The 222,305-nt window shown below is 46.4% G+C and overlaps 7 protein-coding genes across 27 annotated transcripts; 4 read left to right on the top strand and 3 right to left on the bottom strand.

Moving 5' to 3' along the window:
* Nucleotides 1-2,641: 2,641 nt before the first annotated feature.
* On the bottom strand, nt 2,642-54,618 carry KYAT1 (kynurenine aminotransferase 1). 2 transcript variants are annotated; one of them, XM_049895598.1, is made up of 13 exons: nt 54,469-54,618; nt 12,555-12,613; nt 9,000-9,147; nt 6,721-6,870; nt 6,553-6,639; nt 6,182-6,310; nt 5,537-5,657; nt 4,538-4,614; nt 4,329-4,418; nt 4,031-4,217; nt 3,858-3,937; nt 3,229-3,315; nt 2,642-3,148 (listed from the first exon to the last, which is right to left on the bottom strand). In XM_049895598.1, the coding sequence occupies exons 2-13, from the start codon at nt 12,605-12,607 to the stop codon at nt 3,083-3,085; spliced, it is 1,275 nt and encodes a 424-aa protein (XP_049751555.1). In that variant the 5' UTR covers nt 12,608-12,613; nt 54,469-54,618; the 3' UTR covers nt 2,642-3,082. The 2 variants fall into 2 exon arrangements, with proteins under 2 accessions (XP_049751555.1, XP_049751554.1); XM_049895597.1 differs by having other exon boundaries at nt 54,232-54,618.
* Nucleotides 54,619-54,674: 56 nt separating this feature from the next.
* LRRC8A (leucine rich repeat containing 8 VRAC subunit A) lies at nt 54,675-82,380 on the top strand. The gene is made up of 4 exons (XM_049895596.1): nt 54,675-54,822; nt 58,032-58,141; nt 73,853-76,017; nt 82,105-82,380. The coding sequence occupies exons 3-4, from the start codon at nt 73,861-73,863 to the stop codon at nt 82,378-82,380; spliced, it is 2,433 nt and encodes an 810-aa protein (XP_049751553.1). The 5' UTR covers nt 54,675-54,822; nt 58,032-58,141; nt 73,853-73,860.
* Nucleotides 82,381-82,661: 281 nt separating this feature from the next.
* PHYHD1 (phytanoyl-CoA dioxygenase domain containing 1) lies at nt 82,662-100,831 on the top strand. 12 transcript variants are annotated; one of them, XM_049895600.1, is made up of 12 exons: nt 86,586-86,692; nt 87,017-87,109; nt 91,202-91,360; nt 95,587-95,644; nt 95,821-95,868; nt 96,739-96,794; nt 96,880-96,942; nt 97,598-97,619; nt 98,892-99,020; nt 99,121-99,237; nt 100,123-100,249; nt 100,355-100,811. In XM_049895600.1, the coding sequence occupies exons 2-12, from the start codon at nt 87,077-87,079 to the stop codon at nt 100,398-100,400; spliced, it is 858 nt and encodes a 285-aa protein (XP_049751557.1). In that variant the 5' UTR covers nt 86,586-86,692; nt 87,017-87,076; the 3' UTR covers nt 100,401-100,811. The 12 variants fall into 12 exon arrangements, with proteins under 12 accessions (XP_049751564.1, XP_049751565.1, XP_049751557.1 ...); XM_049895599.1 differs by having other exon boundaries at nt 95,587-95,662; nt 100,355-100,808; XM_049895607.1 differs by lacking the exons at nt 86,586-86,692; nt 87,017-87,109 and adding an exon at nt 82,662-82,746 and having other exon boundaries at nt 95,587-95,662; nt 100,355-100,813.
* A 1,687-nt stretch (nt 100,832-102,518) lies between these two features.
* On the bottom strand, nt 102,519-104,686 carry DOLK (dolichol kinase). The gene has a single exon (XM_049895539.1). The coding sequence runs from the start codon at nt 104,353-104,355 to the stop codon at nt 102,739-102,741; it is 1,617 nt and encodes a 538-aa protein (XP_049751496.1). The 5' UTR covers nt 104,356-104,686; the 3' UTR covers nt 102,519-102,738.
* A 37-nt stretch (nt 104,687-104,723) lies between these two features.
* Nucleotides 104,724-154,353, top strand: NUP188 (nucleoporin 188). Its single transcript, XM_049895537.1, has 44 exons — nt 104,724-104,802; nt 114,180-114,234; nt 115,184-115,257; nt 117,818-117,902; nt 118,356-118,436; nt 118,922-118,966; nt 119,715-119,807; nt 119,945-120,064; nt 122,295-122,506; nt 123,491-123,605; nt 124,234-124,434; nt 125,965-126,054; nt 129,751-129,816; nt 130,782-130,901; nt 131,474-131,600; nt 134,525-134,677; nt 134,862-134,988; nt 135,264-135,351; nt 135,447-135,523; nt 136,325-136,439; nt 139,757-139,877; nt 139,992-140,058; nt 140,643-140,771; nt 141,107-141,246; nt 142,087-142,193; nt 143,228-143,434; nt 143,558-143,727; nt 144,392-144,461; nt 144,876-144,943; nt 145,350-145,545; nt 147,281-147,358; nt 147,651-147,736; nt 148,007-148,152; nt 148,428-148,609; nt 149,281-149,481; nt 149,680-149,772; nt 150,814-150,972; nt 151,363-151,500; nt 152,346-152,420; nt 152,508-152,744; nt 152,872-153,003; nt 153,263-153,336; nt 153,448-153,577; nt 153,727-154,353. The coding sequence occupies exons 1-44, from the start codon at nt 104,771-104,773 to the stop codon at nt 153,901-153,903; spliced, it is 5,259 nt and encodes a 1,752-aa protein (XP_049751494.1). The 5' UTR covers nt 104,724-104,770; the 3' UTR covers nt 153,904-154,353.
* Nucleotides 154,354-155,350: 997 nt separating this feature from the next.
* SH3GLB2 (SH3 domain containing GRB2 like, endophilin B2) lies at nt 155,351-180,813 on the bottom strand. 3 transcript variants are annotated; one of them, XM_049895542.1, is made up of 12 exons: nt 180,621-180,813; nt 174,993-175,134; nt 174,046-174,174; nt 163,151-163,284; nt 162,783-162,875; nt 160,506-160,568; nt 159,117-159,266; nt 158,670-158,693; nt 157,965-158,054; nt 157,273-157,373; nt 156,529-156,769; nt 155,351-156,191 (listed from the first exon to the last, which is right to left on the bottom strand). In XM_049895542.1, the coding sequence occupies exons 1-12, from the start codon at nt 180,681-180,683 to the stop codon at nt 156,084-156,086; spliced, it is 1,338 nt and encodes a 445-aa protein (XP_049751499.1). In that variant the 5' UTR covers nt 180,684-180,813; the 3' UTR covers nt 155,351-156,083. The 3 variants fall into 3 exon arrangements, with proteins under 3 accessions (XP_049751499.1, XP_049751497.1, XP_049751498.1); XM_049895540.1 differs by lacking the exon at nt 159,117-159,266 and having other exon boundaries at nt 155,353-156,191; nt 180,621-180,772; XM_049895541.1 differs by lacking the exons at nt 158,670-158,693; nt 159,117-159,266 and having other exon boundaries at nt 155,353-156,191; nt 180,621-180,772.
* Nucleotides 180,814-183,956: 3,143 nt separating this feature from the next.
* MIGA2 (mitoguardin 2) lies at nt 183,957-213,858 on the top strand. 7 transcript variants are annotated; one of them, XM_049895946.1, is made up of 16 exons: nt 183,957-184,036; nt 186,520-186,759; nt 187,652-187,862; nt 192,105-192,217; nt 193,209-193,326; nt 193,679-193,815; nt 198,145-198,262; nt 199,548-199,648; nt 200,227-200,342; nt 203,349-203,421; nt 203,624-203,710; nt 207,200-207,298; nt 207,596-207,730; nt 208,571-208,624; nt 210,291-210,407; nt 210,738-213,857. In XM_049895946.1, the coding sequence occupies exons 2-16, from the start codon at nt 186,664-186,666 to the stop codon at nt 210,942-210,944; spliced, it is 1,782 nt and encodes a 593-aa protein (XP_049751903.1). In that variant the 5' UTR covers nt 183,957-184,036; nt 186,520-186,663; the 3' UTR covers nt 210,945-213,857. The 7 variants fall into 7 exon arrangements, with proteins under 7 accessions (XP_049751903.1, XP_049751899.1, XP_049751901.1 ...); XM_049895942.1 differs by lacking the exon at nt 183,957-184,036 and adding an exon at nt 205,967-206,071 and having other exon boundaries at nt 186,537-186,759; nt 210,738-213,858; XM_049895944.1 differs by lacking the exon at nt 183,957-184,036 and having other exon boundaries at nt 186,537-186,759; nt 210,738-213,858.
* The last annotated feature ends 8,447 nt before the right edge of the window (nt 213,859-222,305 follow it).

The raw sequence follows: 222,305 nt of genomic DNA on the forward strand, positions 1-222,305 counted from the left end.
AGACTAAGGTGCGCCTGACCCAAGCCATGACATTTTCAATTGCCTCATATACATGCAAAAGCTGGACAATGAATAAGGAAGACCAAAGAAGAGTTGAGGCCATTGAATTAAGGTGTTGGCAAAGAATATTGAATATACCATGGACTGCCAGAAGAACGAACAAATCTGTCTTGGAAGAAGTATAGCTAGAGTGCTCCTTGGAAGTGAAGACAGTAAGACTTTGTCTCACGTACTTGGGACATGTTATCAGTAGGGACCAGTGCTTGGAGAAGAACGTCGTGCTTGGTAAGGTAGAGGGTCAGAGAAAAAGAGGAAGACCCTTAATGAGATGGATTGACACAGTGACTGCAACAATGGGCTCAAATGTAGCAAAGATTGTGAAGATGGCACAGGACTGGACAGTGCTTCGTTCTGTTGTCACTATAAGCCTGAACCAACTTGATGGCACGTAACACCAGCAACATACGGGATTAAATTGACAACAGATTAAACGGGAAATTTAGGGGGTGGTATGTTTATGGCAACAAAGGAGGAACAATTTGGAAAGGGAGGGTGAGAATGGTTGTGTATCTTGAAGAATATAATTAATGTCACTGAATTATACATGTGGAAATTGTTGAATTGGTGTATTTTTGCTGTGTATATTTTCAACAACAACTAAATATTAAAAAATATATACCATTCTAAGAAAAAAAAATCTGCCTCCACCTTTTTTTTTTTTAGATTTTATTTTGCTGCTGTTGTTGAGAATATACAGTAAAACATATACCAATTCAACCATTTCTGAATGTACAATTCAGTGACGTTGATTACATTCTTTGAACTGTGCAACCTTTCTGACCGTCCTTTTCTGAGTTGTTCCTCCTCCATTAACATAAATTTACTGCCCTCAAGGTTCCTATCTAATCTTTCAAGTTGCTGTTGTCAATTTGATTCCATATAATTCTTAAAAGAGCATAACTCTCAAGGCAGACATTTTTTACTACTATTTGGTTTTAATAGGACCTCAGGGGATTCCCTCCCCCCACCAGGGGATATTTTTTATTTAAGTCTTAAAGATTATTTCAGGGCAATAGTTTCAGGGGTTCATCCAGCCCCCATGGCTCCAGAAAGTCTGGAATCCATGAAAATTTGAAATTCTATTCTACATTTTTCCCCTTTTGATCAGGATTCTTCTACTGAATCTTTGATCAAAATGTTCAGTAACAGTAGCAGGGCACCATCCAATTCTTCTGGTCTCATGGTAAAAGAGGCAGTTGTCCATGGAGGCAATTAGCTGCACATTCCATATCCTCCAATTCTGGGCTCTTCTTCTTCCTCTGTTGCTCCAGGTGAATAGTGACTAATTGTTGTGCCCTGGATAGCAAACTTTTAAGACCCCAGGGAGTACTGAAGGAACTAGGAGGTAGAACAGACCTGCTTTTACCTTTTGCTAGCTGGATGGCCTTGGATAAGTCACCTTACCTCCAAAGTGGTTTCTTCACTTATAAAACAGAGATAATAACTCCTGTCACATAGGATTGTTGTTGTGAGCAGTCAATGAGATGATGGGTATCTAAGTGCCTGGCATGGAGGACTTGCACAATAAATGTTAGCTACTTCCTTTCCCTCTTCTTTGTGGCCCTAATACTCCACAACACATTTTCTCCTTTTCAAAACGGGCAATTGAGAGCTTGACATAACTAATGCCATGATGAACCTGTAAGTTTTTTTCTGCCTGCCTTCTCCTTTCCACATACTTTTGTTAATGACTTTGTTTTGTTCTGTTGGGCCACCTGTGACTTACGACCCCCTACATGAAGATTAATGCCCAGATGTCTGGCATGTATATCTTTAGCCTGATAAGGAGCTATCTAGCATGTATCTCTTTAGTCTGATAAAGGGTCTCTTGTAATTATCTTGTAATGAATAACTCATCCAGCCATGCCATCTGCAGGCTACACGCCAAAAGGCACTTCTAAATCTTGGAACAGCAATATAGAAGTTCTAATGTAAAACTGCCTCCTGGGACTCCATAAACACATCTTGCGTTGCTGCCAGACTCCCCATTGGTGTCACCTCCTAAATAAGCTTTCTCTCTTTCTGACTTGGAGTACATTTTATTGGCTCGACTGCTCCAGGGCACGGACCCCAATCAGGCAACATCTCTAATTATGTAAGTCCCTGGCCCTCCTGGCTCTCACTAAGGCTGTTCTCCGAGCCTTGTGGGACTGTCAGTGTCTTCTCTGTCAGACATTTGAGCTAGGCCCCCATCTCCTACACACACACACACACACACACACACACACACACACACACACACTATACCACTGCGCCCAGCACCAGTAACTATTTGAAATTGCTTGTTCTTGACTCTATCTGATTGACAGAAGATGAGGAATGCAGTCAGGAGCCCTGGTTCTAGTCCTGCCTTTACCATTAACTAACAGTGTGACCTCGGGCAAGTCTCAACTTCCTGCCCATCTCTGGGTCTCAGTTTTACTCCACAAAAATAAAAAACATTTGTACAAAGAGGGGGTGGGACCTGACGCTCACAAAGGTTTCTTCCATTTTGACCAAGTCCTGATCAGCACCAGAGTGTGAAGCACACAGAAACGGCCAACAAGAGTTTGAATAACCTAAAACTTTATTTCAAGCAAACTACTGGCTGGAGAATTCAAGTCTACAGGCAACTTCTCAAGTCAAGGTTAGATGAGGAGAGGCAGGGGGATGCCTGAACCTTCTCTGAGAACAGTGCAGGGCTGGGATTTGAGGCCTAATATATTGCTGGACTCTGCCCTCTGAATCCCAGCCAAGTCAGGGAAGGCCAGAGGGGACCCAAGGCCCTACTTACTACCCGACCTAGGGAGGGGCAGGGTGAAGCCCAGGTCACTTGAAGACAGGAGTGTAGGCACTATCAGGAGGGGACTCTTGGCTCCCCAAGGCCTAGAAGTGGGGCTCTTCTCTGGGGACATTCTGGGTCACATAGAAGGGGTTCCCCCAGTACCATCTACCCACAACCTGGGAATGGCTAAAACCTGAACAAACACAGATCCCTGCACAGCAGGCAGGAACAGGATGGGACAGGGCCAACGAAGCAACTTCAGGGAGTGAGCTCAGCCTTCCATTTCTGCAGCTTCTCGTCCATGGCCTGAAGCGTGGCTTCATCCTGCACAAACACAAGTCAGTGCTACCCCTCTTCCCAGGGGAGCTTGAGGAGACCTTCCCTCCCCAAGCCCTGCCCTTTACCTTTACAAAGCAGAAGCGGATATAGTGGTCAAAGTGCTTCTGATGTGGCTCACTGTAGAAGATGGAGACTGGGATGGCTGACAAGCCCTGGGGAGGAGGAAGCCCATGTCTCAACACGGCTCCATGGCCCATAGGCCAGGGTCTGGAGCAAGAGGGGCATAGAGGGGTTCCTACGATGGGGCAGGGGAAGGAAAGTTACCCCGAATGCAGCATCTCTCACCCCTGGGGTCAGAGGAAAAGAATTCCAGGACATGATTCCAAGTCCCTCCTTATAAGAGGGCAGATGAAGGCTAAGAGAAGGGAAGATGATACATAGAAATCCTGAGCGGAAATAAGTCTTAGAATCATAGTTCAGAGCTGGAGAGACCTTTGAGATCACCGACCGACTCTTTACCGTACACACTGGGAGACCGAGGCCCAGAGTAGGGCAGGAGCTCCTGTCAGCCCACACAGCATCTTTGTGCAAGTTAGAAACTAGTTCCCCATTCCTTGAAGTGGATATAACCCTGCACCAGAGCTCATGATAGAGGCCTGGCTGGAGTTTGACCCATTAGCTCCTTGGCTAGTACTCTCGAGCAGTACGCAACTTGTAAAACCACACACAGTGGCCCTGACAGAGGCCAACCCACCTTGTTCTTGATCATCCACTTGACGAAACGTCTGTCATAGGCCTCATCTGTGGCACCAGGCAAGTTGGGCATCTTGCTCTCTGGGGAACAGAGGCCATGCTGAACACTGGGCAGCCTCCAGTCCCTCAGTACCCTCCCCCCATACCCTGCCCAGTCTGGTCAATCCCACTCACTGATGTCTGAGATGTCTGTGATAAGGTAGTAGCTGCCCTGGGGGATGATGGGCCTCAGGCCCACTGACTGCAGGCTGCGTATCATGTGGTCCCGTTTGTGCTGTGCAGCCTGTGGGAGCTGCACAAAGTAGCTGCTGGGCTGGCCAAAGCACTGCTGCTCCCGCTCGAAGCTCCAGGCTACTGCAGCCTGGGGTGGGCGGGTGGAGAAACAGATATGGAAGTTGTGACCTGATCCTGTGGCCAGCCTGGGTTCTTTTGTTGCCCCCCCCCCCCCACTGTGGGGCCCCCTGCCCCTCACCTGGGCTTGTGTGGGACAATGAAAGACAGAGTTCTGGTGAACAGTCTGCAGGTGCTTCATGAGATGATCTGGGCCCAGGACCCAGCCCACCTGGATCACGAATACAGACAGGTAGGGGGTGAGGCCCTCCAAGGCCTGGCCAAACCCTTTCTTAATTCTCAGGCCCACTTTTCCTGCCAAGAATCACTGGAGCAACCTCATCCACTCACCTTCCAGCCAGTGGCGCTAAAGGTCTTGCCGGCACTGCCAATGGTCAGGGTGCGTTCCCACATGCCAGGGAGGGTGGCTGCTCAAGGACAAAGAGAACAGCTGCTGAAATGCAGGTAGGGACGGGGCAGGGGAGGTGTATGGCCTGGGTCCCAGGGGGCACTCACAGGCTCTCAACACTCAGGAATCTGCCAAGTGCTAAACTATTTACAGGACTTATTCTATCTCCTCCTCATGACCACCCAGGGAGCCAGGTGCTTTTGCAATTCTCTTTTTTTTTTTTTTTTTTTTTATAATAACTTTTATTAAGCTTCAAGTGAACGTTTACAAATCCAATCAGTCTATCACATATAAGTTTACATACATCTCACTCCCTACTCCCACTTACTCTCCCCGTCTTGAGTCAGCCCTTTCAGTCTCTCCTTTCTTGACAATTTTGCCGGCTTCCCTCTCTCTCTATCCTCCCATCCCCCCTCCAGACAAGAGTTGCCAACACAATCTCAAGTGTACACCTGATATAATTAGCTCACTCTTCATCAGCGTCTCTCTCCCACCCGCTGACCAGTCCCTTTCATGTCTGATGAGTTGTCTTCAGGGATGGTTCCTGTCCTGTGTCAACAGAAGGTCTGGAGAGCATGACCGCCGGGATTCCTCCAGTCTCAGTCAGACCATTAAGTTTGGTCTTCTTATGAGAATTTGGGGTCTGCATCCCACTGCTCTCCTGCTCCCTCAGGGGTCCTCTGCTGAGCTCCCTGTCAGGGCAGTCATCGATTGTGGCCGGGCACCAACTAGTTCTTCTGGTCTCAGGATGATGTAGGTTGCAATTCTCTTTTAAGAAAGGTGAAGTCTCTGCCCAAGGTCATGCAACTTGTGTGGCTCCAGACCCGTCAGTCCTAATCACCAGGCCTGTGTCAGCTCCCAGATTGGGCTCACCGCCCTGCCACTGACAGAGCAGGCCTGGCCAGAGCAAACACCCAGAGCAGTAGGGGACTAGGGCTCACCGATGCTGATGTGCTGGGTCCCGTCGAAGACCAGCCACTGGTAGACCTCGTCACTGATGCACACCACGTCATGTTGCTGGCACAGGCTGGCTACCAGCTCCAGTTCTGACCTGGAGAAGACCTGTGACGACCCAAGAGGGCATAGGCCTTCAACTGGGACCCTACCCCCTATATCCTCAAGGGCATGTAGTCATAGAGGTTAAAGGATATGGCTGAGCCTGGTACTTGGGGCTTTACCTGCATCGTCCCACTGAATCCCTGCAACACTGGCCCTGTGCATTTGGTCCTGTCACATTCCCATTTTACAGGTGAGAAAATACTTCAGAAGCAAAGTCACTGTCCCAAGGTCACTGGGAAGTGATGGTGGCACCCTGTCCCTTAGCCCTGGTACTTTCCCTGGGGATTCTTGCCCCTGTCCCTGGGACCTCTGGGTACCTCAGTCCTCAGACAGGACCTGGGGGCAGAGATCCTGAAAGATATGAGCCTGAGGAAGGACCTTAGAGCTCATTGCCTGCAGCCTTCCCACTTCTCAGATTAAGAAACTGAGGTCCAGAGGCAGGACGGACACGGTTGCAGAAAATCAGTAACGGAGCCAAAACTTGAACTCAGTCTGGAGGAGTTCTGAGAAGGAAGTCTCTCAGGTACCTTTCCCAGGGGATTGCTGGGTGTGTTGAGGACCAGAGCTTTGGTGCGAGATGTGAACTTGCTGGCCAGCTCTGTGGGGTCCAGCTGCCAGTTGCTGCTGGAATCTAGTTCCCCGTCCTGGGAGAGGCTCTGCAAAAGGAGGTAGGAGGGGGTGGACAATACTCACCTTCCTGACAGACATTCAACTTCAGGAATTCAGCCCTCCGCCCCCAAGCATCTGTTCCCACCCCCTCTCTTCTGGGGCTCTGGACTACCCCACCCCCATCATCTCAGAGGAACTACCCAATTTCTTCTTTCTCTCCTTACCAGGACCCAACCCAGCTCACCCTTTGGACTCCTCTGCCCACCTGCAGCCCACTTAGCATCCTTACCAGCTTCAGGGGTACAAACACAGGGCGACCCCCTGCCATCAATGTCATCGGCTCATAACAGTCAAAATAAGGTTCAATGATGATGACCTGAGTACAAGGGCCAGATTAGCTGGGCTCAGCCCTGCCTTGACCCCTCATGCCAGTCCAGCCCAAGCCTTGCCCACTCACCTCATCTCCTTCATCCACCAGGGCCTGGAAGGCTGTGAATAGGGCCCCGTAAGCACCCACAGTCACCAGCACATTCTTGAGCGGCTCCATCTCTTGGCCCAGTAGCTTCCCAAAAAAACCTGCTAGGACTTTCGTCAGCGGTGGGTAACCCTGCCAGGACAGCAGGGTTCAGCAGCCTCAGCCACCTGAGCCCAGCCTGAGCCCACCTTCCTACTCAGCTGGGTTCAGGTAACTCTAGCTCTTCCCAGCTGCAGACCTAGGGGCAAAGTCGGCTCCTCTGGGGTGAGTTCTCTCATCTCTTCTATCAGGGCACTGAGCCTATTCTGTGCCGGGCCATATCTAGGGCTGGGATTTGGTGGAGAGCCAGACCCACTGCTTGTCCTCATGGAGCATGGTCTAAGCGAGCCCCTGAAGTAGTGAGAACTCCACACTTTAAACAGATCCCTTTGCGGCTTAAGAATCTACCCATCTGATTCTCCCAGTAGCCTTGTAAAAGAGGCATTATTTAATCCCCATTGTTCGACAGGTGGAAATTAGAGATCCAGAGAAAGGAAATGACTTTCCCAAGGTCACACACAGTTCAGGTTTAATAGGACTTTATACTGCAGCTTTGGAAGTACCCCACTTTGAGAGGAAAATTGGATCTGTAAGTTTATATGCTGAGGACACTTAAAAAATACTCAAGGCTCAGCCAAGTGACTGAAACCTAAGGTCTAGAGCCTAACTAAATAACTTACTTAACCAGATTTGACCAGGTAAAAATTAAAATTTTCTGTAGAGTAAAAGATACCATGAAAAAATTAAAAGACAAAGAGAAAAAAATTACAACATTAGGATGCTTAATATATAAAGAGCTCTTATAAAGCAACAAGACAAAGATATACATCCAGATGAAAAAATGTAAATGAGCAAAAGTAGTTCATGAAATAAAAAATGCTGATGTCTGTGATGGTTAAGATTGTGTGTCAACTTGGCTGGGCCGTGATTCTCAGTGTTTATATGTGATCACTACCATGATTGAGTCCGCTGTGAGTAGTCAATCAGTTGAAGAGGAATTTCCTTGGGGGTGTGGCCTGCATCCAAATATAAGCAGACGTTCTGGCTTTTTTGCTCTCTCTGGATCCTGGGGCTGCCTCCTGTTCATCTGACCTCCGGCTCCTGGGACTTGAGCTATCACCTTATCTGCAGATCTTGGAATTCGTTGATCTTCACAGCCTGAGAGCGGGAGCCCCACTCTCCGACCTGCCAGTCTTGGGTTTGCCAGCTTGAGGCTATGTGAATTGAGAGAAGCCTCTGTCCTGATACATGGACTTGAGACATTCGAGCCTCTACAATTGCGTGAGCTGTTTCCTTGATACAAATCTCTCTCTATCTATATTTATACGCTTCACTGGTTTTGCTTCTCTAGAGAACCCAGCCTAAGACAATGTCCAATATACATATGAAAATAATAATAATCAAAGAAAAGCAACACTGAAAATATCCCTATGCTATTACAAGAATGCAATGGTAATATAAGCAGATTTGAAAAAGATTGATAATGCCCACAGCTGCCAAGGATGTGGGAGAAAGGAATCCTCTTTGTGGCCCAATGAATGCACTTCCCGGCCATTTATATCTATTTAAAAAAATGTAAATCTCATATGGAGGTGTGTGTGTATAAACACGTGTAAAATGTGTGTTTATACAGGCATTTAAAAAAGTTAAAAAGACTGGAAGGCTCTATGGCAAACTACTGACAGTAGTTCTCTCCAGATGGCAGAATTAGAATGTCTTTCTTTCTAGGTAATTCTGATGCATACCGAAGTTTAAGAACCACTGCGCTAATCCAGGAGCAAATATGTACTAGGTGGCCCTTTAGAGAACACTTTTGGATTGGGGTCTAACCAAATCAACAGCTTGTCTTCAGGGCTCAGCTTAGGTGTCACCTCCTCCAGGAAGCCTTCTCTAATGTATCCATCCCCAGGTTACATTCTCTCCCATACTGCCTCACCCTCCTCCATCACCGTATTTATCAACTGGCTCTGCCATTGCTGGTTTCTTGTCTGCCTTTCCCAGTAGACCCAGAACTCTCAGCACTGTGCCTGGAATAGGGGGGTGCTCAGTGAACACTGAACTATAGCTGGCCTGAATCTTTGGCTCTGCCCCAAGCCGCCTTCTGGCCACTGATGTGGTTTTCAGGAACCCTGACACCCATGTGGGGCAGGGTGTTCCCCTCCTCCCCCCGGGCCTCCTCAGAAGCCTGTATCCAGGACCCTGGGAAGAGCCAGGAGACTCACAAAGGCCGTGGTGTACTGGTTGAGCATGAAGTTCCCACTGACAGCATGCTGAAAGGCTTCCGTGGCAAAGTCTGGGGGTGCAAAGTCAGGGAAGCCCTGGCCCAGGTTCACGGTCTCATTTTCATTGGTCAGCTTGACAAACTCCACCCTGAGTGACAAACAGAGAGTTGGCACCAGGGCACCCCAACCTGGACTTCTGCCTGTTTCCAGGGCAGGGTAAGGAAGACACAGGCCCTGTCTAGAAAAACTGGACAGCTAGCTTCCAACCCCAGCGTGGAACTCTGTGTGAGGGTCATAACCAGTCCCATCCTTTGAGCTTTGGTGGCTGAGCACTATGCCAAGGGCCTGTACTAGCCCAGGGGCTTTCAAGCTTTTTTGAACACGAGGCACAGTAAAAATTAACCTTTATATTACAAACACTGTGGTGCAGAAGCCCGTAAACATCATCCTTCTAGATGAGATCTACCTATTGCAATATTTTCTATTCTCTCCTCTCCTTTAAAAATACTTGTTTGGTACAACAACAGGTACATAGACCAATGGAACAGAATTGAGAACCCAGATATATATCCATCCACATATGAGCAGCTGATATTTGACAAAGGACCAGTGTCAGTTAATTGGGGAAAACATAGTCTTTTTAACAAATCGTGCTGGCATACCTGGATATCCATTTGCAAAAAAATGAAACAGGACCCATACCTCACACCATGCACAAAAACTAACTCCAAGTGGATCAAAGACCTAAACATAAAGACTAAAACGATAAAGATCATGGAAGAAAAAATAGGGACAATGTTAGGAGCCCTAATACAAGGCATAAACAGAATACAAAACATTACTAAAAATGACAAAGAGAAACCAGATAACTGGGAGCTCCTAAAAATCAAACACCTATGCTCATCAAAAGACTTCACCAAAAGAGTAAAAAGACCACCTACAGATTGGGAAAAAATTTTCAGCTATGACATCTCCGACCAGCGGCTGATCTCTAAAATCTATATGATTCTGATAAAACTTAACCACAAAAAGACAAACAACCCAATCAAAAAGTGGGCAAAGGATATGAAAACTCACCTCACTAAAGAAGATATTCAGGCAGCTAACAGATACATGAGAAAATGCTCTCGATCATTAGCCATTAGAGAAATGCAAATTAAAACTTTGATGCGATTCCATCTCACTCCAACAAGGCTGGCATTAATCCAAAAAACACAAAATAATAAATGTTGGAGAGGCTGAGGAGAGATTGAACTCTTATACACTGCTGGTGAGAATGTAAAATGGTACAACCACTTTGGAAATCTATCTGGCGCTTTCTTAAAAAGTTAGAAATAGAACTACCATACAACCCAGAAATCCCACTCCTCGGAATATATCCTAGAGAAATAAGAGCCTTTACACAAACAGATATATGCACACCCATGTTTACTGCAGCACTGTTTACAATAGCAAAAAGCTGGAAGCAACCAAGGTGTCCAGCAACGGATGAATGGTTAAATAAATTATGGTATATTCACACAATGGAATACTACGCATCGATAAAGAACAGTGACGAATCTGTGAAACATTTCATAACATGGAGGAACCTGGAAGACATTATGCTGAGTGAAATTAGTCAGATGCAAAAGGACAAATATTGTATAAGATCACTATTATAAGATCTTGAGAAATAGTATAAACTGAGAAGAACACGTTCTTTTGTGGTTACGAGAGGGGGGAGGGAGGGAGGGAGGGGGAGGGAGGGAGGGAGGGAGAGGGTTTTTTTACTGATTAATTAGCTGAAAAGAACTGCTTTAGGTGAAGGGAAGGACAACACTCAATACGTGGAAGGTCAGCTCAATTGGACTGGACCAAAAGCAGTTTCCGGGATAAAATGAATGCTTCAAAGCTCAGCGGAGCAAGCGCAGGGGTCTGGGGAACATGGTTTGCCGGGACTTCTAAGTCAATTGGCAAAATAAATTCTATTAAGAAAACATTCTGCATCCCACTTTGAAGTGTGGCGTCTGGGGTCTTAAATGCTAACAATGGGCCATCTAAGATGCATCAATTGGTCTCAACCCACCTGGATCAAAGGAGAATGAAGAACACCGAGGTCACACGATAACTATGAGCCCAAGAGACAGAAAGGGCCACGTGAACTAGAGACTTACATCATCCTGAGACCAGAAGAACTAGATGGTGCCCGGCCACAACCAATGACTGCCCTGACAGGGAGCACAACAAAGAACCCCTGAGGGAGCAAGAGAACAGTGGGATGCAGACCCCAAATTCTCATAAAAAGACCAGACTTAATGGTCTGACTGAGACCAGAAGAATCCCGGCGGTCATGGTCCCCAAACCTTCTGTTGGCCCAGGACAGGAACCATTCCCGAAGACAACTCATCAGACATGGAAGGGACTGGACAATTGGTTGGAGAGAGATGCTGATGAGGAGTGAGCTACTTGTATCAGGGGGACGCTTGAGACTGTGTTGGCATCTCCTGTCTGGAGGGGAGATGGGAGGGTAGAGAGGGTTAGAAACTGGCAAAATCATCACGAAAGGAGAGACTGGAAGGAGGGAGCGGGCTGACTCATTAGGGGGAGAGTAAATGGGAGTATGCAGTAAGGTGTATATAAGTTTATATGTGAGAGACTGACTTGATTTGTAAACTTTCACTTAAAGCACAATAAAAATTATTAAAAAAAACACTTGTTCAACTCCCCTAAGTGGACTTTATGACCCACTAGCGCATTTGTGAAGACCAGAGTTTGAAACACTCTGATCAAATAATTTTCCCAATAATCTTGCGAGGCACATACTATTCCTGGCTCACTATGCAGATGAAGAAGCTGAGACTTGCAGTGACTTGCCCAAGGTTTCCCCTTTAGGGTATGACAGAGCCAGGCTGTGATGTCACATCTGTCTGAAGCAAAGTTTATGCTCTTGACAACTACCCTGGACAGAGAGGGGCCCCACCAGCCTTGGCCCCTACCATTCTTGGCCCCCAATGACCTTTCTTCTGGCCCTGCCTGGGGACTACCCATCCAGAAAAATGGAGAGGCTGAGAGGCTGGATGAGGGGCTAGTATATGGTTCCCAGGTGGCTGGGGGCAGGGGAGTCAGGCTTGAGCTCACCTGAGTTAATATGCCTAACAATAAATACTATGTCTAAAATTTGCCATTTTCTCCCCAGAGCTCCCTAATACCTCTGAGGACACACTGGGTTTCTGAGGCTCAGGGAGGGCAGTGACCTGCTGAGAATCACACAGTGGCTAATGGCAGAGCTGAGACTCAGCATCAGGTGGTGAATGCCCCATGGTAGATGAACCTAGGGGCTGGGGGAGCCAAGCAAGGTGAAGCTGAGATTTGAACCAAGCCTGCTGCCCTGGGCCAGTGTCCCCTTTTGCTTGACACCAGCAGCCTCCTGGCCTCTCCTCAGCTATGGCTGTAAACCTCACAGACCATGCACTGTGCCGTCCTGGGTCCCACTGTCATATACTGCAGACCCGATGGCCACACCTGTCCCACCCCTGTGCCCTAGAAGGTACCACATACGTCCCTGGCCCAGCTCACCATGGGTTCTTGTCGAGCCCGTCCAGCCTTCGGGCCTGCAGCCGCTTGGCCATGGCAACCTGGAGAGAGCGAGAAGGCAGTTAGGGTCTATCCAGGTATGGCAGCCTGATCAAGCTGTGGGAAGTGGCTGGTTTCTGGGCACATCCCCACTTCTTACACGTCCTGGGAGGAAGCAGAGATCTGAGATCCCAGATGGTGGGGTTAGCCATCAGCCTGCTTCCCCAACCTGTCCAGACAGGTTCCTCTCTATTCTTCTACCCTCCAAACTGCTCATAGGGGAGCCAACCAGCCCAGCCTCCCCTGGGGAAGCTGGGCTCCTCTCCAGACAGAGCTCTGATTCAACAGGGTTAAAGTTTGACTGAGGGAGGGCTGGGCGATAAGGAGAAGCAGGAGGAGGAAGGAGGAAGGAGAATGGCAATTAGACAGCAGCTCCTACAGGCTTGCTGTGTGCCTGGCCCTTGTTAAGCTTTTTCATTTAACTCTCAGAACAATTTGCAGGCAGTATGGCAGGTGGTATGTTACAGCTGAGAAAATGTGACGATGAGGGGGTGTATTCTGCTCAAGGTCACGTAACAACTACACTCAGACTCAGGCCTGTTTGACATAGGCCACGTTCTAACTCAGGAGAGGGGTACACTCTCAGTCCTGGGAAGGCCTCAGGGGTCTTCACTCCCCCTTTACACCTCCTTCTCCTGCATTCTTCACAGGACAGCTTCCTCCTCACCCCGAGGTGCGCGTAGAAACTGGCTGGCCTGAGAGTCACCAAACTCAGGTCCTAAGCCTGCCTTGGTTGGGTGACACTGGGTGGCTTAGCTCCTCCTGGCCTCAGTGTCCCCATCAGCACAGACTCCGTAGTCCCTCAGTCATCTTCTGGCCCAGATGGCTAGAAGGTACTGTAGCCAGGTCTCTAACATTAGCTGTGGTGAATAGAGACCCCTCGCTGTGTCGTTCCTGTGCTCATGATCTCGCTCAGTCCTCACAGCTTCCCCAAAAGGAGGTGCCATGATTGTCCCCATCTAACAGATACACTGAGGCACAAAGAGGTGCTGACCAGCACCCTGCTCAGGGCAGTTGCAGCAGCAGAGCTCTGAGCACCAGGCCCCCTGCACTGGAGAGGGACACGAGGGACCATCTTTACAGGTGCCCTTTTTTCCCCATAGCCTGGGTGTCTTGCTGATGCGAGTGATTTGCAAAGACCCAGCATGGGGTCTGGCACCTAGTGGGAGCTCTGCCAACATTGGCAGCCCTGTCTCTTCAGTGAATCCATGGCACCTGTCACCAAGCCTGGCACTCAGTACACATCAAAACAGTTTAGAACCGAGGGTGATCCCTGCCAGGGAAAATCATGTTATAACCAAAATGTTAGTGGTGGTTATCTTTGGTTGGTTGGTTAACAGATGTTTTTTGTTTTCTTCTTTTCCAAATTTTCTCAAATAAATGTTTTACTTTTATGATTTAAAAGTTTAGGCGACAGTGACATATTAGGATATTTACTGATGTAATATATTGGTATCAATAAAACAGGTTGCCAAATAGTGTTACAGTATGATTCTGTTTAGTTAAAAAAACAATAAGTCTTTACACATATATACATGTTTTCTATGAACGTATATGCATAGAAAAGGTTTGGAAGGCAATATATCAACATGTGAACAGGTTTTCTTTGAGTGGTGGAATTCTAGATGATTTTAATTTTGTGTGTGCTTTTTTCTGTTTCCAAATTGTTGCACAGTGAACATACCATACTTGATCAATTCTAATACATGCATTTTTTCACATTGCACTATCTCTGAATTCAGGTGCATCCAACAATTGATAGCATGAGTTTAACTGGCATTTTGTTTTCTTTCTGGTCCATAAAATAACAGCACATCTTACAATCGATGGCATCTTGCATTCGATGATATGTAGAATTGCTTTTGAATTGGGGATGCATCATATTAAAAAAATAAGATGGGGAGGCGGGGCCAAGATGGCGGACTAGGCAGACGCTACCTCGGATCCCTCTTGCAACAAAGACACAGAAAAACAAGTGAATCCATCACATACATAACAATCTACGAACCCTGAACAACAAACACAGATTTAGAGATGGAGAACGAACTAATACGGGGAAGCAGCAATTGTTTTCAGAGCCTGGAGCCAGTGTACCAGTCAGGTACGGCACAAGCACAGAGAGCTGCTCCACCCCCCTGAACTAACACCGGGAGGGTGCCCAGCCAGTTCGGCGTGGCGACGCAGCCGGTGGGAGAAGTCCCCGGGAGGCAGTGACTGGTCTTGGAGCAGGGAGAGCAGCGTCCCAGCCGGGGAACCGGCCCGCCGGGATTTGGACTGGACGCAGCGGATTTTCTGGAAAAACTAGTTTCCCAGTGATGGCTCGGAGACAGCAATCCATATCAAACCACTTAAAGAAGCAGACCATGACAGCTTCTACAACCCCCCAAACAAAAGAATCAAAATCTTTCCCAAATGAAGATACAATCCTGGAATTATCAGATACAGAATATAAAAAACTAATTTACAGAATGCTTCAAGACATCACAAATGAAATAAGGCAAACTGCAGAAAAAGCCAAGGAACACACTGATAAAACTGTTGAAGAACTCAAAAAGATTATTCAAGAACATAGTGGAAAAATTAATAAGTTGCAAGAATCCATAGAGAGACAGCATGTAGAAATCCAAAAGATTAACAATAAAATTACAGAATTAGACAACGCAATAGGAAGTCAGAGGAGCAGACTCGAGCAATTAGAATGCAGACTGGGACATCTGGAGGACCAGGGAATCAACACCAACATAGCTGAAAAAAAAATCAGATAAAAGAATGAAAAAAATCAGATAAACGAATTAAAAAAAATGAAGAAACCCTAAGAATCATGGGGGACTCTATCAAGAAGGATAACTTGCAGGTGATTGGAGTCCCAGAACAGGGAGGGGGGACAGAAAACACAGAGAAAATAGCTGAAGAACTCCTGACAGAAAACTTCCCTGACATCATGAAAGACGAAAGGATATCTATCCAAGATGCTCATCGAACCCCATTTAAGATTGATCCAAAAAGAAAAACACCAAGACATATTATCATCAAACTCGCCAAAACCAAAGATAAACAGAAAATTTTAAAAGCAGCCAGGGAGAAAAGAAAGGTTTCCTTCAAGGGAGAATCAATAAGAATAAGTTCAGACTACTCAGCAGAAACCATGCAGGCAAGAAGGGAATGGGACGACATATACAGAACACTGAAGGAGAAAAACTGCCAGCCAAGGATCATATATCCAGCAAAACTCTCTCTGAAATATGAAGGCAAAATTAAGATATTTACAGATAAACACAAGTTTAGAGAATTTGCAAAAACCAAACCAAAGCTACAAGAAATACTAAAGGGTATTGTTTGGTCAGAAAACCAATAATATCAGATATCAGCACAACACAAAGACACAAAACAGAACGTCCTCATATCAACTCAAATAGGGAAATCACAAAAACAAACAAATTAAGATTAATTAAAAAAAAATACACATAACAGGGAATCATGGAAGTCAATAGGTAAAAGATCACAATAATCAAAAACAGGGACTAAATACAGGAGGCATTGAACTGCCATATGGAGAGTGATACAAGGCGATATAGAACAATACAAGTTAGGTTTTTACTTAGAAAAAATAGGGGTAAATAATAAGGTAACCACAAAAAGTTATAACAACTCAATAGCTCAAGATAAAAGCCAAGAAAAACGTAACGACTCAACTAACATAAAGTCAAACACTATGAAAATGAGGATCTCACAATTTACTAAGAAAAATGTCTCAGCACAAAAAAGTATGTGGAAAAATGAAACTGTCAACAACACACATAAAAAGGCATCAAAATGACAGCACTAAAAACTTATTTATCTATAATTACGCTGAATGTAAATGGACTAAATGCACCAATAAAGAGACAGAGAGTCACAGACTGGATAAAGAAACACGATCCATCTATATGCTGCCTACAAGAGACACACCTGAGATTTAGAGACACAAACTAAAACTCAAAGGATGGAAAAAAATATATCAAGGAAACAATAAGCAAAAAAGAAGAGGAGTAGCAATATTAATTTCTGACAAAATAGACTTTAGACTTAAATCCACCACAAAGGATAAAGAAGGACACTATATAATGATAAAAGGGACAATTGATCAGGAAGACATAACCATATTAAATATTTATGCACCCAATAACAGGGCTGCAAGATACATAAATCAAATTTTAACAGAATTGAAAAGCGAGATAGATAGCTCCACAATTATAGTAGGAGACTTCAACACACCACTTTCGGAGAAGGACAGGACATCCAGTAAGAAGCTCAATAGAGACACGGAAGATCTACTTACAACAGTCAACCAACTTGACCTCATGGACTTATACAGAACTCTCCACCCAACTGCTGCAAAGTATACTTTTTTTTCTAGTGCACATGGAACATTCTCTAGAACAGACCACATATTAGGTCATAAAACAAACCTTTGCAGAGTCCAAAACATCGAAATATTACAAAGCATCTTCTCAGACCACAAGGCAATAAAACTAGAAATCAATAACAGAAAAACTAGGGAAAAGAAATCAAATACTTGGAAAATGAACAATACCCTCCTGAAAAAAGACTGGGTTATAGAAGACATCAAGGAGGGAATAAGGAAATTCATAGAAAGCAACGAGAATGAAAATACTTCCTATCAAAACCTCTGGGACACAGCAAAAGCAGTGCTCAGAGGCCAATTTATATCAATAAATGCACACATACAAAAAGAAGAAAGAGCCAAAATCAGAGAACTGTCCCTACAACTTGAACAAATAGAAAGTGAGCAACAAAAGAATCCATCAGGCACCAGAAGAAAACAAATAATAAAAATTAGAGCTGAACTAAATGAATTAGAGAACAGAAAAACAATTGAAAGAATTAACAAAGCCAAAAGCTGGTTCTTTGAAAAAATTAACAAAATTGATAAACCATTGGCTAGACTGACTAAAGAAATACAGGAAAGGAAACAAATAACCCGAATAAGAAACGAGAAGGACCACATCACAACAGAACCAAATGAAATTAAAAGAATCATTTCAGATTATTATGAAAAATTGTACTCTAACAAATTTGAAAACCTAGAAGAAATGGATGAATTCCTGGAAAAACACTACCTACCTAAACTAACACATTCAGAAGTAGAACAACTAAATAGACCCATAACAAAAAAAGAGATTGAAGTGGTAATCAAAAAACTCCCAACAAAAAAAAGCCCTGGCCCGGACGGCTTCACTGCAGAATTCTACCAAACTTTCAGAGAAGAGTTAACACCACTACTTCTGAAGGTATTCCAAAGCATAGAAAATGACGGAATACTACCCAACTCATTCTATGAAGCCACCATCTCCCTGATACCAAAACCAGGTAAAGACATTACAAAAAGAGAAAATTATAGACCTATATCCCTCATGAACATAGATGCAAAAATCCTCAACAAAATTCTAGCCAACAGAATCCAACAACACATCAAAAAAATAATTCACCATGATCAAGTGGGATTTATACCAGGTATGCAAGGCTGGTTTAATATCAGAAAAACCATTAATGTAATCCATCACATAAATAAAACAAAAGACAAAAACCACATGATCTTATCAATTGATGCAGAAAAGGCATTTGACAAAGTCCAACACCCATTTATGATAAAAACTCTTACCAAAATAGGAATTGAAGGAAAATTCCTGAACATAATAAAGGGCATCTATGCAAAGCCAACAGCCAATATCACTCTAAATGGAGAGAACCTGAAAGCATTTCCCTTGAGAACGGGAACCAGACAAGGATGCCCTTTATCACCGCTCTTATTCAACATCGTGCTGGAAGTCCTAGCCAGGGCAATTAGGCTAGACAAAGAAATAAAGGGTATCCGGATTGGCAAGGAGGAAGTAAAGTTATCACTATTTGCAGATGACATGATTATATACACAGAAAACCCTAAGGAATCCTCCAGAAAACTACTGAAACTAATAGAAGAATTTGGCAGAGTCTCAGGTTATAAAATAAACATACAAAAATCACTTGGATTCCCCTACATCAACAAAAAGAACACCGAAGAGGAAATAACCAAATCAGTACCATTCACAGTAGCCCCCAAGAAGATAAGATACTTAGGAATAAATCTTACTAAGGATGTAAAAGACCTATACAAAGAAAACTACAAAGCTCTACTACAAGAAATTCAAAAGGACATACTTAAGTGGAAAAACATACCTTGCTCATGGATAGGAAGACTTAACATAGTAAAAATGTCTATTCTACCAAAAGCCATCTATACATACAATGCACTTCCGATCCAAATTCCAATGTCATTTTTTAATGTGTTGGAGAAACAAATCACCAACTTCATATGGAAGGGAAAGAAGCCTCGGATAAGTAAAGCATTACTGAAAAAGAAGAAGAAAGTGGGAGGTCTCACTCTACCTGATTTCAGAACCTATTTTACAGCCAAAGTAGTCAAAACAGCCTGGTACTGGTACAACAACAGGCACATAGACCAATGGAACAGAATTGAGAACCCAGATGTAGATCCATCCACGTATAAGCAGCTGATATTTGACAAAGGACCAGAGTCAGTTAATTGGGGAAAAGATAGCCTTTTTAACAAATGGTGCTGGCATAACTGGATATCCATTTGCAAAAAAATGAAACAGGACCCATACCTTACACCATGCACAAAAACTAACTCTAAGTGGATCAAAGACCTAAACATAAAGACTAAAACGATAAAGATCATGGAAGAAAAAATAGGGACAACCCTAGGAGCCCTAATACAAGGCATAAACAGAATACAAAACATTACCAAAAATGATGAAGAGAAACCCGATAACTGGGAGCTCCTAAAAATCAAACACCTATGCTCATCTAAAGACTTCACCAAAAGAGTAAAAAGACCACCTACAGACTGGGAAAGAATTTTCAGCTATGACATCTCCGACCAGCGCCTGATCTCTAAAATCTACATGATTCTGTCAAAACTCAACCATAAAAAGACAAACAACCCAATCAAAAAGTGGGCAAAGGATATGAACACACATTTCACTAAAGAAGATATTCAGGCAGCCAACAGATACATGAGAAAATGCTCTCGATCATTAGCCATTAGAGAAATGCAAATTAAAACTACGATGAGATTCCATCTCACACCAACAAGGCTGGCATTAATCCAAAAAACACAAAATAATAAATGTTGGAGAGGCTGCGGAGAGATTGGAACTCTTATACACTGCTGGTGGGAATGTAAAATGGTACAACCACTTTGGAAATCTATCTGGCGTTATCTTAAACAGTTAGAAATAGAACTACCATATAACCCAGAAATCCCACTCCTCGGAATATACCCTAGAGATACAAGAGCCTTCACACAAACAGATACATGCACACCCATGTTTATTGCAGCTCTGTTTACAATAGCAAAAAGTTGGAAGCAACCAAGGTGTCCATCAACGGATGAATGGGTAAATAAATTGTGGTATATTCACACAACGGAATACTATGCATCGATAAAGAACAGTGATGAATCTGTGAAACATTTCATAACATGGAGGAACCTGGAAGGCATTACGCTGAGTGAAATTAGTCAGATGCAAAAGGACAAATATTGTATAAGATCACTATTATAAGATCTTGAGAAATAGTAAACCTGAGAAGAACACATACTTTTGTGGTTACGAGGGGGGGAGGGAGGGAGGGTGGGAGAGGGTTTTTTATTGAATAATCAGTAGATAAGAACTGCTTTAGGTGAAGGGAAAGACAATACTCAATACATGGAAGGTCAGCTCAATTGGACTGGACCAAAAGCAAAGAAGTTTCCGGGATAAAATGAATGCTGCAAAGGTCAGCGGAGCAGCGGCAGGGGTCTGGGGAACATGGTTTGCGGGGACTTCTAAGTCAATTGGCAAAATAATTCTATTATGACATCATTCTGCATCCCACTTTGAAATGTGGCGTCTGGGGTCTTAAATGCTAACAAGCGGCCATCTAAGATGCATCAATTGGTCTCAACCCACCTGGAGCAAAGGAAAATGAAGAACACCAAGGCCACACGACAACTAAGAGCCCAAGAGACAGAAAGGGCCACATGAACCAGAGACCTACATCACCCTGAGACCAGAAGAACTAGATGGTGCCCGGCCACAACCGATGACTGCCCTGACAGGGAGCACAGCAGAGGACCCCTGAGGGAGCAGGAGATTAGTGGGATACAGACCCCAAATTCTCACAAAAAGACCAAACTTAATGGTCTGACTGAGACTAGAGGAATCCCGGCGGCCATGGTCCCCAGAACTTCTGTTGGCACAGGACAGGAACCACCCCCGAAGACAACTCATCAGACATGAAAGGGATTGGTCAGCGGGTGGGAGAGAGACGCTGATGAAGAGTGAGCTAATTATATCAGGTGGACACTTGAGATTGTGTTGGCAACTCTTGTCTGGGGGGGGGGGATGGGAGAATAGAGAGAGAGGGAAGCTGGCAAAATTCTCACGAAAGGAGAGACTGAAAGGGCTGACTCAAGAGGGGGAGAGGAAGTGGGAGTACGGAGTAAGATGTTATAAACTTATATGTGACAGACTGTTTGGATTTGTAAACGTTCACTTGAAGCTTAAAAAAAGTTAATAAAAAAAAAAAAAACAGCATCAATTAAAATTGTTGATAAATAACAATGGTTCCTGGGTGGTGGAAACAGTTTGCACACGACTAAAACCAAAACAATAAAACCATTGCAAAAAAAAAAAAAAAAGTTTGCTGCTAAAATATGCTGAGATGAATCTTTGGAATATTATTGGCTTTATTATTTGTATAATCAAAGCTATCATTTATATAGACAGTAAAAAATATACTTCCATCCATAAAAAAAAAAAAATAAGATGAGGATGGCTCAGGGAGAGCAGGGGGGAAGGTGGGGGAGGAAGCTGGAGTGAGGAGTTTGAAGAGGGTTGGAATGGGGTGCAGGGGCACAAACAGAGAGGAAGATGAAAAGAGGAAGTGAATGAAGTTGAATGGGTTTAGGAAGGGAAGAGAAATAATAAGGGTACCCCAGAAACTTGGGGTGCTCAAAGGAGTGGCCTTCAAGTACATCAAAGAGTGCTTGGATAAGTGAAAAAACAGTGCCTCTTCTTGGGCTTACACATAATGTATTCATTCAGCCAATGCTTATTGAGCACCTACTGTATACTGAGCCCTGGGCTTGGGCATGAGGGATGAAGTGGGAGGTAACAGCACCAAGCAGATCATTCAGGTGTAGTGCAAAAACTTCCAAACTAGAGGCAAGCGCAAGGGAGGGGCCCACATCCAGGCTGTAGTCAGGAAAGGCTTCCTGAAAGAGGGGGCTATATAAAGCTTTGAAGCCAGCACCAAGCCAGACCCCAGGAACCTCAGGCCATGCAGGTGGCAGAATGGAGGGGCTGGAGCACTTACAGTCTGGTGCAAGCACCGGGTAAGTGAGGAGGGTCCAGCCTTCTTCCCCTGGAGGGGCCCCGCCAGGTGCGAAAAAATGGCTGCCACATTCCTGAACATGCTTCCCTGAGCCACAGGACACTGCTAACTTCTCCAAGGGCAGAGGAGAAGGGAGGAGAGAGTCCCAGCCAGAAAACGATTCCGAGCCCAGGACTTGCGTCTCACACATACAGCTCTAACATCAACAACAATAATAATGGCTAATAATTATGGAGTGGTCACTGCATACCAGGTATGACACCAAATGTTTTGTTGCATGATTATCCCACGCAGTCCTTATATCAACCCTGTGACCTACCCACACAGCAACCAGAGTACCCTTTCAAAATGTAAATCACCTGTCATGGATTGAACTGTGTCACCCAAAACTATGTGTACCAATTTGGCTAGGCCATGATTCCCAATACTGTGTGATTGTCCACCATTTTGTCGTTTGATGTGATTTCTCTATGTGTTGTAAATCCTATCTCTATAATGTTGATGAGATGGAATTAGTGGCAGTTATGATGACAAGATCTACTAGATTAGACTGTGTCTTAAGCCAATTTCTTTTGAGATATGAGAGAAGCGAGCAGAGAGACAGGGGGACCTTGCAGCACTGGGCGCAGAGTGCATCCTTTAGACCCGAGTCTCCTGTGCTGAGAAGCTCCTAGACCAAGAGAAGGTTGATGACAAGGACCTTCCCCCAGAGCCAACAGAGAGAGAAAGACTTCCCCTGGAGCTGGCACTCTGAATTTGGACTTCTAGCCTCCTAGACTGTGACAGAATAAATTTCTCTTTGTTAAAGCCATCCACTTGTGGTATTTCTGTTATAGCAGCACTAGGTGACAAGACATCACCTCTCTGAAAACATGATCCAAGCAAGGATCACCAATGGCCCCTAACATCACAGAGTCAACCCAACTTTCTGTGCCGTCTCTGTTAATACACACACACACCACCTGCAAATTATTCCTGCTGAAGAGCTGAACCTAAATCAGGTCACACCTCTGGATCGGGCTACCAGTTTACAGAAAACACAAGGGACAGAAGAACATGTTAAACAACACCACAGAGATGCAGTCAACAAATTCAGACTGAGGGAAACCCTACTGAACAAATGACTATAGATTAAATGAGAGTTACCATAAGTTTCCATTAAGACTGATGAAAAAAATTAGAAATTGATAATGGTAATGACTGTACAACATGATAAAAGTAATTAATATCACTAAATTGTACATGTAAAAATGTTGAAATGGCAAATGTTTTGTTATATATATGTATCACAATAAAAAAAAAAAGACAAAGGTAACAGACATAAAATAAAAAAAAAATCAATGCCTTGAAAAAGAGGAAAGTTGGAGGACTCCCACTTCCTGATCACAATGCTTATTACAAAGTACGGGAATCAAGACAGTGTGGTACTGGCACAAGGACAGACACAGAGATCAGTGGAACAGAACTGGAAGTACAGAAATAAACCTTCACATTTATGGTCAATTGTTATTTGACAAGGATGCCAAGACAACTCAATGAGAAAATATCATCCAGCAATAAAAAGAAATGAAGTACTGATACGTGCAACAACAAGAATGAACCTTGAAAATACGCTAAGTGAAAGAAGTCAGGATTGTAGAATTTCATTTATATGGAATAGGCAAATCCACAGAGGCAGAAAGTAGATTAGTAATTGTCTTGGATTTGGGGTGGGGCGTGGGAATGAGTGTGACTGTCAATAGGTACTGAGTTTCTTTTTGGGGTAAGGTAAATATTTTAAAGTTAGATTGTATAACTGTGAAAACACTAAAAGCCATTGAACTGTACACTTTAGATGGCTGAATTATATGGTATGTGAATTATATCTCAATAAAGCTATTAAAAAAAAAACTCTCAAGGTTAAAAAAAAAAAGTCAATACTTTGGTAGTGGCCATGTGGGAGCCTAACTGGCTGAGGGTTCTGGTGGTGTGCAGAAATCCAACACCCAGGCCATTAGCACTGAGGCTACGCTCAGGCTATGCTGAGTATGGCAGGGAAACTGAGGCAGGCCTGTTCCTGGGAGACACTGGACTCTATTTTGAGACAGGGAACTCTGAGGACTTCCACTGACTTTGCAGAAACTTTCTGAGAACAGTACCGCACTCTAAGGCTTTTTCTCCCCACCTGCTTTCCTTCCCTTTCTCCTCCAGGGCAGTTGGGCTGAAATCTCCGAGCCTCCTCTGCTCCCTCCCATTTTCCCCTCGTTGGTGTTTTTCCCCCAATAAATTTCTTGTATGTCTAATCCCATTTTAGTGTCTGCTTCTCAGAAGCTGTGTTAACATAGCTCTGTGTGGGGAAAATAAGTGCATGTGTTTAGGGTGGGAGGCTGCTTTAGATGAAAAGAAACTAAAGAGACCCAATGTTGTTATTGTCAGATGCCATCTAGTTGGTTCTGACTAATAGCGACCCTGTGTACAACAGAATGAAACACTGCCCAGTTCTGTGCCCTTACTATATCAGACAATGTCCCGCTGCTATCCATAAGGTTTTCACGGGTCAGTTTTTTTCAGAAGTAGACTTTTTTTTTTTAGACCACCAGGTCTTTCTTCCTAGTCTTAGTCTGGAAGCTCTGCTGAAACCTGTCCACCATGGGCGGCTCTGGTGATAATTGAAATACTGGTGACATAGCTTCCAGCATCACAGCAATGTGCAAGCCACAACAGTATGACAAACCGACAGATGAGTGGCGGAAGAGACCCTTTAACCAAATGTAATAGTTGATCCTTAACCGGATCCTGGATCAGTGATAACTAAAACAGAAGTTTACCAAAGGTATCTGTGAGTTAATTGGAGAACTCTGAATATGTATATCAGATGATATGACTGAGTCAATGTCGAATTTCTTTGGTGTGATAATGTGGGGTCATCTGTCAGTTTGCCATACTGTGGTAGCTTGCCTGTCGCTGTTGCTATGTCACTGATATTTCAAATACCAGCAGGGTCACTCATGGTGGACAGGTTTCAGTGGAGCTTCCAGACTAAGACAGACTAGGAAGAAGGACCTGACAGTCTCCTTCTGAAAAAACCAGTCAGTGAAAACCTTATGAATAGCAGCAGAACACTATCTGAAACAGTGTTGGAAGATGAGCCCCTCAGGTTGGAAGGCACTCAAGATACAACTGAGGAAGAGCTGCCTCCTCAAAGTAGAGTCAATTTTAATGAGGTGGATGGAGTCAAGCTTTCAGGATCTTCATTTGCTGACGTGGTATAACTCATAATGAGAAGAAACAGCTGCAAACATCCATTAGTAATCAGAATGTGGAATGTATAAAGTATGAATCCAGAAAAACTGGACGTTGTAAGCAACAAGATGGAACGCAAAAACATCAATCTCCTAATGACTAAAAGGGACTGGTATTGGCCATTTTGAATCAGACAATAATACGGTCTACTATGCTGGGAATGACAAATTGAAGAGGAATGGTGTCCCATTCATTGCTAAAAAGAGCATTTCAAGATCTATCCTGAAGTACAATACTGTCAGTGATAGAATAATACGCATACACATACAAGGAAGAGCAGTAAATATGACTATAATTCAAATGTATGCACCAACCACTAATGCCAAAGTGTAAATTGAAGATTTCTACCAACTTTCGCAGTCTGAAATCGATCAAACATGTGATCAAGATGTATTGATTATTACTGGTGATTGGAATGTGAAAATTGGAAACAAAGAAGGATTCGTAGTTGGAAAATATGGCCTTGGTGATAGCAACGCCAGAGATTAAAAAAAAAAAATTTTTTTTTTTTTTATTGCATGATAGAATTTTGCAAGACCAACAACTTATTCATTGCAAATAACCTTTTTCAACAACATAAAAGGCGACTATACATGTGGACCTCACAGGATGGAAAACACAGGAATCAAATTGACTATATCTGTGGAAAGAGACCATGGAAAAACTCAATATCATCAGTCAGAACAAGACCAGGGGCTGACTGCAGAACAGACCAACAATCGTTCACACCAAGTTCAAGTTGAAGCTGAAGAAAATTAAAACAAGTCCACGAGAGCTAAAGCACAACCTTGAGTATATTCCACTTGAATTTAGAGACCATCTCAATAAAAGATTTGATGCATTCAACACTAATGACCAAAGACCAGATGAATTGTGGAATGATATCAAGGACGTTATATACGAAGAAAGCAAAAGGTCATTAAAAAGACAGGAAAGAAAGAGAAGACGAAAACGGATGTCAGAAGAGACTGAAACTTGCTCTTGAATGTAGAGCAGCTAAAACGAATGGAAGAAATGATGAAGTAAAAGAGCTGAACAGAAGATTTCAAAGGGCAGCTCGGGAAGACAAAGTAAAGTATCAGAATGAAATATGCAAAGACCTACAGTTAGAAAACCAAAAGGGAAGAACACACACTTGGCATTTCTCAAGCTGAAAAAGCTGAAGAAAAAATTCAAGGCTTGAGCTGGAATATTGAATGATTCAATGGGCAAAATACTGAACGACCCAGGAAGCATCAAAAGAAGATGGAAGGAATGAATACACAGAGTCACTGTACCAAAAAGAATTGGCCAATGTTCAACCATTTCAGGAGGGAGTGTATGATTAAGAACCAATGGTATTGAAGGAAGAAGTCCAAGCTGCAATGAAGGAATTGGTAAAAAAAAACAAGGGTCCATGAATTTACAGAATACCAATTGAGATGTTTGAACAAACGGATGCAGCACTGCAGGTGCTCAGTCATCTATGCCAAGAAATCTGGAAGACAGCTACCTGGCCAACCAACTAAAAGAGATCCATATTTGTGCCATTCCAAAGAAAAGTGATCCAGCAGAATGCAGAAATTATCAAACAATATCAATACCACACGCAAATAAAATTTTTCTGAAGATAATTCAAAAACAGGTGCGGCAGTATATCCACAGGGAACTGCCAGAAATTCAAGCTGGATTCAGAAGAGGATGTGGAATGACGGATGTCACTGCTGGTGTCAGATGGATCTTGGCTGAAAGTAGAGAGTACCAAAAAGATGTTTACCTGTGTTTTATTGACTATGCAAAGGCATTTGACTGTGTGGATCATAACAAATTATGGATAACATTTCCAAGAATGTAAAATCTAGAATACTTAATTGTGCTCATGGGGACCTGTATATGGACCAAGAGGCACTCATTCAAGCAGAACAAACAGATAGTGCATGGTTTAAAATCAAGCAAGTGTGTGATTAAGGTTTTATCCCTTCACCACACTTATTCAATCTGTATGCTGAGCAAATAGTCTGAGAAGCTGGACTATTTGAAGAAGAACATAGCATTGAGATTGGAGGAAGACTCATTAACAACTTGCGATATGCAGATGACACAAACCTGCTTGCTGAAAGTGAAGATGACCTGAAGCACTTACTGATCTCTACAACCTTCAGTATGGCATACACCTCAAGATAAAGAAAACAAAAACCCTCACACCTGGACCAATAAGCAATATCATGACAAATGGAGAAAATACTGAAGTTAAGGATTTCATTCTACCTGGATCCACAATCAATGCCCATGGAAGTAGCAGTCAAGAAATCAAACGACGTATTGCACTGGGCAAATCTGCTGCAAAAGACCTCTCTAAAAGTGTTGAAAAGCAAAGATGTCACTTTGAAGACTAAGGTGCACCTGACCAAAGCCATGACATTTTCAATCGCCTCATATGCATTCAAAAGCTGGACAATGAATAAAGAAGACCAAAGAAGAATTGATGACTTTGAATTATGGTGTTGGCAAAGCATATTGAATATACCATGGACTGACAGAATAACTAACAAGTCTGTCTTAGAAGAAATACAGCCAGAAGGCTCCTTGGAAATGAGGATGGCAAGACCTTGTCTCACATACTTTGGACATGTTATCAGGAAGGACCAGTCCCTGGAGAAAGACATCATGCTTGGTAAAGTAGAGGGTCAGTGAAAAAGAGGAAGACCCTCAATGAGATGGACTGACCCAGTGGCTGCAACAGTGGGATCAAACATAGCAAAGATTATGAGGATGGCGCAGGACTGGGCAGTGTTTCATTCTGTTGTACATAGGGTTGCTGTGAGTCTGAACCCACTCGGCAGCACCTAACAACAACAATGCAGGGGGCCAGGCATTCTTAGGAGACATGTGCTCAAGTATTTAGGGGTGAAGGGTCATGATGTCTGCAACTTGCTTTCAAAGGATTCAGTCAAGAATATATATATATATGTATATATACATACACACACACACACACACACACACAGGCAGGAGTAGGGAAAGAGAGACTAGAAATGCACCCAAAATGTGAACTAGTAGTGAATCTGTGTGGTGGGCATATGTGTGACCACCATACAGTTCTGTCCACTTTGCTGTGCATTTGAATTTTACAAAATAAAAAGGGGAAAAGGAGACATATGTACCAAATGCAATGTGTAGACCTTGTCTGAGACTCTGGTTCAAATAAAGCAACAGTAAATGGTGCTGTTCTCAGACCCTGGGTTCCTTCAGTGAAGGGCCCCAGGTATCACAAATACCCAAACACAAAGCTACAAAGTTATTTTCTTTTCTGTCTCTTAAGGAAGGTTTTGAAAGTTTGGTTACTTATTGAGCAAACAGGGTCACTGGAGAGCGAAGCAAAGCTGAACTGGTTTCCCCTGGCCAGAAGAGGTGGAGCTGAGAGCCAGAGATAGAGATAGCTAGAGATGGAGAGCAGAGATAAGGTAAGAGAAAGAGCGAAAATCTGGCCTTTGCCCTGGGGAATCTGAAAAGAGGGGCTGCTTGATTTCAAGCTGGCCACCCTGAATCCCCAAAGTGGGTATCTAGGCGGAAGGGTTCCCCAGGTAACTATGCTCCAGCCTCCCTGGGCCCCCACCCTGGCTCCAGTGGGATGGACTAGGTTAGTCCTCATTTCAGGTTGGGGCTGTCTATACTGCTTTGATAAATTCATGCCCACTGAGGCTGGCACATGTGGCAGGGAGAGCTGGGAATAGCAAGGTGCCTTTAGCATTGAGGGCACCTTGAGGGCAGTCCTCAAGGAGTGGGCTGTGAGGCTGTGAGTGGGGATGCCATTTCAACTTATCAATACATAGACATCTGAAGCATGAGCTCCATTGTGGCCCTGCAAAAGTTAGGGGAAATGTGAACATTGACGGGGTAATTTTTTTTAGGTGGGATAATGGTATTGGGGATTCTCTTATTTTTATTTTTAAAGAAAAAGAGAAAACCAAACCAGTTGCTGTCGATTCTAACTCATAACGACCCCATGTGTTGTAAAGTAGAACTGCCACTCCATAGGATTTTCAAGGCTGTGATCTTTCAGAAGCAGATAGCCAAGACTTTTTTCTGAGGTGCCTCTGGGTAGATCTGAACAGCCAACCTTTCATTAAGTAGTTGAGTGCTTACTCGTTTGCACCATACAGAGACTTATTTATCTTTATTGTGCTTTAAGTGAAAGTTTACAGTTCAAGTTAGTTTCTCATACAAAAATTTACATACACATTGCTATGTGACCCTAGTTGCTCTCCCCATAACGTGACGGCACATTCTTCCTTTCCACCCCGGATTTCCTGTGTCCATTCAACCAGCTCCTGTCCCTTTCTGCCTTCTCATTTCAACTGCGAACAGGAGCTGCCCACATAGTTTCATGTATCTACTTGAGCTAAGAAGCACACTGTTCACCAGTATCATTTTATGCCTTATAGTCCAGTCTAATCTCTGTCTGAAGAGTTGGCTTCAGGAATGGTTTTAGTTTTGGGCAACACAGAGTCCAGGGGCCATGTCTTCCAGGGTCCCTCCAGTCTCAGTCAGACCATTAAGTCTGGTCTTTTTACATGAATTTGAGCTCTGCACCCTACTTTTCTCCTGCTCCATCAGGGACTGTCTTTTGTGTTTCCTGTCAGGGTGGTCATTGGTGGTAGCCAGGCACCATCTAGTTCTGGTCTCAGGCTGATGGAGTCTCTGGTTTATATGGCCCTTTCTGTCTCTTGGGCTCATATTTTTCTTGTGCCTTCGTTGTTCTTCATTCTCCTTTGCTCCAGGTGAGTTGGGACCAATTGATGCATCTTAGATGGCTGCTTGCTAGCTTTTAAGACCCCAGATGCCACTCACCAAAGTGGGATACAGAACATTTTCTTAATAAACTTTGTAATGCCAGTTGACCTAGATGTCCCCTGAAACCATGGCCCCCAGACCCCTGCCCCTACTATTCTGTCCCTTGAAGTGTTTGGTTGTATTCAGGAAACTTCTTAGCTTTTTGTTTAGTCCAGTTGTGCTGACTTCCCCTGTATTGTGTGTTGTCCTTCCCTTCACCTAAAATAATTCTTGTCTACTATCTAGTTAGTAAATAAATACCCTTCTCCCTCCCTCTCTACTGTCATAACCATCAAAGAATGTTTTCTGCTGTTGTTTAAACCTTTTCTTGAGTTCTTATAATAGTGGTCTCATACAATATTTGTCCTTTTGCAACTAATTTCACTCAGGATAATGCCTTCCAGAGTCCTCATTGTTCTTTATCGACGCATAGCATTCCACTGTGTGAATATGCCATAATTTATTTATCCATTCATCCATTGATGGGCACCTTGGTTGTTTCCATCTTTTTGCTATTGTAAACAGTGCTGCAATGAACATGGGTATGCATATATCTGTTTGTGTAAAGGCTCTTATTTCTCTAGGATATATTCCAAGGACTGGGACTGCTGGATCATATGGTAGTTCTATTTCCAGCTTTTTAAGGAAGTGCCAAATTGATTTCCCAAAGTGGTTGTACCATTTTACATTCCCACCAGCAGTGTGTAAGTGTTCCAGTCTCTCCACAACCTCTCCAGCGTTTGTTATTTTGTGTTTTTTGGATTAATGCTAGCCTTGTTGGGGTGAGATGGTATCTCACTGTAGTTTTGATTTGCATTTCCCTAATGGCTAATGATTGTCAGCATTTCCTCATGTATCTGTTAGCCACCTGAATGTCTTCTTTGGTGAAGTGCCTGTTCATCCTTCACCCATTTTTTAACTGGGTTATTTTTCTTTTTGTTGTTGAGGTTTTGCAGTATCTTATAGATTTTAGAGATTAGTCCTTGACTGGATTTGTCATAGCCAAAATTTCTTCTCCAGTTTGTGGGTTGTCTTTACTCTTTTGATGAAGTCTTTTGATGAGCATAAGTGTGTGATTTTTAGGAACTCCCAGTTATCTAGTTTCTCTTCTGGTGTTTATGCATTGCTAGTTATGGTTTGCATTCTATTTATGCCATGTATTAGGGCTCCTAGCATTGTCCCTATTTTTTCTTCTATGATCTTTATCGCTTTAGATTTTATATTTAGGTCTTTGATCCATTTTGAGTTAGTTTTTGTGCATGGTGTGAGGTATGGGTCTCGTTTTTTTTTTTGCAGACAGATATCCAGCTATGCCAGCCCCATATGTTAAAGATACTGTCTTTTCCCCATTTAATGGACTTTGGGCCTTTGTCAAATATCAGCTGCTCATAGGTGGATGGATTTACATCTGGATTTTTAATTCTGTTCCACTGGTCTATGTGTCTGTTCTTGTACGAGTACCAGGCTATTTTGACTACCATGGTGGTATAATAGGTTCTAAAATCAGGCAGTGTGAGGCTTCTCACTTTGTTCTTCTTTAGTAATGCTTTACTTATCCTGGGCCTCTTCCCTTTCCATATGAAGTTGGTGATTTGTTTCTCCATCTCATTAAAAAATGCTGTTGGAATTTGGGTCGGGATTGCATTTTATCTGTAGATCACTTTGGATAGAATTGACATTTTTACAATGTTAGGTCTTCCTATCCATGAGCAAGGTATGCTTTTCCACCTATGTAGGTCTCTTCTAGTTTCTTGCAGTCGTGTCTTGTAGTTTTCTTTGAATAGGTCTTTTACATCTCTGGTTAGATTTATTCCTAAGTATTTTATCTTCTTGGGAGCTATTGCAAATGATATTGATCTTGCTACTTTGCTGAAATCTTCTATTAGTTTCAGTAATTTTCTTGTGGATTCTTTGGGGTTTTCTGTGTGTAAGATCATATCATCTGCTAATAGAGATACTTTTACTTCTTCCTTACCAATCTGGATACCCTTTATTTTTCTAGCCTAATTTGCTCTGGCTAGGACCTCCAGCACAATGTTGAATAAAAGTGGTGATAAGGGCATCCTTGCCTGGTTCCGGTTCTCAAAGGGAATGCTTTCAGACTCTCTCCATTTAGGATGATTTTGGCTGTTGGCTTTGTATAAATGCCCTTTATTTTTTTTATTATGTTGAGGAATTTCCCTTCTATTCCTATTTTGCTGAGAGTTTTTAATCATGAATGAATCTTGGACTTTTTCAGATGCCTTTTCTGCATCAATTGATAATATGGTTCTTGTCTTTTGTTTTATTTATGTGATGGATTACATTGATTGTTTTTCTAATGTTGAACCATCCCTGCATACCTGGTATGAATCTCACTTGGTCATGGTGAATTATTTTTTTGATATGTTATTGAATTCTATTGGCTAGAATTTTGTTGAGGATTTTTGTGCCTATGTTCATGAAGAATATGGGTCTGTAACTTTCTTTTCTTGTGCTGTCTGTACCTGGTTTTGGTATCAGGGTTGTGTTGGCTCCATAGAATGAGTTTGGGAGTATTCCATTCTTTTCTATGCTCTGAAATACTGTTAGTAGTAGTGGTACTATCTCTTCTCTGAAAGTTTGGTAGAATTCTCCAGTGAAACGATCAGGGCCAGAGCTTTTTTTTTGTTGGGTGTTTTAAAATTATCTTTTCAATCTCTTCTTTTGCTATACATTTATTTAGTTGTTCTACCTCTGTTTGTATTAGTTTAGGTAGTGTATTTCTAGAAATTCATCCATTTCCTCTAGGTTTTCAAATTTGTTAGAGTACAATTTTTCATAATATTCTGTTATGATTCTTTTCAGTTGGATCTGTTGTGATATCGCCCATCTCATTTCTTATTTGGGTTATTTGCTTCTTCAGTTTTTCTTTTGTCGGTTTGGCCAATGGTTTGTCAATTTTGTTGATCTTTTCAAAGAACCAGCTTTTGGCTTTGTTAACTCTTTCAATTGCTTCTTTTATTCTCTATTTCATTTAATTCTGCTCTAATTTTTATTATTTGCTTTCTTCTGGTGCCTGAGGACTTCTTTTGCTGTTCTCTTTCTATTTGTTCAAGTTGTAGGGTTAATTCTTTGACTTTGGCCCTTTCTGCTTTTTGGATGTGTGCATTTATTGCTATAAATTGACCTCTGAGCACTGTTTTTGCTGTGTCCCAAAGTTCCTGGTAGGATGTGTTTTCATTCTTATCTGATTCTATGAATTTCTTTATTCCGTCCTTAATTTCTTCTATAACCCAATAGCTTTTGAGCAAGGTGTTGTTCAGTTTCTATGTGTTTGACTTTTTTTCCTTGCTTTTTCTGTTATTGATTTCTACTTTTATGGCTTTATAGCCAGAAAAGACGCTTTGTAATATTTCGATGTTTTGGATTCTGTTCAGCCTTTCTTTATGGCCTAAAATGTGGTCTATTCTGGAGAATGTTCCATGTGCGTTGGAAAAGAAAGTATACTTGGCTGCTGCTGGGCTGAGTGTTCCGTACCTGTGTATGAGGTCAAGTTGGTTGATTGCGGCATTTAGTTCTTCTGTGTCTTTACTGAGCTTCTATCTGGACATTCTGTCCTTCACCAAAAGTGGTGTGTTGAAATCTCCTACTATTATTGTGGATCTGTCTATCTCTCTTTTCAACAATGTTAGAGTTTATGTATTTTGGAGCCCTGTTGTTGTTAGGTGCGTAAATATTTATTATGGTTATGTTCTCCTGGTGTACTGACTCTTTAATCATTATATAGTGTCCTTCCTTATGCTTTGTGGTGGATTTTACCTTAAAGTCTGTTTAGTTAGAGATTAGTATTGCCACTCCTGCTCTTTTTTGATTGTTGTTTGCCTGATATATTTTTTTCCATCCTTTGCATTTTAGTTTGTTTGTGTCTCTAAGTCTAAGGTGAGTCTCTTATAGGCAGCATATAGACAAGACCGTGATTTTTTTTATCCATTCTGCCACTCTCTGACTCTTTATTGGTGCATTTAGTCCATTTACATTCACTGTAATTATCGATAGGTATGAGTTTAGTGCTGTAATTTTTATGTCTTTTTTTGTGTGTTGTTGACAGTTTCTTTGTTCCACTTAATTTTCTATGCTGAGTCGTTTTTATGTATTTTCTTTTCATCTTTTTCACTGTTGATTTTGTATTTGCTGAGTCTTTACGTTTTTCTTGTTTTTTCTTTTGATGTGTAGGATTGACAGTTTCCTTTGTAGTTACCTTAATATTTACCCTAATTTTTCTAAGTTTAAACCAATCTTTTATTTCTTTATATCCCCTTGACTTCCTCTCCATATGAAAGATGCATGACTACATTTTTTAGTCCCTCTTTTTTGTTTTAATGTTGACATCTTTTAGATATTGATGTCTTTCCCTATTTTCAGTGTTTTAGCTTTGATTTATTTTTGTGACTTCCCTGTCTGAGTTGATATCTGGTTGCTCTGTCCTGTGTTCTAGTCTTGGGTTGTTATCTGATGTTATTGATTTTCTAACCAGAGGACTCCCTTTAGTATTTCTGGTAATTTTGGTTCGTTTTTTGCAAATTCTCTGAATTTCTGTTTATCTGGAAATGCCCTAATTTCACCATCATATTTGAGAGACAATGTTGCTGGATATATAATTCTAAGCTGGCAATTTTTTTTCCTTCAAGGCTTTATATATGGCATCCTGTTGCCTTCTTGCCTGCATGGCTTCTGCTGAGTTGTCTGAGCTTAGTCGTATTGACTCTCCTGTGTAGATGACTTTTTGTTTATCCCTAGGCGCTCTTAAAATTCTCTCTTTATCTTTGGTTTTGGCAAGTTTGATTATAATATGTCTTGTGACTTTCTTTTGGGATCTACCTTCTGTGGGGTTCGATAAGCATCTTGGATAGATACCTTCTCATCTTTCATGATATCGGGGAAGTTTTCTGCCAACAAATCTTCAACAATTCTCTATTTTCTGTTATTCCCCTCCCCGCATTCTGCTATTCCAATCACTCATAGGTTATTCCTCTTATAGAGTTCCCCATAATTCTTAAGGTTTCTTCATTTTTTTAAGCTCTTTTATCTGATTTTTCCTCAAATAAGTTGGTGTCAAGTGTTTTATCTTCAGTCTTACTAATTCTGACTTCTATTGCCTCAATTATGCTCCTATGACTTTATATTGAGTTGTCTAATTCTGAAATTTTATTGTTAATCTTTTGGATTTCTATTTGCTGTCTCTGTATGGATTCTTACAGCCTGTTAAATTTGTCATTATGCTCTTCTATCATCTTCTTAAGTTCCTTTGTGGCTTTGTCTGTGTGTTCCTTGGCTTGTTCCACGTTTTGCCTGATCTCTTGAAGAGTTCTGTATATTAATCTTTTTGTATTTTACCTCCAGTAATTCCAAGAAATTATCTTCCTCTGGAAGATTTCTTGATTCTTTGTTTTGGGAGCTTGCTTAAGCCATCATGGTCTGCCTCTTTATGTGATTTGATATTGACTGTTGTCTCTGAGCCACCAATAAGTTATATTTATTTATTTTATGTTTGCTTACTGTGTCCTAGCTTCTTGTTTTGTTTTGTTTTGATATGCCCAAATAGACTCCTCGCGTGAGCTAGTTTGATTGTTGGTGCCTTGAAGCTCTAATGTCCTGTCACCAGGTGTTTAGATCTGTTACTAGGTATGTGAGCCCAGGAGTCTGTTTATTTTTCTTGTATGGGTTCAGCTCAGGTGTCCAGGTAGTTGGTCACCAAGTGTGTGGTACAGGCTCTCACCTACAGTCCTAGATGGGCAGGGGTGATTGGTGTAGGCACAGGTATCTGGATGCAGTAGTGGGTCACATGCTGAGCAAGGCAAGGGGCTGACAGCTGCCCCTATGTGTCTGGGAGGAAAGTTATGTCCCTGTTCTCTAGAGCATGTAGGTGGGTGGGCTTTGCAGCTGGACTATGGGCACCCATTGCTGTTGGCTGTAAGGACTAGGAGGCACCACTTATTCTTGGACCCCTGTCATGGGTGGCTAGGTGGTGTGGGTGGAGCCACCAGTCCTCAGGCCCCTGATATGGGTAGCTGAGGGCCCTGCTTAATGGGCAGAATGGTGTCAAATGTCACAAACCTACCTCTCCACCATATAGCTGATACAGTTGAAGTTAGGCTCCAGGTATATACCCTGTTGTACTGTGCTAATGAGGGCCTACGCTGTTGAAATGGGCCCACACAGGTCTATGCAGGGGTGAAATGCATTCAAAGTCCATGGACCCCTTACACCTGTGCATAGGCAAAGGAGCTGTGCTTGTCCTAAGTTCCTAGCTTAGGGGAGCTGGTAGATTATTTCTTCCTGTTTGTTACTTTGTTCCCACTCCAAGGCCAGGAGACTGGCTCAGGGTGCATGACAGGTCCTACTTCCAGCCCAGGGGATGCGCAATCTCTGCAGCCAACCTGGAACCTGGCACAGAGTGGAGGGGGGCAAGTAAATGGGAGAGAGGTTTTTCCCAAAGGGCTGTTTTTTGATCCATGCAGTAGGTTAGATGCACGTACTTATCTTTTGCCAACTGAGCGCCGCTTTTCACCGGTCCTGGAGGCTTGAGTAGACTCTCCACTGCTCAGTCTCTCCTGATATGGAAAACATGTCCTGAGTGCTACTGCTTGTCTCATTGTGCACGCCAGCCAATCCAGCCTGCAGGGTGCCAGTTCCCGCTGGGTCAGGCCTGACAACTCCTCACTGCTTCTGAACCGTCTCTCCCTCCTCCTGCCACTCAGTCCAATTCCTCAACTTTGCCTTTGATGTTCAGGGCTCCTAGACTGTCATATATAATTGATTGACTTGTTTTTTCAGGTCTTTGTTGTAAGAGGGACCACAGGAAGCGTATGACTACTCCGCCATCTTAGCTCTGCAGAGGCTTATTTTTCTAAAAAGTCTTTATCTTTTAGAGATACATTCTGAAGTACTTATGATATGCTGTCTGGGATTTGTTTTCAAAATAATTCAAATGGGGCAAGAGGGTGGAAGTGGGTATGGGGTATAGATGAAGAAAAATGGAGTATGAGCTGAGGCTCTCTACGTTTGTATATGTTTGAAATTTTCCATGCCCATGTGGTGGAAGTCAGAGCCACAACATAGGATTCTGAGCCCCTGATGCTCAAGGAACCATCACTTACTCCTGCACTTAGTTTATAAGAAAGAAATAAACTTGGATCTTGTTCAAATTTCTGTTATTTTGTTTTTTTTCTTTCATTCAGAGCAAATCTAGTCCTACCTAAAACACCCTGTCAAAGCCCTCCAGCCAAAGACCACCTGGTGCACGCATGTGATTGAATGAGTTGGGTTTATTACATGTTGCAGTGAGGCAGAACACACATGATGGGGAGCTATGGGGTGTTTCAGTAAAACAGTGTTAGAACTCATTACAGGATTTGGGCTCTGGTTAGGTGATCTTGGAGCCATGGTGGTGCAGCGCAGTAGTTAAGAGCTACGATGGCTAACCAAGAGGTCAGCAGTTCAAATCCACCACCCACTCCTTGGAAACCCTATGGGGCAATTTTACTCTGTCCTATAGGGTCACTGTGAGTCACAATCAGCTCAACGGCAGTAGGTTTGGTTTTTGTGTGATCTTGGGGAAGGTCCAAGGAAGTGGGATTTCACTCTGAATTGGTGCTATTAGAAAGCAGGAATAACTTTATGATTGGGTATCTCAATAAATTCTATCTATAGGGAGGGCAGACTAGAGCAAAGTTGAAGCTGTACTTGGTAAAGAAGCCCCAGTCATTCATATTAGCCAGGAGAGAGGTATTTTGTGGCTTGGACAATGTTCACTTCTGTATGTCTTTAGCCATTATTATGGAGTGGTCTTGTTTTGTTTTGATTTATCATGATCACAGAGTGGCCATGTCCAGTGCTTCAGTAGTACTTGTCATGTTCCACTGGAAAACACCAAGACCTAGTGGTGAGTGTCAGGCAGTTTTTCTTTTTCTCAACCCTCATACTAAGAAGAAAATCCAAAGGAAGCCCAAACAAACCATGGAGCCACCTACGTGGAGAGGAAACAAGACCCGCAGCTCAGATTTTTTTTTTTAATATATGATTTTATTTAGTTGTGGTTGAGAATATACACAGGAAAACATACACCAATTCAACAGTTTCTATACATACCATTTAGTGGCACGGGTTATATTCTTTGAGCTGTGTAGCCATTCTCACCCTCTTTTTCTGAGTTGTTGCTCCCCATTAACTGCCTCCTAAGGTTCCTATCTTTCAAGTTGCTGTTGTCAATTTGATCCCATATAGATAGTTCTTAAAAGAGCATAATGCTCAAGGCAGACATTTTAAACTAGTTAAACTATTCTTTGGTTTTGAGAAGACTGCAGGGAATTTTTTGGTTTAGGGTTTAAAGATTATAATTTCAAATGGGCAAAGGATATGAACAGGCACTTCACTAAAGAAGACATTCAGGCAGCTAACAGACACATAAGGAAATAGTTACGATCATTAGCCATTCGAGAAATGCAAATCAAAACTACAATGAGATACCATCTCACTCCAACAAGGCTGGCATGAATCCAAAAAACACAAATAATAAACGTTGGCGAGGTTGTGGAGAGACTAGAACACATATACACTGCTGGTGGGAATGTAAAATGGTATAACCACTTTGGAAATCGATTTGGCACTTAAAAAGCTAGAAATAGAACTACCATACAATCTGGCAATACCATTCCTTAGAATATATCCTAGAGAAATAAGAGCCTTCATGTGAACAGATGTATGCACACCGATGTTCACTGCGGCACTATTTATAACAGCAAAAAGATAGAAGCAACCAAGGTGCCCATCAACGGATGAATGGATAAATAAAATTATGGTATATTCACACAGCAGAATACTACACAACGATAAAGAACAACGATGAATCCCTGAAACATAACATGGAGGAATCTGGGAGGCATTATGCTGAGTGAAATTAGTCAGTTGCAAAAGGACAAATATTGTATGAGACCACTATTATAAGAACTCAGGAAATAGTCCAAATGCGTAAGAAAATATTCTTTGATGGTTACGAGGGTGGGGATGGAGAGAGATGGGTATTCACTAATTAGACAGCAGACAAGAACTGTTTTAGGTAAAGGAAAAGACAACACACAATACAGGAGAGGTCAACACAACTGCATTAAATCAAAAGCAAGGAAGTTTCCTAAATACAACCGAATGCTTCGAAGGCCAGCATAGCAGGAACAGCGGTCTGGGGATCATGGTTTCAGGGGACATCTAGGTCAACTGGCATAACAAAGTATACTAAGAAAACATACTGCATCCCACTTTGCTGAGTGACATCTGGGGTCTTAAACACTGCAAGTGACCATCTAAGATGCATCAACTGGTCTCAACCCACCTGGAGCAAAGGAGAATGAAGAACACCAAAGACACAAGGTAATTAAGAGCCCAAGAAACAGAAAGGGCCCCATAAACCAGAGACTACATTAGCCTGAGACCAGAAGAGCTAGATGGTGCCTGGCTACAACCGATGACTGCCCCGACAGGGAACACAACAGAGAATCCCTGATGGAGCAGGAGAACATTGGGATGCAGACCTCAAATTCTCGTAAGAAGATCAGACTTAATGGTCTGAGACTAGAAGGACCCTGGAGGTCATGGTCCCCAGACCTCCTGTTAGCCCAAGACTGGAACCATTCCCAAAGCCAACTCTTCAGACAGGGATTGGACTGGGCTATAACACAGAAAATGATACTGGTGAGGAGTGAGCTTCTTGGCTCAAGTAGACACATGAGACTATGTGGGCAGCTCCTGTCTGGAAGGGAGATGAGAAGGCAGAGGGGGACTGGAGCTGGCTGACTGGACAAGAGGAATACAGGGTGGAGAGGAGGAGTGTGCAGTCTCATTAGGGGGAGAGCAACTAGGAGTCCATAGCAAGGTGTATATAAGTTTTTGTATGAGAGACTGACTTGTAAACTTTCACTTAAAGCACAATTAAAAAAAAAGACATTGAGGAAAAAAAAAGAAAGACTAAAGTTTCAGGGGTTCATCCAAACTTCCTGGCTTCAGGAAGTCTGGAGTCCATGAAAATTTTAAATTCTGTTGTGAATTTTCCCCCTTTTGATCAGGATTCTTCTATGGAATCTTTGATCAGTGTGTTCAGTAATGGTCCTGAGCTCATTGACTGAGCTCCCAGCTGACAGCCACATGAGTGAGCCATCTTGGAAGTGGATTCGGATGCCAGTCCCCCATCAAGCCACTTCAGCTGTCTCCACCAAGCCCCACCCAAATTGAAGACTTATGAACAAAACAAAACAAACAACTGCTGTTGTTTTAAGTTACTCAAGTTTTAGGATGTTTGTTACAAAGCGATAGGTAACTGTAACAGGATGGATTCTTATGATTTCATAAACAGAGCCACTACACCAGCTCTGAATTCACATAAGAAAGAAGCTTCTATCTTGTTTAGGCTACTTTTATTTTGGTTCTCTGCTACCTGAGTTTTTAACCAATGCACCATCTCAGGGCCTTTGCACTTGCTGTTCCCTCTGCCTGGAATGGTCTTCTCCGGTGTATCTCCTTGGCTCACTTCCTACTTAACTCTGGTCTCTATTTACATACTTATCAGAAAAGCCTGCCTTGATCTCCCTACATAAGATACCACCTCTCACCTTCTATTTCCTTACCCTGTTTTATCTTTCTTTGTACCACCTGACATTATACCATCTATTTATTTGTTCAGTGCTATGTCCCTCACTAGAATACAAGGTACACAAACAAGGGCAGGGACTTGTCTGTCTTGTTCACTGAGGTAACTCAGGCACATAGCAGATGCTCATTAAGATTTTGTTGAAGGATTCCAACGTGCCAGCCTCTTCGTGCCTTGACTCCTTTTTGCTTCCTCTGGCGTTGATCGTTCCTTGGAACAGTGATTCACAACACTATGAGGCCCAACATCCCTTTTATATAACAAATATTGTAATGGCTTCTTTACTATTCTGAAATAAATTAAATAGACGATATAACCTAGGTATTCACATAATTTCAAAACTATCAGTAGAATGCTTTAACTTTATTATAAAGTAGAAGTAAAATAAAAAATGATAACGTGTACTTCTGGGACGTAAATACTCATGCTTGACCACACTAGAAGATTCCATGAAATAGAAAGCTGCTTGTACCCAAGAAGTTCAGATTTAACTGAAGAAAATACTCAACAGAATATTGTTGATACATTCTTTTTTTATATTTGACCATTAAAAATAAAGGCTAATAAATACATTCATATATACAAACACAGAAGGACCCTAGGTGCAACATCAACTAATGCAAATTGTCACAGGCGTGTTGTCGTGGGGTTCAGTTAACCAAGTGGCACTGCTGATGGCCACATGTTCTCAAATGCTGGCCCACTCTAGGAGAGGTCCAAGAACACAAAATCCTTCCATTTAATATGGTAACCACGTGTCCTGGCGTATACTAAACCACACAGAAAAGCTGACATACTAAATGCAGTGAGGTGCCGGCTCAGGCAGCAATTACAGGTTTTCATCTCTATAACTGCTCAGTGGGGTGTCTGAAAGTTATAAGGGACCCTAGGTACCTCTTTGTTGATGTAGGATTGCCTGCATCACAGCATTCCAGCATCCCTGCCCCCATCACTAATGCCTGCCTGGCACCCTCCCACCATCACTTTGGCAACTAAAAGTGTCCCTTTCCCCAAATGCCCTTCCCCATCCCACCCACCCCTGCCATGACCCTGTCTGGGGCCACTTGATGACTGAGGAGTCCCTAGGTGGCTCAAGTGGTTAAGTGCTGGACTACTAACCAAAAGGTTGGTGGTTTAAACCTATTCAGAGACATCTTGGAAGTTAGGCCCGGCAATCTGCTTCCAAAAGGCCACAGCCTTGAAAACCCTATGGGGTGCAGTTCTACTGTGCAACACATGGGGTCGCCATTCAGCAACTAACAACGACCTGCTCTCTGACCTTCATCCTCAGCAAGGCTCTCACTTCCTCCCCTCACTCCCTCCCCCTCAGGACAATGGACCCTTTGCATTGTTCATCACCACCTCCTTGCCCTTCTGGTCCTCATATGCCTCTTACCCAGGCCAGAGTCCTATCATTTCTGTCCAGGCTACCCCCAGTCACCAGGTCTCAGTTGGAAACCTCCCTCAGCAGAGCAGGTTCATGTGGGCCTCTCAGATCCTGCCTGGTTCAGCACTGTATCCCCACCATCTAGCACAGTGCCTGGAACTTAGGTGCACAATAAATATTTGCTCACTAACTAACCGATTGGGTTCCCCCAGCTCCAGGTTAGAAGCAAAAACCCAAAACCCTGGGAAGGAAGAGGGGAGGGGACAGCTCTGCCCTGATACCTCCCTCTCCCCTCCCAGGCCTACATGAGAGTACAGGGGGCTGGTTCTGAGTTTCTCCCCAGTGCTCCCACCCCCCACAAATCACTGCATGTCTTCCACAGAGGAGCAAGGGCTGAGCTTCCCCATCCCTTCCCCTACAGCGGGGTAGGAAGAGCAAGGTGATAGGGTCGATGGGGGAGGACAAACCATTTTTTAACAAGAACAATGGTTGATGGTTTAGTGGCTGAAGGAGAGGGAAGGACAGGCTGGGGGCATGTGAGAGGCGGGGAGCGCAGGTGTGGAGACTGGCATAGGACAGCCACTGAGGGTCTGGTCACCTGTGCACTCTGGCGCTCCCCTCAGCCTGATCTCGGGGATTCCTGGACCCAGTTCCTTCCAAATATTCTCTCTCAATCCAGCCTGTTCCTCAAATGTCTTTCAAAGCACCTCAGAGCACTGAAAATTAGCTTTGTCCAAAGGTGGGCGCTTCCTCTATCTGTCCTTCCTTCAATCAACAGCTTCTCCTGGAGCATCTTCTCTGGCCAAGCCCTAGAGCAGGACCAGGCCCAAAAGGACTCACCACACAGACGCACAAAGGGGCAACAGTCACCACATGACCACTGTCACTTTCATTCATTCCTGACAAGTGCGAAGATGGGCACTAGAAGGCGCTCTAGAGCACTTGCCCCTACAAAGGGGGTCAGGGAGGTTTCTCCAAAGAAGTGGCTTCAAGCTGAGAGTCCCCGGGAGGGAAAAAAGAAAAGTGTACCAGGCAGAGAGAACAGCATGTGCAGAGGCCTGGAAGTGGAAGAGTGCTGGGCGGATTCCAGGAGCTGAGAAAACAGTTTGGCCAGACTGTACCCTCTAATTTCTCAGAATGGAGAGTCACTTCCCAGGAAGTCCTATGGGAAGCACTCCCTGATCCCTGTGGCAAAGAGCCAGTGCTTTGGGGTAACAAAAGGTAGCCCAGGAGGACATCCCATGGTGTGTCATGTCAGGGGGAGGGAGTCTGGGTACTTCAGCCTCAGAGTACTCAGCTAAGGGGGAGAGAGGCCCAAAGCCAGGTCCTAGCAAAGCACCTGGTCATAGTAGATGCTCTGTGCCACTATGTTTTAGGGGATCCAACTGTCCTGCTTGCCTGAGACTAAGGGGTTTCTGAGGAGGTGGTACTTTCACAGGACAGTCCCAGGCAAACCAGGAAAATTGGTTCCCCTAGGTTGGTTAACGGAGGGTTGGCTGCTCCTGTCATGGACCCGATATCCTGCTGATTCCTCCAGGGCATCACCCTACAGGAACCTCACTCTGCTGTCTGCTGACCACCGGGTTCAAAATCTGCAGACCCCTGGTGGGTTGATTGTCTCTCTGCCGTCCTCACCCACATCAGACTACATGACATCAGTTCCGTGCTTTCTCCTGAAGTGACTACACCTCCTTGACCCTGTATCAGGCCTTCCTCATCTCACTGGGTAACAGCAGTTGTTATTGTTAGGTGCCATCGAGTCAATTCTGACTCATAGTGACCCTATAGGACAGAGTAGAACTGCTCCACAGGGTTTCCAAGGAATGGCTTCTGAACGGCTGACCTTTTGGTAAGCAGCCGAGCTCCTAGCCACTATGCCACCAGGGCTCCATAACAGCGGTGGGAACACCAGCAGCACAATCAGCTCTGATTTACTGCGTACTCACTGCCTCCACAGAGGAGCAAGGGCTGAGCTTCCCAAGGCAGGAGGGCCTTGGCCTGACCCACTCTCCTTTCCTGCAGACATTTCGGGTTTCCTTCTGCATACTTCCCTTGGCCCACAGCTGTTCCCACACAGGGCCCACTGCACTAAGGACTATACACAAATATGCCACTGGATCCTTTCAACAGCCTTACTATAAAGCAGGTGCTATCCTTGCCCCATTACAAGGTGACATAATAATAATGATGAAATAATGTACTAATGATAAAACAACAACTAACATTTACACTGAGCTCCTGGGGGTCAGGGGATGGCTTACAGCCTTCTGTTTCAGTGGGGGCCAGCCTGGCACTGGGCAGGAACTGGAGCCTGTGGTTCTCCTTCCTCAGCACTCACCCCCCTGGGCCCTGCCAGTGTTTGGGAAATGTGGTGCCTTGGGGCTAGAGATGGCCTGATGGGTGTCCAAAACTTCCTGTCCTGTGGCGGATGAGGAGAGCTGGACGGTACCTGTGCTGGACAAGGATAGAGGCCAACCAGCCTTGAAGCCTCAGGGCCAGGGCTGGAAGCCAGGAGCGGCTTTCACTGTGGGGATTAGCAGGGCAGGGGTGGTGTGTGAGGCGCACAGGGGTGTGTGTCCCCAGGCAGATCTGTGGCATAAGAGTGTGCATTACACTGTGTGCTCTGAGGGCTCTGTACTGCTACTGTCATATCCTTGGTGCTCACCTAGGGCCAGGCCCCAAGGAGATCCTCAGGGAGGAAGGGGGAAGACTAGAACACTGGCTTTAACCTTGTTGACACAAGGAGACCTTGGCTGTGTGATCTGGGGCGAGTGACCTCAACTCTCAGTTCCCTACCTATAAAATAGATGCAAATAAGATAACTCATAGAAAGCACTTTGCATGGTGCCTGGCACACAGCAAGCATCCGGTAAATGATAGCTGTCATTAACAGAGTATGTACTTTATGACTATTTATCGAATTAATGTAATATGGTGTGTGGGGCTAGATGTGTGAATTCATACATGCATGTGGGCAGAGCCGACCTCACCAGGTGTAGGAGGCACAGTGCTCAGGGCCTACGATACCATTAGGGGACAATGAAAATGTTTCAATTTTAATTTGTTTTAAAAGAAGAAAAAAGAGAATGTAATAACGATGAATGTATAATAGTCAATCCAGGCTGTATGATATTTGTCTTTATACCAACACTGTTATATAATCTTGTTTTTAATGGAGAAGAGGCCTGCAAAAGTCACAATGTTTCCCTGCACATGGGTAAATTTGTGTGTTGTGTGCCTGACTTCATGACATAAGTGTGTGCATACCTCTGCGTCTGTGAGCAGATGGGTGCAGTTGGGGAAGTTTCTAGGAACTTGAAGGGAGGGAGAAGACATGGGGGGTCAGAGCCAAGGATAGGAAAGGCAAAGGTGGCCACATGGGCTGTCTTCATCCAGGAACATAGGTAGGTGTCAGGGCCCCAGTAACCAACCCAGTGCCGTTGAGTGTCCAGGAGATCCCCTGAAAGGCTTGTTGTTCCGGCATCTGCCAGCAGGGGACGCACAGGACCAACTGTGTCTGGATTTGGGCAAGTGGACCCTGGAGTTTCCTACATTTGGGCATAGAGCAACTTTCACAGGGAAAGGGCTAGTCCAGGCCCACTGTGAGGCAGAACTACTGTCTTCCTAGTCCAGGGCCCTCTCGCTGACCTAGGGCCCACCTAGGGGGCCTCTCCCAGGCCACATCTGTCTCCAACTCCCTATGCTTCAAGTCTCACCTTCCAGGAAGCAGGCCTTCTCTAGCCAGCCTCTCTACAGTCCCCCACATCTACCCTAAGGGTAATGACAATGACCTTTTATTCACTGCAACTTTCTCTGTGCCAGGCACCCTGTGCATTTTATAGGTCTCATTGCTTTTAATCCTAGGTGAAAGGTTTCATTGAGAGGCCAAGTCACATGCAAAGTAACAGCTAGCAAGTGGCATAGCTGGGATTTGAACTCAGAACTCTGACTCCAAAGCCTGTACTCACTGCCACTGTGGACAAGGGGAGGCCCTAAGAGGTGACATGATGGCCTCTTGGGCCAGCGACTCCTATTTCCGGAAAGAGTCAAAGAATTTGGTTCAGCCACTCATATTTTATGGATAGGGATACCAAGGGCCAGGAGGGAAACTGAACAGCCCAGTTTCCTATCAGACAAGGCCACTTAAATTCCAGTGCTGATATTTTTCTTATCCTAGCAGGCTGACAGGTCATTACATGCCTGGCACAGAGTAGGTGTTCAATATACTTTTGTAGAATGAGAGAATGAATGTCCATCTCTCCCACCAGACTGTGAGCTCTGTTAGAACAAGGACTCTCTTCCGTTCATCTTTTTATCACCACTGACTAGCACAGGACCTGATACATAGTAGGAGCACACCTCTTCAATGTGTCAGCAAATATTTACTGAACCTCTATTTTGAGTTATGCCCTATGTTAGCCACCAGGTTTAAAAGGGTGAATAGGATACTTTCCTCTCCTTTAAGGAGCTCACGATCTAATGAAGGAAATAAACAAGTAACCCGGCCATTTTAATACAATGTTAGCCTTAAAATACAAAGGATTCTTACAAATCAACAACAAAAAAACCAACATCTCAACAGAGGGGAAAAGAAAAAAAAAAAAAAAAGGCAAAAGATATAAATAGGCCATTCACAGAAAAAGGAAATAATCAGTAAAAAAATGAAAAGATGCTGAACCTTAATCACAAAGAAATGCAAACTAAAATGAAACATCATTTTTGCCTCTCAGACGGGCAAAGAATAAAAAGATTGAGATCTGCCAAACTGATACCATAATGCACTAATAGGTCATAATCTCTGATTTGAAAAACACTGGGTTAGAGTGTTCATTGGTATAACATTTGCAGGGCAATTAATAACACATTACTCTTTGACCCATACTTTCTCTCCTGATGAGACAGCACATTCCTTCCCTCCACTCTCTATTTTCGTGTCCATTTGGTCAGCTTCTGACCTCCGTACCTAATCATCTCCCCTCCAGACAGGACCTGCCCACAGTTTCATGTGTCTACTTGATCCAAGGAGCTCACTCTTCACCAGTATCATTTTCTGTCCCATGGTCCAGTCCAATCCCTGTCCGAAGAGTTGGCTTTGGGAATGGTTTCTGTCTTGGGCTAGCAGAAGGTCTGAGGACCATGATCTCTGGGGTCCTTCTAGCCGAGAGTTTCTTTAATGTGAAATTTTTTGCAGGTGTCACTTCCTCTGGGACATCCTCTTCCTTTTCATCACAACCACTTTCCTCATTTAATGTGCTCATAAGTTCACATCTTTGGCTAAGTTTCTCTGGCTGCGTAACTACAAAAAAAAAAAAAACCAAACCTGTTGCCATCAAGTCAATTCTGACTCATGGTGAACCTATAGGACACAGTAGAACTGCCTCAAAGAGTTTCCAGGGAGTGCGTGGTGGATTTAAACTGCCGACCTTTTAATTAGCAGCCATAGCACTTAACCACTATACCACCAGGGTTTCCTGCATAACTACAGTCTCTCAAACAGCAGTGGTGTCAACATTCTCAAGATCAGCTGTTTCCTCCATTACTCCCAGTCTATCGCTTGTCATTTCTTTGCTGCACTCTCATTTTTGTTGGCCAATTCCCTCTTTGTTCTTTTTTTTAAATAAACTTTTTATTTTGAAATAATTTTAGAGCTACAGAAAAGTTGCAAAGATTAGTACAGAGAATTTCCATACAGTCCTCACCCAGCTTCCTCCATTGTGAACACTGGGACATTTTGTCAAAACTAAGAGGTCAACACTGGTATACTATTCTTACCTTAACTCCAGACTTGGTAAGGATTTCACCAGTTTCTCCATTAATGTTCCCTTTTGGTTCCAGAATTCAACCCAGGGTACCACACTGCATTTAGTTACCATGTCACCCCCATCTCCGCTCTGCAACAGCTTCCCAGTCTTCCCTTTTTTTTTTCATGACCTTAACATTCTTGAGGAGTACTGGCCAGGTATCTGTAGAATGTCCCCCATGCTGAGATTTTCTCATGATTAGACTGGGGTTAAGGGTTTTTGGAAAGAATACCACAGAGATGAAGTGCCCTTCTCATCACATCCTTGGGGGTACATGACGTCAACATGACACCACCGGTGTGGTTATCTTGCCTCATGTAGTGTTTGCCAGGTTTCTCCACTGTAAACTTACTATCTTCCCCTTTCTCTAGTCTTTGGAAGTGAGTGCTAGTTCCTTCTTTCAATCACTTTTTTTTTCTTTTATTATGATTCGGATAAAAGTTTACACAGCAAATTATTTTCTCATTAAACAGTTACTACACAAAGCATCTTGTGACATTGGTTGCAACCCCTCGATGTGTCAACACATCTTCTCTACTCCAACACTTTCCTTCTCCACCCCGAGTTTCTCTGTTTCCATTCATCCAGTTTTCCTGTCCCTTTCTGCCTTCTCGTTTTTGCTTTTGGGCTGGTGTGCCCATTAGTCTGATTGAACTATGAAGCACGTCCCTCACATGTGTTACTGTTGGCTCTATAGACCTGTCTAATCTTTGGCTGAAAGGTGAACCTAAGGAATGACTTTAGTATTGAGTTAAAAGGGTATCCAGGGGCCATACTCTTGAGGTTTCTCCAGTCTCTGTCAGACCAGCAAGCCTGGTCTTTGTGTGTGTGTGTGTGTGTGTGAATATGAATTTTGTTTTATATTTTCCCCTGCTCTGTCCAGGACCCACTATTATGATCCCTGTCAGAGCAGTCGGTGGTGGTAACCAGGCACCATCTAGTTGTTCTAAGGCTCAGTCCGGTAGAGGTTGCAGTAGTTGTGGTTCTTTAGTCTTTGGACTAATCTTTCCCTTGTGTCTTTGGGCTTCTTCATTCTCCTTTGCTCCAGCCAGGATGGGACCAGCAGATGTATCTTAGATGGCCACTTCAGGCTTTTAAGCCCCCAGTCGCTACTCTCCACAGTCAGATGTAGAATGTTTTCTTTATATACTGTGTTATGCCAGTTGAGCTAGATGTCCCCCAAGGCCATGGCCCCCAGCCTTCAGCTCAATAGCTTGGTCTCTCAGGGCGCTTGGATGTATCTATGAAGCTTCTATGACTTTGTGTTAACTTCTCCAGTACTGTGTACTGTCTTACCCTCCACCAAAGTTACCAGTTATCTACTATCTACTGTTTTTACCTCCCCACCCCTAATTATCCATTTTTGTCCATGAGAATGTTTTAAGGGACACCACCAAATCATTAACAGTGACTTTCTCTGGGATTGGGGTTAGGAACTTTTTTGTAGTGTCTTTACCTGGTTTTGGTATCAGGGTTATGCTAGCTTCATAGAATGAGTTTGGGACTATTCCATCCTTTTCTATGCTCTGAAATACCTTCAGTAGTAGTGGTGTTAACTCTTTTCTGAAAGTTTCATAGAATTCTCCAGTGAAGCCATTGGTGGCGGTGAAGAGGTGGGGTTGGGGACTTTTACTTATAAACCTCTACACAGTTTGACTTTTTTTTGTGAGCCTGTGATGTGTTGGCTCTGGAATCAGACAGACCTAGAACTGAAGCCAGTCACTAGCTGCGTGACTTCTGACAAATTATTAAACCTTTCTGAACCTCACTTCTGAAATGAGGCTAATGATCATACTTGCCTTAGAGAGCCGTAGCAAGAAATAAATGAGATAACACATGAAAATCACTTAGCATGGTTGCCTGGTAAAGAGCCAGTGTTCAATAGATATTATTATTACTATTATTATTTAAAGATAAATTAGTGGGAAACTGCAATGCAGGCAGCTCAGGCAGCGTGGAGTGTGGAGGAGGCCCCAGTCCCGCTGGGGGAGAGGGAGCAGAAATGGACCTGATGGCCTTTCGCACACCTTCCAGCCCAGCTTCCCAGGCATCTAAGAACTCAGGTCTCTTTGCTCCTAGGCTAGGGGCTGGTGGTCAGTGGTCACACCCTCCCCATGTCCCAAGCACACGCCTCTATCAGCTCACCGAGGAAGGTGGCCACATCCCTGGCCAGAAGGCACTGTGACCATGACCAGCAGGTAGATGACCCCTGGACACCTGGAAAGCCTCAGTGACGATACTCACTGACCAATATTCTGGTGGCTGATGTCAGCTACATCCCCTGTTGGACTGGCCTTACCAAGTTGTCTGTGTTGATATCATATAAAGTCCAAAGCCTTCCTAGCCTGGCCTTTGGAGCCAGCCTGAATCCAGGCACTATGTCCTCCTTGCTCCCTCCTCTCCCGAACATACAAACTCTTTGCTTTTGAGTAGACTCTGCCCACCTTTGCTCAAGCTGTGCCCCTCCAATACGATTCAGGTGGCAGTGCCTAGCCCCAGGTCTGCCCCCTCTCTGAAGCCTTCCGAGTCCACCCAGATGAATCCTGATTTTTTTTTTTTAATCTAAAAAAACAGTCTGTATAAGACAAGTGTTTGGTGAAAACTTGTCGAGTTTACCCCGCCTATCTGGGGAGATCTAACAAGCACACTGACTTATACGCACTTCCCCTTGGCTTGGGAATTGACGAAGGAAAGGGAAACCATCTTCTGTGGCCCAGACTGCAGCAGCCCAGGCCAGAGTGGTTGGAGGAGGACCTCAAGTGGGACACACGGCAGGTAGCTCAGCCCTTGCTGGCACAGGATCCAGCTCCAAAATAAAAATCTCCCCCCCAAGGGCAGTTTTACATATGGAGAAACATATATATACATACCTTTTGGTGGTCGGTAGGAACTTTAGAGAGGGTCACTTCAGTTTTACAGATGGAAAACTCAGCTTAGAGCAGGGAAATGACTTACCCAAAGCAGAGTCCAGGACAAGCACAGGAGGCTCCTAACTGTGAGCCCAGAGTGTGCTCCGCTCTCCAAAATGAGAAAGTGAGGTGAGCATTTTGGAAATTTTCCAGTGCCATGTGGGGCATGGCCCGCCCATTAGGGCAAAAGTGCAGGTGACTCCTCTCCTGCTGCGGCTAGAGTGACTTTGGCCAGCTGGATTAGTCATGCCCATGCCTGGTTAGCCAGGTGTCCTGGCATATCAGTAACCTAGGAACCCTGGTAAGTGTAGACAGACGGAAAGACAGGAGACGCCTCATGTCTCATGGTCTGAGACCAAACCAAAACCCACTGCTATTGATTCTAACTCAGAGCAACCCTTTAAGACAGGGTAGAACTGTCACATAGGGTTTCTAACGAGCAGCTGGTGGATTCAAACTGCCAACCTTTTGGTTAGTGGCCAAACGCTTAACCACTGTGCCACCGGCCCCCTTTTTTACATGGGGCAGAGTTTCTGTGTCAGCAAAGGCTGCGCTCTGGAGGCAGAATGAAAAGAGGACAGGGGTAGATAGGGGGTGTGAAGAGCTTCCTCATTGCTATTAACTTTCGTTGTGTTCCTTTGTCGCCCCCACCTGGATTATCAAATCAGGAAGCCTTACCCTTGGAAGGAAACCCTGGTGGCGCAGTGGTTAAGTGCTACGGCTGCTAACCAAGGGGTCAGCAGTTTGAATCCGCCAGGCGCTCCTTGGAAACTCTATGGGGCAGTTCTACTCTGTCCTATAGCGTCGCTATAAGTCGGAATCGACTCAACGGCACTGGGTTTTGCTTCGTACCCTTGGAAGGTTAAGTGTGGAGTTGAGAGTGGGAAGCCACAGATGTTGACATGTTAGCACCTAATAGAGGCATTCTCCAGGAATAAAGAATGATTTGTTAAGAAGCCAATCTGAACATTTCTAACCTGCACGTTCCCTGATCATGTCAGCTACCCTCAGCTCCTTAACGCAGGCCCCGAGGCAAAGCCTGTGGTATGAGCCCACCTCTGAGTCTCCAGGCTCATCATTTGTTCTTTGAGACGTCCTACTCGTCTTTCAGTCACAGATTAAAAATCACCCCTTTTGACATCTAAGTCAATTGGCATAATAAAATCTATTAACAAAACATTCTGCATCCCATTTTGAAGAGTGGCATCTGGGGTCTTAAACGCTAGCAAGTAGCCATCTAAGATGCATCAATTGGTCTCAACCCACCTGGATCACAGGAGAATGAAGAATACCAAGGACACAAGGTGATTACAAGCCCAAGTGACAGAAAGGGCCACATGAACCAGAGACTACATCATCCTGAGACCAGAAGAACTAGATGGTGCCTGGCTACAATCGATGACTGCCCTGACAGGGAGCGCAACAGAGAACCCCTGAGGGAGCAGAACAGTGGGATGCAGGCCCCAAATTCTCATAAAAAGACCAGACTTAAGGGTCTGACTGAGACTGGAAGGACCCCGGTGGTCATGGCCCCCAGACCTTCTGTTGGCCCAGGACAGGAACCATTCCCAAAGCCAACTCTTCAGACATGGATTGGACTGGACAATGGGTTGGACAGGGATGCTGGTGAGGAGTGAGCTTCTTGGATCAGGTGGACACTTGAGACTATGTTGGCATCTCCTGCCTGGAGGCGAGATGAGAGGGTGGAGGGGGTTAGAAGCTAGCGAAAAGGACACAAAAAGAGAGAGTGGAGGGAGAAAGCAGACTGTTTCATTAGGGGGAGAGTAATTGAGAGTGTGTAGCAAGGTGTATATGGGTTTTTGTGTGAGAGACTGACTTGATTTGTAAACTTTCACTTAAAGCACAATAAACATTATTAAAAAAATAAAAAATCACCCCTTTTAAAAACCTTCCCTGACTCCACCCAGGCCGAGTCAGGTGTCCCTCTATGCTCCCAATGCTCCGAGCTTCCTCTGCCTATTACAACGCTCGTTAGAGATGCTAACTGCTGACTGTGTTGTCTTGCCCTCACTAGACCCCAAGGACAGGAACTGTGCATCTATCCAGTTCTCCAACCTCCAGCAGCTGACCCAGCACAGAGTAGGTCCTTAAAGTATTACTGCTGATGTTCCCAGGAAGCTGAGGGTGAGACTGAGGAACGCAACAACTTCTGTGGAGTGGGGGAATGAGGCCTTGTGGGACTCCTCTGGACAACTCTCTTAACCTCTCTGGGCCTCATGTACCCATCTGTAAAACGGGGGGGGGGGGGGCGGGGAGCGGCTAATATGCACGTAATGCAAGTAGTATGGAGATGGATGCGTGGGAGCATTCAGGGTCAGCTATTGTAGTTGGGAGCATTCAGGGTCAGCTATTGTAGTTGGGAGCATTCAGGGTCAGCTATTGTAGTTCGGGTTGTTAGTTTTACAGGTGGGGACATGGAGGCCCAAAGAGGGAAGTGCCAGGTCCAGTCTCAGGGCTGGAAAGGGGCAGACCTTGGACTCCAGCCCTGGCTTTGGCCTCCTCCAACATCGGCCTCTTTTCACTGTACACCGCAGGTTGTCTCCCCCTGACTGTTCCATTTGTTCAGTCAATAAACAGTTCCTGGATGCCTGCTGTGTGCTAAGCCCCAAGCTGGGTGTTGTATGAATGACAACAAATAAGTTTCTCAGTAGGGAGTGTGGGATAAGCTAGAATGTGAGCATTGGTGTGAAATCCTCTGGGCTCAAATTGCAGCTTCTCCACTTGCTGGCTATGAGATACTGCTAAGTTTCCTAACCTCTCTGAGCCTATTCCTCCTCTTAAAAAAAAAAAGTAAGACCTTCCAGAGAGATAAATGAGGTCTTGCACTGGCTGAACACTTGATAGATGAGCGTCTTTATTATCTTCATCATCACATTTTTTGAATAGAAAATTAACCAAGCACATGGCAGTAAGTTCCTCCCCCTTGCCCAGGTAGCCAGGATCCCGTTCTCCTCTCCAAGGCAACCACAGTTACCAACTTCTTGTGTGCACATTACCAGACACACACACATTATTTTACACAAACAGTAACACCGATCAACGCACGTTGTTCTTTCTACCCTTTCCTTTTTCCATCTAATGTATCTTGGAAGTTGTTCTACGTTAGTGCATATTGAACTTTTTTCTCTTCAGCGGCTGCGCAACATTGCATCGTATGGATGAACCATAAATATTTTTTAACTTCGTCACCGTTACTATTATCGGTCTGGGAACTATGAGGACCCGGGAATTAGCTGTAGAACTGGAGTCCGGAGACTGTTATAGCCCCTGTTCCGCCCCGGATTCGCTGAGTTAACTTGGGCTTCATTCTCACCATCGTACGATCGCGGGAAGGGGAACGTGGTGCAAAGATGACCAGCCTGGCTGGTTCCCAGCGTCCGAGTGCGGTAGCGCGAGCCATTTATTCCAGCGAGCGGCGCACGGCTGGGTTCATCTCTCAGCACAACCACTCCGCTATACGAGCGGCAGACAACCCGGCACAATCAAGCTCGGTACCGTTACCAAGCCCTTCCAGCCTCGGCGCCTCAACCGTCAGGCACCAGTTACTCACCCCCGCCGCAGCCTCTTCACTGCTTGTCCCCTAGCGCATCCCAGAGGTTACAGTCGTCCCTGTCCCTTTAAGGGGGCTGAATCCGGGTTTCGCTACTTCCGCCCCGAAGCAACATGGCGCCTGCGGGCGATGACTGGGGATGAAGACGCGAGGAGCGGTCCTCCACAAAGATGGCGATGCCCTCACCGCGGCGTTCGCATGCCGGCGGTGACGTCACTTCCGGGTGGAGGTGCCCAAGTGGTGCAGTGAGGGACAAACAAAAGGAAGCGCCGGAGGAGCGCAGCGGCGGGCGGCGGGACGCGAGCGGCGGGGTGTGGGGGCTGCCTGCTGGGCGGCCGGGCGCGGCGAGCCCAGGTGAGTGGGTGCAGTGGGGAAAGGGGCACCGGCTGTCAGCTCTCGAAACCTACTCATAAACGCCCCGGGCCAGCTGTCCAGCTCCAGGCGCCCGGGACAGCGCCCGCTCTGCCCTTTGGGGTCGGCTCGGTAGTGGCCTCCCCACAGCCGCTCACCCCGGCCTACCTGAGGGCTCCCTCATCCTCCGGGTTTCTATGGCCCCACCCTGGCACCACACTGCACCTTGCCTTTCACATACCGGAGTTTCCGCCTTGGTTCCTTCATGCCCCCTTGTAACCCCTTTGGGTTCTCCCCAGATTCTCACCTCTTTACGCACACCCACCTTCCTAGAGCTTCCATCTCTGGACTGTCTCTTTGCTTTCTTCTGGGCTCCTAACCCACTCCTCTTCCCTTAGACCCTTTCCTTCTCTTGACCAGGCTGGGGCAGTGCCCTGACTTGGGAGCAGGAACCCTGGCTAGCCTCTTGGGGCCTGCCTGGGCTAAAGTTCCAGGGAAGACAGGCCCCCAACCCTGCCCACGTCCTGAGCATCCAGATGGGCCTGAGAGCCAGACCGGATGAGGTCTGGGCCTGGCCTAGCTATTGGTGAGCTAATATCCAGCAGAGTTGGCTCCCAGGCTGAAAGAGCATAGCTTGGGGACCTTGGGGTTCATGATTGTTCTGCCGCTTCCCTTGGTCTGTGCTGGAGTGAACCAAGATCAGGCTGCTTCTCAGCTGATGCAACTGCTGCCTTTTTTGGGAAGGAGGATAGATGGTCTAGGGGGTTGTCTGGCAGCTTTGTCCTGATGGAGACTTGGCTGGAAGGGTTGGTGGCTCCTTGGTGAGCTACACTTCCCCTAGCTGCTCTTCTGCCCTACCTCAGGAACCCTTTTGAGAGTAAACTGTGGAGGGAGAGAGCTTGGGCCTAAATTGAGGAGGAGGTGGCTGGGGGAGTTGAAAGCCTCTCAAGGGCCTTTCCCACTGTTTTCATTATGGGACCCTTAGCCCCTGCCAAACTGTATACTGCCCTCTGGAGCAGACAAACTGGCAGACAGACAAACTGTAGGAAGGCGGGGGAGGTCTGCTGTTGGAGATACTTCCTGTGGAGGGTATGGGAGAGTGGGAGTTTGTTCAGAGGGGCTGGGCTGGGCAGGGCAGGGCAGGGCAGGGCAGTGCTGGTGGCTCGGTCATACTGGCATTGCCTCCGTGAAGGTCAAGTCTTCTGGCTCATAAGGGGTGATAAGGACAGATGGCTTGTGCTGGAGGACAGGCTGTTGGGGAGATGCTGGGACATAAGGGACAGTCCTTTGCCTCCCTGTCTTCCCAGTCTTAGAAGTTTTTTGGGCTCGGGTCTAATGCCCCTTGGCCTTCTGGGGGCTGTGGAGCACAGAGGTGGGGCCCAAGAAATGCTTCTGACTTCCCCCTAAACTCATCCAAATCCATTTGTTCTCCATCCCTTGGGCACACCCACCAAGAAGCAGTTTCCTCTGCAAACTTTTAATGGCTTTCTAGGTAGTAGGGGCTCCTGAGGATTGCTCTAGTGGGTCAGAACTTGCGGAGCTGGTTGGGCCTCGAGTTGCTGCCTGGTCTGGTCTAAACCTCACCTGCAGGAGTTGGAGGGAAGGAATCAGGAGGGTTCTTGACTTATCACCTGAGAGTGGAGATGATTCCAGGTTTCACATAGGGATACTGAGGCACAAGGTAATGGGCTAAGGTTTCATGGAGAGTTAGGTGGGACAGATGTGGGGCCCTAGATCCCAGTACACCATCTCTTTATCCCCTGATTGATTGATTCATTCATTCAACTATCTTTCAGTAAGTACCTGTCCGGGGCCAGGAATGGTGCTATGAAAACAGAGATGAATAAACTATAGTACCTGGCCTCCTCAGAGATACAGTCTGGGAGGAGAGGCAGACAGGAACACACATAAGTTCTGATACGGTGTGGCCAGTATAATAGAGATATTACAGATGTAGCCCAGAGTAACAGAAGGATTAGCTCTGGGTGAATATGCAGACAGTGGTCAGGCTAGGCTTCCAGGAAGAGGAAGGAGTAGAAGAGTCAGTGACAGGGAGTTTGGAGGCTGAATCTGGTACTGGCTCTGCCATGGGCAAGTAACTGGACTGCCCACGTAGGTGTCCCCATCCTTGCTGAAGAGGGCGGGGCAAGGTTAGAGGTTGACTTGGATGGGCTCTGTGCCTTTACAGTTCTAGGTGCTTTACTGACCAGTTGTCATCACCCTGTGTGGAATTGCTGGGTTATTGACCTGTCTCCCCATGAGAGTAGAGACTGTCTTCCACTTCTCTCCTCCCAGTCCAGTGCCTGGAATGAGTAAGTGGAATAAATGTTCAGTTGCATAAATGACTGAAAAACTCCACAGTCCTTCCTGGATCTGTTTAGGTCCCTTCATTTGGGGAGACCCCTCCCCTTTCCCTGGCTAACTCCTGCTTATCCTTTGGCCTTCCCCAATGTCTGTACCACACTCCCAGCTTCTGGCTCGTTTAGATGCTCTTTCTCTGCTCACACAGCTCTCTACCTTACCCCTAGTAGAGTCCAATCACACTTCTCTCCCTACCCTGCCGATTTACCTTGTTTACTTTTGTATCCCCAGTTCTGAGCAGAGTGCCTGGCCTATAGTACATGCTCACTAAATGCTTCTTGGCCGATAGATGGTGAGTGGATTTTGTGTTTTGAGTTGAGGTTATATGCCTGGGCAGAGGCTGTATCTTTGCCTAGGCCCAGCCCACCCCACCCCACTACAGCTCATCTCTTGCCACTTCTCACCTCTGGCCCTAGATCTAGCCCATCTGAACCACTGAGTATTCTCTGGGTGTCATATTCTCTTCCCTCCAGTCCAGCATGTGCTATTTCTTCTGCCCGGAATGCTCTTCTCCAACCCCTCCTCTTCCTCAGGAGTCAACTCAGGCAACACCTCCTCCGGGAAGCCTTCCCTGGCCCCACTAGTCTGAGTCTTGTGCTTCTGTGATTCCATAGCTCCTGGATTCCCCCCAGTGGAGCCCTGGGCACTCAAGATTGTAATTGTTGACTTGGCATCTCACCAGTAGACCGAGCTCTGGGAGGCAGGCACCCTGCCTGATTCTTTCCTGTTACCCCGGAGCCCAGCCCAGGGCCTGGTACTGAGCAGATGTTCCGAAAATGTCAGCAAAACAGCAGGTAAATCTGCAATAGTCACACACATCCCAGCTGACAGTGGCTCTCGCTTCCTTGTAGGGAGGCAGCTTCCATGGATCAAAGGGAATGCGAGGACCCTGCCCAGACAGACGTGGGCCACCCTCAGCACCGACAACTAACACCACGAAGATAGCAGAGCCGTCCACGGGGTAAGGACTGGGCCCCTTCCCACCAGGCTGGTCAGATGCCTTCCCCAGCGTAGGAAGCAAAGGGCAACATCTTCGCTTCATGGTCCTTTGCGTTTCTCACTCTAGGCCAGGACAGAGTTGGCAAAAGACAGAGTTCTTCTCTGTCTCCCAAGTCGGTGGCCAACTGAGTAATGCTCTTTGAATACCAGTGTTAAGTTTCATTATGAATCCCTGTTTTTCTCTTTTTCACTCCAGATCTTATCAGGCTGAGTTTTTAATATGCTGCCTTGGGACCACATTTCCCAAGATGTATTCCATAGAACACCAATTTATTTGGCCACAGTGGTCTCTTAACTCTAGGAAACAGTAACTTGTTTTCCTTGCAGCAGGACTTTTCAGAGCCTTGAGTGTGTTGAGGTGAGCGTGGTGAATCTCTAACACAGAGCTGGCAAATCAAGTTTCCCCACACTTATTTATCACATAGACATCTTTGGAGATGGGGGTTCCTTGGCCCATACTTTGGAAAAGATTGCAAAGGCAGGAGAGTACACTGCTTATGATCCAGATTCTGTAGTCAGTCCTGGGTTTGAGTCCCACCTGTTACGTACGTGCTTGCTGAGTGACTGGGCAAGTCATTGTAGTTCCCTGAGCCTCAGTTGCCTCATCTGTAAAAAAGGGATAGTGTTAGTACATGCCTCCCTTCAGAATGTTTTGAGGATTTGACATAGGTAAGGTATGTAGCAGAGTGCATGTCCTAGGAAGTGTTTCCTAATCGTAGCTGTTGTGTATATAGACTGCTTTATAATTTGCAAAACACATCCACATCAGTGATCTCATTTGATCATTTTAGGAAGCTTGGGCAGTGGCTGTTATCCCCTGTTTACAGATGTGGAAACTGAGGCTCAGGGTAAGGACTTGACTTGCCCAAAGTCATCAGAAAGGAAAACAGGGTTGTGGGACTTGAACCCAAATTCTTGGAATCCTGGGTCAGGACCAGTTAGTCTCTGCCTGACACCTCTGTCCACCCACTCCCACCTCAGGTTTTTGCGAAAGAAGGGCTGAGCCTTCCCAGCCTGGACTTTTAAAGAAATAGTAATCTTATTTTGGGGGGTAGTTGCCAACATAGGTGCATGTTCATTGTCTGTTTTTATAATGTTTGGATTTTTAATACAACATGGAAAGTAAAAGTCTCCCATGATCCTGCCTCCAGAGATGATCACTGTGAATGGGGAGAGGCATATTCTTTCACATCTATTGTTACTGTTTACTTATTTGTACACATATTGGGTCATGTTAGAGCTATGGTTTTGCAGCTTGCTTTTGTTTCATTTACTGGGACCCTGGACATCTTTGCCAGGCAAGAGGTAGGTCTGTGTAGTCCTGTCAGAACGTCCTGGCGCCTCTCCTGCTTCCTCCTGTCTCTCACTGTCCTGGGGTTTTCGAGCTGTTTGTCTGGGCATTTACAATAGCAGAGGGAAGTGGGAAACGCCTGGTGTGTGATTTTGTCTGTTCCCTTGTTTATTGGGAGAAGGTCAGCAAACCTGGGCCCTTCCCTGTGGGAGTTTCCTGTTGGTTTTGAGGAACTCTGCCCCCCTTCCCCAAGAGGGGAGGCCTGAGCCCGGCTCTTGCTAGGCAGTGATGAGCAGGAAGCCGCAGGTCCTGCTTATCTGAGATCAGAATTCCTCCTCAGTGCCAGGGATGACTTGGAGGGAGCAGCATAGGGTAGCTCAGAGGTTTTGGCCTCCTGTGGAGACAGACAGACAGGCACACACACACAAAGTGCTGAGTTTGCTGAGTCTGGTCCTTCCTGGCCCTTCAGGAACAGGGTGACCCTGACTTGATTTACCCTTGCGATATCTGGAGGAAGCCTTAGTCTTGATCTCCTTGGAATGCTCCTTTCGGGTATTTGTCTAGAGGGTGGGCAGGCAGGGTGAAGGGAAAGACCCTGTGACCTGGGTCTAAAGTTGCCCTTTGGGGGCATCTGGATGATCTCGGGTTGGGTTTCAGCAAGGAGAAATTTCTGGCCTGAGCAGCTTCGTTGTATGGGGTCTGGAGAGTGATGTGTAGCAGAATCCAGGCTGGGAACGAGGTCTTTGCTGGAGCTCCTGCTGTTGTGCCTCACCTGGCAGCTTTTCTCAGCTTACTCTCCTCCTTCTCCCACTTCTCTTTCTCCCATTCTTTTCCTGGAGTCTTTTTTTCTTCTCACAGGAGATGCTTCCTGTCAGGGAGCCTCAGGATTTGCCTCTCTAAATGGCGCTCTGCTTCTCCAGCTCTTCTCTTCTTCCCAGCCCCAGAAGCAGAGCCTTTGCATCCGATAGTCCCCTAGAGTGGCAGTGCTCCAGGTGCTGGGCTGCGCTGGGTGCCTGTGTGCATTCACTCAGCCCGGCCTCACCACACCTTTGGATGGGAGCAAGGTTCATTGTTTTTCAGACAAGGAGGCCAAGACTCGGAGGGACCAAGTCTCTTGCCCAAAGTTGTACAACTTCTAGGTGGCAGAGCCAAGACTTGGCGCGGGTCTGTTTGCCTTCACAGCCTGTGTTCTTCGTACCCCACCTTCTGTTGCCTGCTGGCTTTTTCTCAAGATTGTCAGGGTTGGGGAGCATCAGAGTCACCTGGGGAGCTTGCTTAAAATGCTGTTTCCCCTGGGTCCCATCACCACTTAGGGGCTAGGGCCTAGTATCTGTGCTTTGAAGAATCCCCCAAGCAGTCCTGAGGCTGGTGGTCTGCAGACCACGCGCAGAACCACTGCCCAGGGACGATTGTTTCAGCCCTGGTCCCCACCTCTGACGAAGGAGTTCATAGCCTCCAGAGCTGGCACACTTGGTCTGAAGTAGGGTGAAACCCCTGCTCCCCACCTCCAGGCCCAGGGCTTGCACGTCTGTTTTTTAGTGACCTCCCTGTGTGTATGTGTTGAGGGGCGGCGGGGCGGGGCGGGGGGGCACTTAACCTTTCCTTCGCAAGGATGTTTGGGCCTGAGGTTTTGAGAAGAGCTTTGATTTCCAGCCACAACTGTTCCCTGCGCCTCTCAGACGTCTTTTCTGATGTGTTCCTGCTGCATCTCCCGTCTCCTAGCAAGTTCGTCTACGTTTAAACGTCTCTTGAGGGTTTAAAACCTCAAAATTAAATAGATTGCTGCAATATAGCCTCGCGCCTAGAGCGATGTTCCACCAGAGTAAACGTGGCTGTAAAATTCCACGGCTTTCACATGCCACCTGGACACCCTCAGAGGCACTGTTGCCAAACCCATGCCCTCTGATGGAGTCGGCATGACGAATGCACTGGCCGGCAGCGAGGGTGGGGAATGTGGGAATCCTGGTTTCGGAGTGGGCCATTGCATCCTCCAGCTGGGCCACTGGGGGCAGCCCCCCTCCAGCCCAGAGTCAGGTAGTAGGTAGCTCACCCATGGCAAAGCACCCTCAGTCCTTCCCCTTGCCTGGCTGTGCCTGGCTGGTGTCCAGTCCCCTGGGATCTCAGCTGAGGTTGCACCTGCAGCCTCTCTTGACTGTTGCATCCCCCAGCTGGCTATTTGTGCCCACATTTCATAACCTGTCTAGGAAGGCAGCGCTGGAGTTCAAAGCAGGTCAAGACCTGTCTCTAAGGCCCCCTCATGTCCCTACCCCCACTGGCACAGACCCAACACCTGCCTTCTTGGCCCCAAACCCAGAGCTGGGCACCCTTCCCAAGTTTCCTTAAAGCTGTACCTGAGAGACCAGAGATATCTGAATATGGCCTGCCAGGGTCCCCTGAGGAGACCTTGTTTCCATGCACCCCCAAGGAAACGGGGGTCTTGTTCTGGGAAGCATCTCTAGGGATCTGGGTGCCCAGATAAGCCCAGGAGACCTGCTTGCCTTCAAGGCAATGGCACAATAGAAAGTCGAACCCAGGGTGGATCTTCCCACCATTTTCTAGCTGTGTTCCCTTGGGCAGGTCACTTCACTTCTCTGGGCCTCAGATTTCACACCCTTAAAGAGGCTGATAAAATCTGCCATAATCGTTCTGACAGAGACTAGAAGGACCCCAGAGGTCATGGTCCCCAGACCTTCTGTTAGCCCAGGACAGGAACCATTCCCAAAGCCAACTCTTCAGACAGGGATTGGACTGGACTTTAAGATAGAAAATGATACTGGTGAGGAGTGAGCTTTTGGATCAAGTAGACACATAAGACTACGTGGGCAGCTCCTGTCTAGAGGGGAGATGAGAGGGCAGAGGGGGACAGACACTGGCTGAATGGACACAGAAATACAGGGTGGAGAGAAGGAATGTGTTGTCTCATTAGGGTGAGAGCAACTAGGAGCATGTAGCAAGGTGTATATAAATTTTTGTATGAGAGACTGACTTGATTTGTAAATTTTCACTTAAAGCACAATAAAAATTAAAAAAACAAACCATAGTTGTAACAGCAGATGACATTGTAGAGACTTACTGTGTAGCAGTCTGTGTTCCAAAAGCTTTATGTGAACTATCTTACTCAGTCTTCACTACAACTGTCCAAGGAATAGGCTCATCATTCCATTTTACAGATGGGGAAATTGGAGGGAGGCTAAATGGCTTTCCCAAGGTCACACTGGTAGAGCAGGGGAGTGCCTTCCTGGTTGCCGTGCAGACTGGGAGCCCAGCATCAGTGCGCAGTACCTGGGAGCTCAGCCTGGTGGGTGCTGGGAGGCCCTGAGCCTTCACCTGGAGCTTGGCCTGCTGCCTCTCTGCGTGGATACGGGAGAAGGCCCAAATGGGTGTCTCTAACTTGTCAACCTTCCATTTCACCTGCCTGGAGGGCTGGCCACGCCCTTGCCAGTTTGCAGGAGGATGAACCTGTTTGGGAGGCCCAGCCCAGTTGTGACAGCAATTTGGAAACTCGCCCCTCCCCCCAGCCCCAGACTGCTTTCCCCTCTTCCTTCCTGAATAGAGGGTGTGCCCTTCTACAGGGCCAAGCCAGTCAGCACCCCCATCTCTGGCCTCTGACTCACCCCAGCTAGGTATGGGTGTGGGGGCTTACAAGGTAGTGCCCCACTGTAGGGAGGGGACCCTCTGTGTGCCCAATGACGGGTGAAACTTTCCATCCCTTTCCTGGCTCTGGGACCAGAGGAAGCATGTGGCTTGGGGTGCTGACCCAGGAGGCTTCTTAGGGAAAGCCCTTCTCCCTCCTGCTGGAAGAGTGTTGGAAGGAAGGCCTTCCCATCTGTGGGACTAGGAGGAGGGTGCCAGCCTTCCCCTCCCCTCCCGCCTGGGAAGTTTTCTCCTCTGTCTGTTTGCGCTTTAACAAAAGGCCCTCTGTGCCCTGTTCACCCGGCGACCCACGCCTGCCCGCCACCACTCAGGTGTGGGAGCCACAGCAAATCTCTGCGGGGCAACTTGGGATCTGGGGCACACTCGGGTGGCCTCCCTCTTGGACAGAGGGGACAGGATGCCATTTCTCTGGCTCCCTTCCCTGATAGTAAGAAGCATCAGTCGGGTAACGTAAGCACAATTGATACCTAAGGTGTGGTCGTGAGTGCAGACAGCCAACTCTCCAACCTCTGTCCTTTCTTGGATCCTCAGCTTGGGAAGGTCTCTAGTCTGAGGCTCTCCAAGTGTAGCCTGTGAAGTCCCAGGAGGTCCTGGAAGCCTCTGGGTGGTCTGGTCTGTGCTTGGAGGCATTTGTGCTTGTGACTTAGTTCTCACCTCACTCTATTTTCCTACTGAATTCTGGGGGGTGGAGGAGCTTCTGTGATGGCGGGTGGGGTTGTGGGGACGATAGTGCATGGACCCTGTGCCAGGTGTTGTGTTTGACCATAGTCTATAACCTCACAGCAACCCTTTGAGATAGGTACTATAGCATTCCCAATTGAGAGTTGAGGAAATGAGGCTCAGAAAGGAAAAGTCATTCTCCCAAGGCCCGAAGTGAGGAAGTGGTGGAGCTGGCATTTAAGTTGCTTCACCCTGGAACCTGCACTCTAACCCACTCTTCTTCCATTTTTTTTTTTTTTTTTAATAGCCCTGTTAAAATGTGTGTGTAATTTGGGTGGTTCAGGGAGGGACAGGAGTAACCTTTTTTTACCTTTTACAGTCCTCAGAAACCACACTCTAAGGAAGGCCTTTTGATTTTTTCCAAGTATTTTTTTTACTCATAAAAGTAAATGTAAACAATAGAAGAACGTATAGCGTAGACAACCGCCTACAAACTTACACGTCTTCAGACCTAACTACTTACAGGTCTAGCGTGGAGCAGTTCTCCTCTGCACGCGGGTTGCCGTGAGTTGGAACCGACTCAGTGGCAACTAGCAGCAACAGTAGCCTTCCAGGATTATGTGTGTATAGTAATAAGCTTATTAGCAATATAATTTTTAAAACAAGAATGAGATCATACATTTTATATACTGTTCAGCATCTTGTCTTTTTTTCCCTAATATTTCTTGGACATCTTCCGGGTCATTATATACAGATCTACAAGGTAAGGATCGTTATTTCTATTTTCAATTGCAAAACAGAGGCTTAGGCTAAATAATTTGCCTGAGGTCATGGAATTATTTCATGCTAGGACTAGATTTGAATCCAGGTCCCCCCAACTCCAAAGCTCTTGCTCTTTGCATCCCTCAGATCCACCCGTCATTGAGGGGAGGACGGTGGCTCTCTGGGTTGCTCATTTGGCACCCCTGGGACAGGGATGCCCCAGTCCTGCCCAGGGACCTGGTCCAGCTTCTCTTTACCTGCTTGCACCTTGTAGGATACAGCAGGCCTACATCTCATGCTTCTCTGCGTCTCCCTGGGGCAGGACAAGGCCAGGCAGGAGTGGGGCTCCCCATTCTGCAGTGCCCTTGGAGACACGCAGTCCACTGGTGCTGCTGCCTGGTGAGGAGCAGGCAGGGTGGAAGGAGCTGGGTCTGCTGCCCTGGTAATAACTGGCACAGTGGCTGCTGCGACCGCAAGCCTGTGGTAGAGGTAGGAGAGGACCAGCCAGGAGGATAGAAATGGGCAATTGCTTTTGGTAAATTTTTCATGATGAAATAGTTTAAGCACACAGGAAAATATAAAGAAGACTAGAACAGATACCTTTGTAGCCAGGACTCAGCTTTGTCAGACTTTAATGTTTTGCAATAATTGCCTCACGGGTGTATGTGTGTTTTATTAAATATATATACACACATACACATATGTATTTTTTTCTTTTTAAAACATTTCAGGTACAGTTGAAGCCCCTTCCCCAATCCCGTTTCCTTCCCTTCCTAGAGGAAATTACCATGTTGGTGATTTCCATGCTTGTTTTTGGTACCTTCATTACCTTATAGAAAACCTTGTATAATGCGGGTATCATTCTATAGCTTTTGGAGGGGGGGAGAGTTCAACATTATTTTTGAGGTTTATCCACCTCGATACTTTTAGCTAAAGTTCATTAACTTTAATTGCTTTCAAGTATCATCGTATGCATAGAACAATTTATTTATCTTTGCTCCTGTTGATGGATTTCTGGTGTTTATTATCACAAACAATTCCTCAGTAAGCATTCTTGTCTGTGGCTTCTCAGGCCAGTGTGAAGAGTTTCCCTAAGGTCTATACCTAGGAGAGAAATTACTGGGTCATCAGGTTTGTGCATCCAAACTCCTCATCCAAGAATCCAACATTTTTCTTAATCTTCGTGGAGAAAACGGTATCTGATTGTTTTAATTTGGATTCCTCATTACTAATAAGGCTAAGAATTATTTCATACATTAATTTCCATTGGCCTTTTTTTCCTGTGAATTGCTTATTCCTGTATTTTGGCCATTTTTTAATTGGATCATCTTTTTCTTATATTTTTATTTATCTTGGATATTAATTCCTTGGTGGTTATGCCCATTGCAAATATCTCCTCCCCATCTGTGACTTCTTTTCACTTGTTTATCATATCCCTTGGTATACACACTTTTTAACTTTAATGTGATTAATATATCAATCTTTTTCTATAAGGGTTTGTACTTTTTGAGGTAAGAAACCCTCCCCTATTTTAGGGACATTAAGATAGTCTCTTGAAATTTCCCTTTAAATGGTTTCAAGTTTTGCCTTAATCTTTAATTCATTGGAATTTATTTTTGTGCAAGAGGGAGCTGGGGCTGCACTTCTTTTCGTATGAATAACCACAAACCAGCACCGTCCATGGGAGCGCCTTCTTTCCCCATGACCTGCAAAGCCAGTGCTATCATGTATTAAGTTTCCAGAAGTGTGAAGGCCTCTTTCTGGGCTGTCTCTTCTTGACTCATTGTCAGTTGGTTTGTCTATCCCTACATCAATACCACATCGTCTGAATTCCTATAGCTTTATGATAAGTCTCAATATCTGGTAGATGTCGCCTTCTTCCTTGTTCTTCCAAATGTCTTAGCTATTCTTCATCCTTTGAAATAGTAATTTAAAAAAAAATCTTTTTTTCTTAATTACCTGAATAACAATGCTCGTAACAGAAAATAGAGGTAAGTTTGGGGTGAAAAGAACTATAAAAAAAACAGCCTCAATATAAAAACGCTACCTAGATTTTTCAATGTGTGTATGTCTGTTAATTTATGGCAGAAGGGTTACTCTAGTACAATTTTGTTACCTACTTTTTTGCGATTACCATGCTTTGCACACTTTTTCATGCCATCAAGCGTTTTGCTGTAGCGTGTTTTTATCATTGCATGGTATTCCATCATATGATCGTTGTCTCGGTCACCTAGTGCTGCTATAACAGAAACACTACAGGTGGATGGCTTTAACAAAGAGAAGTCTATTTCCCCCCAGTAAAGCAGGCTAAAAGTCCAAATTCAGGGCGTGAGCTCCAGGGGAAGGCTTTCTCTGTCTGTTGGCCTTCTCATCTGTCTTCCCTCGGACTAGGAGCTTCTCCGTGCAGGAATGCGCTCTGCTCCCGGCAGTGCTCTCTTGGTGGTTACGCCCACCCACTGCCGTTGAGTCCATTCCCACTCATAGCGACCCCATAGGACAGAGTAAAACTGCACCATAGAGTTTCCAAGGAGCGCGTGGCAGATTTGACCTCTTGGTTGTCAGCTGTAGCACTTAACCATGACGCCACCAGGGTTGCCTCTTGGTGATTAGAGGTCCCCAACTCTGCTTGCTTCTCTTTTATCTCTTGTAAAATAAAAGGTGGTACAGGCCACACCCCAGAGAAACTCCCTTTACATTGGTTCAGGGGTATGACCTTTGTAAGGGTGTTACAATCCCACCCTAATCCTCTTGAATATAAAATTACAATCACAAAGTGGAGGACAACCACATTATACTGGGAATTATGGCCCAGCCAAACTGATACACATATTTTGGGGGGGACACAATTCAACCCATGACCATCATTTAATAAGTATTTAACCAGTCACCCAATAATGGGCACCTGGGTGGTTTCCAGTTTTCCTGGGGTATAAACAACACTGTGATGAACATTCCTATAACGGGTTCTTTGTCCTAGAGTCTTTCCCAGATGATTGCCCTCCTCCCTCCTACCACCTCTCTTTTTTGGACTCAGCTCAGTTCAGCAAGCCTTTAGCCTTTAGTCTTCTGTATTCTAGACTTTGTACAAGAGACCAGGGATAAATCTGAAATGGTCTGTGTCCTGAAGAGCTCCCCACCTCTGTCCCCACCCCTCTGTGGTCTCTTGCCTATGGCCTCCTGAGCTGCCCTACGAATAGTCTGCCTCAGAGGTAGGTGTTAATTCCTGCCCTCTAGGTGGGCACCGGCCCCAGGTGAAATGGATACAACAGTTCTGGGAAAAGGAGGAGTAGCTAGAGCAGAGCCCAGAAAAAGTAAGGCACATTTCTTTTTTATCTTTGTTCAGCCACCCTGGTTTCAAACTCTTTCATCTTTGTCCTGTATTTGCTATCCTCACCAAATTCTCCATCTCTTGGGGCAGAGACCTGACCCGACCCAACTTCTTAGTACCACACTCAAACCGCCCTCTCAAAACTACAAAGAATGCCTGGTCCCCACACCTGACAGCTGCTCGCTCTTTCTTTGGAACTGTATTTATTTTAATTTCTATTGTTGTGTGCTGACGAGTTGATTCTGACACATAGCGACCCTAGAGGACAGAATAGAGCTGCCCCATAGGATTTCTCAGGCAGTAATCTTTATGGGAACAGATCGCCAGGCCTTGTCTCTGTAGAGCCACTGGTGCGTTTGAACTGCCAACCTTTCGGGTAGCACCCAAGCATGTAACATTGTGCCACCAGGGCACTCATTAAATTGTATACTGTTTTTTAATTGCAAAGGTAATGCATGCTGGCAAAAATTTCAAAGTTTCCTTTTTAAGATTCTGTATCCTACTCCCACTCCAAGAAATAGCCCCACTTCATAGTGCAGGGAGGTCAGGGGGTTATCAAAATGGGATTGTGTTTTATTTATTATTTTCCTGGATCTTTTTTCCAAAATGGCAGTACATACAGAGTTATGTCATTCCCCCCAAAAGGCTCTGTCACATTCTAGTGACTTCTTTACAGTACTGAGATGCACTTATTGCCTACCTCTTGTGTGCCCTCTAATTCTGTTTCTTCCCCAGGTGTTTGTGGCCCTCTGGGTTTTCCTTCTTCCTCAGGCTATTACTGCTCTGGTGGTACGCACTTTTCATTCACTCATCAAGTACCTGTTGAAGACCAGGAAACTTGGGGAGGGCTCAGTTTTTCTCCCCTCCACCTGCTCATTCCTACGCCAGGCCCTGGCCTTTCAAACACTTCAGGAGGCAGGACCTATCTTGAGCACCAGTCCACACTTGGGAGAACTAAGACTCAGAGAGATGAAGACAGCCCCCAACGTCACTCTGCTAGTAATTGGCAGAGCCCACACTGAACCCAGGCCTGTTCCTCCATCACCCAACTCACATCTTCCTTCACTGCTGTGTGGGGATTGTCCCCCACCTGCCTAAGGTCCAACATACTAGTGGTTTAGGAAACCCCATTTCTGTGATTTTGATATTCTGAGAGCTAGATGAGGCATTTGATACCATCCCCATTTTATGGATGGGGAAGCCAGCGTGCCAAGAGGGGAAGCATTGCCTGGCTCCTGAACAGTCGTTTTTTCTCTTCACTGTATATAGGAACAGTCAGTGTTCCTATATACAAAAATAAATAAATAAATAAATATTTTTGGTATATGGGAACAGTCAGGACAAGGGATGTCTGTGGTGGGGGGTTGGGGGAGCTTTGGGGCCAGAACTCTGCTACACATTATTGGGGAGGGAGGAATCCAGGTTGGGCAGACCCACCCCTTGGTACCTTGGCCCACCTTTTGCAAAGCCTGGGCATATCTGTGATAGATTCTCTGCTCTCTTCCAGATGGGAAAACTGAGGCCCTGAGTGGTAAGCCAGTCCACACGTCTGCTAAGAGGCAGTGCTGAGCATGGAAGACTGTCCAGGGAGAGGTCAAATGCACTGCCTGGCAGGAAGCTTCCTGAAAAAGACACCTATCGTAACTGAGAGAAAAGGTCCCCCCACTCCATTAAAACTGTCCCGCTCCCCTTCCTGCGCTTTCCTGACTACACTCAGGTGTACGTCAGGGATAGTTGTCCTGGTGGGTCTGTGCCATCTGAATGGCTCCCTTCAGAGTTGCTGTTTGTCTGGGCTCCATAGCAGACCTGAGTTGGAAGGCTACCTCTGTCACTTACAGACTGTGTGTGGTCAGGCACATTACTCTCCCTCTGCGCCTCAGTTTCCCCATCTATAAAATGAGGATGAAACAATGGACACCTCCTGAGCTTGTTGTGAGGATTCTGGGCTTACCAGATCGGTTGTCAGTCTCTAAACGGGGAGTTGTTCGAACCGTGGGTGTTCAGTCACCTCAAGAGACCAAGCTCCTGGCTGGGTCCCTGTACTAGTGACTGGGGCTGCAACAAAGAATCTACTGGAGCTCCCCACCTGTTTGAGGATTCATTTCCTTCCTCAGGGTCCCCAGGATTGGGCAGGAACAGGGAGGGCCCAGAGGCTTGCTGGCTTCAGCTTCCTCCCTCTCCCCCTGAAGACCCTACCCTGCCCCACATCCACCTGAAACTTGGCTCTGCCCTCTCCTCCCACCATGCCCTGAGGCCAGTGCCCTGCACTGCGCCCACTCCTACCCTGCCCCCTCTTCAGATGTTCTGAATTTATTGACTCCCTACTGTGTGCAGAAGATTGCCGTCCTCAAGGAGCTTCTGGTTTCCCCAGGTGATGAGGCTGAGTATAGATGATGATACCAGCTAAAACTGACTGCCCGTCCCACTTTAAAACCATTACATTTCATTGACTTCCTAGCAGCCCTGGAAGATAGTCACCATTTTATATGTGAGGAATCTGAGACTGAGAGCCAGTGAGGAGCTTGCTGGAGGTCTTGCAGTGAGGCTGAAGCAGAGCGTGGGCTCAAAGCTTGGTCTCCAGCTCATCCAGACTTAACGCGTCCTTTCCTCCCTCTTCCCAGCAAGAGCCATGCAAGAGCAGAAGCCACTTTGTGCTGGGAGGCAGGCACCTGGCCATTCTCCTGTTGGGGCCCTGGATTTGGCATCTGCACCCCCTCTCCTGATTTCTCCCAACATTCCATCCAAGAGGGGCAGTGAGACGGGAACATAGGTGTAGCTAGAGGTGACCCCTTGGGACAGATCACCTGCACAAGGATTAGCCTGTGCTGGCATCCCAGTCCTGCCCCTTTTTAGCTTTGTGACCCGGGTCCATGACTCTGCCTCTCTGTCTTCCTCTGCCTCGTGGGAATGGTAACAGCCCTGCACTGAGGAGGCACTGGGTCCTCCAGGTCAAGGGTTGGCACAGGACTGGGCACACTATCCCCCCAACTGGTAGCTGGAAGGGTAGAGGCCCCTCTGCCCGTGGAGCCCATTTCCTGGGTTTTTGGGGAGTGGTGTTGCCTTGCGTGGGTCAGTTCTTACCTCTGCCCTGGTGCTATCCCACCACACACTGCCCCAGTCGAAGGGACTGTCTCCTCTGTGCAGCCCTTCCCAGTGGGGAGCTGGCATCCATCTCTTCTGCCTAAGCATGTCCTGCTGTAGCCGTGGGTATCCCTCATCTGACATGGGCCCAGTTATTTCGGCATTCCTCTCTCTCTCCTGTACCTTCTCACACTGGACCAAGAAGACACTGAGGCAAGGATACAGCTTGGCCATTTCTGTTGCTCCCACAGGACCTGGCCAAAGGGCTGAGCAGAGAGTTGAGGTTGTGCTTGGAGACTGGGTGTGATGGGGAGGGGAGTGGGTAAGAGTCAGACATACTGGATGGAATGGACTGTTTCCTACCTTGGGCGAGTTGTTTTACCTCTCTGAGCGTCAAGTTCCCTCACCTGTAAAACAGAGCTGTGATCACTTCCCACCTCAGCTGAAGGGGTCAGGAAGGCAGCAGGAGTCCATAGGTGACTCCTCACTGTGAGGGGACTGGGTGTTCTCCTTTATGTTGACACATACTCTACTACCCCTCAGAAATAGGGTGAAGTTGTGACCACATCCTGCCTGGTCATAAACTACCCCCACCCCAAATGTTTGGCACTCTGCCTGTGTGTGGCATGGCAGTCTTATATGGGACTCCTGGGCAGGTTGTTACATGCCCTCAGGCCTGCTCGTCTTGGCCCCTCCTCCCTTCCGGTCCCAATCCGCAGGCCCCCGTCCGGATGTGGACACTGGGAGTCAGGAAGTGAGGGAAGGGTGTTTCTCAGCTGGAGGCAGTCTTCATGATTCAGCAGGCCCTCCCCCAGAGTGCCACTTTCCCAGGAGTGTGGGTGGTGTGAGGAGCCAGATGGTCATTAGAGGGCCTGGGGCCTTCCTGTGGGGTGGGTGCAAGGCGTAGCCTGAGAGGCCTGGCCTCACCAGGAGGGCTGTCCCCTGGGCTGGAGCCGCCGGCTTAGGGCGGGTGGTAGTGTCTGCTGGCCCTGTGGTGACCTGAGCTCTGGTAACCCTTGGCGAGGCACAGAGGCTGAACTTCTGGGCCTGGTTTCTCTCGGCACTGCCTGTGTGTGGGGCCTTGAGCAGGTGGAGAACAAGCCTCACACAGTGGTGAGGATGTGAACTTGGCAGTGGAGGGACAGACTTGGGTTCAGTGTTTGCCACTCACTAGCACAGTGACATTGGGTGGTGACTTCACCTCTCTGAGCCTTAATTCCCTCATCTGTGGAATGGGGCTAAAAGCAGGCCCTGCCTCCCAGGCCATTGAAAGGATTCTGTGAGAGCCTGTGTGGGAACCACTTAGCCCATTGACTAGCACAGACCAGGCCTTCAGCGAACAGAGCAGCCACCATCACCTCTGTTAAGTACCCGTTTCCACCTCCCTAAGGTAGGAGGGTCCTGTCCCCTACCCCCGCCCCCCCGCACCTGTTCCAGTGTGCTTTGAAAAGCTGGAGATGGGAAGCGTTTAGCATTTGCAGGGAGGTCCCATTTCGTGAAGAGTTTGTTACCATGTCATTATTAATATTACCGGTAATCGAAATAAGGTGGCCCAGTTCCTAACCCAGGTACTCCTATTCCTCTTCTGCAGAGAACCAGACCCATTTGGCAAAACACAGGTATTTGCTTTAAAATCTAGAGTCTAGTTTACAAAATAGGGTGTCCAGTAAAATCACTTTATTTTTTAAAATTTACAGGAAAGGTATTACTCATTGACAAGTTAACAATGGGTAACCCTGGGTGGTGTTTTTACAGTGACTTTTATTGTCTTTATGCTTTTTATACTACTCTAAGTGTTCTCCCGTGAACACACAATACCTATAAGAACAGCTGCCCTTCACAGGGTGACCACGGATGGCCCAAGGGAAGGCCTCCTGGAGGTAGACATGATTCCTTCCTCCATGTTTATTTTGCTGGCACCTCCTGTGTGTCATTGGCTGGATTTATTTCCTAAATGTGGCTTCTTATTCAGCGTTTCTCAAACTTTGCCAGTCATTAGAACCCCTGAACTCAAGTGATAAAAATCAATTCCCAGGCTCCACCTGAGACCTCCTGAATTAGACCTGCGGGGTCAGGGGCAGAGTGGGGGAATCTGCTGCCGCTGACTCAGTTTCAGCTGCTGTTTTTGGTTTCTTTATACACATACATATATGCACACAGACAGATAAATTCACATCAGTGCATAGGTATAATCGGATCATCCAGGTTTGGGGTGGAGAACGATTTTGTTTTCTTGTCCTCTTTCTGTTTGGCTCCCGCCCCCAGGAGCGTGTCCTTAACAGCCCTTTGTGTGTGCCCGTCCAGTTTTCCTTCAGTGGTCGCACAATCCTATAGAGACATAACCCTATGCACACAGGTGGACTTTTTCTAAAACTTCATTATTTGTTTTACAAAATGAGTTTTCATGTGACCCACTGGACTACCGTTTGCTTTTCTCACATGTCACGGAAATGTCTTCAGATCCCTCGTGCAGCTTCGTGATGGCTGCGTCCTGTTCGTTGGTGGACTCAGAGTTATAAACAAGGCCCTCAGGTCAATCTGACCACAAATAGGATGGAATAGTAAAGACAGAAATTCCCTCATGGTCTTACTGGAATGTAGAGTGAGATTCTAGTGTGAGGGACAGGCGAGGTAGGAGATGGTGAGGCCACGTTAGTGATCTGTCTGCGTGGGCCCAACTTCGCAGTCTTCCTGTCTGTAAAATGAAAATACCTCCTGTTTTCCTCCATGGTGGTTTCCCAGCCAACAGGTCACCATGTAGTTTGTGGAGAAGAGTTGACCGTGGGCTGTCCCATGGGGTGACAAGACTAGGTGACTGTTGTTACCTTCCCCTGACCACTGGTTTCCAGGAAACCCAGGCCACTCTGTGATAACCTCTGCCTGTGGGTCTCTTTCAGGTTGAACCATGATTCCAGTGACGGAGCTCCGCTACTTTGCGGACACACAGCCAGCGTACCGGATTCTGAAGCCATGGTGGGATGTGTTCACCGACTATATCTCCATCGTCATGCTGATGATCGCTGTGTTTGGCGGGACGCTGCAGGTCACCCAGGACAAGATGATCTGCCTGCCTTGTAAGTGGGTCACCAAGGACTCCTGCAACGACTCATTCCGGGGCTGGGTGGCCCCCAGCCCGGAGCCTACCTACCCCAACACGACGCTCCTGCCGACTCCTGACACAGGCCCCACAGGAATCAAGTACGACCTGGACCGGCACCAGTACAACTATGTGGATGCCGTGTGCTATGAGAATCGGCTGCACTGGTTTGCCAAGTACTTCCCCTACCTGGTTCTCCTGCACACACTCATCTTCTTGGCCTGCAGCAACTTCTGGTTCAAGTTCCCCCGCACCAGCTCGAAGCTGGAGCACTTTGTGTCTATCCTGCTCAAGTGCTTTGACTCGCCTTGGACCACACGGGCCCTGTCAGAGACGGTGGTGGAGGAGAGTGACCCCAAGCCAGCCTTCAGCAAGATGAACGGCTCCATGGATAAGAAGTCATCCACGGTCAGCGAGGACGTGGAGGCCACCGTGCCCATGCTGCAGCGGACCAAGTCACGCATTGAGCAGGGCATCGTGGACCGCTCAGAGACGGGTGTGCTGGACAAGAAGGAAGGGGAGCAAGCCAAGGCACTGTTTGAGAAGGTGAAGAAGTTTCGAACCCATGTGGAGGAGGGAGATATCGTGTACCGCCTCTACATGCGGCAGACCATCATCAAGGTGATCAAGTTCATCCTCATCATCTGCTACACTGTCTACTATGTGCACAACATCAAGTTTGACGTGGACTGCACTGTGGACATCGAGAGCCTGACGGGCTACCGCACCTACCGTTGTGCTCACCCTCTGGCCACGCTCTTCAAGATCCTGGCGTCCTTCTATATCAGCCTGGTCATCTTCTACGGCCTCATCTGCATGTACACGCTGTGGTGGATGTTGCGGCGTTCCCTCAAGAAGTACTCGTTTGAGTCAATTCGCGAGGAGAGCAGCTATAGTGACATCCCCGATGTCAAGAATGACTTTGCCTTCATGCTTCACCTCATCGACCAGTATGATCCGCTCTACTCAAAGCGCTTCGCCGTCTTCCTTTCGGAGGTAAGTGAGAACAAGTTGCGGCAGCTGAACCTCAACAACGAGTGGACACTGGACAAGCTGCGGCAGCGGCTCACCAAGAACGCACAGGACAAGCTGGAGCTGCACCTATTCATGCTTAGTGGCATCCCTGACACTGTGTTTGACCTGGTGGAGCTGGAGGTGCTGAAGCTGGAGCTGATCCCTGATGTGACCATCCCACCCAGCATTGCCCAGCTCACTGGCCTCAAGGAGCTGTGGCTGTACCATACGGCAGCCAAGATCGAGGCTCCCGCCCTGGCCTTCCTGCGTGAGAACTTGCGGGCACTGCACATCAAGTTCACTGACATCAAGGAGATCCCACTGTGGATCTACAGCCTGAAGACCCTGGAGGAGCTGCACCTGACAGGCAACCTGAGCGCAGAGAACAACCGCTACATCGTCATTGATGGGCTGCGAGAACTGAAGCGCCTCAAGGTGCTGCGGCTCAAGAGCAACCTGAGCAAGCTGCCACAGGTGGTCACGGACGTGGGCGTGCACCTGCAGAAGCTGTCCATCAACAATGAGGGGACCAAGCTCATTGTCCTCAACAGCCTCAAGAAGATGGTGAACCTGACGGAGCTGGAGCTGATCCGCTGTGACCTGGAGCGCATCCCTCACTCCATCTTCAGCCTCCATAACCTGCAGGAGATCGACCTGAAGGACAACAACCTCAAGACCATTGAGGAGATAATCAGCTTCCAGCACCTGCACCGCCTCACCTGCCTTAAGCTGTGGTACAACCACATCGCCTACATCCCCATCCAGATCGGCAACCTCACCAACCTCGAGCGCCTCTACCTGAACCGCAACAAGATCGAGAAGATTCCCACCCAGCTCTTTTACTGCCGCAAGCTGCGCTATCTGGACCTCAGCCACAACAACCTGACCTTCCTTCCTGCTGACATTGGCCTCCTGCAGAACCTCCAGAATCTGGCCATCACAGCCAACCGGGTGAGTGGCACGTAGGCTGACGGGTGGACTGGCCGTGGTGGGGTGTTTAGGAGGCCTGGAGTCTTGGGACTGTCTGGTGCGCCCAAGTTGGACTCCCCACCTGTGGTTCTCAGAACAACTCAGGAGAGAACTTGTTAAAAACACAGACTCTCAGCCCCAGCCCAGACCGACGAATCAGAATCTTGGGAATGGGGGCCTAGTTTGTGTTTTTGCCACAAAGTGCTGCAGAGTTTTTCTGAGCGGGGTGGTGCTGCCAGCAGAGATGGTCCAGTCAGGTGGGGCCTCTCACCGGGTGTACTTTGAGCCAGGTTCCTTGTAGGCAGGGATCTGCAGGTGCAGAGCTTGTGGTTCTCTCTGGGGGCTGGGTTATAGAAGGTGGAACTTAGCCCGGAGCTTGTGGTATCTTCTTCAGCTTGGCCCTGCCTGGATTTGGAGCTGAGGGGCCAACGTGGAGCCACCAGGAATGGAAACTGTAGGTGGCTGGTACTTGCTGAAGTGAGACCAAATAGTCTCTGCAGTTCCTGGTGTTGCTCACATCCCTATCCTCTTGTGTTTTGGGGGCTGGTGAAGCACAGTTGGTGTAGGGGCTGGCTTGTTACTATCTGCCTTGCTTGAGAGGAAACTGCAAATCACTGTGGTTGACTTGGGTAGGCAGTGTGGGAGCCCGTGTCCTCGAAACCATTTGTGGCAGCTGGAGCCCCTGTGTGCCAGCCCCCTGCCTGGCTTCTTACCAGCTGAGGGTGGACCCACCTGAAGGAACCAGGGCTGAGGAAGCCCCTCACCTAAACCCCTTCCCCAGAGGTAGGCATGTGGAGTTAAGGGCAGGATTCTCCTGTGGCTTTGTGGCCTGGGCTTCTGCAGTGGAAACAAAGCCATAGCAGCTAGGAAGGTGGCCTCTCCCACCCATCTCTTACTGGGGCCCTGCAGAGAGGTTGACGGTTGAAAGAACAAGTCTGCCTGGTTGTTACTTTCAGGGTGGAGATTCTCGCCATTAGGGGATGGTGGTAGAAGTCTGAGGCCGAGGCCTGGGAGATGAGGGGGAGACCTAATTCAGCCCCACCTCTGCACTCCTCACAGACAGTGGCACTAAAGCAGCTCCAGTTGGTTTATTGAGCACTTGCTTAGTGCCACCCCTAAACAATGCTCCCATCGCCCTCCTGTGTCCTCCCCAAAGGGGGCTTTTCTCCAGCAGTCCAGGCACTGAGGGAGGAGAGCCCCAGAAAAAACCAAACACACACACTCCTCCCTGGCCTCAGGAAAGGACAAACCTTCTCCAGCATCACTCAGACTGGAGGGTTCAGGCACTCCTCAGACCACTTAGAAGCCCTTCCTCCAGTCTTTCTGCAAATGACTCGTCTTCTCCATAAATTAAGGATTGTGACACATTCTTATCTCCCCCACTCAAATTATGACTAATGCACACATATGTGTAGAAGGGCAAGGGTTACGTCTCAGGTTGCTTTAATCTGGAGAATCCCTTGAGAGAGAAGCCAAGTTTGGGAATCCCTGTAAAAATCTAGCCCTTTCTTTCATACATGGAGGGAAAACTAAGCAGCTCACCCAGAGCACAGTGTTGGAGCTGAGTCAGATTACTCCATGAACAGGTTCTGACTTTCCTCTGTCATCTCACGACCCTTTGTAATGATTGCCTTGTCCCAGGTGCTGCACCAAGGCTTGACTTGCTCCCCTACTGGGTAGAGGAGGGTATAGGACAGCCTTCAGCCGGCTCCCCATCCTGTTCTCAGCCCCATCTGCTCACACCAAGCATGCCTGTTGGCTGAGGTCACGTCTCAGGAAAGGCACTGGCTACAGGGACACTGTCCCAGAGGAAGGAGACCCTCTGGACACCCTATTTAGCATACTGCTTAATCATGTCCTGTCCCCACCCTCTGGAATACCAGAGGCCTTTATAGGAAAAAGGTTCACTTGCGCCTATCCTAACCAGGCTCCTCCTTTTGAGCTTGAGCCCTGAACCTCTCTCCTTCCTCACTCTCAGGGGCTTGATGGCTCTTGTAAACCACCATGGGTGGGGAAGGGACAGGATGGGTGCAGGTCTGGGCTCAGTCCCCTAGGTGTTACTTTCCCGGGTTTAAACTATTGCTATGGCAAGGAAGATTTTTATTCATTTAACCATTTGTTCGTTGACTCAGCAAATTTTTTAAAAATTTCTTTTCTGCTGTTGTTGAGAATATACACAGCAGAACATACTCCAATTGAACAATTGCTACCTGTACAATTCAGTGACATTGATTACATTCTTCAAGATGTGCAACCATTTTCACCCTCCTTTTCCGAATTGTTCCTCCTCCATTAACACAGATTCACTGCCCTCTAAGTTTACTATCTAATCTTTCGAGTTGCAGTTGTCCATTTTGTCGCATATAGATCTTAAAAGAACACAATGCTTAAGGCGGGCATTGTTTACTAGTTAAGCTAAACTATCGTTTGGTTTTAAGAAAGCTGCAGGGGATATTTTTGGTTTAAGGTTTAAAGATTATCCTAGGGCAATGGTGTCGGGGGTTCATCCAGCCTTGGCTCCAAAAAGTTTGGATTCCATGAGAATTTGAAGTTCTGTGGTGCATTTTCCCCTTTTTGATCAAGATCCTTTTATAGAATCTTTGAACAAAACATTCAGTAATGGTAGCCGGGCACCATTCAGTTCCTCTGGTCTCCTGTCAGAGTAAATGTTTTTTGAGTACTCCCATAGTCCAGGTTTGAAGCAAGGTGCTAGGGAGTTGGGAAGGACCAAGGCCCACTCCCTGCCCCTACTGAGCTCACCGTCTTGTGGGGAAAGACACGTAACAAGGCAATTAACATACAGTGTGATAAGAACTCTTTGAAGCACAGAGGAATGACCCCAACCCAGACTTAATACAGGGCAGGGTGGCCTCCTGAAGAAAGAGACATTTTACCTGGCCCCTGAAGAATGAGAAGGAATTAGCCAGGTGAGAAGGAAAGGGAGAATCTAGTACATTCAGCCTGTAGGGAACTGAAAGATGACTGGGAGGCCCCAGGTGGGGTGGAAAGGAGCAGGGAGATGAGCTGCCCCTGGGATTTGGACTTTATCTCAGGAGCAGGGATAGCGCCGTCCGCAGGGGAATGGTAGGGTCCTGTTCTTTTCCACTTAAGTTTCAGTTGCATTTTTATTTGTTCAAAGACCGTTTCCCCTTGCCAGGCTGTGGGCTCTGAAGACAGGGACCTTGATTGTTTTTTTCAATGCCTGACTTGTGGCAAATGTCTACCAAATTCTTGTTGATTGGGTGGGTAAAGGAGTGAGTAGACTTGCATCTTGAGAAATTACTGTTGCTGCAGGGAGGAGGGTGGATTCGAGGGGGCAGGATGAGAGGTTGAGAGCTCAGTTAGGAGACCACGTGTAGCTGTGGGTGAGAGGGGAGGTGGCTTGACCTGGGAAAGACTGCTAGGGATGGAGAGACATGGATGGATTTGGGAGAGATTCTGGAGGTAGAATCCGTAGACATGGGGATGGGTTGGATGTGGGGAAAGGGAGAGGTCTGGGGTGACTCACGGGTTTCTCACTTGGCTGTCCAGGTAGATGGAGGACCAGTGACACAGGATGGAGGAAGAAGCACAGGTCTGTGGAGGGGGAGGGTGTGTCCCGTGCTGGATGTTGAGGGCTCCTGGAACATTCAGACCATGTTGAATAGGCTTAAAGCTCAAGGAGATATCATCCCGAAGCTCATGGGTGAAACTGGAATCCTTGATGAGATCTCTGGGGAAAGGTGGAGGGAGAAGGGAGGGAGTCTGGCTAGAGCCTGAGGGGTGGACTGTGGAAGAGGAAGGCCGGGCAGGAGTGTGGAGGGTCTCAGGACAGGGAGGAGTCAGGTGAGAGCAGAATGGGTTCAGGTCTGGTAGATTAGGAACATTTGGTGACCTTGGCTGGATAGTTACAAGGGTGGACTGGGGCAGAAGCCGGATCACAGTGGACCAAGAAGAGAGACAGCTTCTTTCTGGATATTTGGTCACGAAGGTTGGAGAGCCATGCAGTGAGCAGCCACAGAAGGTTCCTGGGAGAGTTGTCATTTTTCTAAGACCAGGTAGACTTGAGGCCACCTAAATGCTGATGGTGGAGCCACTGGCACATGAGGTCCTTGAGGTGGTGGGAGAGGATGGGATCGGGGTGTTGGGTGATACTTCTGAAGTCTAAAGGACAAGTGTGGCTGTGGTGGGGAGCCAAGTGACTGGGTATGCCTTCCTTTCTCTGTGGGCCTGGAGGGAGTTCACCAGGGAAGCAGGAGGGTGTGTCAAGGGGAAGGAGGCATTCTGGGGAGCCGCTGAGAAAGGGACTTGCCCAAGGTTATACTCAAATGAGTGTCTGATTTGGCAGAATGAGAACAGAGCATAGGCTCTGAGTTGAGGAAGCAAGACTTATATCCTGCTCTCTCTGGCTATGCAACCTCGGACAAGTGTTGCCTTTTGCCTTTGTGGGCCTCAGCCTCCTCAGCAGGAAATGGGGACGGTGACAGAGCACCCTCAGGGTGGCTATTGCAGTCTCCATCATCTTCACATCGGATGGGCGCTCAGGTCTCCTGACTCTTGCCCTGCTGTGGGGGTCTCTCCTACCCGTGATAGCTGGAGGGAGTAGCTTTAGGACAATAGACCCAGTAATGACTCACATTTATAGGTGATCACTCAGCAGAAGGGCAGGAGAAGAACCTGGCATTTATGGAGCTCTTCCTTTGTGCCAGGAGAAACCGCCGAGCCCCACTGTTTGCTCCACTAACGGTGCACACCATTAGCAGAGTGGCTCAGAGCATGGACTGCTAAACCAGATCACCTGGCTCCACCACTTCCTAGAAGCAGACTTCTGTTAGCTTCTCTAGGGTGTCAGTGTCCCCATCTGTAAAATGGGAAGACCTGTTGCCATCGAGTTGATTCCAACTCATAGTGACCCTATAGGACAGAGTAGAACTGCCCCATAGGATTTCCAAGGAGCGGTTGGTAGGTTCGAACTGCCAACCTTTTGGTTAGCAGCCAAGCTCTTAACCACTGTGCCACCATGGCTCCCAAAATGAGAAGAATATTTTCAAACGGCTGTGAGGGTGAAATCAGCTCATAAGAGCAGTGCTCAGAGCAGAGCCTATAGTACGAGTGCTTCCTGTAGAGCAGTCCTGTAGTATGCAGCAGATGGGTGTTGCCTATTCAGATGTGCAAAATCAGAACAGACCAACAAACCCACCGCCTTCGAGCTGATTCCAACTCATAGCGACCCTACAAGACAGAGTAGAACTGCCCGATAGGGTTTCTAAGGCTGTAACGGAAGCAGACTGCCACATCTTTCTCCCGTGGAGCAGCTGGTGGGTTCAAACGCCGACCTTTCAGGTAGCAGGCAAGCGCTTAACCACTGCGCCATCAGGAAACTTGGGAAAATCAGAATAGGAGTTCTGAGTGGCGAATACTGGGCCTGCTGCACTCATGATCAGCCTGTGACACGACAGATGGGGAAACTGAGGCCCAGGGAAAGAATGTAACACAGCTGGGATTCTCTCTTCCCTGTTGGTAAGCTCTCCCCAGTTCTCAAACAGTTTAGGGTGTGGAATTTTCTCAATGTGCTGCTTTGCTTGCATAAGTTGTTCTTAAACCTTGGCAGCTGTGACCAATAGCCTCACCTGGCTTCTGGTGAACCCTGGGGTATCGGGGTGGAGCTGATAGTGACTGGCTAGTATTTTATGCTTCTTACTATGCCACATGCTGGGGGACAGCAGGGAACAGGCAGATCCTGTCCTGCCCTCTTAGAGCCCACAGTCCAGGGGATGACAGACAAGTAACCAGGCAGTTTCACCATGGAGGTATCATGGTGGGGGCATGGGTGCCATAGGTTTACCCAGGAGAATGTCAGGGAAGGCTTCCTGGAGGAGGTGACTGTTGAGCTGAGACCTAATGGACAGGTAGAAGATAGCCAGACTTTGGCCCAGATGGTGCTGGTGCCCAAGGTCCTGGAGAGCTGGAACGGGCATCAGAGGAGGTGCTGGTGCCTGGAGGAGGGAGAGAAGGGAAGCCCTGGGCCCAGAGGCCCCGCAGCCTGAGCCACATCCATCTTACTTTCACCCTCTGCTCCTTCCCCTCCAGATTGAGGCCCTGCCACCGGAGCTCTTCCAGTGCCGAAAGCTGCGGACCCTGCACCTGGGCAATAACGTGCTGCAGTCACTACCCTCGAGGGTGGGTGAGCTGACCAACCTGACCCAGATTGAACTGCGAGGCAACCGGCTAGAGTGCCTGCCTGTGGAGCTGGGCGAGTGCCCGCTGCTCAAGCGCAGCGGCCTGGTTGTGGAGGAGGACCTGTTTAACACGTTGCCACCTGAGGTGAAGGAACGGCTCTGGAGGGCCGACAAGGAGCAGGCCTGAGTGCTGGCAACCAGCAGGACCATGGGGCTGGCCCAGAGCAGACAGCAGCGGGACCACCGAGGAGGTCCTCAGGCCCAGGAGGGCCAGGCTTTGCTCCTCCCAGAAGTCCGGAGATGGCCAGCCCAGCCTCTTGGTCGGGCAGGAGCCTGGGGCAGGATGTGAGCTGGGCCAGGGCGAGAGGACAGTGCCTGAGGGGCTGGCCCCTTTTCTTCCTCTGAAACTCATGCCCCCCCAGGGCAGGTGCCTGTTGGGGGAGATCAGAGGACTGTGCAGTATTTGGACAATCAGGGCCTCCTCACTGGAGGCCATTTCTGCCCCAGCGGCTGAGCCGACGCCAGAGGTCCAGGGACACCTACTTAGCTCTTGGTATTTATTTTTCACTACATCCCATCTTCTCCCTCTAGATAAACATTCCCAAAGAAGTTCAGCTCAAATGGAGGGTGTTTATGGAAGGGTGGGCTGTGTCTCCCCTTTTTCCTTTTTAGTGATGCCGCTGGCATTTAATACCCACCCCGATTTGAGCAGAGGGGTCCCGGGTGAACCAGCCATGGAATGGTCGGTCACCCCCACTGGTGCCGGGCTGGGCTCTGGCAGCACGGCCCATGGGAGAGCAGGCCGCCAGGTGGTGAGGCCAGGCCTGGGGCTTGCCTCATCAGTTTTTGTGGCAGTTTCAGAATTTTTTTTTTTTTTAAGTAAAAAGTTTTTTTTTTAAAGCTTTGACAATGGGTGGTTTGGGTATTAAGAAGAAAAAAATTGCTAAAAAAAGAGAGACACTAAAAAAGGCCAGTGAGTTGGATTCTCAGGGTGGGGTAGCAGTTTCCCTTGAGCAAAGAAGCAAGAAATTGAATTTTATTTCCTTTCCCTGGGGTGTGGGGTGCAGGATGTCTTCCGAACCTGGTATGACCTTGGTCTAGTTCTGCTTGTTCCTCTCCTTGCCTGGGGCAGGGTGTTGTTTTTTTATTTTTTTGGTCTCTTGTTTTCTTTCTTCTCCATGTGTCTTGGCACTCATTTCTGTGGCTGTTGGCCAAGGGGAATGTTCTGGAACTGCCAATAAGGGAGGAAAATGAGGCTGGCTAACCCCCAGATGATGGTGCTCCATCTTCCCCTTCCCCGATGCACCCAGCCCACCCTCCACACACAGTGTTAAGGAGCTGAGAGGAGCTATTTCACCTGGCCTCTGTTTCCCCACCTCATGTGTCATGGGTTTGTCCAGTGCCACCACTAGCCTCAGCTGCTTATGTCAACCCTGTCACTACCCAGTCCTTCAGAACGGACACTTAGAGGAAGAGTTGGATGGGGGAGTCACTGCTGACAGGGCAAGCTCCCCAGTTTTTGGTTTGAAGCCAGCTTCTATCCAGGGCACCCGGCACACAGCACGGTCAGCGCCTAGCGGTGGGAAGCCACCTTGCTTTAGATCAGTCACTTGGGCCTTTGTCTTAAAAGGGTCTCCGCCTTAGAGCAATCACTAAGACACTAAGGTACATTTTAGCATCTCGTCTTAATGAGTATGTCTGTCTGTCTCTCCACTTGTTTTCTGCGTCGCGTCTTCAGATGTAACCCTCAGAAATGATGCACACTAGCCTCTAACCATGAAGCAATCCGTTACTTTTGGGTCTGAACTTGTAGACTCGGTTCAAATATCAAATAAACCTATAACAGAAAGTAACCTTTGGAAGTCTCCATGTCATGGGGGAACCCTTCCCTCGCCTCTCTGAGGCCTGCTGGGCCTCGTCAATTAGTTTGTTGAGTGACCCTTTATTGGACACCAGCAGAATAGTTACCTCTGCTCATCTCTACCCCACTAAACTGTAAGCTCCTTGGAGGTAGGCACTGGAGGTTTGGAGCTATTCATGAGCTGGATGGGGTGTCTGCTGTATGCCAGGCACAGGGCCCTGGCTGGGGATCTCACAGCCAGCACATGGTCAGCCTTTCCAGTTGCCTGTGGTTTGCTCTGAGGAGCTTTGATGGATGCGGACAGGGAGAGGAGGGCACTGAAATGGGATCCAGCTGTCCTGGGCTCCTGTCCCAGCTCAGTCATCCCCTGTATGAAGCTGGGTAGCTCTTTTCCCTCTAGTGTCCTCAGTATCTCCATCTGTACAATGGGAATTCCACTTAGTGCTCTCAGAAGTCCTTTGCATTTCCAACAGCAAGTCCCCACAGCTTTACAGAGGTGGGTCTGAGAGTCCCAGTGGGAGGGTCTGACTGGGCTCTCCTTTGGGGGCCTGCTGAAGTTGCTGGAGTCAAGGGCAGAAGATCAGGGTGGTTCAGAGAGCTGCCTTCAGATCCCAGCTCTGCCATTTATTTTATGTGGAGTTTCGTCTTGTTTTCCTCATTTGTAGATCACGGTTGTGGTGCCAATTATACAGGTTGGTAGAGTTTTTAGCCGAAGGCCCTGAGTACCCAATAATTGTTCTCATATCTTCCTTCTGGACCAGGGAGGCTTGTGCTAGACTGACATGAGGGCCCTGGGGCAGGAGTTTTGGGTGAGGAGGAGAGCCATTGTGTCTGATATTGACATTGGTCTTAATGATTAAACCTGAGTTGCTGCTAGGTACGGTATGTCCTCTTTCCGTGGGGACTCTGACCCCAGTGGCCTCAGGACTGAGCTGAGACCCCCCTCCCTCTTCTGCCCCTGTCGTGGGGTTTCTGATTGGGAGGCTGAGCGGCTGAGCTGGAGCCCCCTCTGAAACCCCCTTTTGTATCTCCTCAGTGGAGATCTTCCCCTCCTGTGTGGCCTCTTAGCCTCCCCATCAGCCCCCTACCCCACCCTAGCCCCACCTCAGCCTTGGAGCCACCCAGTGCCCAGAGCACAAGGGTTGGATCTGGAACTTGTTAGCCTTTGGAAAAAACAACAATGTGGAAATCACCGCCCACTACTTCCCAAAGCCTGAGCAGAATGAACAAATAGTGGGAAGCAGAGAGGTGCCTCCCATACACCCCTCCTTAAGCTGAAGGTACTCCGCTCCGCTTAAAAGACAGTGGTAGTCCTTTCTCTGATTACAGCAGCAATCTGGAAAACCTGGGAAAGCTCAGAAAATAAAATCAAAATGTCCTCACTTCCCACCATCCGGAAGACCTCTTGCTAGCATTTGGTGAACAATTAACATTAGTAGGCACTGTGCCAGGCGCTATGCAAAGCTCTTTCTACAGTAAAGCACTGGTTTTATTCAACCCTCATAGGAGTTACCTGTTAGCCCAAATTACAGATGGGGAAAGTAAGGCCTGGGTGTGCTCAAGGTTTCACAATAATGCCTTACTAACCTCTCCTGGGAGCCTTTCTCTGGGTAGGGGAGGATGTTCTGAGGGGAGATCCCCTCAATGCCTGGCTGGCCCAGCCTGAGGGGACCGTGTAGCCAGACAAATGACAAGCATCTCTCTGTCTTTGTTGGGTGATTGCATTAGAAAGGGACTGTGACAGCCGGGAATGCACCCTGCCTCAGGTGGACTGTGTCTCAACTGTGTTTCTGTCATGATTCCCCTTCAGCCTGCCACCTTCACCTAGCCTACCCCGGCTGAGCTGCTTCCCCATCATCTGCAGGAGCGAGGAAGGGGTGGGGGGGCACCCCTCCCAGCCCTCCAGAAGCCTGGACAGCCTGAACAAAGCATCAACTCCCAGTGCTGTGGCCCAGAAAACACGACTTGATTTGGGGCCAAGTCACTCCAGAGACACTCTGTCCTGCTGCCATTCAGAAAGCTGTCATTTCGGGGAAGGCCAGTGGCTGGTTTTTCAGAAGCTGCAGCAGCCAGAGAGTGGCCCTGTCAGCTGCCCAGCAGCGGGACTAACTGGCGGAGGGTAGGCGTGCTTATGCTGTTCTGACCCCCAGGCTCGCCTGTGCCAGCCCACCTGAGACACCAAACATCTTGGGCATGGGGGTGGGGAGTGAGAGCCACAGGCTTCTCACTCATTCTGAGAACCCAGGCCCTCACTCTCTCGCCCCTTCCTCATTCTGAGTGAGATACCCCTGTCTACCCTATCCTCTGAGTGTCAGACTAATCCGTAAATCCCTTTCTGTAATCCTCCCAGGGCTGAGAGTTTCAGGATCTGTGTCAGAGCTGGGAGGGGCCTGAACAATTCTCTGAGGGCTCTCTTCACCTTAGGAATGCAAAGCCACTCAGGGCCTGGTCTCCCTAGACCCACCCTGTGTCCCCACCTACATGTCCATACTGGTCGTCCGGGAACCTTCTAATCCTCCCTTGAGGTGAGGCTCATCAGAGGCACGCAGCAGTGGCTCTGGGATTGAGACTCAGGTGTACTTTTGCCAGTCCAGCTTCACTGCCCCAACACTCTCAGAACACAATTTCTGCGCACCTGGTAAGCAGCCAGGCCCGGCTTCTGGAAAGAAGTCGGGAGGGAGCCGTTATGGAGGTTGGGGAGGGCTAATCCTGGATTAGCTGTGGGGGAAGAGCCCAGGGCATGGAGCTGGGGCAAAGGTAAGGGTCACTGCCTCATCCAGGGGCAGAAGAAGTGAGAGAGAGTGGGAGGGCTGGGGTCAGCCTGGAGAAGCCCCAGGGAGGTCTATATGTGTTTGGAAGACATGGGTGGTGGCTTTGGGTTTTCTCTGGGTAGGGAAGGGTTAAGTCCTCCCGGGCCTTCCAGGCTTCCGTCAGACTTCCTCCTGAACTTTCTCCTTTCCAGCGACTGGGCACACAACACCCAGAACTATCCAGAGCCATCCGTGGGCCCTACGTTGTCCCCATGGTCTATTTGAGCCCCTCACAGCTCCAGAAGGTAGGGGCCTGCGAGGTGGGGGACTGGCAGGGTCAGGTAAGGGTGGGAGGTCTGGACCCTGAGTCATTGCCAGGAACTCAGTCCCACCTCCTGCTGTTTTAAAAGGCAGAGAAAAATGGGACCCAGAGGGGTCAGTTCCCAACCACCCCCCTAACTTCTGCACATACAGTCCTAGGCATCCAGATGACAGGAGTGTGTGTGTGTGTGTTAGGATGTCCTCCCAGGTCCCCTTTCCGACAAACACCACGACGGTTTAACCCATGGGAGTTAGAGCCACACAGACTTAGTTTGTTCTTGATTGCAAGAAAAAAATACCTAATAATACAGAAAAGCTCAGAGAAGAAAATGAAAATTACTCATAAATTCCTATGCTGGAAGACTTAATGTTTTGGTATTCAGTCTCATACTCTGTTAAAGTAAATCATAATATTTGCCATTTAATGAGTGTCTTATAAAGGCAGTACTATATTATCCCCAGAATCCCTGAGTGGTGCAAATGATTAAGCACTCCACTACTAACTGAAAGGTTGGGGTTCAGACCCTCGTAGAGGTGCCTGGGGCCTTGGTGGTACAGTGGTTAAGCATGCGGCTGCTAACCAAAAGGTCAGCAGTTAGAATCCATCAGCTGCTCTTTGGAAACCCTATGGGGCAGTTCTACTCTGTCCTATAGGGACATGAGTCGGAATTGACTCAACGGCAATGGGTTTGGGGTTTTTTGGGTTTTAGAGGTGCCTGGTGATCTGCTTCCAAAAGGTCACAGCCTTGAAAACCCTGTGGAACACAGTTCTACTCTGACACACATAGAGTCACTGAGTGGGAATCAACTTGACAGCAATTAACATCAACAACACTAGCAAGGTCCCTGTGCAGTACAAGCGTTTTATACTTGGCAATTTGAACTCACCCAGCAGCATCATGGAAGAAAGGCCTGGTGATCTTCCATAAAGATTACAGTCAAGAAAACCCTATGGAGCAATTCTACTCTGGAACACATGAGGTCACCACGAGTCAGAATTGAGTCAGTGGCAACTGTTTTTTAGTTTTGTTTTGTGGTTTGTTTTATCCCCATTTGACAGTCTGAGGGTCAGACAGGGGAAGCAACTTTCCCAAGTTCCCACAGCAGGTAAGATACCTGTTTGTAGCTAGCTCATTTTCATTTCACAGTGTATCAGGAACATAGCCTTGTGCCTGTAAATATTTTTTCTACACCATGATTGTTATCAGCCAAGTTGTGTTCCAGTGCGGATAAAGCATAATTTGTTTAATCCCCTTGTGTTGAGCATTTAGGTTGTTTTCAATTTGTTGCTGTCATTAAACAATACTCAATCACGCTCATATTTACATCCTTGCTCCACTATCTGCTAGTACCCAAAGGAGGAATTCCTAGCGGTGAGTTTACTAGATCAAAGGTGTGCACAGTTTGCCGTGGATGGCTCAGTTCCCAGGGAAGCAATTTTCAGCTTCATATTGATGAAGATTACCTTCCCAACTTGCAAAGCTGCCCAGAGAGAGAAGGGCTGTAGTGGATGGTGGTGAACTAGTATTTGGCGTGTGAAGGCCAGACCTGGGTATCCATGAAGGGGGACATCGGGGCAGGGTTTGTAATTGGAAATCAGACACTTCATGGTAGGCTCAAGAGGTGACTTCTAATATCCCTGTTTAAGGCTACAACTTTATAATTCTCTGCAGGAAAACATGCAGATATTCTTTCTCTTCTTATCTCTTAATAAAGCCTCAGCATATGAGGACTAGAGGCAAAGCAGAATAGGCCATTCAGCTTTAACTCCCCCACTAACTGTCCACTGCACTCAGGATAAAGCCCAGTGCCTTGCCTACACCTACAAAGGCTTCTGCCCTCACGCTGAGCTCTCTCCCCGTGTTCTGTCCTCCCTCAGGGGCTTTATATACCCTGTTCCCTTCCCGCTGTCTAGAATGCTCTTCCATATCTCTTCACCAGCTGTCACCCATTATCCAGCAGGTCCCCTCTTTAAGTGTCACTTCCTGCTGAGACCCTTCCCTTCCCCCATCTGGTTTATGGTAAGTCCTTCTGCTATTTGTTCTTTTTGTTGTTTTTGTTGAGAATATACACAGCAAAACATACCAATTCAACCATTTCATGTACAATTCAGTGACATTGCTTACTTCAAGTTGTGCAACCATTCTCACCCTCATTTTCTGAGTTGTTTCTCTGCCATTAACATAAACTCACTGCCCCCTAAGCTTCCTATCTAATTTTTCAAGTTGCTGTTGTCACTTTGATCCCATATAGATAGTTCTTAAAAGAGCATAATGTTCAAGGCAGACATTTTTTTAGTTAAACTAAACTACTGTGTGGTTTTAAGAAAACTGCAGGGGATATTTTTGGTTTAAAGTTTAAATATTGTCTCAGGGCAATAGTTTCAGGGATTCCTCTAGCCCCCATGGCTCCAGAAAGTCTGGATTTCATGAGAATTTGAAATTCTGTTGTGCATTTCCCCCCTTTTGATCAGGATCCTTTTATAGAATCTTTAATCAAAATATTCAGTAATGGTAGCTGGGCACCATCCAGTTCTTGTCTCATGGCAAAGGAGTACTAATTTTTTAATTTTGTTTTAGGTGAAAATTTACGTAGCAAAGTAGGTCCCCATTTAACAATTTTTACACAGGTTGTTCCATGACATTGGTTATAATTTGTACAATGTCAGCTTTCTCATTATTTCCCTTCTGTTTGTTCTATTTCTGTTGATCTAGCTTCCCTTCCCCTCCTTGCCTTCTCATCTTCGATTTTGGGTAAATGTTTACTGTTTGGTCTCATATAGTTGATTGTTTAAGGAAGCACATTACTCACAGGTGATATTGTTTATTTTCTAAGCCAATCTATTATCTGGCTGATAGGTGACCTCCAGAAATAGCTTCAGTTCCAAGTTCAAAGGTTATCTCAGAGCAATAGTCTCAGGGATTCCTCTAGGGTCTATCAATCCAATAGGCCTGGTCTTTCTTAGGAATCTGAATTTTGTTCTACATTTTCTGTCATTCTGTCTGGGACCTTCTACTGTGTCCCTGGTCAGAATGGTCAGAAGTGGTAGCCAGGCACCATCTAGTTCTTCTGGTCTCAAGTTAGAAGAGGCTGTGGTGCATGTGGGCTTTTAGTCCTGTGAACTAGCTTCTTCTCTGACCCTTTGATTTCCTTCATTCTCTTTTGCTCCATATGAGACCCATAGTTGTATCTTAGGTGGCTGCTCACTAGCTTTTAAGACCCCAGATGCTACTCACCAAACAAGGATGTAGAACATATCTTTATAAACTACATTATGACAATTGACTAAGTTGTCTCCCGAAACTATGGTCCTGTGCCTTTTAACCCAGTGAACCAATACCATGAGTTGTTTGGATACGTCTAGAAAACCTCCGTCACTGTGCTGTCTATGTGTTTTGCTACATATATGGGTATATATGCAGCACACACTAACATGTATATACATATCCCTACGGATACACCTATACATGCATGTACATGTACTCACATATGCCTTCCTATACATATACACGCATCCATATCCACCTACATAATCACACACGTATTTTTGATTGTTGTTACTATTGTCACAAATTATATATGTTATAGCATTTACTGAAATTGTCCCTTTTTCTTGTGTATGTTCTCTTGTTCTTGAAGCCCCCCCCTTCCCTTCCTTGCACTCAACACAGTTTATGACTGTACTTTTTTTTGCATGGTGATTTATTTATTATCATTCTCCTTCACTAGACTGTAAGTTCTGTGAAGGCAGGGATCATGGCTGTCTCGCTCATTACTGGGTCTTCAGGTCCTAAAACGGATGCTCCATCAATATTAGTTGGATAAAGAAATGAGATTGAATTCCCATCTGACCGAAGCTCATTGAAGGGGAAGAGCAAAAACACCTCCCTTTCCTCCTTCCTTCATTCAAGCAGCCAATATTGATTGCCCATCCCTGGGTGCCAGATGCCATGCTGGTGTGAGGGACAGAGAGCCAAGCACAAGACATTTGCAGCTGTTGGTTTGGGGGAGGGCTCAAACCAGTTGTCTTAAGGAGGCTTTGAGGGCAGGAATCTGAGTCTAATTCCTGCCTGCAGTTCCAGGAGGATGGATTCCTGGTTCTGGAAGGATTCCTGTCTGCAGACGAATGTGTGACCATGCAGGAAAGAATTAGCGAGATAGTGGCCAAGATGGATGTTCCTCTCCATTGCCGGACAGAATTTTCCACCCAGGAAGAGGAGCAGCTCAAAGCCCAGGTGGGTGCCAAGGGCAGATGAAGATAAGATCTGGTCTTTGATATGGGGGGCGGGGGGCGGGGAGGCTCAGCCCCCAGCCAGAACAGTAGCCTGGAAGGGAAGACCCCGAGACCCACAGGCTTTTTCTGATAACAGACCAGGCTCTGAGGCATCCGTGTGCCAGGCACCATGAATGTATAAGGTAGGCGTTATTGTCCTCATTTGACAGGTGGGGAAAAGGAGGCTGAGGTTGGTGAGCCTTACCCTAAATGGCACAGTTAGTAATTGATAGAGGTAGGATTTGAACCCAGATCTGCCTGATACAAGTACTGTTCTGCTGTACTTCCTCAGTAGTTCTCCTGAACACAAGGGCCTTTTTGTGGTCAGCAACCCAGAATGAGCCAAGTGATGCTAATGGGCCCACCTGTGTAAGTCTCTCCCCCAGTGGCACTAGATTCTGCTTATTTCCCCCGTTTGAGATGGATACATTGAAACTCAGAGGGGGTTCTCCCACAGAGTTCTTGTAATCCTTTGTGCTGTGATCTGACTTTATAAGCCTCTCTGCGGCAGTGCAGCCAAGGCGAAGCACTGGTCCAGGCACACTAATGGGGCTCATGCACACTCAATGCCAAGGAACTCCTGCCATCTGGTGGGCAAGGAGGGCATTACAGTGACCAGAAGCCTTGCATCCAAGAGAGTGGGGACTTGTACTCCTTGGGTAAAGGGTTACAGAAGGACAGTTTCCTCCAAGTAGTTCATCTAATTTGGCCAACGCCTACCTTCCAGGTGGGGAAAGATGAGATGGGAGGACCTGCGGCCAGAGACAGTCACCCAAGGGCTCAAAGGAGTGAGGGGCCCGAATCTTGTGCCCTCCAAGCTGCTGAGAATATTCCAGAAATCAGAGGGTGGATGGGTGGAGGGAAGGATGGGAGAAGAAAGTGTATATATCTTGGTTTATAACCCTCAACATTCACTATTCATATTGCGCAAAACTGAAATGGGCACTTAAAAAAAAAAAAAAAGATTGCTGGGGGTCCTGTCTAATTCCCCCTTCTGGGTTAGCTCCACATTTCATTCTTTGAGTTATTTTATAACTCTGCAAGCTGTGTGAAACTGGTAATAATGCACATGATATTGTCCATAGAAATGGGCAGACCCTGGCCAGGTGGGGCTTGCGGGCAGATGGAAGCCTCTCCGGAGACTAATAATGCCGCTGATACATTGTATGGAAAAACCCTGCCACGTGAAATGGGCAGAAAACATTTATGACACATCCCGCCAGAGGTCTCTCCTGGGTCTGAAGATCCCAACCGGAATAGTGTCATATTTTTTGGTGACAATTATTGCCCTGTGGAGAGGCTGATTTTGCACCTATTTACAAATCCATTTTAGCATTTCTTATTGCCTATATATGTGTGAGGAAACCCTGGTAGTGTAGTGGTTAGGTGCTATGGCTGCTAACCAAAAGATTGGCAGTTCAAGCCCACCAGGTGCTCCTTGGAAACTCTATGGGGCAGTTCTACTCTGTCCTATAGGGTCGCTATGAGTCAGAATCGACTCGTCGGCAGTGGGTGGGTATTATATATGTGTGATCCTTGGAATTCCTCTTTGAACCAGTTGTAACGTCTCACTGGTTCCCTCGCTAACTGACAAGTTAATTAACAAGTTAAACAAAATCTTGGACACATGTCTATTAGCATCGTCATCTTTAATATTATCATCAGTTATGCTCTCCTGACTTATTTCCCTCACGCTGACCGCAGTGCAGAGGAGCTAAGAATGCTAAAAACAGCTTTTAGCTTTCAGTGGAAGGGCTTTGAAAGGAGCCAGGCAGGAAATCCAGTTGAGTCACGTAGGCTGTGTCTGAGAGCAGATACACATGTGAAGGAGTAAGGCTGTGGCCACCTGGGTTGCTGGTACCACTCAGCTCCAGTTACATCACCACATGGGAGGGTAGGCACGGTCTTCATTTGTAAAATGCTTCCTGCTGAGGAGGGAGATAAATATGATGGCAGGGCAAGGGTGGCTAAAGCCATAAGGAAAACATGGGACATCTTCCTGGTAGAACACCATTTGCATGTGATGTTAAGAAATTTAAAACATTACATTACAATTAACAAGGTTATGTTGGTTTGGAGGCTTAAGATCATGATTTCATGGGACATTCCAGGTAATTGACCTAATAACGTTTAGTGAGCTCCTCTTCCTAGCTTGTTATGTAATGTAGTACTTGGGGTCTTAAAAGCTTGCAAACAGCCATCCAAGGTACAAAAAAAAAAAAAAAAAACCTGTTGCCGTCGAGTCGATTCTGACTCACAGTCACCCTATAGGACAGAGTAGAACTGCCTCATAGGGTTTCCAAGGAGCAGCTGGTGGATTCGAACTGCTAACCTTTTGGTCAGCAGCCAAGCTCTTAACTACTATGCCACCAGGGCTCCCCAAGGTACAATAAGTGGTCTCTATTTTTTATTCTCATGGCACTGGGTGGGTTTTTATTCTCCTGGAGCAACAGAGGAAGAGGGAAGTCAGAAATAGGAGGCTATATTATGTATGGTTAATTGCCTCCGTGAAGAACGGCTCCCTTTGTCATGAGACCAGAGGAACTGGGTGGTTTCTAGCTATTACTGAACGTTGTGAACAGCGATTCTATAGAAGAATCCTAATCAAAATTTTCATGGACTCCAGTCTTTCTGGAGCCATGAGGCTAGATGAACCCCTGAAACTATTGCCCTGACATAATCTTTAAATCTTAAACCAAAAATATCCCCTGAAGTCTTGAAACCAAACAATAGTTTAGCTTAACTAGTAAAAAATGTCTGCCTTCTTCTAAGAACTATCTATGTGGGATCAAAGTGACAACCCAACCAACCCAGTGCCGTCGAGTCGATCCCAACCTATAGAGACCCTATAGGACAGAGTAGAGCTGCCCCATAGGGTTTCCAAGGAGCACCTGGCGGATTTGAACTGCCAACCCTTTGGTTAGCAGCCGTAGCACTTAACCACTATGCCACCAGGGTTTCCAGAGTGACAACAGCAGCTTGAAAGTTTAGGCAGGAAGATCAGAAGGCAGTGAGTTTATGTTAACGGGGGAGGAACAACTCAGAAAAGGAGGGTGAGAATGGTTGCACAACGGGAAGGATGTGATCCATGTCACTGAATTGTACATGTAGAAATCGTTGAATTGGTGTATGTTTTGCTGTGTATATTCTCAACAACAACGACCACGAATTTTTTAATTAACAAAAATAGCTTTTTAAAAAAATTTTTATGGAGTTGAAAATATACAAACAAAACGTTCACCGATTCAACCATTTCCGTGTAGAATTCAGTGACATTGATAATGTGCTGTGGGTGCAACCATCACAAGGGTAGGTCATTAAGAAAACAGAAAACGATTAGTAACAGTTTATATTTATTTGCATTCAGCCATGCCCTCACTAAGTGTTTTATACATAATCGTGATAATAGAAGCCAATCCTCCCATGACACTCACCACATTCCAAGGACTGTGCTCGAGCTTCATGCGTGTATCAGCCCGTAGTCGTTCCAGTGCCCTGTACGAGCAGTATGATTGATACTATCTGTACTTTACGGATGAAACCAAGGCCAGAGAAGTTCAGTACTGTGGCTGTGGTCACACAGCTAGTCAGTGGCAGAGCTGGGAGTTGAGCCCAACTATTACAGAGCCCTGGTGTTGCAATGGTTAAGTGCTTGGCTGCTAACTGAGAGGTTGGTGGTTTGAACTCACCCAGCTGCTCCACAGGGTCACTGTGAGTCAAAATCGACTCCACAGCACCTAACAACAACAATTCTAGCTTCAGAGTCTACTCTCGACTGTTATGAGATTTAGCCTCTGGCTGAAGCCCCCAACAATTTGGGGGAGGTGAGTCCTATTATTATTCCCATTTTACAGATGAGAGAAGCAAGGCCTGGAGAGGTAAAATGAGTAGCCCAAGGCTACCTGGGAACAAGGCCTGTTTGATTCTAGCACCTGTTTTCTTAATCACAACACTGTCAAGCAGAGCGTAAGAGTCACATGACTTATGAAAAGGTTTGCAAGAAATTTCGTGCTTGCATCTGAAGTTCCAATTTACTGTCCTGCGCTTCTGTGACCAAGTCTGGGAAGCATGGAGGGGGTTCTGTAGCCCTGTGGGGGTGGGAGGTGTCTGAATCTTGCCTCATTCTTTGCCAGGCCCAGCTCTGAACCCTGATGTTCTCTCTGCCCCCTTGATATCTTCTCACCACAGGGCAGCACAGACTATTTCTTGAGCAGCGGTGACAAGATTCGATTCTTCTTTGAGAAAGGTGTTTTTGACAAGGAAGGTTCGGAGCTGGGGGCCTAGAGGTGTGGGGGAGCCAAGGTGAGGGTGGGCTGGACTTAGGTATCTATACCCCAGGGCTGGAAGGGTGCTGAGGTCAGCTGCCCATGGGAGGATGGACTCTGGCTCTTCTTTTGCCTTGACCTGTTCCTTGTGCCATAGGCAATTTCCTGGTCCCTCCAGAGAAGTCCATCAACAAAATTGGCCATGGTGAGCAGGGTGTGGGAGGGCAGGAAAAAAATGGGGAAACTGAGGCCTAAAGAGATTAGGGGCCTTGCCCAAAGACCACAGTAAGCTAGTGGCCAGGCAGCTGGTGTTTCTGGTTGCAGGCTCCCCCTGGCCCTGCTCTTCTGCATCTTATGATGCCAATCATGTGATGGTCAGTCGAGATGCTGCCACCACACCACTGGGAAGAGGGGTCCACTCAAGTTACCCCCCAAAGCAGATGGGCGCATGTAGGCCCCTCAGCTCTCTGCTGCCTGGTCTGGGGGTGATTGAGACCCCACAAATGGGGAGTTCCTAGTTCCTTGGTACAACTGCTTCCTGGAGCCTCTTCAAGGGGCACCTGACATACTGTCATCGTTCCTATTCAGTTATGCTCAAAAGCAAGCCAGGAAACCCTCACTTTTTGAAATAACAATAATCATGGCAAATCGTGATAATGAGTGACTGTTCTGTGCCAGCTCCTGGGCTATAGCTGTACGTGTGTTAGCCCACTGAGTCCTCCCAGCAGCCCTGGGAAGCAGGGCTAGTCTTCTGGTCCCCATTTTACAGAGGAGGAAACTGAGGCTTACAGGAGAGGAATGGAGAGTGCTACCAAGTGATGGGCCCCTTGGAGCCCGTCATCCTCCATGAGGAACGGGGAGTCAGGGCTGGAGGGAGGTTCCCAAATGGCAGGAAGGTCAAGAGTAAGGTCATGGGTGGGATGACGCCTGGGGTGGGATAAACAAACCAAGTTTAATGCACACAAAATAGGTGAGAATGTCAAAATGAAGCCTGAGTCTGGGTGCCCCAAACTAGGCATGGGAGGGATGCATGGGGGCCAGGGGCTGGCCACTCAGCCCACTTCTGTCCCTGCAGCTCTACATGCCCTTGACCCAGTCTTCAGGTGTGTCACACACTCCCCCAAGGTGCAGGTGAGCAGAGGATGAGGTGAGGGCCAGGTGGCTGGGCCAAATGGGCATGTGGGCAGGCCAGCAGTGTGACCTCTGCCCCTTCCAGGCCTTGGCCAGGAGTCTTGGCCTCCAGATGCCCGTGGTGGTGCAGAGTATGTACATCTTCAAGGTGAGCTCTCTGTCTCCCCAAACCTCAGTTTCCCTTCTATAAAATGGGCACAGTCCTCACACCAAGCCCCTCCTTACAATGGGCCAAAACCTGCTTCCCCAAGGAATTAAGAATTATTATTTACTCAGCACAACCCATATAAAATTGCTCTCATCTGGCACTTAGTTGGTGCTCAGTTAAGATTTGGTGGTAGGAGAGAAGGGGCTCCCCAAAACTCTTTCCTCCCTTCTTTGCCTATCAAAATGCTCTGCCCCCAGCTTTTAAGGCCCAGCTTAGTGCCACCTCCAAGAAGCCTTCCAGATTCCCTGAGAAGGAAAGGGGTCCATCTCAACCTGAGGGTGAAAGGCATAACCGCTGGCCTCGTCTTCACCTCTTTTCTAGCCCTCATTTCATTTTGTGCTGTGCTCTTAGGCTTGCAAATGCTGACTCCTGCTTACACTGGGAGCTCCCTGTTGCACAGGGTGCTTTTCCTCTTTGCATCCCCCAAAACCTGGCACATGGTAGGTGCTCAACAGCTGAGTGTTGGTGTGGAATCCTTGGAGGTAAACACCTGGGGCCAGGGCAGGAGCATCCTACAAGTCTCAGAGCAAGCCCCTGCACCTCCCACACTCCCCACTCTCTCCTGTCCTCACCAGGCTTTGCTTCTTTCTTTCAGCAACCTCACTTTGGCGGTGAAGGTGAGCTGAGAGCAGGCTGTGGGGCCCAGCAAAGGCCCCAGGCGGGAGATCTGGGACATCAGTGGCTGTCAGGTCTTGGGAAAAAAGGAAAGCTACTGCTGAGAAGTCCTTACTGCTGAGAAGTCCTTAGGCAGGAGGCTGGACCAGGGCAGGAGGATTGGGAGGGAGCCTTGGAGCCCTTGGCACACTGGTTCCTGATCCTGGCAGCAACCCTTATTTGTTAAAAATGCAGATTCCTGGCCCCTGTCTCCTGAGATTTTGATTCAGTAGGGCTGCACAGGCCTGGAAATCTGTGTTTTTAGCAAGTTTCTTGAGAACTGATTCAGCATAGCAATTGCTGATCTAGTTCCAACTCCCACCAGATGCACAGATGCCCCTTACAGCCCCCACTTCTGCTTAGCTACCTCTGGTGACAGGGAGCTCACCTCCTCATAGGAAGCCCTTTCCTTCCTTGCATGAGCCCAAGTCTACCTCCTTGTGACCACCCCCTCCTCCCTGCCATTCAGACCAAGGGCAGTCTGCTGGAGCAATGCCCACCCCCTCCTTGAACCTTCTCTGCCTAAGCCCAGCACCCCCAATTCCTTCAGCCATTCCTCCCCAAAGGCTTTGATGCCCCATGATTAGATACTTTTCTCTGGATGCCATCCAGATTGTCCAAGTCCCTCTTAAAGTCTGGAGCTCAGAAAGACACCAGATTCCCCAGGCAGGAAGGAGGTAAGGCTAGCGCCTCCTTTACTTAGTTACTGCAGACTTTGCTATCTTTGTTCGGTGGTTCTCCACCCTGCCTGGGCCCCAGCATCACTTAGGCAGGTATTTAAAAATACGGGTGATTGGTCATAGCCATCCCTCCCTTTGCACCCAATTTCCCAATCTTACATCATCATCTGGTGGCTAGAGGCTCCTGTCCTTGGTTAAGAACAGTGGCTTTAGCTACTTGGCTGAAATTAAACAATAGTAGCTACTTTTTAGCAAGCAATGTCAGGTCAGACCCTATACTATGCACCCTTCATAAGTCATCTCATGGAGTCTTCCAGCAACTGTAAGAGTAAGGTTATTGCTGGAGCCACTTCCAGTCTGGGAGATCACAGTTTGCAGAAGTGAAATCTCTTGCCCAAAAGTCTTGGACCAGGAAGAGGCAAGATTCTAACGCATCATGGAGAGCCTAGTCCTGGAAGGCTCCAGGAGGACTGGGGGTAGAGGAAGAATGGAGCCAAGGTGAGGCGGGGCCAGCCAAAGGGGTAGGCTTCTCACCCCCAGGCGGGCCTGTCGCAGTCACCCCTCATCAGGATGCCTCCTTCCTGTACACGGAGCCCCTAGGCCGGGTGCTGGGCATGTGGATCGCGCTGGAGGATGCTACACTGGAGAACGGCTGCCTCTGGTTCATCCCCGGCTCGCATACCAGTGAGGATACCTGTCTCTGGCTGTCCACCTGTACCTTCCTTGGGCCCGTGGACAGGGACCTGGAGAAAAGAGGAGCTAATGGCTCCAACTTGGCCTGCAGGTGGAGTGTCAAGAAGGATGGTCCGGGCTCCTGCTGGCTCAGCACCTGGCACCAGCTTCCTTGGGTCAGAGCCAGCCCGGGAGAACAGCCTCTTTGTGCCCACACCTGTGCGGAGAGGTAGGAGAGCTGTGGAGGGCAGGGAAGGAGGGGGCCTCGGGCCATGCACATGGGTCCCTGCTCGTTCTGACCACCAGCACCGAAGAGGCTCCCCACAGGGTCATCTGAGACCTGTGATGTTACAGAATGGAAGGTTGGAGCTGGATGGGCATTTAGCAACGTGGTTAATAGCAAGGTCTCTGGATGGGGCTCAAATCCAGACCTGCTACTTATGGGCTGACTCTGTCCAAATGACTGAAACTCTCTGAGCCCCAGTTTCCCCCAGTGTAGAATGGGGAAGAAGGAGCCCTGGTGCTCCTTGGCTGCTAACTGAAAGGGCTCCACGGGAGAAAAGACATGGTGATCTGCTCCCATAAAAATTTACAGCCTATGAAACCCTATGGGGCGGTTCTACTCTGTCATATAGCGTTGGTGTGAGTTGGAATTGACTTGATGGCACACAAGAGTGGGTAAGCATGGCACACAGCAAGTACTCAACAGGTGCTAGCTATTGGTCCACGCTTTTCCTTTTCTAAGAGGGAAAACAGGGGTCCAACTCAGCATTCACTGGCTGAGGTTGTAGCTGATCAGCACAGTATGGACAGCTTCTGCCTGCTTCTGCAAACACCACAGAAGGGGATGCTCTTCTTAAAGCTTGCCAGGGGCACAGGCCACAGCAAAAGGGACTTGATCCCAGGGGAACCCACCTCTAAACAGCACAGCCTCTGACCCTGGAGCAGGCTGCAGAGGCTGAGCAATTAGGGATGGGAATGGGGATAGATGAGGGGACACAGATCTGTTTGAGGGAGGAGGGCCCATGTCTCTTCCTACCCTGGGAAGGGGGAGCCTGGGCTGGTGTTCTCCCAGGTCCAGGGAGGGGACATGACTGGCTTGGGTCCTTGCCAGGGGCCCTCGTCCTAATCCATGGAGAAGTGGTACACAAGAGTGAACAGAACCTCTCTGACCATTCACGCCAGGCCTACACTTTCCACCTCATGGAGGCCTCTGGCACAGTCTGGAGCCCGGAGAACTGGTAGGGAAGGGTGGGTGTGTGTGCCCTGATGATGTCCTGAGGAGGTACTGGAGGCTGGGAGCAGTGAGACCCGCCTCTCGAGGTCATCTCCTTTGTGCTCTGCAGGCTCCAGCCAACAGCTGAGCTGCCCTTTCCACCACTGTACACCTGATGGCCCTCAGCAGGACTGGGGCACTGCCCCTCCCAGGGGAGGCTGCAAACAGTGACAGCATGCCAGGCTGCCTCTCCTGACCTCCCGGCTGCAATGGCGAAGTCGATTCTTTCCTGGGCTTTCCTCTGCTAGTGTCTGTTCCCTGAGCCCAGCAGGCAGCAGGCAAGAGGTGAGGGTGGCAGGAGCAGCAGGGGCTAGATGTGAGGCGTCCCCAAGATCTTGTCTCCCTGCCCTCTCCCTGCCCCAACATATCCTCCTCCTCGAGGTGGCCTCTCAGCATGAAAGTGCTCTGGCCACCTCTCTGCTGGCTTATCTTCTGTCCTCTGAGGTGCAACTCTGATTTGTACTGTATGAGACACTAAATAAAAACAACTTCCAAATGCGGATTCTTGGTCCTTTTCTCCCAGTCAGCCCTGATCTCAAGATGAGCTTGGGAATGAATGTTTGGCAGGTACCCAGACCCTCTGTGGGCACAACTTCCAAATCCAAATCCTGCTTAGCTGGAAGGTCCCTGCAGACTTAGGTCTGGCCCAGAGGTCACACACTGGGGCCACAGGACGAAGCCACTGCAGATGTGTTTTGCTTGGACTTCAGTGTTTTAAAAATGCTTTTAAAAATTGGGAAATTTCACATAAAAATCCAGGCTTTTAAGCTTTTTTGATGAGCAGAAGGTGATAACACAGGACCCACATACTAACATGGCTACCACTGGCTGGAGCTGCCTCTTTAGAGGTATGTGTGCTTTTGGGTCCGGCACGGTTCCCACTTTCCCATCCTCATTCATGTCTGTTACCTGGCTGACATTGGTGAGCAAGTTTGTGACCCTGATTTAGTGTAGCCCCCCACTCTATACATGGACCAACCAAGGCCAGAGGAAAAAGCCCTCTCCCAAGACCACCCAGGGAATCAGTGGGGCAAAGCTGATGCTGCCTCCATTTGGCAGGCAGTAGAAGGGAGCCTGAAGGAAGGGACAGATTTGTTAAGTCTCCTTTGTGCCCTAAAGGAATGTCTTGGTACCCTCCTCTGAGGGAAAGGACTTGGCAGTGATTCTCAGGCAGAAGTGCAAGCTCCCCCAGAGCTGGTCCTGGCTCTGCTCCTGGCTTCTGGCCTTGTTGGACCAAAGTTCTCATCTCTTTGTGCTAGGCCTTTCCCTACCAGATTGGACGTTCAGCCTCATGAAATGTGCTGTGCTATCTTCCTGCTGATAGGAAACTTTTATCCATTCAGCGAATGCCGACCAAGTTCCTGCTTACGTGCCAGGCTCTCTGCGTGGGACACAAGGCTGCGGTGTAGGCTCCTTGCTCGGGCAGAGTTCCAGAGTAGAGCCATTCTGAACTCCCAGGAAACTCCTCCAGCCCCTCTGAACCTGTCCTAACCAGAACCCAGTGCTGTCGAGTCAATTCCGGCTCATAGCGAGCCTATAGGACAGAGTAGAACTGCCCCATAAGGCTTTAATATGCTGCCAAGGGAAGAGACAAAGACAGGTTTGATGTGACTGGAGTGTGAGAGGGTCTCAGGAGGGACCCCTTGACAAGATCCTGTGCTGTCCAGCTCAGCAGCACCACTCGGCCAGGCCGCAGAGGCCTTGGAGGGCGGGGGTGGGGGAGGAGGTTGGCTGAAACAAAATATCAGTGCAGGACCTGATCCTCTTCTTCATACACACAACAAGCTGACCCTACCTCCCCCCTTCAGTTCTTCCTACCCCAAATGAAACAGGGAAGTAAAAGTAAAGATCGCTCGGGTCTCCAAGTACAACTGATAAAGCCCCCTTGGCTCGCATGGCTTTTTTGCTACGATGAACCTGGTCTCAGGTTATAATGACACTTTCCCGCACTGATTGCTCATCGTGCCCTGGACTGGACACTTTACATATCTCATCTCACTGGATCCTCACAACACCCCCATGAGATATGCGCTGTTAATTCTCATCTTGCAGACAGGAGAACTGAGTCCACACAGTTAAGTGCCACAACCAAGGATTCTAACCAGATTAGTCTGACACCAGAACCTGAAGCATTAACCCCTATGCTCTACTTCCTCCCTCCAGTGTCCACTCCTGCCCCTTCTGAGGACTGCTAGGTGTGTGTGTGTGGAGGGAGGGGGTCTGCAGCACACTCGAATTCTTTGAGCTGCTGCACTATTCTTTGTTTTTTTTTTTTTTTTAACATTAGCAAAACTAAAACCAAGAAAGCTTTGATTTTTATTTTAAATTTGAACCACCCAAAAGTCCAATCTTCTTTTCACCCCTTGGCTCTTCATACCCAAGTGGCTGGCTGCTGTGGGGGCCATTCACACTCCCCATGTTCCTGTCTCCTCCATCACTACTGCTGCACAACAACTAGGCCATCAGCAATATCAGGAGGTAGAGAGGCAAAAGGAGATTGTCTATCTGTGTGGTGTACGCTTCTAGGAGGGACACAGTACTGATGGACCCCAAAATCCAAGCATAATTGTAGTTTAGGTCCACTTCACTGTCAAAGATTAAGATCAGAGCTACAGAAATGATCTGGGCAAATATAGACGTCATGGTCCCCTCGAAAGTCTTTTTAGTTCCAGGCCAGTGGATCTCTCCCATGGCGCTGCCAAAGACAGAGGCCACAGTATCGCCTACACCCACAGCCAGGACGCCAGCGTAAGGGACTAGGGCCCTTGCTCCCCCGAAGCTACCCTTCTGTGTACAGGGTCTGGGGACCAGCCAAATGGGAAGAGACACGCCCAGGAGCAGGTAGATGTGGGTCAGGATGAGTGGTCCACTGTCTCGTTCATCCAGGAAGAGGGACAGGAGGTTCCGCAGAGTGTGGCCCAGGGGCTTGATGCGGAAGTAGCGCACATACTCCAAGAAGATGAAGACTGCCAGGCATACAGTGGCGGCCACATAGAGCAGTGGCCGGTCAAAGATGATACCTGGGATGTAGGTGGCTACCACAATGAAGTGGAAATACTTCCGGGCGATGGTGGGGGCCTGGTGCTTCTTGGATTCAGAAGATGACCGCTTTGCATTCTGGTACAGCACTACCAGGCAGGCCAAGGTGGCCAGCAGAGACCAATAGGCTAGGAGGTAGATGCGGGTATCTGTTTGGAAGAGGAAATGAAGGAGCCAGAGCAAGGGATTCCTGCGGATGAGTCGATGCAGCCAGGGCAGGACCACACCAAGGCCCAGCACGCAGGTCATGAGGTGGAAGAAGATGGAGGAGGCCCAGGTGCCTGAGTCCATGAAGGCAAAGAGGGTGCTGAAGAGGATACCCATGAGCACCATCCCTACCACCACTACCAACAAGAAGAAGTCCACTGGGTCCCCCTGGTTTTCCACCACTGTCAGAGAGCGCTTGATAAGCTGGTTGAGCACAAAGCTGATGCCACCTAATACCAGCACTGCCTCTCCAGGGGTGAAGCAGCGGGGCAGCAGGTACAGCAGGATCATGTTGAGGTACACGAAGATTAGCAGGACCTCTAGGACCTCAATCACCTCACCCACACTAAGCGAGTGCTTCATGATGTAAATGATGCCACCTCCAGCCAAGCCCGAGATGACGCAAGTGTTGGTGGGCACGGGGCGAGTGATGCCCAGCGCCAACACTGACGAGAAGAGGGCCACTGCCATGCCAGTGGCTGCTACGACGATACCAAAACGTTCAAAGTGTGGGTTCCCTGCAGCCTGGCAGCGTTCCTTCATGACCAGTCCGAGCAAAGGCATGACCATGGAGGCAGGCAGTAGTCCACTGTTGGCAGACATTCGGAACTGGAAGACGGCGCCTCCTTGCTGGAGCAGCCGGTCCCACTTGTATTGGACGTAGAAGGCCTGCACTGCGAGGGCCACAGCGCACCACGAGTATCGGTCCCACACGGTTACGTGAATGCTCAGCACCATGGCGAACACCACTGCCGCCTCTGCCAGGACCGAACCGCTCAGCGGAGCTCCCGCCCCCGGGGTCGGAGGAGCGCTATCTCGGGTCATGTCTCCAGGCTTGAGGCCCCCGGAAAGCCGGGGTGACTAGGGACGCCTTGGACTCTTGGTCCCTCAGCACCGCCAAGCAAAGGACAACGGTTTCACCCAGCCAGTAACCTTCTCCCTCCGTTTTCCAGTTGTAAGGACAGAACTCCACTGCAGGTCACTCTCTGCGGCCTGAAAGCTGGAGTCCCGTCACTCTCCACCGCCTCCAATTTACGGAGTAGACACCGTCTCTCGGCCGCCTTCCTCACGACCGCGGACACCCTGGCCGCTGGTTCTCCGCTTCCCCGGGTATCGCCATCTTGGCCCCGCCCCGTACCGGACTCACGTGACGGAAGCTCCGCCCCACGCGTCAGGTACCAGGCGAGCGGTCACGTGGGCGCCGCGTCTGGGGGCGGGGCTGGGGCGCGCGCGCGGGAAGATGGCGGCGGCCGCCGGCGAGCCGTGTGTGAGGTGCGGAGCGGGCCAAGTTGTCGGGGTTGGCTGTGAGGCGCGGGCTCGAAACTAAGCAGAAGCGGGGCGGGAATTGGGAGCGGGATGTGGCGGCGGTGGCGGTGCGAAGCCCGGCTGGGTAGACGGCGCCGAGACGGGAAGCGGTTACGTGCAAACGGTCCCCGCGCGCGGGGAGCTGAAGGGACTTCTCCAAGCGGAGGGCCGGTTCCTCACCTTATCCCTCAGTTCTGGGCTTCCCGTCTCCTCACCCAAGTCCTTTTCTCTTCTTCCCCTCTTCCCGTCCGTGTGTCCTTTGGAGCCCCACTAGCGCTTCCTCGTCTGGCTGTGACGCTACCTCGAGGCGCAACGGGCGCTTTGCGGTCGCCTGGAGGACCCTCTCCTTCCCTCCCCCTCCCCCCACGTCCCCGCCGCAGCCCCCCGGTGACCTGTCCCGGGCCTTCCCTGCCTCTCAGGTTCTCCTCATGTGCTCTCTTGTTGCACAGAGCCACCTCCTTGTAGTTTTTGTCCTCATTCTCCGCTCAGCCTTTCATCCACCCATCTATTCATTATTTTACTCATTGATTCGGTCAGCCGATGTGTTCAAATCTCCCAAGAGATTTCAGGCACTGTTCTAGGCTTTGGGAGCAAGAAGACGAAACGCTAAAAAGAATAATACAGTTTTCAATATAGAGGGTTTGCTCTTGCCAGACACTGGTGAGATCCTTTTGAATTCTCACAGCTCTTGTGAGGTACCCTTTACAGATGAGTCAGAAGTCCCGCTCTGCTAGCTAAGGGGTAAAGTGAGGGAGGATTCAAATCCGAGTCTGTTCGACTCCAGAACTGTAATGAAACCTTCACACCCCTGTCTTCCACATTCCACCTTGAAGAGGTTTCGTCCATTCTACTCCCTCCCACCTTCCCTAGTCAAAGTAGTTATGGCGCTTATATTCCCAGTGCCAACAATGTTTTCCCCACTTTTTTGTCGTATTCCCCACTGTATCCTCCGTACCCAGGAATAGCATGTAATTAAAAAAAAAAAAAGCCATTAGTATTTATTACAAATATTGTCCGTTTTCTCTGGCATCACTTTAATTTCCCAGCTGAAAGTGAGATTTTTCTCCTCTGGAATTTTCCCTGGACTACCTCTGTACCTTGTGAGGACCAGTTTGCTTTTTTCTCCTCTGTCGTTTCATGCCAACCATTGTATCAGGACAGCATTGTAGCCACTGTGCCCTCCTTTTCTTAGGGTTGTTTCATAGTCGTTATGGCTCCTGTAGAATAAAGCATGTTCCTTAATGAAAAGGAACATTAGGAAAGCATTGGTTTGCCTGAAAGATGACTTGTTCATGCTGGGGAACCTACCAAACTCATCCTAAGGAGGAAGAAAGGGCATTAGAGTTCTTAGGCACTGCTTTGCTCATGGCTTGTATCAGGAGAGTGATTTTTTTGTGTGTGTGTGCCAAAAGTCACATTCAGTAGCAGATGGAATTATACTGAGCAGCAGTCCTCTGTCTGAAATGCCTGTAGGTCTGGACTAAGAGAAAACTTAATTCTCTTCCTGATGCCTCAGATTTGCAGATGACTGCAGACAAGCGACCTCACCATTTTGAACCTGTCTCTCCAAATGCAGATCATTTCCAGAGTAGTATTGAAGTGGCTGTGAGGCTTTTTTTTTTTTTTGTAGGAAAAGTCATTGTGAATGTTAATACAAGCTGGCATTAGTTTAAAAAAAAAAAAAAAAAAGGAATACTACCCTTAAATCAATCTTTTGGAAAGGTCACTCAGGAATTGGCAGAAAGTTTGAATATTGGCACTTTTCTTGTAACTCCTGCGTTCTTCAGTTAAAGTGTTTGAATTAGTCTGAATGGTGTAGGTGTGCTAAACAAAAATAGAACTGCAATTTGGAAAGCTTTTGCTGCTGAGCTTAAATCTCAGTTCACACAAGAGAGGTATACTTCCTCTGTGAAGTTAGAGCGTCCACGGGCAGTGGTAGCTTTTATTTATTAAATATCTCATCAAGGTAGCTTGGCTGTGTCCCAGCTTTCTATCCAAAGGACTGAATTGTAGAAACAGTTATTTCTAACTCCCAGTAGCCTTCACTCATAGCTTTCCAATGAGATGGATGACTAAAGAAGATAATTTTCAGGCTCCATTAACTTCAGCTCTTGTAGGAATGACGTTCCATGTTTGCTGGAACACTGGACTGGAAATAGTGAAGTTTTTAAAACTTTACCTTTGAATTTGAGGCAAATTATTTAATCTGTGCCTTAGTGTCTCCCCCACATACTTCGCTGAAAGGAGTATTATGCATGTAAATGAGAGACATTAGCACATAGTTTCTTGGAAATATATATAGAAGCTATTTCCCCGAGTCTTGGGTGGGCTTCACAGTTCTAAGTTTCAGTCAAGCCTTTAGGTCCCAATTTGAGATGAAGCCTTTTGTCAATCACTGAATCAGTCCCCAGCAATCCCTCTCTCTTCTGACTTTTCTGTTCTATGTGGTTAAGTTTCTTTGTATTAGTTGTTAGTATCATGCCGTTTAGTACTTTCTTCCTTTTTGCCGATTGTGTAATGTGTATTTAATATCCTTTGCCGTTCTCATCCCTTAAGCTTAGCATCATAAAGGTCTTAGATTTATTTGTATCCCCATTATTCCTAGGCCAGTGAGTATGTAGGTATTGAGGAAACCAGTTAGACTTACTTCCATAGATTTTGTTCCTGATAACTCTACCATTTTCTCCTTTATTCTCCCTTCTGTTGGTACTTCTGCATATATTGTTTTTCTTGATTTTTCTGTTCCAGTTAGATTGCAAGCCTAAAAGGGACCCATATCATTCCCTTTCTTTGATGTTTATTCTTTCAAATATCTGTGCCAGCTACTACGTTAAGGGTATGGTCCGCTATTGTAGAACACCTCAGTTGACATCTTTGCTTGCTGGCAGCATGAATTCTTGGGTGCATCCTGAGGCAGTGAAATGTAGTAGTTGAGCTCTGGAGTCATGCAGAGCACCTGGTTCAAGCCCTGGCTCCATTGTAGTATATTAGCTGTGTGATAGGCAAGTTACTTAACCACTTTTAAACCTTAGTTTCCAGATTAGCTAATGGGAATAACAACAGTATTTGCCTCATAAACAAGCTGTCAGTATTCAGTAAGACAGTGTGCCTGACATATTATGAGATACTGTTGGTTCACTGGTAGAATTCTTGCCATCCACGCGAGAGACCTGGGTTCCATTCCTTGCCAACACACCTCTTATACAACCACTACCCTCTGTCGGTGGAGGCTTGCATGTTGCTATGATGCTGAACAGGTTTCAACAGAGCTTCTAGACTAAGATGGACTAGGAAGAAAGGTCTGGTTACCTACTTCTGAAAATCAGCCACTGAGAACCCTGTGGAAAACAACAGTCAGAAATACAACTAATCATGGGGATGGTGCAGGACCAGGCAGCGTTTTGTTCTGTTGTATGTGTGGCCACCATGAATTGGGGGCCAACTCAACAGCAGCTAACAGCAACAACTGACATAATTGCGTGATACTTACTTTTCTTATTATCAAAAATTCAAGTTTTCGACAGCATTATTTTTTGACACCGTATAAAGACCATCACATGACATGGATTTACCAATGAGAATTTCTTTTTTTTTCGAGTATTAAATGTAAAAGTTACTGCCTCATTCCAGGGGAGTGGTTTCTAGTCTCATTTAGTAGCAGAATCTTTTTCTCAAAATAAACCCCAAAACTAATATATCAAACAGATAAAAGGCAGAGAGAGCCAATAGACTAAGTCTTTTGTCTGCTTCTCTGAGGCTAATTGATGCCCTGGAGCAGTGGTGATTTAGGAACTCATTTGGCATACTTGTTATAAGATGTAGATTCCTGTGCCCTACCTCCAGGAAAGAGTAGCTGTAGGTGGTGACCAGGGTTCTGCAGTGTGTCATGTGTTGTTCACCAAGTGATTTTGCTGTAGGTAGTCTGAGAACTACGTTTTGAGAAACATTATTATGCTTTTTTATTGTGCAAATGTTGTTATAACAAATAGCCATGACTTGAATTTGAGAAAACAAGGAATTCCGGATCCTGGCTGGTCCTCAAATGTGGGTAGTGGTCTTTGCAGTCTCTTCTCGTTTTTTATGGGAATGACTGCTAGCTATCTAGTTAGAGATCTAAGCAAATGCTGGTAAATTAAAGCTCATCAATTCCCAGGCGTTTTGAAAGTATAAGATGGATGATCAAGAAAGAGTGACTTAGCTCAGGCATACAAAGCCTTCAGTTAATAATAAATTTCTTTCCATTAATTTTGATGTACTGTGTAGCCATGGTATTAGTGTTATATAACAGGTGTCTAATCAATTTTGTGGAAACGGAAGCTATCCTTAGTAACAATAAAAATGTATTTCATCTTAAATAAAGCATTTCATTTTGGCTAATCCAGATGTATCAGACAAATAAGATAATTCCCTTTACAAATGGCATTCTTTTCAAGTTCTGCTGTATGTACATTTCTTTAAACCATGAGCTCACCTCTATCTTTTTAATTCCTTAGGGCTTTACTTATTCATACCTTTTTATATATACATTATCAGTATAAAGGGACATTTGTTTATTTACTGGTTCTAATCTCCTAATTATTTTCCACAGTGAATGCTGTCTTTTATCAAGAAAATTATTAGTGAATCCAGTGTTCAGTTGTAGGGGTTGGTGACTATTAATTTAACAAAATCGACCTTGTTTTCTTAAAAGCATTAACCCGTAGTAAATAGGTTTTTAATTTTTCAGTGTGTTTTAATCTCTTTTGATGGGAAAATCCTGAAAGATAATTTTTAAATAGAAGTAGTGCTTTTACAGTCTTAGCGGGGAAAACACTTTTTACTTTATACTCACAGTTGCACAGCTTGCATTCCTTTTGTAGGGACCTTTTAGTATAGACTACTAGGACCTTTTCATTTTTTTCCTGTGGGTAGGCTTTCTAAGCAGTGTTTATTTTTTTAGGTTACTATTCTAGGTGCGGGAAAACCCTGGTGGTATAGTGGTTAGGTGCTACGGCTGCTAACCAAAAGGTCGGGAGTTCAAATCCACCAGGTGCTCCTTTTAAACTCTGTGGGGCAGTTCTGTTATGTCCTATGGGGTCGCTATGAGTCAGAATCAACTCGACAGCAATGAGTTTTTTATTCTAGGGGCAGGACGAGGCAGTGTTTCGTTCTGTTGTATATAGGGTTGCTATGAGTTGGAACCGACTTGACACTAACAGCAACAACAATTCTAGGTACTGATTTAGGATCTTACAAAATATAATCCTTACCTTCTTTATAACTCTTGAGAGAATTTTTCTTTTTTTTTAATTTTAATTGTGCTTTAAGTGAAAGTTTACAAATCAAGTCAGTCTCTCATACAAAAATTTATATACACCTTGCTATATACTCCTAGTTGCTCTCCCCCTAATGAGACAGCACACTCCTTTCCACTTTCTATTTTCATGTCCATTCGGGCAGTTTCTGACCCCCTCTGCCCTCTCATCACCTATCCAGACAGGAGCTGCCCACATAGTCTCATGTGTCTACTTGTTCCAAGAAGGTCACTCCTCACCAGTATCATTTTCAATCCCATAGTCCAGTCCAGTCCCTGTCCGAAGAGTTGGCTTTGGGAATGGTTCCTGTCTTGGGCAAACAGAAGGTCTGAGGACCGTGACCTCTGGGTTCTTTCTAGTCTCAGTCAGACCATTAAGTCTGGTCTTTTTATGAGAATTTGAGGTCTGCTTCTCACTGCTCTCCTGTTCCCTCAGGGGTTCTGTGTTGTGTTCCCTGTCAGGGCAGTCATCCGTTGTAGCCAGGCACCATCTAGCTCTACTGGTCTCAGGCTGATGTAGTCTATGGTTTATGTGGCCCTTTCTGTCTGTTGGGTTCATACTTACCTTGTATCTTTGGCGTTCTTCATTCTCCTTTGTGCCAGGTGAATTGAGACCAATTGATGCATCTTAGATGGCCGTGTGCTAGCGTTTAAGATCCCAGACGGCACTCTCCAAAGTGGGATGCAGAATGTTTTCTTAATAGATTTTATTATTCCAGTTGAGCTAGATGTCCCCTGAAACCATGGTCCCCAAACCCCGCAACTGCTACGCTGGCCTTTGAAGTGTTCAGTTTATTCAGGAAACCTCTTTGCTTTTGGTTTAGTCCAGTTGTGCTGACCTCTCCTGTATTGTGTGTTGTCTTCCCCTTCACCTAAAATAGTTCTTGCTTACTATCTAATTAGTGAATGCTCTTCTCCCTCCCTCCCCACTCTCATAACCATCAAAGAATATTTTCTTCTCTGTTTAAACTATTTCTCGAGTTCTTATAATAGTGATCTCATACAGTATTTGTCCTTTTCCATTTGACTGATTTCACTCAGTGTAATGCCTTCCAGACTCCTCCACGTTATGAAATGTTTCATGGATTGACCATTGTTCTTTATCAATGTGTAGTATTCTGTTGTCTGAATATACCATAATTATCCATTCATCCATTGATGGGCACCTTGGTTGCTTCCATCTTTTTGGTATTGTAAACAGTGCTGCAGTGAACATGGGTGTGCATATATCTGTTCGTGTAAAGGCTCTTATTCTTCTAGAATATGTTCCGAGGAGTGGGATTGCTGGATCGTATGGTAGTTCTATTTCTAGCTTTTTTTTTTTTTAATAATTTTTATTGTGCTTTAAGTGAAAGTTTACAAATCAAGTCAGTCTCTCACGCAAAAACTTATATATACCTTGCTATATACTCCCCCCAATTACTCTCCCCCTAATGAGACAGCCCGCTCTCTCCCTCCACTCTCTCTTTTTGTGCCCATTTCCTTCTAACCCCCTCTACCCTCTTATCCCCCCTCCAGGCAGGAGATGCCAACATAGTCTCTCAAGTGTCCACCTGATCCAAGAAGCTCACTCCTCACCAGCATCCCTCTCCAACCCATTGTCCAGTCCAATCCATGTCTGCTGAGTTGGCTTTGGGAATGGTTCCTGTCCTGGGTCAACAGAAGTTCTAGGGGCCATTACCACCGGGGTCCTTCTAGGCTCAGTCAGACCATTAAGTCTGGTCTTTTTATGAGAATTTGGGGTCTGCATACCACTGCTCTCCGGCTCCCTCAGGGGTTCTCTGTTGTGTTCCCTGTCAGGGCAGTCATCAGTTATAGCCGGGCACCATCTAGTTCTTCTGGTCTCAGGATGATGTAGTCGTTGGTTCATGTGGCCCTTTCTGTCTCTTGGGCTCGTAATTACCTCGTGTCCTTGGTGTTCTTCATTCTCCTTTGATCCAGGTGGGTTGAGACCAATTGATGCATCTTAGATGGCTGCTTGCTAGTGTTTAAGACCCCAGACGGCACTTTCCAAAGTGGGATGCAGAATGTTTTCTTAATAGATTTTATTATGCCAATTGACTTAGATGTCCCCTGACACCATGGTCCCCAAACCCCTGCCCCTGCTACACTGGCCTTTGAAGCATTCAGTTTATTCAGGAAATTTGTTTGCTTTTGGTTTAGTCCGGTTGTGCTGACCTCTCCTGTATTGTGTGTTCTCTTTCCCTTCACCTAAAGTAGTTCTTATGTACTATCTAATTAGCGAATATCCCTCTCCCACCCTCCCTCCCTCCCCCCTCTCGTAACCACAAAAGAATGTTTTCTTCTCAGTTTAAACTATTTCTCAAGTTCTTATAATAGTGGTCTTATACAGTATTTGTCCTTTTGCAACTGACTAATTTCACTCAGCATAATGCCTTCCAGGTTCCTCCACGTTATGAAATGTTTCACAGATTCCTCGCTGTTCTTTATCGATGCGTCGTATTCCATTGTGTGAATATACCATAATTTATTTATCCATTCGTCCGTTGATGGGCACCTTGGTTGCTTCCATCTTTTTGCTATCGTAAACAGTGCTTTAATAAACGTGGGTGTACATATATCTGTTTGTGTAAAGGCTTATTTCTCTAGGATATATTCTGAGGAGTGGGATTGCAGGATCATATGGTAGTTCCATTTCTAGCTTTTTAAGGAAGTGCCAAATCGATTCCCAAAGTGGTTGTACCATTTTACATCCCCACCAGCAGTGTATAAGGGTTCCAGTCTTGAGAGACTTTCTTAATGGTTATCTTTTAAAGTTTAATCCTAGACCAAAAAATAAAATTTTCCTGAAATTCCAAAGGTATGAACAAAGGAAGGAACTGGAGTAAGCACATGGTGGGGGGTATACTTGAAGACCTCACTGTGGGGAGGAACTGTATCTAATGTAAGTTTTTTATCTCACGTCTCTAGCACTGTATGTTCTCCCTTGTGGGAGTTCATTAATAAGGAACACTGGTACTATTCATAACTGTTAGAGTTTACTTGAATGAGAAAATGAATTATATCATATGTTTAGAAAAAATATCTGGAGGTGATGGTAGCCCTGGAATGTACCTAGTTCTTTTCTAGATTTTTCTTTCTTATTGGTCACTACATTTTAATGAGAAACCCAAAACCCAAACACACTGCCTTTGAGTTGATTCCGATTCACAGCGACCCCATAGGGTTTCAAAGCCTGTAAATCTTTGTGGGAGTAAACTGCTACATCTTTCACATCTTTTTCCCAAGGAGCCTTGTGGTTTCGAACCGCTGAGCTTTTGATTAGCAGTCTCTCATTTTAACCACTGCACCCCCATCACCTCTGTAAAGAAAAAGAGGGAGATAAAAATATTAAATTGAAATGTCCTGTCTTCTTAGCAGAGAAGTCTTACTGTAGTCCATTAGTTACATACTACATAATCCATTCTAAGATACACATTTTTTTCACACTTTTAATACCTCTGAAATCAGAATGTGTCTTATAATTGATGAAATGTTATAGCTTATTAGCAGCATAGAAATCCTGGTGCTGCAGTGGTTAAGTGTTCGGCTGCTAACCAAAAGGTCAATGACTCAAACCCACCAGCCACTCCACGGGAGAAAGATGTGGCAGTCTGCTTCTATAAAGATTATAGCCTTGGAAACCCTATGGAACAGTTCTACTCTGTCCTATAGGGTCTTAATGAGTCGGAATCGACTTGATAACAATGGGTTTGGTTTGGTTTTCATTGGCAGCATTTTTCCTTAGCATACAAACAGTGATATTTCTTGCAATTAATATATCTCAGATATGATCAACTATGGTGGCCATCCTCATTTTTTGATACAGTATCTGATTGGCTTAGGTTAACATCATTAGTTTTTTAATTTTTATTTTGAACATAAAATTCCTAAGAACAGTATAACAGGATTACTTTCCAAAATTTTAAGAAATTGCTTTGCACATTGAGTATTTTGCTTCAGGACAGTAGACAAAATAGTTGGGAGGCAGCTTAGTCAAGTTTGTACAATCTAAAAAACAATTACCTTTTTGCTTTCTCTTATTTCTCAGGAGCAGTAGAGAACTGTGGACAATTCTGCTTGGAAGGTCAGCTCTGAGAGAACTGGTAAGTGGTGGTGTTCTTGAATGGATTCATGTGTTTTTTTGTGTAGCTAACATTACCAAAAAACCTGCCTTCTCTTTGAAGTGGAAAGTAAAGATAGTCTTTATTCTCAAAACTTAATAAACATGCATTTCCTTCATCTCTCTGTTGAAATCAATATATATCTTATATTTTAGCTGCTGAAGTTTTCTAAATATCTGTCTTTGTACTTTAGAGATTCCTTTGCTGAAAAGTTATCAGTGCTGCTTCATTGGCTGCTAAGGGTAGGGATACAAATACCATTCTGTTACCTCAGGCCCAGAAAGATTCTCAGTTCTTTTCTCTGTCTCACACTCTACTTGGCCTTTTTTCCTTTTCCGTTTGCTGGCTGGCTGGCTCCTTTAGGTTATAGAGGCTGTAGTTTCTAAGATACTTCCAAGTGTGTAATCATTAGTGGACAGTTCTCCATGTTGCTCCTTAGGTGTTCTGATCCTGTGAGGATAGAGCATCGTGATAACATTCAGTTATTCCTATCCTTGTTATTATTGTAATTAACATAATGAATACTACACTATTTTTAGACCCTTCATATTTTTTGGTGTGCCTCTTCTAGACATGTATCTTAAGAGAAAGAAATTCTGAAAAAAATTCGCGCACAAGATCTGAACGCTAGATAATCATCTTATGCGTGTCTAACATTAGAGGAATGGCGCGTCAATTATAAGCTAGCCACTTGTTAGAAATTAAGCAGCCACTAGAAAGTATGTTTATCGAGGTTTTCATAATAGCAAGGTTAAATTGTTATGTTATAATGTTAAGCATAGAAAAGCAAGCTATAGAATTCTATATTCAAAATGATTTCAGTTGTGAGGAAAGGTGCATTGTAAAAAGACTCAAAGGAATATGTAATCCTCAGAGTGATACTGGAGACTAATTACAATTGCATTTGTATAATTGTTTTGTTCTTTTCCAGAATCAGATTGAGGCAGAACTGAATAAACATTGGCAGCGGCTGTTAGAGGGACTTTCTTACTATAAACCTCCCAGGTATGACTCTTCATGTATCTGTTAGAAAAATTTCCTTGAGGAAGTTGGCATAGATGAAGCCATCCTCATGTGTTTATGATATTGCTGGGTTATGTAGATCAAAGAGAATACAATTTGGTTATCAATGGAAAAGAGTAGGGCAGATTTTTCTGTTTACTGAAAGAAAAATTTATTCTAGAAATACAGTATTTTAGAATTAAATCATATGACCCTAGTTTCTGAGAGTGAGGATTTACTAAATATTCAACTAATATTTCTAATATTATTTGGGGTCCATCATGTTTGTGTGAGACAGTGTGAGCACTGAATACTGGGATGTAGCATTGAACAGTGATAATGGCAGCTGACATTTACTTAGTGTTTACTGTGTACCAATGATTAAGCACCTGACTTACAATAAGTCATTTAATCTTCACAACAACCCTTTGAGATAGGTACTATTTTATTCTTTGATAAATATATAGATTTTTTTTATTGGGCAGTGAAAAATAAGCAATAATTAAATATAAAGTAGTTAAAAAAGAAGAGAATAACAGCTTGTAGAACCAGAAATTTATTTTAATTCCTAGTCCAGATCTCATTCTATCATACATCACAGTTACCAGACCACCCTTATTTTCATCCTACTTCTGAATGTCTGTTGAACTTACTACACCTTCACTTTCTATTTTCACTCTCTTAAATTAGTAAATAACTTTTTTTGCTCTAGTAACCCTTCCTGTGTAATTATTTTGAAGTAAATCGCAGGCACCATATTATTTTATGTGGAAATACTTCACTGTGTATCTAAAATATACGGACTTTAAAAAAAGAAGATAATCACTGTATTACCATATTTAGGTACTCTTATTATCATTGTTTCCGTTTTACAGATGGGGAAACTGAGACACAAAGAGGTTAAGTAACTTGCCCCAGGTCACACAGCTAGTAAGTGGTAGAACCAGGATTTGAACCTGGTAGTCTCACTCCAGTGTCTGTGTTCTTAATCATCATTCTGTGTTGCCTCTTTTGGAACTTATTGTTTACTCTTATACTAGCCTTTATGTTGTGGATTTTCTGTGAAATGTGAGAGTCTCTATTAAAAAAATCCGAAAACAACAACATGCGTTAGTTCACAGAATGGATATTTGTGGCATTTAGTTTCTTTTTTAAAGAGAAAAGTCCCCTTTAGTAGCATGGGATTTAAAGTCTGACAAACACGTTTTTGATTTTAACTCAACTCCAGACTTTATTTGAATTTAACCGTTTTTTCTTTAATGTCCTCTTTCTGTTCCAGGATCCAGCCCAGGGTACCACATGGCATTTAGTTGTCATGACTCCTTAGTCTCCTCTTGGCTGTGACAGTTTCTCATTCTTTCCTTGTTTTTCATGACCTTGACAGTTTTGAGGAGGATTGGGCAGGTATTTTTTAGAATGTCCTCAATTTGCATTTGTCCAGTGTTTTTCTCTTTATTAGACTAGGGTTGTGGGTTTTGGGGATGAATACACAGAGGTGAAGTACATTCTTATCACACATTAGAGAGTACATGATAGCCACATGAAATCACTGGTGATGTTAACTGTGGCTCCTTGGTCAAGGTAATGTTTCTTCTCTGTGGAGTTACTTTGTTCTCTGCCCTACTGCTCTATTCCTTAGAAAAGAGTCGCTAAGTATAGCCCACCCTCAGTGTGGAGCGGTGCTGGCGAAATTAAATTCCACCTCCTGGAGAGAGTAGTACCTATGCCTATTATTTGGAATTCTTCTATAAGGAAGATTTTTTTCTTTATCCCTCACTTAATTTATTGATTTATTGATATCGTATGGACTCATGTATGTTTATTTTATATTTTGTTTATGCATTGTTCCATCTCTGGCCATTGGGTGCTCTTTCAGGTTGCCTTCTCTGTCTGTTTGACATGTCTCCATCCTTTTGTTTTTTGAACACTTATTTTCTGGCACTGTAGGATACACCAGACTCATCTTGCATTTTCCCTGCCCCAGCCCTAGAATCATCCATTTCTCCAAGGAGTGGTGGTACCTTTTATTGGAGAATGGTATTTAGAAACAGAGATCTGGATGCTGGGAGTGTCCACTGCTGCTGAGGTGTTTTAGCTTCTAGGCTCTCTAGGGGAGAGAGAGCTAGATAATCTATGTATGTATACTAACAGACCTGGTTTTAAATTTCAATTAAACTTTTGATTAGCTGTGGGATTTTTGGTAAGTTATTTAATCTTTCTAAGTGTTGGTAATTCCACTTGTAAAATGGGGTAGTAATATTTACCTTTCAGGGTAGTCGTGAGGATCAGAAATAATTAGTGTAACCTTTATATATCTACAAATAGTAGATATCGTTATAATGATGGTTTGTAACTGACATATATTTATTACTTAGGAATAATCAGTTCTGTCTTATAAAGTCTGTAGAGGTGAAGTTTTGTGTTTGTGTGTGTGTGTGTGTGTATTTTGTAGGCACCTAAAAGGCAAAAAAAGGTCTGTAGTAAAAATATCTTTCAGTATTTTTATTTTAAACCCCTAGGTGGTTATTAAGAATGAGGCAATGATTCATTGTTCTTTTCATAGTCCAACTTCAGCTGAAAAAGTGAAAGCTAATAAAGATGTAGCTTCACCACTGAAGGAACTGGGTTTACGAATCAGCAAGTTTTTGGTGAGTACAAATTAGCACTGGCTCAGTTTATTACCTACAGTGCGGATGTGCGTGATTCCATTGTTGGTGAATGTTAGTGAAAACTCAGTTTATGTTAGTTTTGGGGATTAAGTTCAGCATGTTGTGTTTCAGAAATACTCAGTGTGGTTTTTAAGCTGACTAGTTTGTGTTTAAATACAGAGCTATTTTGATTTTGGAAGCTCAGATCTTGCCTCCTGGCTGTATTAATAATGATCGTGAATACACAGTTGTTTCTGGCATTATCATATAAATTACATGTCCGTTTTTCTCCTATTTGGGTTAAAATTATGTTATAAGAAATCTTTTAAAAAGACTTCTGTTTATTTAAGTCCTGTGTTCATTCTGGAAGACAAATCTTCAGAATGCTTGGCATTCTATGTATGGTTTCTGAGCTGAGGTGGCTGTTCCTCACTTATAACCTGTGTATTTCAGGGTCTTGATGAAGAACAGAGTGTGCAATTACTCCAGTGTTACCTTCAAGAGGATTACAGGGGTACTCGGGACTCACTGAAGGTTCGTGGTTATGTCCAGCTCCTTTCTACTGCCTTTATCCTGTTCTTTGTTGGGTTTAGATTTTTGCTATAGAATTTTGCTACCAGTTCTCCGCAACAGAGGTAGGTGATAAAGCCATTCTCAGGAAGGGCTTTCTAATGGCTTAAAAAAAAAGATCTGCTTCAAGCTCAGGTCTGTCCTTAGACTTGGAGGTGTGGAGAGGTCAAAATTGACATGTTAATCATAGAATCTTATGATATCAGAGTTGAAAAGAGCTTGGGAAACCATCTAGCCTGCCCAGCCCTTCATTTTACATATGAGGAAATTGAGGCAAGAGGAGACTAAGGGGATTTGAGCTCAGGTTTGGATACACTTAGGTAAAAAAGTGTTTCCAGAAATGAATGGCAGCTCTAATCTTGAGGGGTGAGATGATGATGTGTACCTTTTACTTTGCGAATGAAGTTTTACCTTTAAAGTGACTTCTTGACTACTTTGGTTTCCTTCAGACGGTACTACAAGACGAGAGGCAGAGTCAGGCCTTGATTCTGAAGGTCAGTAGTAGTCACCATTTTCATTCTTTGATTCAAAATTGAGTGACAGCTTCTTGACTTTGTTCTCCCTGAGCATTTTTGACATTTGACTCTTCTGTTGGGTAAGCAGTAAGGTCTTAGTAAAGACTCATATTAACTCATTATGAAGTAAGAGGCTTTTTACCATTGAACCAAGCTGAGGAGTTTTTCCAGAGGATATTCTTCAGTCGTTGATGGTGAGAATTGGTTCATGGATATTTTTTCTCTAGTTCTAAATTCAGTGGGATTAATTTGTATTTCTTTATTACTCTAGCTTGTCCTCCCTCTACCCCAAGCAGCAATTGTACTTAGAATCTCATTTTAAAATGGAATTTGACCATGGCTTCTTAAGTAAATTACTGTTTGGTATTTAGCAAGATTAAAATACATGTTATTACCAATTAAGATGTGTATTGGTGGCATTTTTATATTTGCTTTCATATATTTGGCCTCTTAGTTTATAATGTTGTGTGTTACTTGAATGCCCTGACTGAGAAATGATGCTAGAAAACTTGTTTGGAAGCTTGTTTATATCATTAAATAACAATTCCTTTTATCTTGCATGATTTAAGTTATTCTGGTTTAGGAAGGCGTTTTGCTTTCTTTTGGACTAACTCGATGTGTATCTATTTCTGTGATTGCTTATGTAAACCTGACTTTTCACATCTTTAAGTGATTTCTTTACCACCAAAGATGAGTAACTGATTTTCAATCTTTTGGTTCTTCCCAGATTGCAGATTATTACTATGAAGAAAGAACCTGTATTCTTCGTTGTGTCTTACACCTTCTCACGTATTTCCAAGATGAAAGGCACCCCTACAGGGTAAGGCCATTTAGGCTTCTTACCTCTCTTTGCTCTGTATCATTCAGCCCTTTTTAATAATTCTGTATTATTCATATTCGTATATTTTTGAATATTTACCTTTTACTCTAGGTATAAATTACTTGATTTTTTTTAAGGTTGAGTATGCAGACTGTGTCGATAAATTAGAGAAGGAGCTCGTTTCAAAATATAGACAGCAGTTCGAAGAGCTTTATAAAACTGAAGCACCAACGTGGGAGACACATGGAAACCTCATGGTATGTGGTATTGTGCCCTTCTGTAATTCTTAGGACTGATGAATAGAGCATAATAGAAAATCTGGAAATAGACCCAAATACTGATAGGAAATGAATGTATGATAAAGGTGACATTTCAAATCAGTGGGGAAAAGTTGGGTTATTCAATAAGTAGTATTAGAACTATGGGGTAACCATCTGGAAAAGAAATTAAGCTATATCTCTATAACTCATACCTTCTACCAAAATAAAATTTAGATATATCAATGATTTAAATTAAACAAAACAAAAACAACTGTTAAAGCACTAAAGGAAAATATGAAATTTTTGTTTGTTTGTTTTTGATTGGGGGAGGTCTTTTTAAGCAAATCTCAGAAGCCATGAAAGAGACAAGAAAAATTCAACAGCATCAAGTAAAATCCTTTGCAAGGCAAAGCCCCCAAAATAATGATGTAAACAAAGTCAGAAGATAAACTCATATCAAAAAGGGTTAATACCCTTGGAATATAAAGAACTCCAATAAATCAATCAGTAGGAGACCGATAGCCGCATAGAAAAATGGGCAGGAGCAATCAGCAGATTCACATAATAACACTTGTCCAAGGGATGGGAAAAGGGGTAATCTCATATTTTGCTGCATAAGTATAAACTGATAGAACTTTTAATAGAAAATATGACAGTATCTGAAACTGGAAAAAGCGCACGTGTTGACCCAATAGTTTCTTCAGGAAGTTATCCTGTAAATACATTTATTATGTGAAATGACTTATATCAATGATACATCTGTAGCATTCCCCCCCCAGCTTTATTGAGGTATAATTTACATCTAAAATTAGTTTATGTGTACAGTTTGATGAGCGTTGGCAGTTGTATACAATTATATGAAGTAAGCACCAGCATGATCAATATATAGAACATTTTGCCCCGGGAAGTTTCCTCTTGCCCCTTTGTATTTAGTCTCTGACCTCTGCCCCAAGCAACCGCTAATCTGCTTTCTGTCGCTGTAGTTTTACCTTTTTTAGACTTTAATGTAATTAGAATCATATAGTATATAGTCATTTCTGTTTGTCGTCTTCACTGTGTTTTTGAGGTTCATGCATGTTGTAGCATGTAACAGTACTTTATTACTTTTTATGTTGAATAACATTCCAGTGTATGAATTTACAACGATTTGTTTATACATTCATCGATTGACGGCCATTTGAGTTGTTTCCATTTTTGGGGCTCTTACGTGTAATGTGCACATGCTTTTGTGTGGATATAGGCTTTCATTTATCTTCTGTAGATATCTATATCTTCATGAATTTCTGCACTTTAATGTTTCTGTTTACTTACTTTGGATTTAATTTGGTCTTTTTCTGATTTATTAAGGTAGAAACTTAGTTAACTTTAGATCTTCTTTTCTAATAAATAACAATACATTTTGTTTTAAGTATTGCTCTTTGCTGCATCCCACAAATACATATTGTATTATCATTATCATTCATATGAAAATATTTTCTAATTTCCTTTGTGATTGGTTTTGATCATGCATTATTTAGAAACGTGTTAATTTCCAAACATTTGACATTTTCCTGAATAGCTTATTGTTATCAATTTCTAGTTCAATTCCAGTTTTGGTCAGAGAATATACTCTGTATAATTTCAGTCTTTTAAAATTTACTATGCAAATGGACACAGGGAATACAGGGTGGAGAGGAGGAATGTGCTGTCTCGTTAGGGGGAGAGCAGCTAGCAGTACATAGCAAGGTCTGTATAACTTTCTGTATGTGAGACTTGTTTGTAAACTTTCACTTAAAGCACAATAGATAGATTAAAAAGTCAGTCATTGAAAAAAAAATTTACTATCCCGTGGTTTATGGCTGAACATATGATCTGTTTTGGTCAATGTACCATGTACACTTGAAAAGAATATGTATTTGACAGTAGTTGGGTATGGTGTTCTATCCAGTGGAATACTGTGGAATATTAAAAATAATGAGGGATCTGGTTGAATGATTTATGGTGTATGCGAGCAGTATATTACTGTACAGCTATAAAAAGAATGAAAAATAAGGAAATTCTTTATATGTTGTTACAGCAAATTATATTTAAAATATATTGTTAAGTGAAAAGAAGCCAGATGCAGAATAGTTTGTGCAGTATATTATTTGGTTAGAAATTTGTAGACAGGAAGGAAGGAAGGAAGATTGAATATGTTTTTTAACCTTGCTTTATTTCTCTTTTTCTTTTTTCTTCATTGGTTGTGCAGACTGAGCGCCAGGTGTCTCGCTGGTTTGTTCAGTGCCTTCGGGAACAGTCCATGCTGCTAGAAATTATTTTCCTTTATTATGCTTACTTTGAGATGGCACCTAGTGACCTGCTGGTATTAACTAAGATGTTTAAAGAGCAAGGATTTGGTAGTAGGCAGACTAACAGGCACCTGGTAGATGAGACCATGGATCCTTTTGTGGATCGGATTGGGTAAGTCTGAATGAATTGAAGGTCACAGAACTTGTACAATGTTTAGAACGTCGATACTACTGTGGTCAAATGAGTGAATGAGAATGAGAGCTTTGCCATGTTGACTGGCCACACTAATGGATGGGGAAATGGATGGATGTACCACCGTGTTTCAGATCATACAGGGGGTGAAGGCTGGGATTGAGAGGGACGTTCTTCTCTCAAAATAACTATCATATTCTGCTCTTTTACTTACTGTCTTAATCTAAAGGGTTCATCCATTCATTCCACAAAAATTTCTTGAGCATCTCTTGCAGGCCACTATGCCAGTGCTGGTGACGTAATGATTAATGAGCAAGTTAGATGTGTGCTTAGCCCTCTTTAGGGTCGTAGTCTGTTGAGTGTCATATTTTTCTCTGTTTATGGCAGTGATTATATCCATGTTTTCAGGCCTGTTCTCCCTGTGAAAGGAGCCCTGGTGGCAGTGGTTAAAGCACTTGGCTGCCAGCCAAAGGGTTGGTAGTTTGAATCCACCAGCAGCTCCGTGGAAGAAAGATGTGGCAGTCTACTTCCGGAAAGATTTTAGCCTTGGAAACCCTATGGGGCAGTTCTACTCTGTCCTATAGGGTTGCTGAGTTGAAATAGACTCAACGGTAACAGGTTTGGTCTCTCCGTGAGCAAAGATACATGCATGATAGTTGAGACAATTTACCTGGGTCAGGTATAATTGGTGGCCATAGAAACCTTTAATACGAGATCTGTGCTACCCAATATGGTAGGTACAAGCCACATGTGACTATTGGACACTTGAAATGTGGCTGGTTTGAATTAAGATGTATTGGAAGTTTAAAATACATACTAGATTTCAAAGACTTGGCACACACACAAAAAAAATGTAAAATATCTCAATAAATTTGTTGATATTGACATGCCTTATCCTCACTTTATTCTCCAGTGAGGTTCAGAGCAGCATATATGACACTGTGATACTGTTTTTCCTTCCAGCTACTTCAGCGCCCTCATCTTGGTGGAAGGCATGGATATCGAGTCCTTGCACAAGTGTGCTTTGGATGACAGAAGAGAACTGCACCAGTTTGCCCAGGACGGGCTTATTTGTCAGGTGAACTTGGAATAGCCTCTTTGCTTTTGGAGATGGTTTATATAGTTAGTAGTATGTTTTTAACCACTTGGTTGTGTAAAGTTTTCAGTGTTTTGGAACTCAAGATTCTACATAATTAAGCAGTTAGTTGGATCTGAAGGAAATCTCAGATTTGTCAGTCATCTACAGAGGTGATAGTTTAATCTGTGAGAGTGAAAGGAGTTACTCATGGAGATGGAGCAAGGACAAAAAAGGCCCAAGGACCGAGCCTTGGGGATTGTCTGCCTATATGGGGCCTGTGAAAGAAGAGAGGGGAAGGACATTGAGATGGGATAGGTAGAAAAATAGGAAATGAGGAGATAATCATGGAAAGTTCAAGAAGGATCAAAGTAAAATTTCCTAAGAGTCTTCCATTTGAACATGTATTTTATAAGCTCAAATTAAGACTATTTAAAATCAGAAAAAAAAAATTGTGGTTAAAGGGAAGAGGACTTTATTAATACGGTGGCTGGAATTTTGAGAAGAGTAAAATGTCAGGATGGGAGAGAGAGGCTGAAATAAAAGGCTTATTGATCATGATGAAGAATCCCGTTGAGGGGCCTTGACCCTTGCTGTTCAGTGACACAGATGGTGTTCTCTTTCTCCATAGGATATGGACCGTTTCATGTTGACCTTTGGGGACATTCCACATCATGCCCCGGTGCTTTTGGCCTGGGCTCTCCTCCGTCACACCCTGAACCCAGAAGAGACAAGCAGTGTTGTCCGGAAGATAGGTGGCACAGCCATCCAACTGAATGTATTTCAGTACTTGACCCGGCTTCTCCGGTCACTTGCCAGTGGGGGAAATGATGTGAGTCTAACGCTGTTGGTGTGTGAGTGTGAGAATGGGCAAGAAGCAGGCAGTGTGTCATTAGTGAGCCATGATAATAGTGGGAATTGTAGTAGTGATGTGGATAATGTAGTAACTGTCATTTATGGAGCATTTACTATGACCAAACACTGTGCTCAACGTTTCTATACATTATTTTATTTAATCCTTATAACGCTTTTTTTTTTTTTATTGTGGTAAAGTGTACATAGGTAGTCCCTGACTTATGATGGGGGTCTTTTCCATTGACGGTTCTGATCATAAGTCAAGTACATCTTTTGATTTTCATTATTATTGCCTTTTATTATCAGTATCTTCATAAATCTGATTTTTATTTGTCTTTGGAAGTTGGAAACATTACATATAAACATCTGTGAGTGAATAGCTGAGAATAACAGCAAATTACATGCTACAGCATTGTATGTAGTACATATTACTGTACTAACAATAAGATGTACCCCCCAAAAAAAGACGGTTGTGTGGTTTGTCGTAACTTGAAGACTACCTGTATAACAAAAAATTTGCCATTTTAACCATTTTTAAGTGTACAATTCAGTGACATTAATTATATTCACTGTTGTACAACTATCACTGCTGTCTATTTCCAGTAATTTTTCATCACTCCAAACACAAACTCAGTATCCCTTGAGTAGTTGCTCCCCATTTCCCCCTTCCCCAGCTCTTAGTAACCACTTTTGTCTCTATGTATTTGCCTATTCTGGATATTTTATGTAATTGGGATTGTACAATATTTGTCTTTTTGTCTAACATTTATTTCACTTAGCATAATGTTTTCGAGGTTCACCCATGTTGTACTGAATAATATAACAACTTTTTTGTGTTAGGAATTATTATCCTTGTTTTGCACATTAGGAAATTGAGACTCAGATGTTATTTACCCCACACACAGTGTAATGGTAATAGCTAGTAAGTGGTAGATGGGTATAGTTTGGAACAATTATGTCCGAGTCTTGGCTGTGTGCATACCCCTAGAAGATAGCTTTGGCCACACTGACCAGAGAACTCTTTTGGGGGGACTTACTTACTCAACTGTAACAGGATGAATTAGAAATTCTCTTGAGTCTGGTATTAGGGCTTAATTTGAGTGGCAAGGTATGGCCTGTTTCAAAGTGCTGAAATGAAACCTCAGCCAACAGGCCCCACTTGTTACTGGTTGATTTATCTAATGGCAGTTCAGGCATTCACATCAGCACGTAGAGACAATTCTTTCTCTAGGCCGGATATGGTTTTCTGTTTCCCCCACACAAAATTTGATCACTTTTAAAATAGTTTCTTTTTTATTTAATTTTGACTATGTTGTAATATTCATGGTTCCTGCATTTTTTTTTTTTCTCTTTGCCTTCCTGATTTGGAACTAAATTAGGAAAATTATAAGCATTCTGGTTCTCTTCCCGTTTGTTTACTGAAACTATAGTAATACATTAAAATTAGGCTGAATCTGCGAAGAGTTGTGTTATTAAGAATTTTTCATTTACTCCTTTGCCATCCCAGTGCACCACCAGCACTGCGTGCATGTGTGTCTATGGACTCCTTTCCTTCACTCTGACCTCGCTGGAGCTGCACACCCTGGGCAATCAGCAGGTCAGTGCCTGGCTTTCCTGAGGTGATCTACACCGCCCTGCTTTACAACTGTTGTGCTAAAATACCCTCTTGCAGCGGATATCGTTTACCTCAGTGAGGTGCTAACTTGTTTATTGCTGTTCATTTTCGTTTATCATATTATGTAAGTGATACATGTCAATTGCAGAAAAATCAGGAAATTCTGATCAAAAGAAGAAAGTAATTCCACTATACAGGGTAAATTTTTTTTTTTTTTTTATTGTGCTTTAAGTGAAAGTTTACAAATCAGGTCAGTCTCTCATACAAAAATTTACATACACCTTGCTGTACACTCCTAATTGCTCTCCTCTGATGAGATAACACAGTACTTCCCTCCACAGGGTAAATTTTTACTGTTTTGATATGTTCCCTTCCAAACATTTTCTGCATGTGTACATGAAGTAATTTTTATGGAATCAGTGTATATACTGTTTGGTGACCTGATTTTTTTACTCTGTAATATATCTGTCCCAATCATCTGTGAATACTAATATTCTCCTGCAAATTTTGAAAAAGTGAAACATTTCAAACCTATACCAAAGTAGGTAAAATTGTGTAGTAACTCACCTGATCCCACCACCTGCTTTCAACAGTTATCAACTCGTGGCTAATCTTACTTCATCTCTGCCCCTCCTCACCTTATTTTGAAGCAAGTCCCAGACAGCATGTAATTTTGTCTGTGAATATCTCAAACTAAAATTTAACTTGACTCCATTATCACATCCAAAAAAACAGTATTTTCATATATCAAATTTCTAGTTGTCTCGTAACCAGTTCAGTTTTGACTCATGGCAATCCTGTGTGTGTCAGAGTAGAACTGTGCTCCATAGAGTTTTCAGAGGCTGATTTTTCGTAAGTAAATCACCGGTCCTTTCTTCCTTTTTTGGTTAGCAGCCGTCGAGTTAACCGTTCGTACCACCCGGGGACTCAGTTGTCTCATACATGTCATAAATTTATCGTAAGATTGATTGTTTGGATCAGGATCCAAATAAGGTCCGTATATTGTAATTGGTTGATATATCTTTCAAGTTTCTTTGTAATGCACTGTCCACTATGGTAGTCACAAGCCACATATGACTAAATTTAAATTAACTGAAATTAAAAACTCAGTTCCTTAGTTAGACTAGGCGCATAGCAAGTGCTTCAATAGCTATATTGGAGAGCACAGATATAGAACATTTCCATCATCTCAGAAAGTTCTGTTGAACAGTGCTAATCTGTAAGTTCCCCCTTCACTTTTATATATTCGTGCATTTTTTGTTGTTGTTGAAGAAATTAAGTCGTTTGTCCTGGAGAATATTCCATGTTCTGGATTTTGCTGATTGGATCCCTCTGGTGCTGTTTAACATGTTCCTTCCTCTCCTGTAAATTGGTAAATAGATCTAGGAACTTGAGCAGATAACTCAGGTTTGAGGTTTTGGGGTTTTTTTTTTTGTTTGTTTGTTCTAAAGCAAGACTACTTCATAGGTCATGGTGTACATTTCCATCAGGGAGGTATGTAATATTTGGTTGTCTTTTTTGGTGGTATTTGCAGCGATTAATGATCATTGTCTAGATTCATTAGGGGTTGCAAAATGGTCTCATGGTAATTCTGTCTTTCCATCTTTGTTTATTATTTGGAATACTTCTGTAAAAAAGAAGCCTTGCTCTCATCAGCTATTTGGCACTCCAGGATAGAGTACTGTACATGCTTTATTTCCTTTATTTACCAGTTTTCACTAGCACCCTCCAAAGGTGGCTAGTGAGGTTATTTTGTTTATTTTGCATATCTTTTAGCATGGGTTTAAATATGTTGTTGTGTGCTGTCGAGTCGATTCCAACTCATAGCAGCCCTACAGGACAGAGAAGAACTGCCCCACAGGGTTTCCAAGGAGTAGCTGGTGAATTTGAACTGCCAGCCTTTTGATTAGCAGCCTGAGCTCTTAACCACTTCGCCACCAGGGCTCCTTAAACTTATGAGCTGTTGTTAATCCATTACAGTTATTATTCTTATGCTCAGATTGCCCCATCTTTGGCCAGTGAGAGCTTTTTCATTTTGGTTTCTAAATTCTTTTGACACTACCTTAATATATTTTGATAGCTGTATTGTTTTCTGGTACAACAGGGTATTGCAGGATTATCTGTAAGATTCCTGCCCCAGACTCGGAATCTGCCATTTCTCCAAGGAGCTCTGGTTCCTTTTAGTGGGAAATAGTATTTTTTAAGTATCCTTATTAACTAAGCCATTGTGTTCCTTTTTTTCCTAATATTTTTATTTTTATTGTGGTAAAATATATACAAGATAAAATTTGTCATTTTAACCATTTTCAAGTGCTATTATTCACGCTTACAGTGTTATACAACCATCACCACTGTATGTTTCCAAAAGTTTTTTATCATCACAAACAGAAACTATGTACCCATTAAGCAATAACCCCTTCCCCCAGCACAGAGTAACCACTGATCTATTCTCTTGCTGTGCTTTTATCTGTTCTAGGTAGTTTATATAAATAGGATCATAAAATATTTGTCCCTTTATGTGTGGCTCATTTCACTTAGTATAATGTCCCCAAGGTTCGTCCATGTCCTGGTATATATTAGAACTTCCTTCCTTTGTATGGTGGAAGAGTATCCTATGGTATACGTATTACATTTTGTTTGTCAGTTCATCTGTTGCTTCTACTTTTTGGCCATTGTGAAAAATGCTGCAATGAACATTGGTGTTATGGTGTTCATTTTTAGCGATTAGTATTTTGTTTTAGAATCACATTTGGTATTTGAATGATTAAAATGAACATTTCTTATCATTGGAGGAAAATGGTGCAACAGCCAACCAAAAGGTTGGTGGTTAGAGTCCACTTACAGATACCTTGAAAGGAAGTCCTGGTGATCCCTCCTGAAAAACCAGCTGTTGGAAACCCTGTGGGGCAGTTTGCTCTCGGTGGGCACGGGAGCACCACGAGTTTGCTCTCGGTGGGCACGGGAGCGCCATGGGTCTGCTCTCGGTGGGCACGGCAGCGCCATGAGTCAAAATCAGCCGATGGTGATTGGGGTGGTGTACCTGGAGGATCGATTTTAGCATATTGGGGTTGCAGGAGTCTTGTTACTTGGATTAAAAAAAGAAAATTATTCTGTAAGCATGTATGCTAAATTGTGCCAGGTGCTGAGGATAAAAAAAAAATTGAAAAGACTGTTCCTGCCGTCTAGGACAGCATTCTAGCTGAGCCTAATAGTGCCTTGCATTTACATGACATTTTTGAATTTGTAATCCACTGCCCTATACATTTTTTAGTTAATCCTTACTACAGCCCTGTGATACAGATATTCTTGTCCTCGTTTTACTGATAAGGAATTTGAATTTTAGAGAAGCTAATAGTGGTTAGGTGCTACGGCTGCTAACCAAAGGGTCGGCAGTTTGAATTCGCCAGGCGCTCCTTGGAAACTCTACGGGACAGTTTTATTCTATAGGGTTGCTATGAGTCAGAAGCGACTTGACGGCACTGGGTTTTTTAGTGGGTTAGTTGCTTAACATTATACAGCAGATGACAAGATGTAATCCCACTTTTTAAACTCAGTTCCCCTCTGAAATACTATACGAAGGTGTTTATTAATGTTTTTATTTTAACAGAATATACTTTAAAAAGGTAAACTGGTTTAACCAGGGGAAATAAACCATTTTCTTTCCCCCTCCCCCAATAGGATGTAATTGACACGGCATGTGAAGTCCTGGCAGACCCTTCTCTTCCAGAATTATTCTGGGGAACAGTAAGTATGTTGAGGGAATCATGCTACAGTATTCTCTGGAGCAAAGGATTTTATCGAGCACTTACTTTGTGATAGGTGCTATACTAATCATTTATAAGTAGTTCTCATTTAATCTTCAGAAGAATCTGTGAAATAGATGCTATGTATATCATTTTGCATATGAGGAAATGCTCAGAGATGTGAAGTTACTTACCTAAGATCACACAGCTAGAAAAAGACAGCACCAGGATCAGGGTCCAGGTCAGTCTGACTTAAGTCTATAGCCCAGATCATTAACCAGTATGTTATCTATCCTACCCACCAATCTTTTTTCACTTTGGGAGTCTCTTAGGTACCAGTATTCCCAAAACTCTTGGAAGTGCTATTGGGGGATTGTAACTGTACCTTATGCATTGTGAGAGTATTTTTGCTGGTTAGAGTGAGAATTTGCCTTGGGTCAGAATAGTTTCTCACCAGAACTTGGTCTTAGCATTGACAGTAGCCTCCAACCTCAAGATTCAGCTGATGAGTAAGTCTGTTTTCCTTTCTCCTCTTCTTCCTGAGATGGTATCCAGTCTTAGAGAATCACTGCATTCCTGGGAGAAGCTACTGTGAAGCAGTGTTTAGATTAAAGATCTGTTGTTCATGTGTGGTGGCTAAGTGCCGACAAGGTGTTGGGCGATTGTCACCTTGGTGGAAACATGCAAAGGTAGACATTATTGTCTTCCTATGGAAAGGATGAACAGGAAGAGGCCACTGGAGAGAATAACAGTCTCTTTTCGGGTCCTGACTTTTCAGGTCCTGTCAGTTGTTGATTGCCTTTTTCTGTAGAAATCTGAAAATTGAAAATTATTAGGGAGAAATGATGCCTGCCTAAAGGAAAGAATTATTTAAAAAAATTTTTTAACGATTGCTGGACAGTTTGGAGATGTGTTAATTTGTGGATAATGTGAAGGTTAGCAATTTGACCCTTTTCCCCACTATAGGAGCCAACTTCTGGTCTTGGGATCATTCTGGACAGTGTATGTGGAATGTTTCCCCATCTGCTCTCCCCACTCTTGCAACTGCTCCGAGCCCTTGTATCAGGGAAATCCACTGCCAAAAAGGTAAGTTGTTCAGTCACGTGCCTGAAGAGAATGGGATTTTTTTTTTTTCCCATTAGGAACGCTTTTTGCTTTCCACATTGAAATTCTACTACCATGACAACGGTTAATCTGAAATTGAATGAAGGACGCTAAGTATAGTGCCTCAATTCTGTAAAATTAAATAAAAATCCTTTTTTTATGTTCCAATTGTAGATATTTTGGTAGGTAAGACAAAATATAGTTTCTTAAAATATAGCTGGAAGAGAGTAATATAAGAAATAACTAATAAAACTAGTAAATGTCTACATAACTAAAAAACTAATAAATATGTGAGTACTAAACAAGATACTATTCAGGAGGGGAAACTATCTGTGGAGTGAGGGTGGGACTTGATTTGGATATTAAAGAATGGGGGAGATTTGGAGAAGAGGGCAGAAGGCAACTTCAAGAAGAGTAAAAACAGTAGGCTTAAAAGAGGTTTGAGAGTCAGCATGTACACAGTCTGGCTCAAAGAGCAGAAAAGCAGCTGTGGGACCCCCCTTGCATGGCCCGTAGGTGAATGGGTGACTGGAGTTCTTTCTTTGTATTGGCAGGTGTATAGTTTCTTGGATAAGATGTCTTTCTACAATGAACTCTATAAGCACAAGCCCCATGATGTGATCTCCCATGAAGATGGAACTCTTTGGCGGAGGCAAACACCAAAACTTCTGTACCCTCTTGGTAAGATGAAGGGATCCTTGGTTCAGTAGTCTCTTTTAGGAACAGCCTCTATTTAGAGCTTGTAGCTGCTGTCTTAATTGTTTAATGCAATATGCCTTTAAAGCAGGGCCCTTTTCCCCCCATGTGTGTTGATTTGTTTATAAATACTTAAGTCAGTTTCTCTCTTTTTTAATTAACTTTTTTTTACACTGTTGTTTTTGTTTCAAATATAATGGATATTCATTGCAACAAGGTGGCGGTGCAGTGGTTAAAACACTCAGCCGCTAACCAGAAGGTTGGTGGTTCAAACCCACCAGCTGCTCTGCAGAAGAAAGATGTGGTCATCTGTTTCCATAAAGATGACAGCCTTGGAAAACCATACGGGGCACTTCTACCCTCTCCTGTAGGGTCACTATGAGTTGGAATTGACTAGATGGCAGTGGGTTTGGTTTGGTTTTAAACAACATAGAGGGTATTTTTAAAAAGTTAATCTCTCTTCAATCCTGTCTCTATAAGGTAACCAATTAAGAATTTAGTGTGTGTCCATTCACGTATTTATGTACACTGTCACAAAGTTGTTTTTCAAGTTGATTTTTTTACACAAATACATTTAGATAGATAGATTCAACTCATTCTTTCCAGTAATGTCATAATTCTCAGTGTCCCATAATTTTTTTTTTTTTGGTAGCTTTAACAACAGAAGTTTATTCTCTCACAGTTTAGGAGGCTAGAAGTCCGAATTCAGGGTGCCAGCTTGAGTAGAAGGCTTTCTGTCTCTGTCAGCTCTAGGGGAGGGCCTTTGTCATCAACTTTCCCTTGGTGGGTCTAGGAGTTTCTCAGCCCAGGGACCCCAGGTCCAAAGGATACGCTCTCCTTCTGGGTTCTTTGTTCTTGGTGGTAGGAGGTCCCTCATAATTTTTGGTTTTTAATAATATCTTACTGTGTTTTTGGTGAAAGTGTACATGGCAAGTTAGGTTCCTGTTTGATAATTTCCACACAAATTGATCAATGACATTAGTTACATTTTTCATATTGTGACAGCTTTCTCTTTAATTGTGTTCTGATTGTTACATTTCCAATACTCTAGTTTCCCTGCCTTCTTATCTTCTCATCTTTACTGTCAATTAAATGTTGACCTTTTAGCCTCATAGAGATTTTTTTTTTAGTAGAACACTGATCTAACGGGTATATGCTTTGTTTTGTGTGTCACTCTACTTTTCTGCTAAAAGGTGATGTCGGAATAATTTTGATTCAAGGCTTAAAGAGTATCTCAGGGCGTTTTCTGGTCTCAGCTGGTACAGTTGTTCTGGCCCTTTTTTAAGACTTTTTGAGATTTGTTCTGCATTTTTCTCCCATTTTAAATGAGATCATCTGTTGTGACCCCGGACAGATCAGTGGTGGTAGCCGGGGACTGTCTAGTTCTTCTGGTCTCAGGGTAGTTGAGATTGTAGCTTGTGTAGGCTATTGAAGTCTTGTAGACATATTTCTTCTTTGAGATTTTGTTCACCTTTTTGCTATTTTGCTTCTGATGTGTAGAGAACAATAGTTGCGTCTTAGAGGGCCACTTGGAAGCTTTTAAGATCCCAGGTGCTATTCACATGCACTGGGTACTGGGTAGGATGTAAAACATGAACTTTGTGAATTATATCATGCCAATTGACTGAGTTGTCCTGTGAGACTATGGTCCTAAGCTTTCACCCCCAGAAAACCAATCTTGGAAGGTGTTTGGTTATGTACGAGGAGTATCTGTAGCTGTATCTTCAGTGAATATATGTACCTGCCCATATATATCTGTAATTGTGCATGTAGACACTTGTCTCTCTTCTCACATATGTATACGCGTGTACCTACCTGTATATATATATGCCTGTACCCATCCATATGTGATTCTAGACTTGGTTTCTGGTCTTTGTTGGAATTATTGCCCTCATATATGTCAGATTCTTTAGTGCACGTATCCTTTTCTCTTGAGTGGTTTTTAGCGACATCATTTACTTTGGTGATGCTCTGCTCACTATACCCACATTTGGTGCCACTTTTCCCATCACCAAAAATAACAAGTATCTGTGGTATAAACCCTGGTGGTGTAGTGGTTAAGTGCTACGGCTGCTAACCAAAGGGTTGGCAGTTCGAATCCGTCAGGTGCTCCTTGGAAACTCTATGGTGCAGTTCTACTCTGTCCTATAAGGGTTGCTATGAGTTGGAATCGACTCGATGGCACTGGGTTTGGTTTTTGGTTTTTGGTGGTATAAAGGGTGATATTCCATAATTTTTTTGTCTTTCTCCTTCTAAGTTAGGCTGTATCAGGTTTCTGCTACTACAAACAGTGCTGCATGGGGTACATTTACCCTTATATCCTGGTGCTTTTATCTCTAGTAGATAGAATCCACAAAGTGGGATTGCTGGCTAAAAAGGGTGGGTCACGTTAAAAAATATGAATACATAATATCATACTAAGTTGTGGAAAAAGGTTGTTAACAATTTATTTTTCTACTGGCAGTGTATAGGAATGACCAGTTACTGCTTTTAAGCTCACATGTATTCCGGATATTGAAGGAACAAAACATAGATGGAACAACCGTACAATTCTAATTTTGGCATTGCCACTGACTTACCAGTGTCCTGGTCACTAACAGTCCTACGATATGGTTTTCCTGTAGTCATCATGTAAATGGAAAACCACTCTCTACTCAGCTGTTTTTCAGACACATGGAAAGCGTTATTTCCTCAACTAACATGAGAATTTTTTTTTTTAATTGCTTTCTAGATGAAAGCTTGCAGAGCAGATTAGGTGAATTTATTTTTCATGGAAAAAGCTATAGGAATGTTAGACTCCAAGAAAAAACTATACATTTCTCTGTGATTAAATATTGGTGTTTCATAGAGGAGTCACCTCTTTCTGTCATATGCCCAGGTAGACTAGTTCCTCTTCCTTCTTCCCTTAGGGGGTCAGACCAACCTTCGCATACCTCAGGGTACTGTGGGCCAAGTAATGCTGGATGACAGGGCTTATCTGGTACGCTGGGAATACTCCTACAGCAGTTGGACCCTTTTTACCTGCGAGATTGAAATGCTGCTTCATGTCGTTTCTACTGCAGGTAAGGTCAGGTTTGGGAGACATCGTCACAGGGAGGAAACAGACACGCTTAAAGAACGGACATATAATTTCAAGGCATTCAGGACCATCAAGATTGTGATTTGTCTGATTTGTTTGGGTCTCAGAGACCATTCAGCAGTCTTAGAATTGTTTATCATGAGGTCACAGGCTGTCTTTCCCCTCAGATGTGATTCAGCACTGCCAGAGGGTCAAGCCCATCATTGATCTGGTCCATAAGGTCATCAGTACAGATCTGTCAATTGCAGACTGCCTCCTGCCAATCACGTCCCGCATCTACATGCTGCTGCAGCGGTGAGTCTCCAGTGGACAGCCCTCAGCAGTTATTCTGAAAGAGCTCTCAGCAGTTATTCTCTCAGTTTCTAGGAGCCTGACCACACATCCAGTGGATCAGAGTTAACGCGTGTTCCTCTGTGGGAAACTCTGAAGTGATATATACTCCCAGCTGAGGGCTTTCCTGTTTCTACATCTCTGAGGAGGGCCTTGGAAAGAGGGAACTGGAAAATACTTGTGATGGAACAAGCTGTATTATTCATCTTACTGAGTACAGTGCACTTTTCTCCAACCAGGTTAACGACAGTGATCTCCCCCCCTGTGGATGTTATTGCTTCTTGTGTCAATTGTTTGACTGTTTTGGCTGCCCGGAATCCAGCAAAGGTGAGATGCCAAGTCTTCCCAACAGCCAAAAAAATGTAACACTTGGCATGCATTTGAAGACACGTGGACATTTGGCTCTCTTTTTCCCTTCCCAGGTCTGGACTGATCTTCGTCACACAGGTTTCTTACCATTTGTGGCTCACCCGGTCTCCAACATGAGTCAGATGATTAGGTGAGCAAGGTCTGAGAGTGGGTAGAGTATATTCCTGAAGGAGAGCCGTGTACAGGTCTAGCTTACCTTTACTAGTTTTTAAAGAAGCTTCTCTTTATCTGTTTACTCTGTCTGCTGCTTACCTGTTCAGCCCTCTGACTGGAATTTGGAGGGATGAGTGAGACAAGGTAAAGGAGATGATGGGACATGGGGCACAGAGGCTGCTCTTCTTTTTCAGAGATCTCAGTACAGATCTGTCAATTGCAGACTGCCTCCTGCCAGTCACGTCCCGCATCTACATGCTGCTGCGGTCTTGAAATCCTGAGAGAGAGATTGTTCTCATTCAGTGGCAACCCCTTAGGTACTTGAGAGTTTATTTCCCAGAGTAGAGAATCCATTGGTCTCTGGATCCAGGGAATTGACTTTTCCTCTCTTAAGTTAAGCCCCAGTCATTCTGCTTTTCCTTGTTTCACAGGTACTTGAGCTTGCCCAGTAGACCAGTTAGCATTAGACAAATGCTGTCTTACTTCCTGAACATCCTCACCTTGCACCCTCTTGCTTTACAAGACAAAGACGTTTCCCTGACATTTATTTTGATTTTTCACTTTAAAGCTTTTTGAAGTCGTACATAAATAAAACATGTTCTTAATGTTTACCTTGGGTATAAAGTTGTCTGGATTTGATTAATTTCCTTGCAGAGCTTTTCACTTCATGCCTGAGCCATCTAGACAATTACTGAACAAGAATGCTTTGTGGTTACACTTTCTTGAAACCTTGTAATTGCCCTGTAATTTTTTTTCTATCCCTCCCTGTCTTTCCCAGTGCGGAGGGCATGAATGCTGGAGGCTATGGAAACCTCTTGATGAACAGCGAACAGCCCCAAGGCGAGTATGGGGTCACCATTGCTTTTCTGCGCTTGATTACCACCCTTGTCAAGGTAAAATCTGGTCAGATGATTCTGAAATTGTTTCCTTGCCCAGTGCTATTGCAGTCATCTTGTCTGGAGGCAGAACAGTTGTCCTGAAGTTACAGTGATAACAGTTTCTATATTTTGAGTACCTCCTGTGTACCAGGCTCTACAGTAGGTGCTTTACGTGAATTTAATATTCTCAGGAGGCTTAGGTAAAATTGAAGAGGCTGTATGGTTTAATGCGGTGACTGTCAAGCTATTTTGACTGTAGCCCAGGGTAATAAGCACATTTTATATCATACCCCAGTACACATGTATATACTGCTGAAGCAAAGCTTCACAGTACAATACTCTTACTACTACCTATTTAAAAAAAAAAAAAAAATACTGAGTTTTTGGTGTAGGTTTACATAGCAGGTTAAGTTCCCATTTAACGATTTCCACACAAATTGTTCACTGACATTAGTTGCATTTATCACAGTGTGTCAACATTCTCTTTAATTGTATTCAGTTTGTTCTTTCTCTAGTACTGTAGTTTCCCTGCCCCCTTCTTATCCTTGCTTTTGAGTAATTGTTGATCTTTTAATCTCATCTCTGATGGTTTTTAAGTAGCGCACCAATCTTATGAGTAACATCCTTTATTTTGTATGCCACTCGGCTATTTCGCTAAAAGGTGATCACAGGAAATAGGCTCAGTTCTAGGTTTAAAGAGTGTATCAGAGCAGTAGTCTCAGGGAGTCCCCTGTCAAGAGTTATACTTTCTATTCTTTTTTTTTTTTTTTAGTTCTGACCATTAACTGATTTCATAATCTACTAATGGGTCACAACTCAGTTTGAAAAATACTGGTGTAGCAGTTAAAAGCATGGGTTTTGTATGCAGACAGAATTAGGTTTAAATTCCAGCTTGACTACTTATAGCTTCATGACCTTGGTTAGGTACAGAATTTCTCAGAACCTTTATAAAATAGGAATGATAATTATAGTTTCTACTACATGGAATTTGAGAGAGCCATGCAGGCAAAGCAGTCAGCACACTTCCAGGCCACAGAACATCGTAAATGAATGCTTTAAAAAATAGGAACAATCATATCGAGAGATCTGGATATAGATGCAGATGTTTACAGTATAGATATTATAATGAAGTATGCAAAGACCTTCGGTTAGAAAACCAAAAGGGAAGAACACACTCAGCATTTCTCAAGCTGAAAAAACTGAAGAAAAAATACAAGCCTTGAGTTTCATTAGTGAAGGATTCTATGGGCAAAGGATGATGCAGGAAGCGTTAAAAGAAGATAGAAGGAACACACAGAGTCCCTATACCAAAAAGAACTGGTTGATGTTCAGCCATCCCAGGAGGTGTAGTATATGATCAAGAACCAGTGGTACTGAAGGGGGAAGTCCAAGCTGCACTGAAAGTATTGGCAAAAACAAGGCTCCAGGAATTGATGGAATACCAATTGAGACGTTTCAGCAAATGAATGCAATGTTGGAAGTGCTCACTTGTCTACGCCAAGATATTTGGAAGACAGCTACCTGGCCAACCAATACAGAGAAGTCCATGTTTATGCCCATTCCAAAGAAAGGTGATCCAACGGAATGTGGAAATTATCAAACAGCATCATTCATATCACATGCAAGTAAAATTTTGCTGAAGATGATTCAAAAAATGGTTGCAGCAATACATTGACAGAGAACTGCCAGGAATTCAAGCTGGATTCAGAAGAGGACGTGGAATGAGGGATATTATTGCTAATGTCAGATGGATCTTGGCTAAAAGCAGGTGACACCAGAAAGATGTTTACCTGTGTTTTATTGACTATACAAAGGCATTTGACTGTGTATATCATAACAAATTATGGATAACATTGCAAAGAATGGTAATTCTGGAACACTTCATTGTACCCATGAAGAGCCTGTACACAGACCAAGAGGCAGTTGTTCGAAGAGAGCAAGGGGATACTGCATGGTTTAATATCAAAAAAGGTGTGCGTCAGGTTGCATCCTTTCTCCATACTTATTCAGTCTGCATGCTGAGCAAAGAATCCGAGAAGCTGAACTATATGAAGAAGAAGGTGGCATCAGGATTAGCGGAAAGCTCATTAACAACCTCCGATATGCAGATGACACAACCTTGCTTGCTGAAAGCGAAGAGGACTTCAAGCATTTACCAATGAAAATCAAAGACCACAGCCTTCAGTATGGATTTCACCTCAATATAAAGAAAACAAAAATCCTCACAACTGGACAAATAAGCAGCATCATGATAAATGGAGAAATTATAGAAATTGTCAAGGATTTCATTTTACTTGGATCCACAATCAATACCCATGGAAGCAGCAGTCAAGAAATTAAATGAAGTATCGCCTTGGGCAGATCTGCTGCAAAAGACCTCTTTAAAGTGTTGAAAAGCGAAGACGTCACTTTGAGGACTAAGGTGCCATGGTATTTTCAGCGGCCCCATATGCATGTGAAGGGTGGAATATGAATAAGGAAGACTGAAGAAGAATTGATGCCTTTGAATTGTGCTGGCGAAGAATAATATACCATGGACTACTAGAAGAATAAACAAATCTGCCTTTGAAGAAGTACTGCCAGAGTGCACCTTGGAAGTGAGGATGGTGAGACTTCACCTCACATACTTTGGACATGTTGTCAGGACGGACCAGTTCCTGGAGTGGGGCATCATGCTTGGTAAGGTCAGTGAAAAAGAGGAAGACCCTCAACAAGATGGATTGACACAATGGCTGCAGCAGTGGGCTCAAACATAGCAAAGATTGTGAGGATGGCGCAGGACCGGGCAGTGTTTCATTCTGTTGTACGTAAGGTCACTATGAGATAGAACATACTCAGTGGCACCTAACAATAGCAACATAGATGCTTATCTTTATATAAATAAAGAGCACCCATTTTTAAGATAGGGAGAAACTGATGTTAAGTCGCATTATGGCAAAGAATTTGGGATATCAGATCTCCTTTCTGGTATTCCACTGATGGGGTAGAGGGTCAAGGTTGTCACGATGATCTCCATTATCAATAGTCCTGTGTTCTTTATGTGTAAGGTATCTCCCTTCCTCCCAGATTCAGCCTTTATCTCTCTTTTTCATGCAGGTATTTTTATGGCATACACACATTGGTTTTTTTTAAGTTTTTTCTCAAATTTACAGAAATGCACAACTTGGGCTTAATTGACCTAGGGTTTTCTGATGGGTGTTTTTTTCATTAATAGCCAAGGCTGGCCCAGATTTCATTTGGACTTACGGTTTTGGAGTTAGTAAATCTTTAGTAACTAAATGACTTTTCTTGCATTCACGTGGCAGAAGCCCTCACAGCATGGTTTCTTGCAGGGGCAGCTTGGTAGTACTCAGAGCCAAGGGCTGGTGCCTTGTGTCATGTTTGTGCTGAAGGAGATGCTTCCCAGCTATCACAAGTGGCGCTATAACTCTCATGGCGTGAGAGAGCAGATTGGTAAGGACAGCATGGGCAGGGAAGGCCTTGGGAATTTCTGGTTCCCTAGAATTTCCTTGATTTCCCTTTCTTGGGATAAGGCCACGTCATTTCTACATCTTTTCCGGAGTGCAGGTTGCCTGATCTTGGAGCTGATTCATGCGATACTGAACCTGTGCCATGAGACGGATCTGCATAGCAGGTATGAGAGGGGTGATTGCTAGAGCTTGGTGCTCCTGGATGCTGCCACTCATCAAGGGGAGACATGGGCTTCTGCTTGCAGAGCCATGTCTTTTCTTTCAGAGAACTCAACCTTTGTTGAGACCAGAGCCCAGTACACTTGAGGTCGTGATTTGCTTTTCACTGGCCTTTTTATCCTTTTTCCTTTTGAAGAGAGAAGAACAAATGAATTGGAAATGAGGTGTGTGTGTGTGCGCACACGTGCATACACACCCAAATTGCTCCGTGTTTCTTCAGGCTACTATGTATATACCTGTTTTGTTTTAATGGTTGCATGGTACTCTATTGTATGGCTTAATCATGATTTATTCAGTAAATATTTTCATTAATTGATGAACATTTAAGATTGTTTCTCAGGGTGGTTTTTAGGATCAGGTCTCTTCCAGGAAATAGATCAGAGTGTCTTCATCTAGCAAAGAGAGCTAATCTATGTTACTGATGTGCAGCCGATTAGGTTTACCACCCTAGCCCAGCGGGACAGTGCCCTTTCCTTCCAACGATGAATGTGGTGACTTCCTAGTAACTCAGAACGCCTCTGTCTTCCAGTCACACTCCCAGCCTTCAGTCTCTGTGCATCTGCAGCCTGGCCTACACAGAAGCTGGACAGACTGTTATCAACATTATGGGCATCGGCGTGGACACCATTGACATGGTGATGGCAGCTCAGCCCCGGAGGTGGGACTCCCTCGCCACCTTTCCCCCCATTTATCTTTATGGTGCCTGAGACTGCATACTCTAAGAACTCTAGCTTGAGGTAACTTGAAGTAGCTCTTTTAAAACAATTATGTTTATCCTAGCACATAGGCCTTAGACAGTTTAGTGGCTGCTATGTGGGCTGTCCATAGGAAAGGGAGTTAGTTACTCTTTCTCTCTCCTGGATTGGACTGGGGACTCTCAGTAGAACCTGTTGAACTCTGGGATTATTGTTGGAATCTAATTCATGAGAACATGTGTGTTACGGATGACGTCATGTTGTCTGAATCAACTTTGGTTTCCATTTGGCACCCTAGTGATGGGGCAGAGGGCCAGGGGCAGGGCCAGCTGCTGATCAAGACAGTGAAACTGGCATTCTCCGTCACCAACAATGTCATTCGGCTAAAGTCGCCTTCTAATGTGGTATCCCCCTTGGAACAGGCTCTCACACAACATGGTATGTATTTCTGTTCCACTTGGCAACTTACTGCCCATAAGTACATGGTTCTGACTCTGCTTTTGGAGGTCAGCGGTGTTTTCTGATTAATTCCTTGAGGAAATTTGGAAATGATCATCAGTTTCCATCTCGGACTTAGAAACAAGAGGACTGGATCATACTTTGTTTCTGCCTCCTATTGATGATAGAATAATAGTTAAGAACATAGGCCCAAAGTTAAATTGCCATGGTTCAAATTCTGACTCCAACCAGCTGTGAGACCTTGAATGCATTACTAAACAACTCTGCCTCAGGTTCCTCATCAGTAAAATGGGGATAATAAAGTAGTAGTCTGTTTTATAAGATGATAGTGAAGATTAAATAAATAACTACATGTAAAACATGTAGAGAGAGAGTCCTCATGCTTAGTAAGTATTGGCTATTACTCTGTGACCTTAAACTGGTCGTTTAATCCCTTTGGGACCCACTTTCCTTCTTTTCAAGGAGTTGTTTGGATAATATTTAAGGCCCTTACTAGCTGTGATCATTTTGGGATTTCTACGATTTTTGCAGTGCTTCAGTGTGATGTCTTTTTCTAACCTATATTTTGGAAAACTACCTATTTTCTTCAAATTGTCTCTTTTCCTGTCCCTCATGAATTGGATGGAGCTGTTGATCTAAAATTCCGTCCTGACTCCCCTGTTTGCTCCTAAAAAAAGACAGGATGGCCACATGGTTTTGTTTTGGCCCCCAAATTACTGAGGGTAAATTTTCTCACATTTATGAGCCTTTTTGAAAGCAGCCTCTCAGAGCTTGACTCAAGCGCACTTGATGACTCAGCTGTCTCCTGTGCTTCTTCAGGTGCCCATGGGAACAACCTCATTGCTGTTCTAGCCAAATACATCTACCATAAACATGACCCTGCTTTGCCACGTCTTGCCATCCAATTGCTGAAACGTCTGGCCACGGTAGGATTCCGTTTCACCAACCAGAGCCCCAGAAAATTGACTCTTTCTGCTTGAGACTACTCTTGCCTTCTCCCAATAGAAACAGCTAACTTGGACTTCTCTGACTTTGAAAAAAGCATAGCCATACATATACACTTAAATGTGTGTTCATGAGGTTTTTTTTTTCTTATTACAAAAGACATGCGTACTCATTGTAAAAATTTAAACGTTACAGATACGTGTAACATAGAAAGTTAGGGTATCCCATGATCCTCTTGTTCTGAGAGTCCCTATGAGCAGGTTGGTACACAGTGCTCCACATTTCTTTCTTTTTGTATGTGCTTATATATTAAAGGGTGTTTGGGTGTACACTTTTGTTCCTTACGAAAGTAGAGTTCCACTCTACATACCGTTTTGTGACTAGCTTTCTTCACTTAACGTTAAGTTTTGCAGTCTTTCCCTGCGGGTAGGTTGGTGCTACTTTATTCTTTTTAGTGTTTGCATGGCGTGCCATTGAGTGGATGCATCGTAACGTATTTGGGCTGTTTTCTATCTTTAACTATTGGAAGCATGCGGCAATGAACATTATTACTTGTAGAACTTCGTAAACTTTTGTTTACAGTCCCTAAGTATTAAATAAATAGATAGAAATGAACATTTTAATTTTGATTAAGACATTTCCAAATAGCCTTCCAGTAGAGATTATAACAGTTTCTTCTTGTATTCTTGCCACAAGGGACATCATCAGTTTTTTAATCTTTCCAATTGTGATAAGAAAAAAAGATATTCTCTGATGTTTACTTTGCATTATTTGATTGCGAGAGAGGTTGAGCATCTTCTTATGCTGATTACTGTTTCTTCTGTAAATTGTTAGGCATCTTGTGCTGTAGTTCTCCTGGAGTAATGTTCCCTCTGACTCAGGACTGGATGTGTCCCTGTCTGGATGTTTCTCTCTCTGCCTCTTTTCTGGGAATTCTTCGGTACCCTCCTGCAGGAGCCTCTTTGAGGTTGCCTGGAGGCAGAGATCTAAGCCTGTGTGTCCTTGTCTCCATCAGGTGGCCCCAATGTCGGTGTATGCCTGCCTGGGCAATGATGCAGCTGCCATTCGCGATGCCTTCCTGATTCGGCTGCAGAGCAAGATTGAGGACATGCGTATCAAAGTCATGGTTCTGGAATTCCTCACAGTGGCTGTAGAGACCCAGCCAGGCCTCATCGAACTGTTTCTGAACCTAGAGGTGAAGGACGGCAGTGATGGCTCCAAGGTGAGCCTCCACCTGCAATGAAGTTGAGAGAGATGGCTCCCTGGGAGGTGGGTGCAGGACCCTGCAGGTACAGCTGCCAGTGGCGGCTGTGGACATGAACCTCCCACATGTCCCCTCTTGCAGGAATTCAGCCTTGGGGTGTGGAGTTGTCTACACGCAGTGCTGGAGCTGATTGATTGCCAGCAGCAGGATCGATACTGGTGCCCGCCCCTGCTGCATCGTGCAGCCATTGCCTTTCTGCATGCCCTGTGGCAGGACCGTCGGGACAGTGCCATGCTGGTCCTCAGAACCAAGTAAGTCTGACTCTGGGAGTTATTTAACTCTGAGTCTCATCCTTGTCTGTAAAATGGAGGTAACAGTGGTTCCCGTCTCAGAGGTTGTTATGACAGTTCACTGATAATAGGCATAAAAAGTGCTTTTTGCCTGGTTTGACATATGGGAGTTTTAGTTATTCTCTTAATGCAGCCGCCAGCAGGTGCCATCTTTAAGTTTTAACTATCTTTGTGTTCCCACCCTCTGCTAGCCCCATTAAACCTATTGTTCTTTAGAAACAGTGTATTCATATAGGAGTGGCTTGCTCAACCACTGGGCCAAAACATCCTCTTCTCGTGAACTCTCTTGGCACAAAGGAAGAAATATTATCAAGGCTAAATATGGGAGTCTGATGTACTTATGTCCCTCTTTACTCTGTTCTTTGTGGGACTTTTGGAAAAGTACAGTAGAATGAATCATTAAGGTTTTTACTGACCAGCTCTATAAAGTATAATTATATTTCTTAAGATGATAAACCAATTTTCTGTATGGAACCCTTTAAATATGTGTAGGAATAATTGACCTATAAGATGCATGTTAGGATTTGGACTGGTAAAATATGGAGAAGTAACCACTGAAGGGAGTTAGAGGAGAAAAGGACTATGTGAGAGAAGCAGTGTGATTTCCAGTGTATTTCCTTTTTAGACCCAAGTTTTGGGAGAATTTAACCAGCCCACTGTTTGGAACCCTTTCTCCTCCCTCAGAAACATCTGAGGTAAGCTGTGTTGAAGGATGGGACAGTGGCTGAAAGTCCCTGGGAGGAAAGGCTGGGCTATGAGATACAGGAAATGATACCTCCCCTAATTAAACAACCAGAATTGTTCTACATTAGGAACTTTTTTCTCAAAAAAGTGCCTGCTTCCTGTTTCTTTGATGTCTTGCTTTGGGAAGAAAAATGGCATACCCTCTTCTGTGCTGATGGCTCTGTGGTCTTCTTCACTGTTTTGGAGACGTTGAGAACCTGACACTTTGCTCTTCCAAGTCAGATGGCCATTTACATTTGATAGGGAATGTGCGTTCTTGTTTTCAAAGTATTGGGTCCTTGCTCTGTTACATTGTAGGGGGGCACCAGAGAAGAAGTTCCTCCATGTGACTGGTTTCTGCTCTACTCTGCTCTTCCCCTCCACAGCCCAGCATTCTGGAAACCTGTGCCCTAATTATGAAGATAATTTGCTTGGAGATATACTATGTTGTTAAGTGAGTCTTTGCCCCTTTCGAGTCTTTAATTAAAGGTTGGGATGGGGAGATCATAGTGGCCCACCATTGGGCCTAAGCCGAGGGGAGAGCTGGTTTGGAACCATTTATGGAGGGCCAGTAAATTGTGTCCTGGACCAGTCCATTGATGGCATTTATGATTGTCAGAGAAGTATTGTGAAGCCAACTCTGTGTGACCAGGATTTTATGGAGGAGAAATTCTGGAAAAGGCCTCAATCTTACCCATTATGTTGAGCAAGAAGTATGAACCTCACACATTGGAGTTGATCCTGGAGCCATCTGCCTTTAAGCCCATGTGAGGTTGCTTTCTCTGTCTCAAGAAGGGTCTGTGCCCATCATATTCCTGTCAAAATCTAACTGTGGCTTTTGTTTTTTCTTGACACTCCAGGGGTTCACTAGACCAGTCATTAAAAGATACACTCAAGAAATTTTCCAGCGAAAAACGCTTTGCCTACTGGTCAGGGTATGTCAAGTCCTTGGCAGTTCACATGGCTGAAACAGAGGGCAGCAGCTGCACCTCCTTGGTAGAGTACCAGATGCTGGTCTCTGCCTGGCGAATGCTTCTCATCATTGCCACCAGTCACGTAAGAACCTCCTTGGGCAAGTGTTCACTTTGGTGTCCTAGCAACAATGTTTTGAGATGCCTGGCAGATAAAGCCCCTTGGGATGAAAAGCAAATCAGGATTTGTCCCTGAGAGCTAAATGTGACAGGTTCAGGGCCAAGAGATTGGGGGTAATACGAGGTGTTTGACGGTATTGTTTCCAACAAGAGACACGTAAGAAGAGTGCAGAGAAATACTTAAAATCCCTTCAGACATTCATACAAGCCTCTAGCTACATCTGTGGTCTTGGATAGCCTAAGGGGCTCCCTTGCTTAGTTTGCCTCTCATGCAAATGTGTAATTGCCTTCTTACGCTTTGTGCCCTGTAGATGCTAGGTAAATATTTGTTGATTAGCCAACAGGTGGCTGTAACAGCTGCAGAAACACCCTCTTTAGACAGCAGTTTGTGGTTTGTTTTCATTGGTTCCTAGACAAAGAATAGAGGCTGCTGTGTCTGTAGTGTCTCTGCACTGAGAGTTGGTTTTTGAAGCGGGTTAATATTGGGGAAGAGCTTTGGTTTTTTTCTTGGCATTTATTGTGGTTTGACACCATCTTGTTGTGTTGTAAGGAGTAAGTGTTAAACTGCTTGTCCCTGGAGAATCCAGATTAATATCTTGACTTCATTAATGACTTGAGCTTGATAGATGCCTCCCTGTCCGGGGCATACTCTTGCCTCCTCAGTGAGATGTTCCTTAGAGCCAGAGCTCCCACTTCCTTGGAGCTTTGATCCTAGAAAGAGTGAGGGTGTGAGTGTTCTTGCTGTGGCACAATGGTCGTGGGCCCCTGAGACTCCAGACACACCAGAAGACTCAGCCATCTTTGGGGAATGATTGGATTCCCCGGCAAATAACCTCAGTGTCACCTGCCTTTTAGACCCCAGCCAGGCAGCAGTTTTTGAGCTGTAGCTCTGAAAATCCTGCCGTCCTCTTTCCTCTTACGAAACCTATTTGGTCAAGTCCAGGATGTTGATCATTCATTCATTTATTCATTTTAGGAATATTAATTAAATGTTTACCATGTGCCAGGCACCAGGGATACAGCAGTGAGTAAAGACATATAGGTCCTTAATCTCATGGAGAGAGGTCCAGGAGGGAGCCAGATTATAAACATGTTCACAAATAAAAAATAGAGTTTTAGATTGACATAATTTTCTATGAAGGCAATAATTAAAGTGCTGTGGTAGAGATTTATTTTAGATAGGGCTAGTTGGGAGGCCCTGTCTAAGGAGGTGATAACCCAAACTGAGACATAAATAGTACAAAGAAGCCTTTTAGGAGAAGGCCTGTGGAAGAGAGCAGCCTGGGTAGATGGAATCCCAAGTATGAAGGTCTGGATGTGGAAAAGAGCTTGGTGTGTTAAAGGAGAAGGTGAGTAGGGCTGGAACATAGTAAGCCTGTGGAAGTGAGACCAGTCAGTTGGACTAGATTACATGGAGCCTTCTAGGCCATGCTGAGGAGTTTGGTTTGTATTTCTAATACACTAGGAGGTCTTTGAAGGGCTTTAAGCAGGAGAAGGATAGAGCCATGAAGAGGAAGTATAACTGGGCTTGATTCTGACACCTGAAGGTGGACAAAGAAACAGCATGGCCATCAAGATTCATTTTAATCAGGGAGACAATGACATCAATGACTAGGTGCCTGACAGAAGATCTCATGTTTTTTAGCTGCTAAAGTCTGGGAGGTTTCCTCAACCGAAACCCTTTTTCTGTTCCATTGTAGGCGGATATCATGCACCTGACTGAGTCTGCAGTGCGTCGCCAGCTCTTTCTTGAAGTGCTTGATGGGACCAAAGCGTTAGTAAGTATGTCTAGGAGATTTCATATTCCTTCAAGGGAGAAGGTCTCTGAAGTCAAATCACAGAGCTCTGGATCTACCAGCTGCACAAGTTGTCAGATCAAAGGGCTCAGCCTGGGAGACAAGGCTGTAGCAGGGAAGCCAAGGCCTGCTGCTGCCGTGCCAACTCCTGGTCCCTTTCCCTCTGTCCCATCCCTGTGGGTGCAGTGCTGGGATCAGTGGATGGAGCTCAAATCCTCCCACTGTGTCAGCTCTCAGGAAGCCAAACTCTAACCACTTTGCTCTCTCCCTTCAGCTCCTGGTTCCGACCTCAGTGAACTGCCTCCGCCTTGGCTCCATGATGTGCACTCTGCTGCTTATCCTCCTCCGGCAATGGAAGAGGTGAGGGCTGTGCCCAGAGAGGTGGGCTTGAGGCCAGCAGCCTCCATGACCATGCCTGCTCGCTTCTCTTTACCAACACTTCACCTGACCAAACAGGAGAAATTGAGTCTAAAATGGGCTGTAGGTTCATTGTAGCTTTCTGTCATAGGGCATGGGACTGATAGCAAATGCACAGATGGGAGGCAAAGACTGCCAGGTGGGGCAAGAGCATTTGTGGCCTTTTTATGAGGTGTGTTTCTCCTCCCCTCTGCACCCTCACATTATTTCTAGAGAGTTAGGTTCTGTGGATGAAATTCTCGGTCCTTTGACGGAGATACTTGAGGGAGTGCTCCAGGCAGACCAACAGCTCATGGAGAAGACCAAGGCCAAGGTGTTTTCAGCGTTCATCACAGTGTTGCAGATGAAGGAGATGAGAGGTGAGGGGCAGACTGCGGTGGGGGAGTAGCAGTAGCAGTCTGCCTGTCCCTGCCAGCAGCCAGCCTAGGCAGGGCTTGTTTTCACCATTGGAGCTCTTCTAGAAAGTTCTTTTTCTTCCCCACGTTTTCCCTCATCATTTCTTTTCATGAGACAGACACTTTCCCTCTGAACACCATACTACATTCCCAGTCACCTGCCTGGGAGGGAGAATTTTTTGTGCAGTGAGAGTTGATATGATGAGCATGGCATTGACCCCTCCCTGTCTGCTGTGCAGTAAGTGACATCCCGCAGTACTCCCAGCTGGTGTTTAACGTCTGTGAGACCCTCCAAGAAGAGGTGATTGCACTCTTCGACCAGACCCGCCACAGCCTAGCGTCAGGCAATACCACAGAGGACAAGGACAGCATGGAGACAGATGATTGTTCTCGGCCTCGGCACAAGGACCAGCGTGATGGGGTGAGAGGACATCCTAGGGAGCAGTATGTTCTTAACTGTTGCGTCACCAGGGCTCCTTGAATGCAGTGTTTTTCAAACTGTGGGTCTTGAAATCAGTTGAGTTGGTGTCAGCCAATTTTTTTTAATGAAGTAGAGTGAAATGCCAAAGAAAATATTAGAGTGTTTTTATAAGCTGTAAGAGTAGGTACTCAGGTCAGTGAAATAACATGTGTATACTAAGGTGCAATGTTAAAGGCATTCGTTGCTGTGAGTCATGGTCAAGATAAGTTTGAAAAGCCACTGGTATAAAGTATAAGTTAGAGGGGATCAAGAGTAAATGAAGAATGACCATTTAGGCGGCTGCTGCATCAGTGCAGCAAGAGGTAATGTCATGTAGTCTCTGTGCTAGTGGCAGAGTTAGGTAGAGTTACAGATGAGAGATGAGAAGTAGCATGATATTTTGGATGTTGAGGAAGGAGTTGTCAGTTGAGGGGTTGCTTATTCGGATGGAAAGATTTGGTGCCGTTCCCTGAAAAGTGGACACAGGAGAGGATTAGGTTGGAAAGGATCTGATTTAGTCAAGCTTTGTTGGAGATGTGCACAACTGTCTAGGTCTTGGGGAAATAGGCCCGGGACTGTCAGCCCTCCTTCTGTTCCTCTTGGATTGCTTCCTTCTGCCTGGGTCCTAGCAGGTGTGTGTCCTGGGCCTACACCTGGCCAAGGAGCTGTGTGAGGTGGATGAGGATGGCGACTCGTGGCTGCAGGTGACTCGCAGACTCCCCATCCTGCCGACCCTCTTCACCACCTTGGAGGTGAGCCTTCGCATGAAGCAGAACCTGCATTTCACCGAGGCTTCGTTGCACCTGCTGCTCACCCTGGCTCGCACCCAGCAGGTAGGAGGCAAACCTGAAGGCAGGAGGGGGCCATCTTGCTTGTGCTGAGTGGGTTCTTAAACTGTTCACAGTTCTCTGTGTAAGCTGTGGTTTAGCCTGAGAGTGCTACCTGACCCTGGGCAGAGTGGCTGTGGGCTCCGCTCCCGCAGTGGTGGTGTAGTGACACTCTCTATCTTACTCCATGTCATTCCCTTCCAGGGAGCCACAGCAGTGGCTGGAGCTGGCATCACCCAGAGCATTTGTTTGCCCCTCCTGAGTGTGTACCAGCTCAGCACCAATGGGACGGTGCAGGTGAGAATGCCAGGGCCAAGCTGATCCAGTTGAAAAGTACACCCCCACCACCATGTAGTGCTTTTATCTGCCCCTGACATTTCTGTGTTCTTCAGTGGCATGTCTGATGCACTGATGGCGAGGAATTCACAAAACTGATCTCTAGCAAGAGAAGCATGGCCACTGAAAGGCACCACTCAGGCTATACTCATCACCTGTGGGAGATAGGGTGGATTCTTTCTGATGTAGGCATAAGGAGGGCCAAGCCAGATTGAGACTAAGTCCCTGGTGCCACAGCATAGCTTAGGGCAGCTGTCCTCTCCTCTCTCCCTCCCAAAGGCAGTGGTACAGTTGTAACTGCTGCGTACCTGCCCTGTCTGACCAGGAACAGGAGAAGGGAAGTGGGTGGTGTGAGCGCCTGATGGGAACTCAGTACTCAGTCCTCTACGTACCTTGGTTATTTCTAGTTCAGTAAACCAAAAAAATTCAAATCAGCTGCTGAGTGTGCCCCAACTCATGGTGACCCCATCTGTGTCAGAGCAGAGCTAACTGGTATTCTTGGAAGAAGATCAATAGGCCTTTCTTCTGAGGTACCTCTGGGTAGACTCAGACTTCCACCCTTTCAGTTAGTGGCTGAGCATGCTAACCATTTGCCCCACCCACAGACTCCTCTCATTCAATCGATGTCTCCTAATCTTAAGAGAATCATCTTCAGCCTAACATCTCATTCTATTAAAAGTGTAAAGTATTTGAAACTTAGTCCAGACACCACTTAGCGGAAGAATGCAGGGCAGTGACATACCTAAGCTCACATAGTTTGTTAGTGGCAGACCTCAGTCTAGAACCCAGGATTCTTATACCTCTGCCTAGTGATCTTTCCTTACAGCCATGGCCTCTGACCCTCTCTAGCAGTGCCAGTTGGCGGGCAGATAGCTGTGCCCATCCCAGGAGGTTTTCTCCTCCAAGTGGGTGGGCTGCCTCAGCTTGCCTAGGCCCTCCTGTAGCTGTCAGCTGGGTTCTCGTGACACAGTGTCTTGATCTTGCCTGCTGTTTGTGTCTTAGACACCTAGCACCTCTCGGAAGTCCCTGGACGCCCCCTCTTGGCCAGGGGTCTACCGCCTGTCCATGTCCTTGATGGAGAGGCTTCTTAAAACCCTACGCTACAACTTCCTGACTGAGGCCTTGGACTTTGTGGGTGTTCACCAGGAGCGGACCTTACAGGTGAGGGGGCTTCCAGAATCATAGGGGTGGCAGTTAGGGTAAGAGGGGTCCGGGCTGTTCAGGAAGGAGGCAGGTAGGCAAGGAGCTTGGGGCTTGGCAGTTGAGGGGTGTTGGTGCCCTCATTTCTTTAAAGAACTGCTTTAAAGAACTGAGGTTCTTTAAAGAACTGCTGGCTGACTGGCCAGCCAGAATGCAGCTAAACTGCTGAATGAGTGCAGGGATCTAGGGTCAGCTCAGACAGAACTCTCTTAGTTGTAAAGCCAAGCCACCTGTTGCTGCCACCTCAGCATTTGTGGGCCTAGGACCTGTCCTCCCCACAAGAGGGCAGGAGCAGGTATATCAGGTACCTGAGCCATCCAGGTCCGTCCCTGCTGTCCTCTCTCTTCCCAGTGCCTCAATGCAGTGAGGACAGTGCAGAGTCTGGCCTGTCTAGAGGAGGCAGACCACACCGTGGGCTTCATTCTGCAGCTTTCCAACTTCATGAAAGAATGGCACTTCCACCTGCCTCAGCTCATGCGAGATGTCCAGGTGGGGCCTCTGACACGGTTTCTTGGAGGGGTCTGGGAAAATGCTTGGGGACGGGAGGGTGATGGGCAGTGTGGCTAACACTGGGGCACCTCCAGTGAATTGGAGGCCATTTCCTGACACTGGAATTGCTTAAGGAGCACAGGTTTTGGTTTCATGTTGCTTACTCTTGGAGATAAACTTTTTTCTCCACAGCAAAGGGCAGCTTTGTAGGTTAAGAACTTAGGCTCTACCTGGTAGACCTTGGTTCAAATCCCTTAGGAGCAGGCCTGAAGCTGGGAACCAGCTGGAGAGAGCTTGTAGGGAAAGAACCAGACTCCAGAGTCAGGCAGGCTTCTGTCATTTACTGGTTGTGTGATGTTGGCCAAGCCACTTCACCTATTTTTGTAAACCTTTTTCTTCTTGCGAATGGGAATTAACAGCCTTCATCTTGTTTACTTAGGACCCTATAATGTGCCTGGCATTTAGCAAGGTCCCAGGGAAACAATACAGACATGATCCCTGTGACCCAGAGTTTGCAGTCTAGCATACTTACAACCAAACCAAACCCACTGCTGTCAAGTCAAATCCATTCATAGTGACTGCACAGGACAGAGTAGAACTGCCCCATAGGATTTTCCAAGGAGCAGCGGGTGGATTTGAACTGCCGACGTTTTCGTTAGCAGCTGAGCTCTAACTTAGTCGTTGTGAATATTTTAAGCTAGAGAATGCAGAAAAGGCCTATTAGTAGATGATAAGTAGGGGAGAGGAGTAGCAGCGGTATTATGTAGAGTGCTGTTGAGTTGGTCAGTTGGCTGGGGCTGCTGCCAAGAGAATCTTCCCTCATACTCCCCTGTGGTGTGTCCCAGGTAAACCTGGGTTACTTATGCCAGGCCTGCACCTCCCTCCTGCATAGCCGCAAGATGCTGCAGCACTACCTACAGGTAATGAGCCCTGCCCCTGTGGCTACCCTCAACTCCCCACCCCTGGGTTCTTTGTGCCCCACTTTTCATTTCTTGACTCTCCCCCAGAACAAAAACGGGGATGCCATCCCCTCAGCTGTCGCCCCCCGAGTCCAGCGCCCACCCACAGCTGCCCCGGCTGCCCCCTCCTGCTCTGCCTCCTCCAAGCAGCCAACTGCCGACACAGAGGCCTCGGAGCAGCGAGCCTTGCGCACAGTCCAGTATGGCCTTCTCAAGATCCTCAGCAGGACTCTGGCAGCCTTGCGCCATTTCACCCCTGATGTCTGTCAGATCCTCCTGGATCAGGTACCAGCTACCCTGAGCGCACCGCCACCAGCCTCATGGGAGCGAGCCTTGAAGGCTTTGCTGTGCTCTGTTCTGTCCTTGAGAGCTGTCTGAGGTCCTAGCTGGCCTCTCTCTTCTTGTCTCACAGTCCCTGGACCTTGCTGAATACAGCTTCCTATTTGCCCTGAGCTTTACCACTCCCACCTTCGACTCCGAGGTGGCCCCCTCCTTTGGGACACTTCTGGCCACAGTGAATGTGGCCCTCAACATGCTTGGAGAGGTAAGTAGGGTGCTACAGCCTCTTGCCCTTCAGCCTGACTCTCTCTCCAGTCTGCTGCTTAACTGTGATCTTGGTGCTTTATCTAACTTCCCCAAACCTGTTCCTCTTCATAAAACGATTATGATAGAGTTACTGTGAGGATTAAATGAGGTAGCTGAAAATATTGCTTAGCGGGGACCTGGCAATTAGAACATTCTCAATAAATGGGAGCGCTTACCGTTTTTATCTCTTGGCTCTGATCTTTTGCTTCTTTCTCCAGCTGGACAAGAAAAAGGAGCCCCTCAGCCAGGCTGTGGGGCTTGGCACACAGGTGGAAGGGACCAGAACACTAAAGTAAGACCTTTTGGAATTTGGTCTGGGTTGAGGCAGTCACGTGGCAGCGAGGCTGGCTATTCTGCCAGCTTGGCCCTCACAACGGTGCCAAAATCCTGTCCTTTCTTCCAGGTCCCTCCTGATGTTTACCATGGAAAACTGCTTTTACCTGCTCATCTCCCAGGCAATGCGTTACTTAAGGGACCCAGCTGTCCACCCCCGGGATAAACAGCGGATGAAGCAGGAGCTCAGCTCAGAGTTGGTACGGATAAATAGGAGGGCCCTGATGGAGGGGGCTGGGCTAACAGAGAAAGAGCCCCATGGGTCCCACCTACCTTCCTATTTCCTGAGGCTAGGGGGATGCTGTGTCGGAGGTACTGGGCCTCATTAAGCTGTTCTTTTTTCTTGCAGAGTACACTGCTCTCCAGCCTCTCACGCTACTTCCGCCGGGGAGCCCCCAGCTCCCCTGCTACTGGTGTCCTCCCTTCACCTCAGGGCAAGTCCACTTCTCTCTCCAAAGCCAGCCCTGAGAGTCAAGAGCCTCTGATCCAGCTGGTGCAGGCCTTTGTCCGGCATGTGCAAAGATAGGGCAGTGGTGTGCTGCCCCCATACCACTCTCCACCAGCCTGCACAGCAGCCCTGGGCAGAGGGGGTACTGCCAGCCTGCCTGGTGGGGCCCATCTGTGCCTGAGCACAGCCCCATCACCCTCTCTGCACAGTAGCCCTGCCTCCAACTTCTTGCCCATTGGCATTATTTTTGTAACAGATCAAGAGGTCAGCAGCAGGGACAGGGAGCCAAGGGTCCCCTGTGTTCAGGCCCTCACGTTAAAAGTACCCCAAAGCGGTGAATTCCATTCCTTTGAGCATTCCCCACAACACTTGACCCCCACCCAGGGGAGAGGTGGGGGACCATTGTCATGTGCAGTTCAAGAGGGAGACTGTGTGCACGGGTTTGAAAATGTTTTCCATGCTCTGTTCTTGAAGTTTTTTGGTAATACTGTGGTCTATTTATACAAATATTAAAATACTGTTTATAGACAACTGTGTGATCTGTGCCTTCAAAGCCCTGGGGCTAATAGCCAGCCCTTAGAACAACAGTCTTTCTTGGCCAGGGGCCCAGGGTGGGGGAATGCAGGGTATTTACTGATGGTGGACTCACAAGCCTCCTTCTATTAGTGCACCTCAGCTGGGACTGCTGGGTGGGATGTTGTCAGATTTTCTATTATTTGGCTCGCCCAGGTCCTGTCTCCACCCCTCCCTCCTCCACTTGACCAGCTGGCTGAGTTTATCCCTGGGTGTCACCTTTCTTGAAGCTTGGCTCCTCCTATTTATAGCTCTGTGCCCTTGCCGTCCCCATCTCCCTTTTTTCAGAAGCTCCCGTGCCGCCTACAAGCCTTTGGCCTCCTGAGGACCCAAGTCACAGAATGTTGGACCCAGCTTAGGACCCTCAAACATAGTTTGTAGCCCAGAGCCACCCACTTGAGCTTCTAGAATCAGATTGACTTGGGCGTGAGTCCTTACTTGGCCATTTGCCAACTGTGGTACCTTGAGGAGGTGACTACCTGATCCATTCCTCCTTGTCTGTGAAATGGGAACACTGCCTACCTCGCAGTGCTGTGAGGTCACCATGAGAGCGCCAGAGCATGCTTGACTCAATACCCTGCCCACAGAACGCTGACAGCCAGCAGTACTTTAGCTTAAACTGTCAGGTAAATTTATATGTATTTATATTCATTCAAAATTATACACAGTTTATATTCCATAATCTGTCTAAATTTAGGGACGTTTTCTTAGGAATGAAACGTTTCCTGTGCAGCTTCACGTACAGGCAGAGCACTCCCATCTGAGGAGCATGGCTCTAGGCCTGTGAGAAGGGAGCGCTGTGAGGGATGCACTGCCTTTCCTTCTGCCCTACTACTCCTGGGAGAGGGGCCCATAGCCAGAGTGCTGCTCACTCCTGTATATTACCCCACCCAGAAAGGAAACTGTAAATGTGAAGCTGTCCTTCCTCTCCCACCCTCAGGCCAGTCCCGTGGTGTCAGTGACCTCTGACAGAAGCCCGGGCAGCTTGCACACAAACATGTTTATTATTTGTCATTGGCTAGAGAGCAAGCAGACAGGCAGAAGTAAAAATACCAGTTAAAAAGTGAGTTTGGAGAGGTGAAGGCTGCAGCCACTGTACTTGGCTTGAGCTGTAAAAGGTGGGGAAGGGGAAAGGGTAGCACCGGGAAGATGCTGCTCCGGAGCCCAACCCTGCCTCTCCTGCCAGTTCTCCCCTCTGGCTCCAGGCTCAGCCAGGAGGGACGGTACCCAGTTCCTGGGGGCTGCCAGAGACCTGCCGGCCCCATTGCTTTTCCCTTTTCTGCTTTTGGCAACTAAAATACAGGTGCTCTCTTCTTCCCAGGGGTGCACCCCAGTGCTTCCTCAGGCCGTCTGTGGCCGACTCCCACCACGGGCCTAGGGTCTGAGTGCAGCTGCTCTAGCCAGCCCTCTCCCTCCTCAACAGATTGGGGAGGGCTGGGGTGCTCAGGGGATGCAGGCAGGATTAGAGGCTCCAGAACCACAAGTCAGAAGCAGGACTAGGCGGGAACAGGGATCATTCAGCCTGTTCGGCTCCCTCACAGCTGGATGACCAGGAGCAAGGACAGGAGGGGGTCAGTCTCCCCACCCTGAGCAGCTGGGTCACCAACAGACAAGATAAGTGGCAGGGCTGCACCCAGACTCTCCTGCCCAGGCCAGAACGGGCAGGGGCCTGGGAGGGGGCCTGCTTAGCTGAGCAGCTCCAAGTAGGTGACAGGGACCTTGCCCTTCTTGTTGCCTCGCTCACCAATGAGCCAGTCAGGGTCCATGCCAGGCAGGCTGTAGACAGTGATGAGCTGAAGAGGGAGGGCAGAGGGGGGGGTCAAGGACCCAGCCAAAAGCAGAGCTGGACCCCAGCTGGAGGGGACAGAGTTGAGACTCCCCATGATACATGGGCATCTACACCTCCAGTGACAGGCGGTTACCTCCCCACCTACTCCCCTGGGACATGGCAGATTATAAAGTGCCTCCTCAGACAGAGCTGCTTCCTTCCCTCCACCCTCCTCATACTTGCTCTATCCCCAGGGCCCCTCAGCAACTGAAAGTCTTTAGGCCTGCTGCTCCCCAGTTCCAGTTTTCTGACTGTTCATAGTCCAGCCCTTTCCTGCCACCCCTTGTAGCACCCAGGCCCACCTCATCAGCCAGCAGGGCCAGCTCACTGCTGTCAGCAGCCTCATAGTCATAGAGCACGCGTGCCTTACGGGTTCCGCTGGCAGGTGGGGCCACCTCCTCCAGGCAGAGAGCAGCCTCCCCTGGAGGTGCCAAGCCAGCCACAGAGGGCACCACAGGCATTGTGGCCGCAGTAGTGGTGGGCGAGGTGCTGCTCAGGGGCGGGGAGGCAGGCTCTGTAGTGCCTATGAAGGTGCCTGGAAATCTGGAGAGGTGAGGGATGTGTCTCAGCAGCTGGAAGCCATATCCCTGTGACTCAGTCCTAGGCGTCCCTCCTACCCCAGAGTACCAGCTGGGCCCACTGCCACTGTCCCAGAGGCAAGGGCCCCTCCCCAGTCTAGGAGACCTTGCTCCGCTACTTACATGGCTCCCTGGGAGCTGGCAGCATGAAGGGAAAAGCAAAGTGGGAAAGTGAGATGTCTGCCCCTTTGTCCCTGCCATCCTCCCTACCCCTGGCCTTCTCCTGAGACTGTTTGCAGAACCCCAGAGTACTCAGGTTCCCAAGCCCAACCACCCACTGTCATACTGATGGGGTGCCTGGGCCCAGAGAGGGACATGATGGCTCCCATCAGAGTGAGAGGCTCAGTTGAGAGCTTTCGGAGCTCAGGTGGGAGAAGGTTCATGCCCGAATAAGGCTGGGTTGCCGTTTGAATCTGGGAGCCAGGGGCCTCCAGTGGGCTCAGTGGTGCCTGGTCATAGTGCCCACACCTGCCCAGCTGTTTCTGTAAGTCCAGCATGTGGCGGTAGCACTGCGCATAGTAAGTTGTCTGGGACTCGACGAACTCATGGAGGCAGCGAAGGTGGTTCACCTGTGGGGAAGAGGTCCAGTGGTGACTTCTAACATCCACCCATGGGACTGAGGGGTGTATTCAAAACAAAACCCACTGCCGTTGAGTCGATTCCAACTTGTAGGGACCCTACAGGACAAGAAAGAACTGCCCCATGGGGTTTCCAAGGCGTAATCTTCCCGGAAGCAGATTGCCACATCCTTCTCCCATGGAGTGGCTGGTGTATTTGAATTGCCGACCCTTTGGATTCACCCCCATCCTCTGCTAGACCCTGGCCCAGCATTCCAACCTCTCGGCCCCAAGTTTCCTGCTCCCTTAGAAGACAGAGATACCCTACTCTTCAGGGATTGCTCTGCTTAAGGCAGCACCTCCAGCCCCAAGGGTGTCTCTGGGTAATGCTGAGATTATACGCTTGGAGACCACAGGGCCAAGGACTACCTTTCCCATCTTCTGAGATTCAAGTACACTGAGTGGAGGCATGAGGAATAGCACAAAGACTGATCAAAGGCGGAATTGGGGTAGAAATTATTGAACTGGTGTATATTCTGCTGTGTATATTTTCAACAACAAAAATAGAAATATTAAAAAAAAGGAATTGGAAGGAAGACTTACATGAGTGCTACTGATTCCCTCTAGCAGGAGGCGGGTCACTTCTGCCTGCCGGTCAAACTCTGTCTGGGCCACTCGGAGCTCCTGCTCAGCCTGGAAACGGCAGGGCAGTGTGAGGTAGGGCAGTGTGAGAGCATAAGAGAGCCAGACTCGCCTCCCTCCTGTCATCCTCCAGGGCCCTCAGGCCCACCTGGGAACAGCTTCCTCTTCCCCTCCATGTGTAGGATTCACTGCCCCCTAGGATGAAGACTGACATCTGGGGGGCACGGGTCCAATCTCTACCCCTGATCAGACCTGGAGCCTGGACTCTGAGCTCAGGATCCCTATCCCTTGGAGAAGCTACAACCCCACCAGGGACCCCCTTGAGCTGATGGATTCCTGTGACCACCCGCCACAGCGACAGGCCCTCCTATGCTTTGCCATGGGCGTTCACATCCGTCCATTTGCTCTTTTGATACTATCACCCATCAGGGTAAAATCCAATTAGCAAATGCCTCCTGAGTGTCTACTGTGTGCCGCCAGGCTCTGTGGAGTAAAAGCTTCCCCACAGAGGGAAACTCAGGCCCAGAGAGGGAATGTGGTCCAAGCATGTATGGGCAGAGCTCAGAACTAGAAACCAGACCTGAGTCTTACAGCAGCAGGTGTGCCTGGCTGCCATTCCCCACCGCCTACTAGCCCTCTCCTCCCAAGCCCCCCAGTGCTACTCACCTTGTCCACCTCATCATTCCAAAGCTGCGGAGACCACAACAGGACCGGTCAGCGGGGGAGGGGAGGGGAGGATAGCTCAACCCCAGAGCCCCTGCCCTGCCCCAGCTCCTGGAGACCCCAGCCTCTTCCCACCCCTTCCCTCCACCTCCCACCACGCCATCCCCACCTCCCAAACCAGGAGCTGAGGCTGGGATGAGGCCTGGTGTGAGCAGGGACTGACCACCACAGTCCAGTCTAACATGCCACATGCAGGGAGGGGGAGAACAGCCAGCTGGGAAGTCCTGCTTGTGTTTCTCCCGAGTCTCGCCTACAGTGTAAGCCCCCATCTCATATTGGGGTCTCAAGGGAGACCAAGTGTCCCCCCCACCCCACCCTGATACCCTGATACTTGGCTAAAGCTGGTGGGCTGGGAGGCAGGACCATGTGACCCTGGGCCAGGCACTGAACCTTTCTGTTCTTCGGGAGAGAAAGACAGCCTCGTGCCTGAGTCACACTGGGGTTCAGTGGCAAAAGAAAATAACAGGGTAGTCTCCACCCTCCAGGGTATTTCTCCTCCCACTCGGACCAGGAAGGAGGGCAGGAAGTGTCATCCAAAGTCTAAAGAAGAAAAGCCCCCCCTCCCCCCACCATGACTTAGGAGACCCGTTTCTCCTGCCCACTTCCAGAAATCTATCCTAAGACAATCGCCCGAGATATGGAAAGCGAAACAAGGCCAGTCCATGTGGACAAAGATGTCCACCACAGTGTGGCTTATAAAATCAAAACATGGGATGTGACCTCCATGGGGCCTGCTAGAGTCAATTACGGTTGTCACCCATGAGGGACAATTATGCAGCTACTGAATGACACGAGTAACACGCAGCAACATGCTTGTAACAGAAATGAAGAACCAAGAGTCCACGGGAGGACTGCCATGGGGAAAATGGAAGGACAGAGAAAGGCAGAAAGGGCACAGCAGTGGTTGCACAGGCATAACAGGAGAGATGTGACTGGCCTATGTCCCAAACGCTAAAGAGTAAATACCAAATATCTCAACAATGCTGTAAAAAAAAAAAAAAGACACAAAACATTCAAAGCCTTCACAATCCAGCCCCTGACCACTTTCTGTCCCACACCTCCCACCACTGCCCACTCCCTCCCCCTACACTTCCAGCTTCAGTCATTCTTGGGCACACTGTCTTCTCAAACCTTTGGGCCTTTGCACAAGCTGTTCTTTCTACCTGCAATGCCTTCCCTCTCCCTGCTCACTCTTAAGGCCATCTCCTCAGGGTTACCACACCTAGCAGGTGCCCTACAAAGGCAGCCAGTAAACCAGTGGCCATCCCTGTCACCTGGCCTTACGAGTCCGTGAGCTCCTGGAAGGCAGGGCCCAGGCCTCTTCCTCTCTCTATCCCTTGGACCCGCACAGGGCCTGGCCCTCAGTAGGTGGTGAATGGAAATGGGACCAGGGGGTGAGGACTGTGCGAGCTGGTCAGGGTTATGGTGAATGGGGGTGGGCAGACTTTCAGGCCCCCTGGAGATGGGACAACCGCCATCCTAAGTCCACCACACTGTTCCGTGCAGCTGGCTGAGCCTTCTCGTCAGCATTCTACAGGGAGGAGCAGGTCCAGCAACATGGTCACAAGGTACAGGGGACAGACAGGTGGACAGAGGTAGGGGCTGCTGCTTTCCTTTCCCCCTCTACTGCTTCCCCCCAGCCTCAGGCCTTGCCCATCCAGGTGCGTGGTGCCCCTGCCTTACCCTCAAGCCCCTGCTTCCTGTGCAGTCAGGGCCAGGTGTGGGAGTGGGACGTGGGGGCAAAGGAGGCTGGGGGTGGGATGGGTGGGGGGCGCTTACCGCAGAGGCGCTGGCCGAGAGAATGTAATTACGAGGTCTAGTCTCCTGAAAGTCAGGCACCGTCTGGCGGAGAACAGAGTTCACGGAGGGGTCACACTGGGTTGGGGCCAAGGCTGAGGCCTGGAGGCCACCCCAGGGTCTCCCACAGGGAGATGCCAGGAGCCCCCAACCCCAGGGACAAGAGGCTATAGACAAATACAACATGGAAACCCTTCTCCCCAATCCAACCTCCTGGAAATAAGGAGGGCTTAGAGACTCAAAAGTCAAGACAAAGACCAAGTGGGGAAAATGGCTGGGGATCCTGAGAGCAGATGTGGCAGTCAGCTTGTGGCTGTTGTCAGCATCCTGACTTCTGGTGAAGCCCCAGGTTGGGTCATGCCCCTCTCCTCCCTTGACCAGTCTCACTCAGACACGCAAGTTAGAGCCACAGTCCCCCAAACAAAGCCTGCCCCCACCATAGCTTTCTCCATCCCAGATTCACCACACACCATATAGCTTGCTCCTGCATCAAGGACCAGGACCCTCCCCCGCAACAAGGGTGGACAGATGGATGCATGGATGGACAGAGTGACAGGCTTTCAACATTTGCAAAAAGCTGACCCACAGCCTCCAATGCCTGGCATTCCCTCCAAACCAGAGGTTATGCATGGCAGAGGCTCTGATGGGGAGACCAGCTGCTTGCAAAATGCCCCCAGGATGTGCCCTGGGCCGGCCACAGCCCCACAGGCCCAAGGGCGAGATGGGGCAAGTCAAGCAGCAGCACAGCACGTGGGACAGGTATACTCACATCTCCCTCACACTGAGCCAAGTTACCCAAAGCAGAACAGAAAAGAACAAAAACAAAGAGTTAGTGGGTCCACAGCGCAGGCAGGAGCAGGCCCCCCAGGCCCCAGCAGAAAGGGATACTAGGCAGATGGATACACACAACCCCACCTTCTGGAAGGAGTCCTGGTATGTGCCTGCATGTGTATTTACAGGGGTGGGTACAAGGACAGAAATGCCTGGCTTGAGTCATTTGAGACATTGTAGCTGGGGCTGCCTAGTTCCCAGCTCTGGAGAAGGTTCCTGGCCTGACCAAAAGATGTGAGACTGTCTGGGCCAACCAACTAGAGAAGAGGTTGTACCACTCCAGTCACCACGGAAAGGCTACCCTCACCTGCCAGGTGGAGGAAGTTTGTTCTCGCCAAGTCACTAGGGGAGAGCCTATCCAGCCCCAAGTGACAGGGAGAGATTGTCCTGTCCAGGTGACTTAGAAGAGGCCATCCCAATAGCCATCGGATCACCTGGGCAACCCCAAGACTCCAGTGGCTGAGCCTCTGCCTCTGACCTGGACCCCACACGCCTAGATGAGCTTAGAGCCTGTCCGTGACTCTTGCCAAAAGTAGCACAGCCCATAGTGGCCCCACTGTGGGAGGGGAATGCAAGGAACGTTTGGGGCTGGGGTTCTTATAGGCAGCTGTGAGTCTGGGCAGGGCTAGGCCTTCCTCAGCCTAGAGCCTAGGCAGACGTAGGAGTGGTTTCCCTGGCACACCCTGAACCTGGGAGTCACCTCCTCAGGGTGTGAGGAGGTCTTCAGACCCTTGCACCCCTGAGCCGCCTGGCATCCTAGGACTGTGCCCAACCCTGGGGCCAGCTCTCCTAATCCTGGGCAAGGCCATGGCTGGATCACCCCATGCTCTGTGTCCCATGGTCCAGACATGTAGAACAGACCTCCGGGAGGGAAAGAGGGAACCCAGATGGCCCAGGCCCTGCCCAGTCTGATGGGGCTCTTGAAAGAGTCCCTCAGACACGTCTGAGCAGGTGGGCGGTCCAGCTCCAAGGTTCTCCAGACCGTGGCAGGGGAGACTGAGAACAGGGCACCCTGGGCCCAGTGTTCGAGCAGCAGGTGGGGTAGTTAGTAAGGGGGAGCCATGGTCGGGCAGAGCCGGGGACAGAGAGCAGAGCATCCACAGAGGGCGGGAAAGGACCATGCAAGAGACTTCAACTGGCTGTCTGGGAAGGCTGTGGGGTACCCTGGGCCCAGGTGGGGGTACTGCTGGTCCACCCACCCCATAAACGACTGCCCTGGGACCCAGAGCTCTGGGGTCACCAGGGTTCCCTCGGGGGTCAGGGGTAGAGAGGCATGACCTGAGGTGGCCAGCCCAGCCCAGTGTCCCCCAGCCAGACCACTCCAGGCAGAGAGGGAGGAGAGAAGTCATGCCAAACACCAGGTCCCTTCACAGCCTTGTGGCTCCAGCCAGAGTCTGGTGGGGCTGGGAGGCCAGTGGGGACACCTACCGTGGCTTTGGCTTCTGCAGCCTTGGCCTTCTTCAGCCGTGCTTTGCAGGCATCCAAGTCCAGACGCCGGTTTTGGAGGAGCCGCCTCTCCTTCTGCAGGGTTGGGGGTGGGAACAGTGAGACCCTGGGCAGCCCTGGGAGACCCGTGGCTGTGGCAAGACAGCCCATAGGGCCATCTTGTCAAGACGGGGAAACTGAGGCCCAGAGACGGAAGGACATCCACTCCAGCTTACTCAGCCCACAGAAGCCAAACCTGGGGAGGTCCCAGGAGTTCTGGAGTCCCAGCAAGGGGAGGGGAACCTGCGCTTAAAGGGTCAAAGAAGATGGCTACCACGTTACCAAGAAACTGAGCGGCCTCAGGCTCTCACCGAAATTGTCTTCCAGTCTCCTTCCAGGAAGTTGCGCAAGGGTGTAAGGAAGTTGATGGAGGCTGTGTGGATAAAGTCCCTCTCGGCACCTCCCAGTCGTTTTTCAGCTTCTGCCACCTTGATCAGTGTCTTCCCTGAGAAAGGAGGGTTGAAGGGTGAGTAGAGGCTCAGGCTCAGGCTGCACTGATCCCCAGGAAGCAGGGGAGAGCTTAGAAAGGCATGCTGGAGAGGCTTGGGCAAGGACATGAAGTGCAGGATGGTCTGCCTGGCAAAAAGTGGAAGCAATCTACATTATCAACTGAGGACTGACAAATAAATAGTGGGACATCCCAAAAATGGAACACTACGCAGCCATTAAAAAAACTGAAGTGGGGGTAGGCTTCTGGAATGGCAGAAAGAGGAGCTCAACAAGTCCTCTCCCCCAAAAGCAGTAATAAAAACTGCACAAAACTGTCAAAAAAACATTTCAGAACTTGGGAAATTGACCAGAGGTAAATAACAAATTAAAAAAAAAAAAAACCTGTTGCCATCGAGTCGATTCCAACTCATAGTGACTTATAGGACAGAGTAGAACTGCCCCACAGGGTTTCCAAGGAGCAGCTGGTGAATTTGAATAGCTGACCTTTTTTTTTTTTTGGTTAGCAGCCAAGCTCTTAACCACTGCATGACCAGGGCTTAAGAAGTATTTTATTCAAGAAGACTCACTGGACCTTGGTAAAAAGAATAAAGTACCTAGGAATCAGTTTAACCAAGGAAATGAACAACCTTGACACTGAAAGTGTAAAACACTGCTGAAAGAAATGAAAGGAGATATAAACACATGGAAAAACTTCTGTGTGTATGGATTGGTAGACTGAATATTGTTACGATGTTAATTCTACCTAAAGTGATCTACAGGTACAGCATAAATCCTATTAAAATTTCAACAGTCTCTTTTGCAGAAATGGAAAAGTAGATCCTCAAATTCACATGGAATTGCAAGGGACTCTGAATAGCCAAAATAATCTTGGAAAAAAAGAAAAGAAAGTAGGAGGACTCATATTTCCAATTTCAAAATGTACTCTAAACCTACAATAGTTTTAAATACTGTGGTACTGGTATAAATATCAACATATAAACCAATAGAATAGAGTTGAGAATCCAGAAGTAAACTCTTAGGTCCAGGGCAATTTATTTTCAACAAGGGCGCCAAGGCCATTCAATGGAGAAAGAATAGTCTCTTCAACAAATGGTACTGTAACAACTAGATTTTCACATGCAGAAGAATGAAGCTGGATCCATGTCTCACGTCATATACAAAAATTAACTCAAAATGGATCAATGACGCATATATAAGTGCTAACACCAGGACACTCTTAGAAGCAAACACAGAGGTAATGCTTCAGAACGTTCTTTTAGACAGTGAATTTTTAGATATGACTCCAAAAGCACCAGGAACAAAAGAAAAAAAAAACCAGATAAGCTAGACTTCATCAAAATGAAAAACTTCTGTGCTTCAGAGGATATTATCAAGAGAGTTAAAAGGCAACCTACAGGATGGGAGAAAATATTTAGAAACTATTTATCAGAGAAGAGTTTAACATTCAAAATATATAAAGAACTCTTAAAACTCAGGAAAAATAACAGCCCCATTAAACAAAAGACAAAGGATCTGCTTAGACATTTCTCCAAAGAAGATACACAAATGACCAACAAGCACATGAAAAGATGCTCAACATCATTAGTCATCAGGGAAATGCAGAGCAAAACAACAATGAGATGGCACTTCACACCAACTAGGATGGGTATTATTTAAAAAGAAAAAACAAACAAACAAAAAACAGAAACTATCAAGTGTCGGAGAGGATGTGGAGAAATTGGAACAGTGGTGCACAGCTGGTGGGAATGTAAAATGGTACAGCTTCTGTGGTAAACAGTTTGGCTTTTCTTCAAAAAGTTACACATAGAAATACCATATGACCCAAGAATTCGTAAGTGTATACTCAAAAAAATTGAAAGGAATGACTCCAACAGACACATGTACATCAAAGCTCATTTCCACACTATTCACAATAGCCAAAAGGCGAAAACAACTCAACTGCCCATCAACAGAGGAATGAATAAACAAAATGTGGTACATCTACACAATGAAGTATTATTTAGCTATAAAGTGAAATGAAGTCCTGATACATGTTACCATACAGATGAACCTAAAAACATTATGTTAAGTGAGATGAGCCAGACACAAAAGACAAATACTCTATGATCCCACTTACAAAAAATATCTAGAATAAGTAAAAAGATTTGTGATTACCAGGGAATGGGGGAGGGAGAGAGAGGGAGTACAAAGAGTAATAATAACGAATAAGAAAAAAAAAAAAGCAGCAAGGATAAAGAAGACTTGAACAACACTATCAACCAACTAGACCTAACTGACATTTATATAACACTCCACTCTATAACAACGTAAATTTGTTTAAGTGTGCATGGAACATTCTCCAGGACAGATGATATGCTAGGCCATAAAACAAGTCTCAATACGTGTAACAGGATTAAAATATACAAAGTATGCTCTCTGACCATAGCGAAATTAAATTAGAAATCAACAACGGAAGGAAACTTGGAAAATCCACAAATATCTAGAAATTAAACAACACACTCCTGGTGAGAATGTAAAACCACATGGGCACTTTGGAAAACAGTTTGGCAATTTCTTAAAAAGTTAAACATAAATTTATCATATGACTCAACAATTCCACTCCTAGGTATTTACTCAAGAGAATGGAAAACATATGTCCACACAAAGACTTGCATGCAAATGTTCAGAGAAAAACAACCCCGATATCCATCAACTGGTGAATGGACAAAAACATACGGGACCACCCGCTCCTCACTTACTGACACGGTTAAGTTCCAAAAACCAGGTCATTATGTGAAAATTGGGTTATGCAAAAATGGAGGATAACCACATCAGATCACAAAATGAAGGATGACTACATCATTACATAACTGCCAAACCATTGAGAATCATGGTCCAGCAAGTTAACACATAACCTTAACCATCACAGCCAATGTTACTCTCGCCTTGCACCTTGGCATTCATTACTGCCAGATGTACATTGTTAATGTGCAAAATAGTGAGGACAGTAGATTTTTTTCTATTGTCGTAAATGCAAAATGTCAGATAACAATATCGTTGATAAGTGAGGAGGAGGCGTATTATCCATACAATGGAATACTATTCAGCAATGAAAAGGAATTAAATTCTAAAATGTGCTACAACATGGCCAAACCTCAAAAACATTATGCTAAGTGAAAGAAGTCAGATGCAAAAGCCTATATGTTGCACGATTTCATTTATACGAAATGTTCAGAGAAGACAAATAAACAGAGATAGAAAACAAATTAGTGGTTGCCTAGGGCTGGGAGTGGAGATTGATTGTAAACACACATGACACAAGGTTTCTTTTTGGGGTGGTAGAAATGTTCTTTAAACTGGATTGTTGAGCTGTCTGGACAACTCTGTAAACTTACCAAAAATAATTGAATTACACCCTTAAAATAGGTATACTTTATGGTATGTAAATGATACCTCAATAAAAACTGTTAAAAATGGAGGAAAAAAAAGCCTGAGGTAGACTTCTAAGTGCTTCCGTAAACAGATATCTGTAGTACCATGCCAAGTTAAAAAAATCAGTTTGCAAAACATGATTCTGTTAAAAAATACACATGGTAGGGGCGGAGCCAAGATGGCGGACTAGGCAGACGCTACCTCGGATCCCTCTTACAACAAAGACACGGAAAAACAAGTGAATCGATCACATACATAACAATCTACGAACCCTGAACAACAAACACAGATTTAGAGACGGAGAACGAACTAATACGGGGAAGCAGCGATTGTTTCCAGAGCCTGGAGCCAGCGTACCAGTCAGGTACGGCACAAGCACAGAGACCTGCTCCACCCCCCTGAACTAACCCCGGGAGGGGGACTAGCCGGTTCCACGGGCGGCGTGGGACGCAGCCGCTAGGAGCAGTCCCCGGGAGGCAGTGACTGATCTTGGAGCAGAAAGAGCAGCATCCGAGCCGGGGAACCGTCCCACAGGGATTTGGACTGCACGCAGCGGATTTTCTGGAAAAACTAGTTTCCCAGTGATGGCTCGGAGACAACAATCCATATCAAACCACTTAAAGAAGCAGACTGTGACAGCTTCTCCAACTCCCCAAACAAAAGAATCAAAATCTTTCCCAAATGAAGATACAATTTTGGAATTATCAGATACAGAATATAAAAAACTAATTTACAGAATGCTTAATGATATCACAAATGAAATTAGGATATCTGCAGAAAAAGCCAAGGAACACACTGATAAAACTGTTGAAGAACTCAAAAAGATTATTCAAGAACATACTGGAAAAATTAATAAGTTGCAAGAATCCATAGAGAGACAACATGTAGAAATCCAAAAGATTAACAATAAAATAACAGAATTAGACAACACACTAGGAAGTCAGAGGAGCAGACTCGAGCAATTAGAATGCAGACTGGGACATCTGGAGGACCAGGGAATCAACACCAACATAGCTGAAAAAAAATCAGATAAAAGAATTAAAAAAAATGAAGAAACCCTAAGAATTATGTGGGACTCTATCAAGAAGGATAACCTGCGGGTGATTGGAGTCCCAGAACAGGGAGGGGGGACAGAAAACACAGAGAAAATAGTTGAAGAACTTCTGACAGAAAACTTCCCTGACATCATGAAAGACGAAAGGATATCTATCCAAGATGCTCATCGAACCCCATTTAAGATTGATCCAAAAAGAAAAACACCAAGACATATTATCATCAAACTCACCAAAACCAAAGATAAACAGAAAATTTTAAAAGCAGCCAGGGAGAAAAGAAAGGTTTCCTTCAAGGGAGAATCAATAAGAATATGTTCTGACTACTCAGCAGAAACCATGCAGGCAAGAAGGGAATGGGACGACATATACAGAACACTGAAGGAGAAAAACTGCCAACCAAGGATCATATATCCAGCAAAACTCTCTCTGAAATATGAAGGCGAAATTAAGATATTTACAGACAAACACAAGTTTAGAGAATTTGCAAAAACCAAACCAAAGCTACAAGAAATACTAAAGGATATTGTTTGGTCAGAGAACCAATAATATCAGATATCAGCACAACACAAGGTCACAAAACAGAACGTCCTGATATCAACTCAAATAGGGAAATCACAAAAACAAACAAATTAAGATTAATTAAAAAAAAAATACACATAACAGGGAATCATGGAAGTCAATAGGTAAAAGATCACAATAATCAAAAAGAGGGACTAAATACAGGAGGCATTGAACTGCCATATGGAGAGTGATACAAGGCGATATAGAACAATACAAGTTAGGTTTTTACTTAGAAAAATAGGGGTATATAATGAGGTAACCACAAAAAGGTATAACAACTCTATAACTCAAGACAAAAACCAAGAAAAACGTAACGACTCAACTAACATAAAGTCAAACACTATGAAAGTGAGGATCTCACAATTTACTAAGAAAAACGCCTCAGCACAAAAAAGTATGTGGAAAAATGAAATTGTCAACAACACACATAAAAAGGCATCAAAATGACAGCACTAAAAACTTATTTATCTATAATTACCCTGAATGTAAATGGACTAAATGCACCAATAAAGAGACAGAGAGTCACAGACTGGATAAAGAAACACGATCCATCTATATGCTGCCTACAAGAGACACACCTTAGACTTAGAGACACAAACAAACTAAAACTCAAAGGATGGAAAAAAGTATATCAAGCAAACAATAAGCAAAAAAGAAGAGGAGTAGCAATATTAATTTCTGACAAAATAGACTTTAGACTTAAATCCACCACAAAGGATAAAGAAGGACACTATATAATGATAAAAGGGACAATTGATCAGGAAGACATAACCATATTAAATATTTACGCACCCAATGACAGGGCTGCAAGATATATAAATCAAATTTTAACAGAACTGAAAAGCGAGATAGATACCTCCACAATTATAGTAGGAGACTTCAACACACCCCTTTCGGAGAAGGACAGGACATCCAGTAAGAAGCTCAACAGAGACACGGAAGATCTAATTACAACAATCAACCAACTTGACCTCATTGACTTATACAGAACTCTCCACCCAACTGCTGCAAAATATACTTTTTTTTCTAGCGCACATGGAACATTCTCTAGAATAGACCACATATTAGGTCATAAAACAAACCTTTGCAGAGTCCAAAACATCGAAATATTACAAAGCATCTTCTCAGACCACAAGGCAATAAAACTAGAGATCAATAACAGAAGAACGAGGGAAAAGAAATCAAATACTTGGAAAATGAACAATACCCTCCTGAAAAAAGACTGGGTTATAGAAGACATCAAGGAGGGAATAAGGAAATTCATAGAAAGCAACGAGAATGAAAATACTTCCTATCAAAACCTCTGGGACACAGCAAAAGCAGTGCTCAGAGGTCAATTTATATCAATAAATGCACACATACAAAAAGAAGAAAGAGCCAAAATCAGAGAACTGTCCCTACAACTTGAACAAATAGAAAGTGAGCAACAAAAGAATCCATCAGGCACCAGAAGAAAACAAATAATAAAAATTAGAGCTGAATTAAATGAATTAGAGAACAGAAAAACAATTGAAAGAATTAACAAAGCCAAAAGCTGGTTCTTTGAAAAATTAACAAAATTGATATACCATTGGCTAGACTGACTAAAGAAATACAGGAAAGGAAACAAATAACCCGAATAAGAAATGAGAAGGACCACATCACAACAGAACCAAATGAAATTAAAAGAATCATTTCAGATTATTATGAAAAATTGTACTCTAACAAATTTGAAAACCTAGAAGAAATGGATGAATTCCTTGAAAAACACTACCTACCTAAACTAACACATTCAGAAGCAGAACAACTAAATAGACCCATAACAAAAAAAGAGATTGAAACGGTAATCAAAAAACTCCCAACAAAAAAAAGTCCTGGCCCGGACGGCTTCACTGCAGAGTTCTACCAAATTTTCAGAGAAGAGTTAACACCACTACTACTAAAGGTATTCCAAAGCATAGAAAATGACGGAATACTACCCAACTCATTCTATGAAGCCACCATCTCCCTGATACCAAAACCAGGTAAAGACATTACAAAAAAAGAAAATTATAGACCTATATCCCTCATGAACATTGATGCAAAAATCCTCAACAAAATTCTAGCCAATAGAATCCAACAACACATCAAAAAAATAATTCACCCTGATCAAGTGGGATTTATACCAGGTATGCAAGGCTGGTTTAATATCAGAAAAACCATTAATGTAATCCATCACATAAATAAAACAAAAGACAAAAACCACATGATCTTATCAATTGATGCAGAAAAGGCATTTGACAAAGTCCAACACCCATTTATGATAAAAACTCTTACCAAAATAGGAATTGAAGGAAAATTCCTCAACATAATAAAGGGCATCTATGCAAAGCCAACAGCCAATATCACTCTAAATGGAGAGAACCTGAAAGCATTTCCCTTGAGAACGGGAACCAGACAAGGATGCCCTTTATCACCGCTCTTATTCAACATCGTGTTGGAAGTCTTAGCCAGGGCAATCAGGCTAGACAAAGAAATAAAAGGTATCCGGATTGGCAAGGAAGAAGTAAAGTTATCACTATTTGCAGATGACATGATTATATACACAGAAAACCCTAAGGAATCCTCCAGAAAACTACTGAAACTAATAGAAGAGTTTGGCAGAGTCTCAGGTTATAAAATAAACATACAAAAATCACTTGGATTCCTCTACATCAACAAAAAGAACACCGAAGAGGAAATAACCAAATCAATACCATTCACGGTAGCCCCCAAGAAGATAAGATACTTAGGAATAAATCTTACCAAGGATGTAAAAGACCTATACAAAGAAAACTACAAAGCTCTACTACAAGAAATTCAAAAGGACATACATAAGTGGAAAAACATACCTTGCTCATGGATAGGAAGACTTAACATAGTAAAAATGTCTATTCTACCAAAAGCCATCTATACATTTAACGCACTTCCGATCCAAATTCCAATGTCATATTTTAAGGGGATAGAGAAACAAATCACCAATTTCATATGGAAGGGAAAGAAGCCCCGGATAAGCAAAGCACTACTGAAAAAGAAGAAGAAAGTGGGAGGCCTCACCTTACCTGACTTCAGAACCTATTATACAGCCACAGTAGTCAAAACAGCCTGGTATTGGTACAACAACAGACACATAGACCAATGGAACAGAATTGAGAACCCAGACATAGATCCATCCACGTATGAGCAGCTGATATTTGACAAAGGACCAGTGTCAATTAACTGGGGAAAAGACAGCCTTTTTAACAAATGGTGCTGGCATAACTGGATATCCATTTGCAAAAAAATGAAACAGGACCCATACCTCACACCATGCACAAAAACTAACTCCAAGTGGATCAAAGACCTAAACATAAAGACTAAAACGATAAAGATCATGGAAGAAAAAATTGGGACAACCCTAGGAGCCCTAATACAAGGTATAAACAGAATACAAAACATTACCAAAAATGATGAAGAGAAACCCGATAACTGGGAGCTCCTAAAAATCAAACACCTATGCTCATCTAAAGACTTCACCAAAAGAGTAAAAAGACCACCTACAGATTGGGAAAGAATTTTCAGCTATGACATCTCCGACCAGCGCCTGATCTCTAAAATCTACATGATTCTGTCAAAACTCAACCACAAAAAGACAAACAACCCAATCAAGAAGTGGGCAAAGGATATGAACACACATTTCTCTAAAGAAGATATTCAGGCAGCCAACAGATACATGAGAAAATGCTCTCGATCATTAGCCATTAGAGAAATGCAAATTAAAACTACGATGAGATTCCATCTCACACCAGCAAGGCTGGCATTAATCCAAAAAACACAAAATAATAAATGTTGGAGAGGCTGCGGAGAGATTGGAACTCTCATACACTGCTGGTGGGAATGTAAAATGGTACAACCACTTTGGAAATCTATCTGGCGTTATCTTAAACAGTTAGAAATAGAACTACCATACAACCCAGAAATCCCACTCCTCGGAATATACCCTAGAGATACAAGAGCCTTCATACAAACAGATATATGCACACCCATGTTTATTGCAGCTCTGTTTACAATAGCAAAAAGTTGGAAGCAACCAAGGTGTCCATCAACGGATGAATGGGTAAATAAATTGTGGTATATTCACACAATGGAATACTACGCATCGATAAAGAACAGTGACGAATCTCTGAAACATTTCATAACATGGAGGAACCTGGAAGGCATTATGCTGAGCGAAATGAGTCAGAGGCAAAAGGACAAATATTGTATAAGACCACTATTATAAGATCTTGAGAAATAGTAAACCTGAGAAGAACACATACTTTTGTGGTTACGAGGGGGGGAGGGAGGGAGGGTGGGAGAGGGTTTTTTTATTGATTAATCAGTAGATAAGAACTGCTTTAGGTGAAGGGAAAGACAACACTCAATACATGGAAGGTCAGCTCAATTGGACTGGACCAAAAGCAAAGAAGTTTCCGGGATAAAATGAATGCTTCAAAGCTCAGCGGAGCAAGCGCGGGGGTCTGGGGAACATGGTTTGCGGGGACTTCTAAGTCAATTGGCAAAATAATTCTATTATGAAATCATTCTGCATCCCACTTTGAAATGTGGCGTCTGGGGTCTTAAATGCTAACAAGCAGCCATCTAAGATGCAGCAATTGGTCTCAACCCACCTGGAGCAAAGGAAAATGAAGAACACCAAGCCCACATGACAACTAAGAGCCCAAGAGACAGAAAGGGCCACATGAACCAGAGACCTACATCATCCTGAGACCAGAAGAACTAGTTGGTGCCCGGCCACAATCGATGACTGCCCTGACAGGGAGCTCAGCAGAGGACCCCTGAGGGAGCAGGAGAGCAGTGGGATGCAGACCCCAAATTCTCATAAGAAGACCAAACTTAATGGTCTGACTGAGACTAGAGGAATCCCGGCGGTCATGCTCTCCAGACCTTCTGTTGACACAGGACAGGAACCATCCCTGAAGACAACTCATCAGACATGAAAGGGACTGGTCAGCGGGTGGGAGAGAGACGCTGATGAAGAGTGAGCTAATTATATCAGGTGTACACTTGAGATTGTGTTGGCAACTCTTGTCTGGAGGGGGGATGGGAGGATAGAGAGAGAGGGAAGCCGGCAAAATTGTCAAGAAAGGAGAGACTGAAAGGGCTGACTCAAGACGGGGTGAGTAAATGGGAGTAGGGAGTGAGATGTATGTAAACTTATATGTGACAGACTGATTGGATTTGTAAACGTTCACTTGAAGCTTAATAAAAGTTATTATAAAAAAAAAAAAAAAAATATTGGGACTCTAAGCACAGAAAGACAATATAAAAAGAGTAAATGTCTTCAATACAAGGGTACTTATTTCTGTGAAGACCACAAATATATTAATATCATAATATGTTCAAATAAAATTCCTTATTAATATTAAAAAAAAAAAAAAAAATACACATGGTGACAGTTGTACACATGGTGAACGTAATTAATGTCACTGAACTGTACATGTAAAAACGGTTGAAATGTCAAATGCTGTGTTATATATATCCTATCACAATTAAAACACACACAAAGCAAAACTAGGTAAGGGAGACTTCCATTTTTTACTATTTTCTTCTGCATTGATTGAGGTTTTCACAATAAGGATAAATTCAGGTATTATTTGTGTAATGGAAAAAATGAAGGAAGGAAGGGAGGGGGGCAAAAATAGAGATAGAGAGACCTCATCTCCCAAGCCCAGCTGTGGGACCTGGCTCACCGTAGGGAGTAGTGGGCCCCAGCTCACTAGCCGCCTCTGCCATGTACTGAGCCAGCAGCTCCCCGTTGGTGACTCGCGAGGGGACCTTCCTGTCCAGCTTCTCATACAGGAACTCCTCCACACGGGCACCTGTGAGGAGATAGCAATAAAAGCCACAGGGCTCTTTGGTCCAAGCCCAAGGATGAAAGCCATGGGGAGAGAAACAGATCCAGACTAGGCCCTATCCACTAAAGTGCCTAGCTGGTGACTTCTGGAATATTCTCTTGCCTATGCCCACCTCAACCCTGTGGGACTGCACTATTAACACTTCACTCTACACAAGCTAAGGCTCAGAAACATGAAGTATCTTCCTGAGGTCACACAGCTGGAGTTGACAGGGCCAAAGTCAAAGCCTGGCTCCTGCCTTCCCCATTGGAACATGGATGTACTGGGCATCACATACACACGAACAATTCCCTGGCCCTGGCTCCCAAAAGATCTCCAGGCATTCAGGCCCATGTCAGGTTTATAGGTAGACAAGTGGCACAACTCCATGTCACCCTTTTCCAGCAGGTTCTCCTGTAGTTTGGTTCTTCTCATTCCTTGCTCGCTCTGTGACTTTGGGCAAGCCCTTTGCCATCTCTGGATCTCGCTGACTTCTCTAAAATGACTGAGTTTATGCTCTTCCTGTCTCTCCTCTCAAGTGTGTTGTAGTCTCTAAGGATTTCTTTAACTCCTTTGTGCAAAACTTAGCAGTTCTGCTGCTCCAGAGAGCATCCTGGAGCCCAAAACCGAGTCTCTTGTTCTCTTTACCTGGGACTTCCCATAACACCCTTAAGCCCCAGGGTCTAACTGAAATCCTGCCTGCTCAGCTGCCCAGTCCCACCTGCCTGGCCTCAGCAAGGCCTGGCCTCCTGCCAGCTGCTTCCCCACTCCTCACCCCCGCGGGTCGGCCTGCATCCACTCACTAGGGTTGGGCTGCAGCAGCACCTCTGTCTGCCTCAGGATCTTCTCTGTCCAGTTCTTGGTGCTGTCTGCCCGGGTCAGAAGGTTTTCAAAGTGTGCATCGAGCTCAGTCTTCTCGGCCTGGCCGAATTTCTCCTCTGTGAACTGTGGGGCCGAGGGGTGGGGAGGGGTCAGAAAGGAATGGGGGCCTGGACACAGGTAGACTGAGGACTGCTACCCCTGCCTTCTGGCTGGAACCCAAGTCCTAAGGTCAAGAGACTCGCTCTGCTCTTAATCTGCTCTGTGACCTTGATCAAGTTACTACCCTACTCTGGGCCTCCACTGGCTCCTCTGTTTGGGCTACAGTTTAGGGATCATAGCTTTTTTTTTTAAATCTGATATAAGTTGTAGACCCTCTCCCCACAGAAATGCACAATTATACAAAATCTAGTGTACAATTTAGATGGGTGAGGAACCCTCAGGAGCCCATCTTTACAGGTCCTTCCAGCCTGACTCAGCAGGAGGTTTTGGTGGAAAGGGCTCATAGAACAAACTGGGCACAGAGTAAGGTCTGGGTTTTCAGGAGGCTCCATGGGGAGCTGGGAGCCTGCTGGGGAGGGGGTGCCAGGGGAGTAAGTAGGAAGAAACCTAGGCTCTGGAATCACAGACCTTGCTTCAAGTCTTAGTTCTGCCACTGACAAGCTGTGTGACCTTGGGCAAGTGGCTTTGCCTCTCTGAGCACCGGTTTCTCGAGCTGAAAAATGGGGATAATAAGTAAGAGCATCTCCCTCCTAGGGTGGTTGGGAGGCTGAAGGAAGGCAGGAAGGAAGGTGCAAGTAAGACATTAAGGCTGGGGTCTGGCATGGAGTCAGCAGAGGAATGTGTGGGAAGGAAGCATGGCCAAAAGACATGGCACACCGCCAGTCCGCTGGAGCCAATTGCTGGGTACGCCCTGGGCCAGAAAGCCTGGCAGCTCCACCCCAAGGCCAGACAGGGATCAGGATGCCACATGAATTACCCTTTAGGGCTGGCAGAAGCCATGTGGGCCACCAAGAAACAGCCAGAAACCAGCCCAAAGCCCTGACCACTCTGATTTAAGGCCCCTGGACCAATGTCCACATTTTTCAAACAGAGACACCAAGGCCTTCACTAGCCAGGGCAAGGGGCTTGCCCAAGGTTACAGCTAAAGAGCAAAATGGAGAAGGCCTCCCTAAGGGACCAAATTACTGGGCTGAGGGCTGGGGACCATGCCTAGGGGGACATCTAGCTCAAATGGCATAACATAGTTTACAGAGAAAATGTTCTACATCCTTCTTTGGTGAGTAGCATCTAGGGTCTTAAAAGCTTGTGAGCGGCCACCAAAGATACTATACTGGTCTCACACTGTCTAGAGCAAGAATGAAAAAAATCAAAGGTACAAGAGAAAGATTAGTCCAAGGGACTAAGGAACCACAACTACCACAGCCTCCACCAGACTGAGTCCAGCACAACTAGATGGTGCCTGGCTACTACCACTGTCTGCACTGACAGGGATCACAATAAGAGAGTACTGGACAGAGCTGGAGAAAAATGTACAACAAAGTTCTAACTCACAAAAAAAGACCACATTTACTGGTCTGACACAGACCGGAGAAACCCTGAGAGCATGGCCCCCAGGAACCCTTTTAACTCAGTACTGAAGTAACTCCTGAGGTTTACCCTTCAGCCAAAGATTAGATAGGCCCATAAAACAAAACAAGATTAAATGGGCACACCAGCCCAGGGGCAAGGACAAGAAGTCAGGAGAGGACAGGAAAGCTGGAAAAGGGGAACCCAAGGCCAAGAAGGGGAGAGCGTTGACATGTCATGGGGTTGGCAACCAGTGTCACAAAACAATATGTGTACTAATTGTTTAATGAGAAACTAATATGCTCTGTAAACCTTCATCTAAAGTACCATTAAAAAATATACAAAAAAAAAAGGGGGCAGGGGAGAGAAGGCGTGCACAATAAGGTCAGTAATAATAACAACAAATAACACCCATCGTATCTGAGGCCCGGCCTGTGCTAAGTACCTTACATCAGTGACCTCATTGGCTCTTCCACTACCCCTCCAAGGCAGATTGGGTGAAGTTTCCCGTTTTACAGGGGAGGCTACTGAGGCTAAGCAAGGGGCCAGGACCATGCTTGAGTTAAGAGTCATCACAACCTGGGGTCTGGAGGTCCCTCCTGAGCCACTGGGCACCAATGATTAACCCAGAGGCCACAAGGCTGCTCCAGCTGCAGGGAGTGGGAGGCAGACGCCTGAGACAGTCAGGCTCCTCAGCAGCCATCAATTATGTAGCAGGGTTTGGGTTTCTTCCCACACAGCTGGGCAGGCCAGGCTGGCAGGGCTATAGCCTCCAGCTCCTCACCTGGGGACTAGCTGCTCCCAGCCCTCCTTCTACTTCCCCCACTCTTGTCGCCTCTGCCTCCTCTTCCACCTCAGGCTCCCGAAGCTGTGGTCTCCCTGGAGAGGGTCCCCTGCTGGGAGCCAGGCCCTAAATAGGCCTTACCTCACACAGCTCTCTGAGGAGGATGGCATTAGCCCCATTTTCCAGAAGAGGAAACTGAGGGTCAGAGAGGTGAAGTCACCTCCTGAAGAATGGGATAACGGGACCTGACTCATTGATTATTTAGAAGGTGCTTAGCTCTGTGGCTGGCACACAGTAAGAACTCAATAAATGTTAGCTTGTACTATCATCATCATCATTATAATAAAATGTCTCCCTCACACACCTCCTCGGTTCCCAGGAGCTACCTGGGACCTCCTTACCCCAATGATACAGGAACTTCTTCACACTCAACGTCTCCAAACCCAGTCCAAAAACCAAACCAAACCCATTGCCAGCAAGTCGGTCCTGACTCATAGCAACCAGATAGGACAGGGTAGAACTGCCCAATAGGGTTTCCAAGGCTGTAATCTTTATGGAAGTAGACTATCACATCTTTCTTCCATGGAGCAGCTGGTGGGTTTGAAATACCAACCTTTCAGTTAACAGCCGAGTGCTTAACCACTGCACCACCAGGGCTCCTCAAACCCAGTCCAGCCTGCTCTAAATGTGCACCTCAATACCTCCCCTCCTCACCCCTCCCACCCTATTCCTCACATCCCACAGGTACTAAGGCCTCCCAGGCTGTCCTGACCCCTTGGGCATCCATTCTGCGCCCACCGCGGTCTGCCTAGCTCTGATTATGATGACGCCACTGCCTTCCAGCTTTTTTTTTTTTTTTTACTATCATTGTTACCAGTACTATTATTACAATTACTATTAACAGTACTCATCCTATCACTTCTCCTGCCCGCCCCCACTGGCATCCTACCCATTCTCAAATATACCTTATGTTTTGCTGCCTCATGGTCCTCATCTGGGCTCTGCCCATTACCTGGAATACCCTCCCTGTGCCAACTTCACAAAATTCTCCCTACTTCGAAGACATAGTTCAAGAGCACTTCACCTGGAAGGCATTCCGGAATTACCCATGTAAAAGGGATCCTGCCCTCTAGATTCTCATCCCGAAGCCATGGCCTTGTTCCTGCTGGGACAGGGGTGGGTGTGAGGCTCTTAAAAGTTGTCCCTGGTACATGGAGGGGCCGAGTGCTTACCCAGCATGCCTTTGTGCCTCGCAAGGTGGAATCTACACAGAGAAGCCGCCTACGTATTGATAATGAAGAACTCTCCACCATTCCCTGGGCTACCTGGCCTTAGGCAGGTCCCTTGTGTGGCCTTTCCTGCCCAGGTCATATTTCAGGTCCCCCTCTCCTTGGGCCTGCCATCCCTGCCAAGGGGATTGGGCCTGCCATCCCTGCCAAGGGGAAGGGGCCTGGTGCCTCAGAGGCCTGTGCCTGCAGAGACCAAGGCTGCTCCCTGCAAGATGCCAGCAGCAGGGGGTGGGCGTGCAGAGCCAGAGAAAGCCTCTATTTATAAAGCTTCCAGCTCCCTCCTCCATCCTGGGAGGCTGGAGCCTGGGCGCTGTCGGCTCCCACTCCATTATGGGCGACCCCGTGGACCTGCCACTAGCCACTGAAGCGAAGCCACAGGGCCCAAGCTCCCCGCCCCCCACCATGACTCCTGAGCCCTTCGAGTAATGTCAGGTCAGGTGCCTGGGCCCCAATGGCAGAAGGAAACCGGTAGATCAGGTTCTTCCCCAGATGTGGGAGATATTGCAGTTTCCATGTTAACACTAGGGTGGATTCCTCACCTGTCAGAAAGACTGGGCCTGTCTGAGGGGTCTGGAGTCCTAGCATCCCCACTAGGACTGGGGGCACTGACCAGGCTAGAAGCACCAAGCAGCAAATCCTCACCCCCTGGGACACTAATTCTCATGGGGACACTGCACTTTCTAGTAAACACCACCACACAGGCTTCAGGGAGGGAGGCCTGGCAGGGGCTGGGGCTCCTCCAGGGAGGAAAGGCCTCCTCAGTAGTGCCAACAACATGGACAAGGACAACAGGGCCAGAGGAATGCAACGGAACAGGCCCCTGTGCCTGCAGGATCTCACTGAACCCCACAGCCACCGTCTGAGGCAAGCACAATGTTACAACCGATTTACAGATGGGGAGATTGAGGCTCAGAGAGGGAAAGAGACTTGCCCAAGGTCATGTGATGTATAAGGGCACTATTAACCACAGGGATACCAATAATGAGCTTGCCTTTAGTGATCACGTACACGCACAGTCCCATGGGGTCCTCACATCCATTCTGGCAGGGGGGGTATTAGTAATCCCATTTTCCAGATTGAGAAACTGAGGCCCAAAGAGGTGAGGCCACTTCCCCAAGGTCACAGAAGGGAGCATTCACTACCATATGTGACTCCAGATCTTCAACATGACATTAAGCTGCCTCAGCTTCTCTCCCAGACCGCCAATGGATAGTACCTGCTCCAATCCTGGCATCATCGGCCTGGACAGTTTCCCAAGGAGCGGTCCAAGCCAGGCCCCAGCTCTCCCTAACCCCTGGCCTGGGGACTAAGAGGAAACAGGCCTCCCAGGGAGCAGAAAGGAAACAACCACAGACCTACTGGATTCTGGCCTGACTCTCCAAGCCTGTAAAGGATCCTGAAGGATCACAGCATCACCAGCCCATTGCACAAGTGTAGAGACGGAGGCTCAGAGAAGGGGATGTGAGGGGTGCATGAGTCCCTGGACACGGACCCAGGCCTCCAAATGCCCTCACCAAAGCCAGAGCTCTGGCTAGGCAGAGAGACAGGGAGGGAGGAGCAGCCTCCTGCCCTTTCCCCTCCACAGCGGGGCTCCCACAGGGCCTCGGGGAAAAGCCAGGGCAGGGCGGTAACCCAGCTGGTCGAAATGGTGGGCACTGGTCCGTCTTCCCCAGGCAGCAGGGCCGAGGCCGGGCTTAGCCCCCGTCCCTGGGTCATGCTGAGGGTGCGGCCAGTGTAAACAGCGGCCCCGGGCTCACTCTCCTGGGCAGCGCTGAAGGAGCAGGGGACCTAGCGTGCTGAGGGTGTCCCCGCTGCGGGGAAGGTGGCAGCTGCACTCGAAGGGTTCTGCTTCAGGGGCGCCCTCCGCGCTGCGCCCGCCCCACATCCGGGCCCCGGGAGACGGCCGTGCGGGAGCCCAGGGCGCACGGCTGGGCGCACGGCTGGGAGCACGGCGCGGCGCCAGGCCTCACCTGCACCGCCCGGGTGAAGAAGATGCCCGCGTCCGACGCCAGCTTCTTCATATTGAAGTCCATGGTGCGCACGCACGGCCGGCTGCGCTCGGCCGAGCGCAGCCTGGCAGCCCCGTGCCTCCTGCCGCCGCCGCCCGGCCCGCACCCCGCCCACCTGCTGCCGGAGCGCCGGCCCCTACCGCGCCCGCCTGCCGGCCCACAGCCGCCGCCGCCGCCGCCGCCGCCGCCGAAAGCAGAACTAGCAGGAGCGTGCAGGGCGGGGCGCGGCCGCCGCCTGGGGCGGAGCCGAGCGGAGGGCGGCCCGGAGGCGGCCAGCGGGTGCTCACTGCTGCCCCTTGCGTCCACCGCCCGCCAGCCCGCTGACCACGGGCGCAGCTGCCTGTCACCCGGCCGCCGCCTGGGCCGGCCTCTCCTGCTTCTTCCTCTCCCTTTGTCTACTCGCACCCCTCCCCCGCCCGCCCCACACACCGTCTGTCTGTGGTGCCCGCTGTCTCCCTATTTCTCGGCTTCTTTTTTTTATTTCTCGGGTCTCTGGCCCTCCCCACGCTGGCCCTCTTCACCCTTCCTACTCTTCTGACCCTGACCTTGGTGACATTACTCACAACTGAGGGCCAGCTGGGGGCTCATCCTTCAAGGCTAGGAAGGGAGTATGTGCGGGGAAGGAGCGGGTAGCGGGGCCGGGAGCCTAGCACATGACGAGAATGGGGGTGGCCTACGGCTGGGATATCAAAGGTCGGGGTTTCTCTCCAAGTGGAGGGGCGGGGCTGCCCTCAGGTACGAACATGTACTGAGTTTGAACACAGCTCTTCACAACTCAGACAGGTAGACAGGTGGCCCCGGTTCACAGATAACTCCCTCTCGGGGGTTTGGGAGGGAGCTTTTTACCTGTCTCCACCTCTCTCCATCTCTGCCTCTGTGCTTCATCTTTTAACCACGTGGTACCTGAACTAGGGAAACCCTGGTGACTTAGTGGTTAAGTGCTAGGGCTGCTAACCAAAGGGTCGGCAGTTTGAATTCGCCAGGCGCTCTTTGGAAACTCTATAGGGCAGTTCTACTCTATCCTATAGGGTCGCTATGAATCGGAATCGACTCGACAGCACTGGGTTTGGGTTTTTTGGTTTTGACCTGAACTAGTACCTTCTCCTTCTTGGCTCTGTCCTTTGGATGGCTGATTTTGGTCATCTCCCCATACTTACCCTGGTTTTCTGTCACCTAACGCAGCCTGTCGGTGCAGGGGTAAACCTCAAGTCGCCCCTAGGCTTGTTCAAAATCCAGACTCTGGCACATGATGTTAATAAGAAATTAAAAAAAAAAAAAAATCCAGACTCACCCCCAGGGCCTTGGTTCTCTCGGTGCACGTGGGACCTTTTGAAAGTGCCCACGTGATTTAACGTGCACCCCAGGTTCAGAACCACTGGTCTGCATTTATGATCTAAATGGAGCCATCATCAACTTTTATGCCACCTGCATAGCTGCAATCCATCATCTCCGTGTTTTTCTGTGTTGTTTCTATTCGTCTGTACTGATCATTGATTTACCTCTCTATCTATAGCTGACCATATCATTCATTTAGCTAGCATCTAGCCATATTATCTTTCAGCATCACACATCAATATAGTTGTATGTTCATTCATTCAATAACTTACATTGAGCACCTACTATTTGTCAGGCATTGTTCTAGGTGCAGATGAAGCAGTGAACAAAACAAGGTCCCTCCCCTTATGGACAAATATATAACGTACCAGGTGACGAGTCCTGGGAAGAAAAACACGACAGGGTAAAGGGGAGAGAGAGCTCAACAGTACATGCTAGCTATTGCTGATCTTGTAGCTGTGCCAGTCTATATCTTTCACCTATTTCTCTAGCTCTCCACTTGACTATTGAGGATTTTCTAACTGTAATGGCCAAATGTGCTGCTGAGCCCATGCCAGGCCAGCACTGAGCACTTTTAAGTGGGTAATCAGCTAAGATCCTCATAACAGCTTAGAAACCATCATCATCCTCATTTTAGGGGTGAGGAAGTTGAGATTTAGAGGAGTTCAGTGACTTGGCCAAGGTCACAGGGGAGGAAGTGTTGGATCTAGCCTGGAACCCAGGCAGCTCAGCTGTGGAGACCACCCTTCTCCACATCTGGCTCCTCCTTTGGCCTTGTCAGTTGCCCCTGTCCCCTCTGTCCGGTTCCTGCCACCCTGAGTCAAAGATGCCAGGTTCTCTCTTGCCTCTGGGGCACAGCTCATGCTGTTCCTGGAATGCTCCTCCCTCTACTCTTTGCCCAGCTAATTCCTGCTTATCCTTCAGGTCTCCCCTTGGACTTCCTTTCTTTCAGGAGCCTTCCTTAATTCCTCACCTCCCCCCCCCAAAAGGTCCAGCCCAGGCATCTCCTTAGTAATCCCACATCCTCAGGGTCTCCCCCGTTAGAGCACCCATCATAAGATTGTAATTATGTGTCTACTTCCCCCCGACAGACTGTGAGCTTCCTGGGACCACCACTCGTCCACCAGTGTTCAGGAGAGGGGCTGGCGCACAAAAAACATTTATTGTTCAGCGAATGCAGAAATGTGAATGACTTGCTGATAATGGTAACTTAAAATCAGAGATGCGGCCAGCTCTTTAATGAGGAAAGGGCTGCCACACGGTTATCTTTTGATCCCCACCAAAGCCCTGTGACTCAGGCAAAGCAGGAATTCCATCCTCATTTTACATCAAGGGAAACTGGAAAACTTCAGGGAGCTGAAATGGCAGAACTTGAGTCCAGCTCAGGTCTGCCTGATTCCAAACTCAATGTTTAGTGCAAGGCACATTTGGGTGGTCCGAACTGAATCACACACTCAATTCTTAGGGGGCGGTGTATTGTAGTGGAGGTATGGCACTTTGGTAAACAATTCCATAACAACGTGGAGAGTCGCAAGTGCTTAAGAGGATACTGCCAGAGCTGAGAGGCGGTGGCATTCGAAACTTGGGCCTTAAAGGGCGGGAAAGGTACGTGCGTGTTTGGGTGGCCAGGGGTAGAGAATTCAAAGTTTAAAGTTCACACCACGAACCTTTCCTCCCAGAGAGCCATTCAGATCCACGTGGTACACATGACCGACCCACCTATTGCCCTCTAGAGTGGTCCCGTCCTACTCAGCAGCCCGTGTCAATCTAATTCTAGTGGCCAATCGTCGGAGAGAAGCGATCACTTCCGCGCCTCAACCGCACTTAGGAGGTGGGGTAGAGGGCCAGGAAAGGCGGGCCCAGGGTTGTCACGTGACCACATTTTGGCCCGAGGCTGAGGCGGTGCGGAGAGACTTTGCGACGCTCATTGGCCAGAGTAGGAGGCGGTCTGGTGCGGGGCCACGCCCTCTGGTGGCCCCCGAGGTTGGTTGCACGGCCGCCGGGGAAGGATACGCTGCCCTTCCGCAGCGATGGGATCCCGGGTGAGTGGCGGCCCCGGGATATGCCCGCTGGGCAAGCGGGTAGTGCAGCCGGGCCGGGGACTGTGACTTGCGGGGACTGGGCCTGGGAGGGGGTGCAGGTGTCAGGGCCCAACCGGACCGAGAAGGTGTCCAGGTTGGAATGAGCAGATATCCAGGCCGAGGGCGGCGCGAGAGGGCGCCCCTGTTTGGGGTTGGAACGAAAAGGTACCTGGGTCAGTGAGCAGGTGCTCGGGCCTGGAACGTTGAGGGGGTTGGGAGCAGGGGCACAAGTACCTGGGTCGGGAAGGTACCCAGGATGGAAGGAGTAGGTGTCTGAGCAATGGAGGGCGCCAGAGAGTGCCTGCACGATGCCTAGGTATATTCCAGAGTTTGGGGCAAAAGAGGTGACGGCCTGGCCGGGGACTGCGCAGGATGTCCGGTATGGACTGAACAGGTTTTGGAGACGGGGATGTTGCTGAGGTCCAGGGTTGAGCTCCGGGGGTGGTGGGGTGGGTTGGAGGTGCCCAATGCCAGTTCCGCTGAGGTGCTCAGGCTGGAATGAACACGAGATTGGGCAGAGGATGGTTCGGGGTGTGGGGGTCAGGGACGCTACTGTGACCAAGGTTCAGAATGAGGAGGTACTCAGGCCAGTCATTGGAATCCAGGGCAGGGGAGGAGGTACTTGGGATGGAAAGCATGTGTGTCCAGGCTGAAGGCGTTGTAAGTGCTATGCAGCTGTTGGAATGAGGGGGTTCCCGCCCAAGGTTCTAGGGCAGGATTAGAAGTGTCCACGTGGAGGAGGTCATTTCACTACGTTTGTAATCCTGGAGAGGAGATAGGCTGTGGATAGACTGGACCTGGATCCACCGCTGGACTAAAACAGACTTGGGGAGCCGGTGTTATTACCTTGCACCTGCTTCTCTTCTGCTCAGTGGGGGCAGCAGAGGCTGCTCTTGACTTTCCTGCAGACAAATACCAGGCCTCAGTCCCTGCCTCTCAGCTCTGGCTCACTTTTGGAACATGCTCAGGCTCATCTTTGTAGCTGTTTGTGGCCTCTCACCTGGGGTCATGTGACATGGTTGAGGGAAGGGTGGTAGTTGTAGCAGGCAGGGCAGGAGAAACACGGCTGCAGCTCTGGGATCCCACAGAGCTGAGGTCACACTGCAGCTTGAGCATTCACTCAGTGACCTTGGTCAGGTTGCTGATCTCTCAGCCTCAGTTTCCCCATTGTTGAGAGAAGCAGTAATTATTGTAAGGGTTCCATGAGTGACTAGACAGAAGCCCTTGTGCGGAGCCTGTTCCAAGCCTGGCCCATAGTAAGTACCTGCTGAGCCTCTGATGTTCTTGTCTTCCCTCTGCTCTGAAGCCTGGGCCAGGATGGGTGGTGAACGGGGATCCTTTACAATATTACCTGAGCCCTGACCACTGGAGGTCATGTAGCTCAATCTGCAGCCTCCTGGCAGGATGTCTCCTACCCTTGACAAGATGATGGTTTCCTTGGTCTTAGAACAGTACCTCACCCCTCCCCACACACACACACTCCAGCTCTAGAGCTAGACAGATAGGATCATCCCTGCTTCCCACTCACTGGGGATAAGGCATTTCTTGTGCTGGCCCAGTGACTTTGGCCGCCATCCCAGGCAGACATGTTCTGCCCTGGCCTGTGTGTTCCTTCTGCTTGAGGTACCGGGAGCCCTTGAAGGTACCCTTGGCCTGGGTGGTGTTAGTTGGGGGGCACCTTACAGGGTTTTGGGGACTGGGCTATGTGTGATCAAATCACCTATTTCCTGGCCTTGGGATGGGGTATTGGGGTATCCTGGGGGTCTCAGAAGGCCCCAGGGGAAAGCTGCTCTTGTAATTTGGGGTTCTGCTGCCCCTTCCTGCTCCATGTCGTGTTTACCAAAAGGGTTGGGCTTACCACGGAGTGTGTAGTCCGATAGATTTTGGTTCATATCCTGAGTCCACCAGTACCAGCTTTGTGACCTTGGGCTCCTGGATTACCCTCTCTGAGCCTCAGTTTCCTCATTGGAAAATGGTTAGCATTTACTTCACAGAATTGTAATGATTCAGTAAAATAATATGCATAATACAGTCTACAGGAACGTTTTGGCTTTGTGGGAGGTTAAAAAGATATACGGATTCTTAGGGGCCTGATCCTGATTTTTGTTTACCAAAAGGGTCATGGGTTTAAAAAGGTTGAGAAAGTATGGCATACAGCCCCAAGTCTGAGACTGACCTATCCATCTCCCAGGCCCTGGGTCCTCTTCTTGGGCCAGCACCCCATAGAGCTTCTCTCACTCCCAGGGCTCATGGTAGGCAGAAGGTCTGTGGGGCATTTGGCTCCCTCCCCCCTGGTGGCTGCAGGAGGGCTGGGGCCTGATTCCAGGCCTAATATTCCAGATGAAGGCTCTGCTCCCCCCTCATCTCCCAGGGCACTTTGTGTGCATTTGTGTGTACCCATGTGCACAGTTCCTTGTGTCTGACTTGGCCATCTGTCCTCCCAGCTCCGTGGAGGGACCCTGTGGTCTGTGTGTCCCTGTTCTTCTGGGGTGTGGACAGTGCTTGGGACCCAGCCAGCAGCCAGTTGAAGACATCCTCTTTGGAAGCCGTTGGCCCTGTGGGCTCTTGCCTGGGGTGCTGGTCCTGTCATGGCGTTCCGGAGGACCGAGGGCATGTCTATGATCCAGGCCCTGGCCATGACAGTGGCTGAGATCCCTGTGTTCCTATACACGACTTTTGGGCAGGTAAGGATTGATCCATGAAACCCTGAGCCACTCAGTCCAGGTGCCCCTCAGCATCTAGGAAAGCTGGGTCCTTGTTATTGCTGTCTCAGTATCTGGCATCGTCTCTTTGAGTAGGGGAAGGAAGACTAGGTTAGGAGTCTGGGGCCCCAAGCCCACTCTTCACCCTAAGACTATGTGAACTCTCTGCTTCAGTTTCTTAATCTATAAAAGGGATCAACAGTGCCTCACCTGCCAACTGCAAATGTTTGTGGCAGAGCAGGCCTCTTGACACTTCCTAAGGCTCCACCCTGTGCCAGGCACTAGGGAAAGGAATGAGCAATGCAGCCCCACCTGGGTGGCTCCCAGTCTACTTGGACAGAGGGTAAGACTAGAACAGTGGGACATGTGCAGATGGGACAGTGGGTGGGGTGAATGTCATCATCTTCATGGAGTCATTAAGAAATTGGAATCTGGCAGACCTGGGTTCAGCATCTGCCTCTTACTCTGTCACCTTGGACATGAGTCTTAACCTGTGTGAGTCTTAGTTTCCTCATCTGGAAAATGGTAAAAGCGCCAACAGATAATACAAGGGAAGTCCTAGTGAGGTACCTGGCGTAGTAGGTGCTCAGTCAATGCTGCTGATGTAATCATCACTGATGGTTTTAGGGACACCTAGTGGACCCTGGACGCTCTCTCCTTGGCATTGTCATTTTGCCATCCTGAGTGTCCCTTCTTTAGAACACTATGGTCTACATTTCAGAGAGGCTGGTCACGCCCCCTTCTGAAGGTGGCTGTCTCTCAGTCATTCACTGCCTGAGGTGCTCCCTGCCTGTTAGGTGCTCTGTGGGGCACTCCGCCTGCCTCAGGACTTTCCTAGGGAGACTGATATGGCCATCACCTTCTGTTGCTGCAGTCAGCATTCTCACAGCTGCGGTTGACGCCAGGCCTGCGGAAGGTCCTCTTTGCCACGGCTCTAGGGACCGTGGCCTTGGCCCTGGCCGCCCACCAGCTGAAGAGGCGACGGCGGAGGAAGAAGCAAGTCAGCCCGGAGATGGGAGGAGAACAGCTAGGCACACTGCCCCTCCCCATCCTGCTGGCCAGGAAGGTCCCATCGGTGAAGAAAGGTGGGTGTGAGGTGGTGGGGAAGGGCTTGACCTGGATTCAAGTCCCAGCTCAGCAAGTGACTTTCAGTTTTCAGGCTGAGTTCCTCTCATCTGTGAAGTGGGGGTGACAGTGACATCTCCTTCCTTGAGTCATTTTGAGGATTTGGTGGGTGATGTGCCCAGTCAGTGGAAGTTATTCTGGTTGTTCTCATTGTCTGAGGACCCCTTTGGGAGCACCTGGGTCCAGAGTGGGCTGGCGGGGCATGGGTCCTCAGTCCAGGGAAGGAGGTCTACTCAGTTTCAGGAGCTGGAAGGTGTATGTGTATATACAGCCATACAGTTGTTGTTTTTTTTTTAAGTTAAAGTTTAATTTATATACAGTAAGATTTGCCCTTTTTAGCATATAGTTCTATGAGTTTTGACAAACACACCACCAATTAAGAGCTGCTCCATCACCCTATAAACTCCGCCGTGTCCCTTTGTTGTTTCCTTCTCCCCACCTTCAGTGCCTGGCAGCCCCTGGTTTTGTGGCTGTTGATGTGGTTTTTTGCCCCCTCTTTTTTTTTTTTTTAATTTTTATTGTGCTTTAAGTGAAAGTTTACAAATCAAGTCAGTCACTCATACAAAAATTTATATACATCTTGCTATATACTCCTAATCGCTCACCCCTTAATGACACAACCCGCTCCTTCCCTCCACACGCTCTTTCCATGTGCATTCTGCCAACTTCCCTCTGCCCTCTCATCTCCCCTCCAGGCAGGAGATGCCAACATAGTCTCAAGTGTCCACCTGATCCAAGAAGCTCACTCCTCACCAGCATCATTTTCTATCCCACTGTCCAGTCCAATCACTGTCTGAAGAGTTGGCTTTGGGAATGGTTCCTGTCCTGGGCCAACAGAAGGTCTAGGGGCCGTGACCACTGGGGTCCTTTTAGTCTCAGACCATTAAGTCTGGTCTTTTTCCGAGAATTTGGGGTCTACATCCCACTGCTGTCCTGCACCCTCAGGGGTTCCCTCTTGTGTTCCCTGTCAGGGCAAGTCATCGGTTGTAGCCGGGCACCATCTAGTTCTTCAGGTCTCAGGCTGATGTAGCCTCTGGTTTATGTGGCCCTTTCTGTCTCTTGGGCTTATAGTTACCTTGTGTCCTTGGTGTTCTTCATTCTCCTTTGTTCCAGGTAGGTTGAGGCCCATTGATGCATCTTAGATGGACGCTTGCTAGCGTTTAAGACCCCAGATGCCACTCTCCAAAGTGGGATACAGAAGGTTTTCTTAATAGATTTTATTATGCCAGTTGACTTAGCTGTCCCCTGAAACTATGGTACCCAAATCCCCACCCCTGCTACGCTGGCCTTTGAAGCATTCAGTTTATTCAGGAAACTGCTTTGCTTTTGGTTTAGTCCAGCTGTGCTGACCTCTTCTGTATTGTGTGTTGTCTTTCCCTTCACCTAAAGTAGTTCTTACCTACTATCTAGTTAGTGAATCCCCTTCTCCCTCCCTATCTCCCTCCCCCCTCTCGTAACCATCAAAGAGATTTTCTTCTCTGTTTAAACTATTTCTCGAGTTCTTATAATAGTGGTCTCATACAATATTTGTCCTTTTACAGCTGACTAATTTCACTCAGCATAATGCCTTCCAGATTCCTCCATGTTATGAAATGTTTCACAGATTAATCACTGTTCTTTATAGATGCGTAGCATTCCACTGTGTGAGTACACCATAATTTATTTATCCATTCATTCATTGATGGACACCTTGGTTGCTTCCATCTTTTTGCTATTGTAAACAGTGCTGCAATGGGTGTGTATATATCTGTTTGTGTAAAGGCTCTTATTTTACTCTAGGATATATTCCAAGGAGTGGGATTGCTGGATCATATGGTAGTTCTATTTCTACTTTTTTAAGGAAGCGCCAAATCAATTTCCAGAGTGGTTGTACCATTTGACATTCCCACCAGCAGTGTATAAGTGTTCCAGTCTCTCCACAACCTCTCCAACATTTATTATTTTGTGTTTTTTGGATTAATGCCAGCCTTTTTGTTGGAGTGAGATGGAATCTCATTGCAGTTTTTGATCTGCATTTCTCTAATGGCTAATGATCATGAGCATTTCCTCATGTATCCATTAGCTAACTGAATGTCTTCTTTAGTGAAGTTTCTGTTCATATCTTTTGCCCATTTTTTAGTTGGGTTATTTGTCTTTTTGTAGTTGAGTTTTTGCAGTATCATGTAGATTTTAGAGATCAGGCGCTGAAGTCATAGGTAAAAACTTTTTCCTAGTCTGTAGGTAATCTTTTTATTCTTTTGGTGAAGTCTTTGGATGAGCATAGGTGTTTGATTTTAGGAGCTCCCAGTTATCTAGTTTTTCTTCTACATGCATTATAATGTTTTGTATACTGTTTATGCCATGTTAGGGCTCCTAACGTTGTCCCTATTTTTTCTTCCATGATCTTTATTGTTTTAGATTTTATATACAGGTCTTTGATCCATTTTGAGTTAGTTTTTGTGCATGGAGTGAGGTATGGGTCTTGTTTCATTTTTTTGCAGATGGATATCCAGTTATGCCAGCACCATTTGTTAAAAAGACTCTCTTTTCCCCATTTAACTGATTTGGTCACTCCCCTCTTTTTTTTCTTTTTAATTGATTTTAAAATTATCGGTATAGATGTACAGATAGAGATAGGTTGATTTAGATACAAGATTTTTTTCTGGGAATTTATTCCTAAATATTTGAAAGAACTAAGGGACAGAAAAAAGTGTTATGTAGTATACCTATCTTTTTTACACTCTTTTTTAAATTGACTTTTTATGTATGTATCTAGATACAACTGTCGGTCTCTTCTGGTTTGGAGCAAAGGAGAGGGAAAAAAACTAAAGACCCAAGGGAACAATAAGTCCAAAGGACTTATAGACCACCTGAACCACACAGCCTACACAACGCCGAGACTAGAAGAACTAGATGGTGCCCAGCTACCACTATCAACCGCTCTGACTGGGATTACAATAGAGGGTCCTGAACAGAGTAGGAAAAAAATGTAGGACAAATGATCAAATTCACACAAAAAGACCAGACTTACTGGTTTGACAGAGACTAGAGGAACCCTCAAGACTTTGGCCCCCCAGATACCCTTTAACTCAGACTCAAAGCCACTCCCAAAGTTCACCTTTCAGCCAGAGATGAGGCAGGCCTATAAGGAAAACAATAATACATGTGAGGAGCGTGCTTCTTAGATCATAAGCAAAGGCAATGAAATGAGCAACACCTGCCCAGGAACAAAGATGAGAAAGTGAGAGGGGACAGGAGAACTGGAAGAATGGATACAGTAAACCTGGGGTGGAAAGAGAAAGGGGGAGAGTGCTGGCACAGTGTGAGATTGCAGCCAGTGCCATGAAACAATTTGTATATACATTTTTGAATGAGAAACTAATTTGCTCTGTAAACTTTCACCTGAATCACAATAATAATAAAAAAATGTATCTAGAGATGGATTGATTTAGATTTTTTTTAAAGCAGTAACTCCCCACAGTCCTCTGTTAATCGTAACCCAGAAACCCAGTGTTTGCATGAATGCCGTGTGATCTCTTTCAAAGGCAAGGCATTCTCTTAAAGAAACGCTGTTTTAAGAAGCAAAAATCTCCTGTGAAAATGAATTTAAATTGTGAATTATCATTGCAAAAGGGAAGCTTTATCTTTACAATTGGAAAAATAAATTTCTAGAGTAGAATAGAATTACAGACAGGATCCAGAGACATGCACTGGCCACTGGAGACCTGGGACCACTGACCTTGAGCCTGTGTACACTATGCTGCCACCGCTGTCTGGTACCACCTCATTTTCCTTTTCCTACTTTTCCCACTTACTTTTTGAAAAAAGTCATTGGTGTATTTTAAAAAGTTGTGGCCTCAAATCCCTTTTGGAACAAGGAAACTTCCTAATCAGTCATATAATCAACAACACAAGGAGAACTGATTAAGAAGAAGACGGGGAAGTAGCCGGATCTCATTCTCAGCCTTATCCTGGCAGATCTGGGCCCTTCCCAGGCCCTGTGCTGGGTGTTGGGGATATGGTAGTAAGCAGAAGAGCAGGCAGGGGCCCAGCACTCTTCTGCTAGGTACATGACATCAGGATGTTTTGACCATACCCTGACTTGTAAGTCAGGACTGGCACTCAGCTGTGGGGTAAGGGGAGGGTGGTCCAGGCGAGGGGATGGCATGTGTAGAGGCTAGGTGCGAAACCTACCATGACCCCTGCCCTCCTGTTTCTTACAGGCTACTCCAGCCGGAGAGTACAGAGCCCCAGTAGCAAGAGCAATGACACTCTCAGTGGCATTTCTTCCATCGAGCCCAGCAAGCACTCAGGCTCCTCCCACAGCTTGGCCTCGGTGAGGACCTGGGCTTGGGGCGCCAGGCCAGGCAGGGGCAGTTGGGGTGCCTGTCACGGCCTCTGGGCTCAGTACCAAGTACCAAGTAGGCCCTAGTCCCTGCTCTCAGGAAGCTTATTGACTGGTAGGGAGAGGAAAGAAGTTTCATTCATTCATTCATTCTTCCATCCATGCCTCCATCTATTTATTCATCCATGCACCCATCCATCCATGCCCCCATCTAGTCGTCCATCCATGCATCTGTCCATGCAGGCTTTCAAAGATTTCTATTCATCACTTGTATGTGCCAGGCGGATAAGATTCAGAAGATAACTGTATGATCTCTTGGGGAAGATATTTATCTATGAAAGTTCATTTATTCATGCATTCATCAGACATTGAGCAAGCACCTGCTTTGTGCCAGGGATTTTGTTAGGCACTGGGGGTGTGGAGGTAAATAAGACAAAAAGGAGTTTATTTTCTCTGGGAGGTGGCTTTTGGTTTGTTCATTCATCCAGTCATTAATTCACTCAACAAGCCCCAAGGCCCAGCCCTGGGCCAGCCACTGCCCTGGGGACACAGGGGTGGGTGAGAGATAGTTCTTGTCCTGGAGGAGCCCACAGGCTGGGAGGGCATGTGGTTATGGCTGTGGCCCTCATGCCTGGCTGAGCCTGTAATGGCTGGTCCCTCAGGCCTTCTTGTCAGACCGGTAGAGGAGCTCCAGAACAGGGAGTAGATAGTGCTGGTCAGGAGCTGGGCTTAGGGCAGGATTTATCAGAGGGTGCTGGTTCCTAGGCCAGTTGTTGGGTTCAGTGTTTCTTCCCACTTAGGCAGTTTCTGTGAGACATCATCAGGCACTTGGAGTTTGTGGAACCAGCTCTGCTAGGGGCTTAGACACTATGGCCAGGGGCTAATTCAGGGATGATATTTGGAGGGGGTATGGGGGATCCTACAGAGGGCCCAGGAAGGCCTCACTCCATGCCCTTGGGCCCCTGCACTGCTTGGTGCCCAGATGGTGGCAGTGAACTCATCCAGCCCCGTGGCAGTCTGCTCGGGACCATGGGATGCCAGAGGGATGGAAGAATCAGTGGCTGCCAGCGATGGGAACGCTGAAAGCCTCTACATGCAAGGTAAGGCCTGGAGACTAGTCTCTGGGCTTTCTTGGGGAAGGGGTGGGAGGAATGGCCTCCTCCTGGTACCCAGGCTGGGCTCAGGACATTTTATATAATATTTCACCTCCATTCCCATCATGGTTCCCAGCCATTTCTGGGCAGGGGACAGTCTTCTAGGAACCAATCTGGTCTGAATGAAGACCTGTAAACTACTAAATCCTGAAAAAGAGATCAGGACCTGGCCCACCGCCCTGCCAGGCTCTTGTCCTTCTGGGCCCTGCTGTCTCCTCACTGAGTGAGGCTGTACAGGGCCAGGCAGCTCTTTCTCTGCTGGGGGCCTGACTCACCCTTCTCTCCTGCCTGTGCTCAGGCATGGAACTATTCGAGGAGGCTCTGCAGAAGTGGGAGCAGGCGCTGAGCGTGGGGCAGAGGGGAGAGAGCGCCAGCACCCCCATACCAGGGGACAGCCTTCAGAACCCAGAGATGGCTTCAGAGGTGCTATCCGAGGTAGGTGGTCTTCCCCTGCATCCCCTCTTACCCTGGCATGGGAGAACTGCCCGACTTTTCTAAAGCAGCTGTACCATTTTACATTCCCAGCCAGCAGTGTATGAGGGTTCTAATTTCTTTATGTCTTCACCAACACTTGTAATTTTCTGTCTTTTTGAATATAGCCATCCTAGTGGGTGTGAAGTCGTATCTCATTGTGGTTTTGATGTGTATTTCCTTGATAGCTAATGATAATGATGCTAAGCATCTTTTCATGTGCTTACTGGTCATTTGTGTATCTTCTCTGGAGAAATATCTATTCAGATCCTTTACCTATTTTTTTTTTTTCAATTTTTCTTTTTATTATATAGTTGTAAGAGTTGTGTATATATTCTCCTATCCAATATGTGGTTTGCAAATATTTTCTCCCATTCTGTTTGTTTTCTTTTCACTTTCTTGGTGGTGTCCTTTAAAACACAAAAGTTTTTAATTTTGTTCAGTCGCAATTAATTTTTTTTATTATGTCATTTATGCTTTTGGTGTCATATCTAAGAAATCATTGCCTAGCCCAAAGTCATGAAGATATACTCAAGATTTTTTTTCCCAAGAGTTTTATAGTGTTAGTTCTTACATGTAGGTCTGTGAACCATTTTCGGTTAATTTTTGTATGTGGCATGAGGTAGGGACTATATTTTCTTTTTTTTTAACCAGTAGAACCAAGATCTTGTTGTATCTAGTAGATAAAGTTTTATTACCAGACTTCTTTCTGCTAAACAACATGTCTTGAACATCTTTTCATGTTATTTTTTTAAAATCGAAATTTTTAGTGAGATAATTGTAGGCTCACATGCAAGTTGTTAAGAAATAATACATGTACCCTTTACCCATTTTCCCCCAATGGTAACATTTTGTGAAACTAGTACAATATCACAACCAGGATATTGGCATTGATATGGTCCACCAGTCTTTTTCAGATTTCCCCCTTTTTGCTTGTACTTTTCGTGTATGTATCCATGTCAGTTTTAATGGCTTTACTGAATTATATCACAAGACTGACCATCAGTTATTTTACCAGCTATCTAGGTGGTTGTATTAGATTGTTTAGGTTTTTTCCGCTTATTACCCTTTTAAACAACTCCAAGTATATTAGCTCTCTCTTTCAATTTTTTTAAAGAACTTTATTGCTCATATGTGTTCATTTTAAATCATTACCCAAAAGCATAAAGCTCAAGAGTCCCCCACAGTCTTTTCTCTTGTAAAAAGTTTGCTGTTCATTCTTCCAGTTTTTTAATAACTAGAATAGCACATTTATCCTTTAAAAAATTGGGGCCTACAACTCTTCAGACAGGGATCGGACTGGACTATGGGATAGAAAATGATACTGGTGAAGAATGAGCATCTTGGATCAAGTAGACACATGAGACTATGTTGGCATCTCCTGTCTGGAGGGGAGATGAGAGGGCAGAGGGGGTCAGAAGCTGGCCGAATGGACACGAAAATAGAGAGCCGAGGGAAAGAGTGCTATCTCATTAGGGGGAGAGCAATTAGGAATATATAGTAAGGTGTATATAAATTTTTGTATGAGAGACTGACTTGATTTGTGAACTTTCACTTAAAAAAAAAGCACAATAAAAATTAAAAAAGATTGGGGCCTACTGCATGCATTTCTGTTCCTTGTTTTTTTTCATTTAACAATATATTTTGCACACCTTGTTGGTGTGCAAAAGAGTATGCATAGCGTGATCCTATGTTTATATAAAAAGTATTAGATATATGAAATATATTTTGAACACAGTCTAAGAATGAAGTCTGGGAGACACTGCAGTGTAGCAAGCGTTAACTTCGGGTGGTGAGATGATGTGTATTTTTTTTTAAACGTGGTTTTTATGTCATTATATTCTTACCGTTCTTATTTTTAATGTTCAACAGCTCCATTTTGTGAGCTTGGGACTTTTAAACAAAGCATCCTTTTTACTCATGAAGGGAATGCACCTGCCCCAGCTTCTCAGCAGTGTCCTTTCTCCAGTGTGGGAACTGCGGTGGGGACTGAACCAGGCCTGTCACTCTTTCTCCCTGGCCTTGCATGGTACCAGGGAGGAGTGTGCTGATGGCAGAGTTCTGTGGTCAGGCTTCCTCCTAGGAGCAGATCAGAGCTCCAGACCCCCGAGATAAAACCTATGACTGGACCCTATATAGCCACCAAAGCAATTCACAGGAGCAGTGTGAAGAGTGTCAACTTTTTGGTGGTCTGTTGGGCTCCAGGGTTCAGATGGAAGGGTTGCCACAGGCCGTTCAGGGTAGAGGACAACACAGCCTAAGGGGAGTGGGTTTTATCATCATCACTGCTTTGCAGATGAATAAACTAAGGCACAGAGAGTAGAAATGTCCGGTTCAAGATATCATAGCTGGTGAATTGCACAGCGAGACTCAAAACCCACATGTAATTGTCTCCCCAAATGACAGCCACAGACAAGAAAAAAGAAAAAAAATCTGCTTCATCTCACTGCTCAGAGATAACACCTCTTATGTTGGGGTGTGTCTCCCAGACTTTGCTGTTACACTGTGTTAAAGTGTATATTGTATATATTTAGTGTTTTTACACAAACATGGGGTCACAGCACCCGTAATCTTTTGTAACTCACCTTCTTTCACTTCAGCTTTCCTTTGTATTTTACATGGACATAAACTATTTCATCATGAGAAGCATATAGCTTGACTTTGGCTTGAGGGCAGTGTTGATCTCTGCTAAAGCTGCAGGCTCCAGCAGCCTCATGGGCGGGGCCTGAACCTGCCAGAGCACAAAGGCCCGTAGGCCTGGGGTCCTATAGGCCTGGGGTCCTATAGGCCTGGGGTCCTATAGGCCTGGGGTTGAATCCCGACTCTGCCAGGCTCTACCTGGGTGACATGGACCAGACACTTGCCTGAACGATGAGTACGATGACAAGGTACCTGGTCCAAGGTGTACGCTCAGCAAGTGGCAGCCATTTCCACTGTTACTGTGCCATCTGAGCTCTTCTGGCTCCCTCTCCCGAGTGGCCTCAGACTAGAGCTGGCCCTTGTTTCCTCCCTGGGGTCCAGTTACCTTCAGGTACTGGATCTGGCAGCCTCTGTGGAAGATAGAATCGGGCCTGCCTGAGTCTCACCGCTCGGCCCAGAAACTCCTGGAGTTGACTGAGCAGCGCCCTCTTCTTCCCACATTTCAGCCTTGGAGCCCCCAGGGCAGCAAAGAGGTCATTGAGGCTACAAGATGCTGCTGTGTGCTCCTTGGAGGGAAGTACCGGGTGAACTGCACACCCCAAGCTACCTTCCACCTCCAGCAAAGGCCCACTCAGGCTTCTCTGCAAACCATTCTCCTGCCATCCATGTCCTCCCCAAGCAACTGCCCCTTCACTGCCCAGCCTTGGGAGCTGCTGGCTATGGCCCTAGACCTGCACGAAACTGGAGTTCCCTTCACTTGGCAGCCCAGCAACACAGTAACAACTGTTAACTGCTTATTGCACTTCCCTGTGTACCAAACACTGTGCTTCACGAGACGCATACTATTGTCCCCATTCTACAGAGGAGGCAACTGAGGCTCAGAAGCAAAATGCTTTCCAAGCACGCACAGTACATGACAGTGGGATTTGAACCCAGCTGTTTCTGGGCTCCAAATCATACTCCTTTTATAGTAATAATAACAGTAGTTACAGGAATCATTTAGTGATCATTGCCATGGGCCAGTCTTGTGTAAAGTGCTTTGCATACTCTTACCTCTTTAAATTTTCCCTAAAGCCCTGTGAAGCAGCCACTCTTATCTCAGTTGACAGATAAGGAAATTGAGGCTTAGAATGGGGAAGTTATTTGCCCAGGTCACGCTGTTCAGAACTGCTGGTGCCAAGATTGAACCCATGTCTATTTGTGAGCCACAGATCTAATTTAAAATTTTCTAGAGTCACATAAAAAAAGAAACAAGCAAAAATGATTTTAATAATATATTTTGAATACGCTAATATATCCAAAATATTATCATTCCAATGTGTATCAACATAAAAAATTACTAATGACTTATTTTACATTCTTTTTTTGTGCTAAGTCTTTGAAATCTGGTGGCCAAGACCACATAATTTATACTTAATGGCATATCTCAGTTTAGACTGGCCTCATTTCAAGTGCCCCATGACATCGTGTGGCAGGTGGCTCCTGTACTGACCAGTGCAGGTCTGGCACCGAGGCTGTTTGGCTCCTGTGCCATGAAGCCTTCTCCCCCTTCCCCAGGAGCCTGGGGCTCAGGCTGTGTCAGTGGTGAGGGTTGAGACCATTCCCATGGGGAGCTTGGAGGGTCTGGGTTGATGGCCACTACATTCCACAAAGCAGGAGTCGCAGCGAAGGGAGTTTGCAGAGAAGCTGGAGTCGCTGCTGCGCCGTGCCTACCACCTGCAGGAGGAGTTTGGCTCCACCTTCCCGTCGGACAACATGCTGCTGGACCTCGGTGAGCTGGGCCCAGGGGCGGTGAGAGAACCAGGGCGGAACCAGTCTCAGTGGATTGGACAAGTCAGGGTCCTCAGGGCCCTCAGACCTCATCTGCTCCAGTGCCTATTGCACAGGTGGGAGAACAGGCCCAGCGAGGGACATTATACGTGGCAGGAAGGATCAGAGCTGGGATGAGGCCTGGGAGTCCCTGGCTAGTGCTCCTCACCCTGTCCCACTGGGAGCAGACCTTGGGGGTTGTGTATCGGCATCCCCCTTATGGTGTTTCTGGGCCTTTGGGTTGAGCTACTCCCCTACTGACTTGCTGGCTTCTGGGCAGGCATTGGGCAGGCTGAGGGGATGGCTCACATAGAGATTAACCCAAAGTAGGCCACAAGGCCAAGAACAGAGGTCCCATTGTTGGCCCCATTGAGGTAATGGGGTGTGACATCATCAAGTGTGAATGAAGTCATTCAGCCAAGCAGCCAGCATTCTCCTAGTGCCCACTGTGTACCAGCCCCTGTGCTGTGACTGTGATTCATGGCCTTGTCTGGGGGCTCTCCTGAGTATTAGGCTCCCTGGCTGTACTGGTGGCGACACAGACTCAGAAAGGGGAGTGGGTTGGCCAAGGCTCTGTGTGCCCTTGCGGTTTCTCCCCACATGGCCTCAATGTAACTTTGCCTGTTGGAGAAACTCTGCTTCCTCTGGCCTCCCCACGTGGCAGCGAAGGGCTTGTCCTTGGGCTGGTAGGGTGTTCAGGGTGGCCCACTGCGGGTTTGTAGTCTTTGCTTATTTGACAGACATTTCCTAAGTGCTTGCAAAGATCCAAACCCTTCAGCCCCTGAGCTGGAGGGGGCAGAAACACTGAGTGAGTGGCCCATGGACTCCTTTGAGCCCTTTGGTACCAATGGCTAAGTTTCATCTTGTCAGGAAGGAGGCACAACTTGCCCAGGGCTATAGCACAGCAGGGTCTCCACCTCCTGCAGAACTCAGGGACCACCAGGCCTCAGGGTCCATCACTGTGAGCATGGGCCAGCCTCTCACCAGCCTATGTCCCAGTGTCCCCACCTACGAAGTGGGGATGATCGTGTGCCCACCTTGGGATGTGTGAGTCTTGAAGGAGATAATTCATTTGAGGTGATAGCCCAGCGTCTTCACACAGAAGTACTCAATAAATAGGAGCTCCACGAGCATCTGCATCAACCACCCTAGACAGAGCTTCCATGCATCTGGTATTGGCAGGCTTTGCATACCTGGATCCTAGAAAGTTCTGTGAGGAAATCTCAGCCAAGCCCTTCTCTTTTCAGAGAAGACCCTCATGCTGCCCCTGACTGAGGGCTCACTGCATCTACGGGCCGATGATGAGGACAGCCTGACCTCGGAGGATTCCTTCTTCTCAGCCACTGAGGTGACGCAGGGCACAGGGAGGGGTGAAGGGTTAAGTTCCTGTGGAGGCCAGCAGGGCAAGCCCTGGGTCATGGGAAAGTGAAGGCATTTCCTCCAGTGGGAGCAGAATTTGGCAGTCACCAAGTGCTGTACTCTGGGAACTCAACGCACTTTCTAGAGAGGAGGTGGCCTGGGAAGCCAAGGGTCTTAGGTCCTATGGAGGAGAGCAGAGGTCCCCAGCCCTCAACTGCTCCAGCCACACTAACCTAACCCTTCTCCAGACATCTATGCCCATTGCTTGACATTAGTCTCCTGCCAAGACCACGTGTGTCAGGCCCAGCTGTCCTCTGCCTGTGGACAGTAAATGGTCCTTTTGGGAAGGGCCCCTGGAGATGGGGATGCTGAGGCCAGGAGGCAGTGGCGACCTACTCCAGGTTACTCAGACATCCTCCTGGTTTGGATTAGTGCTCCCTCTGACATACCCTCTGAGAGGCTGGCGGTGTGGGGGGAAGCCCATAGGGTGTCCCCTGCTGACAGACTGATGCAGCTTACAAGGCTCTGACTGCCCCCCTTCCTCATCCTCTGCATCACCCCCGCCAGCTCTTTGAGTCCCTGCAGATTGGAGATTACCCAATCCCACTCTCCAGGCCGGCTGCTGCCTACGAGGAGGCCCTGCAACTGGTGAAGGAGGGGAAAGTACCTTGCCGGACCCTTAGGTGAGCTCAGTGGAAGGAGGGAGGGAGAAAGGGAGCAGGAGGCAGGTGTGGTGAGCCCTGTCCTCTTGGAGGAAGCTGGGGAAGCCAGCTGTGCTTGGTGAGGACTCAGCTTGGCCAGGCTAGCTGAGGCCCCTGATGGGCTGGCAACAGCTCAGGTGCTCAGCCAAGGATGAATGGCCCCAAGCACCAAGACAGACAGGCTTGTTATTAACAATAATGATAATAAATTGATGTAATTAATAATGTAACTATAGTTGACACTTGTTTTTACGTTCTCAAAGTAGTGCAACCTCAGAAACACAGTGGGCACTTTCTAAACCCAGTGTCCCAACACCACCCCTTTTTAGCAGAGGTTGGGAACCTAGGCTTTGAGGATTCTATCTAGGTTCTGCCACTTTATAGTATGTGGCACTGGACAAGTTGCTTAACTTAGACTCGGTTTTCTCATCGGTAGCTATATTTATGTTTCTTATCCATCTTAATACTTCTGCACAGTATGAGGTAGAGGTCAAAATTCATTTTTTTCTATATGAATATCCAGTTATTCTAGCACTGTTTGTTGAAAAGGTTTTCCTTTCCCTGTCGATGTATATTGGTGTCTTTGTCGAAAGTCTGTTCTGTTCCATTAGCCTATATATCTATTCTTAAACCAATACTACAATGTTTTAATTACTGTAGCCTTATGGCATTTTTTTTTATGGCAGGTCTTGAAATACGGTAGTGAAGTTGTTCACTTCAGCTTAGTTTTTCTTCTTCAAGGTTGTCTTGGCTTTTGCATTTCCTTTACATTTCCGTATAAATTTTAGAGGCAGCTTGTAACTTTACACACACACATAAACCCTGCTCAGATTTTGATTAGGGTTGTGTTGAATCTGTGGATCAGTTTGGGGCCATCTTAGTATTGATTCTTCTAATGCATGAATATGGTATATCTTTCTTTAAGTTGTCTTTAATGTCTCTCATCAGTGTTTTATAATTTTTGAAGTAGAGGTCTTGTACATCTTTTGTTAAATTTATTCCTAGGTCTTTGCCTTTTTTAAAAAAATATTTTATTGTGACAAAATATGTATAACATAAACTTTGTCATTTTAACCATTTTAAGTGTACAGCTCTGTGGCCGTAATCACATTCACAGTGTTGTGCAACCATCACACCATCTATTTCCAACTTTGATTTTTTATGCCATTGTAAAGTGTTTCTATTTTATTTTCCAATTATTTGTTCGGTAGAACATTCGTAAATGTGGATCTTTTTTTTTCCCCCTCTGATCACAAAAGCAATACATGCACACGGGAAAAAATTCAACCATTATACAAATATTTAGGAAACAAAATTTCCTTGTAATCTCAGTCCCCAAAAATTCAATCGACTTAATAATTGTCTGTTTTTTTTTTCCAAATTAAAATAGGAATTCTGTTTTTACAAAATTGAGATCGTGCTACATACACCACGTACTGTTTTATATCATTCCCTTTCCAAGTAACACCTTGAATGTCTTCCTATGCCTTGTTCCAACCTCACTGTTTCTCTTGGCCACTTGCTTCGCCATTGTGGGGTGGACCATCATTTATTGAGCTGGCCCCCATAGTTTGCCGTTACAAACTATGCTGAAATGAACTTTTTTTTTAATTGTGGTAAATATGTAGGTAACAGATCATTTACCTTTTCAACATTCTTCACGTGTGTAGTTCAGCAGCATTAGTTATGTTTATCATGTTATGCAATGAACATCTTTATTTTATTGTGGTGAAAATATACGTAACAAAACATATACCATCTCAGCAATTTCTACATCTGCAATTCAGTAACATACGCAATCATCTTGACTCACATAGCTTTGCTCCAGTTTCCATAAGCTAGATTCCTAGAAGCAAGATATTGAGTCAAATTTATATTTACAACATATAATTAAAAATACAGATCATAAGGTCGCTGTGAGTCGGAATCGACTCGACGGTGCAGGGTTGGGTTGGTTAATTAAAAATATGAAATGTTAATAAGCAGATATAGCCGTCTTACCAACTTGCCCTCCACAAAGTTTGTACAGTTTACATTCCTGCAGTGGTGTATGAGTGGGCCTGTTCCCCACGCTCTTGCTTGTATTACTATTATAGGGCTTTGAATCTTTGCTGAGCTGATAGGTAAATAATAGCTGAGATCTTGCTCACCTCACTGATGACAGATAAGAATGTTGGCTGGAACAGTTTGGTTTGCTGGAGGAGGAACAGAGGGCCATGAACTGGGCAGACCCCTTTTCTGGTCTCCAGTCTTGGAGGGAGTCCTTCAATTTCGGCACATTTAGCTCCTGGGTGGGCATTCTGTGGCTAAAGAGAGACTTAAGATAACTTGTAAAATTATCCCTGTGTGACTAATTATTCCTTGTTCTGGCTGAATTGGGAAGGTTTTGTTCTTTTTAATTTACCCAGCAGCAATAGGCCTATGACTAAGCACAGTTTTGGTTGGCACCTGAAAGCAATCTGTCTGCCCCAGGCAGAAACTCAGAACTTGGCTTTTGGATCCTGGCTCCTGGATTTAAGTGTATGTGTTTTAAAGTTCACTGACTGAAAATGGCTGAAAGCCCTGGTTGAAACTTCAGTGATTTGGATAGTTGGGTGGCAAGCCCCTGGTGCCCTCTGGCTGCCACAGAAAGCCTGGTCTGGAGTGGGTGGCACCTCCCTGCCCTGTTGTTCTCTTACCTGGGAGCAATTTTGATCCTTTGCCTCTGAGGGTTTGGGGCTGACTGTGACCTAAAGGAGGCTAAAGTCAGCCGGATCCCCAATGACCAGGCCTGCCACCTGTGTCAGTCCCAGTGCAGTGAGGCAGACATGTTCTCAGAGAGCATCCAGTCAGCCTCTTCCTTTGGCTTGGGAGACACTGAGGCCCAGAGAGGGGTAGGCATCTACCTGAGATCCCTTCTACCTCCCAGCCCAGGGCTCATCCTGACCCTCATAGAGGCATTGCTGGGTGGGGACCAGGCAGTGTGATGCTGTCTGTTCTTCCCCTCAGGACAGAGTTACTGGGCTGCTACAATGACCAGGACTTTCTGGCCAAGCTGCATTGTGTCCGACAGGCCTTCAAGGTGGGTACAGGGTACAGGGTGCAACTTGGGGTGGATGGAGCCAGAGGGGGTGGTCAAACTTAGCCATGTCCATGTGGCTTTTCCTACTGCCTGTGTCCACGCCTGGCTTCTCTGTGGAATGGGGCCTATGCCCAGCCCCTCACACCGCTATGGGGGACTGCCACGTCCAGTGGCTCACTTCCCTCCTTCCCTCGTTCCTTAGGGACTCCTGGAAGACAACAGTAACCGGCTCTTCTTCGGGGAGGTTGGCCGGCAGATGGTGACTGGCCTGATGACCAAGGCTGAGAAGGTAGTGGGGGTGGGGCTTTTTGTTCAGGTTTTCTTTCTCTCACTCTTTTCTTAATTTTTGTTTTATAAAAGCCAGTCTGAAAATAAGCAGTTCACCATGGTGTTTAAGAACATGGCTCTGGAGAAGGATGTCCAACAGAAATATACTGCGAGCCACAGATGTAATTTTAAATGTTCTAGTAGCCACATGGAGTCCCTGGGTGGTACAAATGGTTAAGTGCTCAACTGCTAGCCAAAAGGTTGGTAGGTGGTTCAAGCCCACCCAGAGGCACCTCAGAAGATAGGCCTGGTGATCTGCTTCTGAAAGATCACAGGCTTGAAAACCCTATGGAGCAGTTCTCCTCTGCACACGTGGTGTCATCGTGAAGCAGAATTGACTCACAGCAACTAACAACAGTAGCCACATTAAGAAAATGAAAAGAAACAAGTGAAATTAATTTTAATAATATATTTTATTTTACCCAGTATATCTCATATGTTATCATTTCAACATGTAATCAATATTTAGAAATTTGAATCCTGGGGGTGAGAATAATTGTACCCACTTCGTAGACCATTTATGAGGATTAAATGAGATAATGCACTCGATAAATAATAGCCATCACTGGTTGTTCTCATATAAGGAACACCTGCTCATTGTATAAAAAACCAAACTCTTTGCTATGGAGTCAATTCCAACTCATAGTGATCCTGTGGGACAGAGTAGAGCTGCCCCATAGGGTTTCCAAAGAGTGGCGCATGGATTTGAACTTGGCAGCCTTTTGGTCGGCCGCCGAGTTCTTAACCACTGGACCACCAGGGCTCCTGTTCATTTTGTAGCAGTTAGAAATGATGTTACAAAGACGGGATTTGGAGCTACGTAAACCTAGGTTGAATCTAGCTCCATCACGTGATCCCTCTGTGACTTTGCTGATTAAATTCACTCTGTGCCTCAGTTTCCACACTGAAGAGAGGATGTAGTCATACTACTTGCCTCCCACAACTGGGCAGAGTAAATGCAATAATGCCGGAACCTGTGTTGCATAGGGTCAGGCCAGGCAGCACTCAGTGAAGATCATTAGTGTTAATAGTGATGATGAGCACAACACAAGGTGTCCCCCATGGACCAAGCCAACCTTGTGGTCATCAAACCTTTTACAGATGATGCGTGTGTGCATAAGTGTCTGTGTGCTTTTAGAGTTCTTCCCCAACAAAATAGCTTATATGTGGTAGGAAGCTGAGCTTTATGCTTTAAACACGTCTCTTGCCTTCCAATTCACTGGGCCCGTTTACTGTGAGGTCAGCGGGGATGCCGGGTTTAGAGCAGGTGTCCAGGCCCAGTCCTTGGAGCACCAGGTCCTGGGCAGTGTCAGTGCTGGGCTTGGAAGGGAGCTCTGTTTGCTCCTGGGTGGAGCCACATGGCTCAGAGCCTCTAGCAGGCAGTGGAGTCTGGGAGACTTGAAGTACAGTGAGGTGTGGCTCCAGTTCGAAGGAGCTCTGAGTCTGGTGGGGCTGGCCTGGGCCTGGTTCTACACAAGGGGCACTGGAGGTGTGGAAGAAGGCCAGACAGAAGCAGACTGAATTCTCAGGGGAGACAGCACCCGTGGCAGGCCTCATGGGGTGAAAGGTTTTGGTAGAGATGGCAACGAGACCATCTGGATTTGGGAGAGAATGGGACAAGCAGGCTGGCCTGGCCAAACAAGGGTCCTGGGCTCTGTGGGTGAGCAGCAGGAGATGGGCCAGATTGATTGGCCAGGCCAGGTCACATAAGGCCCCACGTGCCAGGCTGGGGTGCTTTAGCTTCATCCTGTAGGCCACAGGGGAGCTGGGGAAGGGTTGGCATTTTTTCTCCTTATGCTAATTTTATTTACTGGTTTTTATTTCTGATTGTAACATAACCAAGCCTGGAGGGGCAAAGGGAGCTCCCTAGATCACTAAGCAAGTGAAGGTAGAGCCGAGATTTGAACCCAGGTCATCCTGACCCCAGCCTGTGCCCTTAGCCTGTTTGCTGAACAAATGCATGGAAGGTGAGCGGGGCTAAAGTGGGCACAAGGAGCATAATGGATGGGCGCTGCTCTCTGTGGCTGCTCCCAGAGGGGCCTGGAGGTATGGCTGTCCTCTCCCTAGCCTCTACCTGAGTGCGGGACTTACGTTTCATTTTTATTATGAAACAGAAGAGTGTCAAAGACTGTGAAGCAGCCCCTGAGCACCAGAGACTGCACTGGGCCCTGGGACTAGAGCAATGACCGATGAGTCTCTGTGGGATCTTTCCGAGCAGGTGGAGCTGGGGCCAGATCCCCGGTCTGGGAAAATGCCACCACCAGGCTCTACAGCATCAGACACTTCCTCACTGCCTGTCCCTGGGACTAGTCACGAAACCTCTGCAAGTATCAGTCTCCTCCTGTGTAAATGGGCATGCCCCGGATGTTGTGAGATGACATCAGACATGCTTAGCAAGGGACAGCTCTTATTATCTTCATCATCTCATCGTCATCATTTTACAAATAAAGAAACTGAGGCAGGGAGAGGTTAGGGAATGGCCCAAGACCATCCTAGCAAGTTCTCTTTAAAACTTAATGAAAGTAGTTTTTAAAAAAAATGATTGTAAAGATGATGCATACTCATTGTAGAAAAAACTAAGACAAAACAAAAAAGAAAAATTATGCCCAATTTGCCCGGTTCACATCTTGGTAAATATCTGTCTGGTGTCTCCCCGGCCCATGGGTCTTTATAAATGGCATCCACCTGCCTGTGCTGTTGTGCATCAGCTGCATCCTGCCTGGGACCGCAGGCACATCACCGATCTTCTGAAGCCTCGGTATTTCTTTCTGTCAAGTGGGCATAGTAATGGAACCCACCTCAGAGGACCGTAAGAATGAAGCCGGTTAACCCATGCTTAGAAAAGACCCTGGCACATATCGTTTCCATATACGTAAATGTAGATCCACATCTGTAGATTGTGTCTTAAGCCCCAGCTAAACCTCAGGGCCCCAGGGAGTAAAGGACGCATCGTACATGCATAAGTCTTAATACTCAGCAACACCAGCCAGCCACTGGACCAATTGTGTTACATGTATGAGCTCATCAAGTCCCCAGAACAGCCCTCTGAGTGTGGGGCTGCAGCTTCTCCCATTTTACCAGTGAGGCCCAAGGTCATGGAGATTTGAATGTTTGGCCTCCTGACTCTAACCCGCACGCTCTCGCCCATCCCTCCACAGTGAGATCACACTGTCACGCTGTGCCCGTCTCCTGGAGGGCAGTAGGTACTCAGTGAGCGGGCCAGAGAGGTTGCTGGGTGCACTTGTGTCGAGTCTCCCCCAGACATGCCCTGGTTTCCTGGAGAAGCAACTCTTCCCTGGCTTGTTTTCTCAGTGACTGCTGCCTGGGGACAAGACACAACCCCACCCTTGTTCGTCCCCCATCCATAGGCCAGCCTAACTCTTGTGGGTCTAGCCCATCTGGGTCTTGGGGCCTCTACCGAGACCAGAGCAGGCTGTGCTTCTCCCCACAGAGCCCCAAAGGCTTCCTGGAAAGTTACGAGGAGATGCTGAGCTACGCCCTGAGGCCCGAGACCTGGGCCACCACACGGCTGGAGCTGGAGGGCCGTGGGGTGAGTTGCCCTTGCTGGGGCTGTCCCTGGGGTCCCTTGCATCTGAGGTGCTTGAGCAGGGAGGGGATGCCTCAGCTTCATAACTGCTGGGAGCCCCCAATTCCTGCCCTGCCCCAGGCCCAGGCTGCACCCCACTGCGCAGCAGAGCAGGGCACCCACATGCCCCAGTCCCCATTGTCCCCAACTCACTGTGCCACCCCAGGGAGGCACCTGCCTCCTCTGGCCTCAGTCTCCCCATTTGGACAGTGGTCCTGCAGCTCAGGCACCTGGGACTAAGTGCAGCGCACCCTCTCGCAGGTGGTGTGCATGAGCTTCTTTGACATCGTGCTCGATTTCATCCTCATGGACGCCTTCGAGGACTTGGAGAACCCGCCGTCCTCAGTTCTTGCTGTCCTGAGGAACCGCTGGCTGTCTGACAGTTTCAAGGAGACGGTGTGTCACTGCCCCGCACCCTCAAACACACACACTCACGCATCCCCACACATTTGCATCTCTCTGGCTTTGGTTATCAAGATGGGGCTCCCCTTCCAATTGGACCTCACTGCCCAGGCTCCCTTGCCTCTGAGATTTGGGCCTGCCGTGGCTGGGCAGACTGGGCATCTGCTCCAGAGAACCTTCCCAGGTGACTCCACTGCTCTCCCTCCATACCAGTTTAGAACCAGCGTGGCGTGCATTTTCTGTATTGTGTCTTCACGTTGGTTAATTCTCCTCCTTCTGTGTTTAGTAATTCTATTCAAATTTAATGCATCCTATTTTTTTATTAAATTAAAATTTGGAAAAACTACAAAAAAAAAACAGAAAAGCAACAAACTATAGAGGGAGAGAGCCCGTTGCGGGTCTCCACGCAGGGCAGGGGCTGACGTGCGGCCTGCTATGCCAGCGATGTGTGGAAATGGTACTGGAGAAGGAGCAGGGCTACTCTTTTATTAGGTGTCGGGCAGTTTTCAGGCAGAAACCATTGGTCCCAACAACCACTGAGTGAGGTGGGTGTGCTATGCCATAGCCATTTTACAGAGGAGGAAATGGAGGCTCAGAGAAGTTCAGCAGGTAGTCCAGGGACCTGCAGCAATAGGGCTGGAGTTAAGACTCAAATTTCGGTGTTCTGATTCCAAACTGGCAGGAGGGAAACAGCAGTGTCTGTGCCCAGATGTGAGCCTGTCTTCCCACTTGAGGTGGGCTAAGTGGGAATAAGGGCTTGGTCCTGGGCTGGGAGGTGGGCAGGGGTGGGGCCTGATGCTTTGACACCCCAGGTGGGGACCATCTTTGATTTAGGCCCTGGCCACTGCTTGCTGGTCGGTCCTGAAAGCCAAGAGGAGGCTGCTGATGGTGAGTAACCCCATGACAGGCCCCCAGGGAGTGCCGTGGCATGTCTGGAACGCCTTTTGTTGGGCACTTGGCTCAGCCACCGCTCCACTGGGCATGTGCTGCTCTGGGGGGTGGCATGGGTTGGGTGGAGGAATGCTGAGCCCCCAAGCTCTGCTGCATCTGTTGAACTTTGTCACAGCACTGGTCACCCTACCCCCTCATTGCATCACCCTTGACTAGCAGCTCCCCAACGGCACATGTAGACTAACTCACCTCACCCCCCAGGGCTCAGCACAGAGTAGGCCTCCAGAAATATTGGCAGGAACACAAGAGGGAAACGGGCACTCTAGGAGTGGCGCCTGGCTTGGTAGAGGCATCTGGGCGTGGGGCACGTGCCCCCAAGGAAGCAGGCAGAACAGCCTTCCTCCGCCTCCTGGACTGCTGTTTGTTATCTGTGCTCCCAGACAGCAGCTGGCTACACTATCTGGGCTGCAATCCCTTGCTCAGTTCTGTCAGCAGGGCTCTACTTCCCAGCTGATACTAGCTGTTGCTAATGCTACATGCTTTAGGCCCTTCCTGTGCTGAACCACCAGGGGCCACCTCATGCAGTTCCCACAGCAGCCTATGGGTACCCCTGTACTGCAGTGGTGAAAACCGAGGCTCTGAAAGCTCCTGTCACTGGCCCAGGCTCACCCAGCAACTATGTTAATGAAACAACTCTGCTCCACAACCCCAGCTCTTTTTTGTTTGTATTTATTATGCTTTAAGTGAAAGTTTACAAATCAAGTCAGTCTGTCATACAAAAACCTTGCTATGTATTCCTAGTTGCGCTCCCCCTAGTGAGTTAGCACACTCTTCCCCTCCACCCTGTATTCCCCATGTCCATTCAGCCAGCTTTTGTCCCCCTTTGCCTTCTCATCTCCCCTCCAGACAGAAGCTGCCTACATAGTCTCATGTGTCTACTTGAGCCAAGAAACTCATTCCTCACCAGTATCATTTTCTGTCCCAGAAACTCATTCCTCACCAGTATCATTTTCTGTCCCATAGTCCAGTCCAATCCCTGTCTGAAGAGTTGGCTTTGGGAATGGTTCCAGTCTTGGGCTAACAGAGGGTTTGGGGACCATGACCTCTAGGGTCTCTCTAGTCTCAGTCAGACCATTAAGTCTGGTCTTTTTACGAGAATTTGTGATCTGCATCCCACTGCTCTCCTGCTCCATCAGGGATTCTGTTGTGTTCCCTATCAGGGCAGGCATCTGTGGTAGCCAGGCACCATCTAGTTCTTCTGGCCTCAGGCTGAGGTAGTCTCTGGTTTATGTGGCCTTTTCTGTCTCTTCAGCTCATATTTACCTTGTGTCTTTGGTGTTCTTCAGTCTCCTTTGCTCCAGGTGGGTTGAGACTAATTGATGCATCATAGATGGTCGCTTTGCTAGCATTTAAGGCCCAGACGCCACTCACCAAAGTGGGATACAGAACGTTTTCTTAGCATATTTTGTTATCCAGTTGACCTAGATGTCCCCTGAAACCATGGTCCCCAGACCCCCGTCCCTGCTACTCTGACCTTCAAAGCATTTGGTCGTATTCAGGAAACTTCTTAGAAAAGCCCAGCTCTTTATGTGACCCAGGACCCGACCGCCTGCACCCTCCCCAGGCCCTGGCCTGATCCCTCAGCCTTGCCCTACCCCCACAGGTGCCTGATGGCTTCATCTCCCATTTCTACTCCGTATCGGAGCATGTTAGCCCTGTCCTAGCCTTCGGCTTCCTTGGGCCCAAGCCACAGCTCTCTGAAGTCTGTGCTTTCTTCAAGGTAAACTGAAGGTGTGGCTGTGTCTGCTACTTCTCACCTGGGCCCTGGGACAGGAACCCTGGGAGGTTTCAAAAATGGAGTGAGGGCTTGGGCCTGGACCTGTTCCCAGAGGAAGGGTGGAGTTGGGGTGCCTGGAGAAGGGGTGTGTTGCTCCTCTGCTGGGAGGCTGGCCCAGGTGGATCCAGAGGAAGCCTCAGGAGGGGAGGAGCCCCAAGATGGGAGAGACTGAGCTGGGCACTGGCTGGGGACAAGGAGGGCTGGGTGGTCTAGAGGGCATTAGGAGGGAGCAGGGGACCTGGCTCGGGCCCCACGTCAGCCCTGTGCCCCTAGCACCAGATCGTGCAGTACCTGAGGGACATGTTTGACCTGGACAACGTGCGCTACACATCAGTGCCGGCGCTGGCAGACGACATCCTGAAGCTGTCACGGCGCCGCAGCGAGATCCTGCTCGGCTACCTGGGAACACCAGTGGCCAGCACCATCGGCCTGAATGGGACACTGCCCCGAGAAAACGGGCCCCTGGAGGGACTGCAGTAGAGCAGCATGGCTGACAGGGAGGGGGGCTGCCTGGGCCTCCTTCTTATGGCTGGTGGCAGAGAGAGGCTACCCCTCCCCTCTTCTGGGTTGGCATCAAAGGGCCTGGGTCCCCCAGGGGCTGCCCTAATGGGTGTCCATGGGTGGCAAAGCCCAGACCATGGTTCATCATCTGGAAATCCTCAAGGCCCAGAGGCAATCTTCCTTGGAGATGCTAGGGCCTGGAGTGGGGTCCCGCCTACTGGAACCCTGACTGCCCTCAGCTATCGCTGGGGGGAAAGCAGCGGCTAGAACCAGTGGCTCGTCGGGCCTGAGGGAGAGGAAGGCGGAGAGAGAGCGAGAAGGGAAGAGAGGAGGGAGGGAAAGGTGTTTACATGGAGGAGTAGAATTGGGATAGGCAGAGCCGGGAGGCCCTAGGGGCTGCTGACAGAAACACTAGCAGTGGAGCTAGGAGGGTGGACGTGGAAGATGGGAGGGCACTGTGCTAAAGGTCAGGGTGTCCTGACCGAGAATGAATCTGGGGGTGGATGGCCTCAGAGTCCAGGCCTCTGGCAGACAATCCTGACTATCCCACCACCTGCTACTAGCCTAGAGTGTTTGCAACTCCAGAGAGGAGGGTGGGGCCACAGAGTAAGGGCTAGGGGAACAGGGCACCTTCATGGGTGGCAGGCCTAGACCATCCAGAGGGGGGCAGGGAGAGCTGGTGTCTCTCCTGTGCTCATATCTGGGCAAGGGGTGGGCCCTTGACAACCCCAAGCACCGAAAGGTCCACTCACATTCCTTCACCCTGCCAAAGATTGTGTCCTCTCCACCACCACCCCACCAAAGATGGGACGTGGTGGGGCTGCGTGCCCCCCTCCCACCCACCTCTCTGTGAGTCAGGAACTCCCTGGGTGATCCTAGGCTCTGAGCTGGGGGCCCTTGCCAGCACTCTCAGGCACCTGTGCTGCTATCACGGTGACCCCAGGAATGAGGGGGCCCAGGGACCACAGGGGAGAAGTCAGGATGTCTGGAGCAGCTCCCCGACCCTCATTCAGACAAGAAACTTTGATAGTGCGGATTTTCCGGCACTTGCCTTCACCTCAACGCACAAATGCTCTCAAAGCTGGTAGCTTGTGCAGAGCCCTCGTCCAGGGTGGCGCTGCCCCGCTGATCCTGCAGAGAAAGTCCTGTTAGCATTTGTCCTGCAGCTCCATCCCCACACTGACAGGCTCCTGTCAGCCCTGCAGACTCACTACAGTGTTTTCACCTGAGCTGGGATGTTTTATTTATTGCCTTAACACTTTATTTTAAGACTGCCCTTCCCAGGTTGAGAGACCTGCAGGAGAAATGGATCTGCTGGCTTTCCATACTCTGGAGTTTGGACTAGCTCCTCAGACCTGGGTCCCTCTCCCCTGAATGTAAAGGATGTCCGAGGAGTGGGGTGATCATGCCCATGTGGGACAGAAGGGTGCACAGAAGGGAGAGGGTAACATCGGGCATGGCTTTGTCTCTGAGACTGTCCTGGTGCACATCCTCCTGTTCCCTGACTGGAGGACCACTGGGCACTGATGATAGCTCTGGCCCCACGTCCACCCATGAGGCTGATGCCCAGGAGGGACCAGCCTCCTGGGCAGGAAGGAACCCAGATGGCCCCCCCTCCATTCCTGACATTCCGTTCATTTGCACTTACCCTGCTCTGTGAATGTATTCTTGGGCCTGAATCCCAGCCCACTCTGATTTGCTCCTGAATTACACAGAAGTGGCATTTTCATTTTGTCTTTGTTTACACGTCCACGCACTGACTCTGGCACTCAATTTGTTGCAGCTTCCAACTTTTGTACGGTAGAGTGTGTGCGCCGAATGTGAGTCAAATAAACGATTTCCTTCCACGTGGCGGTACTGCTGGGCACATGTGTGGCTATTTGCTTCTTGGGCCAGAACCAGGGACCTACTCTTTGGGGTGCAGTTGATGGAGGATCTGGGAGGATAAAGGTCCAGAGTAGTTTGTTGGGGACTGTGATCCCATTTGGGCTGCTTGGCAGCCTGACAGGGTCCATCTGTCCCTTGGTAGGCTGTGTGTGGATCCAGCCTAGTCACCAGCCTGAGAAATCACTTCTCTCTGGCCTTCGGTTTCCACGTCTGTAAAACACAGGTGTTGAACCAGGCCAGGGTTGCAGACTCACAGGTTGGAATGTGTGAGGATGGGGCAGGTGCAAGCTTATCAGATCTTCAGATTTTTACACTGGCAGTTGGAAATTGCAAGTTTTATTTGAAAGGTACTTTTAAAAAAAAACTTTATTTTGAAGAATTTCAAATGTACAGAGAAGTTTGAAAAAAATATATAAACAAAACCAACACCTAGATTCAGAAATTAATATTTGGCATATTTATTTCACATGTATATCGACATAACCAAAATACCATAATCACACCTAAAAAAGCTTATCAGTAATTCTCTAATATCTTTGCTGGGATTTGGAAAAGAGCTTTTCGCAGCCAACTGGGGCTGGACTGCAGTTCCACCTACCAAGTTCCACCTAAATCGTTCCTCTACCAATTTTCCGAGATGTAAGCTCATATAATGCTGTGCTCACTCCAATGGCAGATAAGGGTCTTGGGTTTTGGTTGTTTTGTTTTAAACAGCTTCATTTAGTTATAATTTGCACACCATAAAATGTGCTCATTTGGAGTGTACAATTTAATGATTTTTAGTAAATTTGCAGACTTGTGTAACCATTAAAACAATCTAGTTGTAGAACATCTTCACTACCCCCAGAAGACCCTTGTGCCCCTTTGCATTAACCCCCAGCCCCGTCTCCCCCACTCATCTGCTTTCCATCGCTATAGATTTGCAGTTTCTGGACATTTCCTATAGATAGAATCCCACAGTATGTGGTCTTTTGTGCTTGGCGTTTTTCACTGAATGTTTTTGAAGTTCATCCATGTTGAACCTCAAAACATGGATGTATCAGTATTTTCTTTATTGCTGAATAAATGGTATTCCCCCTTTTATTCATTTATCTGGTTTTTCTTTTGTATTTTGTTTTCATTTCTTTTCTTTGTCCCACCCCCCCTTTTTGGTTTTTAATTGTGATAAGTATGTATTATAACCAAACACCTGCCATTTCAGCATTTTTTACATATACAATTCAGCGACATTGATTAGGTTCATCATGTACAACCATCCCCCTTCTCATGGGTTTGATTTGTTTAGCAATTTTACATTCAGTTATGATCATCCTTTTGATACTCAAACTGTTACGGACTTGGCCAGCCCCTTCAAGCTGGCTCCTGGGTCCCTCTGACACCTCTCCTTACAACCCGTCTTTGAGCGCTTCTTTTCAAGCAAGACAAGGTGTCCCAGGTGCTTCCAGAGACCAGAGCTGGGAAGCCCTGTGGACTTCTAAAATACTGGCCCCCACTGAATCATGCCTCTGGGGATCCCAGTCCTTGTATAGTCCTCTCCATACTAACACTGGGCATGGCCATGTGACCTGCTTTGGCCAATGGCATGAGAGCAGATGTTATGCATGCAGAGGCTTGAGCTCTGTGCATCAGGACTTGCCCTCTTGGAAGCAGCTGTGGCCATGTAAGAAACCTGGGCTCTTGCTGGAGAACAGAGGTGTGCTGGCCAACAACCCCAGTAGACTGCCAGGTCTGAGGGAGGTGCTCGTGGCCCAAACAGGCCCAGGCGAGTAACCACATGGTAACAGCTGCTTGAGCGACCCAGCCAAGCCCAGGAGAACTGCCCAGCAGAGCCAAGACCAAATCTTGAGTAATAAATGGCAGTGGTTTAAGCCACTTGGTTTTGGGGTGGTTTGTTACACAGCAGTAGATAGCATATTAATACCCTTTTTGATGAAAGGGGAAGCCCTAGTGCACTATGCCAGTGCACACAGCGAGTCCATGGCAGCTCAGGATGGGCACCAGGCCTGAACCCTAGCCCGATGCTCTGTCTGCCTCCCCATGCTCCTCACCTTGGAGTTGTTAGTGTTTACATAGGGTCACAAGCAGCCATGGGGCTTCTCTGTTCATACCTTGCAGACCGAATCTCATGCACTTGCGAGGAGGGTAGTGCAATGCTGAGTCTGGCGCGTGACGTGGCTCACACCAAATGCACGGTAAGCAGTTGTTTGAATTACAATATAGATGGCTTCCAGGAACTACACTTGAAGTTGAAGAACAAGCATTCACTCATTCACCAAACACTCATTGTATACCTACAGCATGTCAAGCACTGCACTAGGCATCACACAAGCAGTGCGGGACTGTGCTAGGCCTGGCTCACACCACACTGGCTCTCGAGAGCTGACTTTGTGCATCTCTCCAACTACCTGTTCAGTAATGTCATGGTAGCAGCTTGAGTCGGCTGCAATGAGAAGACAGTATTTACACCATGGAGAGCAGCAAACACTACAGACCAGGCCTACCCCCACCCCCATCCGGTTTACTAGCCTACACAATCCCTGCTGTCATTTGGCTCTCAGCCCAGGGGTTGAGTCTGACCATTTCTGTCTCAGGGACTCAGCCCCATGGCATGTGGAACCCCAGGCCAGCCTTCTAGAAGCTTCTTTTCTAGGAGACAGACGAAGGCTCCTCTCAGAGTTTTTGACAGCCAAAAATTTCACTTCTAGTTCAAGACCCTTTGTCTTTGGGTTCCAGGAGTTCTACAATGCATAGGGTGATGTCCCTGCTGGTAATGTTCTCTCTTCATCCCTGGTACCCACACGTGGCCTGGGACTTCCAGGAGCTCAAATATTGTCTGAAATGAACAAATGAACTTCTAGCCTAGAAGGCAGCAGGTGCCACATTTCTAGGAAACAGTTCCAGAGAGGGGGAAAAGAGTTTCTTAATAGCTTGCCAGGACTTTGAGTATTAAACAGCATGGTGCATGGAGTTAGACTTTGTGCCTCTAATCTCTGGGCCACCTGGCTATGAGCTCCCTGCCAGGGAGGTCAGAGGTGAAAGGCCAGACCCAATCTCGGGCGGTGGGCAGAGGTGGCCAGCAACTTGGTTCATGGGATGCAGGGTGGTTCAGGCAAAACTGGATTTAAATCCTGACACTACCACATACTAGCCAGGCGACCATGCAAATGGCCCTACGCTCTGAGCCTTATGTTCTCAGCTGTAAAATCATGGCATTAAGGGTTGCCTTGCAGGATTGTTGTGAAAATAACTCAAAGGACAAAGATGGAGCACCTCCTAGGATGCTCAGTGACAACAGGAATGTCGATCTAACCCTGCACTCGGGAGAAGGCAGGTGGCCTCCTAGAAAGCACTCACACCTGCACTGCCCAGCCCCTCATCCACACAGGAGGCCTGACCACCTCACCTCTTCCATCTCCTCATGAGTCCCTCTTAGGCACATATCCATCAGAAATGCACCCATATGTGCACCAAAGACATGTACACCAATGTTCACATCAGCACTATTCGTAACACCTCAAGCCTGGAAACAACTCAAGGTCCATCAGCAGTAGAATGGAAAATAAACTGTGATATATTCACACCATGGACTACCACACACCAGTGAGAGCGAACAAACTACATCCAGAGGCCATTGTTGTTGCTGTTAGGTGCTGTCGAGTCGGTTCCAGCTCATAGCAACCCTATGCACAAAAGAATGAAACACTGCCCGGTCCTGAGCCATCCTTACAATTGTTGTTATGCTTGAGCTCATTGTTGCAGTCACTGTGTCAATCCACCTCGTTGAGGGTCTTCCTCTTTTCTGCTGACCCTGTACTCTGCCAAGCACGATGTCCTTCTCCAGGGACTGATCCCTCCTGACAACATGTCCAAAGTAAGTAAGACGCAGTCTCGCCATCCTTGCTTCTAAGGAGCGTTCTGGTTGTACTTCTAAGACAGATTTGTTCATTCTTTTGGCAGTCCATGGTATATTCAATATTCTTTGCCAACACCACAGTTCAAAGGTGTCAATTCTTCTTTTGTCTTCCTTATTCACTGTCCAGCTTTCAGATGCATATGATGCGATTGAAAATACCATGCCTTGGGTCAGGCACACCTTTGTCTTCAGGGTGACATCTTTGCTCTTCAACACTTTGAAGAGGTCCTTTGCAGCAGATTTACCCAATGCAATGCGTCTTTTGATTTCTTGACTGCTGCTTCCATGGCTGTTGATTGTGGATCCAAGTAAAATGAAATCCTTGTCAACTTCAATCTTCTATCCGTTTATCATGATGTTGCTCAATGGTCCAGTCTTGAGGATTTTTGTTTTCTTTATGTTGAGGTGCAATCCATACTGCAGGCTGTGGTCTTTGATCTTCATTAGTAAGTGCTTCAAGTCCTCTTCACTTTCAGCAAGCAAGGTTGTGTCATCGGCATAACGCAGGTTGTTAATGAGTCTTCCTCCAATCCTGACGCCCTGTTCTTCTTCATGTAGTCCAGCTTCTCGTATTATTTGCTCCGCATACAGATTGAATAGATACGGTGAAAGAACACAACCCTGATACCCATCTTTCCTGACTTTAAACCAATCAGTATCCCCTTGTTCTGTCCAAACAACTGCCTCTTGATCTATGTAAAGGTTCCTCATGAGCACAATTAAGTGTTCTGGAATTCCCATTCTTCACAACGTTATCCATAATTTGTTATGATCCACACAGTTGAATGCCTCTGAATAGTCAATAAAACACAGGTAACCATCCTTCTGGTATTCTCTGCTTTCAGCCAGGATCCATGTGACATCATCAATGATACCTCTGGTTCCACGTCCTCTTCTGAAACCGGCCTGAATTTCTGGCAGTTCCCTGTCGATGTACTGCTGCAGCTGCTTTTGAATGATCTTCAGCAAAATTTTGCTTGCGTGGGATATTAACGATATCGTTCTATAATTTCCACATTCGGTTGGATCACCTTTCTCGGGAATAGGCATAAATATGGATCTCTTCCAGTCAGTTGGCCAGGAAGCTGTCTTCCATATTTCTTGGCATAGACGAGTGAGCACCTCCAGCGCTGCATCTGTTTGTTGAAACATCTCAATTATTATTCCATCAATTCCTGGAACCTTGTTTTTCACCAATGCCTTCAGAGCAGCTTGGACTTCTTCCTTCAGTACCATCGGTTCCTGATCATATGCCACCTCTTGAAATGGCTGAACATCAACTAATTCTTTTTGTATAATGACTCTGTGTGTTCCTTCCATCTTCTTTTGATGCTTCCTGCATCGTTTAAATATTTTCCCCATAGAATCCTTCACTATTGCAGCTCGAGGCTTGAATTTTTTCTTCACTTCTTTCAGCTTGACAAATGCTGAGAGTGTTCTTCCCTTTTGGTTTTCCATCTCCAGCTCTTTGCACGTAATTATAATACTTTACTTTGTCTTCTCAAGATGCCCTTTGAAATCTTCAGTTCTTTTATTTCATCAATTCTTCCTTTTGCTTTAGCTGCTCGATGTTCAAGAGCAAGTTTCAGAGTCTCCTCTGACATTCATCTCGGTCTTTTCTTTCCTTTCTTTTCAATAACCTCTTGCTTTCTTCATGTGTGATGTCCTTGATGCCATTCCACAACTTGTCCAGTCTTCAGTCCCTAGTGTTCAATGCATCAAATCTATTCTTGAGATGGTCTCTAAATTCAGGTGGGATATACTGAAGGTCATATTTTGGCTCTCATAGACTTCTCTGATTTTCTTCAGTTTCAGCTTGAACTTGCATATGAGCAATTGATGGTCTATTCCACAGTAGGACCCTGGCTTTGTTCTGATGATTTTGAGCTTTTCCATCACCTCTTTCCACAGATGTAGTCATTTGATTTCTGTGTGTTCCATCTGGCGAGGTCCATGTGTGTAGTTGCCGTTTATGTTGGTGAAAGTAGGTATCTGCAATGAAGAAGTCGTTGGTCTTGCGAAATTCTATCATTCATTCTCCAGCATTGTTTCTATCACCAAGGCCATATTTTCCAACTACTGATCCTTCTTCTTTGTTTCCAACTTTCGAATTCCAATCGCCAGTAATTATCAACGCATCTTGATTGCATGTTCGATCAATTTCAGACTGCAGCAATTGATGAAAATCTATCTCTTCATCTTTGGCCCTAGTGGTTGGTGCGTAAATTTGAATAATAGTCATCATATTAACTGGTCTTCGTTGTAGGTGTATGGATATTATCGTATCACTGACAGCGTTGTACTTCAGGATAGATCTTGAAATGTTCTTTCTGACGACGAATGTGGCACCACTCCTCTTCAAGTTGTCATTCCCAGCATAGTAGACTATATGATTATCTGAGTCAAAATGGCCAATACCAGTCCATTTCAGCTCACTAATGCCTAGGATATCGATGTTTATGCGTTCCATTTCATTTTTGGTGATTTCCAATTTTCCTAGATTCATACTTCGTACATTTCAGGTTCTGATTATTAATGGATGTTTGCAGCTGTTCCTTCTCATTTTGAGTCACGCCTCATCCACAAATGAAGGTCTCGAAAGCTCTACTCCATCCACGTCGTTAAGGTCGACTCTACTTTGAGGAGGCAGCTCTTCCCCAGTCATTTTTTGAGTGCCTTCCAACCTGGGGGGCTCATCTTCCAGCACTATATTAGACAATGTTCCGCTGCTATTCCTAAGGTTTTCACTGGCTAATGCTTTTCAGAAGTAGACTGCCGGGTCCTTCTTCTTAGTCTGTCTTAGTCTGGAAGCTCAGCTGAAACCTGTCCTCCATGGGTGACCCTGCTGGTATCTGAATACTGGTGGCATAACTTCCAGCATCACAGCAACACACAAGCCCCCACAGTACGACAAACTGACAGACACGTGGGGGTGAAATTAGCCAGAGGCCATAGCATGGATAAATCTCACAAACGTAACGCTGAATGAAAGAAGCCACATGCAAAAAAGCCCATACTATAGGATTCCATTTATGTTGTTAGTTGCCATTGAGTTGGCTCTGACTCATGGTGACCTTACATATAACAAAACAAAATGTTGCCTGATGCTGGGCTATCTTCATGGTTGTTGGTATGTTTGAGTCTGTTGTTGTGGCTATTGTGTCAGTGCATCTCACTGAGGGTTTTCCTCATTTTTATTGACCCTCTACTTTGCCAAATGTGATGTCCTTTTCTAGCAACTGGTCTTTCCTAATGATGTGTCCAAAGTAGGCAAAGTCTCGCCATCCTCGCTTTTAAGAAGCACTCTGGTTGTATTTCTTCTAAGATTGATTTGCTCATTTTTCTGGCAGTCCACGGTATTTTCAGTATTCATTTTCAATGCCACAATTCGAAAGCACCAGTTCTTCTGTTTTCCTTTTTCATTGTCCAGCTTTCACATGCATATCAGGCAACTGAGAAGACCACGGCTTGAGTTAGGTGCATCTTAGTTATCAAAGCGACGTCTTTACTTTTTAAAACTTTGAGAGTACAAAAGCAGACAAACCCAATCTATGGTGTTAGAAGTCAGGATGGTAGTCACGCCGGGTGATGACGGGGTGTGAGTGGGCTCCTGGGACGTAATGATGTGCTTCTTGGTTTAGGGGCTGCTTATACAGGTGCATTGTGTTTGTGAAAATTCATCAGTCTGTACATGTATGATTTCTGGAATATTTTGTATGAATGTTATATTTTAATTAAAAAAAAAAAAGCAAATAACCTATCCTTCAGAGCTCCCCTCTGTCCTCACCACCAACAGTGGCTCACAAAGTTTTGCATGACCAGGCCCCTGCCAACCTTGCTCCCTCACCCAGCACCTCATCCCACTCTCTGCCTCTTGCCTATTTCATCTAGCTACACACCTGCTACAGGAAATGTGCCTATGCTGTCCCCTCTACCTGGAAAACTCTATCCCCTTGGTCTGGACAGTCCCTCTCATTTTATAGGTCGTCATCCCTGTCACTTCCTCAGGAATGCTTTCCTTGAGGCGAGAGGACTCTGGAGTTAGACAGGCCTGAGTTTTAGGGACTTCTCCTTTCTAGGCTTATTTGCTCATCAATAAATTGGCTGCTAACTAGGCAGGGGAGATGCAGGCCAGACCTGGGATGGCTGCCCTACACAGGGAACTATTCTGGGAAGTTCACAGCCTGCTCCTCACACCTTGCTTCTCAGAGGCTAATAACGGCAGTGCCTGAGGTAGCTGAGGGCAGGTGACAGAGAAGTGGGGTCAGACCCAGGCAAGCCCAGGCTAGGCCAGGTGGGGAGCTGAGCACAGCTGAGCTGGGGCTGGGGGCCCGGCCTGGCTCAATGCTAGGTTCTGAATCCTCATTATCTCCCCAAACCCAGCCTACCCTACAGTCCTGGTTCCAGCTGCCCAGCGGGCTCACAGAGCAAGAGACTCTGGTCAGTGGGATTCTCTGGTTTATTCTTCACTTTATAAGGTCTTATGTCATTTACCAGGCACTTGTTCTAGGCCTGGCCTAGGCTCAGGGATGTAACAGGCCCTGTCCTCATGGAGCCCAGTGTCTCTTCCAGTTTAGCTGGATGAAACCACCTATATCAGAACCCCCAGAGAACATAAAAATGCAGACACCAAGGCTCTGACCCAGGCCTGATGAATCGGCCCCGGCCTCAGTGTTGTCGTTGTTAGGTGCTGTTGAGTTGGCTCTGACTCATAGCGACCCTATGTACGACAGAATGAAAAGCTGCCTGGTCCAGCGCCAGCCTCGCAATCGTTGTGTTTGAGCTCATCGTTGCTGCCACTGTGTCAATCCATCTTCCTGAGGGTCTTCCTGTTTTTTGCTGACCCTCTACTTTACCAAGCATGATGTCCTTTTTTAGAGACTGGTCCCTCCTGATAACATGTTCAAAGTAAGTGAGATGAAGTCTCACCATTCTTGCTCCTAAGGAGCATGCTGACTGTACTTCTTCCAAGATAGATTTGTTCATTCTTCTGGTAGTCCATGGTATATTCAATATTCTTTGCCAGCATCATAATTTAAATGCATCAATTCTTCGGTCTTCCCTATTCATTGTCCAGCTTTCATATGCATCGGAGGTGACTGAAAATACCATGGCTTGGGTCAGATGCACGTTAGTCCTCAAAGTGGCCTCTTTGATTTTTAAACACTTTGAAGAAGTCTTTTGTAGCAGATTTGCCCAATGCAATATACCAATCAAACGATGTACTGCACTGGGTAAATCTGCTGCAAAAGACCTCTGGGCCCAGTAGGACCCAGGAATCTGCATTTTCTACAAGCTGATCCTGGTGCTCTTTGAAGTCAGAGAATCATTGTTTAGTGGGAAAGACAGACAAGTTCTGGTGGCACAGTAGTTAAAGCACTTGGCTGCTAACCAAAAGTTTGGCAGTTTGAATCCACCAGCCACTCCACAGGAGAAAGATGTGGCAGTCTGCTTCCATAAAGATTACAGCCTCGGAAACCCTGTGAGGCTGTTCTACTCTGTCCTATAGGGTCACTATGAGTTGGAATCTACTTGACAGC

The sequence above is a fragment of the Elephas maximus genome, chromosome 9 (genome assembly GCF_024166365.1).
Source record: "Elephas maximus indicus isolate mEleMax1 chromosome 9, mEleMax1 primary haplotype, whole genome shotgun sequence".
In the NCBI taxonomy this organism is placed as follows: Eukaryota; Metazoa; Chordata; class Mammalia; order Proboscidea; family Elephantidae; genus Elephas; species Elephas maximus.

Excerpts from the sequence above, each read along its gene's own strand:
- KYAT1 (XM_049895597.1), bottom strand. The coding sequence starts at position 54,318 with ATGGCTCGCGCTACCGCACTCGGACGCTGGGAACCAGCCAGGCTGGTC. Across the intron at positions 9,148-12,554 it reads GGGCTCGACAAGAACCCATG|GGTGGAGTTTGTCAAGCTGA; the intron begins GTGAGCTGGGCC and ends TTTGTCACTCAG. Across the intron at positions 3,149-3,228 it reads TCCGCTTCTGCTTTGTAAAG|GATGAAGCCACGCTTCAGGC; the intron begins GTAAAGGGCAGG and ends GTGTTTGTGCAG.
- LRRC8A (XM_049895596.1), top strand. The coding sequence starts at position 73,861 with ATGATTCCAGTGACGGAGCTCCGCTACTTTGCGGACACACAGCCAGCG. Across the intron at positions 76,018-82,104 it reads TGGCCATCACAGCCAACCGG|ATTGAGGCCCTGCCACCGGA; the intron begins GTGAGTGGCACG and ends CTTCCCCTCCAG.
- PHYHD1 (XM_049895599.1), top strand. The coding sequence starts at position 87,077 with ATGGTCTATTTGAGCCCCTCACAGCTCCAGAAG. Across the intron at positions 91,361-95,586 it reads AGGAGCAGCTCAAAGCCCAG|GGCAGCACAGACTATTTCTT; the intron begins GTGGGTGCCAAG and ends TTCTCACCACAG. Across the intron at positions 95,663-95,820 it reads AGGTGTTTTTGACAAGGAAG|GCAATTTCCTGGTCCCTCCA; the intron begins GTTCGGAGCTGG and ends CTTGTGCCATAG.
- DOLK (XM_049895539.1), bottom strand. The coding sequence starts at position 104,355 with ATGACCCGAGATAGCGCTCCTCCGACCCCGGGGGCGGGAGCTCCGCTG.
- NUP188 (XM_049895537.1), top strand. The coding sequence starts at position 104,771 with ATGGCGGCGGCCGCCGGCGAGCCGTGTGTGAG. Across the intron at positions 126,055-129,750 it reads ACACCCTGGGCAATCAGCAG|GATGTAATTGACACGGCATG; the intron begins GTCAGTGCCTGG and ends CTCCCCCAATAG. Across the intron at positions 145,546-147,280 it reads TCATCATTGCCACCAGTCAC|GCGGATATCATGCACCTGAC; the intron begins GTAAGAACCTCC and ends GTTCCATTGTAG.
- SH3GLB2 (XM_049895542.1), bottom strand. The coding sequence starts at position 180,683 with ATGGACTTCAATATGAAGAAGCTGGCGTCGGACGCGGGCATCTTCTTC. Across the intron at positions 175,135-180,620 it reads TCTTCACCCGGGCGGTGCAG|TTCACAGAGGAGAAATTCGG; the intron begins GTGAGGCCTGGC and ends TCGGCCCCACAG. Across the intron at positions 158,055-158,669 it reads GGAATGATGAGGTGGACAAG|GCTGAGCAGGAGCTCCGAGT; the intron begins GTGAGTAGCACT and ends TGCCGTTTCCAG.
- MIGA2 (XM_049895940.1), top strand. The coding sequence starts at position 186,664 with ATGGCGTTCCGGAGGACCGAGGGCATGTCTATGATCCAGGCCCTGGCC. Across the intron at positions 198,263-199,547 it reads CAACATGCTGCTGGACCTCG|AGAAGACCCTCATGCTGCCC; the intron begins GTGAGCTGGGCC and ends TTCTCTTTTCAG. Across the intron at positions 207,299-207,595 it reads TGGAGCTGGAGGGCCGTGGG|GTGGTGTGCATGAGCTTCTT; the intron begins GTGAGTTGCCCT and ends ACCCTCTCGCAG.